At 40.8% G+C, this 288,358-nt stretch overlaps 2 protein-coding genes, 1 non-coding gene and 1 pseudogene across 5 annotated transcripts; 3 read left to right on the top strand and 1 right to left on the bottom strand.

Annotated features, from left to right (window-relative positions):
* The first annotated feature begins 82,890 nt into the window (after window positions 1-82,890).
* On the top strand, window positions 82,891-186,374 carry SLC44A3 (solute carrier family 44 member 3). Of its 3 annotated transcripts, none has more exons than XM_020999430.2 (15): window positions 82,891-83,066; window positions 83,742-83,849; window positions 87,437-87,579; window positions 94,238-94,374; window positions 95,273-95,366; window positions 115,607-115,767; window positions 118,638-118,727; window positions 121,128-121,252; window positions 125,242-125,428; window positions 141,223-141,388; window positions 155,324-155,480; window positions 158,604-158,690; window positions 180,947-181,084; window positions 183,908-184,144; window positions 186,168-186,374. In XM_020999430.2, the coding sequence occupies exons 1-15, from the start codon at window positions 83,040-83,042 to the stop codon at window positions 186,270-186,272; spliced, it is 1,962 nt and encodes a 653-aa protein (XP_020855089.1). In that variant the 5' UTR covers window positions 82,891-83,039; the 3' UTR covers window positions 186,273-186,374. The 3 variants fall into 3 exon arrangements, with proteins under 3 accessions (XP_020855089.1, XP_020855094.1, XP_020855096.1); XM_020999435.2 differs by lacking the exon at window positions 82,891-83,066 and adding an exon at window positions 83,194-83,265; XM_020999437.2 differs by lacking the exons at window positions 82,891-83,066; window positions 83,742-83,849; window positions 87,437-87,579; window positions 94,238-94,374; window positions 95,273-95,366 and adding an exon at window positions 113,145-114,979.
* Window positions 186,375-193,940: 7,566 nt separating this feature from the next.
* Window positions 193,941-234,951, bottom strand: CNN3 (calponin 3). The gene is made up of 7 exons (XM_020999454.2): window positions 234,587-234,951; window positions 201,308-201,429; window positions 200,985-201,051; window positions 198,640-198,777; window positions 198,198-198,314; window positions 195,654-195,800; window positions 193,941-195,086 (listed from the first exon to the last, which is right to left on the bottom strand). Exons 1-7 carry the CDS (start codon window positions 234,641-234,643, stop codon window positions 194,745-194,747), a joined length of 990 nt encoding a protein of 329 aa, XP_020855113.1. The 5' UTR covers window positions 234,644-234,951; the 3' UTR covers window positions 193,941-194,744.
* On the top strand, window positions 224,784-227,012 carry LOC110221539 (ribosome biogenesis protein NSA2 homolog pseudogene; annotated as a pseudogene).
* A 26,477-nt stretch (window positions 234,952-261,428) lies between the features above and the next one.
* LOC144458132 (U6atac minor spliceosomal RNA) lies at window positions 261,429-261,556 on the top strand. The gene has a single exon (XR_013487684.1). It is a non-coding gene; the product is annotated as a U6atac minor spliceosomal RNA (small nuclear RNA).
* Window positions 261,557-288,358: the final 26,802 nt, after the last annotated feature.

The following is a 288,358-nucleotide window of genomic DNA, read 5'->3' as shown; positions in this document are numbered from 1 at the left end:
AGGGAGTAGGAAAGACTAGTGTGCATCACATCTAGAACTGAAGTCAGAAACCTGACAATTAAAGTGTAACATTCTAACCCTGTCTGCCTTCCCTCAACTGAGCAAAGTGAAGCAGAAAGCATGCTAATAGATTATGTGATCATAAGGGCCAAAGGGTTCAATTATCTTTGCCACATCCACCTTTTCCCATGCCAACTGTTTCCCTTTTACCATTAGTACTTGTACATGGTACATTATTTGTATTTATTTGTATATATTATTTTGTGTTTGTGTGTATTACTTTTGTAATTTTCATTTTGCGTAAGATGAATAAAATGTCTATGGTGGGGGTTAGAGCTATGAAAGAATAGAATGGGCTGCCTCTCAAGGTAATGGGTTCCCTTTCACTGGAGTACTTCAAAGACAATCTGGATTATACCCTTGTCAGGTATGTTGCTGAGGAGAATTGTGTTCAGGTGTGGGTTAGACGGGATAGCCTCTGTAGTGTCTTCCAGTCCTAAGATTCTATGATTTTGTCATCTCTAGCAAGGTCAACTTCTTTCCTCGCTCTACTCCCAACTTCCTTGGCTTTTCCATCTCTGCCCCAAGCTACCTTTTCACTTTGGAGATGCCTTCATCCCTGCAGCTGGCTCCTCTAACTGATGGGTTCCTACATGGGACCGCCATTGTAGGAAATACTCCTGAAGTCCTTCTCTCTCAGCTTAGCTCCTGACTCTCTGGACTTTTTCACCTTTGTACCCAGCTTCCTTTTCACCCTGGAGATGCCCTCCTGTCCTCTGAATAGTGAGTTCCTGTCCAGGGCTTCCATTTAAGTAAGTGACCGGGTGGTCCATGTTTATTTCTCTCCTGGCATTTTGCCTTCATGTGGGTGCCCCCTACCAGACACCTCTCCCTTTTTTTTGTGTTGTCTTCTCCATTAAAATGTGAGCTCCTTGAGGGTAAGGGATGGATTCTTCTTCTTTCTTTCTTTCTTTTTTTTTTTTTTGCTTGTATTTGTATCCACAGCACTTAGCACAATCTCTGGCACACTGTAAATGTTTTACCTATTTATTTGTCCAGAGAATACAAACAGAGAAAGGCACTGGGGGAAGAGAGGGACAGAATAAGAGCACTAAAGCTTGGAAGGAAAAGCTGCCCTAGGGAGGAAGAAACACCTAGAAGTAGATCTGCTAAAAGCAAATTTTGATGATTTTTGCAGTTTTGCCTGAAGGCTCTTTCTTTTTGGGAATCCTTTGTGTCCTCCTTTCTGATCTGTAATTCATTCACAGCACATAAACTCTTCGCTTTGCTGCTTTAAAGTTTCTGTGATTTCATTAATCTGTACACTTCTTCCCCTGATGTGAATCATAAGCTTTCTACTAACTCTTCTCATCCTCATCAACATGGGGGGGTCAGGGAGAAGAAAGGAGACTGGCCCAATAAATCAACAATCAGCATGCATTTATCACCTGCTCTGCTCCAGGTGCTGAGCAAAGTACTAGGGATACCAAGGCAAACAGGCTACAGTAAATACTCTCTAAGCTGGGACCTTACATTCTAGATTCAGCCCATTCTTCTAGTTTGCCAGAATCTTGCTGGGTTCTGATTCCACTGTCAAACAAGTTTTCTGGAAATCTCCTTTTAGGGAGGTGCTTATATTCAATCTTGGGAGACATGTAAAGTATATACAGAATAACGTGGAAGTAAAAACAAGGTAGTTAGAGATCACAGACTGGAAGGAATCTTAGGGACCACAGAGTCCAATTCCCTCTTTTCACAAATGAGGAAATGATGATCAAGGAGATGAGGCACCTTTTTCTAAAATCAAACAATAAACATTTATTAAGCACCTGCTATGTGCCGGGTACTACATTAAGAGCTGAGGACACAAAAAGAGGCAAAAGACAGTCCTTGCCCTCCAAGAGTTTACAATCTGATTGAGGAAACAATATGCAAACAAATATATACAAAGCAAGCTATATAAAGGAGAAATTTGAAAAAAATTAACAGAGGGAAGGCACCTAGCATTAAGAGGGGTTAGGGAAGGCTCCCTTTAGAAGGTATGATTGGAACCCAGGTCTTCCTGGGTCCATGTTAAGCACTCTATCCATTGGTCCATGCTATTCAGACACTAGTAATTAAGGAGAAGGAGAAAGGGTCAGGAAAGACTTCATGTGAAAGGTGGTGCTTGAGCTGCATCTTAAAGTAAGAAAGGAATTTCAAGCAATAAGAGGGGGTCCATTCTGGGCATGGGAGGAGAATGGGGAGACAGGTGGCCAAAGATCTGTAGACTAGACATAGAATACCCTGTATGAGGAACAGAGAGAAAGCCAGTTCATCTGAACTGTACAAGTTCGGTATCAACAAGAATGGTGGGAAGGGGGAGTGAAAGCAGTGACTTGCTTGAGCTCTCCCCCAAACCCCTCCAAATACTCATAAAAAATGGCTCTAAACAAATTCTGAAGCAGCAGAACCCACAAAAAGACAGAGTGAAACAAATTTCCAGCCCAAGACAACCTGGATGATTGATCAGAAAGGTGTATCGTGCCAGGCTGGGAGCGCAGCACAGCGCAGTGTGGGCACGCAGGCCTCAGCAAACCTGGAGCAGGCCTCAGAGGACTGAATCACGGGCAGCTGAGGAGGTTTCCAGACTCCTCAATCCACAAATGCCAAAGACAGCTTAGAAGGTCAGTGGGAAAAGTCTGTTTCTGTCAGTGGTCAGAGAGGAGGGTGGGGTTTCAGCTCCATTCCCCAAGAGCGTGGCCCTGGGGCAGGGCAGCTGCTTCCCGAGCGTCCGGCCCACAGACTGAGGGGGAATCCAGTGGCTGATCAGAGAGGGACTGCAGGGATCTCTTTGCCAGTGCTGAGGCACGAATCTCTTGCTTTGCCTGTGTGTGGATCTGGGTCACAGTTCTGGCAGTGCTGGGGTGAGGAGGAGCGCTGGTTGGTGGAGCTTGTAGTGGCTGTGAGAGGAACCCCTCCTCACAGTTACTGGACCGAAAGGAATACTTGTGGTCACAGGCCAGGAAAGGAGTAAACACCTCGCCCCTTATCATACCACCTTGGAAGAACTGAAAATTTACAGGTCCCTACAAGTATCTCTGAAAACAGCTACACAAACCCCTGAAGCTTCGGACAGTAAACTCTCCACATTGGAAGCAGACTCTTACCTTAACAAAGAGTTTAAAACTCAAGTAATTGGCTGGGATCATGAGCAAGCAGTGCAAAAAGAGTCAGACTATATTATCTTACTTTGGTGAAAAAGAAGATCAAAATATACAACCAGAAGAAGACAACAAAGTCAAAGCTCCTACATCCAAAGCCTCCAAGAAAAATGAATCAGTCCCAGGCCTTGGAAGAGCTCAAAAGGGATTTTGAGAAGCAAGTAAGGAAGTAGAGGAAAAACTGGAAGAGAAATGAGAGTGATGCAAGAAAATCATGAAAAACAAGTCAACAGCTTGCTAAAGGAGACCCAAAAAATACTGAAGAAAATAACACCTTAAAAAACAGCCTAACCCAAATGGCAAAAGAGGTCCAAAAAGCCAATGAGGAGAAAAATGCCCTAAAAAGAAAAATTGGCCAAATGGAAAAGGAAGTCCAAAAGATTACTGAAGAAAATACTTCCTTAAAAATTAGAATAGAGCAATTGGAAGACAGTGACTTTATGAGAAATCAAGACACTGTAAAACAAATCCAAAAGAATGAAAAATTAGAAAACAATGTGAAATATCTCATTGGAAAAACAACTGACCTGGAAAATAGATCCAGGAGAGAGAATTTAAAAATTATTGGACTATCTGAAAGCCATGATCAAAAAAAGAGCCTAGACATCATCTTTCAAGAAATTATCAAGGAAAACTGCCCTGATATATTAGAACCAGAGGGCAAAATAGAAATTGAAAGAATCCACAGATCTCCTCCTGAAAGAGATCCCCAAAGGAAAACTCCTAGGAATATTGTAGCCAAATTCCAGAGTTCCCAGGTCAAGGAGAAAATATTACAAGCTGCCAGAAGGAAACAATTCAAGTACTGTGGAAACACAATCAGGATAACACAAGATTTAGCAGCTTCTACATTAAAGGACCGCAGGGCATGGAATATAATATTCCAGAGGGCAAAGGAGATAGGATTACAACCAAGAATCACCTACCCAGCAAAACTGAGTATAATCCTTCAGGGGAAAAAATGGTCATTCAGTGAAATAGAGGACTTTCAAGCATTCCTGATGAAAAGACCAGAGCTAAACAGAAAATTTGACTTTCAAATACAGGACTCCAGTGGAACATGAAGAGGTAAACAGGAAAGAGAAATCATAAGAGACTTATTAAGATTGAACTGTTTACATTCCTGCATGGAAAGATGAATATGTAACTCATGAGAACTTTGTCAGTATTAGGGTAGTTGAAGGAAAAAATTGTATGTATGTATATATAGATAGATAGAGGGCACAGGGTGAGTTGAAGATTAAGGGGTCATATCTGGAGAATAAAATTAAGGGATGAGAGAGGATGATACTCGGAGAAGAAAGGGAGAGGTAGAATGGGGTAAATTATCTCACAAAAAAAAACAGAAAAGAAAAGTCTCTCACAGTGGAGGGGAAACAGGGGAAGGTGAGAGGGAATGAGGGAATCTTATTCTCATAGGATTTGGCTTAAGGAGAATAATACACATTCAATTGGGTATGGAAATCTATCTTACCCTACAGGAAAATAGGGGGAGAAGGGGACAAGAGAGCAGGGGGGTGATAGAGAGGAGGGCAGATTGGGAAAGAGGGTAATCAGAAGCAAATACTTCTGAGGAGGGACAGGGTCAAAAGAAAGAATAGAATAAATGGGAGGGCAGGATAGGATTAAGGGAAATAGAGTTAGTTTTTCATAACATGTCTACTGAGGAAGTGTTTTGCATAACTGCACATATACAACCTATATTGAGTTGCTTGCCTTTTCAATGAGAGTGGGTGGGGAGGGAGGAAGGGAGAAAATTTGGAACTCAAAGTTTTAAAAACACATGTTTTAAAAAAAAGTTTTCACATGCAACTGGGAAATAAATACAGGAAATGGGGTACAGAAGTCTATCCTGCTCTACAGGAAAATAGAAGGGGAAGGGGATAAGAGAAGGGAGGGGGGAGCGATAGAAGAGAAGGCAGACCAGGGGAAGGGGTATTCAGAATGCATGCCATCTTGGGGTGGGGGGAGGGGTGAGAAATTTGGAACTCAAAAACTTGTGGAAGTGAATATTGAAAACTAAAAATAAATAAATTTATATTTAAATGGAAATAAATAAATAAATTACAAAAAAAAAAGAAAATGGTGGGAAGGACACCCACTTTTATTGTCATCATGTTGTTGAACTGAGCAATCATGAATTTTATGTAGGATGGGGAAAAAGTATTTGAGTCTTTCCTGTGACTTTCAGTAGGATCACACCTATCCATTCCAAGAAAAATTAGAATCTCTCTTCAAAGATCTGGCCACAAGAGGGTTTCACAGCCATCTATACGAAATCACTCCAGTATTTCATAACTTTCAGTAATTTCTTTTTTATGACTTATTTCAATCCATAGAAGTGCATTTTCAGAGTTGGAAGGGACCTCAGAAGTCATGTAGGTCGATCTGTGTTTTAAAACAAATAATACTCTCTGCAAAATAGCCAAGTGGTCATTCAGTGTGGGCTTGAAGACCTCCAATGAGAGGGACTCATTACTTCCCCAGACAGCCCATTCATTCCGCCTTTAAACAGCTCTAATTATTAAGTTTTTCCTAACATGAAGTCCAAACGTGCTTTTTTTTTCTTATAACTTCTGCCCATTATTCCTGGCCCTTACCTCTAGGACCAAGCAGAATAAGTGGAATCCACGTCCCACAGAACAGCACTTCCAATACTTGAAGACAGCTATTATGTTTCCTCTGAATCTTCTCTTCTCAATACTAACCACACCTGGCAAAAATCCAAGCCCTTTCGCCATACGGATTGCCCTCTTAACAACAACAACAGGTGTCAGGAGTTAGAAAGATTCATCTTCCTGAATTTAAATCCGGCCTCAGTAGCTATGTGACCCTGGGCAAGTCACTTAATTCTGTTTGCCTCGCTTTCCTCATCTTTAAAATGAGATGGAGAAGGAAATAGCAAACCACTCCAGTATCTTTGCCAAGAAAACCCCAAATGGGATCACAAAGAGTTGGACATGACGTAAATAACTGAACAACAACTAGGAAACAGTTAATCGAACTGCATAGAAACATGGTTATATTCCAAACGGCAAATACACAATATAGTGTCAGGGATATCTGAGGAAAGAAAGGAAAAATCTTTACATGTTTTTGTTGTTTTTTGATATAGGACATTTTTATTCAACCAACTTTCATGAAGAGAGGTAGACACAAGGGAACTGAAAAGTTTATGTGAGAGCTAATTCTTCCTACTCAGAGTTTCCTTTGGCTTAAGAATCATTTTACCTCTGCTTAAAAAGGACCATGCTGTTGAGTGACTCTGCAAAATGGCTCAGGCTAGACGACAGGAAATAAGAGCTCCAACAGAAGTTATTAGCATTAACCCAAAACATATGTTTGCACTTCCACAGACCTAAATCTAGCATGTCTAGTCCCAGAGACACAAGCTGAAGGGCCCTCCAAGTCTGGCAATAATGATAGCAGCTCATGTTTATGTAGAACTTTAAGGTTCACAAAGCCATTTTCCCTGGGAGGGAGATAGTATAAGGATGTAGCTCGAGGCCCAGAACCCTGCTCATCTCTGGGTTTATAGACCTGGTTCAGTCTTGGGTACTCCACACATAAATATCACTTTGAGCCGTACACCCAAAGGGTTTCTTCTGGGAATGGCAGCATTTGGCTCATGTCTGGGTCTCTACAGGAATGATAAAGAGACCATCAGTTTCCAGGCAAACACTCAGGCTAATGATACATTGAAGACAGGACAGGCTTTATTTAACATAATAAAAAAAAACGCGAAACAAAAAGACAGACCTAAGCCTAAAATAGTCAAGACTGACCGTTCTTCTTTCAACCTTTGGACTCTCCTCCTAGAACATGGGGCTCTGATAGCTGAGCTTTCTCCTTCTTTTTCCAGAACCAGGCCTTTACAGCACTTTCCGGCCTCTTCCAAAACATGCTCCCACGCAAAAATATCTTCCTCCTTAAAACTTCCCTTTATGTGTTGTTTTCTCTGCATTACTCCCACTCCCAACTTGGCCCAAGAACTCCTCACTTCTCTACAGCTGCCATCCCATGCCTCCCACCTCTCCTGGAGCCACCAGGTTGCCTGATGAACATGGCTCTCTAGATGCACCTCAGGCTTATGGGGCTACACAGACTTCCATCCAGCATCTGTGATTGACTGAATAAGCAGAAGAAGTTTCCTGGACTCAAAGGACCATTGATAAAGCCAGAGGCCATTTAATTCAGCTTCTCCTGCTATAGATGAGGAAACTGAGGCTAAGAGGATAAGTGACTTTCCCGAGGTCCCACAGGTAGCAAGAATCAGATGGGACATGAGCTCAGGCCTTGTGGCTCTAAGGTCAGTGCTCTATCTGGTGCACCAGGAGGAGTTCCTAGACAAGGCCAACTTCCTGAACCAAGTCTTCTGGAGAGAGGAAGAGTTTCTGGAGGAATAAGGGGAGTTCTAGGACCAGTCAGAAGCCAGAGCTGAGAAGCATCAAGGGACAGAGACATGATGTGAAAGAGCAAAGCCAGCCTTAGAAAGAAATCTTTCTAAAATGCCTTCCACACTGGTAGGGGTAGGCTTAACATCAGCTTCCTGTTCAGGTTTGATGGTGCAATGAAATGAGGCACTTGCAAGTTATTGAACCGTTAACAAAAGTAACCCAGAAAGGATGGGCAGCAAGAGTGCAGCAGTTCTTAGCTTCTCTGGCCATGGCCCCTCTCACGTCCATCTGGAAACAAGTCTGGCCAGCAGGGCAGGGTATGAAAACTCTCATGGTCTTAGGAAATACACCAAGGCTAGGGGCACCAGCTCCATGCGATGGGACTTTTTAATGCCCTCAGGTGACCAGGAAGTTGACAGGAGTGGCAAATGCCATTCAAGTTCCAAAGACAGCTTTGTTGCCTTTGGAGGAAAACTTATATCTATCGCAATAAATGGGAGAACCCTGGTCCTACCACACACACCTGCCATATTACTCAGTACTTGAAAAATACGTAATTGCATTTTTTCTCAGTGTGGAAGATTGTCATTAAAGGTAGTTAGGTGGCCTGGTAGATAGATTGCTGGGCTTGTAGTCAGGAAGATCTGAGTTCAAATTTAGCATCAGATATTTACTAGCTGTGTGACCCTGGGCAAGTGACTCAGTGTCCTCATCAGTAAAATGGGAATAATAATAACTACCTCATAGGATTGTGGTTAAGATCAAATAGCATAATATATGCAAAGCTCTTTGCAAACCATGAAGGCATATACACATATAAATATACATGTACATAATATCTACATATTAGTAATCAGAACAGAAGTAGTAATTCTACACTCCTGTTATCCCTTCACTCACAGTCAGCTATCACTTCTCAATGTTTCAGCTTCTTAAAGGCATATCCTCCTCCTTTCTTCTATTTATTTATTAGATAAATAATATATATTTAATTATATTTATATCTAATTTATAATATATTATATATTATATATATATATGACATATAATCTATTATAATGCAACCGAATTTGCTAAAATTACTAAATTTTACTTTACAAGCGATTTACAAGAATACCAGGCCTCTCTCTAACCCGAGTGGCCCCACAGCCACTTTATTCCACAGAATAAAGCTCATGGACTTTCCAGCAACTGTTTTCCTCAGCTCATTACCGTTGCTTCCTAATTCCTCCCTGGGTCACATGGGGTTGAAGTTCACGAAAGCCTAACCTCTGGGTGGATGAGCTGTCCTCATGTGGCCTTTCTACCAAATTAGTGAAGGCTCACTTAAGAACTTCCTACTATGCTCTGTGTTTACTAAATAAAAAAAGAGAATGTTTTTTCTGCCTTTGGCACTTCTTGGAGAAGCACAAGCCCTGATGTTGCTTCTGGCAGGGAGGAATCAGCATTATGTATAAGGAGAGTATGTGGGAAATCAGACAGCTTAACAGAAACAGCATCCAGTGAATCACTGCCAGCCACCTCTCCTCCCTAGGTACTCCCTCCTCCGTTGTCTTCTGCGATGCTATTTTCTCCATCATTTCATCTTACCTGTCTGACTCAGTTTCCTTCACTGGACCAGGGGTATGCTGGTAAGTGCTGAACACCATGACTCTCCTAAGAAGCAGTTACCATTTAATCTGCATCATTACCATTTTCTCCGTTGTTTTCTTCAGTCTAAACAATCAACAAATCAATAAATCAAGCCCTGATGTGTAGCATTTGCTGATTTCTGAGATATAAATGCTTACGCTGATTGACAGTCAGGTGAACCAGTAGGAGCTGGCTCCATCACATCCTTGACTTATGTACGTGTGTTCCCTAAGTATCTGTCCTAGACTCTCTTGTCTTCCCTCTATATGCTACCTCTCTTGGGTGGTTTTATCTTCTTTTTTTGTTTTAAGTTTTATTGACGTGTTTTGTTTTTACATTACAAACATTTTTATATTACTTCTATTTTGTGAGAGATCTCTTATAAAAAAGGAAAACAGTTAAGTGTAATAGCCTGAAAGTGTATGCAACATTTTATATCTGTAACACCCCCATACCTCTCTTAAAAAAAAATAGAAATTTATTCTCTCACCCTTCCATCTCCTGTCCAATTGGATAAAATAAAATAAAAGAAAAGTAAATTTCTTTTTTTTGGGGGGTGAGGCAATTGGGATTAAGTGACTTGCCCAGAGTCACACGGAAAATTATATTTCTTATAACAAATATTCATAGTCAAGCAAATCAAATTCCTTCAAAGGCTGCATGAGAAACTATATATGTCTATTTTATAGAACTAGAAAAAATATAACAAAATTCACCTGGAAGAACAGAATGTCAAGAATATTAAGCGAATTAATAAAAAAAATGCTAAGGAAGGTGGTATGGCCATACCCAACCTGTATAAAGCAGTAATCACCAAATCCTTATGATACTAGCTAAGAAATAGAGTAGTGAGCTGTGGAACAGATTAGGTACACAAGAAACAGTAATAAATGACATTAGTAATCTAGTATTTTATAAACCCGAGGACCCAGCTTCTGGGATAAAAACTATTTGACAAAAACTGCTGGGAAAACTAGAAAACAGTATAGCAGAAACTAGGTATAAACTAACATCTTACACCATATACCAAGATGAGGTCAAAATGGGTACATGAGTAAGATAAAAAGTGTGATACCGTGAGGAAATTTGGAGAGCAAGGAATAGTTTATCAGTCATATCTATGGAGAAGGGAAGAATTTTTGACCAAATAAGAGATAGAGAGCATCACAAAATGTAAAATGGCTAATTTTGATCATATTAAATTTAAAATGAAACCAAGATTAGAAGGAAATCAGAAAGCTGGGAAACAATTTTTATAGCAAGTGTCTCTGATAAAGGCTTCATTTCTCAAATATATAGATAAGGAGTCAAATTTATAAGAACACAAGTCATTCCTCAATTGATAAATGGTCAAAGGATATGAAGAGGCAATTTTCAGATGAAGAGATAAAAGCTTTCAGTCATGTGAAAAAAATGCTCTAAATCACTTTTGTTTAGAGAAATGCAAATTAAAACAACTCTGAAGTACCCTCTCATACCTATCAGATTGGCTAATATGACAGAATAGTAAAATTATATATATTGGAGAGGATGTGGGAAAATTGGGATACTAATGCACTATTGGTAGAGTTGTGAACTGATCCAACCATTCTGGAGAGCAATGTGGAACTATGCCCAAAGGGCAACCAAACTGTGCACACCCTTTGATCCAGCAATCACCCTATGAGGTCTGTATCCCAAAGAGATTATAAAAAAGGGAAAAGGACCCACATGTACAAAAACATTTGTAGGAGCTCTCTTCATGGTGGCAAAGAATTGGAAATTGAAGGAATACCCATTAATTGGGGAATGGCTGAACAAGCTATGGTATGTGAATGTAATCGAACACTACTGTGCTATAAGAAATGATGAACAGGTGAATATCAGAAAAATCTGGAAAGACTTACACAAACTGACGCAAAGTGAAGTGAGCAGAATCAGGAGAACATTGTGCACAGTATCAGCAACATTGTGTGATGATCAATTATGAATAACTTAGCTCTTCTCAGCAATACAATGATCCAAGACAATTCCAAAGGATTCATGATGAAAAGAAAGAAAGAAAGAACTGATGGAGTCTGAATGCAGACGGAAGCATACTATTTTTCTTTTCTTTATCTTTTTGTGTTTTTCTCTTTTTGGTTTGTTTTTTCTTTCACAACATGACCAACATGGAAATATGTTTTACATGACTGCACACATATAACCTATTTAAAATTCTTACCTTTTTAGGGAGAGGTAGAGGAGAGAGAGAGAAGCAGAAGATTTGGAATTCAAATTTTTTACATGAATGTTAAAAATTGTCTTTACATGTAGCTGGAGAAAATAAAATACTATTTAAAATGAAAAAATAGGAAGAGAAAAAAATTATCTATGTCTCCTTCACCTTAAATCCATCACTTCCATAATGGAAAGTGCTTTTTATCCTCAGCCCTCTGGAATCATGAAAGGTCATTGTACTGATTCATAGTTCTTAAAGCTTTCAAAGTTGTTTGTTTTTAATGTCATTGTTACGATATAAATTATTCTCCTGGTTCTACTTATTTCATTCTTCATCAATTTATAAAAGTCCTTAAAACTGTTCATTTTTAAAATAGTGATGTTATCATATAAGTTATTTTTCTGCTTCTATTCGCTTTGTTGTGCATCAGTTTACACGTCTTTACACGTCTTTTTAAAATCATCTACTTCCTCACTTTTTTACAGCACAAAAGTACTCTATCACATTTATATACCACAATGTATTCAACTATTCCCCTATTGATAGGCATCCCCTTAGTTTCTAGCTTTTTGCCACCATAAAAAGAGCTGCTATAAATATTTTTTGTAAATGTAGGATTTTTTTCCTGTTTGATCTCATTTGGGGATAAGCCTAGAAGTGGCATAGTTGGGTTATTTTATTTTAGTAATTTTTTGATTGTTTTGTTTAATAATTTGTTTATAATTCTAAATTGCCTTCCAGAACCATGCTACCCACATACAAGTTCAATAACATTGCATCAATGTACCAATTTTCCCATAGCCCACCAACATCTGTCATTTTCATTTTTTTTTGTCACCTTTGCCACTCTGAAAGGTGTGAGGTGATTTCATCTTCTACTAGGGGTTCAGTTATCATCTCTGTGTGGATGACTTCTGAATTCACATAACCAACCTTAAACTCTCTCCTCAATTCCAACTCCACATTTCCAACTGCATTCTCTAAATGTCTACCTAGATGTCTCATTAACATTTCAAACTAAACAGGTCTAAAACAGAACTCATCATCTCCCACTTGCCCCACCCCCTCCCCCAAACCCTTCTCTCCTCCAGATTTCCCTGTTTCCATTGAGGACACCATCATCTTCTTCATAACTCAGACTCAAAACCTCAAAGTCATTCCTTGATTCTTTCCTCACCTTCAACCTTCTTTCTCTTTTTAACTCAAAACCTGTGTTCCGTAAGCAACAGAAACAGTACTCTGAACGAAACAAGCAGCAGCAAGACTGAACATTAGCTTTCTTCGAATTCACTTTTTCACTTAATAAATGCTTGTTGACTGCGTGACTGAATTTCTTTTTTTTAACAATCATATTAAATAAATTTCCACATTAGTCATGTTGTGAAAGAAAAATAAGAACAAAAGGGAAAAATCATGAGAAAGAAAAAAAATTCAAATAGTATGCTTCAAACTGCATTCAGACTCCATAGTTCTTTCTCTAAATGTAGATAGCATTTTCCATCATGAGTCTTCTGGAAATGTCTTGGATTGTTGTACTGCTGAGAACAGCTAAGTCTGTCACAGTGGGTTGTTGCACAGTGTTGCTGTTACTGTGTACAGTGTTCTGGTTCTGTTCACTTCACTCAGCATTAGCCCATACAAGTCTTCCCAGGTTTTTCTGAAATCTGCCTGCTCCTCATTTCTATAGCACAATAACATTCCATTACATTCATATACCACAATTTGTTCAGTCATTCCCCAAATGGTGAGCATTCCCTCAATTTCCAATTCTTTGCCACTACAAAAAGAGCTGCCATAAATATGTTTGTACATGTGGGTCCTTTTCCCTTTTTATGATCTCTTTAGGATACAGCCCTAGTAGTGGTATTGCTGGGTAAAAGGTTTTGTACAGTTTTATGGCCCTTTGGGCATAGTTCCAAACTGCTCTCCAGAGTAGTTGGAAGACTGACCAAATTTGAATCAACTAATCCATCAATAAACATTTATTAAATGCTTACTATGTACCAGGCCTAAGTTAAATATTTAGGTAGCACCTGATTAAGAGTAGAAGTAATTTTCTCCCTCAAGATTATGACTTTCTGGGGCAGCTAGGTGGCTCAGTGGATAGAGCACTGGCCCTGAATTCAGGAGGACCTGAGTTCAAATCTGGCCTCAGACACATAACACTAGCTGTGTGACCCTGGGTAAGTCCCTTAACCCTATTACCTAGCAAAAAAAAAAAAAAAAGATTATGACTTTCTTCCCCAGAAAAGCTCACAGATCTCCCCACCCCTGAGAGGCCTCATTCACCTTCCATGGATACTTTGGTAGGGAAAAAAATTGAACCTAGGTCAGAGGAGACCTGGGCATTTTCCACTTCTAACACTTGAAGCTATGGGACTTTGGACAATTCAACCTCCTCACTCTCAGGTTTCCATGTCTGCTAAATGGGGATATTATAACATTTCTATGAAGAACTGGGACAAGAATAGTACTTTATAAACCATAAAACACTATATAGAAAAATCTATTGTCATTATATAAATGTGATTTTTTTTACCTTCATGAAATATTACTGATTTTGGAGACATTTTTATGGAGTAAAGAGAGTTCTACTTTCTACATTTCTAGAGCTTCTTTTTCTCTCCTTAGGATACTGAATCTTCCTAGTGAACATTTTTGTTATGAATAATAATAACCTGACCGGCACAGCATGGCAAAGGAGATAAGATCTGACCTAGTGTCAGGGATACCTGGGGTTGAATACTGCCCCAACACAAACTGGCCCGTCTCCATATGTGCAAAACTATGATTTAGAGCTGGACCCTAGACACCATTACGTCCAATGGCCTCATTTTGCCCATGAGGAAACTGAGGCACGGGGAGTTTAAAGTTAAGTAACGTGGCCAGGATCATACAACTAGTAAATTGTCTGAGGTTGTATTTTAACTCAGGTTTTCCTCACTCCAAGTCACTCCACTAGGCCACATTACCCCTTACTATGACTTGAGGAGACTAAATGCTCACTTGTTCACCTCCAAAGAGGTAACACAGTATGGTAAAAACAGCACCAACCCTCAAATCAGAAATTGTTGTTGTTGAATCATTTCAGTGGTATCTAACTTTCCATAACCCTATTTAGGGTTTTCCTGGCAAAGATACTGGCGTGGTTTGCCATTTCCTTCTCTAGTGCATTTTACAGATGAGGAAACTGAGGCAGAGTTAAGTCACTTGCCCAGGGTCACACAGCTAGTAAGTGTCTGAGGATGGATTTGAACTCTAGTCCTCCTGATTCCAGAGCTGGCAGTCTATCCACCACCTAGCCACCCCCAAATCAGAAGACCTGGGTTTAAAATCTACCTATGATATTCAATACCTGTATGACTTTGGGCAAGTCATTCTATCCCCCTAGACCTCAGTTTCCCCATTTATAAAATGCAAGGGTTGGGCTAGATTTTCTCTACGTTCCTTCTAAGTCTAAATCTATGATCTTTTTAGTTACCTGAACCAATGAATCCATCGTGTTAATTGCAATGTATGCAATTAGCTCTGGCCCCAACACTCCCCACCAGTACCACCACCACCAACTGAACATTACACTGATTTATCCCATGGATCATGGTACCAAGCATATGCTGCTAACATAACTCCAAGAATCAAAACTAAACGAGAACCCCTGAAAAAGAAGGTAAAAAATATCTGGTGAACTTTATGACCTCAATAAGGACAATATACCTACCAAAAAAAAAAAGTAAAATGTACCCAACAAGAAATAAAAAGTTTATTTACACATTGATGGTATAAAGAACCACACAGAGAGAGGTGACTGAAATGCTAGCTTTTCTACAAAGCTGGAAAGCCACTACTTGGTTCAGGTTACGAGCCTTAAGTATTGGCTCAAACATTTATTCCACTGTGGCACATAAAATTACCAGCAAAACACTTTGGCAGCTTCATCTTATACGAAAGCCAGATGGAACCTTTCTTAACAGAAGACAACACATATCTATTACCAAAAGATGAGAACATCAGTGACCCCTCCAAAATATAAAGCAATTACAAATACAAAGCATTCACAACTTGCGTCACTTTTTAAAAAATATATAAACATGAAAAAACAACACATTGAGGAACACAAATCAGGGTGGGGGATAAAGAACAACTTATTATCGATCCAATAATTAATTAACAAACTGCCTGAATACATCATAATATTTGTACTGCTTTTGTTCATGCTCACCAAATCTTTGACTCCATTTTGTATTCTCAACTTATTCATGTACTGTAAGTACAGAAAATAGACCCAAGTATAGTAAAAATGCTAGTCTTTGCTGTCCACAAGGAAAACTGTCTCTAAAATACGCCACCAACACAATAATGTGAAAAGCAATTCATATATAAAATATGGCATTTTTCAAGGGGACAATTTAATCCCATTAAGGTTTTGCCTCACCTTAAATGAATTAGCATTTCTCCTGAATAGAACTAGGCATGGCTTCCGAATTAAAGAGGTAACAAAACATCTTATTAATCATTTCCAGTACATAGATGACATCAAGTTAAACAGTTTCACTGAAAACCAGCTCCTTTGTTCCATGGAACCTTTTTTTGGTGACATAGAAATACTTTGGTCTGAATAAGTGTAAAAGTTTTAACATATGCCAAAGAAAACTAGAAATGAAAGTCCACCAGCTTGAATCTGGAGGTCACATTGAACCAATAGATAAAGGTGGTACCTACAATTATTATCCTAAAGTCAGAACTGAATGACTATGCAACACCAGTTGCTTCTTTAGACCTATAAAATAAAGTATAACAAATTTGGAAATTATCTTAACAAAAGCCCACATGATAATAAGGAAAGACAGGGCCATCACCCCAAAGCCCACATGATAATAAGGAAAGACAGGGCCGTCACCCCAAAGCAATTATGCAAAGAGTAACGCTTCCTCACCAAAAAGAAGGAAGAATATTGAGGGGCATTCATAGAGCATACAATAAACAGATAACATTTAGAAATAAGTAGGTGTCCCTTCCCCAAGCAAATGTAAAGGATGGAGCAGGCACATGTCACTGGATTTATCTAATGCAAATGAATGTAGTTAATCTCTGGATGCAGCCTGTGAAACTAAGGTTAAGACTTAAAAATGAAATCAAAAGGTCCTCCAGGGACAACACAACCATGCTACAAATTCAAACTTCAAAATAGCCTGGTGAACTCAAACTACATCATTATCACAGACAACTGTTGTCCATAATCACCTGGACATAACATCAATCTATAAAAACTTGTGAATACTCCACAATACCGAATACCCACAACCTCCAAGCTATGTGGAATGAAAAGCTTCCAAAATATAGAGACCTAGCAAAGAAGATCAAACCCCTGTCATCCCATCTGCTACTGAAGTTGTACTAAGGATGCTTATGGTGAGTCTGTAGAAAATAAGCTTATATCCTAATACTTTTATTCCAGTCCAAAATGTAATTATTTTATCTGAGCAATAGTCTATAGAACATTAAATATAAAATTTTTCCTGCTCCTAAGCAGGAAAGCAACTTGCCCCAGGACAGATCCTATCTAAACTCTATCAAAAAGAGATGAGAATGACATAGCAATAGTAATAATAATAACAACAATAATAGCAATAAACTGATGCTCATATAACGCTTTCAGATTTGCAACAACCCTATAAAGTAGGTGTTATTAATCAGTCTGTCAATCAATAAGCATTTATTAAGTACTAGTCATGTGCTAGGTGCTGGAGATACAAAGACAGAAATGAAACAGTCCCAGACCTCAAAGAACCTATTTTCTATCTGGGTAGATAATATGTAGTAGATATATTAGCAGAGACATATGAATATATAAATATAAATATATATACATATATATACACATATATATATACATATATATATATACACACACACACATATATATATATATATATATATATAATATATATATATATATATATATATATATATATATATATATATATATGTATGTATAGAAAAAATAAACCCATTAACCCTTGGTGGATTTTGGTGGCTACCATTACTCCTCTTTATCAAACAAATGAAAATGAGTACAGAGAGGTATGGTTAGGAAATAAAAGACACAAATGATGACTGCTTTCTTTTGCTAACAGCCTCAGATGGATGAACTGCTTATCTCTCTTCCTCTCTCTTTTCCTTCTTCTTCCTCAGCAAAAAAAAGGCGATGAGTAAATGGAGGTTTGGACAGCTACTGGAGGGCTGCTTTTACAAGGACAGAGGAGTGGGAATGGAAAGTTATCAGGGACATAGTATCCATATGCCTCACTAGCCCACTCCATGCTCAGCTGTTTCCATGAGCTTTGCCCACAGCTTCATGACTTCTATAACCCACAAAAAACAACCTACCAAGAATTTCGATTCACAGAAGCCATAAGGGAAGATGCGGGCCCAAGGACAGGGTGCACTCAAACCCACCAGCCCATCCTGAATCAACCAAGAGGCAATCTCCAAATCCTTCTCAGAACTCTCCTTAATGACAAGATCAAAATACCATTGCTCTTTGTGAAGTCTAGGCAAAAAATCTGGCTGATTGCTATGAATCTGGAATCTTTAGCCCCTCTGGCAATCCTCTTCAACTGGAAAATCAGTCAGGGATACAGATAGATAGATCTAAGTTGTTGATTTAGATCTTTGGCTATGAGTAAATTCTAAGAAAATTACTTGTTCTTTCCTATTGGCAAAGAGAGTAAGAAAAAGAGTTGGGCAAGTTTAAAAAAAAAAAAGCAGAAGTTGAATTAATTGAAGTCAGTGTAATAAATGCAAAGTTGATGAACTAGGATTCATAAGTCCCCAAAATGGGGCACTGCACCTGTGGGGTGCTGGAATGATCCAGAAAGGCAGTAGTAGTTTGAAATGATGCAATTTTTTTTCATCTTTTTTTTTGGGGGGGTGAGGCAATCAGGATTAAGTGACTTGACCCAGGGTCACACAGCTAGTGAGTGTTATATGTTTGAGGCTGGATTTGAACTCAGGTCCTCCTGACTCCAGGTGCAGTCCTCTATCCACTGCACCACCTAGTTGCCCCTCAAAATATGCAATTAAAAAAAAACATTAAAGGGTTAAAGAAAGTAGATTTCCAGGGGGGTGCTGAGTAATATTTTTTTAAAGGGAGCAGTAACCTAAATAAGTTTGGGAGCTTCTGGTAGAGCAAGGCTTCTTTGTGTTTCCATATTGTCAGATATGAATAAAAAATTCAGAAATTTGGCTTTGTCAAATATGAAAAAAGAATGGAATATGGTTTTCATTTTGATAATACACAAGTTGGTAATAAAAATAAGACCTCTTGGGGGCACCTAGGTGGTACGGTAGATAGAGCACCAGCCCTGAATTCAGGAGGACCTGAGTTCAAATCCGGCCTCAGCCATATAGCACTTACTAGCTGTGTGACCCTAGGCAAGTCACTTAACCCCATTGCCTAACAAACAAAAACAAAAACAAAAAAAAATAACAAAAATAAGACCTCTTGCCACAATAAATTCTACAACATTAACGAGAGGTAGCATGGAGTAATGGGTGGAGAGCCAACTTTGCAATAAAGAAGAGCTGGGTTCAAATCTTGACTCTGACGCATACTGTCTGTGTGACCATGGTACCACTCAACCTTTCAATGCCTCATACAACTCACTCTCGGATTATAAATTGCAGAACAGATGCCATCTTGCACTGGTAGAGGAAATTAACTCAGTTGGTCACTCCCTACACCAATGAAATCACAAATCTGGTCCAAAAAGAAAGATTATTCTATGTCTACAAGAGTTGACCAAGTGGGTCTGTTCAGTCTGCTTCATCTGTGTGAGGAATGGAATTTTCAATGAACTCTGAACAGGAAAAACTAAAAACATTTGACTTAGTCACCATGGGCTATTTAGCCTTCATCTATTCTTAAGTCAGTCCAGTCGTTATTTTTGTTTAATAAATAGATACAGATATATTGAGAAAGCATTTATTAAGTACTTACCTGTCAGGTACTATGTTACACACTGAGGATTCAAATACAAGCAAACAGAACAATCACCCCCCCCACCGCATGCACGCGCACACACACACACACACACACACCTCAAGATGCTTAATTTCCAATGGGGGAGGTGAGGGGGACAGAGAGAGAGAAACAATACATAAAAGGAAGCCAGGAATTGTAATGCTGGCCTGGTTCTGGGAAAGAGAGAGCAAAAGCTCAACTATCATAGCCAACATCCCAAGGGTGGAGCCCAAGCCTCCAGGGGTTGGGGGAGAGATGGATATGATGACGGACTGAAGAGAAGCGGCATGATGTGGAAATGTGCAGGGGATGTCAGCAAAGCTTGATTCTGGGCAAAAAAAAGTTTGTTGTTGTTGGTAGTAGTAGTAGTAGTAGTAGTAGTAGTAGTAGTAGTAGTAGTAGTAGTGGTAGTAGTAGTAGCAGCAGCAGCAGGTACTAGTAGTAGTAGCAGTAGCAGTCAGTAATAGTAGTAGTAGTAGCAGTAGCAGCAGGTAGTAGCAGTAATAGCAGTAGCAGTAGCAGTCAGTAATAGTGGTAGTTAATACAGAATTGTAAACAGCAATGTTAAATTTTTTAAAGTGAAAACTACAGTAGAATATTTGCTTAATTTTCTGTCCTAGGTGCATGTGACAAGTGTCATAGGATTGATTGTGAGGTTCAAGTATATAGGAAAAAGAGAAAGACTGAGAGTCAGAAGACCTAAGTTCTAATCCTGACTCTCCTGCCACCTCACTGCATGACCTTGGAGAAGTCATCTCACCTCTATGGGTTTCTGTTTCCTCATACATGAAATAGATTGATCAGATTATCACCAAAAGTCCCTTTTAGTTCTAACATTCTACGATGCACAAACTCAATTAGCTCATTTCCTAGAAAATAAAAAAAAGGATGCAAAACTCACAAGGTCTTCGCACAACACAACACTGGAAATTATTTGGGTGCTCATTACATATGTGTCAAAGCTGGTATTGCTTCATCTTTGCATTAGAAAGGAAAAAGGGCATTTCCTGATTTCAACTCTTGCCTCTCCAACTCATTTCCTTCTTCGTCCCAATGACACCTTTTACAGCAGCCTGTAGAATTTCTCCCTCCCCCAAGTTCCTGTTCTCATCATTTGGGGTATTCCCTTTTAGCTGACGGATTCTCTGAGCTGTAATCACCAAAAAAAAAAAAGTGGACAACCTCTTTGAGGCTTTACTAGGTCACTTTTTGGATGACATACACCCTGTCTGTTGCTAGGATCCTATTCTAGTTGTCATCTCCCATCTCTGTACCCTATGCATGCTCTCCACCCTCACCTCTGCCTCTTAGAATCCCTGGCTTCCTTCAAGATTCAACATCAAACTCCAGCTTCGGGAAGAGGCCTTTTCTCACCCCCCTGGTGTCTTCTCTGAGACTACCTTACATCTGCTCTATACTTGTTCTGTGTGTTCCTATTTACATGCATATTGTCTCTGTCATTAGATAGTAAAAACTCCTTGAAGGCAGGAGTTGTGGGATTTTAACTTTTTCTTTATACATTTCAGAACTTCATTTAGTGCTCAGCACATAGTAACCAATTAATAGTGCTTGTGGCCTGATTGATTGATTGATTGAAACTTGAAACCTTTCCCACTTAACAAGACGTAGAACTGGTTGTGAACTCTGCTCACATAGCCTTCAGTGACCATGGGTCACCCCTACTCAAAGAGGAGTCAATGGAAGAGGAATTAAGTGGAGGATAAAGTTACCTCTCAGTACAGGTATACCTTACACCTGTATGGTGCTTTACAAAGTGTTTTCACATGTATGGATAATGATATCTTATGCTGATATAGCTCTTGATGGTGATGAAATGCCTTACATACATCATCTCATTTGATATTTATCCTGTGAGGAAGATAATGCAGATATTTTACAAATGAAGAAACTAAGGTGCAGGAAGATTAAGCTACTTGCCCAAGGTCACACATCTAAAATTTCTCTCTTGTGGCTCTAAGTCCAATGAGCTCTTTCCTCTACACTCAGCTGTCAAATTAAGGAATTTGGGTCCCTTTTAGATATAAATCTGTAAGCCTAGAAATTCCTCACTTCAACAGATAGTTCCCCATCACTAGAAGTGTTCCAGGAGAGGAGAGAGGCCTACTTGGCAAGAAAAATTCATATTTCAGGACTCTTAGAGTACTCTAAGGGCTCCTTCTTTACTGGGATTTTCCAATTCTATTAACTTAAGATGTACTTGTGTTTCAAAACAGTGCTGTATTATCTGCAGACCTACCCTAAAACAGTGTAGAAACAAGGTGGGTATTGTTGCTGGACACTGGCTTTGTTTTAAGTCACAGGCAGTTCCTAAAATACAAATAGGTTATGCTCCAAAAGTTCTTTGGTAAGTCAACTGGAACTCGGAGTGTCTTGTTCCATAGAAACAAGCCAACAGCTGGTGCTTAGGTTCCCAGGTCAGCCTACAAACACCTAATTAACCCATAATTCACTTGAAGAATAATACTAGGTGGCAAAAGGGCAGCTAGGTGACACAGAGGATAGAGTGCCAGGCCTGAAGTGAAGAAGACTCATCTCCCTGAGTTCAAATCTGGCCTCAGATACTTACTAGCTGGATGACCCTGTGTAAGTCACTTAACCCTATTGCCTCATTTTCTTCATCTGCAAATGAGCTGCAAAGGAAATGACAAACTACTCCAGTATCTTTTCCAAGAAAACCCCAAATAGAATCATGAAGAATCAGACACAACTGAAAAATGACTGAACAATAACAACATACACCTTTAACGTGGCTTCTAAAGAAAAGAGGGATTCCAAGGCAGTGGCTTGCAGTGTAAAGAGCCCTAGTTTTAGAACCGTGTTTGAATACAGGATCTATTCCTTACTCAAACAAACAGATGGATGAAAAAGCATTTGTTAAACATTTACTATATTCTAGGCCCTATACTAAACCCTCGGGGTTTGAGGAGGGGTAACAATGTACAAGTAAGCAAGAAAGCCCCTGCCCTCAGGAAGCTCACATTCTAATATGTAAAATAATACATACAAGGGAGTGGAGGACAGGGAATGAGTATTTTGGGACAGGGAAGTTGAGGGCATGGTGATTGGAATCACAGGGCAGTTGATTGATATATCCTTACCAGGAATGGTGGTATTGATTTAATTGCTGTTTCAGAGCTAGATTAGAAAGGATAGGGAGTGAGCATTTATTAAGTGCTGACTATTTGCCAGGTAATGCTTCATTTTATCCTCACAACAACCTTGATCCCCATTTTACAATTTAGGAAACTGAGGAAGATAGAGGTTAAATGACTTGCCCAGGGTCACTTGGCTACTAAATGTCCAAGGCCAGACTCCTAACTCCAGGCCCGGCATTCTATCCATTGTGCCACTAGCTGCCTCAGGGCTTGGGAAAAGGAATTTGGACATCATGTATCAGCTAGATTAGGGGAATTCTGGGTTTCCTTCTTACTCTTGACATCTTATGATTCCATGATACCCAGATTCCTAGCTTCTAGTCTTTTGTAGGAAGTCAGAAGTTAAATATTAAATCTTTGCCACAGAAAACTTTATGGGCAAGTAATTTCCTCCCTCTGAAACAATTCCTCATCTGAAAAATGAGGAGGTTGAACTACGTGAATTGTATGGTCTTTTCTAGCTCTGAATCCTTTAATCTTGGGGATAGTCAATATTATTTGTGAAGAAAGAACTTTGTCAACTCTAAACTGCTATTTATAGTATACAAATATGAGCCATTGGTGGAAGCAGCATGACTCATTGGGAAGAACGCTGAGCTTGAGAGGCAGAAGAGCTAAATTAGAATCATGGTTTTGCCACTTACTAGCTGCATGACTCTGGGCAAGTCACCTCACCACTCTTGGCCTCAGTTTCCTCATCTGTAACATGACAAGGTTGGATTAGATGACTTCTTAAATCCCTTCAGTTCTAGATCTATGATCCTATGAGGACTCCATAAACATTTCTTCTTCCTGGGAGCCGCACCAGTGCCTTTCCCAACGCCTTTGATAGGGTAGGGATGCCAGAAATCCAGAAAAAGTCCCCTTCCTCCTACACCTACCCTAAGATTAGGACAGATGCTTCTAGGCACCAGAAACTTGCTAACTCTCTACATTTGTAGCATCACCATTGCTATTTCTATAGCAATTTAAAATTTGCGAAGCAAAGTTCATATGTTATCACATTTCATCCTCCCAACAATCCTGTGAAGTAGGTATAATAGTTCCTATTGTACCCATTTGACAGATGAGGAAACAGAGGTGAAGTAACTTGCCCAGAGTAACATAACTAGTAAACATCTGAGTTGGTGTAAGAGAATGAATTTCCTTCTCTGTGAGATTGTATCTATCTGAGTTAATTATAATCTAGGTGCTCTAAATTGGAATAAATCTCGGTTGCCCCCATGGGAAGATACGTGGGGGATCAAGTAGCAGGGAAAAGGGCATGGAGACCCTTTGTGTGTACAGGATACTCCAAGCTGATTCTAAATCATTAGAGATTTCAAATCTAGCTACTGACCATGAAACAGACTTCAATGTTGCACTAGATGGACCCTGGGGAGCCTTGTAGCTCTATATGTATGACTAAAGGTGCTAGGATTCTGAGAAACACAGAATATTGGATGGGAAGTGACCTCAGAGAATCAAAATTCCACCTATAATATTGCCAAAATGTGGTTATCTAGCCTCTATTCAAAAAGCTCCAGGGAGTGAAAACCTATTTCTGACTGAGGCCACACACTTTTAGATTCTTAGGAAGTTTTTTGTTCCACCAAGACTCAATCTGCCTCTCTGCAACTTTTCTGTATTATCCCGTGTGTCCCTCACAGATCAGGCAAAACAAGCCTAATCCCTCTTCCACATCAAAGACCTTCAAACAATTAAAAAAAATCATGTCTCTCCCAATTATTCTCTTTTCCAGGATAAACATTCCCAATTCCTTCACATAATTCTAACATGCGTGATCTCCCATCCCCTAACCAACACGGCTCCTTCATTTGGATGCACTCCAGGTTATCGATGTTCTTCCTAAAATGTGGCACCTAGAACTGAATACAATGTTCAAGACACAGCCTAAAGCGGTCAGGGGACAGCAGAGTCACTCTCTCCTTCTTCTGGACACTATTCCTCTGTAACCTGTAGGTCAGCATTAGATTTCTGATAGCCAGCCATAACATACTCTTGACTCATTTTGAATTTGCAAGCTGTGAAAACCTTTACATCTTTTCTATGTTTAACCTTGAGGAACATGGGTCTACATGGAGATGAGGTACTGTGCCCATTCCCTGTTCTGCTCTTGGGGGTATGGTCTGAACCAGGTTGAGGCTGGGGAGCCTATCTCTAATGATAGAGTTTAGACTCTCTTTTCTCACATTCTTTAGCTCATTAAACCCTGGTGCCTCAAGTTCAAATTCACCTATAACTTGGGTTATGGCTTCCACTTAGGCTTTCTCCAAAAGAGAGGAGTGAAAAGGTGCTCAGTGTATAAGATGAATCTGACATGGGACTGGAAATTTATTCTTACACGCAAAAGAAATGCTAAAAAAAAAAAAAATCCAACTCAGTGCACATTAACAGTGCCTTAAAAACAGGATTCAATAACTTAATCTGCTCTTAGAATTTGCTTGGAAGCTCATATGTAAGCCTTCTCATCAAATGATAGAGCAGTTTGCAGGATTTCTGATTAGGTATTTTGCATTTCACCTCAACTTGGCACTGTTTAAAATATTCCCTGTTCACTTTCTGCTGGTAAAAGAGGCTTCAGTTAATCTTCTTCTAAGTGTATGGTTCTTGCCACAGACAATTTGAATCTAAATAGAGCCCAGTGTCTCTGAACATCCTGAGCTCACTGTCACCTCCAAGCCTAGGCATATTCACCCTGAGAATGATGTCCTATCACCTACTCAGAAAAGAAAACACAAGCTAGAAAAGCCAGCCAGAGGCCCAGGCACCAATTCACCTAGCTGAGTTGAAAGGATGTTAAGCAAAATTGGGACAGAGGCAAAAGAATGTCATTTATCCCAGAACCCCCTTTTCACGGGGGGAGAGGTATTAGAAGTAGAGCACACTACATAGGAGAGTCCAGTCAAGAGACTGAGTCGGAAGCAATGAGGAAGGATCAAGGGTTTGCCAAGTCTTGGATTATCACATGGATGAGAATAAATTCCAAAGCTGCAACATGGTCACTTGGAACCAGAATGGGCAACTCTGAGCAGGTTCCATGAGACGGCCTTTGAAACACATGCAAACTGTTGTCTAGCCACACTTCCCCTTTCCTATACTGGTAAATAAGGTTTTTTAAAATGTGCAAGTGTAAAACTTCATATTTATCTTTATTAGTATATTAAATTTCTTTACATGAAATTATATCATCTAGAGTGGTGGCATGAAATATTTTTTTTATCTTGACTGTACCATCTAGTATGTTTACCACCCTCCCCAAACTTTGTCTACTAATTTAACAAAGATATCTATGCTATCATAGAAATCATTGATTAAAACTGTAGAGAGCACACCTCCAAAGACCAGACCCTGGGAAAGAACTGTAAGAATCTCCAACTAAGTGGCCATCCATCTATTAATCTACTCATTGCACTGTCTGTCATTTCTGAATCCACCTAACTGTACTATTACCCAGTCTTCTTGTGCACAAGAATAGAGATCCTCAGTCAAATGCTTTGATAAAATCCAGGTAAGCTGAGGCTACTTTATTCCCCTGACCTAGCAGTCTGGTTACCCTGTTAGACACATACAGTTCCTTTTATCTGGGATTCCTCCTTGCAGAGAAGACTGTTTACAATAATTATAACAGACTCCTTCATTGGATGGACGTTTCAGAATTTCACATCCCTTTCACTTGACACTATCGAATTGGCAAAGATAACAACAACAATGCCAGAAGTTAATGTGGGTGGGACTGTGGGAACATGAACACATTGAAAAACTGTGAGCGGAGCACTGAACTGGTTCAACTATACTGGAAAATTTGAAATTATGGGATTAAAAATTACTAAATTGCTCATAACCTTTGACCTAGTGGTCAGTTTACTAGGCACATGCCTGAAAGTGAAAAACCTTGAAGGTCTAAAATATGTCAAAATAGTCATAGCTGCAGAAAAACTAAAATCCAAATAGGTTCCCAGTAATTGGGGAGTGACTGAACATGCATATAATGTAGCATTACTGAGAAATAAGAAATTTCGTATGTGAGGACTTATGAGAAATGGGAAGATTGTATAAACTTAAACAGGATGAAATTATCACCAGTAGAAGTATAAAATACACAATAACTGGAATAATATAAATGAAAAAAATTAAAAGGAAGTCGAATTCTGAGTAGTGATCAGTCCTGGTCCCAGACAATAGATAACGAAACATACATAGCCGCCTCTCAGCAGAGGGAAAAGGGGACCACAGGGACAGAATACTGTATTTCTTGTCAGATGAGGTCACTAAATTGGTTATTTTTGCTTAAACATTTTTTCTTTGTTCAAGACAGAGTTCAATGGGTGGCAGGGAAGGTGCTGGGAGACTTTATTCTGAAATGGCTGTTTTTTTTAAGTCATTGATAAAGCTAATTTAAAAAAAAAAAAAGAACTTTAATTTCCCTTACATACTAAAGAAGCTTTGAGACAGTGGTCTCTAAAGTAGCCAGACCACTAGATTCCTAGCCAGCCAGGGCTTGGGAAGGAGGGTTTTATTCAGTTCTTGGAAACTGACTTTGCCTTTGCTTCCAGCAGAGCCTAGGAGGATCTGTCACTGAAATTCCCCTTTACACTATTTGGCTTAGTGTCATTAACTCTAACTCTAACTCTAAATAAAGGAATAATTTCTCTGGAATTTCTGGGGAAGAGGACTGGCCTGCCTGCCTTCTATTCTTACAAGCACCACCCTTTTGTGCCAACCATTCCTTCATCTTAGGGACCACTCCGGTCAGTTACGGTAATAGAATCAGGACTTGTCGATTGTCCTCTGTAGGACTTACCTTTTTGTGTCATGTACCCCACTAGCAATCTGGTGAAGCTTATGGGACCTTAAGTGCATAAAATAAAATACAAAGGATTAAAAAGGAAATTAACAATATTGAAATTTTCCCATTTCCCATCTAAGCTCATAGACCTCTTGTAATCTTCTCCATGAACCCCAGGTTAAGAACCCCTTGCAGTGGGGGAAGAGATATGTTCAAACCGATCATCTCAAACCCCACCCTAAATATACACATCTCACAATTTTCTACCTTCCTCATCTTCCTTCTTCTTTTCCTTTCTCTATCTCATCTGAATATCAGAGATCTTAAAGTCTATTTATACAAATTTTCCTTCTCTGACCATTTACTAACTTAGCATATTACTAATATTCAAGAAGTATTAAATAAGTACTTGCTAGAATCTGTAAAGATGTCCTAACATTATTTCTTCACTAATTGAAAGAAATTCTCCTTATAATCATGACATCTTTCCCTATGTAGGGAAAGAATGACAAAGCCAGCTCTAAATCTAAAATACTCGAGAGCTCTTTCTTATTCCTTATCAGTCCACAAACATTTATAAAGCACTAAATATGTGCCAGAGGGGCAGCTAGGTGTTACGGTGGATAGAGTACTGGACCTGGAGTCAGGAAGACTCATCTTCCTGATTTCAAATCCAGCCTGAGACACTTACTAGCTATGTGATCCTGGGCAAGTCACTTAACCCTGTTTGTCTCAGTTTCCACATCTGTAAAAGGAAATGGCAAACCACTCCAGTATTTCTGCCAAGAAAACCCCAAATAGGGTCAGAAGAGTCGGATATGACTGAAATGACTGAAAAACAATTATGTGCTAGGCACTGTGCTAGGTCCTGGGGGTACAAAAAAAAAAGCAAGAAGTAGTTCCTGCTCTCAAGGAACTCACCGGCCAGTGGGGGCAGTAACATACAAACAGCTATGTACGAACAAGATATATGTAGGATAAATTTGAGCTCTCTCTAATTCATCCTCTGTATAACTCAACATAGATATTATATATAAAAGACATCATATCTTGTATCTGTCTCTTCCCTCAATAGAGGAAGACACTAGTATTGATGAATTTTTAACTTTTTTGCCGAAAGCCTTTTTTTCTGTTTTATCCATTTGTCCTCAGTCGTGATTATTGGAGGAGGTTGGAGGGCAAGTACCAGAGGCTTGATGAACACTCAAAGTGCAGGCTTTCCAATGGCAGCTTTCAATTTCCTGAAGGTGGGGACCATTTCTCTTCCAAGAAACATAGCTTACTCTCTTACCGCTATTCAAGCCATTTTTTAACAAGTACAACACATTTATATGTATAGAAGTGTCATCAGTAAAATGTCTGAGGGAGGAAACTCTTTTCTTTGTGCAGATGTATCCCTGATGCTTAGGGCAGTGATTTGCACTTGAGAGGCATTTAATTTTTAATTTTTTAAAAAATTAAACTAATTTTTAAAAAATTAAATCATGCATTTTTATTCAAAAAAACATGTGGGGGAGGAGGAGCTCACTCTGCCTCCTTGTAGTCTTTGAACAGTTTCCCACTGACACAGAAAATAATTAAACCTTATGAAGACAAGGAAAAAAAAATGGAGACAGCTGTGTAGCTCATGGGAGGAAAAAGAATAATATGGTATTTGGTAACAATGAACTTGACCTAGAGGAGGAAAAAAAATCATTCCTTCTAACTTTTATTCCTATGGGGAACTGTTTCCCAAAGTTCATTTAAATAAATACAGAGTACTGGTGGAGGTAAATATCATCTATCTTATCCCTGGGGAGATAGCACAGCTGTATTTTTTTTTTTATAAGAGGGAAGTTCACAAGAGTCAAAAGTTTGGTACTGTCATCACGGTGGTCCACCTCCACCCTTATCTACTGTTGCTGTTTGTTGACAATGAAATCAGCTGGTGCTTGAAATTGCTTGGCCTCCTCTATTTCCCATTTGCTTATTCTGGAAGGACTGAGGAAGTGGGTGGAGAAGAGGAAAGGAAAGAAGCCAGGATGCTTTAGGAAACAGAGCTAAGAGAATAGGAAATTGAAGCATTTGGCACACCAGCCTCTGCACTCTGGGAGAAAAAATCCATTAGCTGGAAAAAATTATTGCACCTCTTCCCAAAAGGATCAAAAAAGACATGGGTTTTAGTTTAACAGAAGAAACTTTTATGCAGGCCAGCCAGGTGGCACAGTGGATACAGTGCCAGGCCTAGAGTTAGGAAGACCTCAATTCAACCATAGCTTCGGGTACTTAGTAGGTCACCAGGATACTTTGGACCAGCTTTACAAACACGTCCGACTGCACCTCCTGTTAAGATGAGGAATTCAATTAAAATAATAAAAGTTGACAAGATGCATCAGCCAGGTAAAGAGCTCTCCTCTTAACTGTAGTAAATGCCTGACTTCATCTACTATTTCATAAACATTATCTCAAATGCACTTGCCTTTGTTTTCAATAGGATATGACATCAGTGTTCCAATCTTTTTGTTTTTTTCAGCATCTCAAAGGTCACTACACATCATGGGATTACAGATGTAGCTAGAACGAGAAAGTACCTTAAAAGCCATCATGTTCCATCCCCTTGTTTTTCAGATGAGGAAACTGAGACCCTTGGAGGTAACTGATTTGCTCTGGGTCCCAATAAGTAGTAAATGTAATGGGGGTCTGGTGCACGTGAAGAGCCCATCAGTTTGCTCAAATGATGCCAATCCTCAGTATGGAGAGAACTGGAAGGATGGCTTCAGGGAGAGGCACCATACAAGGTCGGTGTAAGGGCAGTCCCCAGAGAAACTGTGGGACAGAAACTGGAGCTGGTTCTATTGTTGTTTGTCCTCAGTTTTCTAAAAGGACCAATGACATCACAGGGCGACATCATAAAATCATCAGCCTCACTCTCTCTCTCTTCCAGGGTCATCGAAGTCCAGTGGCAGGACAAAAGGCCAAGCTCAAAGGCTCCAACTCAGACCTGGTGATTGGCTGCTTATCTATTGGTGGTCTGAAAACTGGCCTGAGTTCAGAGAGGCTCCTTGTCAGAAGCTTAGCCCCTAAGTGACACATAGTCTCCAACCACAGCAACTTAGAAAGATCTCCTACTAAGGTACAGGTAGAGTTTCAATCTGCAGTGGTAAAGGAGGTACCCATGCCAATTAAATCATGAACCCTTGAAGTAGATAATTTTGATTATATTAAAATAAAAAGCTTTTGTACAAACAAAACCAATGCAACCAGGATTGAAAAGAAAGCAGAATGATGAGAAACAATCTTTGCAGCAGGTGCTTCTGATAAAGATCTCATTTTTCAAATGTATAGAGAACTGAGTCAAATTTATAAGAATACAAGCCATTTTCCAGTTGATAAATGGTCAAAGGATATGAACAGGCAATTCAGACGAAGAAATCAAAGTTATCTATAGGCATATGAAGAAATGATCTAAATCACTTTTGGTTTGAGAAATACAAATTTAAAAATTCTGATGTACCACCTCACACCCATCTGATGGGTTAATATGGCAAAAAAGGAAAATGATAAATGTTGAAGAGGATGTGGGAAAATTGGGACATTAATGCCTTGTTGGTGGAATTCTGGAGAGCAATTTGGAACTATACCCAAGGGGCAACCACACTACTAGGTCTGTATCCCAAGGAGATGATTTAAAAAGGGGGGGGAAGGAACTACGTGCTATAGCAGCTCTTTTCATGGTATCAAAATAATAGAAATTGAGGAGATGCCCATCAGTCGGGGAATGGCTGAACAAGCTGTGGTATGTGAAGTAATGGAATACTACTGTACGATTAGATATAATGAACAGGCAGATTTCAGAAAACCCTGTAAAGACTTGTACAAACTGATACAAACTGAAATGAGCATTACCAGGAAAACATCGTACACAGTATCAGCAACACTGTGTGATGATCAACTACGAATGACTCAGCTCTTCTCAGTAACACAGTGATCCAAGACAAGTAGGTACAAAGGACTGATGAAGGAGAAAGCCAACCACATCCAGATAAAGAACTGATGGAATCTGAATGCAGATTGAAGCATACTTTTTTTTCACCTACTTTATTCTTTTTTGTGTTTTTTTTCCTTTTGATCTGTTTCTTCTTTCACAACTGTGACTAATATGGAAATATGTTTTACATGATATCATATGTATAAACTATATCAAATTGTCTACCATTTTCAGAAGTGAGAAGGAAAGGGGGGAGAAAAATTTGGAACTCAAAATCTTGTAAAAATGAATGCTAAAAATTATCTTGATATGGGATTTGGGGGGGGGAAATGAAATACTATTTTTAAAAAATAAGCTGGAGAAGAAAATGGCAGATCACTCCAGTATCTTTGCCAAGAAAACTCCAATGGGGTCACGAAGAGTCAGACATGACAAAAACACCTGAACAACAAAAACCCTGAATTAGTAACCTCTATTTAAATACTGATTAGCAACTTTCCTTGTTTTGTAGGTAAACTGACAAATGCTATAAAAATGAACAAAATTTAAATATTCTCAGATTTATGTGGGCAAGGGGAAAACACAAGGGATCCAGGGAAGTTATTATTGATATCTCCAAGATGGCACCTGGTCTATCTGTCCTCAATGGACAGAGGTTACATAATGCTTCTGAAGGGTCAAGAATTTGGAAGCAAGGGGACTGAAATTCTTTCTTCCCAAATACTGGATCTGCAGCAAGCCTGACTCCACCTTTCCTGCTATCCTGCCTAGAGACTAGAAAATAAGATTCATTCTCTTGGACTGGATCACATATCCCATTGATTCTGACCTCTATTTGGCTTACTTTCCTTCTTCCACTCCCTTCCCTTCATCCTCAACTGATAAATAAGAAGGAGGAAACAGGAATTCAGAGGAAGCTTAGGAAAGAAAGCTGCCAGGAACACATCTGTTCCCTTCTCTCATTTTGGTTAGATATTCTTCCCACTGAGCAGTTACTGTCTGATGGGGTGACTTGAGCCCAAGCTGGTGACACACTCAATCTCCCAGTAAGTCGGATTAGGAGGAAGAGCATGCAGTGTCTTTAAGACCAAACGAATCCCAAGTTCTTATAACATATGCTGCTAAGAACTTGATCCATCTGGGCAGGGCAGGACAAGGCCAAACAGGCTTCTATAGGACCACTTTCACTGAGCAGTGAGCCTGTGTTCAGTGACAGAGCTGGCCTGCCTGGAACACAGCAGCATGCATTCCATTAGGTATTCCTGACTGACAGGTGAATCCAGCTATTGCTGTTGTTCAGCCGTTTCTGACTCTTGGTGACCCCATTTGGGGTTTTCTGGGCAAAGATACTGGAGTGGTTGGCCATTTCCTTCTCCAGTTCATTTTACAGATGAGGAAACTGAGGCAAACAGGGTTAAGTGACTTGCCCAGGGTCAGGCAGCTAGTTAAGTGTCTGAGGCCAGATCTGAACTCAGGAAAAGGAATCTTCCTGACTCCAGGTCCAGAACTCTCTCCACTGCGGCACCTAGCTGCCCAGGTTACCTGTCAGTTTTAAAAAAAAAAAAAGGATAGAAGATAAAGAGCTGCTCCAAATTGGAAAACAAGGAAATGAGGATAGAGTAAATGTTTATTACATATATATAATATATATGTTTGTATATATGCATATATACACACATACACATACATATGTATATACACATACATACATACATATCTTATAACATATTAATATATTATTACATCATAATATAAGATTAATGATACAGTATGTGATATTATTATATATTAATTTTATTTTTACTAGATCTGTGATGGAGTGCTGGATTTGGAATCAGGAAGACCTGAGTTCAAATCCAGACTTAGAAACTTACCAGCTATGTGACTCTGGGCAAATCATTTAACCACTCTTCGCCTCAGTTTCTTCATCTGTGAGGGTGATAGTAGCTTTTACCTCCCAGGGTTGTTGTGAGCATAAAATGCCATAATACTTGCAAAGCAATTAGCAAACTACAAAGTACTAGTCTGTATCTAACAAGATTTCTATACAATCTACTACATTCTTAATCTTTTTTACAAGGAAAACAAAATCAAAACCAACCTTTTGATTATTAAATTTAATTTAAATATGTACATATAATGCTGCCCAAGTTATTTAAAGTATACAGTGATTTATTTTTAATAGTATTTTATTTTTCCCAATTATACAACTTTTAACATTAGTTTGCTATAAAATTTTGAGTTCCAAATTTTCTCCCTCCTTCCTTACCCTTCCCCCTCCCTAAGATGGTAAACAATATTTGATACAATATGAAATCATTATACAGTGATTTATAAACATTCTTCACTCTCTTCAATACTTAAAAAAAAACCAGACCTATACATCTCATACTGTCTGTATGGTATGGCTGAAAGTGGTTTGCTCATGCATACATGTTGCGTTCTTACCGTGCTTTCATTTTCATCTTTGTGTCCCCACCACCTAGCACCAGACCTTGAATCCAGTAGGCTCGTAAATGCTTGGGCAATTGAATTGAAGTGTAGACCCAGAACTAGAAGGGACCTCAGAACCACCTAGTCCAACCTCCTTTATTTTTTACAAATGAGGAAGCCGGCACCCAAAGAGATCCAAGGCCACACAGGTAGTAAATGACAAAATTGCATTCAAACTCAGATCCTCACTGATGCTCACGTCAAGCCCCTGAGAAATTAACTGCCCTTCTGCTGCTGTCCTAGACAGGAAAGCTGTGCAGCTGTTTTTAAAACAAACAAGCAAGCAATAACAACCAAAACACCTTTTGCCTTCTTCTGGAAGCCATATGGAAGACACCTCTTCCAAAGCACAGCCCTGCAGATTAGAATCGGGATAATTGCACAGGAGGAGGAAGGGAGGCAGGCACTCTTTGTGACCTCCTTGCCAGCGCCCTCTGGTGTTCAAAGGAGAGACTGGCATTCACCAGCTCATCCCCCTGGTATCTGTGATGAAATGGTAGCTCTTGACATGTCCCGTTGTACAGTGGACAGTTTTTCCTCACAGTAAGACTAACTAAATAAATGCACCATCTTCCCAAGAACCAGATGGGACAGGCAGCCTAGCCAGCTTCTGTCATTTCCCTTTCAAAATGACACTCAGGATCAAAGATCTAGAACTGGAAGAGATCTCAGAGGCATGATTTTTGCAGGTGAGGAAACTGAGGTGCAAAGTCACACAGCCAGTGAGTTTCAGAGTAGGGATCTGAACCTCCAGCCCTTTCATTCCTCAGCTAGTGTTCTTTCCATAGTATAATGTGGTCACTTGGTAAAGATCATAAAGCTAGTACATGGCAGGCCTGGGACCAGAATCATAGCGTAGACCTGGAAAGCACTTCAGAGACCATCTCGTCTGACCTCCTGATTTAACAGATGAGGAAATTAAGGCACATGCAGGTTAAATGACTTGCCCAAGGTCAAATAGAAAAGTAACCATCAGAGGTGGGATTTGAACCCAGGTCCTGTGACTCCACAATGTTCCAACTGGACCATCTGCCTCTTTGCAGCTTATGCTTCCCAGTCCAGCCTTGTCTCTATGATGTTTCCCCAAGTGTAGAATGCAAACAAGAATCTTCCTTCTCCCCATTTTGAAAATCAAGAAGGCAAGAAATTAAAGTCCCAGATGTGAGAACTTTGATACCAGGACTTTCCACTGGGCTACAATGTGGGCTTTGAAGGCCCATCTCTTCAGAGTGGGAAGGGCCTTTCTTAGCATAGATGCTGATTTACCGTAGAATTATGGATCTGGAAAGACGTTTGTTGGCAAACGCAAGAAGTAAAAATGTGAGAGAAGGCCATCTCCCAGAGCATGTCCATCTACCCTCCTGAGCAGGGACCCTGGGGCCCAGCCTGGGGAGAAGTTGAGTACCTAGCTCAGCGGTAGAGTCAAGGTCACCATCACGGTCACAGTCACGGTGGGGGAGCTGGGGTAGGAGCTACTCGCGCCTGACGGTCACTCCCCATCGGTCAGCTCCACTGGAGGTTCTAGGTGTGGGTCCCCTGAGGAGGAGTTTTGGGCTTGAAGTAAGGGGGGAAACAAAGATTATAGCCTCTCCAAGTGAAATGTGCTAGTGGATCATTTTTAGGTGGGGCGGGGGGGAGGTACCTGGTGGGATCCCTGAGGTGGTGCCCAGAGGAGTACTAGGGGAATATCCGAGCTGGGAAAAGGCTATGACCAGCAGGCGCAGAGAGGCACTGAGACAGACACCAGGAAGCTCATGCACACTCCCTGCGCACCACAGCCCAGCCCAGCATACTAGGCTGAGGCTAAAGAGCTATCCAAGTGGTTTAGACTACAGTGTGATTGGTGCCTGTCAATCCCCGGCACCAGGGACGCACAGCCTTTCTCCTTCCGGCTGAGTTTCCTCCTGCCTTAACCCCACCTCCACCGTCACCAAGGGCTCCAGCTCGAGGTCCGCCCCCCAGAAAACCTTCCTAGGCACTGTGGCCCACACAGGTCTCTCCCCTACCTCTTCACTATCTTGTCTGCACTCTTCAGAAACTGCCTTTCAAGTCAATCAACAAAATTTACTTTTTAAGTGCCAGACTCTGCTAAGCACTGCTAGGCACTACAAAGACAAAAGTGAAACAGTTCCTGCCTTCAAGGAGCTTATAGTCTGATGGAGGAGACAATGTGTGCATTAATACATGATACAAGATACATACAAAATAGATACTATACAAGGTAACTTTGTAGAAGGCACGAGCAGTAACTGGGGCTGGGGGGGAGGGGAGGAGCCAGGAAAGCCCCACCCCCCACCCCGGAAGGTGAATGCTTTAGCTGAAGCTTGAATAAATTCCAAGAAGGAGAAATAAGGAAGGAGGGCATGGGGGTGGGGCGGGGGCGGGCGGGGACACGGACAGCCAGTGCAAAGGTATGGAGATGGGAGATAGTGCATCATGTGTGAAGAAAAAGCAGGCCTGGACCTGAGAGTGCCAGGAGATGGGCAACGTGTAAAGAAAACAAAAATGAGAGGAAGGGGACATCTGTCGAATGTCTCACTTCAGTGTTTCTTGCAAAAGAAAAAGAACCTGGCTAGTTTGCAAGAGGCCTTTCCCAGAACCTCTTTTCTGCAACTTCCCTCCTACTTCCAACGGTTACTGCCTTAGCTCTGAGATTACCTCCTATTTGTACTTATATGTACACATATCTGTACACATGTACACATACACGTACAAAATACATGTGTACATAGATGTTTTGTATGTTGTCTCCCATATTAGAATGTAAGATCCTTGAGGGAAGGGATCATATTTTTGTCTTTATATTCCCAGCGCATGACATAATGCCTGGCACATAGTAAGTGCTTTATAAATACTTGTTGTTAAATGACTTTGGGATTCCAGAGAACTACTAAAATTGTCTCCCAGAAGCTCTTTGGCCAGTCTATAGTAGTGAAGATAAAAGTAAGACGAAAATACCCCCACAATATGTCTAGCCGCTCATTTTTTCACTCAAGATAAGGTCCAACATATTATCTAGACAGGAAGTAACAAAATGAATGGATAAAAGGATGTATGGATGAAAAATCACATATTAAGCACTTCCTATGTGCCCGGAATTAGCCTAAGCTCTGAGGATACAAACAAACACACAACTAAGACAGTCTCTGTCCTCACAGAGCTTACATTCTAATGGGAAAGTCAATGCATATATGGGAGTGATGGTCAGGAAAGGAAGTGTCTAGAGTCACAGAAAATGTTGAGTTGATCCATAGGGCAGTCAATTGACATACCCTTTCTAGAAACATTAGTAATATGATAATATTGATTAGGCTACAATTATCCTAGGCTCCAGCACCTGGGCTTCTGGAGGATATATTAAATAATCAGCTTGAAAAAGCTTTTAAAAATATATCTAGGGTACCTACCCTCTACAATTGCCTTGGGCCCTTCCCTTCACTGCCAACACTCCCATTGAGACAGAACAATTGCCCCCCTACTCCAACACTACAATGAATCTACAGCCTCACCAAGTTGGATGCTCCCTGCAACAAGGCAGGCTATAAATCATCCATCCTACACGATCTTTAAAGTTCATTTTAAGTTCCTAAGTTCATTACAGGGGGTCCTCCTGAGTTCTCTTGGCATTGCAAGGCTATCAATAGAACACAAGTTCTATCCATTAGCTAGCCCTTATTCTCTTATGTGACCTGCCTATATAGAATTCAAATATCACATATGAAATCCTAATACCATTCAACAGAAGAAAGAAACAAGAACAACAGCAGCTTAGAATTACAGATCCTAATTTACATGCTTTTAATCTTAAGAGATAGCAACTATATTTGGACACTACTCTAAATTTGTGGTCCATTCTTTCCATTATACCAAACATGCTGATCTAAATTCTGAACCTTGAAACAGGAAACAGGGAATTCCCAAAGCCCTGCGTATACATCCTTTTTCTTTTTTTATGCTTTTTCACATAACAGCAAAACAGTACTTAAGGATTGTGTAAAGAAAAAAAATTACGTGAGGCTTCCAAAAAAGAGACATGGAATGCTCAGCTATTGTGAGCATCAGCTTGCAAAAGTCTGGTTACTCATGGAGTGGTGAGTGCCTCAAATTGTTTCTAAATATGACTCTTTCCACTGAGAGGAAGCTACAACATATAGTAGCAACTGTGGCCAACATCTGCAAATAGGTCCAAAATTTAAAAAAAAAAAAAAAAGGAAGGTATTTTTAGCTTTTGGATGATGAGTTTTGCGTATTGTCAAAAACCAAAATAAATACAGTTTTTTAAGAACCTAGACATTAGGAAATTATTCACTGATTTCTTTTCTGCCATCTTACATTTCTGAAATACCTTTTCCTCTCACATAAAACAACACTTAGCAGCCAATAGTCACTTCACTTGCAGACGACAGTATATTCAAGCCTCAGAAGAGTGAATGTGATGGTCCTCAGTCCCCCAAAATGAACAAACTATCCCATAGTCTGAAAAGTTAAGACCAGACCCTCTTAATCCAACAGCTCAGTCTTAACCTCTATGCTTCTATTTCTATTTCTCTGCCTCTCTCTGTCTCTGTCTGTTTATCTCTTTGGGTCTCTGCCTCTGTTTCTCTCTCCCTCCCTCTCTCCTTCCCTCCTTTCTTTGCCTTTCTCCCTCCCTCCTTCCCTCTCAGTCTCTCTCTTCATTTCTCTGTCTCTCTTTTACATACTTATGCGCACACACACACACACACACACACACACACACGTTTGAGGAAGGACAGGTGGAGTGCAGGGAAAAGCATAGGTTTACTTAGTGCCAAAGGTATAACTAGGAGTTATTTCACCTGGGAGAAAAACAGGTGGGGGGGGGGGACAGAAGAGAGCTGGTGCAGAGGATTTGTTTCCCTGGGGCAAAGGGCTTGGTGGCACAGGAGTTATAGATGCACCTGGTCTAGATCAAGAAGGTACAGTCCTTGGCTGCAGAGGGATTGAAGGGAAGGCAAGCCCAAGAGGGGGGCACTATGATGAGGGAATATTGGGATTGGGGACTGATAGGATGTTACAGCAGCAGTAGTGTGGGCCAGTGGAGGACCTCAAGGTGAGGCACAAGGTTAGTACTTACTCATGGAGTAAGCATGCCCCTTCTCCATCGAAGTAGGTACCCTGGAACAAAGTCCCATTTGTCCTATGTTAGTTATAGCTCTGTTGACTTGCCCTAGATCACACAGAAAGGTAGAGGCAGACCTCAGTCTCCTACTGCCAGGCCAGTTATCAATACTCCCACTGCTCTACACTCCCAGCTCTTCTTTCCTCCTTCAGTTTCTTCCAGGGACAAATAATTTTAAATGGATGTAGCATGTAGACTGTAGCCTTGTCCTCTCAAAGTCCGAAGTATGACCATTCAGTTATGAATCATGATGGATTTTTGACTTACAGAGTAAGCATTTTAATACTCTGCCCCTGCAGGGAAATCTATACAAGCAGATGCCTGTTTGTTTGTTTGCATGTTTCCTTTTAAGGAAGAAATAAAATCTGAAGTTGATCAAAGGAACTGCAGCTCTGCCTGGAGGATGTCTGCTGACACTCTTTCTGGTCCAGTATACCTACAGTGATCCTAAGGGATTTGTCCTATCTCTGGAGCTCATTCCAGACATGGAAAGAATGCCTGCAGTGGAGACAGACAACCTGGGTTTAAATCTCACCTCTGATGCTTACCACTTGTGTAACTGTGGGCAAACCAATGAATCTCCCTGTGCCTCAGTTTCCCAATCTGTAAAATGAAGGTGGCTGTACTCGACCTCTAAGGTCTTTTTCAGTTCTAGATCTAGGAAGCTATGATCCTAGGATAATAAAAATCCACCACGGAAGCAAACAGACCACAGATTGAAAAAAAAAAGTCTTACGTGCCCGCTTCTATTTTAGCTAAGTCACTATTTCCCAACCAACGTTTTATGACCTTCATTTCTTGTGAACATGAGCTTGATATGTCATAACATCCTGTGTTTCCCCTTTTACCAACTTTTTTTATTAAGACTATAGCAGTGCTAAAAACCACAAAATGGACAGAGGAAGAAGAATTACTGTCTGGGCATAAATTTCTCACATGTGAATGAATGAGCATTGATTAGGCATCAACTGTGTGTCAGGCATTGTGTTAGGTGCTTGGAATGCAAATACAAATATACAAACGTGAAATAGTCTCTGCCCTCAAGGGGTTTCCATTCAAATAGGGGAAAACAAAACACACACACACACACACACACATATACATCCTTGGGAAATCATGGGGAGGTGAGTGGGAGCACAAGGCAGTTGATTGAATAGATTTGATTCCTATTAACAAGAGCAAGGAAATTGGAGGGAGGGGCAGTGCCAGGGCAGTTAGCAAGATATCCAGGGTGGATTTCTGGATGAGACTTGAAGCATGGTCTGAGGCTGACTAGATCTGGTGGGTTAGCTGAGTTTGTACTCATCCTCTAGCTAGCCTAATTCAGCTCCAGTTAGAGTTCCAGAGTTAGCAGATTAACTCTTCCAGGATTGGGATGCTGGATATGGTCTCTGGAGGTCCCAGTAGGAAGGTGCCATTCAAGGCGGGAAAAAATTCACAGAAGCATGTGTCATGCTTTGATCAAGAGTTGGGCATCATATTAGAAGCCAGGGATGGTACAGATGTCTGAGAAAGGACAGGAAGCCAAGACCAGGAGAGCTAAAGGATATGTAGAAGATGGAGTTGAGGCAAGGCTATGAGTTGGAAACAAGGAAAGCAGTCGGAGCAACAGGAATAAGGCACTAATAACACTAAATGACCACTAAGATCCTTTCAACTCAATCTATAGACACCATTAACACTACTTCTGAAACAGTCATACCCTAGGATGTCTAATACAGTCTATTCCCTTTCACAACAGCTGGCACATAGTAGGTACTTAGTAAATCTCTATTGACCGACTGACATTAATGAGGCAGACTAGTCCTCCTCATTAAATGGACGCATAAAGATACTGCATCTCAAACTTCCCAGTGTCATCATTCAGTAATTCCCATAATTTCAGCCCTTGTCCTCTGGGGAACAGTCATTGCCTCCGTTATGGGTTTTTACCCGGCAAACAAGAGTTGTCTTTACCAGCTGCGATGACATAATGTATAAAGGGGCTTCATTGCACATGATGTTTTTTCTTTGAATGTGCTGGAGATGCTGGTGTGAGTCAAGGCAAGGGTTTGGTAAACAATCCATGACTTGGCTCTTGGCCATTATTCTCTCGCCAACCTACTTGAGGATTTTGCACAGACAGAGAGTGTGTGCGTCTATTCCCCAACGTCTTTTAAAGACTATATATTTATGATGCAAGTGCCTCATCCTGGAACAGTTTCATCCTCCTCAACATGCTGCCACATTTCCTCCTTTTACTGACCGGATGATGACCCAGCAGGATGTAATGGTCCCTTGTTTTCAGTGTTCCAGACTGGACTTGGTGATTTGCAATGACCAGCGTGATAAAGGGAAGAAGGCACAAATCTTGACAGCCTGCACCTCCACCAGGGTAGTAAGGAAAATAATGGAAAGTCCACTACTAAAAGTGATCAAAAATTTCCCCTAAATAGGTTTGGGTTGATGGAGGACACAAATTTGAATGACTCTCACAGTAGCTGATTGCCCCATCCAAGTTGGAATTCCCCAAAAGGAAATGAGGCATTTTCCTGGTAGCATGTTCAGAAGGCCTCTTTCTGAGGAACACTGGGCCTGGAGTCAGAAAGACCTGAGTTCAAATCTGGGCTCAGACACTTACTTACCTGTGTGACCCTGGGCAAGTCACTTAACTTTGTTTGCCTCTGTTTCCTCATCTGTAAAATGGTCTGGAGAAGGGAATGGCACAGCACTCCAATATCTTTGCCAAGAAAACTCCAAATGGGGTCATGAAGAGTTGGACATAACTGAAAAATGACTCAAACAACCAACTTTGGAAACCTTTCTCAGTGGCCTGTCATGGGAGTTTATCCAGGCTACCACGTGATAGCCACTGTTGGCAACTCCTTCTAAAGGAATAGCATCATGGGCACATAAGAGATGACACACTAGGTAGGCCTGCGGTCTATCCAATTCCAGAATTTGTCGTTTTAAAGCTGGAAGCACTTGTAGAGTCCAACCCTTTCATATTTTTATAATTTAATTTTCCTTTTTTCAATTAACAAGCATTTATTTTCTTTCCCTCCCATTTCCATCCATTTTGGGGGGGAAAGGCAGGGAAGAGCAGGAGAGAGGAGAGGGGAGAAAAGGAGAAAAGAAGGAAAAAGAGGGGAGGAGAAAGGAGGGCAGAGAAGAAGAGAGGGGTAGAGGAGAGGGAAGGATTGAGGAAGAGAGGGAAGGAGAGGAAAGAAGAGAAGATAAGACAGGGGAAGAGAGGGAAGAAGACAAAAAGAGAAGAAAGGAGAGGAGAGCAAAGGAGAGGGATGGAAAGGGGGAGAAGAGATGAGACTAGAGGAAGAAGAGAAAAGAAAAAAAAAGAAGAGTGAAAAGAAAACCCTTGTAACAAGTGTACATAGTCAAGAATAACAAAATACCACACTGGCTATGACTAAAAATGCATGTCTTCTCTCTGGCAGCAGGTGGAGTAACATTCTTCATCATCAGTAACTTGAAATCATTGTGTTGATCAGTTTAAGTCTTTCAAGTTGTTTCTTCTTACAATACTGTTTTTGTATAAATTGTTCTCCTCATTCTGCTCACTTTACTTTGCATCAGTCATATTTAATGAAGAGTAACATTCTAATATATTGATATGCCACAATTTGTTCAGTCATTCCCCAATTAACGGGCACCCCCTTAGTTTCCAGCTCTCTACTGCCACAAAAAGAGAAGCTATAAATGTTTGGGTAGATAAGGGTCTCAGTCATATTGCTGGATCAAAGGGTATTCATGGTAAAGTAATTTGGGGGGCATAGCTCCAAATTTCTTTCCAGGATAGTTAATCAATTCACAGTAATAATCCCCTGTTCTCCAGAATCCCCTCCAATATTTATCGTTTTCCTTTTTTATCAGCTCTACCAACCTGATGGACATGAAGTAGACTCTCAGAGATGCTATAATTTGGATTTCTCTTATTATTAGTGATATGGAGCATTTTTTTCACATAACTATTAATAGTTTGGACTTCTTCCCTTGGGAACCACCTGTTCATATCCTTTGAACATTTGTCAACTGGGAAATGACTCTTATTTTTATAAATTTGAATCAGAACCTTATATACCTTGGAAATTGGGCTTTTATCAGAGAAACCTGTTTCAAAGATTTTATTCCTACTTAACTGTTTCCTTCCTAATCTTAGCTTCATCCATTTTATTTGTGTATAAACTTTTTCAATTTTATGTAATCAAAATTATCCATTAGTGTATTCTATGTTCCTCTCTATCCCTTATTTGGTCATAAATTCTTCCCCAACCATAGATGTGAAAGGTAATTTCTTCCTTGCTCCTCTACTGTGCTTATGATGTCACCTTTTTTGCTTAAATTATGTATCCATTTGGAGTTTATCTTGTATATGGTGTGAGGTCCGGCCATCACATTTTACAGTTATGCAAACTGAGACCCAGAGAATTTTAAGTGACTTGCCCAGGATCACACAAATCCAATGTCTGAGACAGGATTTGAATCCAGTTCGTATTGACTCCAAGTCCAATGCTCTATCCACAGTGCTGCCCACTTGCCTAATTCTGTTGCCAACAGAGTCCCATGAGACATGATGTAGGAAGGTGTGGTTGAGTTCCCCAACTCAAATACTCCAATGGATATGAGATTTCATCAAAGTAGATCTAACCTTCAGTGATACATATTGTAACCCATCCTTGCCACAAGGAACCCACCCAGCATGTCACAGACCTTCACTTCCTCCTTATACTGAAAAGATACCAGTGCAGCATACAAATATACCATTGTTTACCTGCCAATCTTGTCTTATGATCAACACATTCTCTTTCCAATCATATGTTTCTTTGAAAACATCCTTTACTCTGCTTCTCCTTTATATATAATGCATTAAAACCTGTCCGCACTCAAAATGTACCCTCAGATTGCCCTTTGAGTAATATTCCCTTAAAAATTAATTGGATTCCATATCTTCTTAATAACCATCTGTATCATCCATTTTGTAAATTTGTAAAAGTCCAAGCCTTCTTGACACTTTGAGATGTCTTATTCTTTAGCCTTTCCTTCTTTCTGTCAAATCTAGTCTTCATTTAACACAAGTGAAACTTCAAATCAGTTAAACCCTCAGGATTTAACCTACAACAACCCCACACCACCCCCATCCATTATGCCCCCTTATGGCCCTTCTAAATGTGGTAGCTCAAAGAGAATTGACTATAGATAGGACACTATGACAATCTGGCCAGCTTCTTGTTCAGACCAGAGCTCTCACCTTCAAACTATATTGTCTCCCTGAAGGTGTTTCAAAGCAAATGAAATTTGGTTTTCTAAAACAGTTCATGTTTTTCATAAGAATGTGAAGTCTTCTATGCCCCCTACTAGAAGTTGCTTCACCAGAGAACAAATCAAATCTAAATGAGCAAAACTGTGATTTTTACAGCAGACATTCAAAAAATTGAAATGCAATCCCTTTCAAAATTCTGTACTTAACCTTGCATTAACCTTCAAATAACAGGGTTCTAAAAACATGTTATTAAAAGAGCAAGATATACTGAACATTTCCAGATAAAGAGATTTGTTTAAACATCCAGTTTGTTTTTCAATATAAGAATGAAGTCATAAGATAACATTTAATCCCTCCATAACTGAGTCATGTCATGAAAACATGGGGCGGGGGGGGGACATATATACATATGTGTGTGTGTGTGTGTGTGTGTGTGTGTGTGTGTGTGTGTGTGTATACAGAAAAGAGACTTCACTTCTTAATCCAAGTATGTATAAAATGGTCAAGAAAGGCATCAAGATATGTTGAATAATATGGTGGAGTAAGAATCAGGAAAGCCCCTGTTCAAATCTCACTTCTGACACTTACTGTTTGTGTGATCATGGGCAAGTCACTTAACTCCTCTGGGCTTCAGGAAACTGTCTACGACTGGAAGTTACAAATGGCTTATGATACATTAGTTGGGGACGGGGGGAGTCTCCACACCGAGAAAATCACAGCTTTTCTGAAATCCTATGGTCATGTATCCAGGAACTACATTCACCAAGCAGTAACAACAAAAACTTTAGGAAATAAAAGAATTCTGGCCCAGAGGATTTATTCTCCAAATAACTGATCTTTAAAATCTCTAAAGTCCAGTAAGTTTTATCTGCCTTTTAAAACTTGAATCCTCCTGTGTTTTAGTAAAGAAAAATCTCCACAATAACATGATAAGTGCCCTAGTACTAACTTGACTAAGTTGAACTATTAGTTGATAAAAATTGTTTTCAAAGCCAGTGTTATAACTAGAAGAACAAACTCAAATGTTGTTTTCTTCATCATTTGATCTCTCTTATTAACATTTGAAAAATTCCAACAGACTTCTTAAAAGCAAAAAACTAAAAGAAATATGGTTAATGTTGATTGGAGAAAGGTGGAATAAATTGAGTTGTGTAAATGTAGTGGCATTCTAAGGGCAGCCAGGTGGTGCAGTGGATAGAGCACCAGGCCTAGAGTTAAAAAGACTCATCTTCATGAGTTCAAATCCAGCCTCAGACACTTACTAGCTATGTGACCCTGGGCAAGTCACCTAGGCCTATTTGCCTCACTTTCCTCATCTGTAAAATGAGCTGGAGAATGCAAACCACTCTAGTATCTCTACCAAGAAAACCACAAATAGGGGGCAGCTAGGTGGCGCAGTGGATAGAGCACCGGCCCTGGATTCAGGAGGACCTGAGTTCAAATCCGGCCTCAGACAAATAACACTAGCTGTGTGACCCCAGGCAAGTCACTTAACCCCACTGCCTAGCCAAAAACACCAAAAAACAAAAAACAAAGAAAACCACAAGTAGGGTCACGAAGAGTTGGACATGACTGAAAAACGACTGAACAATAGTGGAATTCGATAGGATCATCAGAAATAATTGCATGGTGTGTGTTGCCCAAATAGGTTATACATATTTCCACATGGGTTTGTTTAAATTTGGGCTGTAAATCAGTAGTGAACAGATTTTCGTGGAATCTCAACCACCCATCTCCAAGGGAGACTAATTCTTGTCTGGAGGGGAGCAGGAGACAGGGCCCATGAAGCTGTCTCTGTTCTCCTCATACAGATAATATTGGACAAGAATTATACCCCATGGCACCCTTAAATATTGGTGGCCTAGGGGAAATGATTTTTAAGTTCAAGTCATATTCATGATCACTATTCCTTAATGGGAAAGGACTGCCTTAAGTGTATATGTGAAAGCTTCATTCCTTTCCCACCGAAAGCTAATGACACAAAGACCATCACAAATAGTGAATACTAAACAAAACCCATTCATCCCAACTTACAGCAAACAGAAATCAGAGAAGTTACACAGATTAGAATAGGCCAGACAATGCAGCTCTCCCACTAGGAGTGAAATACCTCAGCTCAACTGAGAGAGAAGCTATGATCTTCTCCCAGTGAAAATTTGTGTGACAAGCTGAAAATTCCCCAAAGTTTGGCAGGCTGGAAATCAGGCATATGTAGAGGAGGTGGCTCCTCAACATGCCTGCTTCTTTCCCTTGAAAGCAAATAATGGAAATTTATAACAGTCTTACGTGAGTCTGTACCGTTTTTCTGGGCTGGGCCTTCTCAGGCCAGTATCCTGGTAGTTAGATTCAACACTGGAAACAAAACAAGACACTCACAGGTATTTCAACAGTCAACAAAAAAGAGATGTTTGTAGCCATAGCAGAAGAATAACATTCAAGGACAGATCCATCTGTCCTTGATAAATTGATTCAGCTGAATAAAGCTCCCTTACCTGAGTTACTCATTATGATCCACCAGCATCAGAAAAGCTACGTGGAACTCCTGCCTTTTTGTATTGGGGTGACTAGGAAGTGATTTCAACAGCCTTGACCTTTAGAGTACCCTGAGCCAACCACAATTCAAGAATGGCTTCAATACCTTTTAAGGAAAAATTAGCCCAACTTGCATAGTGGAAAAGGTTAGGATATTGCTCCTATCACAACCATTATTCATTTTGTAAAAATTACTTTACAGCATTTTACTACAACAGTCCTGCTAAAAATTGGTTCAGTAGTAACTGACATTGATAGGGAACTTTAAAGTTTTCAGAGCACTCTCCATTCATTCCCTCACTTGCCCGGCACAATAGTGCTATGAAGTAGCTGCTAGAAACATTATACCCATATGACCGATGAAGAAACTGAGGTTTCCCATGAACCCAAAGCTAGCAGGTATCAGTGGTGGGATCTGAACTTTAAGCCTTTTTTTTTTTGATCCCCCAAAGCTCTGGGACTACTGATGTTAAATAAAGCAAAGCAAATATCCACAGTTGGGAAGACCAACTAAGTAATTAACGAATCAGGCTCCTGTCTCCACACTGTATTTTATTTGTTTTGGTGGAAACTTATGCCTTCATTGCAGTCACCAGATCCTAGATCTGGATCTTGGAAGGACTGAGAGCTCATTTAGAGAGGGAAAGAAAATCAGGGATTATATTCCCCAGATCACCTTTTTTTTTTTTCCAGATGAAGAAAGTTAGTGCCCGGCTGTGAATAAGGATTTCACTGTCTTAAGTTTCTCAGACGGGACCTGGACTAGGTTGATATTTTCAGGTACAAAATGTTGTAATCAATCCAAATGAGATGGTGGTGAATTACATGTACTTTAGTCATTTTCAAACTGTGAATTATATGTACTATAGTCATCTTCAAACTACTCTGATAACCTATCTGCTGCCTTACAGCGACACCTTCTGTGTGAAGCTTGTAATAGCAATAGTCTTCAATTTTTAGTCAACTAGGGAAGCTCCGTGGAATGATAATGAAGTCGACACTCTTTGAATTTTCAAATTCCACTAGGTAGAGGGGCTAACTGTGCCTCTGGGTGTTACTGGAAGACTTAGGAAATAGTCGAGGAGAAAGAGGAAAAAAATGGAGAGGGAAATGAAAAAGACAGAAGAAGAGAAAAAGAACAGAAGAAGGAAAGGGTGAGAGAAATAAAGAATAATAAAGCATATGAAGTCAGAACTGGAAAAAACGAACCTTAGAGGACATTCATTCATTCATTCCAATCCTCAACCCCATTTTACAGATGAGGAAACAGGTCCACAGAAGTTAAATTACTCACCCAAAATCACAGTTAGAAATGGCAAAGCCCATGTCATCTAGACCTACCTCTTATTCTTTTTTGTGTCACAGACCCTTTTGACAGCCTAGTGAAAACCATGGACCCCTTCTCAGAATAAAGTATTAAAATTCATAAAATCAAGTACACAGAATTACAAAGGAAATCAACCTTAGATACTTACTAGCTGTGTGACCCACTCAACCTCTCTTTGCCTGTTTCCTCATCTACAAAATAAAGATAATAGCACCTATCTCCCAGGGTTGTTGTGAGGATCAAATGAGATGATATTTATAAGCACTTAATGCCATGCCTGTACACAGTAGGTGTTTAATAATCCTTATTTTCTTCATTCTAGCTCAGCTTTGTATCTCTAGTACCTAGTACAGTGCCTGGCACATGGTAGCACTTAATAAATGCTTCCTGATTGGTTGATTATTGTTTGTGTTTACATTATTATGTTCAATTTTCTCACAGGTTTTGCTCCTCTCTCAGCCTCCACCCTCCATTAGATTTTAAACTCTTTGAGAAAAGTTATTTTATCGGTGATGTTTCATTATAAATTTCTCAGTATAGCACATCAGAAGCTCTAGACATTCAAGCTACAGGGTCAGTTATATCACGGTGTGATGGAAAAAAACAATGGATTTGAAGTTAGAGAGCCTGGGTTCAAATGCCAACTCTGCTACTTAATAACTGTCTGATCTCGAGCCTCCGGCCCTCTTCTATAAAACAAGAGGATTGGACTCAACCCTCTCTATGACTCCTTTCAGCTCCAAATCTATGTCCCCACATATTTAAGGTGAAAGAAAAATAGAAAATTTTGTTAGTTTTTTCTTTCAGCCTCTTTTCAAGATAAACTTACAAATTTCTTGGGTCCTGGCAGAGGCCTTAGAAACCATCTAATCCTTCGCATTCATTATACAGAAAAGAAAGTTAAGGCCCAGAGAGACTTGCTCAAGGTCAGACAATTAGTTAATGAACCTTAAATAAATCTTCTGACACCCAGTCCAGCACATTTTTAATATACCTCTCAGCTAAGGTACCTCAAAGTTTCCTGTTCTATTCATTTTAAGCATGACCCCTTACACAGATTCTCCTGTATAGTTTAGTGGAAAGAGTAGGAGATATGGAGTTAGACCAAAGTTTGAACACTCTGATGTTTATTAGCTGTGTGACCATGGCAAAATCATTTAACTTCTGAATTCTTCATTTATAAAATGGAAATACTAAGGTCTGTAGTACCTATGTTACATAAAGGGGACCATAGTATAGGACAGAAGGGTAGCCTTGGAATTAGAAAAACCTGGGTTCAAGTATCATCTGTATAATACATGAGATATGTGACACCCCCTTCCCGTCCCCCACCCCACAAGTCACCAAACCTCTCAGCACTCAGGCAATTCTGAGACTATAAGATGCGTGCAGACATACTTGCCAATCAATATAGGTAGAAAGAGGTTTCCACACCTTTGAAATAACAGGCCAGACCTAAATAAATAAATAAACAAACAAACAAACAAATAAATAAATAAATGAATGAATAAATGAATGAATAAATAAATAAGCCAACCTCACAGGGCTTCTGTGAGACTCAAGTGAAATAATTAAAGCTCTTTGCAGACTTTAAAGTGCCTTATCTGAGTACTTATATAGAGTAAAATCTAATGGAGGGTAGAGGTTGAGAGAGGAACAAATTATATGAATAATAATTCATATTATTATATGAATGTCATTTATTATCATTACTACCACCACCACTATTACTGCTACTACTATTACCACCACTACCACTACTACTGCTTCTACTGTTAGTACTATCACTACTACTACTACTACCACTACTACTACTACTACTACTACTACTACTACTACTACTACTACTACTACTACTACTACTACCACCACCACCACCACCACCACCATTACTACTACCTCTGGTACTACTACATTTTAGACCATGGTTCTAGGTCACAAGCTCCTCCATCTACACAAATTATCATTTTTATTTTACTCCCCACCCTGTATCTTTCCTTCTGATTGAGCCATTCTCTGTCTACACTGTTTACTAGAAAAACTTAAATCCCATGAGATGCTGCGAGTCAAGGATATGTTTTTCTTGTAAGGCCCAAGAAGAAGGGCCTGGGAATTCAAAGATCCTGGGCCTATAAGGGAGAAGAGCAAAATCTTTGTGGGCTTTAATTGGGTTGTTTGTTTGTTTGTTTAATTTTTAAATAATATTTTATCTTTCCCCAATTATATGTAAAAACAATTTTTGATATTTGTTTTTTTAAGTTTTGAGTTCCAAATTCTATTCCCCCCTCCCCTCCCCCTTTCCTAAGACAGTAAGCAATCTGATATATGTTATATATGTATAACCATGTAAAACATTTCCATATTAGTCATTTTGTGCAAAAAATACAACCAAAAAAAAGAAAAAAGAAAGAAAGAAAAAATAGTATGTTTCAGTCTGTATTCAGACAACCACAGTTCTTTCCCTGGAGGTGGATAGCATTTTTCATCATGCATGCTTTGGGATTGCCTTAGATCACTGTATTATTGAGAATAGCTAAGTCACTCACAGTTGTTCATCATACAATATTGCTGTCACTGTGTACACTGTTCTATTGGTTCTGCTCACTTCACTCTGCATCAGTTATATAAGCCCTTCCAGGGTTCTCTGAAATGATCCTGCTTGATCTTTCTTACAACATTTGTGTCATTTTTTAATAGCCCTGTTCCCTACCTACCTTGAAATCCTCAGGCACTGATTAACTAGCAATTAAAATACCCTCTGCATTTATAAATAAGCCTGTCTAGTTTGGTTTGTTTTTATTTATAAAAGTCTGTCTATAGACTTTAGTAAATGATGCATCACCCACTTCTGGCTACCCTGAACTCAGTGCTCACAGGTTGCAGACTGAGTCTCCAGGGAGTGACTCTTTGTGGGTGCCACTCCTAAAACCATAGCTCATTAAAGGTGTTTCTCTTCCATTTTTCTTGGTACAAATTTAATCCCCTTAATAACCAATCCCCTTAATAAAAGGATTTGTTCTGTGAAGTTTGGATTCAGTCAAAGGGCCACACTTGAGGACCTACAGGGCCACATGTGGCCTCAAGGCCACAGGCTCCCCACCCCTGGTGTAGAATGAATAAGTGAAATTTTCCCTCTTTAGAGCAGCTCCTTGACTCCCCCTCATCATGGGGACCATGGGACCAATAATGGAATTGCTTTGCTATCCTAAAGAGTACTTTCCAGCAAGGGATAAGGGAGGGGAATCAGCTACTCACACATGGCTATGACAGTATGTGTTTACCTAGGTGAGCCTAAGACTGCATCTCAAGGCCCTACCTGGTGTCTTCTGCTTGGTGCTTCTTTCCCTAAGCACAGGTGATGAAATATCAATCATGAAAGGGAGGTTTCTATGTTTAGTGACAACCTCATGAGTTCAACAAGTTGGGAGCTCCTGCTACCATGTGATGATTCTCTTTCAGAAGTGATCTTTACAACATTTCACAGAAAATCACTATCACCAAGAGAATTTGGCCAAGGTGCACACCGGCTTGCCAGAAAAGGTTAACTTTGAAGTGAGTTGCTCACACAGTGAGTCTCATCAGTGGTCCCACAAAATGTTTCGTGTTTTAAATATCAGCCTTCTGGGAGGGCATAATGGGTGACAAGTTATTATGTCATGTTTTAAGTATTTTTAATGTGCATTTATGAGTCTTTTGTGTTTATGCTCAAGCTTCCCAAGGTGATGAATCTGTTCTATAGGATCTCAGAGATGGGGTCCATTAGTAGGAGGGTGTCTGCATGCCCTGAACCTGTGAATATTTTCATTTTGTATACATTTTATATTTATTTATCTTTATTTCATATAAATTTATACATAAATATAAAAATCTGCATTTTACGTATATTTATTTATACATATATATGTTTCACAGTTGTTTATAGATATATGTTTTATATTTATTTATCTGCATACAGGTTATTTTATCCCCAGTTAAATGTAGACCCCTTGATGGGAAAGTCTGTTTCCATTTTTGTCTTTGTATTCCCAGTTCACAGTACAGTCACTGGAATACAGTAAGAATCTAATAAAAGCTTGTTGCTTGGAATACACTGGTATGCAACAGAATTAACCCCAAATGCTGCTTTCTCCTCTCATAGGACTGTAAACTGCCATCTGGAGTACTATCTAGGTCTTTGGAGGAAGGTGGCACTCGAAGACAAGAGAAGAAGAATTGTTTTAATTGTTAAAGGGCTACTGTGAGTCTTTGTGTTATATATGCTCTCTTTCTGAAGGGTGAAATAAAGGCTGTCCTACATCTGAGGTACAGTGTTAGCTGACTGCTTACACAGGACTGAGGGAGCTTTTTACCCACATATTCAAAGACCTAAAAACAAGTTATATTCTGTGAGGTCACCAGGAGAAACTCTGGAAGCAGGCAAAATGATTCAAAGAGAGTGATTTACATAAAATCCCACAGATCAAACCCAGTCTATGTAAGCTCAGAACTTGTGGTCCTAGACCACATGTTAAATGTATTCTTTTTTTTTAAAAGCTCACAAAAGACTAGACAGGTAACCTCTCTCTTTTTAGGCCTCTTAATGATGATGCTTTCCTATAGGAATATTAGCAATTATTGTACTTCATTATCATAAATTGAAGAAAATATCTATTTGGCAAAGTCCAATTTTAGCTGATGAAAAATCCATTGTTCTAAAACTTTAGAATGTGCATGTGACATAGATTGATTGTACTGTAATTCTGCAACCTGAAATAATTGCAGGGTCCCTAAACTTGGAGCCAAGTGCAATCAGAATTGCTCTCCACAAATGTTAGCCATCAAAACAAGATTATATGTTACAGTTAAGGGATTGGTTGGTTATTTCACAGAAAACCCTCAAAATTTCTGATTCAAATAAACCCAGCTCGAACTTTGTCTGGATTTTGCTTCTTTGAAATCTTTCCAGTATTTCAAAATTGGTCCAAAAGTGAACTGAGACCTAGAAAATTATCTGGGTTATTAAAAAGGAATCAAATAATGTTTTTCTTAGACTTAAATATTGTCAAATCACAGGAATTTGGAGATCTCTTGCTGATTGTTGTTTTAATTTATGTAATGGGGGACTGGCCAATGAGAGCCCAGTCCTGAGGGGGCTGATTCTGGAAGTTTCTGATAAACAGAATGGAGAGTCCAGCTCTTCATTCCAGAGCATGCACAGTTACTCTCTGCTTCTCTCCTTTTACTACATTGTAAAGAAAAGGTTTTGTGGTTGGCTGCTGAGACAGAAATGAAAATGCATACAAAAAGGTATTGTCATTCAGTCATTTTCAGTCACGTCTGACTCTTTGTGACGCTATTTGGTGTTTTCTTGGCAAAGATACTGGAGTGGTTTGCCATTTCCTTCTCCAGCTCATTTTACAGAAGAGGAAACTGAGGCAAACAGGGTGAAGTGACTTGCCCAGCGTCACCCAGGTAGTAAGTGTCTGAGGCTGGATTTGACCTCAAGAAGAGGGGTCTTCTTGATTCCAGGCCTGGCACTCTGTCTAACATGCTGCCTAACTGCCAAAAGCATACAAAAAGACCCCCCGGTAAACTTGATCCCTATACTTCTTGTTAACCACAAGTGGAAAAACAGCTCTCTGAGTTCCAATGTCCTGTGGCATTCTGGGTAAGGGATATGCACCCAGATTAGTCTTCCCAGTACAACGTACACTAAAATCATGATCGGTCCATGCTGTTACCCATTTCTGGCAAACAGCATCCGACCTGGCACTGGCCAAATCTGTCAATAGATTATTATCGGCCCAGGCTTGGAGTTTTGCTTTTGAACTTCTCAGTGACAAATCACTTGCTTGTGCATAGATTCACTGTCAGTCAGACTTCTGCTGGTGAATGCAATCATTCTCTAGTGACCATTATTCTCTTGGAACAGGACCAGAATACCCAAGCATGTTCTAAAATAGAGAGACAGGCCCCTCCATTTCACATTATCACAGACTTCCAGGTTCACCAAATACCCACAAGTTTCCCCTGTGCATGTTCCCAGAACATTCTGGGAACTGGGCCCTCATTGTCCAGTCCCCCATTTCAGTTAAGTTATGGAACAATCTAATTAGAGCTGATAAATTTATTCATAATCTGTTACAGAACTGTGGCATTATAGTAGGCTTGAGCCCTGATAAATAATTCTCAGACTTGGTTTCGACACACCCAAGGGTGTCTCCCATTTTCTTAAAGAGTATTGCAAAATTCTCAAAAGAAAACTAATTGAAATTCACTTGAAATTCCAGAGGTACATGAAGCTTTATGAAAGAACGAAACTTCCTAACAATTAGAGGGATCCAAAAGGGGCAGTGAGCTGCTGTGGGAGGTGTGGGATCCTCTTCACTGAAGGTCCTCAGGTAAAGGCTGGATGACCACCTACTGGGGATTTCGTGGACAGGATTCTTAGTCAGGGATGGGCTAGACCAGATTGGCTGTGAGGTCCCTCCCAACTCTAAGATTACGAGATTCTGTGATGCAAAATATATTCTAGAAGACATTTTAAAAAAGTTTTAAATAAGCAAACCACTGTAAGTCATATAATCACTCCCCAAAGGTTGGAATTCACTAGACTAGAGGATGAAATGGAAATAAATAGACAGGGTTCTTCAGTCAACTAGACTGTGAGCTGACACAGTGGAGGACGCTAACCCTAGAATCAGGGAGACTTGAATTTAAATTCTGCTTCAGATATTTACTAGCTGTATGACTCTGGGCAAGTCACAACCTCACTAAGCCTGTTTTCTTATCTGCATAATGAAGATGATAATAGTGCCTACATCTCGGACTTCTTCTGAGGATCAAATGAGAATAACGTATGTAGTAAGGCTTTTTGCAAACCATAAAGAGAAATCAGCGCTAACTATTTTTATTTTGTATACCCTAGCACTCCTAACAAAGTACCCTATAATCAGTAGGTATACCCTAAATATTTGCTGATTTGTTTGCTGATAACTTCAAGGAAATCAATAGTAGCGTTCCCATGAGTCCACTGAGGTCTCTTCTACTTCTCAATCTGTGATGCTTTCATGGACCACTCTATAAGATAAAAGCAGAACTCTTTGGAAGTGAGATGCCCTTTCTAGATAGGATCTGCTGAAAGCACAGAGTTAGCCCCACCCCCAAGCCCACCCATGGGTAAAATTATGATTCCTTTTTACAGTATTTGGAGCCAGGACTGAGCCTAGGCAAACCCGTGATGCCTTTACGTCTTCTCTTTAGATACATCATCTTAGAATTTTATAGTCAACAAGACTGTTAGAGTTCATGGAGCCCAATCTATTCATTTTACAGATAAAGAGAATGAGGCTTGGAGGGGTTAAATGATTTGCCTTTAGTGACAGAGCCAGGATTATGAAAGTATGAGAGGAACTTTTGATTGTTTCAGTGTTCCCAGGCAAATAGTGCTATTTACAAAAATTATTTCCTTCTTTCTTCCTCCTCTGTTAATGATTTCCCTCATGAGCTCTTGACTACATTGTTTAATGATAATATAGCAGGTCACTCTTCCTTTTCCTCCTCCCTCCCCCTCATTCCCTGTTCCAGTTCTTTGCCTTCCTGGTTCTCTCTCCACCACAGCAGCTCCATAGTTCATCAGTGTAGATTAGAAGAATTACTTCTAATTACTTCTTTGGGACAACCAGACAAGGGATCAGAACGTCTCAGGAGTATTTTGAGAATGGGCACTGGTTCTCTGCTGTGTTTTTACTGGTGGGAAAGAGTTGCCGTGCTTAACAAAAATATTTTTTAAAAGAAAAAAGCGAAAAAAAACCCAAACCCAACAACAATAAATAACAAAATAGTCAGTCTCATGATGCAGCTCATGGTCAAGCAGAGCCTTGTGTCTACTGTGGAATTCTCCTGCAACCGATCGTCCCAAGAGATGCCTGCCTCATAGATCCAGGAGGACTTTTAGTTTGTATCCTCTGGAGTAAAACAAAAGAATAGCAGAATGTCAGAATTGGAAGGGACTTCAGAGGTCCACCTACTCCAGCCCAAGCATGAACAAGAATCCTCACTCCATAATTCCTAAGAAGTGGTGATCCAATCTTTACTTTAAAAATCTAGCTAGAAGGGGGAGGAGAAGGAACACTGGGGAATATTTGGGAGATATGGAAAAAAGAGATATTAATAAAAATATACTTTTTTATAAACATGGTAGAAGAAGATGGAGGAAGGGCTTATTTCTAGAGGCTGCCGATTTCCTCCAGGGTCTGCTTCTGAGTTTTTGGACTTGGACACCATGCCTCAGCTGCCATCTCATCCTGGGACATCCCTCAGCACCTGGGGCCTCCTCACCCTGAAACCTCCATCATTACCTGTGACCTTCTCACCCCGGGACATCCCTCAGCTATTCTGGCCTTTTTCTTTTGGTGAGTTCTTCCCTTGCCTCTGTTTTGGGGAAGAGTCTAGGTGAGCCAGCTCTCATTCCCCTCCTAGTTCTGCTTCTGAGTTTCTGGACTGCATCCCTTCCTTCTCATCCCTTCCCTACCTTTTAGTTCTCTTTTGTGTGTTTTCTTCCCCCATCAGAGTGTAAGCTCCTTGAAGGAAGGGGTTATCTTTCTTTTTTCTTATATTTGTATCACCAGAAATTAGCACAGTGCCTAGCACATAGTCAGTGCTTCATAAACACTCATTGCCTTCTTGCCTTCCACTTTTCAATAACTCTAATTGTCAGGATTTCATTTTTTAAACATCAAAATTAAATCTTCTTCTTAGTAACTTTCTTCTCCTGCTCCTACGTCTACCATCTAATGCCTTCCCATGGGACAGCCTTTCAGATACTTGAAGACAATGACCTTGTCCATCTTAAACCTTATCTTCTTACCTAGGTTCCACTCATCAGTCCTTGTGTGGCGTGATGTTCATCTACCCATTTGCTTTCCTTGAGACACTCTCCAATGTCCTTCCAAAAATGTGACACCAAGAACTGAATACTCCAGGCACAATGAGCAGGTGTCACAGTAATCAGAGCACTGGGCCTGGAGTCAGAAAGATCTGAGTTCAAATCCAGCCTCAGACACCTACTAGCTGTGTGACCTTGGGCAAATAACTTCGCCTAATTTGTTTCAGTTTCCGGAGATGACAATAGCACCTACTTCCAGAGTGGTCAAACAAGATAATATTTACAAAGTACTCAGTGCAGTGCCTGGCACAGAGTAGGTACTATAAAATGCTAAAGATGATGATGACGAGGATGACGATGATGATGTGTTCTGAACAGAGCATATTACACTGGATCTATCCATTCGATTCAATTCATTAAACATATATTAAGTGCCTATTAGTGGTGCAGTGCATAGAGCACCAGACCTGGAGTCAGGAAGACCTGAGTTCAAACCCAACCTCAGACACTTACTAGCTGTATGACGGTAGGTAAGTCACTTAACCCTATTTACCTCAGTTTCTTCATCTGTCAAATGAGCTGGAGAAGGAAATGGCAAAAAACACTCCAGTATCTTTACTACGAAAACCCCAAACAAGGTCACAAAGAGTTGGACATGATTAAAACGACTACACAAAAACAACAAAGGACCTACTCTGAGTCAGGAAGGGTGGTAGATGTGGAGATCCAAAAACAAAAACTGAAGCAGTCCCTGCTTTCAAGGAGTTTATGCTCTGAGCTGCATTGGGTGGCATAACAGCCAGAAACCCTTGCTCTCTCAATGCAGTCCAAGTACATTAACTTTTTCAGCTTTCCAAAATCCTCCCTAACGTACTGCCGCAAACTTACTCACTCATTCGACAAACATTTCTTTATGCCTGTGTTATATTCTGACCAAGCCTGACCCCAAAGAAGAGGTAAAAGAATGTGCTTTCTTCACTTATTTGTAGAAGTGAGGGACTGTGAGTATGGAACACACTGAATATCCTGTCAGACTCGGACTTCATTGATACATTGTTTAGTTTCATTTATTTTTTCCTCTTTATTCTTTGTTACAAAGGATGGCTCTGGGAGGAAGAAATAAGAGGGAAATCTAAATGATATAAAAACAAAAGATATCAAGGAAGAGGAACAAGCATTTATTAAATACCTACTATGTACCAGGAAAAATATTTTACAAATATCTCTTTTGATCCTCACAACAACCCTGGGAGGCAAAGTTAAGTGACTTGCCCACAGTCACACAGCTAGCAATTGTCTGAGGTTGGATTTGAATTCAGGTCTTCCTGAATCCATTCACAGTGCTCTATCCACTGTACCACCTAACTGCCTCAATGTTAATTTTAAAAAATGTTAATATCTATATTGTGCTAAGTACTAGGAAAAGTACAAAAATAACCCATGCTTCCTGACGTAAAGGAATTTAAAATCTATTAGCCTAGCCAATTGATTCACTGTGCCCCAACACACCTCCCGTATTTCTGCCTCTACCCCTGGCCCCATCCCAATTCTTTCTATTCTTCAAAATACAGGCCCTGACCTCCCCAGTCCACAGAAATCTCTCCCTCCACTGCATGCTTGTGATCCTGGCTATCTTTCCCCTGAACCATACACTGTGATATCTCTCCTCTCCTATCCCTTTGGGAATAGATCAGACTCAAGAGGTCCCTCACAATTCTCTGTGATTCTTGCCTTGCTTGGAAATTGAACTTTTGGGATGTGTAAATCTTGCTTCCTCAACTTGACTGTAAGTTCTTTGTATATACAAGAACCAAGTAATCTATTTGTCTGTATCCCTCAGAGAGCCTGCCACAGTGTAGTCACAGATACGGCATAAAATCAGTTTGCTAAACTAGTTTCCCAAACTTAAAAACACCACTTGGGATTCTCCCTAAGAAATAGATTACATCCCCCACCTACACCTGCATCAATAAATTACTAGTCCTTAGAATAACTTCTACTTTTTTTTAACATATGGCTGAATTTGCTCTAAATTAATCCCAGCTCTTACTAAACCTTCTTAAGGTCAAGCCTTCTTAAGTCAGCATTGGAAGGGAAAAAGCAAAGCTCATAAATGTGGCTACATATGTTTAATGTCTTTATATTTTTATTAACTACATCACCACTTCAGGAATCCTTTGTGCCACGTATAAATTAATGCTGTCGGATTTATTTCCAACATGAGTGGAGTGTTAGGCTTTGAACACAAGCCAGCAAAGAACGTTCAGCACAACTGATGCCTAAGGGATTCTGAACAGCTGATTTCTAGGCAGATAGTAGAGTTCAGGACTATTCTCCTTCTAGCCCACCACATTTCAATTGTTGACATTACTTTGTCCAACCATGACCATCAGTCTTCAGGGGCAAGTAATGTTAGAGGATAGTTTTTAATGTTTCATTTTTATGTTAAGCCTCTACTTTGTGACCAAGATAATTGTGTCCTGCTCAGTCCTATCATCTGTTTAGTCCATTCTAGAGAACCCACATTTCAATAGCTCTGAAAATATCCCATCAACATTTATTAGCTGTGTGACCCTGGGCAAAAGTGTACCTCATTCTCTGTCGCTCATTTTCCTCACCTGTAAAAAGGAGTTGGCCTAGATGGCCATCCCATCCAGTTACATGATCCTATGATCTTTTGAAATACAATACAGACAATTTGATGGTCAAATGTGACTGCGCTGTCTCTCTGGGCTAGTTTAGACATTTTGTATTGCAGGCTTCTTTTGGGATGGATTTAGGGTATATTGCAACATCAGAAAGCATTCACTAAATGCTCACTTCTGCATGCTGCATGCTCAAGCAAACAATCCCTCTTCTATCTTCAAGATGAAGGAAAAAAAAGATCTCCAAGAAGCTGTGGGCATGTGGAACCTTGTTAGGAGAGGTGAGAATTGGACCAACCACCCTGAAAAAACAATATGGAGCCATGCCGGAAAAGTCATTCAACAGTTTGTGCCCTTAGACCCAATTACACATTTCCTGAGCGTGTACCATAAGGTCAAAGACAGAAGGGAAGAGCCAACATGTGCAAAAATATTAATGGCAGTACTGTTTGTAGTAGCACAAAATTGAAAATGAAGTGGGTACCTAACAGTTGGGGAGTTCAGTCATTTTTTCAGCTATATCTGACTCTGTGACCTCATTTGGGGTTTTCTTGGCAGAGGTACTGGAATGGTTTGCCATTTCCTTCTCCAGCTCCTTTTACAGATGAAGAAACTGAGGCAAACAAGGTCAAGTGATTTGCCCAGGGTCACAACTAATAAGTGTCTGAGGCCAGAGTTGAACTCAGGTTGGCACTTTATCCACTATGCTATGTGATCAATGTCCTTCCTAAAATGTGATACCTGGAACTGAATAGAGCTGCCCAACCGTTGGGGAAGAGCGGAACAAATTGTGAAATGTGAATATATTGAAATACTGTTGCATTATAAAACACGACAAACATTATTAAAAAGGAGAAATTTGGGAAAACTTTTATGAACTGATGCAAAATGAAGAAAACAGAGTCAAGAGAACAGTGTACAGAATGGCAATAGTAACATAAAGGATAATAGCAACAAAAGTCACCAAAACTAACATTAACTCCAAAGAATTGACAGCAAAACTTAGCTCCCTTCTCTTAGCAAGGAGGTAGTTGATTGTATACATGGATTAAGGCTTACATAGGCGCTCATGGCCAATGAGTAGGTGGGTTTTCAGAATCACAGAATTTCAGAGGTGGAAGTGACCTCAGTGGCCATCTAATTCATCTATAAACAAAAAAAGAATCCACCCTACAACATGCCAGATGAGTGATCCTCCGGCTTCTTTCTGAAGACCTCCAATGAAGAATAACTTACTGCCTTCCAAAGCAGCCCACTCCCCTTTTACATTGCTTGTGTTAGGTTTTCTTTAACTAAAACTTCTTTGCTACAAGGAAGAAACCTACTCAGGGATGGGGAGAGGCATTACTGGGGAGTGATAGCAATGTTGTTTTTTTCATTTGTTTGTGTTTTGAAAGCTTTTTTCCCCCTTTTTTAAAGATGTTCATTCATTCAAGTAACGATATATAGCTAACACAGGGCAACCAGGGCTTTTTTTCTTGTTTGCTCACTACCACTCAGAAGGAGGTGAATTCAGATGCTGGTTGAGAAGCTGGGAAAAGGGAGTTTGGGTTCCAGGAGCCTGTGGAGACAGCAGAGTGAAGACTGTCCCTTTCCTTCTTTTCCCTCCTTCTAATGAAGAGGTACCCAAATTGACATACAGGTAGCACAATGGATAGAGTGCCTGGCCTGAAGTCCTGAGTTCAAATCTGGCCTCAGGCACTTACTAGCTGTGTGGCCCTGGGCAACTCACTTAACCCTATTTGCCTCAGTTTCCTCTTCTATAAAATGAACTAGAGGAGGAAATGGCAAACCACTCCAGTATCTTTGCCAAGAAATCCCCAAAGGGGTAGCAAAGAGTCAGACATGACTGAAAATGACTGAACAATACCTCTCCCAGAGCTTCTCTGTCCCTCCTTGTTTTCAACAGAAGTAGTACCCAACAAGGTACTGATAATAACAGCAACAATTATATAGCACTCTAGTATTTTGTAAATTACATTTATGGTCTCATTTGGTTCTCACAACAATTCTTCAAGGTAAATGCTATTATTATTACCTTCATTTCACAGATGAGGAAGCTGAGGTTAACAGAGGTAAAGTGACTTGTTGAAAGTCACACAACTGGAAAGTCTTTAAGTTAGGATCAGAGTTCAGGTCTTGCTGATTCCAAGTACAGCTCTGTCAGTACTGCCACCTAGCAGCCAATAATAGTAATGATGCTTCCAGGCTGTGAGGAAAAGCCTCACTGAGATCTCTCTGGCAGAGTACAGCAAGAATCGAGAGCTGGGTGGCACAATGAATAGAGCACTGAACCTGGAATCAGGAGGACTTGAGTTCAAATCTGGCCTCATATACATAACACTCACTAGCTATGTGACTCTGGGCAAGTCACTTCATCCTGATTGCCTCACCCAAAAAAATAAAATCAATGAACAATGCTCTCTAGGACTGAAGCATCATGGAAAATGAAGTCCTAGGAAAATCAATCAATTACATCAATCCTCAAGCAATTCTTTTAGGTGCTGGAGATTCAAAACCAAAATGGGAATTAGTCCCTAACTTCAAGGAGCCTATAGTCTATTCTATTGGAAGAGGCAACGTGTGTGCACAACTGTGCATAAAATATATGCATTTTAATTTGGAGGGAAAGGTACTAGCAGCTATGAGGATCAGAAAAGGATTCCTATAGAATGTGCCCCTTCGCCTGAGTTTTAAAGGAAGTGATGGTTCTTGAGGCAAAGGTGATAAGGGAGTGAATTCCAGGTAGTGGAGCAGTATTGTGTGTGAGAAACATTAAGAAAGCCAGTCTTGCTGAATTGGGGTGTGTGTGTGTGTGTGTGTGTGTGTGTGTGTGTGTGTGTGTGTGTATGAAGGGCAGTAATTAAACTGGGAAGGTAGCTTGGGACCTGGTTTTAAGGTGCTTTAAGTTGCATGGACTGTACTAAAAGACCCTTCCAACCCTGAGATTCTACTACCTCCACAAAGGTGGTAACTAATTCTCCCTCCCACTCAACTGAATTTGCCCTAATTATTTCTTGTATTATTTTCATATCATGAATTACAAAGTTGATTTTAGGGACTTGTTTAATTTTAGGATCAAATGATCTAACATACTTTGCAAAACCTAAAATGAGCTGTAAATATCATCATCATCATCATTATTGCTGCTTGCTCTGGTTGGTGCTAGTTGTCCCAGACACCAGAACTACTGGTTAGGGCTCTGCTCTCAAACACAGGACAAGTCCTAACAAACTGATTGAAAAATGTTTGCCTAAATTATTTTATCTTTCCTGTTCAAGCTTGCTTTTGTAAATCAAATAAAAACTGGGAACAACACTTATTTCCCTTCAAACACACAAGTTGCTCCACTTTTGTTCAGTTAAAAAGCTTCCAATCTGATCCAATAAGCATGTAATGATAATGATGACGACGATGATGATGATGACGACGACTAACATTTATATAGCACCTATTATGTTCCAGGCACTGTGATAAGCACTTTACAATTATTTTCTCATTGATTCTCACAACCACCCTCGTGGTAGGTGCTATTATTATCCCCATTTTATAGATGAGGAAACTGAGGCAGACAGTAGTTAACTGACTTGGCCAGGGTCACAGAACTGGTAAGTATGAAGCTGAATTTGAATGCAGGTCTTCCTGACTCTAGGTCCTCTATCTCCTGTGCCAGTGTCTACTATGTGCATGATTCTGGGGATCTAAAGACATTCTTTTATCAATCTTGCCCTCAAGGAATTTAAATCCTACCCAGTGGTTTTATTTATTCTGCACAAGAACTGTGATTTCACTGATATAAGGGGCTCCCGGAGAGGGACTCCCCCTACCAAATGCAGTTCAGCACTTTCAGGTCTTAGAGGGCCACCTGGGACACTGAGGGGTAAAGAAACTTGCCCAGGGTCACACAGTTAACATGGGGAATCATCAGGATTTGAACCCAAATCTTCCTGGCTCCAAGTCCAGCTCCCTTTCCACTCCACCACGTTACCTCTGTATGCCAGGTGCTATTGTCTTTGTATAGTCCTTGTCTTCAAAAGAAGAAGAAATCCAAGCTATCTGGAATCATATGAAAAAATGCTCTATATCACTATTCATTAGAGAAATGCAAATTAAAACAACTCTGAGGTATCACACTCACAAGACTGGCTAGCATGACAAAAAAGGAAAATGACCAATTTGGGAGGTGATGTGGGAAAGTTGGGACACTAGCACACTCACTGTTGGCAGAGTAGTGAACTGATCCCACAATTCTGGAGAGCAATTTGGGACGATGCCCAAAAGGCTATAAAATTGTGCATACCCTTCGACGCAGGATTACCACTACTAGGTCTTGATCAAAGAAAAAGAAAAAAAGACCTATATGTACAAAAATATTTATAGCAGCTCTTTTTTTGGTGTCAAATAATTGGAAATGCAGGGTATGGCCCATCAATTGGAGAATGGTTGAACAAATTGTAGTATATGGTTGTGATGAATACTATTGTGCTATAAGAAATGATGAGCAGGATGGTTTTGGAAAAATCTGGAAAAACTTACATAAAGTGATGAAAATGAAGTGAGCAGAACCAGGAAAACATTGCACACAGTGACAGCAGCATTGTACAATGATCAACTGTGAATGACTCAGCTATTCTCAGCAATACAACGATCCAAGACAATGCCAGACTTGTGATGAAAAATGCTATCCACCTTCAGACAGAGAACTGATGGAGTCTGAGTACAGAATTGTTATAAAGATAAACCCAGACTCAGTCCAAAGACTGGTGTCTCAAAGACTTTTTATTAAAGAGGTTGAAGTGCGCCATTTCGATTCTCAAGAGAAGCGGGTACACTTCCTTGGGAGGAGAGAAATGTATGTGGTAAAAGAAGCCAGAACAATACTCATAGTTAGTAATTGCCTAACTCTTCCCTTCTGCATCAGGATTGGTCCTAATCCTTCTGGGTTACAATCTTCCTTATATGCCCCACCCCTAACATACATTATGTGCCTAGAATTGTGTTATCACTCTCCCCTCTGGATGGAGAAGTTAGCCTGTGTTGATTTCTTATCTGCTTATGTGGAAACTTAACTCTTTCATTTCTCACAGACCGAAGCATACTTTTTTTCCTTTTTTTTTCACATTTTTCTTGCTTTTTTTTCAAAATGGCTAATATGGAAAAGTGTTTTGCATGATTTCATATATATAATTGAAATCACATTTCTTACCTTCTCAATGAGTCAGTGAGGGGCTACAGGGAAGGAGAGAATTTAGAACCCAAATTTTTTTCTTAAATGAATGTTAAAAATATATAAGTAATGAATTTGGAGAAAAAATAAAAATAAAAGATTTGAGGCTTCCTGACTTTCGCAGAACTCCATGAGGAATTCAGCTGGCACTGAACCCTTAACTCTTACCACTCCTATTGCTGTCCCACTGTGTGTAGGGGCAGGGGAAGGGTAGGAAGGAATTAAGGGAGATTTTATTACAATCTCCTGGAGTTTACATGGGAGTTGTAGCCATTTGTATATAAGGGAAGGTCCCTGACTGCAGCCTGCGGTCTGTCCCTTCTATGCAGGTTATCCCCTATGCTTGAAATATATGTTCTCCATCCTCATCTCTACCTGTTGAAACGCTTCTCTTTCTTTAAGGCTTAACTCTTTTACGTGCTTTCCATATGACTTCCCAGATCCCCAAATTGATAGTGTTCTCCCTATTACCAAATTTTCTTACAGTATCATATCTGCAGGCAGCTAGATGACACAGTGCTTAAAGTGCTGGACCTGCAGTCAGATCAGATTTGTCCTCAGACACTAACTTTCTGATGCTGGGCAAGTCTCTTAATTTCTGTTTGCCTCCGTTTCCTCATCTGTAAAATGGGGATAATAATAGCACCTCCCAGGGTTATTGTGAGGATAAAATCATATATTTGTGAAGCACTTTGCTATAGCACATGCTAGTTATTATGTTCTTTACCATATCATATTCTACCATATATCATACATATTTACATATGTACTATATTCCCTCCCCCCAATAGATTATTAACTTCCTGAGGGCAGGGACTACATAGCTTTTGTCTTAATACCCACAGAAACTAATACAGCACCTAATCTATAGAAGGTACTGAATAAATATTTGTTGAGTTGTTGAACCTGCATATTAAAAAACTTGTATAGCAAGTATGTAGATTTCTTTTTCTTTCCCCTTCTACCACCCCACCCTAGGAGTGGTGTCCCCAAGAGAGAATGCATGTGGCAAAACTGGTTGCACATATACATACATATATATATATATCTATATATAGATAATAGATATATAAATATGGTTTCCTCCACCTTAGGTGTGGCTGATAACAGCCTAGGGTTATTTGAATAATCCCACCCAGGTTGCCTCTGATTAAGAAAGATAATAAAGAAAAGTTGAGTTGGGATGCTTTGTTAGCTCCTGGCCTGGGGGAAGGGAGGAGAAGGGAGGAAGGGAAAAAAGGAGGAAGGGAGGGAGGAAGAGAGGAAGGAGGGAGGGAGGGAGGGAGGAAGGAGAGAGGAAAGAAGAAAGGAAGGATGGAAAGATAGAGAAAAGATGGACTGATAGCTAACATCAAAATTTGTCATCACCATTTCTGAATCTATAATTTGTGTCTGAGATTCTTTTAAAGACGAAGTTGTGGGGTCTGCCTTCCCGCGGAAGTATTTGTGAGGACAGAGGTCCCCTAGAGGAGCGTTCAAGGAAAATGACCTCAGGAGAAGAGGTTCCCTGGGCTAGCATTATATCACTACAGCTGTGACTTGGGATAACTGTGTCCCACCACAGGAAGTAAACTCTGGGGTCATTCCCGTTCATGGTTGCAAACACTGCCCATGACGACCCAGACAGATTTATTCTGGGGCAGGATTCAGTTAGGAGCAATGGCGGCAAGCGCCCGTGGGAATCTTACATGGAATAACTGAAGGAACCACCTGATGCCCCCCTGGGAATGTGGAGAACTACAGGAGGAGTCTTAAAGAAAAAGGGGAAACAGTGTTTGCTGCTGAAGAGCTGCAACACCTGTTTGCCGGGATCAACAGAGGAAAGAATTTGCCTCTTGTTGACTGTAAGTGATCAAGGGCTACACATCTTTTTGGGGAGAGAGTAGCTCATTACAGACTGTATATATTTTCCAAGAGCTCTTGGGATAATAGGCTGGAAAGGATCTCCTAGTTCATCTAATCCAACTTGATTTTGCAAATGAGGAAACTGAGGCTCAGAGTTCTGAAGTAAGCTCCATTTTGTTTTATTCCACTGTTGCAAGTAGTTTAAGCTCCTTGTTAGCCACTGCAAGAATAAGCCAGTAGAGGTTACAGAATGCCAAGACTGTTATACTGCAATTTATTTATCCATGCAAGAGTGTGATACATAGCATCAGTAAGTGATCAATAAATGTGTCTCACAATTCCATAGATCACACACAGACACACACACACACACAGACATACACACATATATATATATATATATATATATATATATATATATATATTATATATATATAAAGTATTTACTATCTGCTACACAATGTGCTAAGCCCTGGGTATACAAAAGAGTCAAAAGATAGACCCTGCCCTCAAGGAGCTTACAGACTAATGGGGGAGACAACAAGCAAACAAATTTTTAAAAAGCAAGCTGATGGGGCACTAATGATGGACCCCTAAAAGTCCCTGGAGTTTCTCCACTCAGTCCAGGCCTCTTGTGTTGGCCTGGGGCACCCACCCCTTCCAGGTCCTTGTCTGTTACCTCCCAGCCACCCAAGCTATTGGCCGGTCCTTGACTGCGGTATATAAATGTCCATCTTGCCCCCTTTAAATCCCTCAGATTCCTTATGAGTCTGGCCCGCTTCTATTGGCAATATAATAAACCCTGTCTCTCCTCAGATTTCTTAAGAGTCTCACCCACCCCAACCTGTGTTTTAATAAACCTTGTCTCTGGCTGAAAGAAGGCTTTGGTCAAATTCATTCGAGGAAGGACCCATGTCGTTTTCACTTGAATTTTGGGGTTCCTTGTACCCCTAGACCTTAAAAAAGCTACATACAAGATAAATAGGAAATAATCAACAGCAGAAAGGCACTGGAATTAAGAGGGGTTGGGGAAGACTTCCTGTGGAAAGTGAGACTTTAGTTGGGGCTTAAAGGAAGCCAGGGAGGTCAAGTAGGTTAAACAGAGGAGGATGAGCATTCCAGGAATGAAGGACACCCAGAAAGAATGTCTGTAGCCAACAGATGGAGTGTGTTTTCAGGGAACAGGCAGAAGGCCAGTGTCACTGAATGGAATAGTACTGGGTGGGGGTGGGAGGAAGGGGGGGAGGGGAGACTGAGGAAAATGTAAAAAAAACTGGAAAGGTAGAAGTGGACTAAGTTATGAAGGACTTTGATTGCCAGAGTATTTTTATTTGATCCTGCAAGCAGTAGGGAGCCAACGGAATTTATTGGGGAGTGGGGGATGTAACATGATTTCACCTGCACTTTAGGAAAATTGCTTTAGTGGCTAAGTGGAGGATGGATTGGAATGGGGCAACACTTGAGACAGGCAGACCCACCAACAAGCTATTGCTATAATCAAGGCATGAGATGATGAGGGCTTGCACTAGAGTGGTGGCAGCATCAGAGGAGAGAAGGAGCCATATTCAAGAGATGTTGCTGGGTAGAGCTCCAGCCTTGGATCCAAAAGGACCCGAGTTCAAATTTGACCTCAGACACTTGACACTTATCAGCTGTGTGACCCTGGGAAAGTCTCTTAACCCCTACTGCCTAAAAAAAAAAAAGAAAAGAAAAAATGGGAAAAAGAAAGAGATGTTGCAAAAAATCTATAAGCCTTGGCAACAGATTGGATATGAGAGGTGGGAGATAATAAGGAGGAGGACTCCTAGATTATGAGCATGATGAACCAGGAGGATGGTGTTGCCCTCTACAAAATAGGGAAGACAGGAGGCAAGAGGGAGGAGGAAGGGGGGAAGAGTTTAGGGAGAAAGATAATGAGTTCCATTCTGGACATATTGAGTTTAAGATGTCTACTAGACATCCAGTTTGAGACGTCTGAAAAACAACTGGAGATGCAAGACTGGAGGTCACTAAAGAGATTGGGGCAGGATAAGTAGATCTAAGAATCATCAGCATAGAGGTGGTAATTAAATCCATGTGGGCTGATGAGATGACCAAATGAAGAAGTATAAAGAAAGAAAAGAAGAGGCCCAGGACAGAACTCTAAGGAACACCTATGGTTAAAGGGCATGATTTGGAAGAGGATACAGCAAAGGAGACAGAGAAGAAACAGTCAACATAGGTATGAGGAGAACCAGGAGAGAGCAGTATCCCTTAACCTAAAGAGAAGAGACTATTAAAGAGGAGAGGGTGGTCAACAGTATCAAAAGCTGCAGAGAGGTCAAGGAGAATGAGGATTGGGTAAATAAAAACCACTAGATTTGACACCAAAGAGATCATCAGTAACTTTGGAAAGAGTAGTTTCAATGGAATGATAAGATCAGAAAGCAGACTGTAAGGGTTAAGAAGAGAATGAGAGTAGAGAAAGTAGACGCACCTATTACAGATGGCCTTTTTGAAGAGTTTAGCTACAAAGGGCAGAAGAGAAATAGGATATTTAGCAGGGATGTAAGGATCAAATGAGGGTTTTTCAAGATAGAAGAGTCAAGGGCATATTTGTAGGCAGTAGGAATATTGAGCTAGTAGACAGGAGAGACTGAAAGTAAATGAAAACCAGCAATACCACTTCTAGATCTGTATCCCAAAGAGATCATAAAAATGGGAAAAGGACACACATGTGCAAAAAAATTTATAGTAACTCTTTTTGTGGTGGAAAAGAATTGGAAATTGAAGAGATACCCATCAATTGGAGAATGGCTGAACAAGTTGTGGTATATGAATGTAATGGAATACTATTGTGCTATAAGAAATGGTGAGCAGGCAGACTTCAAATAAACCTGGAAAGACTTACATGAACTGCTGCAGAGTGAAATGAGCAGAACCAGGAGAACACTGTACACAATAACAACCACATTGTATAGTGACTGACTTTGATAGACTTGGCTCTTTACAGCAATGTAATTATCTAAGACATCTCCAAAAGACTTAACATCGAAATTGCTATCCTCATCCAGAGAAAGAACTATGGAGTCTAAATGCAGATGGAAGCATATGATTTGCTCTCCTCTTCCTTTGTTGTTTTGTTTTATTTCTTCATTCTCATGTTTCCTCCCATTAGTTCTCATTGTTCTTTACATCATGACTAATGGGAAATTATGCTTAATATGAATATATAAGTAGAGCCTATGTCAGATTGCATGCTGTCTTGGGGCAGGGGAGAGGCGTGAGAGCGGGAGAAAATTTAAAACTCAAAATTTTATGGAAGTGAATGTTGAAAACTAAAAATAAATACATAAATCATATTTTAAAAAAAGAAAGTAAATGAAAGAACAGGGATGACAGAGGAGAAAAATCTTTTGGGGACAGGAATAGGGTCCTTTGAACAAGTACAGAAGTTAGTCTTGGTAAAGAATAAGGCCACTTCATCACATGAGTTAGGGATGAAAGAGGAGAAAGTGGCAAAAGGCACTTTCTGAAAGAAGATGAAGAAGAGGGAGTTCACAGCAACTGGCCTCAATTTTTTTTCTATAAAATATGAAACAAGGTTTGTAGCTAAGAGGGTAGGGAGAGAAGAAGCTATGAGAGGTTTCAGAGTGCAAAGAGTGGAATAGTGAGTTGACAAGGGAGGTATAAGATTGCCTAGCAGGACACCAGCTGAGGTTATGTAATATAAATTTGTAGTCATGTGATTTTTCTCTACCTTTTTTTCCAGCAGCATGTATGTAGGAATAAAGATAATAAACGGTGGGAGTGATTCAAATATGGAGGCTTGGCAATATGATAAAGGGGGCTAGGGATTCAAGAGAGGAAGACAGAGACTAGAGTTGAACTGGTTCACCAAGGAGTAAAAATGGGGAGAAGACAGAATGGCTAATGCAGGGAAAATAGCCTGGGAAAGAATTGAGGGGTCAAAGAAATGAAGGTTACGGTGAAGATGAAAAATTGGATTATGTAAGGAGAAGCTGAGGGAGAGGTGAAAAGCTAGTAAATTATGGTCAGATAAGAGGATTTCAGAATTCTTGCACATAGAAGTGGTACATTAGTGAATGATGTCAACATCAAGGCTATGCCCAGCTTTGTGTGTAGTTGAGGTTTAACAAAGGAGTAGCTTGTAGGAGGTGAATATGTTGAGAAACTGAGTGGTTATGATGGGGTGCTTGGGTGCTTGTGTTTGGGTGCTTGTACTTGGACCCCAATTTCTCCCTAGCCTCAGAAACACTATCTCTGACAGCTTCTCCCCAGCTCAAGGACACTGTGCCTAGCAATTACTCATGAGTGGGCCCCAGCAAGACCCTTATCTCTCTTCTTGGTGCAGTTACAAACAGCACCTAAAGGAATTATTAGTTTAAACTGCTTTGCATTGGGTCATAAAGATATTCTTACCCACTGGACTATCTATACTACTGCGCTATCTCATTATCTACATCCTGGACTCCTCATTATCTGTATTCTAGACTTAAGACATATGTATACTCCCTACATCTATCTTGTCAAACAAGACATTGACTGGTGGCAGACTGGACAACTCTCAGCTATCCCTGAACTCTAGTTAATTTAGTGAGGTAGCAGGCCTAAAACCACACCTTTATGTGGCCCTCCTAGTGGGCTTTTCCTAGTGAACTCTGGGTAAAACACCTGCTCAGTAGGTACAAGAAGTGAATGTTCCTTTTAGAACTGACCACTCCTTAACCACTCCCTAATCCCACCCTGAATCACCTAGTTAGCATATTTGGCACATGTTTTATTTTATTTTATCCTATATAAACTTTAACTGTACCACTCTAAGGTTGCAGGATCCTTAAGAATCCTTGCCCACTGAAAAGGGTAACAATAAACTTTTTGCAAACTTGACTTAAAGAATACTTGAGTGTGTGAATTCATTCCAGACAACCCCATGTGTACTCCAGTCTTTGAGGGGTCACAACCTCCCAGACCGCAACAATTCATTTGAAGAAGAATCAGTATGTATGTTGAAGTTCCTTGGTATGAGGGCAGGAGTTGAGGAGAGAAAAATTGTAAGCCACATATCAGACTCATGGAAAAAGGAAGAGGAGTAACCTAGGGGTCTGCAGACATTAGCTATGAATAGCATGAACCTCAAAAGAAGAGAGGTTACTTAGTAATGGAGGAAGGTGGAGAACCTGGAAATGGCACTGGGGAGCAAAGAATCTTCCAACTCTTCCACCTCAACCAGTGAGCTGAGAAGAATGAGTGAAGGTACAGCCAGTACTGGAAAGGGTATCTAGGGAGCTGTCATCAGGCAGAGGCCAAGTTTCACTAAGAGCTAATAAATGGAAGGGCTGGGTGGAGTTCAGATGAAACTTTAGGGTGGAAGGGGAAGATGGGAATGAGGAATCAGGTGGTAGGAAGTATAGAATAAGGTTTGAATGACAAATCGAGATAAATATCTATATCAATTGATAGCTCAGGTGGAGAACATCTACCTATGGACTTAAAGATTGAGATTTTTGATAGATGGATTGATTGATAGATGTTCTCCTTCTGAGCCATATCAACCTAAGACAGCAAGAGTAGCTTACAAAGCAGCTTAGGGTAAGATCTGGCAAGGCACAGTAGACTGGAATGTACTTATTTAAAAAAAAAAACAGACAGAAAGAAGATGTTTAAATTGTTACAAAGGAAAAAATGTACCCTTTAGCGTAACTATTTACCCTGAACCAAAGGAAACTATTTTCTTTATCAGTCAGTTAGTTAATTAGCATTTGTTTAAGCTCCTACCAAGTGCCTTATTAGATAGTATAAAGAAAAGGGGGTGAGTTCCTGAAATTACTCAAAATCCTAAGAGTTTTCCTGAGTACTTGTAAATGTATTAGGGGAAGAGAGATTATTGTGTACATTCAGTTGTGTCATGAGGCATCGCACAGAAAATCAGAAGATTGTAATAGCGTCAAGTACAGGACAAAATGGAGGCAACTGTGTTCTCCCCAAAATCCACCATCAATAAAACTTTTCAGTAAAATGTTCCTTTTAAAGTTTTGTGAACTCTGCAGTTCCAACCGGGGAGTTAATATACTTGGGGCAAGGAGTGGCCATGCAGAAAATAGTCTCAGATTTCCTGACTGGGGACTCCAAGTCAACAGAATGAAAACATTCCCCTAAGTCTACATTCTCACAAGGCAGTCTTGACACAAGAATCAGAGGACTGTGATTTTAGAGAGAGAAGAGACCTGCCTGTTCCAACCCTTTTGTTTTACAGAGAACTGGGGACTGAGAGCCAACAAAGGGTTTGCCCAAAGTCATTTCAGCGGCAAAGTATGTACAAAATGAAGCTTGGTGTTAGGAAAACCTGAGTTCAAATCCTAACTTTGGTGCTAGGTATACGATCCTGGATGACCTCTTAAACTCTCTGCACCTTAGTCTCTTCATTTTTAAAATAAGGGGGCTTGGATTCCCTTCCCTTCCAAATCCATGATACTAAATGGTAGAAACAGGATTCAAATCCATGTCCTGGGACTCCACACTGAGAGTTCTTTTACTCTACTATGAGCTGCCAAACCTAAGGATTGCAATTGTATTTATTAAACACTTCGCTACTCAAATCAAGTTTATGCCAGAGACAAGTGGTGGCCTGATAATGCAGATGTAGATTCCCATGTACAAAATCAGTTCCAGGGGCGGAGCCAAGATGGCAGAGTGAAAGCAGTGACTTGCTTGAGCTCTCCCCCAAACCCCTCCAAATACTCATAAAAAATGGCTCTAAACAAATTCTGAAGCAGCAGAACCCACAAAAAGACAGAGAAAAACAAATTTCCAGCCCAAGACAACCTGGATGATTGATCAGAAAGGTATATCGTGCCGCGCTGGGAGCGCAGCACAGCACAGCATGGGCGCGCAGGCCTCAGCAAAATTGGAGCAGGCCTCAGAGGACTGAATCACGGGCAGCTGTGGAGGTTTCCAGACTCCTCAATCCATGAATGCCAAAGACAACTTAGAAGGTCAGTGGGAAAAGTCTGTTTCTGTCAGTGGTCAGAGAGGAAGGTGGGGTTTCAGCTCCATTCCCCAAGAGCTTGCCCCTGGGGGGGGGGGCAGCTGCTTCCCGAGCGTCCGGCCCCACAGACTGAGGGGGAATCCAGTGGCTGATCAGAGAGGGACTGCAGGGATCTCTTTGCCAGTGCTGAGGCACGAATCTCTTGCTTTGCCTGTGTGTGGATCTGGGTCACAGTTCCGGGCGGCAGTGCTGGGGTGAGGAGGAGCGCTGGTATGGTGGAGCTTGTAGTGGCTGTAGAGAGGAACCCCTCCTCACAGTTACGGACAGAAAGGAATACTTGTGGTCACAGGCCAGGAAAGGAGTAAACACCTCACCCCTTATCATACCACCTTGGAAGAACTGAAAATTTACAGGTCCCTATAAGTATCTCTGAAAACAGCTACACAAACCCCTGAAGCTTGGGACACTACACTCTCCACATTGGAAGCAGACTCTTAACTTAACAAAGAATTTAAAACTCAAGTAATTGGCTGGGATCATGAGCAAGCAGCACAAAAAGAGTCAGACTATATTATCTTACTTTGGTGAAAAAGAAGATCAAAATATACAACCAGAAGAAGACAACAAAATCAAAGCTCCTACATCCAAAGCCTCCAAGAAAAAGATGAATCAGTCCTAGGCCTTGGAAAAACTCAAAAGGGATTTTGAGAAGCAAGTAAGGGAAGTAGAGGAAAAATGGAAGAGAAATGAGAGTGATGCAAGAAAATCATGAAAAACAAGTCAACAGCTTGCTAAAGGAGACCCAAAAAAATACTGAAGAAAATAACACCTTAAAAAGCCTAACCAAATGGCAAAAGAGGTCCAAAAAGCCAATGAGGAGAAAAATGCCCTAAAAAGAAAAATTGGCCAAATGGAAAAGGAAGTCCAAAAGATTACTGAAGAAAATACTTCCTTAAAAATTAGAATAGAGCAATTGGAAGACAGTGACTTTATGAGAAATCAAGATACTGTAAAACAAATCCAAAAGAATGAAAATTAGAAAACAATGTGAAATATCTCATTGGAAAAACAACTGACCTGGAAAATAGATCCAGGAGAGAGAATTTAAAAATTATTGGACTATCTGAAAGCCATGATCAAAAAAAGAGCCTAGACATCATCTTTCAAGAAATTATCAAGGAAAACTGCCCTGATATAGTAGAACCAGAGGGCAAAATAGAAATTGAAAGAATCCACAGATCTCCCTCCTGAAAGAGATCCCCAAAGGAAAACTCCTAGGAATATTGTAGCCAAATTCCAGAGTTCCCAGGTCAAGGAGAAAATATTACAAGCTGCCAGAAGGAAACAATTCAAGTACTGTGGAAACACAATCAGGATAACACAAGATTTAGCAGCTTCTACATTAAAGGACCACAGGGCATGGAATATAATATTCCAGAGGGCAAAGGAGATAGGATTACAACCAAGAATCACCTACCCAGCAAAACTGAGTATAATCCTTCAGGGGAAAAAATGGTCATTCAGTGAAATAGAGGACTTTCAAGCATTCCTGATGAAAAGACCAGAGCTAAACAGAAAATTTGACTTTCAAATACAGGACTCAGTGGAACATGAAGAGGTAAACAGGAAAGAGAAATCATAAGAGACTTATTAAGATTGAACTGTTTACATTCCTGCATGGAAAGATGATATTTGTAACTCATGAGAACTTTGTCAGTATTAGGGTAGTTGAAGGAAAAAAATTATATGTAGATAGATAGATAGATAGATAGATAGATAGATAGATAGATAGATAGATAGAGGGCACAGGGTGAGTTGAAGATTAAGGGGTCATATCTGGAGAATAAAATTAAGGGATGAGAGAGGATGATACTTGGAGAAGAAAGGGAGAGTAGAATGGGGTAAATCATCTCACAAAAGAAGAAAAGAAAAGTCTCTCACAGTGGAGGGGAAACAGGGGAAGGTGAGAGGGAATGAGGGAATCTTATTCTCATAGGATTTGGCTTAAGGAGGGAATAACATACACATTCAATTGGGTATGGAAATCTGTCTTACCCTACAGGAAAATAGGGGGAGAAGGGGACAAGAGAGCAGGGGATGATAGAGAGGAGGGCAGATTGGGAAAGAGGGTAATCAGAAGCAAATACTTCTGAGGAGGGACAGGGTCAAAAGAAAGAATAGAATAAATGGGAGGGCAGGATAGGATTAAGGGAAATAGAGTTAGTTTTTCACAACATGTCTACTAAGGAAGTGTTTTGCATAACTACACATGTACAACCTATATTGAGTTGCTTGCCTTTTCAATGAGGGTGGGTGGGGAGAGAGGAAGGGAGAAAATTTGGAACTCAAAGTTTTAAAAACACGTTTTAAAAAAAATGTTTTTCACATGCAACTGGGAAATAAGAAATACAGGAAATGGGGTACAGAAGTCTATCCTGCTCTACAGGAAAATAGGAGGGGAAGGGGATAAGGAAGGGAGGGGGAGAGATAGAAGAGAAGGCAGACCAGGGAAGGGGTATTCAGAATGCATGCCATCTTGGGGTGGGGGGAGGGGTGAGAAATTTGGAACTCAAAAACTTGTGGAAGTGAATATTGAAAACTAAAAATAAATAAATTTATATTAAAAAAAAATCAGTTCCAAATAGGTGAGGGTCACCTGACTTCCTTACAACTGGTTCCATAGATGGCCCCAGATAAAATAGACAAAACTGCTTATCTTCTGTGCTGCCAGCCTCTTTCTGTACTTTGGACCAACTGGAAGGGACTCTTCCTTCCCATCATTAAAACTAATCCTCAAGAAACAGTCTGCTAGCAATCATTCCTACCTTCATTTGGATTGTAATCAATGAGTGACCTCTGCCTCTCCAGTGTATTTGCCCCTTAGGCCTTATTTCTCCTGGAAAGAAAGACTTTGTTCTCTGTTCAAGGATCTCAGGTGTCCCATAGCCCTTCAGCCCTTCCATGGGGGCCTCATCCAGTTGTCCCCATTACACCTTTCCCACCAGCTTCACCCCCCCTTTAAGGTACTCAGTACCTTAGCAAAGAAAGAGCAGATGACCCAAATCCTTCAAGAAATTGCATTCTAAAGGGAACAGGATGGACCAGAAGAGATCATTACCCTCACTTAATCTCCAGAGGAAGTTATTTTCAGGGAGGAACAAGATTCCAGTTAATAATTAACGGGCATCAAATGGCAGATATGGACTCTCAAGATGAAAAACAGTTGAGTAATCCATCAGAACTGTGTTCCTGATATCTGCCAGCATCTTTTGAAGGAAGGGTGCACAGACCACAAAACTTGAATTAATGCATGATGAGACTTTCACAAGCATAAATGTTAAGAAATTAAAAAAAAACCCAAAGGGCTTTTTAAGTTCTAGTTCATAAATGAAGGAAATTGTAGTTGAATGGAAATACTAGTAACAAAGAAAGCCAACGATCTAGACCTCCTCATTCAGTCTCTAGGAGTTTTAACCACTTTGTTGATGTATGAACTTGAGTACTAAATAGGCAGAATTGACCCACTGGTGAACTAGAAGAAATTGGGGATGGGGAAGGATCATTTGTTCTGCTAAATTACTTGGTCCACTCCGTCTATCTGAGAAACCAAGTGAAGTCAAATGAAGGTAGTTTCAGAACTCACTAAGCTATCAAACCCAAAGAGGAGAAATCAAAGGATGCGTGTCAACCTAGGAGTTCTACAATGGTGTGCTCCATTCCCTTTAAGTCTGAAATCGATTACTTGTAGAAAGGTATAAAATAGAAATGCTTTTAAATATGCTGATGGTATCCAAGAGAACTAATGATAAATCATACTTCCTATCTCACTGGGAAAGAGAGGAGAGACTATGGGTTCAGAATGTGACATAAACTCTCCATTAGTTTTGCTTATCTATTTTTCTTTATTGCAAAGGAGGATTCACTAAGGGGGGAGGGGGAATATCAGAAAATCACCGTAGCATGACAAACAAAAGGCATCAATACACCTTTTCTTTTAATTGCTCATGACACAAAACTGGGAATCCTAGCAAACTTCAATTCTCAATTCAATAAATATTTATTAAGCACCTACTATGTTCCAGGTGGCAGCTAGGTAGCATAGTAGATAGAGTGCTGAGCCTGGAGTCAGGAAGACTCATCTTCCTGAGTTCAAACCTAGCATCAGACGTTTACTAGTTGGGTGACCCTGGGCAAGTCACTTAACCCTGTTTGCCTCAGTTTCCTCATCCTCAGCTACAGAAGGAAATGGCAAATCATGCCAGTATTTTTGGCAAGAAAGCCCCAAAAGGAGTCATGACTGAATAAAACAACTAAACAACAATGTGCCAGGCACTCTACTAAGCACTGGGGATACAAATAAAAAGAAAAATAAGCCCTGCCTTCAGGGAGCTTACAATTTAATAGAGGAAGACTACACAAAATGAAGCTGAGAAGTGGGGAGAACCAAGGGGTACCAGATGGAGTTGAAAGCAATCAAGGCAATGGATGAAAATTGAAGTTCCCTGGAAAGTTCCAACCCCTCTATAAAGGAAGGCTTCTGGAGGAGTTTCCAGCTCTACACTCCAACATCCAACCAGAGAGAAGAGGCAATGTGAGGGAGCTGAGAAAGTGTTAAGTACCAAAAACTGAGTCTCATCACCACATGCTGATGAGATTTTAAGGGATCAGTTTATCCTAGGGAAAGCATGATGTTAGTGAAGTTGAAATCAAGCATAGCCTTTGCTGGAAAATGAAAAACAAACGATGGGAAAAGATGGAAATGTCAAATTTCTTTGACAACACAATGAGAACCCTCCCAAAGATACTGGTTAGCATCTAGAATGTAAACTCCCTGACAAGGGCCTTATTTCACTTTTTATATTTTTTTTGCCAGAACCTAGCAGTGTCTGGCACATGGCAGGTGCTCTGTCTTAAGGGTTGCTGTTTTGTAAAAGAACCATTAAAAAGCCACGGAACTTTGAACTGAAAGAGCATGGTGAAGGAAATATGAGGCAATGAGTGCACCATAGCCAAGGCCTTTAGCCAGAACCAGAAGCTGAAAGCAAAGAAAATTATATAGCCACACACCCAGTGGGTCTATAATTTTCAGCATCCAAAGGAGACCACATGACCATTGGACTAGAGACTAGTGGAGACCACACACCCAGCAAAGCAACAGCCAACAGAAACAATATGTCCAGTGTTGTTATTGTACAAATTGTTCTCCTGGCTTTGTTCATTTCATTTTTCATCAGTTTATGAGTCTTTAAAATTGTTCATTTTCACATTAGTATAAGAGTACAAATTGTTCTTCTGATTCTACTTAGTTTTTTCTGCATCAGCTCATTCAAGTCTTTTCTGCTTATCTCTTTGAAATCATCTATTTCCTTATTTCTTATAGTACAATCTTACTACATCTCATTCATATGTCACAACTTATTCATCCATCGATCGATTGATGGATATCCCCTTGGTTTACAGTTTTTTTCCACTACAAAAAGAGTTGCTATAAATTTTTTTCTGTATCAATCAATAAACATTTATTTAGCACCTACTATGTGATAGGCACTATGCTAAACATATAGGAGTATAGGGCTTTTTTTTCTTTTTCTTATTCTTTTTTGGGTGAAAGTTAAATAATGATATATCTAGGTCAAAGGGCATTTACTATTTAGTGGTGTGTGTGTGTGTGTGTGTGTGTGTGTGTGTGTGTAATTCCAAAATGCTTTTCATAATGGTTATACCCATTTACAGGTCCACTCACAGTGCATCAATGTGCCTGTTTTCCCACAGTCCCTCCAACTGTTGTCATTTTCCTTTATGGTTTTTTTTTGGTCAAAAACAACTTTGGTGGTTTTTTCAATTTTATTTTATTTTATTTTCAGTTCCAGATTCTCTTTCTTCCCTCACCCTGACCACATCCATCGAAAAAGCAAGAAACATGAAGTCCATTACAAATATGAAGTCATGCAAAAAAAATTTCCACATCACTTGTGTTCAAAAAAAAAAAGAAAGAAAAAGAAAGAGGAAAAAAATGTTTCAATTCATATTCTGAGTCCATTCATTCTCCATCTGAAGGTAGATAGCATTTTTCATTTTGAGTGCTTTGTAATTCTGGTTGGTCATTGTGTTAATCAGTTATCAAGTCTTTCACAATTGATTATCTTTACAATATTGCTATTACTATATAAATCATTCTCCTGGTCCTGCTCACTTCACTTTGTATCAGGTTGTATAAGTTTTTGCAGGTTTTTCTGAAACTATTCCCTTCATTATTCCTTATAGTTAAATAGTATTTCATCACATTAATATATCATAATTTGTTTAGCCATAAAAACAACTTTGAAAGCTTTAAGAATTCTGATCAACACAATAACCATCCATGACTCCAGAGGACCAATGATGAAGCATGCTATTTGCTTCCTGACAGAAATGGTGGATTCAGGGTGAATAATGAGATGTATATTTTGAACATTTGAACGGGAAATTTATTTTCTTTGTCTATTCATATTTGTTACAAGGAATTTGCTTTTCTTTTATTTTTCTAATGGAGTGGGGAGTTGGAGGGAGAGAAAATATATTTTGGTTTATCAATTGTTTTCTAGAAAGAAAGAAAAAAGAAGGAAAGAAGAAAGGAAAGTAAGAAGAAAGAAAGAAGAAAGGAAAGAGGAAGGACAGAAGGAAGGAAAGGAAAGAAAGGCAGGAAAGGAAGGAAAGGAAGAAAAGAAAAAAGAAAGAAAAAAAAGAAAGAAAGAATAGTAGAAACAACAACCTAAGTAAAGAGCAGGCCCAGAAAGAGCAATACTATATCACCAGAAGATAACAGCAGCCCTGAAAAATCAGAGGTCTATATGGTTTACCTGGCTACATGCATTCCCTTCACATGTCCACTTTTCCTACAGGACAATGCATGCATTTGGGGGAGAGAGTAGTGCCTTAGCTTCATGGGGGAAAGTGTTTTATTGATACTTTTCTTACAATCCTATTTCAATAAATGCTTTTGTTTTGAATTAAAAAATAAATTATTGACAAGTGAATTTTGAACTTTGGCAGGAATTGAAGTCAAACTTACTGACTCTGACTTTGAAGAATTTATCCCTTTTCTTTAAAAAAAAAAGGGGGGGGGAGAAAAAAAGTCAGGATATTTATCTGTCTCCTGCCAGTGACACCTCTCCATTTGGCATGATTTTTCAAAGGTCACAGTGGCCCATTAATTACATTCTACTCTGTCTTCTCCTTATTGACCACTTACCCCCTTGAGCCTTACTTTCTGGAGATTGGTTCTAACAATGCCTGCTCTACTTTTCCTACAGGGTCTTGATGAAACTGAAACACAGCATACCAGAAAGCAAAATGTACCAATTCCATGAATTAAGATACTACCTCTCCCAGCTAAAATCTTAGCTTCTGTCCTCTTTTAGAGGGAGCTATATCAGTCAATAAGCATTTATAAAGTGCTTGCCATGTACCAAGCCCTGTGCTAAAAGCATTGTTTTTTACCTTCAAAGAATTTATAATCCAGTAAGGGTCATAATATCTGGAATTTATAGAATGCTTTACATACATTATTATACCACTTGATCTTTATAGTAACCTCCTAAGAGCAAATGCTCCCTCAAAAAATCCTATTATCTTAAATACTTATTTCTAGAAAATAAAGATTTTTCGGTTTGTGGAAAAGAAAAAAGAAAATAAAAAAAGAATGTTCTCTCTCCTGTCCCCTGTCAGAATCCCTAACTCCCTTCAAGGATCAGCTCAATGCTTTCTCTCTCAAGAATCCCTCTGTGATTCTCCCAACTAGTTGGTCATGTTCCTTCTGTCCCAACCCCCACCAAATTATTTTGTATATGTTTCATATTTATTTATCTGTGTACATGGTTACACCCCCCAAGCAAAATGTAAATCCCTGCAGGGCAGGAACTGTTTTCACTTTGTCTTTGTATATCCCCAGAGCCTAACAAAGGCCTGGCAAATAATATGCACTTAGATGGGTATTGCATTCTTGGGGTAGCTAGGTGGCACAGTGGAGAGAATGCTAGACTCATATTCACACAAACCTGACTTCAAATCTACCTTTGGATGTTTATCAGCTGTATGACTCTGGACAAGTCACTTAACTTCTGTTTGCCTCAGTTTCCTCATCTGTAAAGTGAGAATAATGATAGCACCAACTTCCTAGGGTTGTTGTGAGGAACAAATGAGATAATATTTTTTTATAGAAAATACTATCTAAATGCTATTATTATTATATTGAATATTCATTCAACACACAGTATTGATTGAAGTTGTAAAATACACTATCCTAGGAACAGATGGCATATAAGACATTGTTTTTTACCTTCAGACAATTTATAATCCAGTAAGGGTCATAATATCTGGAATTTATACAATGCTTCACATACATTATTATATCATTTGATCTTTACACTAACCTCCAAGGTAGGCGCTTTTATTTTCCCCACTTTACACATGGAGAAAGAGGATAAAGGACTTGCACAGAGTCACACAGCTAGTAATTATTCGATACAAGGTTTGAATCTAATAAATTGACTCTAGGGTCACTGGTTTATCCACTGTACCACACGGCCCTACTTTAATGACTTGCTGAGTGGAAAAGGGTTGCTATCCAGTGAGCTTTTTGGTCGCGGAATTACCTACCTGATGAGTTGCCTGGGCCACTGTGAAGTCAAATGACTTAGGACCAGGGCATCTAATACAACCCCCGGCTTTACCATAGAGGGAACTGAAGCCCAGTAAGTTAAGTGCTTTGTTCAAGGTGGCACAGATCACTGGGCAATCCCTGCAACAAGCTGCAGTCACACAACTAGTATGTTAAGAAGCGGGATTTGAACCCATATGTCTTCCAACTCAACATTCAGTACCCTTCCCACTCCATCCAGGGGTATTAGCTCCAGAAAAAAACAGATGGGTTTCTGTATTTGCTCCCAGGCGCAGTGTCCCGGGAAGGCAGTGAGCCTCCCAGTTCTCTAGTCCCCCCAGGTATGAAGTTCGCAGGGCAGATGAGACAATGTGACTCACGCCCAGGTCCTGGTCCTTTTGCGACTTAGGAAGTCACCTGGCTCCTGGAGGCTGGCGGGGAGGCGGGGCTCGGGAGAGGCGGAGAAAGGTGCGAGGGGTGGGGCCCCTGGCCCTGGGCACTGTAGGCAGCCCACGCCCCTGCAGGCCCCCGCTGGCCACGTGGAGGCGCTGCCCGCCGAGCTCCACCCTCTGCAGCCACAGAGACTACCTGCCGGCAGCTGTGCCTGCAGCTCATGCATCTCCCTGTCCTGGGCATCGGCGGGGGTGGCCCCGGCTCCTAGTCCCCAGCGGTGGGTGGCCAGCCGGTTGGCAGAATGCCGTGCTTCAGAGGGGAGTACCTGGTAAGCGCCGGGCTCCAGCCACGGGGAGCCTGCACAGAGTGGGGGGGCATCGGGCCCCGCACCTGCTGCCCCATTGCATCCTGGGGGAAGGGTCAAGGAGGGCGGGGGCCGGCGCAGTGAAGGGCGCCCCGGGACCCCAGGCCGCAGAACTGTGGGGCGTAGCCGTCCCGGCCGCAGCGAACTTTCCGGCCACCTGTAGGTCCGTGGCCTAACTTGCAGCCTCCTCTCCTCCTCACTCCTCTTACTTTCGTATCCTAAGGGCAATCTCTGTGTATAGTAGGAGTGGATTGAGGGACCCGGCTCTTGCCCTTGAAGATGGCATCGAGCCATAAGCAGAGTTAAAGCTGCATCCAGGGGAGTGTGGCTGCAGCGAGCAGGTGGTATAATAACAACAGCAACAACGATTAGAATTTATATAGCATTTTAAGGTTTGCACAGCGAATGCTACTTTCAAAAATGATTTCTAAACAGCTACCCCTCCCTTGGGGCAGTAGTAATTCCAGGTATTTTATTTCTGCCATTAATGAATAGTTAGAAAAGTCAAAGCTTTCAATTTTAGTTCCTGGGGTTCGGTTGGGAAGTTGAGACCCACGTGGTTACTAATCCTCTTAGCCTCTCCTACTTTTTATTCCTGCCTCCCCCCCCACCTCTTATGTTTTTCCTTTTCTCTGAAAGGTGTCTGCAGAGGAAAGCCCGAGACAGAGAGAGTGGAGACCCCAGATTTATAGAAAATGCACAGACCCAGCTTGGTTAATCCTGTTCTTTCTCTTTTGGGTCGGTTTGGTAAGTGTGTTGACCTAGGGGTGAGCGGACTGTTGGGGGGGGGGAGGGAAAAGAAGATTTATGTGAAATGATGCACCTAAATTCGAGCTCTGATTCTAGTGCCTAGAAGGGCTTAGAAACCTGAGTTGTAAGGTTCTACAAAGCTCAGACATCTTCTGCAGTAATAATTTCGTAATTAGCTTTATAAAAATATAAATGCTAGTGTTTAGCACAGTGCCTGGCACCTATTAGGCAGGTAATTAACGTGTATTCTATAGTATTGCATTGTATGGCTAATCCTGAGGAGTCTTGTTGGAAATTTCCTGTGGCCTGAACTCATGTGAAATTTTCTCCTAATGGCCTTGTGCCAGGTCTTAATGGGAGCCTCTCTAAGGGATGCTGGCACTGGAGTTTGCCAAGTGATGATAATGTCATCCAGTCTTCATTTCATTTTCTGTGGATGTGTGCTTCTTGCTTATCCTCTTACTACCAGAGATTGCTGACTGAGAGCGCAGGAGATTCTCAGAAGGTAATTTAAGATTTCCTTTTTTTGCTAAACAGAAAAATGGAAATCAGTGAAAAGAATTATGGAAGGCAGCCTAGCATATTGAGAAGCATGTTAAATTTGTAGTCGGAGCATTAGTATCCAGTTGGAATCAGAGTATTTACCACTTATACCTCTGTGACCTTAGGCAAGTCACTTTTAACTCTAAGGATCTCGTTTTCCTTATTTGTAAAATGAGGGGGGTTGGTGTAAATGGCTTCTGAGGTCCCTTCCTGCTTTCAACCCACAGTCCTAATTTCTAGACATTTTGATTACTCACTTGGCAATTAAAACTGAGACAAATGAGGGAGAGTGTCCTAGTGTCTCTTTTGGGAGTTGTCCTGAACAACTTTTGATATTTTGTGCTTGCAGCCAACAGTTAACAACGCCCTGGCCCTAGCTTTAAGGTGAATGGTACTGACCCCACCCCCGTGTCTGTCTGTCTGTCTGTCTGTCTGTCTGTCTGTCTGTCTGTCTGTCTCTCTCTCTCTCTCTCTCTCTCTCTCTCTCTCTCTCTCTCTCTCTCTCTCTCTCTCCCTCTCTCTCCCTCTCTCCCTCTCTCCCTCTCTCCCTCTCTCCCTCTCCTTCGAGGGCCTTTCTCCAGCTAAGGTGAATTTGGTTATATCTCTAATCTTCCCAGCTCATATATTTCCACAAAGAGTTTGTAGGATTACTTCACAGGGTCCCCCTGTCTCTTCTCAAAGATCCACCTTTTGTACCTGAAAAGAGCTCTTTTATTCATTGTAAACAAGAGGAACTAATCTCACCTGGTTGGGGCATGCCATTTGCTGCCTTGTCAATGATTAATTCTGAAAGCAACGAACAGCTTCCAAGGCCTGAGCACCTGGAATGAAATCCCCATTGCTTGGAGCCCGGGTCTGCCTTGAATGTGGGCAGGTGTCACTTTTGTCCTCAGGTAGCTCTGGTAAACACAATGTTTGTTGACTCTGCTAATTGGTTTCCAATGAGGCAGCGGGATGAAGAGGGAAGAGGGTTGGATTTCGGCTACAGTTCAAATCTGGACACTCCCCACTACCAGGGTAACCTCAGGTCAACAAGAATAATAATAACAATAGCCAACTTTTAGATAATGCTTTAAGATTTGCCAAGAGTTGTTACATGTGTTATCACATTTGATTCTCACAGAAACCCTGTGAACAAAACAAAAACAGAGGCCACAGAAACCCTGTGAGGTGGATGCTGTTGTTGTCTCCATTTTACAGATGAGGAAACTGAAGCAAACTGAGGCAAGTGAGTTGCCCAGGGTCGCACAGCTATAGCCTGTCTGTGGAAGGGTTTGAATGCAGTCAGTGTTGACTCCAAGGCCAGCAGTCTATCTACTATGCCACCTCCCTTTTTCCCCGCTGGGCCTCAATTTCCTCATCTGTAAAAAGAGAAGGTTGGACTAAGTGACTTCCAAAGCTCCCTTCCAGCTCTAAAGCTTTTATCATGCCAGTTGGTTGTGAACAATTAGTATGGGACAGTGGAAAGAATATAAAATTTGGAATCCAGAGAATCTGGATTCAAATTCTTACTTTTCTCATCTGTAAAATTAAGGGGTTGTATTAAATCACCTCAGAAGCCCTTTCCTGCTCTAAATCTGTCATCTTAAACATAATATGTGGGAATAAAATAAAATGCTCTAGGTACAATAGACAGGTTGAGGGTGAGTTTCAAGGGCTCTTGGGTTTTTTTCAGGGAGAGGGAGGGAGAAATGTTGACCGTTTAAGTACTGGTCCACTGGAGAGAGTTATGTAACATTCCTTCAGGTTTTGTCACTAATTTTCCCTTCTGATTGTAGGTCTTCCCACATTGTTCTAGAGTTTGTGTTAACCTTTAAAGGCAGGCAAAGAGATTCCTGCACAGAGCTGTTTTCTTTCACAAATGTTCGTTTTAATCATCAGTTCTCAGTTCCAAGCCCATTCTGGGAAAGAGGCCTTAGCTGAAAAAGGCCTTCACTTTCCTAAGTCAGAGCCCTGGGAAAAGGGCAATTCGACTGCCTCTAATAAGGGCCAAGCACAGTGTGCCTAACTAGGGGCCAAGCGGAAAATCATGAGGCCAGCAGAGAGAGAGATACTGCTTGAAGATTATACTACATCTCACTGGTGGGAGGAAGTCCTGACTTGAGTGGTCTTCCTTGTTTTTCTATGGTCTTCTCTTCATAAATAAAATGTCTGCATTGACCAGCCTTACTGTCGCTGAAGTCAGACCAGTTCTTCCAAAGGAGAGAGAATCCTAGACACGGAGAAAACAGAGAATTAGAAGGTAGAAGGGCAACTCTCATGTAGGTAATCCAGCAACAATTAGGAGAGAAAATAATCTATTATCTTCATGAGAAAGAGTAACAGCAGCTAACACAATATGATAATATGCTTTCAGGTGCACAGAGCACTTTTCGTAGATTTTTTCATCGATCCTCACAACAATCCTCTATGTACCCACATCAGAAATACTATTATCCCTATGCGCCCTCCAATGAACCCGTTTTACAGGTGAGGAACTTGAGGCAGAATTCAAAGTCTCCCAAGCCCAGTTTAAAAATTAGCAGGTCTTAAGGAAGATTGGGTGAGGAGAAAATTTCCTCATACCTAAAGATGAAAAAATGCAAAGAAATCCAATCATCAGATTTTTTAAAGCAGTTAAAAAGTATAGCCTATTGTATAAACGGAGGACCATGAAGCTGAAATATGAAATATGAGGAAGAGTAGAGGATTCCTAATTGAATTGGGCCTGTTAACGCTACTTACTAGAGATCTAAGATGATGGTGAGTGCTACAGTTTAAAGAGCTCTAGCTCTGCAGGCAAAGGACCTGGGTTTAAATCCCCTTTGATGCTTACTACCTATGTGACCTTGAATAGGTCACTGAATATCCTTTGTTTCCTTATATGTAAAATGAGGGAGTTGGGATTAGATAGCCTCTGAGATCCATTCCAACTCTAGATCTGTGATCCTATGATGAGATTTTTCCTTTTTCACATTCAAGTTTCTTTGAGAGTTTCTGGCGGTGAGTTTTGTCAGGATGAGGCTGAGCTTCACCCCATGTTCTCTTTGGGTTTTACCTAGGTGTTCATCATGGGCTATTCTGTGATAGCTGGAGCTGCAGGAAGACTGGTGTTTGGCTATGACAGCTATGGGAATGTGTGTGGCAAGAAGAACTCCCCCGTGGAAGGGGCCCCTCTTTCTGGACAGGACATGACTGAAAGGAAGTAAGTGTCCGCATCAGTTTTCTTAAGTAGCTATAAGATCATTGTCCCTGCTTCAGGTACTATGACAATGCTATATCTATAGCATTGTATGTTTTACAAAACAGCCGTAGTTCATAGGATCGTAGAGGAAAGGTGAAAGGGAATAAGCATCAGCCGACTACATGCCAGGTGCTGTGCTAAACACTTTAGAAATACCTCATTTGATCCTTACAACAACCATGCAAAGCAGGTGCCATGTTATCCCCATTTCACAGTTGAGGAAAATGAGGCAATTTGCCCAGGGTCATACATTTAGTAAGTGTCTAAGGCTGGATTTGAACTCAGATCTTCTGACTCTAGGCCCAGCATTCTATCCGTTGTGCCACCTAGCTGTCTTTAATTATATGTCATGGCATCGTAGATCCAGAATTGGCTGGAACCTCAGGTGGCATCTGATCTAACCCCTTCCTTTTACAGGTGATGAAACTGAGGCCCAAGGTGGTTAAGTGTTTGGCTCATGGTCACCCAGGTAGTAATCTTCAGAGACACGATTTGAACCTAGGTCCTGTGACCTCCCCAAGCCAGCGCCTTATCTGTTTAATCCTATAATTCGGCAAACACTGGTTCAGCACCTACTAGATGAAGATCCTGTACTTACACAGGAAATAAAAAGGTGAAAAATTATGCAGAATCATGGAATTTCAAAGTTGGAAGGGACCTCAGCCATCTTGTTCATACACAATTCATACCAGAAAGGAACCCGCATTACAAGACACCCTACAAGAAATAGGATACTAATAATAAGACTAATTATATAGCAGCATAAGGTTTGCAAACAGACCCTCCATGAAGACTTCTGAGGAAGGGAAGCCCATTGCCTTCCAAAGTAGCCTGTTTGGCTAGCCCAGGGGTGGGGAACCTGCAGCCTTGAGGCCACATGCAGCTCTAGTCCTCCACTGCAGCCCTTTGACTGAATCCAAACTTCACAGAACAAATCCTTTTATTAAGGCGATTGCTTCTGTGAGTTTGGATTCAGTCAGAGGGCCGCACTTGAGGACCTAGAGGGCCTTGAGGTTCCAGGTTCCCCACCCCTGGACTAGACATAGGCCTTGCCCTCAAGGAGCACTCAGTCTAGTGGGGAAGGAGGTGAGACACCTATATAACAGCTCTCATACTAGGTAGAATACAAGTGTGTGCAAAGGAGAGGTTGGGCAGAATTTCAAGGGAATCTTTGTAGATGGGATAACGTCTGTGAAGAAAGGGAGTGGTTGAAACCCGAAGAACTCTGACGTTTTCGTTGCCATGGAGTATCCGCCTGTGATCTCTTTTACAAATGGGCTCTGTGACCTGGCGCCTCCTTCCCCCAAGCCAGGTCACCCGTGATGGTCCGCCGAAGCTCACGGCCTGACGGGGGCTGCTCGGGAGCCGCCTCTAAGGTTTGCATCGTCACAACAAGAACAGAGCAACATGGCAGCAGTCCCATCCAGCAGTTCATTCGTAGCAACACACGACCTACTACCAAAGATGTCTAGGTTCCACTTCCAGCAACAGCTCCTGTGGAAGGGCTGAGTATTCTGGGGAAGTGATCCCCCATCATCCTGGTCTTCCCAAATCAGACCCAGGCCACTGGTAGACAAGCTGCTTCTTCGGGAAGTCGAGTCATCCATTCATGATAGCTGTATTGGAATCCCCAGAGCACTCAGGAACTTTCCGGGTTGCTCATCGCACGATCACCTGTGACCTGGGTGAGGAGGCCATGAGGAAGTGGTGTGTCAGTGAGCCCAGCAAGACCAGGCCTGGGCCTTCTTCATGAGCAGCAGCACCCACCTTGCCTCTCCTCCCCACTTCTTAAGTGTGCTAGGCATCAGAGCCCATTTCCCCTCCCCTCCCCTGCTTCCCTCTCCCACCTATTCCCTTAGAATAGACAGGCTGCTTAGCATAGAAGTAGTTGTGGGGATGTGGGGGTGGGTGTGTGTGTGTTTAAAGGAAAATAAAAACAAAACACCAAAAAGCAAGTAAAAGAAAGCACAGTTACTGGTTTTGTTTTGTTTTTTTTACTATCTGAATCATCTATGTGCTTTCCAGCAGCCTCAGTAACTTGTTTACTTTGTACTCAATAGAAACTAATAAACTTTGAGCAGCCTTTTAAAAAAAAAAAGAATGGTTTCAATAGACAGCATATAAACTTTCTTTAGACACAAAACAGGAAGAACATGTCCAGTTTGGTTAAAGGAGACTAGCGGGAATTATAGCAGGAAAGGAAAGTTGGACCCAATTGTAGAGGGCCTTGAATGTCAGACTTTGTATTTTACTCCATAGGGAATGGGGAGCTATTAAACTACTCTTGAGCACAGAAAAATAGTATGATCAGATCTGTGCACTCAGATTATTGTGATGGTGATGTAAAGGACCCAGTGGAGAGAGGAGACATTACAGATGGGCAAATTAGAAAGCTGTTTCTTGCTGTAGTCTTTTTGAACAGTGATGAAGACCTGAACTAGAGCAGGTATGGGAGGGTAGAATCCATGTCTTTCCAGCTGATTGAGCATGTAGGGATGAGAGAGGGGGAAGAACCAAAGAGAAATCTGAGGTTTGGGGCTTGTGTGACAGGGTGGGTGGTGACGCCATCAACAGAAATGGAAAAATTAGGAGGAGGGACATGACTGATGGAAGAAATATCAGCTGTTGTCTAGTCCAACCTATGGCCCAAAAGGAATCAGACTACAACACACGCCAAGGGGTGATGGCTCTGGAGGAGAAAGTGAGGCTGGGGACTTTGCACAGCCCTCCCTCACTCAAATCCAATTCAGCCACAGGTCATGTCCTCATCTCCCTGATGTCATGGTCCTCTTCAAGAACAAAGGACAAACCATGCACAACCCCAACAAGTGGCCATCCTCTGTCTGTTTGCTTGAAGACCTCCACTGATGGAGAGTGCCCTCCATTCCAAGGATATGTCCCAAGGCAGTCCATTCCACTTTGGGCTAGTTCTCCTTGTTTAAAAAAAAATGTTTTTTCCTGGTCTGCCCTTTGGGGCCAGACAGATAAAATCTGACCTCTCTTACACGTGACAGCCTTTTAAGGTGGGAAGATGACTTCTGTTTTTGACAGAGTTCGAAATATCACAGAGACATCCAGGTGGAAATGGTAACATTCAACAAGAAGTTGGGAAAATAAGGATAGAGTTCAGTGAAGAGTTTGGGAGTAAAGATAAGAGAGAGCCAGGAGACTAGATAAGATTGCCCCAAAAGATAATATAAATAGAAGAGAAGAAAATCTTTAAAAGGGGGAGGGGGGGAGGGTGAAAGAGTTTCCAGAGAAAGAACTGGTAATTAGAGGTATGTGTAGAATGTTTTATGTGTGAATAATGGTAGCCATCTAGGGACAGAGGGAGGAGGGGGAAAACAAATTTACATGGTAGATAGCTTTATTATATTTTTAAAAGGAATACCAAGTTGTACATAATAGACTTGCAGTTTCATGTGCAATCATTTTTTATTATACTGTATTATAGAAATGCTTGTTTTATCCCATGAATTGAAAATAAAATAAATAAAATTTTAAAAAATAACTTTGGGGTATGTCCACAGAAGATAAGAGAAAGAAGAACTAGAGAAATAAACCAAAAAGAAGAGAGTGGGGGTACATGAAAGCCATGTCATGGAAGGTTAAAGAGCAAAAGACTCATCAGTAGTCCATGGGACTAGGTGTTATAGAATAGTCATAGGAACATAGGTTTAGAGGTAGAAGGGGCCTTAGAAGCCATGAAGTCTAATCCCTGAGGATGAAAGGAGATAAGTCCTGGCTCACAGAGTTCTTCGTTGTCTGAAGCAGGATTTGAACTCAGGTCTTCCTGACTGCTAGAAGGGGCAGCTAGGTGGTACAGTGGATAGAACACTGGGCTTGGAATCAAGAAGATTCTGTCTTCATGACTTCAAATCCAGCCTCAGACACTTGCTACCTATGTGACCCTGTTTGCCTCAGTTCTTCATCTATAAAATGGGCTGGAGAAGGAAATGGCAAGCCACTCCAGTATCTTGCTAAGAAAACCCCCAATGGGGTCATGAAGAGTTGGACATGACTGAAAAATAATTCAACAACAATAACAAAAAATAACATCTTTCTGATGCAACTGCAGCCCTCAAACTCACTTACTGGTCAGGGGAGCTCATGAAGGGGCTTTTTGGACTGGAGAATTAGGAAGCCATTGTTGACCTGGGAAAGAACAGTTTCAGGAAACTGGGGACAGAAACCCAATTCAGGAGGTGGAGGATTGAGTGAGTAGATAGTTTAGCAAAAACTTTTTCTAGAACTTTGATAGCAAAGGAAAGAAGACGGTACAACAGCTTGAGGAGGTAGTGATGGAGAAGGGAATTGGCAAGAGAAATGTATGGTTTTGTTGTTGGTTTAACTCAGGGAGACCTGGGTGTATTGGTAGGCAGAAGGAAAGGAACGTAGCTGCTGGTGGTTTTGAGGCTCTCCATCCCTGTCAGCAGCATAGAGGAGCACTGAAGTGGGAGGGAGGGGGAGGGAAGGAGAGGGAATGTTTCTGCTCAGTGGGGAAGGAGAATGCCCAGTCTCAGTCATGTGAATTTTGTTCTCCCCAGACCAATACCCTAAAAGCTCTTAAGAGTTTTTTGAATGCAGGAGAGGGCCGCATGTGGTGCTGCCCTGCACAAAATGTGTGCTTGTTTGTACATGTATGTGTACATACATGTGTGCCCTCGTGCAAGAGAAATGAGGCTGTTGTTCCTTTCTGCCCCATCCCTTCCCCTTTCCTCTACTTTCCTACTCCCCCTACCCTGTGGAAAGTTATGTGAAAGTTTACTTGAACACACTCGGGTTTGAAATATATTTTGTTAGAGTTTGGGACCTGTGATCTCATTCATATGAGGAGCTGCCAGGGTGGAAACTCCCTCTTCGGACACAGAGCAGCAACTCATTTGTCATTTATGATTTTAGAAAGTTGCCAAGGGCCTTTAGAGGAAAAATTACTAGCACCCTCCCCTCCAAACCCCCTCCAGTCACATTATTAATCTGTGTAAGAGGCAAGACCTGAAGGTTGGTCTTATTTCAGCCCTATCTTGCTGCCCTTCTCATTTATTATAATCAATCAACAAGCATTTATTACATACCTACTATGTGCTAGGTTTTTTTTTTTGTCTGCGAGGCAGTGAGGTAAAGTGACTTGCCCAGGGTCACATAGCTAGTAAGAATGTGCTAGGTATTAAAGACGTAAGCCCAAAGAATAAAACAATTCTGACTCCCAAGATTACATTCTAATGAGGGAGAAAACAAATCCATACATAAGAGAGAGTGTGTGTATATATCACACATACATACATACATACATACAAATATATATATACACACACACGCTATATATGGTGTGTGTGTATATTATATATAAGTATATTTTAAATATAAGTGTATTTATACTTATATATAAGTATATATAAAAGTACTTATGTAAGTATATTTTAGGTAACTCACCACAAACTGTGTCCAGGCTCTATTTAACAGCTATTTCTGCTCTGGATCACAGACTCACGGGACCAAAAGGGATCTTGGTGATTATCTACGAGGCAGGAAACAAGCATTTATTAAGTAACTGTTATATGCCAGACACTGTCTAAGTGCTTTATAATTATTATTTCATTTGATCATCAAAATAATTCTAGGAGGTTGATGCTGTTATTATCCCCATTTTAGCCAAACAGAGGTTAAATGACTTGCCCAGGGTCACAAAGGTAGTGCGTGTCTGAGGCTGGATTTGAACTCAAGTCTTCCTGACTCTGGGACTGGTAGGACTGGTACTCCATCACTGCATTATCTAGTGGCCTTATCAAGTCCAACCCATTCATTTTACGAGTTCAAATTCAGAGTCACACAAGTACAGCTACCTCTGTGAAGATGATAAGTTTGAGGGAATAGAAATGTTAGTGTAAATGTTAATACTTCTGTTTGGTGCCCAGTATTGATATCGTGGAATCATAGACTGAGATTTAGAGTTAGAAGGGACCTTAGAAGTCACCTAGCCCATAGGTTCCCAGAGTGGGTGATACTGCCAGCTAGGGGTGCTGGAACAATGGTGGAGGGGGACCCAGTATTTTTTTAAATGATGCAAATTTAAAAAAAAAATTTAAAGGGTTAAAAAAAGTAGATTTCCAGGGGGGCAGTGAGTAATATTTTTAAAAGGGAGTATAGGCCAAGTAAGTTTGGGAACCTCTGATTTAGCCTAATACCTTTGTTTTAACAAAATGTGAAAACAGACTCAGAGGTCACACAGGCAGTAAGTGACATCGCCAGGATTTTAACCCAGTTCCTCTGACTCGAAATCCAATGTGCTTTCCACTCTATAAATACTTTTTTTTAAAAAAAAATTTTCAGTCATATCGACTCTTTCAGACCTCATTTGGGGTCTTCTTGACAAAGATACTGGAGTAGTTTGCCATTTCTTTCTCCATTTCATTTTACAGATGAGGAAACTGAGGCAGACAGGATTAAATGACTTGCCCAGGGTTACACAGCTAGTAAGTGTCTGAGGCTGAATTTGAACTCAGGTCTTCCTGACCCCAGGCCCAGCACCACCAGCTGCCCATAAATACTTTAAAAATTGCAGTTAAAAATTAATAAGAAAAATGACCTTAAACATAATTCTATTCTCTCCTCTCCCTAGGCATGTATTCTTCATGAATTCCTGTGATCTGGAAACCAAAGACCTCAAAATCAATTCCATTGCTCTCTGTGTATCCAGCTGTCCAGAAGAACAGTTAGACACTCTGGAAGATGTTGAGCTTTTTGCCAAGAACAATGGTAGGGATTAGGCAGCACAGACCAGCTCCCTGCCTTCCCTGTGTGTCTGAAACAAGATGTACAGCATGTTGGGGGATGTTGTGAGCTGAGTTTCTTGGGATGTTTTACTTCCTTGCTGTGATTTCCTTGCATTGGAAGCAATAGGTTTCTCTGTAGCTTGTCCAGTTTCACCCAGGTATGTCTGGATTTAGCTGAAACATTAGTTGCTCCTTGTATGTATGTGCTATAGGCTGGAAAACACTTCTTCCCCCGTGGAGAATGCCACCATTCAACAGGTGGGCCAGTGCAAGATGATTTATTACCGGGAAGGGCAGTGGCCGGGGGGGGGGGGGGGGAATTATGTTAATTCAGAGAAGAAGGAAGGGGAGAGAATCCTTGAACTTAGACTTTGGAAAAATATACTTATTTTGTCTGCAGCAGCCTATACTCTCATGAAGCTTGCAGTCCACTGAAATCTTCAGATCTTTTTTTTCCCCCAAATAAACTGCTGCTTAACCATTCTCCACCTCCAAATATAGCATTCTTCCTATTGCACAACAATGCTGTGCTGCCTAATACCTATCACTGCTGCTGGGGCATGTGAAAAACCAGCTTCGTTAAGAGAGCCAGAGGCAGAGACAGGGGCGTCTCAACTGATCCAGAGCCCTAATCAGCACTCATCTTCAGCCTCTCTTCCCAGCTCAGGCTCACTCACTCTGTTTCACCCACAATTCAGTAAAGAGATAATCAGTGTCTCAGAGCAAGGGGTTTGACACCATCTGGAAGGAGGGACTAATGTCTGTTAGAGATATTGTAGGGAATATTTCCTTCCAGGCAGGGGTCAGGATAGACCACAGAAACACAGGGAAACCCTCAGAGCCCACCAGACTCATCAGATTCTCGTCTCTCTCTCTTTTAGGTTCCTTCCTGTGTGTTTATAATTTGAATTCTGTCAACTACACCCGGAGTCCACATGCTGCCTCCTTGTGTCCCAGGCTGCCCATTCCACCAAGGTGAGACATTGCCTAGACTATCACAGCCCATTGGAGTGGAAGAGGTCGCAGTATCGTAGCTTTCAAGCTGGAAGGGGCTTCAGATGCCGTCTAGTTCAGCCCCCGATTTTACTGGCGAACCTGAGACCCAGAGAGATTAGGTTGATTGATTAATTTATCCAAGGTCACCAGAGTAGTAGGTTAGTATCGGAGTTAGAATTTTATTTGGGTTTCTCTTACTCCAAAGCCGGCACAAGGTTCAGATAGTATACCTGAAGCTATATTTCATTTCAAGTGGTGTCAAACCCAAATAGAAATGGAGACCACTAAACCATACACAAGGATCCCTGCAGGCTACATATTGACTTAGAAAACCACATATTAATATTATCTATGTTCTATTGGATTTTTATTTATTTTGTTAAATATTTCCCTTTAATCTGGTTCAAGCCCAGTTTGGGAATTTTGCGGACAGATGTGTGGCACCTCTGATGTACTCCATCTCTTCATTTTGCAAATGCATAAAATGAGATCAAGAATAAATAAGTGACTTATCCAAGGTCATACTACAAGAAACAGGCAGACCTAGGGCTGCTGGTGGATTCCTAATCCATTTCCATTGTGCTGCAATAGCAATTCTCAATATTTTTTTTTAAATTTCAGGACCCCTTTACACTCTTAAAAATGGAGGACCCCAAAGAACTTTGGTTTATATAGGTTATATCTATTGATACCATACTAGAAATTAAAAGTGGTTCAAATTTAAATATTTATTTATTTGTTTAAAATAATCATTGCAAACCTATTACATGATAACATGAATACTATGTTTTTATGAAAGTAACTGTACTTTACAAAAAAAAAATTTAAAGAGAAGAATGACATTGTTTTACATATTTTTGTAATTCTCTTTAATGTCTAGTTTAATAGAAGATTATCCAGGTTCTCATATCTGTTTCTGCATTCAATCTGTTGTTTTACTTGAAGTATAAAGAAAATATGACCTCAGCCAGATATGTAGCTAGAAAAGGAAAAAGTATTTTAATATGCAGATAGTGTCTTAGTAGTATGAAAACAGCTTTTACCTTGAGGATCTCTGAAAGGGTCCTTGGATCCATATGGGTCTGAGGATCATACATTGAGATGCTTTGAAAAGATACAGAGAGATACATTCCCCTGCCCTCAGAAGAAAGTTAAAGGATGGTAATAACCATGGATGGGAACTCGATAGTGCAAGGAGCAATCGCTGCTTTTGCAGTTTAGAAAACTGAGCTCAAGGTGGATCAGTTTCATGGCTGAGGTCGCCCAGCTAAGGAGCTAATAGGAGTTAAACCAAACCATTAGGCAGCAAGATGTTGGGTCACACAAGGTGATGTAAGGGAGAAGGTGGTTAGTTCTCCCCACTTGTCCTGTGACCACCTTGACTCAGCCAGGGTGGAGGAGGAGAGAACCGCCCCCTTCCTCTCCCTTATGACAGTGTACCCGCTGAACTTCAGAGATAATAAATGCTACATTTATTGTCTGCTCAAGGCCACTTTGTTTATAGGCACGCCCTTTATACAGTTACCTTGAACAGTGTTATTTCACAATAACATCATTAATATAGTATTACTTCAATTAGTTCTTAGATCCATAGCCAGTCGAAAGAGATTGGCTTTTTGTTACAAAAGATATTTTGGTTTGAGGGGTGAAGATGATATTTCTATTCTGATTATGAAAGGGGTCCGTAAAACTTTTTTTCTCTCAGAAGGGGAGATTAATCAAGTAATGCTTTCTGGAAAAACCAAAAACCAAATGGATAAAGAATGTCTGTGATGTACACTCTGAGGTGTAGATGCTGGTGGTCAGGCTATAAAATATCGATATTGTAATATAGTATGATGGGCAGCTAGGTGGCACAGTGGACGGAGTTCTGGGCCTGGAATCAGGAAGACTCACCTTCCCGAGTTCAAATCTGGCCTCAGACATTTATTAGAGGCATAACCCTGGGCAAGTCACTTAACTCTGTTTGCCTCCGTTTCCTCATTTGTAAAACGAGATGGAGAAGGAAATGGCAAACCCACTCCAGTATCTTTGCCAGGAGTACCCCAAATAGGGTCAAGAAGAGTCAGACACAACTGAACGGTATAGTATCATATCTAAAGTATGGATATTAGCACAGTGCCAGACACGTAGTAAGCACTATTTAAACATTAGCAATTATTATTATTATTGTATCTAGAAAAGCTAGATTCAGGTCCTTCCTCTGACACACGGTTAGTGATAGTGTGACCTTGGATAAGTCACTTAATCTTGAAGTACCCTAGGCAACTCTCTGAAACTGTAAGTTAAAAGTTACAGAAAAGGTGCCGTCCAGCATCGGTAGAGAGTAACCTGAGAGTTCCTTGGATCAAATAAATCACTAGTCCGTATCTACGGGGTATTTTAACCTTGGCAAAACACAACCCTGGGAGGTAGGTGTTATTATTATCCCCATTTTACAGTTGAGGAAACTGAGTCAGCAAGAGGTGACAGTGACTTGCCCAGAGTCACACAGCTAGTTAGTGTCTGAGGCAGGATTTGAATTCAGATGTTCCTGTCTAAAGTTCAGCGCTCTGTCCGCTAAGTCACCTGGCTGCCTTTTATAGGATAAATAACCCATTGAATTAATCCATCAATGCACATATCTTGGCCAAATGCTACAGACAGACATTTAGCTAGGCCCCAAACTGAATAACGGCAGAGCAGGCTGCAATAGCATTTGAGAAACTGCTCAGTGTTTAAGGGATTCCAAGCTGCTGCTTCTTATCCCTCAAAAGCCCGTTTTTCCAGCAATACTTTATTCCCAGTGTTCCTAGCTCCCAGGGCTAGGAGTCATGAAACACTGTGGGCTCAGAAGAATTCCAACTAGAGGTGACCCAGAAGGCCAAAAAAAGATGCATGGTGAGAATAAGTCAGCTGTAGGATTTAAGCCATCATTCCTTAGAGGCCAGAAGTAGCATCAAAGATACCAACCAGGTCTTGTATGTCCAGAAAAGGGAAGAGGGCAGTCACGTAGCAAGAGCAAAGGACAACAGCTAGGAAGTCTTAGTGCCCTTCTGGAATCCACGAAATAGTAAAAGTTCACAGGAAGATCTACAATTATTGAATTATTGTGGAAAGTCTCAGACAAGAATCAAATAGAATAAAAAAAACCATAAAGGTGTTGGAGGGACCTTGGTGGGAGGGACCTTGGACATCATAGGATAATAGATTTAAAATTAGAGATTGCCTTAGAGGTCATTGAGGCCAACTCCTTCATTTTACTGATAAGGAAACTCAGGCTGGAGGGGGGAGGGGCAAGGGTAAGTGACTCAGAGTCCTGTACCTTCCCAAAGACAGCTAGTTAAGGATTTGAACCCAGATCTTTGGAATCTAAGTCCAACCCTGTTTCTACTGTACTAGGCTGCCATATATGATTTGATGCAGTGGGTGGAGGCAGAATTCTCACTGATGAGATCACAGATTCATTGAAGGATAGTATTTGTAATATATTGCAAATCAACCCCACTGTGAAATTTGTGAAATTATGCTCTAACATTGTCCAAACAATTGTCCCTTTTAATGCTAGTTACAGAACGGTCACCAGCTTTAGGTGGAATATTCAGGTAGGTGGCACATTTGATAGAGCACCAGGCCTGAAATCAGGAAGACTACTTTTCCTGAGTTCAAATCTGGCCTTGAACACTTCCTAGCTATGTGACCCTGGGCAAGTCACTTAACTCTGCTTGCCTCAGTTTCCTCAAGCTGTAAAATAAAATGGAGAAAGAAATGGCAAACCACTCCAGTATCTTTGCCAAAAAAAAAAAAACCCAACACAGTAAATGGGGTCACAAAAAAAATCAGACACAACTGAAAATAACTAAACAATGATAAGCAAAGCACTGGGAAACAGAAAGAAATGAAGACAGTCCCATCTGTCAAGGAGCTCACGTTCTGACGGAGGAGACAACACGCATGCGAGGCTTCAGCTATAGGTCAGACAGAAAAGAGCCACGTCTTTGGGGGGCAGTGGCAAAGCAGATGGCCGTGCCTCTTCTTCAGTGTTATTTACCCTGAAGAATCACATCCATTTCTGATATTGAACCATTGGACTGTACCAAGGCCTTTGAGGACAAGAACTTTCTTTTCTGGATCCCTAATAAATGTGGCTGTAACACTGGAAGGAGGAATTAATTGGAAGACTGCATCTGCACAGAGGCTGCTTCCCAGAATCCTAGATGTGTATGTTGCAGTGGAAGCATTGCTAGTCTAAAGGGTTGTGGGCTCAGGGTCCTGACCTGACTATCACAGGGTCTCAGGGAAGGTGGTGGTCAAGGGGAAGGTGGTAGCTAAGCTTGACTGCCCTAAACTGCCTCCTGTCTCTCCCTCAGGGATCTTTACTGCTTCACCTAAGCAGGCTTACCTGCCCCATGAGTGGTAAATCTCTTCATCTTACCCACAAGAACAGCTTTTGTCAGCATCAAATAGTGATAGGGACTGGACCTGTGATTTTGTTGATGTAATTCCAGAAAAGAAATGGAGCAGTGCAGGTCAGCACCTTCTCTAAAGCTTAGATTCTTAGGAAATTGCTTGGAGCACCAGGAGGTTAAATGATTTGCCTATCTGAGTCAGGATCTGAACCCAGATCTTCCTGGTTTTGAGGCTAACTTTCTATCTACTATTGCCTCTCAGTTCCAGATGCTTCACTAAAATCTAGCTAAACTGTATCAACAACATTCCCTTAATCTACCAATCAAGTAACCATGTCAAAGAAGGATATGTGATGTTCTCCATGAAGATCATGTAGACTCTTTGTGATCGCTGCTGCCTTTTCTAGGTGTTCACTAACCATCCCTTTGATGGCATTTACAAATTTTGTCTGGAACCAAAGTCAGGCTCACAGCCCTATAGTATGCAGACTTTACTCTCTTTCCTTTTTGAAAATTGAGGTATTTGCCCTTTTTGGTCCTGTGACACCTCTTCTGCTCTGCCTACTATTTCTTTCTTTAAAATTTTTTTTTATTAATACTCTTTGTTTTTGCAGCACAGACAGATCTAGTTCTATCTCCTTCCATTTGTGTTGCCACCACCACCAAAAATTAATTTCCATCATCTTTCAAAGATCACTTCCAGTGGTTCAGTAATCCTATCTGCCAGCTTTTTGGGTCCATGGGAATATAAATCATTTGCTTGGCACCTTGAAGTTATCAAGGACAGTTAGGTCCTCTCTTACCATCTCCCTATTCATCTTGGGTTTCAGCCCTCTGTTAGCCACTTTGGTTCTGCCATTTTCAATCCGAAGGCCATTCATCTTCTCAGAGAGAAAAGAAGCAGAAATATAAGTTGAAGAATTCTGCCTTCTCCCAATCTGTTGTGATTATCCTATGCACCCCAAGCAGCGATCTTACGCTGTCTCACCCCAATAATCGCTAGAAATGTCTCTTCATTCCATTTGTGTGAACTCCCTGAGAAATAGTGATACCTTAAAGAGAAGAAATGGAAAGATCAAGCACCTCAGAGATGTTCAGTAGTAGAATTGCAGGCCAAAGGCAGCTGGAGTTGATCTTGTGCTATTTCTTCTAAAGTCAGCGTCATTTGTCCTCAGTAAACTTGAGAGGCGGGGAGAGCTGTTGGCAAGGAGAGCAGTCCACTCCATCATAAGAAACGTCATCTTCTAAAGGATCTGAGTCTTCTCTGAGGTGTCAAACATACATTGGTGAAATATAGCTGTGCTGGGGAAGAAGACATCAAGTGTCTTAAGAGCTCACAGCCGAGTTATACAACAGCTTTCGTGACAAAGGAATAAAAACAGTACTGCTTGTAACTGAAGCTGGTGAAGCAATTGAAGGAGAATGGGTTTTTAGAGTTGGAATTTAGCCAGGCCTAACTGAACTTGCTCTCCTTGCTGAATGTGGGATCTGAACACCACAGGAGGGTTTGGGGCAGTGCCCTTGGGTTTTTATTTTTATTGATTTATTTTGTTATAAACTTAATAACCATCACTGAAAACTACAACAAAAATAAGGAATGAACTCTAATGAAAACCATGATTAGCATTTATAGGATAGAACGAAACTAACCAAAGACAAGTGGTAAGTATGTTTGCTCTGTGTCCTCAACCAAGTCTGTCTGAAGTCTGGCTGTTTGGGGCTCTCTTTTCTTTTACTGGCCCCATGATTTCTTCAGTCTAGGGATATCATGGAGGGTAGCTAGGTGGTGCAGTGGATAGTGTCAGGACTAGAGTCAGGAGGACCTGAGTTCAAATGCAGCTTCAGACACTAGCCGTGTGATCTAGGGTGAGTCACTTCACCCTGTTTGCCTCAGTTTCGTCATCTGTAAAATGAGCTGGAGAAGGAACTGGCAAACCACTGCAGTGTCTTTGCCAAGAAAATCCTAAATGGGATCACAAAGAGTAACTGTCAAGATCCCAGTCAAGAACTTCCATGATGAGTACAGATCAGAATGTGTTCTGAACTTATAGGAAACTTATGGAGAATTACTTCTGGCTTTACAGAGTTGTGATATGTGTATAGCATTTTAATGTTTGCAAAAGTGCTTAATTATATATGTTTTCTCATCTGATCCCAGCAACAACTATGTGAGGTAATTGGTATTCCCATTTTGCAGAAGAGAAAGCTGAGGCTCATAGAGATAAAGTGACTTGCCCAGCATCTCCCAGCCGAGTAAGTATGTGATGTGGAGTTCAGACATAGGCCTTTCAGTATTCTATCTATTGTGAACTATAATATATATGCATGTAGCTTTTTTCTGCTGATTAAACCTGGATATTTTAAATTCAGAACAAAACTACTAGTTCAAGCTCAGGTGGATATCTTGCCAGAAGAATTAATTATGCCATCTAATCCCATGCTGGTAAAAAAAACCCACACTGTATCATGTATTTCAGCTAGCCCACGATACCACCACTCTCCTGTAAACACTTAGTCTCTTCATGTTAACTCTTTAGCTGAAGATCTAGATGAACGAATATGGTTCCCTCCCTGTTGAATGACTGACATTTCTTGAGGGGAAGGGAACCAAGATTATCTCCGCAATTCTGTCCTCTTTTCTTCCCAGGTAGAGTGGGAAGTTTTATTTTGGGTTGTGCTGCTAAGGTGTTTTGTTTTTCTTTTTACTTTCTTTGGCCTCATACTTCGAAGACTGGGAGATGGTTAAACTTGAGGTGTTTGGCCATGCCACCAAAGGACATTTTCCAAATACCTCTCTCTGACTAAGCCGATTGTTTTCTCTTTCTTTATCAGTCACCAGGATGGGTGATATACCCTTTCCAGCAATGTCTGGGTATCAAGGACACCCTCCAGGTTTGCAGAGACACAAAACTGCTTTGCTCAGCAGGTGCTTGTCTTTTTCTATCTTACATTATCCCTCTGTGTCTAGTGCTGTGTAGGACTTTCAATTTTAAGTATACAAGTCAGGGAACTAAGGGTTCTGGTTTTTTCATTGCTTATAGTTTACAGATACCATATTTGTACACCAGTGTTTCCTATTATGATTTCTGTTTATCTTTTTTCCACAACCAAGGCAGATGAGAAGCAGTTCAGTATAATGGATAGAATGCTTATTTTTGAGTTGTGGGTTCAAATCTAGCCTTTCACATTTGCTGGTTGTGTGACTCTAGGCAAATCATTTAATTTTTAGGTGCCTGGCAACTCTTGAGGCCTTTTTTTGTTTGGGGTCATTTTGCTACCCAAAGAATCTCCTGTGAGTTGTTTCTTCATCTGTCCAGGGCTTTTGATCCCATCATCAATCTGTGCTGGGAAGAGTGGGGGCAGAAGAATTTGGCAGGCAACTGAGCTTGTGCCAGCTACCCTTACCATAGAAAAATAAAGGGCTGCTAAGAAGCTGGGAAAGTAATTATGAGGGTGGAGTTCGAGGAATTATGGTCCAGGAAAGATAAGGTAAGAAGATAACATCTTCTAGTTCCTTCTTTTTCAGAAAAAGTCCTTGGGAGCAAAGGCTTTTCTCTGTAAGCCTCCCTCCAACTTCTCTTTTGGGGAGATATGCAAGTTTGGGGAGGGGCCAGTGGGGCCTCCCTTGGGGCTATATTGTCCTGGGGATGCTGCTTCTCCCTAGCTTTCTGTCAGTTTCTTGTTCCTGTCCAGCTTCTTATACTTCCCAGATGTTCTGTTTTTGCAGGAGCTACCAGTACTTCTGCATTCCACCTCTTCCAGAGTCATGGTGGGCCCAGGTGCATGTGAAGGAGCTGACTGGGTTTCTCTGAGTCAGGCTTCAGGGCCCTGTTTGTAGATGTTCACCCCCATGGCATACATGGTGACCAGGACTGGGTCTTTGCATATACCTGGGTCCTTCTGGGACTCTTCAAGCAAGGTCTTTCCTTTCCCTCACTTTATTACTGGCTTTTCAGTGTATCCCAGAAAATCTATGGTACAGAAAGTGGCAGTGCCAAGTAGCAAGGAACCCCATAATATAATTCTGCTCTGGATGATTCCAAAATTACACTTTGTCACTCTCCTTAGTTTTTATCTATTAAGTTATAAATGGGCTTCAATCATCATTGAGTGTAAAGTTCCCAGACTGGGGATTTCTCATGCTAACTGTTAAGTGCTAGGTAGATACAAAGCCACAGATGATAGGATTCCTACCCTCAAGGAGCGTACATTCTGAGGGCTGCAGCATGGACACAAATAAGTATAGTACGGGGGGAATTGAAGGAGAGAGCTCTAATAATGGGAAAATCAGGGAGGCTTCACAGAGGACAAGATAGCAATTTTGCTAATTATTGCCTAGTGAGTTGGGTAAAAAATGTATTCGTTCGGAAAAGGAAAAGAAAATTGGTGTGGAAATGAACAAGCTAGCTTTAACACCTCCCCATCCTCTTCAGCGACTAGACTAATCAGTCAGTAAGTATCTAAGTGCTTCCTTTGCTAGACACACACAAGTGCCTGCCTGGGAGAAGCTTACAGTCTATTACATAGGCCTGGTAGTGAGCAAGATAGTACACGTGAGAATATTAAAATTATGCCATTGAGTTAATTAGAAAGATATCGTGTGACAAGGTGCTTAGTATACTACGCAGATGAATGCATCAAAGAGCTAGAGAAGGGGAAAATGAATCTTACCTCTAGTCAGCAAGGAGATTTCTGTGTCCTTCTAATCCTCTCTGCCTGGAGAAAGTGGCATTGAAAAGATCTTAGAGTGGGGCAGCTAGGTGGCGCAGTGGATAGAGCTCTGGTTTTGGAGTCAGGAGGACCTGAGTTCAAATCTAGTTTCAGACACTTGATACTTACTAGCTGTGTGACTCCAGGCAAGTCATTTAACACCAATTGCCTCACCAAAAAGCAAAAAAAAAAGGAAGGAAGGAGGGAAGGAAGGTCGGTCGTAGACTCCTCTGTCTGGTGCCTGGGCCGAGACTTTGTCTTCTAGTCCTCTCTTCATTCTCACTTCTTTCCTCTCTCACTAGAGACTGGAACAAGGAAGAGCACTTGCTTTAGGGGTACGCCTGGCAGAGAGCCCCACTTGGTGATTACAAACAGTGAGTTGCAAAGCAAGCTTGTGCTGTGAAGAGCAGAGGGAACATCCCAGGTTCTCAACAGTTCTGCCCTTGGGAGCTTAGCTGGGAGACATATAGTAAGTGACTTTAAAATGTGCCCTCTGATAGGGCACACCAGGCAGTCAGTAAGCAATTATTAAGTGCCTACAATGTATCAAGCACTGGGGTTACAAAAAGAGGCTAAAAACAGTCTTGCCTCTTAAGGAGCTTACCATCTATTCACGTGAGCCAAGCCAGGATATGATATCTGGTTTTGCGTATTCTGTGAAATACAAAGAAAAACTTTCTTAGAGATATGCCTCATCCCTTAGCACACTCATTTACAGTCACACTCAGTAAAACTATGGAAAGCATTATTTAATTAACAGCCGATGCCCCCCCCCCCCATTAATGTTGCATGGTTAAAAATCACTATATAGAGGTAGCATACTCTAGGTAAGAAAATCCCCATCTGGGTGGGTTGGAAGGGGGAGAAGATGCCCTCAGCTTTTGTGGCCAGTGCCACACCAGTGGATGGCTTGTCTCCTAGAGCATTCTCTGCTTGCTCTCCTTACCCATCTCATTGCCCCCAGACTTCATGCAGCAACAAGGTTTCGGATTTTTTCTTCCCAGACTCACAGCCATGATCACTAGCTCCCTTCCCTCCCCTGGGGAGCTCTCTTGTTAGTCCCTGGACACTTGCGGGAAGAGCTGCAAAAGAAAGGCTAGTCCTTTCCAGGAAACTAATGCTCTTCACACAGTTAAACAACACTGATGGAGATATAGGGAAAGGGAGGTTATGCCAACGGTGGAGAGAACATTGGGAACCCCTGGAGCGGGGTTCACAGCGCTCCCAGTGCAACCTCCAAATTTCTCCCTTTGCTGCTGCTGTGAAGTTCACTGCATTAAAATATATTACCCAAGCCATATCCTAGGCAGCAAGGTGACGTAGTAGATAAAGCATTGGACATGGAGTCAGGAAGATCTGAGTTCAAATCCAGCCTCAGAAACTTCCTGAGCTAGTCACCTAACTTTTGGCTGCCTTAGTTTCCTCATCTGGAAAATGGGTCTAATAATAGCACCTACCTCCCAGGGTCATTATGAGGATACTATTTGTAAAGCGCTTTGCAAACCTTCTAGCACTATAGAAATGCTAGCTGTTGACATTGTTGTTTGTTGTCTACTGGCCTCCCAATTATTCCTTTTTTCTTTTTAACTTGAAAGACTTGTTTTACATTTTTTTATTCTTGAAACTTGTCCAATTTACAAATAAATAATCCATACAACGCAACTCTTTGATATATACTTTTTTCAGGCAGATAAGAGCAACTTCCAAGAATACATGGAAAATAACAAACATTTATAACCAACAGTTACTATGCAACTGGTCATTCAGTTACATTTTCAGCACAGTCTACTATGTACACCGTTTAAACATAGACCACTTTTATATAAAACTCAGATGTATACAGTTTTCTTACAGGTCCAAGAAAATGAACACACATCACAGCTTTAAAAAAAAAAAGTTGCATCACAGGGTTTCTTAAAGTTCAAATACAAAAGTGTTTATAAACTTGTGAATTTTGGCAGCAAATACAAAAATGTATGCCAGGACACCCTGTTCTTGCTGGCAGGTGCTGTATTACTCTTAAGGAGTTCAGTACCCGTCTCGCTGTCTTCCTCTCTTCCCCAACTCTTGTCCTTGATGAAGGCACTTCAGAATTTGTGCTGATGCTCCCATAAACACCCTGATTTCTTAGTTCTTCAGTCTTTTTGAATCCTATGATACACACATGCACACACGTGCATGCACACATATGCGTACTTTCCCAGGGCTCAGATAATACTCTAAGACTGTAAGCTGCTATGGAGTTGCTAAGCTTAATTGATCCAAGAATTCCCTATGCTGATGGAATTGCAGGATCAATGCTTATCCTCTGTGAAATTTTTACATATACATACATACATATATATGTTATCAAAGTAGTGACAGAATTGCTTGGTGTCCTCTTCTGTGCTTTTTGTCTTAGATGAATTTTTAAAATGTTTCATTGATCCCTTTTTGGGTGAATACCCACCCCCTCTACCCCCTTCTCTGCCCTCCACCCCCTCCAAGTAGATATCCTCCCTTATAACATGTATAAAGTCAAGCAAAACAAATCAACACATTGGCCACATCTGCATACCTCAGTATGATGAGTGGTCTTCCTGTGGTGTTGAATAGGATGGAGAAAGAGAAGAAAGAAAAAGGAGTTGGGGTGAGAAAAGAGGTTGGACAAATAGGACAGTGGTTTAGGGGGTTAATGGCAAAGTCATGCCTGAGAATGAGGTAGGAAGGAGAGAAAGGAGGATACATACAAGAAAGGATGGGAAATCGAACCCTAGACTGGTTTGTAGATCTCAGGGCCCCTTAGGATGTGAATGAGCTTAACATGAAAATGAGACCAGTCCAGGCTCAAGGTGAGGTGAGTTAGAGTAGTTGATGCCCTGGGTTTTTCCCGAGTGGCTGCAGTGAACAGAACAAAACTGAGCAGTTTGCATAAAAGGAGAGCCTGGCAGTGGAATCATTTATGCCAACTACTGTCTTCCTTGTTTATTCATTCATTCATTAATTGGTTATATATTAAACACCTGTGTATATTACTGGCTCCTAATTTAGTTCATCAAAGGCTTATTGAGTACTTCCTATATGCAGGGCATTGAGCATACAAAGATAAAAACAAATCAGTTCCTGCCCTCAGGTACTTTACTTTTCTTCTGGGGAGATATCACCGGTACACAGACCAAGGCAAGGTAGTGTGAGGAAGCAGAGAGCCCTGACAATTGGGAGAATCATGGAAGGTTTTATAAAGTCAAGCTTTGAAGGGAAGATAAGGATTCTGAGTGGCAGAAGTGAGGGGGGGATTGCATTCTAGGCACTGGGGTGTTGGCAGGGAGTGAGAGAAGAAGTTTTTGGGAGACTACAGAGGTGGAATTATTACTGAGGAATCACTCCTGGATCCACAGGATCTGGGATACTTACTCCACTCCCTGTTCTGTACTCAGGCAGGCAGTTTAGACTGGGTTCAGTCCTAGGAGAAGCACATCTACAGTAAAAGGGGTTAGGATCCACTTTGTCAAATTCTAAAACTTGTTAAGTCTCCCATCCCAACACCCTAGGGAAAAATTGCTTAAAGCTTGGGTGATGGCTCATGTCTAGGTCACCTTAAAGTGAAGAGTAAAAGTGGAACCTAATATACAGTATGAATCAGTTGTGGGGCAGATAATTTATTCCTGTACACAAAAGGAATGCTAAATACAGGACATTTCCACAACCACGAATAAGCAGAATGAAACAGATTTGGTAATTTAATTTATGGCTACTGCTATATTCAAAATAAAAAGCAATTTCACACTTCACCTTGGCTCAGCACTATCCTTACACCTCTTCTGGTGAAATGACAAGGCTTGAGATATTCCTTTCTTGTCTATGGCTATCCCCTTCAAGAATGTTGGAGGAGCTGTTTAAGATTCCCTCCTATCTCCATGTTGCTCTAATGGTAACTCCAGAGCCCCCTAGAATTCACCTGAAAAGCCAAAATCAAGTGCCAGCCAGAAATCTCTTTTAATTGCCATAGCACTCTGCCCCTGGCTACTGTCATGAGGCGGGTGAATGACCAAGGGAGCACTTAAGGTTTACTATCTCATACCAGAACACCAAGTCCTTTCAGCAGTGGGTCACCTCATGGCTAGAAGCAATCAGGGAGTTCATGTGCTTTGTTGGAGAACAGGATGGCTCCCACTACACAGGAAATGGAAGGTGTACCATGAGGAGTATATTAAAGAGTAGGAATATCGTTTTGACAGCTGTATGGAAGATGGTTTGAGGATGGATGAGTTTACAGGCCAAAATTAGGGGGCTATGGTGGCAGTCCAGGTATGAAAGGATAAGGACCTAAACTAGTGTGATAGTTTATTAAGTCTGATAGATGGATCCAAGTTGTGGAATATTTAATCAGTGGGCCTTGCCAACTAATTAGGGAGGCATAAGGGAGCAGGACAAGTAAATAACTCTAAAGTTATGAACTGGGAAGATGGTAGTGCTCTCAAAAGAAATAGAGAAGTTTATTTTTTTATATAAATTTATTTATTTTTAGTTTTCAACATTTACTTCCACAAGATTTTGAGTTCCAAATTTTCACTCAATCTCGCCCCCCCCACCCCAAGATGGCATGCATTCTGAATGTCCCTTCCCCTAGTCTGTCCTCTCTTCTATCTCTCCCCCCCTTCTCTTATCCCCTTCCCCTTATATTTTCCTGTAGGGCAGGATAGACTTCTGTACCTCATTTTCTGTATTTCTTATTTCCCAGTTGCATGTGAAAACTTTTTTTTTAAACATATGTTTTTAAAATTTTGGGTTCCAAATTTTCTCCCTCCTCCCTCCCCACCCACCCTCACTGAAAAGGCAGGAACTCAATATAGATTATACATGTGCAGTTATGCCGAACACTTCCATAGTAGACATGTTGTGGAAAACTAACTCTATTTCCCTTAATCCTATCCTGCCCCCCATTTATTCTATTCTTTCTTTTGACCCTGTCCCTCCTCAGAAGTATTTGCTTCTGATTACCCCTTTCCCAATCTGCCCTCCTCTCTATCATCCCCCTGCTTTCTTGTCCCCTTCCCCCCCATTTTCCTGTAGGGTAAGACAGATTTCCATACCCAATTAAATGTGTATGTTATTCCCTCCTTAAGCCAAATCCTATGAGAATAAGATTCCTCATTCCCTCTCACCTTCCCCATTTCCCCTCCACTGTAAGAGCCTTTTCTGTTTTTTTTGTGAGATAATTTACCCCGTTCTACCTCTCCCTTTCTTCTTCTCCTAGTATAATCCTCTCTCATCCCTTAATTTTATTCTCCAGATATGACCCCTTAATCTTCAACTCACCCTGTGCCCTCTACCTATCTATCTATCTATCTATATACATACATATAATTTTTCCTCCAACTACCCTAATACTGACAAAGGTCTCATGAGATAAATATCATCTTTCCATGCAGGAATGTAAACAGTTCAACCTTAATAAGTCTCTTATGATTTCTCTTTCCTGTTTACCTCTTCATGTTCCACTTGAGTTGTATTTGAAAGTCAAATTTTCTATTCAGCTCTGGTCTTTTCATCAGAATGCTTGAAAGTCCTCTATTTCACTGAATGACCATTTTTGCCCCTGAAGGATTATATTCAGTTTTGCTGGGTAGGTGATTCTTGGTTGTAATCCTATCTCCTTTGCCCTCTGGAATATTATATTCCATGCCCTGTGGTCCTTTAATGTAGAAGCTGCTAAATCTTGTGTTATCCTGATTGTGTTTCCACATACTTGAATTGTTTCTTTCTGGCAGCTTGATATTTTCTCCTTGACCTGGGAACTCTGGAATTTGGCTACAATATTCCTAGGAGTTTTCCTTTGGGGATCTCTTTCAGGAGGAGATCTGTGGATTCTTTCAATTTCTATTTTGCCCTCTGGTTCTATATATCAGGGCAGTTTTCCTTGATAATTTCTTGAAAGATGATGTCTAGGCTCTTTTTTTTTGATCATGGCTTTCAGATAGTCCAATAATTTTTAAATTATCTCTCCTGGATCTATTTTCCAGGTCAGTTGTTTTTCCAATGATATATTTCATTTTTTCTAATTTTTCATTCTTTTGGATTTGTTTTACAGTGTCTTGATTTCTCATAAAGTCACTGTCTTCCAATTGCTCTATTCTAATTTTTAAGGAAGTATTTTCTTCAGTAATCTTTTGGACTTCCTTTTTGGCCATTTGGCTCATTGGCTTTTTGGACCTCTTTTGCCATTTGGGTTAGGCTATTTTTTAAGGTGTTATTTTCTTCAGTATTTTTTGGGTCTCCTTTAGCAAGCTGTTGACTTGTTTTTCATGATTTTCTTGCATCACTCTCATTTCTCTTCCCAGTTTTTCCTCTACTTTCTTACTTGCTTCTCAAAATCCCTTTTGAGCTCTTCCAAGGCCTGGGACTGATTCATATTTTTCTTGGAGGCTTTGGATGTAGGAGCTTTGACTTTGTTGTCTTCTTCTGGTTGTATTTTTGATCTTTTTTCACCAAAGTAAGATAATATAGTCTGACTCTTTTTGCTGCTTGCTCATGATCCCAGCCAATTACTTGAGTTTTAAAGTCTTTGTTAAGGTAAGAGTCTGCTTCCAATGTGGAGAATGTACTGTTGCAAGCTTCGGGGGTTTGTACGGCAGTTTTCAGAGATACTTGTAGGGACCTGTAAATTTTCAGTCCTTGGAAGGTGGTATGATAAGGGGCGAGGTGTTTACTCCTTTCCTGGCCTGTGCTCTGGTCTATTAGTGACCACAAGCACTTCTTTCTGTCCTGGAACTGTGAAGAAGGTTTCTTCTCCCCTGCCACTACAAGCTCCACCATGCCAGCACTCCTCCTTGCCCCAGGACGCCGCCCAGAGCTGTGACCCAGATCCAAGCATGGGCAAAGCAAGAGATTCTTGCCTCAGCACTGGCAAAGAGATTCCTGCAATCCCTCTCTGATCAGCCACTCAGTCTGTGGGCCAGAGGCTCAGGATGCAGCCCCTGCCCCGGCGCCTGCGCTCTGCACTCTGAAGCTGGCTCTGACCTAGCTCCTCTCTCACTGCAGAAACAGACTTTTCCCACTGACCTTCTAAGTTGTCTTTGGCATTTGTGGGTTGAGAGGTCTAGAATCTGCCACAGTCCTCTGAGGCTTGCTGCAGGTTCTCTGTGGCCTGCGCACCCACGCTGCATTGCGCTCCTCTCTCCGCCCAGTGTGATATACCTTTCTGGTCAACCATCCAGGTTGTCTTGGGCTGGAAATTTGCTTCACTCTGTCTTTTTGTGGGTTCTGTTGCTTTAGAATTTGTTTAGAGCCATTTTTTGTAGGTATTTGGAGAGGTTTGGGGGAGAGCTCAAGCAAGTCACTGCTTTCACCAGAAATAGAGAAGGTTAAAAGAGGAGAAGGTTTTGTTTTGTTCTGGTTAGGCAGTGGGGTTAAGTGACTTGCCCAGAGTCACACAGCTAGTAAGTGTTATGTGTCTGAGGCTGGATTTGAATTCAAGTCCTCCTGACTTCAGGGCCAGTGCTCTATCCACTGCACTACCTAGTTGCAGAGGAGAAGGTTTTGAGAAAAGATACTGAGTTCAGTTTGGGATGCATTGAGTTTGAGATGCTGATGGGATATCCAGGTTGGAGATGTGCAGCAGGCAGTTAGTAATGAAGGACAATAACCTGGATATCATCTGCTTAGAGATGGTAATCCAAGGGAGTAGACGAGATCACCATGGTAGAGATTATAGAGAGAGAAAAGAATAATGTCACTGAGAGAGCTTTCAAAGATACCTTTGTTTAGTGGGGCAGAAGGAATGAGCAAAGGTAACTTAGAACGAATGGTCAACTAGGGAGGTAGAGAACCAGCAGAAAACGGGGTCCTAGAATGCAAAGGAAGAGAAGGTATCCAGTAGGAAGCGGATAGTTAATTATATCAAAAGCAATGGAGAGGTCAAGGAAGATGAGCACTGAGAAAAAGACTTTGGATTTAGCAGTTAAGAGATCATGGCCAATACAGGGCATATCCCCAAGAAGGTCAATGACAGAAAGAAAGATTCTGTATATAACAAAATATTCAAAGCTTACTTTGTGGTGGCAAAAAAATGGAAACAAAATGGGTGCCATCAGTTGAGGAGTGGCTAGCATATTGTGGTACATGAATGTAATGGGATTATTTTTCCATAAAACATTAATAGAAGGAATTCAGAGTTATGTGGAAAGACTTGTATGATTAGAGACAAAATAAAGAAAGTATAACTATGAGAGCAGCTTACACAGTATATTGATCAAAAGGCAGTTAAACACTAATGAATTTTAATGACAGCCTCAGCCCTAAAAAACTGATGGTGAAACACATCTTCCTTCCTGCAGTGGGTAGGTGGGGAGCTAGAGGTGCAGAATTCAGTATGGACTGTTAGGTATTGTCAACATATCATTTGATTTTGCTTTGATGCTTTTCTGTATTTGAAGGAAGGGTTCAGTTTGCAAGGGGAAAACCATGGTATGAAAAACAAAAGGCAAAGAAAATTTAATGAAGCAACCAAAGGAGAAAGAGGGAGAGAGAAAGAGAAAGATTGTTGGTAACTTTAGAGGAAGCAGTTTCAGTAGACTGTAGGCTCAGAAACCAAAGGGTTAAGAAGTGGGTATGGAGGAAGTAGAGGAAGACAGCATCAACTTCTCTCCTTAGGAATTTGGCACGAAAAGGGAGGAAAGCTACAGGATGATAGCTGGACAGTGCCAAGATTGCTGGCAGTGGGAGATATTTACATTAGCAGCCATCAAATCTAAGCCACAGAGATAATGAGCAGCAGGAGGCTGAACTTCGGGAGCCAAAGGACAAGGGAAGTACCAGTTGATCTGACCATTCGCTTATCAAAACTGAGGACCGGTGTCAATAGTAATGAGGGTCAGGAAGGTCATGTGGGGAAAGAGATATCGGGTCCTCTTCGTTTCACTCTGAGCAGCCCTTTTGTCTTCTGTCTCTCTCTGGTACATTCCTGGAGATGGGCTGGGGCTGGGTCTAGAGCCAGGAAGCTTAGTGGCAATGAGCAATTGAAAGAGTCATGTATTGAAGGAGACTCATAGTTCCAGGTGGGACTATTACGCTTTCCCTGCCATTGCAGTCTCATTCCCAGTGAGGGAATCGGGCTATGGTAACTGCCTCCCTGCTCCTTGCCCCATGGTGGCATGAATGGAGTCCTGGACTTGGAGCCAGGAAGAGCCTCTGTTAACTTAGAAACGTAGCCGTGAGTAAATTACTTAACTTCTCTGCCTCTGTTTCTTCATTTGTAGAATGGAGATAACAATACCTTGGAGTGGCCACCTCACAATATTGTTGTGAGGCTCAAATGGGATGGTGTATACAAAGTGCTTTACAGCCTTTAAGGCATCATATAAATGCCATTATCGTTGTTGTTTCTAGGTGGTAACAGCAGACATTCTGTGCTGAAAGTCGAGTAATTACTGCCCTCTGCAGATGTCAGCTAGAAGAGCAGAGACAGCTTGCATGTACTCTTATCTCTGAATCGAAGTAGGAAGAGGCTGGGAATCTCCTCTGTAACTTTGCTGATGAGTGGCCATGCAGGTTTTGCTTGGAGCTCCCCAGTGTTTGACAGCCTGCTCCTTCTGGAAACAGCCCATTCCACTCTAGGATGGCTCAGATTGTTAGGGAGCTCTTCTTTATATAAAACCTAAACCAGCTTCTCTGCAACCCTTGCTCTTAACTTCTAGTTTTGTCCCTCTAGCGCCAAGTTGAATGTGTGAAAGCCCTTTGGGTACTTGAGGACTGCTGTGTTGGCCTCCACGAGACTTCTCAGGCTAAACACTGCTGATGTCTTCAGCTGAACCTTTTATAATAAAGTGTTCGGTCACCTCACCATCCATCTCATGGCAAGGTCTCCAGCCCCTTCCCTTTCCCTCTTCAGAAGATCAAATGAGGCAGCAATCTTATTGGTGTTCTCTGATCTATCATCGCTATAATTGCATTGCTTTCTACCACCACCCGACGCCCTGCCATTACCACCAAGTTCACTAGGAAACATTGTTCCAATTGTGAAAAGTTGTAGTAAATAGTTGTTGCCTAGGAGGGACACAAAGGGCTAGGTCATTTTGGGAAGAGGGTTAGACTTAAAAGTCAGAAGACCTGAGTTCAAGTCTCAGATGTGACACCTTGGGCTAGTCAGTCAGTAAGCGTTTATTAAATAGCTCCTACGTGCTGAAGCAGTTAGGTGGCTTAGTGGATGGAGTGCTGGGCCTGGAGGCTGGAAGACCTTGGTTTAAATCTGACCTCAGATACTTACTAGTTTGCTTTAATCCACTAGAGAAGGAAATGGCAAACCACTCCAGTATCTCTGCCAAGAAAACCTCATGCGCAGTACTGGCGTGCTATGGTCCAACAGGGTCATGAAGGGTCAGACACAACTGGACAACTACACAAGAGCAATGTGCCAGGCACTATGCTAAGTCCTGGGGATACAAAGAAAGTCAAAAGACAGTCCTGGCAAGTCATTGAACCTCTCAGCGTCCCAGGCAACTCAAGACAGCAGAACAGGTCATTATCTACATGTGTAAATGGCATTTCCTCATAGGGAGCGACTACACAAATGAAATCATAGGCAGGTTTGTTCCAGAAAAGAAAAAATGTATTGTTATTGAAAGACACCCTTTCCTTCAATATCAATTAATAATTTCTGTCAGCTCATCTGGTCTCTATCACGTTCAGAATATAAGATGCTCAGTGAAGCTAAGCAAAGTCACTTTGTTGCTTTCATTCTTGTCTCTGGTGTTTTAGGAATTAGAAGGGGGTAGGGCGTGGTAGGAATATGGGGAAGCTAGTATTGCCATAGTGGAAGAATGCTGGGCCTGTAGTCAAAAATACCAGGATTCAAATACAGCCTCAGAGACTATGAAGCTGGGCAGGTCACTTAAATTCTGTTTACCTCAGTTTCCTCAACTGTAAAATGGGGATAATAATATCTCCCAAAGTTGTGAGAATCCAATGAGATGATGTTTGTAAGGTGCTTAACACACTGTCCCTACAACATAGAAGTGCTTTATAAATGTTAATTATTATTAATAATTACTGTAGTTCGTGTGTGTGTGTGTGTGTGTGTGTGTTTACATGCCAACTGGAAGGACTTACAACAGCATTGTTATCCATCCTGTTTTCACTTTTTAGCAAATCTTTCCCTTTGTTCAATCGCTGCGTCCCTCAAACCCCGGAGTGCTACTCCCTGTTCGCATCCATTTTGATCAATGATATGGACACCCTCCATCAAATCCTAAGCGGAATCATGTCAGGGAGAGATACGGTGCTCGGCCTGTGTATCCTCGCAGTAGGTAATTTTTTTTTCTGACTACTACTTTGAACCAGGATGTAGTGAATTCCTGTGAGCCTAGAACTGGGCCAGCTCCTGTCCTTTGTGTGTGTTCCCCTCCTGGCTTTGCAAATTGGAATTTAGCTTCATGCCTGCATTCCTTGTGTCCCACCGAGAGGGAAGTTGGCTTATTTCAGTTACCTGTCAGCACTTGGGCCTGAGTTTTTCATGAAAGTATATGAAAAATGTCAAAAATCCTAGTCTTAAGTCATAACAATCCAGGGTCCTTCACCTGTTTAGCTAAAGAGCAAATCAGCATATGTTTACTAATGCCTCCTGTGATCCCAGCACTGTGGTAGGTGCTGAGGGAGGTTCAGAATTGACATCAGACATGGCGATGATGATAGATGACACTTATTTGGCACCTTAGGTTTACAAAGTATGGTACAGTGAAAGGAGCACTAGATACCTCGGCTCCTTCCTTTTGACGCTTACTGCCTGTGAGACCCTGAACAAATCCCTTCATCTCCCAAAGCCTCAGTTTCCTCATCTGTCAAATGAGGGGGTTGGAGGAAGCTTCTGAGGTCCCTTCTGGCCCTAGGTCGATGATTCCATCTATACCTCGACAACCCTGTGAGGTCAACACTGTTGTTATCCTCATTTTATAGATGAGGAAAGTACGCCTCAAAGAGGTTTAAGTAACTGACCCAGGGTCACACTATCAGAAAGTGTAGTAGGCAGGGTTCAAACTCCTGACTCCAAGTCTTATCCCTGCAACTAGTCTCTCCTACCCTCAAGGGGCATATAGTCGAGTAGGGAGAAAAGTCACTCATGTACATAGCTATAGTTCACAACATTACATGAGGAGTGCATTAGAGGTTGCTAAATAAAGTGAAATGAGCAGAACCAGGTGAACATTATACACAATAATAGTAACATTGTGTGATTATCAACTATGATTGACTTAGCTCTTCTTAGCAATACAATGATCCAAGACAGTTCCAAAGAACTCAGGATGGAAAATGCTATCCACATCCTGAGAAGGAACTGATGTAGTCTGAATGCAGATGGAAGCATACTATTTTCACTTTTTAATTTTTTTGTGTTTTTTCCCCTTTTGTCCTGTTTCTTCTTTAACAAAATGACTGATATGGAAATATATTTTACGCAATTGTACATATATAACCTGTATCAAATTGCTTATGTGTGGGACAACAGCCACACTAGAATTAAAAGTTCGGAGGCTGATCAGAAAAGGTTTTATTCTTTCTCATGAGAAAGGGCACAGCCCCTGTCACTTGAGCAGTGAAGCCAGGAGTATAAAGTGCAGAAGCTCGAAGACTTCTTTTGTCCTAATCCTAACCCCTCCTCTAACCCCTGTCCTACCTCACCATTTGCTGGTGAATCAGGCTTACAATCTTTTACTAATGTTTAACTAATTGATGCAAAGCAATTTCAGTCCTTCATTACCATAATTATTCAAAAGTAATCTGTGCCCTATCCAAGGACTGTGTTTTACAAAACCTCATTAAGCATTTCCTCTCACCAAATTTGGAGATGCCCAATCAAAAGAGGGCTAGTATTGTTTCTTTTAAATTACCTCATTTTGGGGGAAATCATGAGTTACCTGGGAGACAAGACTGAAGAAGCGTAGCAAAGAGATAAGAATATAACAAAGAATAATAGTGAAGAAACTTCACTGTGGGCCATCTCACACACTTACCATCTTAGGGAAGGAGAGAGGATAGAGAAAATTTGCAACTCAAGATTTTATTGAAAAAATGAATGTTAAAAATTATCTTTACACGTAATTAGAAAAAATAAAATACTTTTTTCAAAAGAGAGAGTTACTGAACCTCATACTGTATGAAGCTGAAGGAGGATATTGTTGGCAACATAGGGAGGAGGGGATTAAAGGTGTTGGTATTGGTCTTTAAAGGATGAGTATGAGTTCCGTGGGTGAAGATGTAGACAAGGGCATTCCAGGTATAAGGAAAGGCTGACAAAGAGAGCACTATGCGTGTAAGTCTGCACGTGAGAAGTTATCCAGATTGACTGGGAATAGGGGGAAAGAGTAGTAATAGAAATAATACTGGAAAGCCACGGTGACCCTGGACTAGAGAGGGCCGAAACCTCAGGAAGCCTTGGGAAAAAGATCTTCGATTCATCTCAGCATTTATTAAGGGCTGCAATGGGCCAGGTAACAACATAAGGCAATGGAATCATAAAGACAAAAAGGAAATAATGCCCGTCTTTCAGGAGTTTACATTTTGCCCTTTGTGTTAAGTTGGTAAACTTGAAGCAAATTGGAGCTAAAATTTCATTTAATCCCCAGCCCTATCACCCCACCCCATACCAGCCCCCATCATCCCTCCATTCCCATATGAGGCAGAAAGAATTCTTCAGTGCAGGGTTGCAGACCAGTCATTTTAGGATTGAGGCAAAATCAGTTTGGAATTTGAAACTCTGCATTTCTGTGTAGTCTTAGTAATTCTGTGTTCAAGGTGCTGTGCTAAAGCCCTGGGGACCCAAAGAGAGACATGACCCAGACCCGCTTTCCAGGGTCCTGCAAATCTTACTTATAATCTTACAATCCAGCGAAATCCTGACGTTTCCAAATAATTAATGGCTCATTGTCCCGAGTAGGTCAGACTGCATGCAACTAAGCACTCAGCACAGTTCCCAGCGTATAGTAGGTGTTTAATAAATGTCTCTCTTAACAATCCTGGGCTGTTCTTAGGATCTCCATTTAGCAAAGTTCAGGCTTCCCAGATTTAAAGGATATGTGAAGCTCCTGGTCCTGGTTCTTCCAGAAGCCACAGCGGCCATCATGTGTATCAGCCCCATTCTCCTCATTGTTGGCATCTGTGATTTCTTCCCTTGTTTTTGCAGCCTTGTCTCTGACCATGATGTTCACCTTCCGATTCATCACCACCCTCCTGCTTCATATTTTCATTTCCTTGGTTGTTTTGGGCCTCCTACGTAAGTATTTCTACGTGGCTTGTATTTTTGTTTTCATCAAGATCTGTGATTTCATTGATTCAGGGAACTAGCAAGATGAAAGTATCCTCTCCCAACACATCCTTGACCCACCTGGGACACTGAGAAACTGACTAGCCCAGAGTCATACAACCAGTATGTGCCGTAAGTGAGACTTGAACCCGGGTCTTTCTAACTCAAAGGTTGGTTCTCTGTCCTCTCAACCAAATTCCCCTCTGCAAGATGAAATCACATATCTAATCTTCCTCCAAATAGTCCTAAAAATTAACTGATACTTGTGGAGAGTTGATAAAGAGTTGCTTATGGATTGGCATTTCCAACAGCTGAAATTCAGTCCATTAAGAACAATAACAGCTCACATTTTTATAACATTTTAAGGCTTGTAAAGTGCTTAAGAAATGTTATCTCATAACAACCCTGAGAGGTAGGTCCCACAGGTATTATTCTCCCCATTTTACATCTGAATAAACAGCCTGAGGGTACCTTGTCTGTGGTCAAACAGCTAATAAGGACTGGGAGTGGGATTTGAACCTGATTCTTCCTTATTTCAGGTTCAGCACTCTATCCACAATTCCACACAGCTAGGCCTTGGGGACTGTACATTCTATATGGGGCAGCTAGGTGGCTCAGTAGACAAAGCACTAGGTTTAGAGACAGAAAAACCCAAGTTCAAATCTAGCCTCAGGCACTTATTAGCTCTGTAACTGTGGGCAAGTCACTTTAATCTTTGCCTCCGTTTCCACAACTGTAAAATGGTCATAATAACAGAACAGCATCTGTTTCATAGGCTTGTTGTGAAGATAAAATGAGATAATATTTGTAAAGTGCTTAGCAAAGTTCTTGGCATGTCATAGGTGCTTAATAAATGCTTAGCTCCATTCCCCTCCACATCAGTGTATATTCTTAAGTGGGCCACAAGGGTATATGCTATTTTTCCTCAATTCTGACCTTTCCTTTATAAATTCAGGGGTCACTTCAATAAGACCAGCATTTATTAAGCATCTGCTACATACCAGTCACTGCATTGGTTACTGAAGTTACAAAAACACAAAGATTTCCATGGCATTTGATATGTGCAAGTGACTAAGATATTATTTAATACTTAGAATTTATACCTGTGTGAACTTGGGCTAATGAATTAACCTTTAGGCACTTCAGTTTCTACAAGGTGCAATAATAGGGGAATCGGATCCAGGACAAAGGAAATGACCCCATTTTAGGAAGGCTGTTCACAAATAGGAACAGATTCAGAGAAAGGCCCTAAGAGTGGTGATGTAATTGGGCTCTCATACTGAGGGTTAACTGAACTGGTCTAGAGAAGATTTATAGGGAACCTGAAAGCAGCCTTCAAATGTTTGAAAGCCTGTCAGGTGGAAGAAGGGTCAGGCTTGTACTTCATGGTCCCCAGATGACAGAACCAGGAGCAAAAGGTAGACACATCCAAGAAGTAGATTTCACTTTGGTTTAAAGGGAAAATTCCTAATAGTTAGGCTCTCCAGAAGTGATGGTGGTGGGAAAGCAAAAGGCAGCTAGAAAAATTACTTTTAAAAGAACAGCTGACCCTATTCTAAATTAGAATGGTCTCTTAGGCAGTAGTGAGCTCCAGCATCAGATCATTCAGTCACCTAGCAATCATCTATGAAGTGTTTACTATGTGCCAGGCACTGTGCTAAGCACTTAGTGATACAAAGAAAGGCAAAAACTCAGTCCCTGACCTCAAGGAACTCACATTCTAATGGGGAAGGGGAGTGAGGCAATCTATAAATGACTACTTAAATACAAGATGTATACAGAATATATGAGAGGTAATTCGAGTGGGAGTTGGCTGACCACTTGTTGGAGATATTAGGGAGGGGATTTCTGTTCAGGTATACATTAGTACTATTTAACCTCTGAAGTCTAGTCCAAGTCTAAATCTTGTGATTATTCCTTAATTAAGTGGGTGATAATTCTGCCCTCATCTTATAAATGAGAAAGTAGGTCACTGCCTTGCACGGGACATCAAAGGTAGGGCTGCTTCTACACTTGGCCCTTGGGTTCCTGAGCCTGGTGCTCCCCCTTCCCAGTTGACTGGGCCCTGTTGTGACTCTGGATTACCCTTGGAGACCACCCAGAGATTCTCAGCCATTGCAGGGTGGGGCAGAAAGCCTTAAAAGCTGTCGCTTTGCAAGTCACCCTCATGACTCATTCCTTTCCCAACTCCATCTAAAAGTATGGCTTACTACCTGCAAAGCCTTCTGTGGTTTGGGACCCCTGTACTTGAGAGGCCATCCCAGAGTGGGCAGGGGACAGACTCAGGCTCAGCAGGTCACAGCTTTGCTGTGCCATCCATATCTTTTAGAACCAGGATCAATTGAGGCCAGACAGTGTTTTGTTTTCCAGTTGTCTCCGGTGTGTTATGGTGGCTTTATTATGACTATATCAATGACCTCAGCATCGAACTGGACACTGAAAGAGAAAACATGAAATGTTTACTGGGATTCGCTATTGTCTCCACAGTGATCACGGTAAGAAGTGCCCCTGCTCCAGCAGGGCATGCAAGTGACTCAGTCTGAACAGATATTTATTAAGTGCTTTCTATGTCCTGGGCAAGGGTGGCTAGGTGGAGCAGTGGATAGAGTGCTGGGCCTGGAGTCAGGAAGACTCATTTCCTGAGTTCAAATCTGGCCTCAGACACTTACTAGCTGTGTGACCCTGGGCAAGTCACTTAACCCTGTTTGCCTCAGTTTCCTCATCTATAAAATGATCTGGAAAAGGAAATGACAAGCCACTCTAGTATCTTTGCCAGGAATACCCCAAATGGGATCACGAAGAGTTGGACATGATTGAAAAATGACTAAGCACACAGATGCTGGACACTGTGCTAAGCCCTGCATATTCAGAGAAAGTACCCTCCCCCCCCAAAAAAAAAAACAGTCCCAACCCTTAAGGACTGTATATTTTAGTGAGAGAGACAACATGTGTAAATTACTATGTACATACAAGATATATAGCAGCATAGATGAAAGTAATTTGAAAAAAGAATGCATTAGCATTTGTGGGATCAGGAAAAACCTCTTTCAGGAAGTAGAATTTGAGTTGAATCTTGAAGGAAGCAAGGGAAACTACAAGGTGAGAGGGCAGAGCATTCCAGACATGGGGGACAGCCAGAGCAAAGGTAGAGGTGGGGGATGGAGGGTTACATTCAAGGAAGGGGTGTGGAGAGGAGCAAGCACCCAGTGGAATCTTGAGAATTGCCTTTTCAGAAAAAACAAACAAACAAAAAGGCCACAATTAGCCCTTCACCTCAGAACGTGCAGGTGAAAGGGGGATGCCTCTTTGCTTCTCTGATTCCTACCCAGGGATAAAGGAAAACCTTTCAAGAAGAACAGAAGACTTCTCTCTTTATGAAATCCCTCCTGCTCCCTCCCAGGGCACCGATCGATGTTCATTTAGCACTCTGCTGTTTTCATTCCTGTCTAAGCAGACACAAGGTAGTAGCTGAGAGGGGATGAGGTTACAGCCTCCTGATAATGTGGGGAATGTTTCCTGTTTGGAAAGACTGGCACCTCCCCCCAGCCAATGAACATGCTGTCTCTGGCTAGCGTAACATCTCACGATGCAGTGGGATACACAGACCCCTTTGTTTCCAAACCTGTTAGCTGTTGGGTGGGTTTAGTTTTCAGAGAACCTGCTTTCTCCTCCCCTGTGAGCTCTAGTTAGAAACAGATGAGTGCCAAGTGCCAAGACAGCAGAAAGAACCTTTATTCTACCCTACCCCACCCCCGCTTCTAGAATCCTGAAAAATGTTACAGTGACTGGTGGGTATTGGGACTGACTGTACCATGGTTCCCTAGGACCCTTCATGGGGCCAGAAATTGATTTCAGCTGATCTATAATACCTCTGTCCTTTGGCCTATGGAATACTTACCTTTAAAAAAGGCTGGGGGTGGGGGAGGAGAGAAAGGTTTTATTCCCCCAGAAAGGAAGTCATAGAAAAGGAAAAGGTGGATTTCCTGAAAGCCAGGCACCTGCTTCTTGGGGCATATCCCTGGCCTTCCATTAGTCCTTTTACAAGGCTTCTTTGCACAAAATCTCTAAGGACCACCCAACTCCCATAGCATGTAATCCATTCTTGGTGCAAAAAAAAAATGGTGTGAGCTTTGATGAAAAAGAAGGATGCTGTAATAGGGAGCAAGAATTGCCTGTCTTCTCCATGCCAAGGTTACCAGTGGTTGCCACGGAGAATCGCACTGTAGTATTCTTTATTTCATTCACTTAGCCCTTTGCATCTTCCACTTTGCCCTGTGGTTTTTCTTTTCATTTACTTAGCATTTATTGAGTATGTATAGAGTATATGCAATATACTTTGGTAAGCATTAGGGAAAAGAAAAGAGAGATAAGAAATGATACCTGCCCTCAAGAAGATTACAGTCTATCAGGGGCAGTAAGATATGTACACAGATAAATATAATACGAATTAGGATGAATGACTAAAAAGACATTTATTAAACACCATGTACCAAGCTCTGTGTTAAGCATTGGAGATACAGGGAGAAAACTGAGAATCCCTAATATCAAAGAGATTACATTCAAATGAGGAAGTAAACACATATCAGAGGGATTCAGAGCTGATATAAGTGCCTAAAATGGAGATAGAGGACAATGAGATCAGATGAGGAAGCAGTGTAGATCAGTTCCCACCTCCCACCTCAACTAGATGGTACAATCCTTGAAAGAAGACAACGTGTCCTAGGCTTCTTTCTATCTCCCAAAATGCCTAGTAATAATAACTCAGATTTATTTAGCATTTTAAGATTTGTCATCATTAATAATACTAGTAGTAGCAGTAACCCCTGATTGGCTGAGAGAAAACTGAGAATGATGCATTAGGGACGTATTTGGGTTGGCTACAGACAGACATGTGGAGGGACGACTCCCATGAGGTTGCTGAGAGACTTTTGAATGGCCCTGAGGACTCCAGTCTACCATTCAAAAGTAGAGGTGTAAGTCCCTTGCGGCAGGTGTACAGCATCTCTCTGTGTTCTCTCAGCCAATCAGGAGTCACATCTCCCACCACATGCACAGCCCAGGACTGATCCTCCAGCGCTGCCCAATGAAATGTTATATACGTTGTCTTGTTAACCCTCACAATAACTATGGGAATAAGGTTGTACAAGTCTCATTATCCCATTCTAGAGACAAGGTACCTGCAGAAGATTAGGAGATGTTGTAACATGCTCAAGAGCACCTAAATAAGTGGTGAAGTCTGCATTTGGTCCCAGAACCTGCTGACTTTATAGCTAATGCTCTTTCCTTCTGCCCTATACTGCCTTCCACAAGATGGATTACAAAATACATACATTACAGACTCATAGATTTAGCTCTGGAAGGAAATCTAGCATGTCATCTCCAGTCCAAACTTCATTTAATAGAGCAATCAATCAACATTTATTAAATTCATACTATGTGCCAGATGAGGAAACTAAGGCACAGACGGATTAGGTGACTTTCCTAAGGTCAGACATCTACTAAGTGGCAAAACTAGAATGCGAATGGATAAGCTTTGATGCTGTATTCAGTGTTATTTGCATTATTCTTGCTTATGAGAACACCCATGTCCCTTCAGTCCAGAGTGAGAAACTCACTTTATTCCATAAAAGATCATCCCATTTTGCTTCATTTACAACCTACATCTAAATAAAAGACAAATGGAATGGTACATTATTGCACCGTTCCTTTAGATTTTCATCATTTATTCCCTTTCATCAGTATACCAGCCTTTATTGAGCACCATATGCATGATGACCATTTGTAGTAAGTACTGTGAAAGAAATGTGTTAGAAATAAAAGATAAATAAATGCCCTTCCTAAGAAGGTTCATAATAATTCACTCTGTGGGTTTATCTTATTGCCCTCTTCCCTTTCCATTGGGCATAGAATTTATCGGTTAATGTGAAAAGAGTAAGCAGAACCTAGTCAATAAACATTAAGTACCTGCTACATGCCAGACATTGTGCTAAGTGCTGGGGTTACAAAAGAGCAAAAGACTCCCTGCCCTCCAGGAGCTCCTAATCTGATCGGGGAGAGAACAACTAAACATACAAACAAACAAGCTATATGCAGGAGAAATAGAAATAATAAAGGGAAAGCACCAGAATTCAGAGTGTGAGGGAAAGGTTTCCTGTAGAAGATGTAATTTTAATTGGGATTTAAAGGAAGCATTCCAGGTACGGGGGACAACCAGAAAAAGGACCCAGAATCGGAGTGTCTTGTTCATGGAATGTCAAGAAGGCCTTTGTCATAGGATCGAAGAGTATATGGTAGGGAGGAAGGTGGAAGAAGACTGGAAAGGTAAAAGGGGGCAGGTTATGAAGGGCTTTGAATGTCAAACAAAGGAATGAGCTGTTTTCTGAGAATTCAGTAGCTTTTAAGTTTCTTAAAACTAAAAAAAAAAAACCTGTACAATTCTCCAGGGATTTTTTTAAAAATTTGCTAATAGCTTTTTCCTTAACAGGTGGTTCTGCTCATACTGATTTTTGTTCTCAGAGAGAGGATCCAGTTGACAGTCGACCTTTTCCAAGTAACGAGTAAAACTATCAGAAGTTCTCCTTCCCTGCTCCTCCAGCCACTTTGGACGTTTGTAATTCTCATTTTCTTCTGGGTGCTGTGGGTTGCTGTCCTGCTGAGTTTAGGAACTGCAAGTAAGTAGCCAGGGATTTTCCATCACCTTTAATAGCAGGCCTTCACCTGGAGGTGGTATTTATTGTGAGATGAGGGCTTATTCTCTTGTGAGAGGAGGTGATACCACAGCAAGGAGAAGCTGATGAAGATGGAGTAGGGGAATATCAGGACTTGGCCATGGAAGGAACATAAGGTGCTTTCTGCCTCTTGTACAGTTGTGATTTAATTTACTAGGTATTGTGTTATCTAATTATTATTTGATTTTGTGGAAAGTAACATCAAAGCTTAAAAAAAAAAAGCATTTGGGCAGCTGGGTGGTAGAGTGGATAGAGCAATGGCCCTAGAGTCAGGAGGACCCAAGTTCGGCCTCAGACACTTGATACTTACTAGCAGTGTGACCCTGGGCAAGTCATTTAACCCCAATTGCCTCACCACCACCACCCCCCAGCATATAAACACGTATATACATATACATACATGCATATACACACATACCCATATGTGTGTGTATATGAGTATATATTTTACATATATATGTATATATACACGAACACACGTGTGTGTCCATCCTCATAACCAGCAACCCAATAGCCACTGACATGAAATGCCAGCGATAACGATCAATATAATATAAACATATGCATATGTATGTAATATACGTATATTTAAAAAATTACCACTTCATGGTCATTCTGTAGGGACTCAAAAGAATTTTAGAATTTAATATAACATTAAAGAAGACGATCTACCTAGAACTAATACTACTGAATGTCTTTAGATTGAACCTTGACCCAAGCTGGTAAACCAGTTTGGTTTAGAGGGTGAGGGAAAAGGCAGAATAACAATAATAATTATTATTACTATAAACACTTATGTAATGCATTAAGGTTTCAAAATCACTTTACACACATTATCTTATCTGATCCTCGCAACAACCCTAGATGTTATTATCGTTCTCATTTTACAGGTGACAAAATTGAGGCTGAATGAGGTAGATGACTAAGCTGAAGTGGCTCAGCTAGTAAATGTCTAAGGCAGGTTTTGAACACGGGCCTTTAGGAAAATGATATACTCTCTCTGTGGCTCAGGCAGCTCTAAGATTGCAAACTGAGAAAAGGTTGCTGACCTACATTTATAGAGAGATTTTCCTTACTGGGAGTTCCCTGCACCAAGAAAACATATATTTGACATCTTACCCCCTCCCTTGCCCCCTATTTAAGAAACAAAAACAGAAAGTGGCAGAAATTGAAAGCTGAGTGAGCCTGGAAGCTCAAGTACATGAATCCCAGAAGGTTAAATCTATTCAGTGTATCTGTTCTAAATAGCAGGCAGAAAATCTCCTCAGTCTTCTTGTCAAGTGAAACCATATTTATGGGGTTTTTTATATTTATTTATATTATATGTGTTATATTATTTTATATTTTTATAAATATATTTATATATAATATATATTTTAAATATGTCATATTTATATTTATTTTATATATTTATCTGTTTGGTTTGACAAGGACCTAGGATAAAGTTATAGAATCGTCGATTTATTGCTGGAAGGGACCTTAGAGGCCATTGAATCCAACCCCCTCATTTTACAGATGAGGAAACTGAGACACAGAGAAGTGAAGTGACTTAAGTCCAGGCTCTGCCTTAAACTGAGGGAACCTGGCTTTTCAAGTTAATCTCCAGGTGATAAAACAATAGCAGACGTGGCACCAGCCAGACTAATGACCCTCCTGTGTTTTTTGTTTGGTTGATTGGTTTTGCTTTTTGGTGAGACAGTTGGGGTTAAGTGACTTGCCCAGGGTCACACAGCTAGTAAGTGTCAAGTGTCTGAGGCTGGATTTGAACTCAGGTCCTCTTGACTCCAAGGCCTGCGCTCTGTCCAGTGTACCACCTAGCTGCCCCAAGCTATGAATAGGCAGTTTTTTGTTTGTTTTGTTTTTGTTTTTGGTGAGGCAATTGAGATTAAGTGACTTGCCCAGGGTCACACAGCTAGTAAGTGTCAAGTGCCTTGAGGTGGGATTTGAACTCAGGTCCTCCTGAATCCAGGGCTGGTGCTCTATCTACTGAACCACCTAGCTGCCCCCCTTTTGTGTGTTTTAAACAAGTTCAATTCATCTCCTCATTGGCTCTGACTTAGATACATCAAGAAAAAGACTGAGGTGCTTATGCCCCATTGTGATGGCCCTGTTGGCTGAAGTTGGTTCTAATAGAAGACAAAGCCGGCCTAGGGATAGGAAGATGACTAGGTTCTTCAGTCCAGGTAGCAGAGCTAAAGGATTGTCTGCCTGCCATTAGGAATGAGTGGGGACAAGTCAGGGACATCCCCAGTGGGTGACGAGCCTTTCTTTACCCATCCCTTCTTTGACAGTGACCATCTGTGGTGCGACTCCTCTTGTTGCCAGGATCTCCAGTTCTAGATCTTAGTCATTCTCTTCTCCCTGGAGCCTTTTCGAATTTCATATCTTTGAACATCAAATAGACTTTGACTCACTGTCCAGAAATATTTCTTTTCTTGGGATCTGCAAATTCAGTCAATCAAAAGACATTCATAAAGTGCCTGTTATGTATCAGGCGCTGTTCTAGGTTCTAGGCATCCCAATACAAAAAAAGAACCAATCCCTACTTTCAAGGAGTTTACATTCTATTGAAGGAGATGAGAGAGAGACAGACGTTGGATATGTGATTTCATTGGCATAGGGAACTTCAGGGAGAGGGAAGTTCCTCCACCAGTGCAGGTTGGCACCTTCTCTGCAGTTTACATTCTTATAGAGTTGTCCAGAGCACTAAGAGGTTAAGTGACTTGCCCAGAATGTGATGAGTCAGATGTAGGATTTGAATCCAGGTCTTCTTGGTGGTGATGATGATGATGATGATAATAATAGTAATAATAATAGTGATAAACAATAGTAATAATTAGCATTTTCTGTGGTACATTAAGATTTGCAAAGAACTTTTCAAATATTACCTCATTTTATTGTCACAGTAACCTTTAGAGGTAGGTGTTATTATTATTTCAATTTTACAGATGCAGAAACTGAGATAGAACTTAAGTGACTTACCAGAGTCACATAGCTAGTAAGTATCTGTGGCAGGATTTGAACTCAGGTCTTCCTCACTCCAGGTAAGTGTTCTATCCATTGTACCACCTAGGCTAGCAGGCTATCCACTAGAAGATATTTTAAATATATATAAAATAAATGCCCTCCCCCCAAATGAGGTAAATAAATACAAAGTACTTGGTGGGAGGGAAGCATTAGCAATTGGGAGAATCAGACAAGGCCTCATGTAGAAGGCAGTGTTTAAGCTGAGTCTTGAAGAGAAGGATTCTAAGAAGTGGAAATGAGGACTAAATGCATTTCAGATATGGGGGACAGCTCGTGCAAAGGCATGATGATAGGACATGGAATTTCATATGGGATGAACACAAAGAAAACCAGTTTGGCTGGACCGTAGAATACAGGAGCAGGGGTTAATTCATGATGAGTCTGAAATGAGACAGTAAGTCAAAATAGAGGAAAAGATGTGTATTGTGGGCTCAAGGAATGTTTTCTGAAACTGCTAAAGCATTTATAGCTGAGCCAAAATACCCCAGAGATGTTCCTGAGGAAGCATAAGCCTTCCTTTCATGTCAAAATAAAATCCCAGGAAGTCCCACATAACTGCTTCTGAGAGTCCCTCTGTTTATAATAGACAGCCTCAATGGCATTGGATGAGTTCTTTGTCAATTCTGGGTGTCAGTCAATGACATCATAGGATCAGATTGGGAATTGGAAGGGACATTATGGAGATCATCTGTACCAGCCCATTCATTTTGGGCACCCAAAGAGATTAAGTGACTTAGCCATGGCCTCAAACATAGTAAATTGGTGCTGAGCCAAGATTCATGAAATCACAGCATCCCCGAGTTGGATGGGACTGCAGAGACCATCTAGTCCAACCCATACCCAAACACAAATCCCTTTTACAGCATCAAAGACAAGTGGTCATTCAGCTTTTACCTGAAGACCTCTGGCTCCTCATCACTTCCAGTGTGAGCTTTTTCTCCTGTGGATCGCACTAATTGTTGAGTTTTTCCTTATATCAAGCCTAAATCTGCCTGTTGGTATTGCCCACCTATAACAATAGTTCAGCCCTCTGGGGCCAAGTAAATCAAATCTAGCCCTTCTTCCATAAGGCAGCTTTCCAGATAACTAAAGAGAGCTTTTATGTCTCCTCTTCCCATCACTATCCTCTGTCTCTCTGATTGGAGTGTGGAGCCGTGAACTCCAAACCTCCATTGAAGGAGAGAGCTAAGCTCAGAAATCTCCTCATTTCTCACCTGGCTGCACCACTTTGGGACTCCTCTGACCGGCTTCACTATGCCCTAGGTTGAGTACCTCTCCCCACTTTTTTAGCTTCCTTTTGTGTTTTGTCTTCCCCTATTAGATTATAAGCTCCTTGAGGGCAGGAATTATCTGTCTTTTTTTATGTTTGTGTTTCTAGTGCCTGGCACATAGTAGGCACTTAATAAGTGTTTATTGACTCAATGCCAAGCTAAACGTACTTACTTCCACTGATCCTCAGATGACATGATCTTGAGACCTCTCATCATCCTGATTTTCCTCCTTTGGGTAGATGTTCTCCAGCTTACCAACATTCTTGCTAAAATTTGGTACCCAAGACTCCAGATGTGATGCCTCCTCTCGTATTCTAGTTTTATCTTTTCATTTGAATTTCTGGTCTCCCCAACTAGCCTCCTGGACCCATGCCTTGTAATTCTAGTGTCAATCTCAGTGCCTTATAACCATATTATCTTCCATCCCAATGGGCTAACTGGCTGGGAACACTACCACCTTTTCTATGATTTACTTGGGCCTGAGCTAGCAAGGAGGCAGTAGTTTTTGTATCATTAGCCATGTCGTTAGCATATGGTAAGGCTCAGTGAGGGTTTGTTGATGATGCTATCAAATGAGAATCCCCAACCCTAACAAGAAGCAAGGTCTATTGGCCAAGGTCCTTGTTGACATAACTAATAGATCTCTACACTTGGAGTCAGGAAGACCTGAGTTAAAATCCCATCACTTATTAAATGTGTAACCCTAAGCAAGTCACTCAACTTTTCTGTGCTTTGGTTTCCTCATCCATAAAAGAAGCTACTGAACTTCTAGCTTCTAGCTTCTAAAGTCCATTCCAACCATAAATATATGATCCCATAAATGTGGTGAATGATCTAACATAAACTTCTTTTCTTGGCTGACTTTCTTTTGAACTAGAGGTTGGGGAGGGTAGCGCCTGAGTCATACGTGGTCTGTTAGCCAAAATAAATGAATCTGTCTGTACCTGTGTGTTGATTCATCTCCTAACCCCTGAGATTCCCTGTGCCACAGAAAGCACTAGCCCTGGAAGCTCAGGCTTAGAGAGAGGAAGTGAGGAACATGCATTTATTAAGTGCCTACTATGTGCCAGGTATTGTGCTAACTAGGGTGGAGAACCTGCAGCCCTGCCTTCTAGGGCTTTAGTCCTTAGGGTTTGACTGAGTCAAAGTTTTACAGAACAAATTCTTTTATTAAGGAAATTTGTTCTGTGAAGTTTAGATTCAGGCATATAACCGAAAGTCCTAGAGAGTTAACCTGGGGCACTGAGAAGAGTTAGGTGATTTGCCCAGGGTCTCACAGCCAGTACATATCAGAGGCAGGACTTAAACTCAGGTCTTCCCAACTCTGAGATTGCCCTCTCTCATCTTACAAGGTAACAATTAGCTAGTCTAGAAAACTTGTACTAATATGTTAGTGGAGAATGGCCAAAGATGTACAATGAGAGCAGTTTTCATGGTGATGACAGCCATGTAAAAGGAAGACAACCAAGAAAGATTTCAGAACACTGGTCATCAATTCAGTGGTGAATTTTGACTGCAGAGGACTGATGGACTTCCTCTTGTCTCTTGGCAGAAAGGTGGTGTACTGTGGGTGTGGCATGAGGCATACATTTTTAGACAGCCCTAATGGGTTATGTGACTACAAAGTATGAATGGTATACCTCCAGCCTCTTGGTAGATAGGCAGTGTTCTCTTAAGTACAGCATGAGACATATATTTTCAGACATGGTCAGTTTGATCAGTCAGCAAACACTTAAGTGCTTACTGTGTGCCAGAAAGTACTGTGTGCTAAGGTTGGCAGATATAAAGAAAGGTGAAAACATAATCCCTACCCTCAGTTAGCTACCTTCTAATAGGTGAGTCAACATGCAAAAAAAATGTACATCCACGATATTATACTGTATAATCTTGGAGGTAGGAGGCCAGCAGGAAGAAGAGGTGGGGAGCAAGACTGGAAAGGGCCTTTGACAGAAGGAGGGATTTGAAGGAAGCCAGGAGGAGGAGGGGTTTAGGGAGAAACTTCCAGGTATGGGAGACAACTAGGGTGAAGGACTTGAAAGATGAGGTGTCTGAGTGAGAGGCAGTAGAAAGGCCATTATAGCTGGAGAGACGTCCAGTGCAAGAAGACTATAAAGGGAAGATGGGCCAGGTCATAAATGGTTTTAAAAGTCAAAAAGAGAAGCTTACATTTGATCCCCAGTTTTTTTTTGTCAGATCTGTTTTAGCCAAATTATTTCAACAGCTAAGTTAGAATGAAGAGAGACTTGAGGCAGGAAAATCAGCCTGTTTATAGGGAAGGAATCAGGCATGAGTTGGGCTGGGATGGATTATTAAGTAGTGACTGCAAATTAAAATAAAAAAGAGCATCAGTAAAATACTTTTTTGCAAACAGAAGCCTATAGCAGCTTCTCAGAGCCCTCCGTCTGATGCCAAACATTGTAACATTGAGATAACTTCTGGGATACTTTATTGTTATTCTACGTTTGGGGTTTTTTTAAGTCTCTACTTGATGCCACTTTGTAGCTCGGAGTTGACTGTGGGGTCTTCAAGACCAGGCCAGTAGAGTCTAAGCTGTAGCAGGTTCTACCAGTCAGGAAAGGCTTATGGGATAATCCTAGCAACAACGTCAGACTGGCAAGATGGCCTGTGCCACACAAAGAGGGCATCTTTTGTTCTCAGAAGCATTTTGGCCAAAATGCCCAAGTCTCTGCTTTGAGAGACCAGAGGAAAAGTTAGAGGGAGAGGCCTGACCAGCGGGCAGAAGCACTTTATAAGTGGACAGGTTACTCAAGAAATATGTCTCTCTCATCACATAACAGGGCAGTTTTTAAAAGATGCTGCAGCCACAGACAGGAGGGTGACAGCTCTTTGCACCTTTGTAAACAAAGCACGGGGTTTTGGGTACTGGAAAACACCTGCAAGATGTGGCAGTGTTGAGTTGAACATTCCCAGCAAGGAATGTTGCATTTGTTGGCCATCTTTCCTATTTTCGGTCTGGGGTTGTTGGAAGCTCAGGAAAAGTAACTAAAATGAGAGGTAAATATTTACAACTTTTGAACCGTGTCAGGTTGAAAAACTTAATATTTGACTTGCATTAAAACCCCAAAGGGCAAACATGATAGGCATCAAGGTCAGTTGGGTATTTGTTTCTTGAACAGAAGGCTCATTGAGAATGGGATGTTATCAACCCAGCACACACAGCTAGTAAAATTCCATGAGAATTAAAGCATAGGTATGCCCAGTTCCTTCCCTAATGAATCAGTGGATGCCTCTGTGCAGCCAGCCACCATAGTACTCATGAGCTGAAATGGAAAAGGCAGTACAAAAATTGCAGTAACCTCAGCAATCCAGCAGATGCTGTCATTGTACTGAAAGGGATGGGATGAACTCGGTCACATTCGGCTTCTGCCTTACTCCTGCTGCCCACGTCATCACCAATCTCTGGCAGCCCTGCCCTGGCTGAGTGACGAATGAGGCAGCTGCTAAGAGGTCCTTTTCCATCTGTGTGGTGACTCAGAGGGATGAGCATGGCTGTCACCGTGAGCAGGAAAAGTTGTGAGAACTGTGCACAAGGTACCCAGAATGTGAAAAGTTGTGTGCTTAGAAAGGAGACGCCAGGACATGTTTATACAGTGACAGGAATCCTGTAAATGGAGACTGCACTGAAAAGCAGCTGCGCTCAGATTAAACAAAATGAGCAGCGTTGATCTCAGAGAACAGATAATGAACCGCAGTCCTCTCCTTTCAGGAAGAGAGAGGAGAGACTACAGGGAGAGAATATTGCATATGATGGCACACTTGGTTGTGACATCAGTTTTGCTTAATTTTTTCTCTATTAAAGGGGATGGTGGGGTGTAATATCAGGAAATGACTATAGATAAAGAAAAAAAGGCGTAGAATCCTAGGTGAGCAAGAGTCCAACCCTGTCCCTGCTGCCGTTTTGTAGGTAAGAAAAGAAACGGAGAAGCCACAAGGAGTGGTTGAGTTGCTCATTTGAACTCAGGTTTTCCTGACTCTAAGCCCAGTGCCCTATCCACTATACCATGCATCCTTTAAAAATCTTCAATAAAACTTCTATTTTTAAAAAGAACTTGTATCCTTTAAAAGAAAGGAGGCAAGGTAGTCGAACGGGAAACAACAATAATGGACTTGAGGTCCAGGCCTGACTCTGTCATTTGATCGATCCCACCTCACAAGTATGTGAGGATACAGTAAAGCAGTCGATCAGTCAGTCAGTCAGTCAGCGATAAACATTAGTTAGTATCTATTACGTGCCAGGAGGGTGTGCAGCTAGGTAGCATAGTGGAGAGAGCACCAGATCTAGAGTCAGGAAGACTCCTCTTCCTGAGTTCAGAACAGGGCTTCAGACATTTACCAGCTGGGTGACCCTGGGCAAGTGCCTCAGTTTCCTCATCTGTAAAATAAGCTGGAGAAAGAAATGTCAAACCACTCCAGTATCTTTACCAAAAACAAACAAACAAAAAATGCCCTAAATAGGGTCACAAAGAGTCAGGCACTGTTAAAAAAAATTACTAAACAAAAACATGCCAGGCATTATGCTAAGCACTGGGATACAGAGAAAGGTAAAAGACAGTCCCTGCCCTTTTAGAGCTCACAACGTAATGGAAATGACAGTATGCAAGTTGTTTTGCAGTTGTTTCGGTCCTGTCCAACTCTTTGTGACCCCATTTGGGGTTTTCTTGGCAAAGATACCGGAGTGGTTTGCCATTTCCTTCTCCAGCTCATTTTACAGATGAGGAAACTGAGCTGAACAGGGTTAAGTGACTTGCCCGGGGTCATGCAGCTAGTAAGCGTGCAAGTAATCACGTACAAACAAGGTATATACAGGGTAAATATTATGGCCACAACGTGACGTATTGTCATTTTATTGGAAGTTGTGTCAGTATTGGCTGATAACTTGCGACATATATCCTGGATTTAGAGTTTTTCCAGAATTCTCTTTGGTCTGTCTGGCAGATCTGAAAATAGTTAAACTAGTACCCCCATTCACTGAGCTAACCTAAAATGGAGAGCACATTCCAATTTTTGTGTGTCAGTTAACAGTAATAAATGCTTGTTGACTCTTTCAAAAAGTTGAAAGATTCTTGCTAGCTATCTACCATGTGCTCAGTATTTTGGAAGATACAGGTGTGGAGGAGGACAATGCATAGTCTCTGCCTTCACAAAAATCACATGTCAGAATTGGAAGGAACTTCAAAGACCATCAAGTCCAACCCACCCCTGAAAAGTAATCCCCTCTCTAACTCATGTGCCAAGAGGTCATCCAGCCTTTGCTTGAAGACCTGCAGTGAAGGAGGGTTTGGTGGGTTGATAACACCCCATGCTCAACGAACCCATCTGTTCAAGAAACAAACGCCCAACTTTAGATAACGTGAGCAAGTTCTTTATGCCAAGCCTAAACCTGCCTTTCTAAGCCTCCTCCCCCTGCTCTTAGCTCTGCCATGTGGGCCCAGCCAGAAGTCCGGTCTTTCTCTACATGAAGGCCCTTCAGATACAGACAGCAGTCACATCCCCTCACAAATCTCATCCTTTCTGAGCCAGGTAGCCTCCAGTCCTTTAATCCTTATGGGCCACAGTCTCCAGGCCTGTCGTTGTCCTCTAGATGTTTCGATGCTTAGAAGCAACCTGTGAAGGCCAGGGATGCCTCTGGGAAACATAGCTGTGTTGACAGGATATGATCAAGTACCAGATTAAATGGTAGAACGGAAAGGCACTGAACTTGGAGTCAGGGGAACCTGGGTTCCAATCTCAGCTCTGACATTTACTAGTAAGACCTTTGCTTGAAGAGCACTGGGGGGGGAACCCGGCATTTCCCAAGGGAGCTCCTTTTACTCTTTTGGATAGCTCTAATTATTGGAGAATTTTTTCCTTAAACAAGTCTAAATTTGCTTCTTTGTTACATGCAACCATCGCTCCTGGTTCTGCTCTCTGGAGCCAAGGAAGACGAGGCGAATCCTCCCTCATGACAGCTGTTCAGATACCCAGAGATGGCCGTTATATCAGGTCCCCTCTTCTCTCCAGCCCCTCCCCAAGTCTTCTCTTTTTACCAGTCTTCTCACCAGCAGCTCATAACTGATCACTTCATAGGGTGGATTGGTGTGGAGCAGCTTTGCTGGAGATGGCTAATCTCACCTATTACCCCCAGCTAACCCAGAAAAGACCCCAGCCTGACCTTTGCCTCTTTCATCTTCCCTGCCATTCCTGATGCACTGCATCTCTCATCTCCCATCGTGAGACTTTGCCACTGGCTGTCCCCCATCCCTGGAATGCTCTCCTCCTGCCTCTTAGAATCCTAACTTCCTTCCGGGTTCAGCTCAAACACCACCTTCTAAAGGCGGGCTTTCCCGGTCCCTGCCTGCTGCTGGTGCCTTCTCCACTACAGTTACTGTATCTGCCCTGTATGTATCTTGTATTCACCCATTAACATACAGGGTGGTTGCCCCATTCAACTCCTTTAGGGCAAGCACTGATTCCATTTTTCCTTTGTATCCTCTGCACTCCTAACCCATACTATGTTGTTGTTGAGTCACATCTGTCTCTTCTAGACCCTGTATGGGTTTTTTTTGGCAAAGACACTGGAGTGGTTTGCCATTTCCGGTAGATTAAGACTAAACAGGTGAAGTGATTTGCTCAGGGTCACACAACTAGTGAGTGTCTGAGGCTGGATTTGAACTCAGGTCTTCCTTACTCCTGATCCAACGCTTTATCCACTAAGCCATCTAGCTGCTTCAGACTCATACTAAGTCCTTAATATTGATTGATTGGTTTCCCACTTTCTTTTGGCCATAGTGTCTTAGAGCTGGGAAAAATTTAGAGATCATTGAATTCAGAATTCCCATTTTATGGATGAGGTAAGTGAATTCCAGAGAGATTAAAGGCATTCATATAGCTAGTTAGTAAAAGACTAGGACTAAAATATAGGTTTCCTGTCCCTCAGTCTAGTGTTTTTCTTTTTTAATCTCCCCCTCCCACTTTCTGGGAGTCCATCTGATCCTGTGTGAGTCTCTTCAGAATTCTGGCCCCCTTTCAGACCTTCTTGATAAAGTACCTGGCCTTCTAATTTGGCCAGCAGAGGGTTCTTGAATGCAAAAACACTGGTGGATAGGAGAGAGCAATTGAGTTACACAAACAGACACAAACATGCCTACTTGCCAGCTCTTGGCTGTCACAGACTTTAGTTTCTAGACTTTCACAGTGAATCCAGGGCTCCTGATTTATTTTTTTTAAGTACAGCTTGAAGAGTAATTCTAGTATGTACACACACACACACCTCCTGGGGGAAGAGAAGAGCCAGCCAGAAGCTATGACATTCACTCACAGATCACCATAAAAGTGAACCAAAGGTAGGAAAAGTCAGATACCTGGGAAGGATGTGCCAAGGTTCACATGCAAAGGCGGACAGACAGCAGATTTGGTTCGTCCATGTGATATGGTGAAAACAGTGCTGGGCTTAGAGTCAGGGTAAGTGAGGGTTCAAATCCTGCCTTGGAAATTTACAAGCTATATCCATTGGCTAACCACTTAGCCTTGGGGAACTTCAGTTTCCTCATCTGTAAAATGAGGGTATTAATGAAACTAGGTATAAATGCTCCCTGATTGACTGCCCTTCCAGCTCTAAATCTGTGATCTTTTGTAACCCTGGCAATCACTTAAGCCCTCAGGGCCCCAGTGTCCTCATCTGTAAATTGGACTAGGTGGCCCTGAAAGTCCCTTCCAGCTCTCAGTCTGTGGTTATATAAGCCTCGTAGCACTTAGAAAATTTGAAAGCCACAGATAAATGTCAACTGTTGTTGTTAGTACTGAGGTCTGTTTCTTCCTGATACGCTAAGAGCCCTATCGCCCAAGACCTTCACTTCTCACTTCTGAAGTCCAGTGTGCTGCCCCAAACAGTGACCCGTGATATGCCTGAGCATGGTTCACTCTATATGAACACATCGACAAAAGCAGCCAAGAGATGGCAGAGATAAAATCTTCACATTTTTTCATTCAGAGCTTCCTCCACGTCTGAGGAAATCAGCATTTATGTCATGTGGTAGCTAGCCTACTCTCTGGCCCTCTTGTTATTTTAAGCTTATTCCTAGGGAAAAACAAAACAGAACATGACATATTTCAGGAATGTTTGCGCTTAGTCGAGAAAGAAATGTAGGAAGAGTGTCTGAGGGATGGCTGGGAGTAATGTTGGGCTTGGAATCAGAAAGACCTGGGTTCAAAGCCCACCTTTCTGAAATGTGGCCATCCTAGAAAAGCCTGCCCATTTATCAGTGCCTTGATTGCTACCCAGGTTGCCAACAGCCCAAAGCAAAGCTAGGGTATGATCAAAGATGGAATGCTTTCTGTCAGTCAGTTCAGCTGTAGCATTGCAGAGAATTCAAGGTCTGTTCACAAGAGCCTAGGAAACAATGAGTTCTGGCCACCTCAAGTCCAGGAAAGTTATTTTGCTGTATGGCATAATTCCCTTCCCCTGCTTCCTCTCCAAACAATTAATGTTGGGAACTTTGGGGAAAGACTGAATTATACAGGGCAGCTAGGTGGCACAGTGGATAGAGTGCGGGGGTTAGGGTCAGGAAGAATCATCTTCCTGAGCTCAAATGCGGCCTTCTCAGATACTAGCTGTGTGACCCTGGGCAAGTCACTTAACCCTGCTTGCCTAACTTCCTCATCTGTAAAAATATGAGCTGAAGAAGGAAGTGGCAGACCATTCCAGGATCTTTGCCAAGAAAATCCCAAATGGGATTACAAAGAGTTGGACACACCTGAAAAACAGCAATTGAATTATAGAAAGTTGAGTTGTGGCCATTGCAGAAAATAAGACAGTGTCTTTTAATTGTTCTCTATTAGACTGTGAGCTCCTTGATAGCAGGGACTGGGTTTTTGCCTTTCTTTGTATCCCTAGTGCATAGCACAGTGCCTAAGACACAGTAGGTGTTTAATAAACACCTGTTGACTGATTTTGTAAGCTCCTTGAAGGCAGGGACTGTCTTTTGCCTCTTTTTGTATCTCCAGCACTTAGCATTGTGCCTGGCACATAGTAGGCACTTAGCAAAAGTTTATTAAATTGGATTGAAATGACTTACCCAAGGTCATGAAAGTAGTGACCATCAGAGGCAAGATTTGAATTCAGGCATCTAGGTGGTACAGTGGACAGAGTACTGTACCAAAAGTCAGGAAGACTTGAGTTCAAACATGGCCTCAGACTCTTCCTAGCTGTATGACCCTGGGCAGGTGTCCATTAACCTCTGTCTGTCTGAGTTTTCCTCAAGTGTAAAATGGGAGTCATGTAGCAGCTGCCTCACGTGGGGTTATTGGGAGAGTCAAATGAGATAATATCTGTAAAGTGCTTCGCACAACATCTGGCACACAGTAGGCACTTCATAAATGCTTGTTCGCTTTTCCTTCTGACTTCAGAGCCAGAATTTTTTCTAATGTAATTCAGCAAGCATTTATGAAGTGCCTACTGTGTGCCAGGCACTGTGCTAGGCCTTGGAAATAGAAGTACAGAGAATGAAAAACTTTCCTTTCCCATAATGAGCTTACCTTCTCAGGGGGGAATTTTGTGGGAATAGAATTAGTATAGCCTCCCTCTCGTTGTTATTATGAAGAACGTACTTTCTAAACCTTAAGCATTCGCTAGTTATTCACTGCCCTTTCTCTCAATATTTTGGCATGAATCTTGCCCATACTTAGCTGTTATCATTGCTGTACCGTACAGGCCCCCAGAAGATAATCTCTTTACTGGCAGAGACTCTGCTGTTTTTGTCTGTATCATGAGCAGCTAGTGCAGTGCCTGGCATATAGTGGGCACTTAATAATTCTCATTGAATTACATGATTACAAATTATATTATTACAAAACATTCTGACTCTCAAGTCAGAATCAACTTACCTTCAAATCCTAAAGACCTGAGTTCAGATCCTGCCTCTTGTGCTTTCTACTTGTTTGACCATGGGCAAGTCATTTTATCTCCTTGGGTCTCAGGTCAGTAAAGGGCTCCGGTCTTCTGAGGCCCCTTCCCATTGCATATACTATGAGCTCAGGACTGATTCCTTGCTCAGGGGTGTCGGTGGCTGAGAGTCTGTAGAGGGAGCTTTAAGACTCTTTGGAACTCAGTGGTTACCCCCATTCCCTGTCCCCAAAACCATATGTCAGGCTCTGCTATTCACCTCAGTTTGCTATAGGCATACCTTGCTTTCAGCAATTGGTTTGCTCCTAAAAGGGTCAGTCATGTGTATGACTAACTTTTATAAATTGAATCCTACTTAAAACGAGAGGGAGGCTATACTAATTTTATTCCCACAAAATTCCCCCCTGAGAAGGTAAGCTCATTATGGGAAAGGAAAGTTTTTCATTCTCTGTACTTTTATTTCCAAGTCCTGACATTTAAAGGAAGCCTGAGGCAGATACCTTTGCAAAGTAAAAACAAAAGAAATTTTCAGTTTACCTGGCATACAGTAGGTATTTAAATATTTATAGACCGAGGAAACTGAAGGGCAGAGTAGTAAATTACTTGCCCAAGCTCACCCAGTTACTAAGTAATGGTTCCCAAACTCAAACCCATCTGGGGGTAAGCCTACTTAAGTTCGTCAGCTTATAGGTTGTGCTTCATGATAATTGCTAAGTTAGGATAATTACTTTAGCAAACTAAAAATGTTTGTTGAAATGCACTTCCAAGTTTGTCTGTAATTTTCCATTATGCAGGTCCTACAGTATATTGGGTGTTTCAGCCATAATAATTCCTCAGACCCCATATCGTTCACACATGCACACACACAATGTACTTGTTATCTTAAACAAATGTGTTTCTTGACCATCCCAGAGGTTAACTTAATCCAGATCAAGAAGCACTTGGTAAGAGCCTACTGTGTTCTGGGTACATGGTGTAGTGAACAGTACTCTAGGCTTAGAGTCAGGAAGACTTGTGTTCACATCCCACCTCAGACGCTTACTAGCTATATGACCAAGGGCACAAATATGTAGCGGGTTTCCACCTCAGACATTTATTAGCTGTATGGCCAAGGGGAAAAACATAATAGGTTCCAGAAGTCTGTACTTCATAGGAAAAGGAATGTTAAGATGCATCTCAAGGAAACAGCCAGGACATCCAGGTATGTGGAATAGTGGATGGAGTGCTGGAACCAATCTGAAGTCTAATACTCTTGTGACCATGGGCATGTCACTTAATGCCTACGTATCTCAGGCAGTTCTTTAGAACTCCTTAGGGTTGCAGTCTTATAAAAGGAGTTCCCTCAATGGAGATTCAAAGACAAAAACAGGCCCTGCCCTCAAGAAGTTTACTTTCTACTTGAGGTTTTAACCAGTTGCTAAAGAATAATCCATGAGGAATAAGCAGACGTGAAGAAGACCTATTGTCCCCTTGAGCCATTTTGGCAATGCTTGACATAGGACAAGGTTGATTGAAACATCATTTCTTTGACCCTGCAGGTACCGCAGAGGTGACGACAGGAGGACGCGTGGAATATAAACTTCTTTCTGGCATTCGATATATGTGGTGGTACCATTTAATCGGCCTCATCTGGACGAGTGAATTTATCCTGGCCTGCCAGCAGATGACCATAGCTGGGGCAGTTGTCACCTGCTATTTCAACCGGTAGGTGCAGTTTGTCTTCTTTTCTCTTAGAATAGTAGGTACCTGGATGTCTCATGGTGAAAATCTCAGAAGAAACGTTTTGGAATTGTAGGATGGTACCAAGTTCAGTAGAGGCATGGGATATAATAATGACAACAGGCACACGGCCCCTTAAAGTTTTAAAAGCGCTTTGCTTTAGAGCCTCACAACAACCATGTGAGATAATGCCCATTTTACAGAGGAGGAAGCCAAGGCTTAGAAAGTGACCTAGAGTCATCCAGTCCATTAATCCAGTAAACATTTATTAGGTGCAAGGCACTGTGGTAAACCTTTTTTTAAAGTACTCACTATGTACCAGACTACTGTGTGAGACACTAAAGATACAAAGACAAAATGAGAAATAGTCCCTGCCCTTAAGGAGTTTACATTCTGGAGACAACGATACGTACACAGTAAAAATCAAATAATGTGAGGAAAAAGAGAGTTCTGTATTCGTGTCTTCAGCACCTAGTGGTGCCTGGCATATAGCAGACACTTAATAAATGCTTGTTTATTAAATAAATAAGATAACATGTATGCTTTTAGATACTTCTCAAGCTCCATCTTTGTAGCTGACAAGTCAAACTAATAATATGTTGATTTTTTTTCTCTGATTTCTTCTTTATTTTCTTATCTTGAAATATACAGGAATCATTATCATAATATTATTAATAATAATAATAGTTTTGGCTCACCAAAAACCAATTCTATAGCACTTTTTCACTTTTATTCCACAGCAAGCATTTATTAAGCCTCTGCCTTGCTAGCTGCTGAAGGTTGTATCTTAAGACAATTTAAACACTTGAGAATAGGGGGCCTTGATGTAAGAATCATCCATCATGATTCATTTCTATGGCCATCCTTTAGTCAAACAATTCAGGCTCTTAAGAGGTTTTTCTCTTTGACCTTGGCAGAGCCCTGCCTCTGCCTTTTCCATTTGATGTTTCAAGGCCCATTCTTATCTTGTGGTTTCAGCACTGGAGACTATCCCTGCCTGTGTGTGGAGAGGCAAATTGTACCCATCCCAAGGATTTAATACGGTCAGAGCATATTCATCAGTGTCATTCACGTCATACAAGTTCCAAGAGTCCAAACAAACTGGGACATAGAGTCCCATGTTAAAGTCAACCAGTCACATTGGCTTTTGTTTTTTAATCCTTAGCTTGGGAAGAGTTCAATTGAAAGCCACATGGATGATGAAAGGCCTGGGAAATAAAATCTCCAGGAGAGATGAAAGGAACTGGGATTATTCAGCCTAGGGAGGAGAAGCTTGAGGAGTGACTTCATAATGGTCTTTGTATGAAGAATGGCAGCCAGCTGTCCTGGCTCTGCTGAGGACCAACTATGAGGAAATGTGTTTTAACCTAAGCCTCTCATGGCATAGCTTAAATTTGGGAAGAGTTTCTTGACAGTTCAAATAGCTAGTGCATTACCAAGAGATATTGTAAAAATTTCTCCTATGGAATTCCTCAACAGCTGGAGAGACAGCCATTCATTGGGTGGGGGAAATGGAGCTAATTTAAGTTGGGGCTGATTTAAGGCCAGAAGGATAGTCCCCAGGACTTTCCAAACCCAAAATAGATATTCATTCATTTATTCAGCAGGCATTAAGTAAACGTCTATTATGTTGAGCTCTGAGAGTAGTGCTGGGGAAAGAGAGACAAAAAGGGAAATAGTTTTTGGCCTGAAATCAGACCTGTAGACCCTTCCCCCCAAGGTTATTGTGAAACTCAAATGAAATAATGCCTGTAAGTGCCTTGGAAACTTTAAAGCACTATTTAAATGCCAGTTATTATTGCTATTGTTATTATTATTGTTATTCTATCTATAGTAGAACTATGGAGCTTTGAGTCACTATAAATTTAACAATATATTGGTTGAAGGAACCTCCTCCAAAGTATCCCAGTTATCCAAGTGATTTATTTATTATTAATAATAACTCACATTCTGTTGGTACTATCAAGTAGTGGATAGAGGGCTGGCCTTGGACTTAGGAAGACCTGGGTTTGAATCTTACCTCTGATATATACCACCTATGGTTGTTTGACTCTGGGCAAGTCATTTAACATCCCAGTGCCCCAGACACGTCTCTGAGTATATAAGGTAAAGACGTTGCCATTCTACATTGTTGGAGTAAATTTACCACACCAGTGAGAATTGAGGCAGGGAGACTTGACAGTAGATAAGCTTGTTTCTGATGGAATTGAAATTTTAAAAAGTCCCAGTCATCTAAGGATCTGAAAGGGCTAACAAGCATCTCGTGAACCCCAGCAGTCTCCCTGGAGGAGCAGGTTGATAGATGCCAAGTAAGAGCCCTATAACCCAGTTAATAGAAACAGAAGAATAAAAAAATTATTTTCCTGGCCTCTCATCTCATAGAAATAATGTAACACAGATAGATATCCTCCAAGTCCTCTGTCCTAGCTGCTTGCTTCAGTGAGGGACATGTTTAAGTTCTTTTTATCTATTCACAACCAGAAATAGCACTGAATTTGCAAGCTCATATTTCCATGTACTTCCCAATATGGCTGGTCTTGTGAGTAGACAGATCAGGTAACTGACTACACTTTATGTGATGTCCTTTTGCTCAAGGCGAGTACCTGCAGCTAGGAGATCAAGATATACTGGTATATCTATAATCTTTACCTGGTAATTCTTCACTCTGGTTTTCCAGTGGGGGGCAGAAACATAACAGACAGCATCACCATCTGTTCTTCTCTGCTTTGTTCCTTCTCAGTTGAGATGCGTGTTACAAATTCAGATTGGAGTCACTATTATCAAAGGTACTCCTATGACAAGGGGCTTTGCAGCTGTCCCCTCTTTACCTACTCTGCCTCCCAACTATTGCGTCACCTGTTATCTTGACCTTTGTCTTGCAACTGGACTTTGATGAGCCTGGAAGAGAGAGTGAGGCTGATGACTTTGTGCATTTCAACTTCATTTAAATGCAATTCACACACAAGTTAAGAAATCACCCTGTGATGTCACTGGCCCTTTTTGAAAATGAAGGACAAACAGCATTTGGAGAAAATAAGAAGTTGTGGCTTTTTTTCCCCCTTACAACAACTAGACCAGGAATTCCTGACCTAAGGCTTTGGTTCCATTTTAAAATGTAAATACCCTTCATCACTTCACCAAGAACTGGTCCTGTCAGGCTGACTTTATGTCCTTTTTTGACAGGGTTGCTAAACTGGTTGATCAGGAGTATACTGTAGGTGAGGAATTCTTAAGTATTTTTTGTGTCATGGATCCCTTTGACAGTCTGGTGAAGCATATAACCCCTCCACCTGATAGTGTTTGAAAATGCATGAAATACAATACATAGGATTACAAAGGAAATCAATTGTATTGAAATACAGTTATCAAAATATTTTTAAAACAATAGATTCAGTCAAAGAGTCAATAAACATTTATTAAGCACCTGCTGTATACCAAGCACTGTGCTAAGCTCTGGAGATATAAGGAAAGGCAAAACACAGTCCCTGTCTTAAAGAACAGTACTGTTTGCCTAGATCTTAGCAAAGCATCTGACAAAAGTATTTCATACTATTCTTGCATGGAAGATGAAAATATCTGATTAGTCAGTGGTACAAGTAGGTAGATATAGAAGGACAAATGTCCTGATCTTGCAAAAAGGGAAGAGAATGGAATCTTCAAACTGCAGGCCCATGAGCTTGACTCAAATCCTTGGACTTAAGCAAAGAATCCACTAGCATTTATTAAGGCATTGAGCTATGTGGTGGAAACACAAAGACAAAAAGGAAACAACCCTTGCCTTTAAAGAGGATTTTTTCTGTCAGAGGAAATAAGATGTGAATGCATAAATAAATGCAAAGTATACACCAAGAAAATAAAAGGTGGGGAGAGGGAGGAGGGGAGGTACTAACAGCAGAGGGAGTTGGAAAAGGCTTGTGAGGAGGAAGTGCATTCTGGGCAAAGGGGACAAAGAATGGCAAAGAAATGAAAGAGAATATTGGGTGTGAGGCTCAGCAAAAAAGCCAGTTTGCCAGAATGGCAGAGTAAAGTAAATGGGGGGGGGGGGAGAAGTGTATAGTGGGTCTGGAAAGATAGACTGGAGTCAGAATGTAAAGGGGTTTAAATCCCAAACACAAAACTTTGTATTCTGCCCTAGAGGCAAGAGGGAGTCACTAGAGCTTTGAGAGCAAGGGAATGATACCTCCAGCCCTGTGCTTTTGAGAATATTCCTTTGGCAGCTGTATGTAGAGGACAGATTGGAGAAAGAAGAGACTGGGCTACTAGGCAGTTGGAGGTGAGACACTGGAGCTTAGAAGAGAGGTAGCATTGAATAGATAGATCTGGAAGTTATTTTTGAAGTTAAAGTAATTAAACCAGTGAAAACTGATGAGATTACTGAGAGAAGAGGGAAAAGTCTTGGAACAGAGCCTTGGGGTGTATCCACAGTTAAGAGGTAGAACACAGATAATAATCTAGCAGGGAAGACTGAGACGTAGTGGTCAGACAGGTAAGAGGAGAAACAACATAGAGCAATGTCAGGAAAACCCTGAGATGAGAGATTATCTGGGAGAAAAGGCAGTCAACAGCGTCACTGGCTGTAGAGAGTTCAAGAAAAGGCCATTGGATTTGGCAATTAATAGGTCACTGGTCACCTTAGAGAGCACAGTTTCAATTGAATGAGTTCAAAGGCCAGATTGCAAAAGATTTGAAGAAAGTGAGAAGAGATTAGTGGAGGCTATGAGTGTAAACAGTTCTGCCCCCCACCCCCCACCCCCAGGAGTTAGTGAAAGGAAAGAAATACAGAGCAGTAAGTAGCTTGAGGGGGTGGTAGGTTCAGATGAGGGCTGTTTAAGGGCTGGGAAAACTTGGGCAAGTTTATAGACAGCAGGGAAATCAGGAGATTGGGAGCTACCAAAGATTAGTGCTAAAGGGGATGGTTGTGGAAGTAATTGCCATGGTCTTCTGTAGGAGCCTAGAGAAGATAGAATCAAGGGTACAAAGAAAGGGGCCAACCTTGGTGAGGAGAAGGGCCAGCACTTCGTCAGATATGACTTCTTCCAACATTATTAGCATTACGTGAGCAGGAGCACAGGGAGGCAGATTTTGTGATAAAGTTGAGCTGGCTAATTATAGAGTCAAGATTAGGAAGTGGGGAAAGTAAAGCGGGGGGGGGGGGGGGGGATGATCTGCCAAGGTGGGAGGAGGACAAAGAATGAGTAAAAAGCATGCATAGGGAGCAATGAAATGATAGGAGGTTGTCATTAGATAAAGGAATTTCAGAATTCTTGGGTCGTAGAGGTGGGACAATTATGGGTAATAGTGAGATCAAGAAGTATAGCTGTATGTGTGGCTGAAGAAGAGTAACAAAGGTGTAGGTCATCTGAGTTGAGGAGACTGATGAAATGGAAGGCAAGGGTGTTTGAATAAACATCAACTTACACATTGGAAGTCCCCTAATAAAAGGCAGGGAAGGGTTGGCATAGAGAAGACCATGACCCAGATAATGAATGGACTCTTCAAAAAAAAGAAAAAAGGAAGAAGGCCAATAGATAATTGCCAGCAAGATATGGTTTGGGTGATTAATTTGAAAAGAGTAAATCTCAAAGGAGGAGAGGCTGCTGATTGATGGCAGGGAAAGGAGGGTCTAGAGGGCCATGGGGAAAAAGAATATGTGTACTTCTCTTCAGAACCAGTGTGTTGGGGGACATGAGAGTATGGCCAAGGAGGCAGAGGATCTTTTGGGAAAGTCTAGGTCTCTGTGAACGTCAAAATATGAAAGAAACACAAGAGGAAGAGGTCTGAAGAGGTTTGTTAGCAATAGATCAAGGATTATGGAGGGCACAGTGAAAGGGGCAGACAGAGCTAGATAGATGTGAGTGGGGAGGGGCAGAGGTGGATGGAGATAAAAGAATGGGAATTGTAATGGAAGAAGTGTATAGTTTTCACTTAGACAGCTAGAAACACTGCCTCACTGAGAATGAGAGAGTGATTGGTGCCTTTGGACAAGGGTTCTCAACATCAAGGGTCCTGTGAATGTTAGAAGGTCTATCTCAGTCTTCTTTGAAATACTAGGAAAGAAGGAAGGTTGGGCCTGGTGTTAATGGCCTTTCCTGTAGATGAGGTCCTGACAAACAAGGATCTGATAGCTGAGTCTTCTGATCTAGACTGGGTTCTAGTAAAATTTTAGGATGTCTTTTATTAAAGAAGTGGTTAGTGGACATTTGGAAAAGGAAATTATAATCACAGTGAATCAGTCTGCATCAAGAATAGGTCACGTGAGACTCTTTATTTCTCTTTTTTACGTGGTTACTAAAATAATGGATTGGGGGAATTCACTGGTTATTGTTCATCTAGCTCTTAGGAAAACATTTGATAAAGTTTCTCATACTATTCTGGGAAAAAAATATGGAAAGAAATGGATTAGTTATTGGTAAGGTCCAATTTAGTAGATTCAGAACTGGTTGAATAGCTAAACCCCAAAGATGAATCATTAATATTTTGATGTCAGCTTGGAAGGAGGTCACCAGTATAATGTCCCAAGTACCCATGTTTAGCTCTGTTCTGTTTAACTTTTTTTTTTTTAATCAGTGACTTGGATAAAGGGATAGATAGGTGGCAACCTTATCAATTTTGCAATGACACGAAGAAAGGAAGGATAGTAACAATGAGTAACAGAGTTGGGATCCAAAAAAGATCTTGACACCTAGGAGCTATGGCTAAATATACTAACATAAAGTTTCATAGGCATATACTTGAGCTAAAAAAAAAACAAACTTGCCAAGTTTCAAGATGGAGAGGCATGACTGTACAGCAGTTTGTCTAAAAAAGATCTAGGAGTTTCAGAGGACTGCAAGGTCGATATGAGTCAACAGCATTATGTAACAGCCCCTGCAACTGGTTTTGGGCTGCATTGAGTCGGTTTCCAAGAATAAAGAGATGATAATAATTACTGTGCTCTGTTCTTATCAGACCCTATTGGAAGAATTGTCTCTAATTCTAGGAGCCACATTTTAGGAAGAGCACTTATAAGCCATAGATCAGCTAGAGGAGGTAAATGGCAAGATGCGTCCATGCCCTGTAAAAATCAACTGAAGGAGCTAGAGATATTTAGCTCGGAAAAGAAATTCAGGGTCAGGATGGGAGGAGAGGTGGGGCATATGTGACATCTGTCTTAAGTATTTGAAAGGCTGTCTCTTGGAAAAGGAATTGGATTGGCACTTGACCCAGAGGACATAAGTAGGTACACTAGATGAAATTTACAAAGAGACAATCAATATGAGGAAAAATATGCTAACCAGTTATCCGAAAGGGGAGTGGTTTGTTTCCAGGAGGTGGAGGGTTGGTTATTGGCAGTCTTCAAGTTCAGGCCAGATGACTACCAATCAAGCAGGCTATAATCAGTCAATCAGTGTGCATTTATTAAGTTCCTACTGTGAGGTAGGTACTGTACTAGACATTCAAAGAAAGGTAAAAGACAGTCACTCCCCTTATAATAAAGGTTCTTTTAGGGGTATGAGTCAACAAGCATTTATTACATGCTTGCTATGTGCTAGACACTGTGCTAAGTGCTGGTTAGCCTAGATAGCCAGTGAGGTCCTCAGCTTTGAAATTCTATAATTAATTTAAGCCTTAGACATTTATACTTCACTGTGAATTGAGCTTATTAAATTCTTTACTGAAAATAGGTTTTGATAGGTGGGATGGAGGGGCAAAGGTGAAGGCCCTGTGTTTGTGAGGTCTATCAGTCAATCAACAAGCATTTTAAAAGTACTTGCTATATAGTGGGCTCTGTTTGATACTAGGAATAAAAAGTAAAACAGTCCCTGCCCTCAAGGAGCTTATCTTCTTCTAGGAATATACAGTATGTTTATAGGCTATTGCAATAGCCTTCTGGTTCTTCGTCCTGCTTCAGGTCTCTCACACCTCTAACCTATCTTCCACTCAGCTATTAAATTAATCTTCCTAAAGCAAAAGTCTGACCATCTAACTCCCCCCCCCCAATTCTATCAACTCCAGTGGCTCCCTGTTGCCTCCAGGATCAAACATAAAATCCTCTTTTGGCATTTAAGCCCATAACCTGTCCCCTTCCTACTTTCCCAGTCTGACACTTTACATCCCCAGCCCCACCTGCCATAGTCTTTGTGCCAGTGACACTGGCCTCTTTGATATTCCAAGCACATAGAACTCCATCTCTGGCCTCTGAGCATATTTACTGCCTGTCCCTGATACCTGGGACTTTTTCCCTCCTAGTCTCTGCCCCTTAGCTTCCCTGGCTTCCTTCAACTCTCACTTTCCTCATCCTCTCTAATCTTCCTTCCCTCGGTTGACTATCCCCAGTTTCTCCTGTATCATCAAGCTTGTTTATGGATGGTTTTTGGAATGTGGTCCCTTCCATAGACTGTGAGCTCCACAGGATCAGGGGCTGGTTTTTTGCCTTTCCTTGTATCCCCAGCACTGAGCATGGTGCCTGGTACATAGTAGGTGTTTCATAAATGCCTATTAACTTGACCTGAGTAGATATAAGATCTACACAACATAAATAGGCAGTGATTTAGGGAGGGGAGACAACACCAGGGGGAGTCAGGAAAGGCCCCTTTGAAGGAGGTGATACTTGAGCTGTACCGTTAAGGGAGGTAGAGATGCCGAGATATGGAGCTTGAAAAGGTAGAGTATTCCAGGGACAGGGCATGGGGAGAGGCTGGTCAGAAACATGAAGCTGGGAGATGGAATACTGCATTGTAGCTGGAATGGAAGGTGTATGAGAAGGAAGAAGGTATAGATAACCTGGAAATAGAGGCTGGAGCCTGGACATGAAGGGTTTTACATGTCAGACAGAGGAGTTTGTATTCAGTCCTAATTATTGAGAGAAAGAACAGTAGTCTCAAGTATTCTGAATAGGGTCATAGAGCAAAAGGTGATCACGCCCTTTCTAGGAGCATTTTTAATATTAACTTGAATATTGTTTCTAAGGAAGAGATATGAAGGAGTTAGGAATACCTGTGGAAGAGGACATGGCAAAATGAACCTCAGTGGCTGGGCTCTGAGAGTATCCTAGCAGCATGGCTGAATGGGATGAAGTTGGATCTGCTAGATATAGAGGGTTGCGTCTTGATTCCACTTAGCTTCCAACAGTCAACATCCAGGGCATTTCTGCCCCAGAGCAAGTCTTAGAGCTGAGAATGAGAGGGAGGAGGGGCTGAAGGTAGGGGGAAGGACAGTGCCTCTGACCAGTCAGACAGTCTTTGCTCCTGCTGATGGAGGGTAGGCCTAGGGCCTGCTAGGAGTAGAGAGTTAAAGAGAGTCTCAGAGAAGTGAAAGTAATTTGGTCAAAGTCACTTACGAACCTATAGGAGAACCTGGATTTAGACCCAGTCTTCTATCTCTAAATTCAGTGTCTCTTCCACCATACTAAATCCTGCCTCAGGGACAGACATTCATGGTAAGTTGAGTTCAGCCATCACTAAGCAGATGGAAAGAAGGCTGAATTATCCAGTGAAGAATTCTTTGGCCAGCTGTAAAGAAATCAGACTTTGCCCCTCTGTGTCCACTGAGCGTGGTTAATATTTTAATTCAATGTTCTTAGTACTTCTCCCTGAGCCTCGGTGGGAGAAACTGGTTGGCATGGACTCTGATGAGGTCGTCCTGTCCCAGCATCCTATAATTCAGCCGTGGAATTTCCCAAACCACTGTGTCCATAATCAGCCTTGTAAAGGGGTTTGGGTGGGCTGTGCCCCTTCTGCCGACTCCTGCCAGTTTTGCCTTTGGATTATAGCATACGAGCGTTGGAACTTGTATGATCACACACAGAAATGGTGTTGGAAGGGACCTTCAAGTCATGCCTCTTCTTATACCAAAGAGGAAACCAAGGCTGAGGGGCACTAGTGACTAGTAGCTGGCATGTCTAGGATTGGAATGTAGGTCTGAATCCAAGTTCACTACACCACATGTCTTGAATAACAACTGAAATACTCATTGGGACATGCTATTTGATAGGGAAGCCTGGATTGGAGACATATACATATATATACACACACATACGCATATATATATATTCTAGACTAATAGATGTACTATAGTTTAAAACTCTGTTATATGTTATTATAAATTATATTAAAATTTTTTAATTTTTTTTATTAATTATTATTATTATATCATGGCAGACCCACCCTGTGGATCACACCCCAGGTCTCATGTATATAGTGATATGTGAGTGCTTATCACTCACTACTCCGTGCCAAGCCTGTAATACAGATGTTATCCTTGATTCCTGGACACGAAATCAATCAATCAGTAACCATGTACTAAGTGCCTTACTCTGTGCCAGACACTGTACTAAGAACTGGGCACTATAGTAATAATGTAACTTGGCTGCATGTATGTTGTATAAATGGGAAAGCAAACTCTATTCTCTTTTCCCAAACATTCCCCCCCCCAAAGAAAAAAATCAGGCAAAAATTTAAAAAAAAAATAGGTTAGTTTTATTCCTGCAAGATGTTCTCTTCTGGGATTTTGTGCAGAATAGGAGAGCGAGTGGGGGAGGGATTGGGAAAGTGTCCAAACCTCTGATTTCATCTGGAGTGAGAAGAGTGGGGAAAATGCTGACTCTAAAGTAATGAGAGGACTTAGGAGGGATGGGTTGAGGTGGATGGGGGACGATAGAATGGGAAGTGGAGACAGTGGAGGTGGGGGTGAGGGGTGGAGTGCTTAGGTGGCCAAAGATACTGCCTCGCTGAGACTGAGGGAGTAATGGGTGGGAGTTTGGTAGCCATGGGACCAGGATGTCTAGAGCCTTTGAACAAGGGGTCCCCATAATTAAAAAACAGTCCTACCTCTCAAAGAGATTACGTTCTAATGAGGGAGACAATATATATGTGTGTGTGAGGGAGAGATACTTATATAGTTACATAGTTATATATCTGTTGTATATAATATACCTTGTATATATTATACATATTTGTACGTGTATTATATGTTGTCTGTTCTGTACATTATATAGACAATATATATATGTCATCTCCATTAGAATGTAAGCTGTTTGAGGGCAGGGATTATATATATGTGTGTGTGTGTGTGTGTTGTAACATATAATGTAACCTACTATATATATGCCTATGTACAGGAAGGAAGGAAAAGAAAGAAAGAAAGAGAGAGAGAGAGAGAAAGAAAGGAAAGAAAGAAAGAAAGAAAGAAAGAAAGAAAGAAAGAAAGAAAGAAAGAAAGAAAGAAAGAAAGAAAGAAAGAAAGAAAGAAAGAAAGAAAGAAAAAGAAAGAAAGAAGGCAAAGGAAAGAAATAAATCAAATATTTTATCCATTAGAATGTAAGTTCTTTCTTTGAGGCAGGGACTATTTTTACTTCTGCCTCCAAATTTTATATATAACTTATGCATATATGTGCACAGATATATGTATATGTGTATATGTAAATGCGTGTGTAAATGCATACAAAATAGAGGGAAGATAACCTCAGAAAGGAGAGCACCAGCATCTGAGTATGACCAGGAAGGGCCTCCTTGAGCTGAGTCTTGACCGAAGCCAGGGATTCTACAAGGTAGTGGTGAAGAGGGATTATGTTCAAGCCACGGTAGACAGCCAAAGCAGAAGTGTGGAGAGAGGAGATAGAATGTCATGTGCAGGGTCCCGAATGGCTATATCTTAGAGTGAGTAGAAGGGAGTAGTGTATAGGAAGAATGGAAAGGCGGAAAGATACCAGATTAGTTTGAGAATAAATTCAGTCTGTGCCTGGCATCCATCTACTAGATGGAGTTTTCATGCCAAAGAGCATCCTATCCAGATGATATCACAGGTCCTGTCCCCCAGAAAGAAAAAAAAAATCCTGGTCTGACTAGATGATTTATATTCGTGATAAAGACACATTTCTTAAAACCCTCTACCCTTTCTGCCTGTTTCCTCACACGCCCCCAGAACAAGCTTGAAGTTAGAATGTCCATTTTCAGGAGTTTCTCAGCCATCAGCTTACATTGCAGTGTAGAAGGACCCATTAAGTGAGTCCATAGGGCTTTGCTTGGCAGGAGTGAAAGAACTGTTCACAAAGGCCTCTGTCTTTCCCGTGAACTATGTCTATCACTCTCAGTAGTGGTGTCGGTGGGAACGGAGTGGTGAGGCTGAATAGAGGGGCATGAGGCTCGGGGAGGGCAAAGGTTGCTCCTTTTCTTTTTTTCTTCCTGCCTATGATGCTGGCCCAGGGACATTCTTGGGAGCTGTGTCATGGCCATTTCTGTAAATGATTCACATGAAAGTGACCTTTAAAGAGAAAACAGCAACAACCACCAGGGAAAAAAAAAACCCACCACTTACTTTCAGGAGTCTGCTATCCCGGGGCTGTTTGGAAGGCCCTGCATCTGAGAGTGTGGTTGTTCGGGCTGCTATCAGCCAACCAAAATGCATTTCATTCGCAGAGGGTTATTGTTTGGCTGCTGAAATCCAGTCGCCAAAATCCTCCACAGCCATGTTTGCTCTGGTTTCATTCCCACGTGCAAAATCAGCCCTTTGAGGTCACTGATTAGGTATCCTGATAAACTTCTGAAGCAGGAATGAGGTTAAGTTCAGTGACAGGAGTTCAGGAGCAAAAGAAAAGAAAGAAAGAAACTGGGGGGATTTGCTTACCTCTGTTCTTATCTCCATTGACAGTATTGAATACAACCAAAAGAGCTTTGAGTTTTTTGTTTTTGTTTTTGTCCTGGCCTGTGATTTCATTGGTTTAGGAAACTCCTACATTGAAGAAGGGTAAAACTCTTGTTCATCTTATAAGTCTTCTGGGGCAGGGCAGCTAGGTGGCGCAGCAGGACAGAGCACTGGCCCTGGAGTCGGGAGGACCTGAGTTCAAATCAGAGCCCAAACTAAACACTTGACATTTCCTAGCTGTGTGACCCTGGGCAAGTCACTTAACCCCAGTTGCTTAATAAATAAATAATTTTTCTTTTAAAAAGTGTTCTGGGGCACTGAAAGTTTAATTTATTTGCCCAGAGTCAGTTAGGTGACACAGTGGGTTAGCACTGGGCCTGGAGTCAGGAAGACCTGAGTTCAAATTTGCCCTCCCATGCTTTCTAGCAGTGTGACCCGGGGCAAGTCATTTAAGCTCTGTTTGCCTGACTTTCTCAGCTGTAAAATGGGGATGATGACAGCACTCACCTTGCAAGACTGTTGTGAGGATCAGATGAAATCATATTTGTAAAGCAGCTGGCACTTTGTAGGTGCTTTAGAAATGCTCATTTCCTTCTCTTCCCTTTCCTCCTTTTCCACAGAGTTGCACAGGGGGTATGTGTAAGAAGCAGGAATTGAATCCAGGCCTTAGGATCATATTATCTTAGATTTACAATTGGAAGGGACCTCAGGGATCATCTCTAATGGTTCTTAACCTAGGACCCCTGAACTTGTTTTTGTTTTTTATATTTTGATAACTACTTTAGCATGGTAGGTTTCCTTTGGAATCCTATGTATTTAATTTTATGCATTTAAAAGCATTATTGCAAGAAGGGGTCTTCCATGCCACCAAAAAAAAAAAGGTTCTGACCCCTGGTCAGTCTAACCCTTTGGATTTGCAAGTTATAGCTAAGGAAACTGAGACCTAGAGCACCTAAGTGACTTGCCCAAAGTCACACAGATAGTGATCGTCAGAGCTGAGATGCAAATCTATGTCTTCTGATCTTTCCATCATATGACACTACCTGACTCCGAAGGTGGCTCCAGAACCAGTTTCCTACATGGCCTCTCCCCACAAGAGCTATTAGTAAGAAATTCAGCTAGCTCAAGTAAGTGCTTAAATTCAGTGAACAATATAGTGCCTGATGGCTCTTACTGATGGCTCTACTTCATAAGGCTGAAACTTTGAGTACTCTTGCTGATCTAAAACACAGAGGTGTCATGGGATAGCTGGAGCATTGCCTTTTTGAGTGCTTTCTTTTTTTTTTCTTCCCCTCCTAGAAATAAAGGTGACCCTCCTCAGCGCCCCATCCTTTCATCCCTGGTCACTCTTTTTAACTATCACCAAGGAACGGTTGTAAAGGGGTCCTTTCTAATCACCATGGTGAGGATTCCAAGAACTGTTTTCACATACCTCTCTAACACCCTGAAAGAACAGGTAAGTGAATTGTACCATGCCCCCTCCTACCCTGCCCAAGCCCTGCCTCCTGCCAGGGGTCAGGTTGCAGGAAAGTAACCAGCTGGAAAACTACAGCTGGCTCAGGGCGAGGAATCCAATCTGGGCCAGTGTCCATCCAGTGGGTTCCGATATTCTTTCAATCATTTGTTCTCGCCATGCAGATCTTTCTCCTACTTTTTGTTTGTGGATTTTGTTTGTTGGGCTTCCTCCAAACATGGGGTGGGGGGAGATTGAGAAGGTGGGGAGGGGGGAGAGAGAGAGAGATCTGGAAATGGTTTGAGTGCCTTGTCCACTTAGCAGGGTTTCTTTCTCATTTAAATGTTTGCTACAGGGGGAAAAATAGAGGAATAAATACTTGAGATAAAATTTGAAGTGTGCCAGGGCATTTGTCTCACGGCCCTTTTCAAAAATAAATAAATGAAGCATTAGGTAAAAAGGTTTGCTTGTGGTTTTTATGAGAGAATATGCCCGACCTTTTCCATTTTGCACAGGATGTCATGGGAAGTTGCTGGTGTATATAACAGGAATGGGCAAGCTGACCCGCATCCCTGCTCCAAACCTCAGCAAAGGACAGAAAACTATAGGGTTTTTGTTTGTGTTGCTGCTCCCCCCCCACCCCCAACCTCCCGCCCCATCCCGCTGGTTTTTATTTCCATGCACATTTGGTTATGAATGCCAACAGAAACCAGAACACCAGGAAAACAGCTGCTCTCATGGTATTTCTGGCCCACTGGAACAAGGAAAGATTGGAAATCCCCCAAACCAGCCTGTTCTCACACAATGTTAAGCTCTCTCCATTTGCCAGGGGGTTGGAGAAACATCCGAAGTTGAAGCTGTTTAAGATCCAAACCTTTTGAGTATGTCTGTGTACCATTAGTGAAATGGAGAAGAGTCTGTATGTATGGATGCTTCTCAGGTCCTTGGAGTTTTTTTGTTTTTTTCTGGAGAGTGAAAATTGTCCAGAAATTGCTGTGTGCTTTCTTAATAATCCATGAAAAAGCCACGAAATGAGTGCAGAAATTGGGAAACGTTGATTGGATTTCACACAAAAACCCTTTGGCTTCCGGATCATGAAATTCATGTTAAGTAGTTGTCATTTGAGGTGTGGAGCTGCTGGCGTTTGGTGTTATTGCTGTCTGAGTCTGGAGGAGCCACATTTTGGTGGTTTTCTTCCCTCTCAGAGAGTCTTTTCCCTCTGAATTTCTGGCTACTGTTTTTTTTAGAAATAGTCCCCAACTCCCTCCCATCCTAAGACACCTGGAGAAAGGGACTCCTTGGAAAGAAATGAATTTTTATATAAATCAAGCAGGAGGTTTATCTGACCCAGAGGGCAAAAAGAGCCAGTCTCTGAAGGAAAGGCGTTTTATAAATCTTGGGAAGAAATTGGCAGGATAGCTCTCGGTCTTAAGCATGGGATCATAAAGTCTACTTTATCATCACTGAGATTCCACAGCATCATGAAGCCCAAATCCTTCTTGATCTAAGGATCCCTAAAAAGAGGCAGCCTGACCAGCCTGTAAGGTCCTTTGGAGTAGGGACATTTGTCTTTGTATCCCCAGGTTCTTAATGTTCATTGATTGATTGATGGCAAAATGGACAGAGTGCTGACCTTAGTCTCACAGTCACCTGTGTGACACTTGTGTTAACCTCTTTGGACCTCAGTTTCTTTATCTGGTAAAACAGATGACCTCCAAAGATCCCTTCCACCTCTAGAGCTATGATCCTTTTCTAACTTCAAAAAAAAATCCTCCTTCATACTGTGTATCATCAACTTAGAAATTTCAGCCAGCCACCATTTGTCTTTGCTACTTTAAATAGGCTAGCTTATGATCAGAGACAGGCCCAGAAGAAGTCAGATATAGTTTCATCCAATTGAATTGGCTTTAGGGCCAAAAAACCCTACCAACAACCAAAAATAAGTCCATATAAGGCAGAGGTCCCGCTGATGTAAGATTTCAGAGTTATTTCTGGAAATTCCTTAACTGATTATTAACTCTGGATGTGGGTACTTCATGTTTGACTCCTAGCCCCCCCCAATAGTCTCAGTATTAAGACATGTGAGGAATTCATATTGTCTTTAGAAAATATAGTTTTCTTTTTTGGACTTTAACCCCCAAACTGAAATTTTTGTTTCTAATAAAATAAAGCTTAAACTGTTTTTCTCTTTTTTCAAATATATGTATAGAGCTGGAGGATGGGGAGTGGGAGATGGGGGGGGAGGGGGGGAATGAGGAGATAAGCATGGCATGGTAGACTGAGCCAAAAATGATCTGGGTTCATGGCCTGCCTCTAACACACACTATCGGGGCAGCTATGTAGGGCAGTGGATAGAGCACCGGCCATGGATTCAGAAGGACCTGAGTTCAAATGTGGCCTCAAATACATAACACTTTACTAGCTGTTTGACCCTGGGCAAGCCACTTAACCCCCATTGCCCAACCGAAAAAAAAAAAAAACCAAAAAATCACACACTGGTTGTGTGACCATGGATAAGTTATCTAACCTTACTCGACCTCAATCTCCTATTCTCCAAAATTAGGGAGAGTTGAACTATATAGAGTGTGTACCAACTCTTAAACTATAAGTTGTAGTCAAATTGTTGATCAGCAATAGTAGAATTTCCACACTGGGTGTTCCCTACCTGATGAAATTGCTGATTCCCATCCAAAAAGGTTATAGATCAAAGATCCATATTACTTTGGTGTTCTCACCAGAATGCTGCTTTTTCCCACATATTAAAGCCTTTTATAAAAATTGTGTGCAAATTGAAGAACATTTGGTAGGATCCAAGAAGGGCGATTAAAAAACAAAGTCCTAGAAAGTTGCCTGTGGCACTTAGGTATTCCATGACTTGCCTAGAGTCTCTCAGCTGGTCTATATCACTGGCAGAATTTGCATCGAGGTCTTCCTGACTCCTGAGCTGCCTCTTCCCATTTCTTACTAAATCAAAACATTTCTTTGTGGTCATATAAGAATCACTGAATATATTCACAATTGTGTCCAAACCAAAATAGACCTGTTTTCCCAAATGCCCCATTAGCATACTGGGGATAAACCCCATTTGCTTTTTCTCTGTTGTCTAACTTTTCTTTTCCCCAATAGGAAGAGAGCGCCTGTGCAAAGTACATGCTCAAGTGCTGCGCGTCCTGTTTTTGGTTCCTGGACAAGTGCCTGAGCCATCTAAACCAGGTACGTTTCTCAAAAGGAGGCCCTTTCTTACACTGAGATGAAGGTTGTAGAATGTAAAGTTCCTTGAAGGTCAGTTTAATTTTTGTTTTTCTACCTCCAAAACCAAGCACAGTGCCTGGCACTTAGTAGGTGCTTAATATATGCCCATAGGGTTAAGCTTAATTGAATGAAGTGGAAGGGAATGGAATTGATAGCTCAGAATTGCTTTTGGCTTTAAAGTACAGTTGTCTCTTGGGTTCTGAAAGAAACGTATTTCTCTTCTCCAGCAAAGAGAACAAAAGGGAATAAATCACTAGTCTAGTGAATATAGTATTTTCAGTGTCTTGTCAGAGAACTATAATTTTCCTTCAAACAGGGAGACAATTGCCTCCCTAATTTTACACATTCCGCCAGTCTTCTTTCAGGATATAAATAACTTCTTTCCTCTGTAATTTATAAACATTTGCATACTACTGTTGTTTAAATTTTTATTTTTTTTGTTCAAAGAGATTCAAATTAATGAAAAGCACAGAATCTTTGAGTTGAGTTCTCTCTGTCCTCCAGAAGTATGGCCACCCCATCATTCCCTCCCTCTCCTCATCTTCGATATCTCTTAATTCACTGACTCCTTTTATGCCAGCAAACATGCCCAGGTCTCCCTGGCCCTTACAGACTTTTTTTTTTCCTGCTATCCCCTCAAGCTATCATCCAAACTCCTAGAAATGACTATGTACAATCATTGCCTCCAAACCTACTTCCCACACAGTTAAAAAAAAAAGTTTCATTGATGTCCTTTTTAACATGTCCCTTTCCAATGACTTTACTACCACCTCCACCATAGAACCTTCTTTTCTTTTCTTTTTTTTTAATAAATAAGTAAGCAAAACAAAACAGCATTTTGGCCATGTCAAACTTCACTTGTATAGTCCACAACTTCCCTGTCAAGACCAGGGAGTTAAGTTTCATTGATGTATTAAACTCTAAAGTGAAGATCAGTCATTGCACTGGTCAGAATGTTGATGTTTCAGAGTGCTTTCTTTTACATTAGTGGGAGTCTGTAAGTTACTTTTTTTAAAAAAGCATGATGTGTAAATTGTTCTCTTGGTTCTGCTTACTTCATTCTGCATCAGTTTATACACATCTTCTCAAGTTTCTCAGAATTCTTCATATTTGACATTTCATATAGCACGATAATATTCCATCACGTTCCTATACCTAAAGTTTATTCAGCTGTTACTCAATATGTGGTACTTTTCTCTCTGTCTTTGACCTCTTTGGGGCATAATCCCAGAAGTGGTTCACTGATCCAAAGGTGCTATACTATATAATAACATTTCTATTATGATTGCAAAAATATATTCCAGAATAGTTGTCCCAACTCCCAGTTCTACCATCAGTACATTAATATGCCTGTCCCCACAGTCCCTCCACCAGTCACTATTTTCACCTCTTGTTATCTCTACCAATCTGATCTTAACAGCTTGTTTTAATTTACATTGATCTTATTGTTAGAGATTCGGAGCATTCTTTTATATGGTGATTGCTCATTTGCATTTTTTCTTTTGCATATCTTTCGACTACTTATCTATCTGGACACTCACTGATCAGCCCTTTGCACTCTGGCTTCCAACCCCACCGTTGAACTGAAACTGTACTTTTTTGGTTGCCATTGATCTCTTAACTACTAAATCCAAGGGCTCTTAGCCTTTGCTTTATTTGACATCTCCATACCTTTAATACTGGTGATCTCTCTCTCTCCCTCTCTCCCTCTCTCCCTTTCTCCCTTCCTCCCTGCCTCCCTCCCTCCCTCCCTCCTTCTCTCACCCAAAAGTCTTGTTAAACTGCCTTGAGATTTTTGGGACACCATATATGTAGATGTAGATGTACATATGTTTATTAAAATTTTATCTGTGATGGGGCAGCTAGGTGGCGCAGTGAATAGAGCACTGGCCCTAGAGTCAGGAGGACCTGAGTTCAAGTGCAGTCTCAGACCAGACACTTGACACTTACTTAACCAGCTGCGTGACCCTGGGCAAGTCACTTAATCCCAATTGCGTTGAAAAACAAGAAATTTATCTGTGTAGATATTTCATCCTTCTCAGTAGACAGTAAGCTTCTTAAGGGCAAGGATTGAATTGTTTCTGTCTTTGTATTCGCAGCACTTACTACTGTACCTGGCACATCGTAGATATTTAATAAACGAATGGATAGTACAGTAGAAAGAGCAGTGGGTTAGGAACTAGGAAACTTAATTTTTTAATCTCACCTCTACCACTAACTAGCTGTGTGGCCTTAGACAATTTATAATTTATCTCATCGCTCTTGGCTTCGGCGCTGGTAAGCACCATTTTTTCATCTGTAAAATATGTAGGGAGAGGGGAAAATTCAGACCAAATCTCATAGGTCCCTTCCAACTCCAGTATTTAGTGTCTGTATAGGTAGTCACTGAGCATGTACTGGGTACAAGGACATAAAGTATTGTCCCTGCCCTTAGGAATTTGCAGTCTAGGTCAGGTGCTGTGACAGAACCGCATACAGCCTCTAAATCACCACATAAGACAGCAAATGTCGGATATTGAAATGAATGGTACAGATAAGTCGTAAGATATTTCAGAAAAGGGAAGGAATCGGTGTGAGCTGCAGGGATCAGGGAGAGCTTCGTAGGGAGGGGCAGGAGGGAGTTGTGAAAGGAAATCCCTCTAGCTCATCTACAACTTAGGAACTAAGCCTCAGAGAGCGTGGGGAGGCTCAGTGACTTGTTCACAGTCACCCAGCTGGTGAGTGTCAGTGGCAAGGTTTGAACGGAGGTGGCGCAGAAGCCAGGAAGACTTCAAGAGTTCAAATCCAGCCTCAGAGACACACTAGCTGTGCGACCCTGGGCGAGTCAGTTACCCCTGTTTGTCTCGGTTTCCTCATCTATAAAATGAGCTGGAGAAGGAAATGAAAAACCGTTCCAGTGTCTTTGCCAGGAAAACCCCCCATCGGGTCATGAAGAGTTTTACGCGACTAAAATGCTCCACGACAGCCACTTTTCCCGACGGGAAAACACTCTGTCCGCTCCCTGATATTGCTGCTTGTGCTTGTGCCAGTGACTGATGATAATAACAATGACATAGTTCTTTAAGGTTTGCAGAAGTCTTTCCATACATTATCACATTTCATCCTCACGACAGCCCTATAAGTAAGTGCTATTATCATCTCCATTTGTTTTTTACAGATGAGAAAACTGAGGCTAAAAGATGGAGTCATATAGCAAATAAATGCCTGAGGAGGGAGTTGTTGAACTCGGGTCTTCATGATTCCAAGTCTAGCCCTCTATTGGCTATGCCAGGCTTCCTCTTAATCATCCCTGGTGTATAGGTTGGTTGGTTGGTTGGTTGGTTTTTTTTAACACCTCTGAAAGAAGACACAGCCTCCCCCTTTCTTTATTATCCAGTCTACCCAAATCCAGCTCCCACAGATCAGCAGGGCTTCTGGAACGTCCTGTCTGGCCAGATGCGTTCCCCTTGTACAACCTAAAATCCTAAATCAGTTAATCAGCAAGCATTTGTGAAGTGCCTACTATGTGTTGGACACCACTAAGAGCTGGGGATGAAATAGAAAAGTGAGACAATTCCTGCCTTCAAGGAGCTTACATTCTGTTGGGGAAGAAAACATGCTCATGGGTAAATGTGGGACATATTATACACACACACACGCACATACGTACATATATAGCTTAATCTATTTTTAAAAAGTGCTTTGCTATGCAGACTTAGTGGACAAGTACACAATTTTTGCCCTAAGTGTCCATATTATCTACTTACCATAAGGAAGGCAAGGCAAGGCAAAAATTATTTATTTAATGCCTACTGTGTGCCATGCTCTCATACATCACACGCTGGGATGGTACTCTTTTTGATGGCTGTAATGAAGATACGTCATGTATTTTAGTGGAGAGGGGCAGGGAAAAAAATGTGACAAGTTTAACTTTCCTTTTTTTTTTTTAATTTTGACAGTATAATTCTAACAAATGGCAAAGTCTGTAGTACTGGGTTCAAGACAGCATTGTATAATGGTCAGGGTGCTGAAATTGAAGTTAGAAGAGAACTGTGTTCAAATGTTATCTCCAGCAGTTACCATCTAACCACAAGCAAAGCATATAACCTTGCTAAGTTTCAGCTGCCTCATATGTAAAATGGAAATAATGATATTCCCTAAATAAGGAAGTACCTCCTTCATAAAGCTAATGTAAGGATCAAATGCAAACCTTAAAACATTATGTAAATATCAGTTATTTATAATAATAATAATAATATTATATCTGTTATTTCTAATAATTGCTTCTAGTAACAATAGCTGACTTTTTAGGACTATAGATTTTAAGTTAGAAGGGACCTTAGAGGCCACTAAGTCCAACCCTGTAATTTTACAGACAAGGAAAACTGCAGCATAGAAAGGTTGTGACTTGCCCAGGGTCACACAGGTAGCATCTGAGGTGAGATTTGAACCCAGGTCTTCCTGACTCCAAGTCTAGTACTCCCTCTGTTATGCCACAGTTTCTAGTACTTTATTCTGACCAGGGCATTGTAGGATTGTTTTTACTGTTGTTATTGTTGGCTTGGACCTATGAGAGACAATATGGTATAGCAAAGAGCTGACCTCCAAGTCAGAAAGACCTGGGTTCAAGTCCTTTCTCTGACACATCCTGTCTGTGTGACTCTGGGTAAGTCTCTTAAACTCTTTGAGCCCTAGACAACTCTCTAAGACTATAAAGCTGTAAAAAAAAAAAACAATTGTCAATTTATGTTGGTAAAGGGAGTTTATATATCTGAAACCACAGGTTATTGTTGTTATTATCATACTAATAGGGAAGTACCTATATAATAGAGAAGTGTCTTCTTCATAAAGTTGAGTTAAGAATCAATGCTTACCTTACTTTAAGCTGTGTGTGTATATGTGGATGTATATATACACATATATGTATGTTGCATGCATGTATACATATTCAGACATGTGTGTATGTGTTATATATAATTATATATGTAATACATAATAGCAATGTCAATAATAACCACAAAAGTAGCAAAATCTTGCATTGCCCTGGCCTGGGACATGCAGAAAACAGGGTGGCAGAGATAAGGGTGCTTTCTGTATCTTCCTACCAAGATTTTTTTTTTAAGTTATATTGGAGATTTAGGGGTTTTTTTCTTTACACCATAGTCACTTCCAAATACCATCAACCTCCAACAAAAACTTTTCTGACAAAGAAGTACAGTTAAGCAAAACAAAATGATACAATCATCATATCTAGCAGTGTATATTGTATTCTGTACCTCTAGTCCACCACCTCTCTACTGAGAAGAAAGAGCTGTGTTTCATCTTCAGGTCTCAGAAATCAAGATTTGCCATTGTATGGATCTGATTTCTCATGGTTTTTAATGTGGTTTTCCTTTACATTCTCAACGTAGTTGTGTGTGTTGTTTCCTATGGTTATCCCCTCCCACTGTTGTAGAGCAAATAAGGATGCCTGGGCTGCTAATAGAATTACAGCCAGCCATGGTTTCAGAGACCATTATTCAGTGACACATTTCTGCCTTTGCTGTGCTGTGGGATTGCTATGGAGCCAGTAAGTAGTTCAGTACTCCATTTCATTGACCAATGGGCCAGAGTCGGAACAAAATGAATCAAATTTACTTGGTGCAAATAGCAGAGTTTGCCTAGCCCTCTAGGGTTCTATCAGCTTTAAGGTCCTAAATAAATACAAGATCATTATCACTCTCCACCCCAGATTCCACTGACTTTCAAAATATATTAGTCAGCAGGGTCCCCAAACAGGCCATTGGAACCATCTCAGCTCTTGTGTGATGAGATAGAAAACTTGGTGGTAGCTAAAAAGTACTTAGCTACACACATCCAACGCCCCCGCCTTCCTCTCCGCCCCATATTTTTTTCTGACTTCCAAAACACATAATGTCCGCTTCTGTCTCAAGAGCCTTTGTGACAGAGACTTCACTTTTTAATATTTCAAAGCCTTCTTTTCTTCTGCCTTCCTCTGTTAGCCCAATTTCAATGAACCTTTTTTTCACCGTCCATCAATAGTGCAAGGGTGCTCCTTCATTTTTCCATTTGGAGTTTTGGTTCATCCTCAGCCAACTGGCAGGTCTTCAGCTACCCTCTTCCACGGGGCAGCACGTGCATTCAGGAAGAAGGTAACGAATGATGTGGAGTTTCTTTATTCAGATGCCTAACATGATTTAAAAGCCTTAAAGAGGCCCAGTCCTTCTGGAGTAGACATTGCCAGAATCAGTATGCTTGCTAGAGACCAAGTTAGCCAACAAAGCTATTCTTTTTAAAGTTTGCATGTAATTAAAACAGTCATTCTGAATTCAGGTTACCCTCTTCTCCATGTCTATTCTGGGGGCTGGCAGCTAATCTTGTGAAGATGGATATGCTATGTGCATGTATGCATATCATGCAAAAGTCTACATTTGTGTATATATGATCATTTGTAGAGAAAATTCTCTTGTAGCCAACAGTAATCCTCATAATGCAGCTGTTTCAGGGCAAATGGTACTTATCCCTAGTTTAAATAGAAAGGAATTGAGGCACCAAGTAAGCATACCATTTGCCAGGGACCATGAAATGTCTCAAGAGCAACAAATAGAAGTTGGTGATGGAAACACATTCCATTTAGAGCTAGAAGGGACCTTAGAGGTTCTCTATCTCATCCTGAACATTTTTTCAGCTGAGTAAACTGAGGCCCAGAAAAGTAACCAGACCAAATTTATGCAGGGAGTAAGCAGATCTGGGATTTAAACCCAGGTCTTCTGTTTTTACTCTTTCCATCATACCACACTGCCTTGCTCTTGGATCCTGGGGTATTATTTGGAAGCCACTGAGGCTCGAGAGCATGACCTTCTAAAGCCATGGCTTTGAGCTGTCTATCTGGGACAGAGGTCCTACCAGCCACCAGTACTGAAATGTGGGCAGAACTCAGGAATCTGGGACTAGAACCATATTGGACCATACCATTTCTGACCTACGTCTGTGACAAAGATGGGTGACCAGACATCAGAAACAGAGGTCTTTTCAACAGTTCCTGGCTTAAAATTTCTCCACCTGGGACATACAAGAATAAACCAACGTAGAAGGGGTGGTAGAAAGGAGTGAGAAAGGTATATACATGGAATCCCCCACTTAGGCACTGTGTTTTCTTTTGTTAAGTCATTTCAGTTGTATCCAATTCTTTGTGACCCTATTTGGGGTTTTCTTGGCAAAGATACTGCGGTGGTTTGCAATTTCCTTTTCTGGCTCATTTTACAGACAAGGAAACTAAGGCAAACAGGGTGAAGTGACTTGCTCATGGTCACAACCAGGAGCACTGACTTAGGCACTACCCTGTGGTAAATGGATGTCTGCCTATCAGACATAATTATCTGACTGCTTCTAAATGAATTATTCATCGAAGTTCAGCTCAGGTCTTTCTTCTCAATTTAATTTAACCAGCAACTATTAAGTGCCTCCTATGTGCCAGGCATTGAGAATACAAAGACAGAAAAGCAATCCCTGCCCTCAAGAAACTTATCCTCTTTTAGGGAAGGAAACGACATATACATAGAAAATTAAATACAAACTATGTATACTTTGGGAGGGGGAAAGGGACATGAGCAGCTGGAGGAATCAGGACAGGCTTCTTGTGGAAGATGATGCTTGAGTTGAGCTTTGAAGGAAGCTAGGAATTCTGTGAGGTAGCTGTAAGAGAGGCGTGGAGGATGACCTGAGCAAAGGTCTGCAGGCAGGAAATGGAGATGGTGAGTACAAAGAACAGCAAAAAGGCCACTCTGGTTGGACCGTAGGAGAATAATGAACAGCAAGCAAGCCTGGAAAGGGAGGCTGGAGCCAGACTGAAAGGGGCATCAAAAGTCAAATACAGGAGTTTACATTTTACAGTATTGCCCCCCCAAAAAAAGGCTTCTTTTAGCCCCATCTAAATAGATGAGGAAATTGAAGCTAATGAGGTTGTGATTTACCAACCAGCCAACATTTATTGAGTGCCTGCTGTGTGCCAAGCATTGTGCTGGGAATATAAAGACAAAAAAAAAATAGCTCCTGCCCTCAGGGAACTTGCATTCTAATGGGGCCAACAACCTGTGTATGAGTTCAAATGTAGACACTTGCTAGCTGTAAGTAAGTCGCCTCACCTCTCTAGGCCTTGATTTCCTCATCTGTAAAATGAGGGGATTGGATTTGATGACTTCTGAGGTCCCTTCTAGCTCTAAATCTGTGATGCCACGAGCCTCTGAATATCTACAGAATATTTACAGCTTTGAGGGGAGAGGGCAGTAGCTGTCAGGGAAAGGATTTAAACCCAGGTCTCAACTAACTATAAATCCAATATTCTTTCTAGTATTTTCTGTATACTTTTTTCCAATCTATTTATACTATATATGTATAGATACATACCATATATGTACAATGTATCTATACATATATACACAAAATGTATGTATACATACATATATACATACACACACACAGAATGTAAGCTCCTTGAGGGCAGGGGCTATTTAATCTTAATCTTTGTATCCCCATCACATAGCACAGTGCCTGGCACTTACAATAGTGGCAGTATTCATATTTGCAAGTATATTTGTACGTTGTTCAGTATATAGACCAAACCTTTGTATAACTTGACTGGTGACAATATTGTAAGTTCCCTAAGAGTGGATACCATGAGATCATGAGTAATATTTAACATCCAGCTTTTCTGGAGAAAAATAAATCTATGCAGGGTGCACTTCAAGTTTAATCTGCACTATTAACATTTTCTCCATCACTTTCTTAAACCTAGACAATCAATAGAACAATAACTCAAGCCCTGATTTGTAGCATTTGCCAGTTTCTGAGGCATGAATGAAATTTACACTGAAAATGTAACCATTGGGTTGGAGTTGGGTTCAGTACATCCCTGCCCTTACGTGTCTTGTGTTGTCCCCTTAAGAGCTGAGGCTGTGCCCAGGACACATCGTTGGCATCCAAATCCAATGCTCTTACCACTGTCCCATCTACAACCGGAGTAAATGTGAGGTGTAAATGCTAAGATAATTTGATAAAGTTGGCTGAGTTGAGCTGAATGGCTAGAAGCTGCCCCTGATGTTACTGGAGCTGAGAGAGGTTTGGGAAATGCAGCCTCTAACATTCAGGTGGCATTAAAGGTTTCAGATGAGAGCTGAAAAAATTCTAGATTCGGTAGAGAGCAAGGGAATTAGAATCCGAGGGCTCTGAATTCAGATTCTGACAGCTCCTCCTCCCCACACACATACATACACGTTTGGGCAAATCACTCCCCTTTCCTGGGCCTTTTACAGCCTGTATAGTCAAGTAACACCAAGTAACACCATTTGAGTTATTTCCTTATCTTAAAAAGTGAAGGAGGCTGAGCCACTGTATCTCTGAGTTCCCTTCCAGCCATAAATATATGAACCTGAATCCTGTGGCTGGGGCAGTTAGGTGTCACAGTGAATAGAGTGCTGAGCCTGGAGTCAGGAGGACTTGAGTTCAAATCCTGCCTCAGACATTTATTTTCTGTGTGAGCCTGGGCAGGTCTCTTCAACCTGTTTGCCTCAGTTTCCTCATTTGTTAAATGAGCCAGAAAAGGAAACAGTGAATCACTCCATTATCTTTGCCAAGAAAACTCGAAAGGAGGTCACGAAGAATCAGGCACAATTAAACAATAATGAAAAAAAAAAAAAGACCAGGGCTTTAGTTGCTAGATTGTTAGTTGCAAAATGATAGCCCTGAATTTTAATTAGTCATGCACAGAGCCCCGGCAGATCCTCCCCAACTCTACTTCCTGTCCCATCACCAGAAAAATTCTGACCTTTAATCCTCACCTACAGTCACCTGAAACACATTTCCCTTTTGTCCCTGCTGAGAGGCCAAGCAAATTCACAGTGGAGGCCAGGAATGTTGCCCACAGCCCTGAAACAGTCATGTGCTTCAACTCTGAATACGATCGTGCTAGACTTTCACAAAACTTTCAGTTTCTAGCAGTCACTCCAGTTCCCACAGCCTTGGGACCTTCCCATCACAACATTTCCAAGTTAGGCTGGAAATGTACTTGGGGACAGGGCTGCCATCTGTGGGCTCTGAGCTGTGGGAAAACCTTGAGGGAGTCAGCTAAATACAACTTCCTGATAAACTGGGAAGCAGAGGAGAAAGGCCGAGGCTTTGTACTTGAACTGTGCTATGGAGGGGTTGGAGAGTAGGGAGGGGTGGTGCTGATCTCTTGTTCCCCTGCAGTCAGCAGTCTCCACTGGACAGTTGTACATGGAAGAGTAGCAGCTGAGCCCCACAACTTGTGTCACCCACAGCTGGGGTTCAGTCTCAGTTCTGCCTCTTTCCTAGTTTGTGTGACCTTGGGCAAGTCACATGTGTATGACTGTCGGTCCTAAGTTTTCTTATCTATAAAATGAGAATAATGATTCCTGCCTTGTTTGCCTTGAAGGTTGTCTTATTTGGAAAAAACTTATTTGGAAAAAAAAAATTTGTTAAATTTAGCAATTGTTTAAGTGCCTCCTAAGGAAAAACAAAACATCCTTGCCCTCAAGAAGCTTCCCTTCAACTGTAGGAAAACAGGATATACATAGATACACAACAAAGTAATGTGCAGTGTGGGGACAGAGCAGCAGCAATTGAGGGGAGAGTCAGATCCAGAAAGGCCTCTTGAAGGAGATGAGCCTTGAATGCAGAGGTGAAAAGGAAGTGTATTCCAGGCAGAGAGAACACTCTGTACAAAGGCAAAAAGAACATGTTAAGAGGTAACGTATGGTACCGGATTAAATATTAGGCTTGGAACTGGGAAGAATTAGATTCAAATCCTGCCCCTCACACCTACTATCTGTGTGACCCTGGGCTAGTCACTTAGTCTCCTATGTGCCTCAAGCAATTTTAAGGTTTTATCTGTTAAGACTTTTTAGATCTTCTGTGGGAGATGGAGTTCTCATATCCACAGAATCTGAAAGTTGGAAGGAAGCCCCACCACAGCACAAGCCCCTTAGGGCAGAGGATTTCAGAATGAAAGGTTCAGCATCTCTAAGATTTCTTCCAGCCCTAAGATCTATGATGCTGTGATCTTATATCAGATTTGGTCCTAAATGTAATGTAGTCACCCTTTGGTTTGACGTCTTCCCATTTTTTCTCAGTTTCCATCATCATCGATGGGGCCAAGCAAATGCTAAAATAAGATGCCTTTTAAAGGCTTTCAGCTCACCTCAGGAGTGAAATGTATGACATGCTAGGGATTCATCTTGGAATGCTACACAGATCCATGAACCATGGAGGGCAGCAAACCCCACCCACCAGCAGCTCAATCTTCCTTTCCTCAGTCCTGAGCTGACAAACTAACAGAAGAAAGCATCACAAAGCAACAGGATTATGGACTTAGAGGCTCACAGATCCAGAGCATGAAGGGCCTTTAGAGGTCTTCCGGTCTCTTTGAGGTCCCTAAAAGGATAAGTTATTTGCCCTGGGTTACATAGATGTTAGGTGGGGTAGCTAGTATTTAAACTTGGGTCCTCTGATTCTAACTTCAGCAGTCTCTGTGCTCTACCATCAGTCAGTCAATAAGCACTTATTAAGATTTGAATACTACCCCCTCTGACTCCAAATCCAGGGTTCATCCCCCAGGACCCCCACAGAACTAGGGAAACAGCAAGGTCTAAGTACAAGAGTACTTGAACCCTGCATCAGAGGACTGAGTTCAAATCTTCCATAAGTCATTTGACCTCTCTATGCCTCAGTTTCCGCATCTGTAAAATGAGGGGGTTAAATTAGATGAGCTCTCAGATCCTTTCCAGCTCTATATCCTTTGATTCCGCTGTGTTAGCTTACACTGCTCCTGTGTTCCTGGCACTTAGTCAAGTCGCTTTCAACATGTTAGCAGCGGGGGGAAGAAAGTGAATTCAAAAGGAAGTCAGGACTACCATCAAATACAAAGGGTGGCCCTATTCATGAAACAGCTGCTACCATGCACCTAGAACACACACACACATATATACACACACAAATATACATCCACACCCATACACATGCTTTTATACACCTTTGTGTACACACATATACACACACACTTGTATATCCATATACACACTTATAGACCCACACTTATATGTATAGATGTATGTATACACACATATATATACACATGTACATGTGTAAATGCATGCACATAATTGTATATATACTTGTATACACATATACACACTTGTAGATCCACACATGTGTATGTATACATTTGTATATACACATACACACTTTTATATATACTTGTACACACACACACACACACACGCGTCTCCAAGCAAAAGTACCAGAAAGAGGCTACACTGGTGGAGATGATTCTTGTTCTTTGGTGCTTGAAAAGGAAAAAAAACTGTTGCCATGGTAATCATCTTTCAGCCGTCTCATTTTCTTTGAGTACCGGCCTGGTGTAGGGAGTTTAGCTGTCACACAGAGCAGGCATTATCCTCAGCAAACAGGGCCCTTTCCATTTACAGCCTGGCTCTCAGCCACACAGCTTTCCTCATGAAGCTGCCCAGGTCAGCCTTTTGCCTCCCCAGCCTGGCTAACGCTGTGTTCCCCAGGTCAGAAGGAGACCAGCAGGGGTCTTTTCAAAATGTATGGTATGTAGAAGTACATAAACATTCCAATTTGTGCCATCTGTGATTCCCCTCACCCCATCCTCTCCTACTCCCCTCTCAGTCTAGAGGGTGACATCTCTGGCTCCCCAAGGCTCAAAGCAGAGGCCCTATTGAAATGGTATGATTTATGTGACCTGGGACTTCTTTGTGAAGATTGGATGGGATAGGGAATGAGGGAATAGAGAAGCAGTGATTTCTGCTCTCTAGAGAGAAGTGTGACTTATTTTATCTTCTTTCCATTAGTATCTTCAGGCTGGATTTTCTTTTTCTTTTCAGTTGCAGAGGGGATAGAAGGGAGAGAAAATATATGTTTGTCAATTGAGAAAATAAAATTTAAATAAACAATAAAGGACACCCTCACCTTGCTTGAATTTTACCACACCCCCCACTCTGACCCAGGTTTTCTGCAAGGATTAAACAAGGTATAAGAAGGCAGTGTGATAGAGTATAAAGATTGCTGGTCTCTAAGTCCAGAAGACCTGGATTCAAGTGCGGTCTCTGACAAAACTGGCCTTTCTTTGCATCCTCGGCACTTCAGCAAATGGGCACCTAGTAAGTGCTTCATAAATCCTCATTGACTGTGTGACCATGGCAAGCCATGTGCCCTTTCCATGGTCTCCTTAGGCACCTCTCCGAGACTCTGAGTTGCAAAGAAGACCCTGATCTACATGGGTAGAAGGCATTTGCCCACCTAGCAGTTCGTTCTCTGTGCCAGTGAAATCTTAGGCCCCAGTCCTAATGATAAAGCATTGTAGAAAGATGGGGTTGTTTTTCAGTAAGGGCAACAGTCCATGGAATCGTAGGGTTAGAGCTGTAGAGTCAGAAATCATCTAGTCTAGTGGGGCCAAACTCAGATAGAAAAAGATCCCTCCAGGTGTTTAGTCAGTTAGTCATGTCCAAGTCTTCGAGACTCCCCTTGGGGTTTCCTTGGCATAGATACTGTATTATGCTGTATATTATATTGTGTTATATATAATATTTCTCAGTCTGCTCTGATTCTTTCACTTCTCGATCAGGAGGTGGGTAGCATGTTTCATCATTAGTTTTCTGGAATCATGATTGGTCATTATGCTGATCAGAATTCCTAAATCTTTTTTTTTTAATTTTTTGCCATTACAATATTATTGTCGTTGTATAAATTGTTCTCCTGGTTCTGCTTACTTCGCTCACTTCACTTATACAAGTCTTTGCAGGTTTTTCTGAAACCATAGGTGCAGACTTTTAGTAGAAGGTGGCTGTGACATGTAAGATATTTGACAGCATATGCGACATTCTATATCCACACACACACACACACACATACACACACACTTATCCAGTGAAAAGAGAAAGTACATCTCCTCTCCTCTCTGAAGCCAGCATATCATTTAGATTATGCTGTATTCAGTTTCATGAGCATTATCAAATTCATTGTGCATATTTAAAGGTGTTTTCTGACCCAGATTCTTATTATTCAATTTAATTTAACAATCACGTATTAAGCATCGGCTTTGTGCAGGGCACTGTTTATGACATGGAAGGTGTAACACATGCATTTCTATTAGCCAAATGCTTATTACAACTTTCAGCGAAGCGTACAATTTATGAGTTGCCAGGAACCTTACAATTAGTCCAGCACCAAAGCCGATGCAGCAGTTCCTTCTACCAAATTCCCTAATAAGTTGTCAGCCAGCTCCCATTGAAACACAACCAAAGATGGCACACTCCTGTCTCATGAGGTAGCCCGTTGTATCCTCTTCACGGTACTTTTGCATTATCCATTTCGACTTTGCTACCACAATTTGTTCAGCCATTCCCCTGTCACTGAGGGCCAACTTTCCTTCCGGTTCTTTGCTATGACAAGAATGTCTACCGTGAATATTTTTTGTACCTATGGGGGCTGTCCTTCCCTTTTCCAGTGGATTTATCAAAAAATCCAAGAAATAGATGTTGGGGGCTCTCAAGCTTATTTAATAACAAAATGGAGGCCTTAATTTGTTTCCATTTTCAAGACACTGTCTGAGGCATGAAAATCTCCAGAATTTGATGGAGCCATGTAGCTTATTTTAGCCTGAAGACCAGCACATTTCCCTATTCACTGCTTCCCTTGACGTCATGCAGCAATATGATGAGTGAATTCCTGAAGTGACCAGAATGGAAATAGTTTAGTGAATGCTAGAATCACATAGGCCCAAGGATTTCTAATGGAATTGGCCCTGACGGGGAGCTTGTGATAAAAAGAGGGCTCGGAATTGAATGAATGAATGAATGAAGCATTTATTGTGTGTTTACTATGTGGAAAACCTTGTGTTAAGGGCTGGAAATACAAATAGAAAGGCAACACAGTCCTTGCTTCTGTGTGATTGCACATGTACGTGTTACAGTAGATTAAACAAGGAATCTGATAGTCCATTTTGTTGTTAGGGCTGTGTGATTTCCCTGGTATTTCATTTCATTCTGGAAGAGCACATGAATACCAGCACAATTCTGGGAATCAAGTAGTTTTTCATAACTCATATTCTTTGGCTGTAGCCAATTATTTATTCTTATGTTTCTGGTACACTATGAAATAGACGGCCATTTTCCTGTCAGACTAAATGGATTAATTCTTGTCAGAAGCTTTCTGTCATAACCCAAGCATTTGGGGGTTTGGGGATTTTCAGTCCAAAGCTGTGATTCCATTGGCATACAGAACTCCCTAGAGGGAACCATTCCCTACTAATACAAGTCAGCTTCTGTTAATGCCTTTTAGAGTCCTACAGGGTGGCCTAGGGCACTAGAAGGTTAAGTGACTTGGGTAGGGTCACACATTCCTGTTAAAGGCAGGACTCGAATCCTGGGAGTTTTCTTGTCTCTCAGGCATACTGTGCCTTGCTGCCTCTCACCCCTCACACAGCATGAAAAGAAAGTAGTTATTGCCTTGAGCCAATGAGTACCAGGAATCCATTCCAAAATGAAAGTTGATTTTTTTTTTCCTGCCAGCTCCTTGGTAAATGTCTTTGCCCTTCTACAGAGAAGAGATTAATTCTGCTAACTTAAATGAAAAGAGAACCTATGTGAATTATGAACCTATTAACAATGTGTGAAGGCACCTAGATGGTGCAGTGGTTAGAGAGCCTACTGTGGAGTCAGGAGGACCTGAGTTCAAATCTGCTCTCAGACGCTAGCTGTGTGCCCCTGGGCAAGTCACTTAACCCTGTTTACCTCAGTTTCCTCGTGTGTAAAATGAGCTGGAAAAGGAAATGGCAAACCACTCCAGTATCTCTGCAAGAAAACTCCAGATGGAGTCATGAAGAGTTAGAAACAACCGAACAACATCAGTGTGGGAAATTCCTGAAAAGGCAACTCTTTTATTCGTTGCTGATCCACAACTTGTCAGCATCTTACGTATTAGTGTTTGAGAAATGCCCCGGGGGTCTGAAAAGGTAATTAACTTGACCATAGCCACATAACTAGTACGTGCTTTGGAACAGATGTCCTCTTGGTTCCAAGACCAAACCTCTGTCCTCTACACTAGGGGAAGGCCTCCATTTCTTTTTTGGATAGATCTTCTGTAGAGTATTTACAGAGAGACAGTGACAAGAATCCAAATATAACATGTCAACAAGCATTTATTTTTGTGGGGGTTTTTTTGTTTTGTTGTTATTTATTTATTTCTGTATTTTTGGGCAAGGCAGTAGGGGTTAAGTGACTTGCCCAGGGTCACATAGCTAGTGTCAAGCGTCTGAGGTCAGATTTGAACTCAGGTCCTCCTGACTCTAGGACTGGTTCTCTACTTACTTCAGCACCTAGCTGTCCCCAACAAGCATTTATTCAATGCCTGTCATGTGCCAGGCATTGTGCTAAGTGCTGATAGCTACAAAGAAAAGCAAAACAACCAAGGAGTTCACAGTCTAATGAGGGAGACAGCACACAAATAACTAGGTACAAACAAGATGAATACAAGAAAATCGGGATGAACTCTCAGAAGGAACGCAACGGCATCAATGGAGAAGGGGAAGGACGTCTTGTATGAGATAGGATTTGAACTGAGTCTGGAAGGCAGGCAGGAAATCTGGGAGATGGAGGTGAGAAGAGAGAGAATTCCAGGCATAGGGAACAGCCAGTGAAAGTTCATGGAGTGAGCAGAACCAAGAGGACTTTGTACACAATAACAGCCATGTTATGCAGTGACTAAGATTGTGAAACTGAACCTTTCTCAGCATTATGAGGATCTAAGACATTTCCAGAGGCCTCGGGATGGATAATGCTATTCACATCCAAAGAAAGAACTATGGAAGTCGAATCGCTATCACTTATTTTTACCTTCTGTTGAGTTTTGTTTCATCTTTCTGATGGTTCCTCGTATTGGTTTTAATTTTTACTTACAACTTCACTAATGTGAAAATATGTTTAATGGGTATGTAGATGTAAAGCCTATATCAGATTGTGCGCCATCTTGGGGAGGGTGGGGGGGAGGAAAAGGGAGAAAAATTTTCAACTCAAAAGCATGTGGAAAAAATAAAAAAATTTAAATTAAAAAAAAAAAAAAGTTCATGGAGTGCCGAACAGAATCTGAGTGAGTCTCAGCCTCCTTGACCCACACAGCTACAAGTCTCCACAATGATGAGTGTCTACAGCCATTTGAATTATGGAATTATAACAGTTATAGGTTTGCAGTTTCTCTTTCCAAGAAGAAATCGTTTCCATTTCCTGGAAGAGAAAATTCTGGCTCTCTGTTACAATGAGATCAATGATATGACAGTGCTGGCTTCAGTTTGGATTTAATGTAAAAAAAAACATTTTCTCCATGTCAAATCTACATCTCTGTCTCTCTCTCTCTCTCTCTCTGCCCCCCCTTCTCCCTCTCTCCCTCTCCCTCCTCCTCCTCTCTCCCTTCCCCCCTCAATGAGGAATGAGTTGTACCCTTTCTGTTCTCATTAATTCTTTAAGGCTTCAGTGCAAGAGATTTTAAATGGGGAGGGGGGTGGATTGCATACACCCCCCTCCTTGGAGGGCTGAAACAGCTTGGTGTCCCATGGGGTGTACTTTAGGCCAAGTATTCACTACAAAGAATTAAAAACTGCAAGTATTACAAGAAAGAGATCTAGTTTTAAATAATTATTACATTTTTTAAAAAATTTGGTCACCACAAGAGACTTTTATATCACCCTTAGTCTTTCTGGAGATCAGAGTAAATGTAATGAGCAAAATATTTTGTTGGGAATGGTCCAGTGATTCAGGAGTGTCCTTCCTTTGAGTCTGTATCAGCATCAAATAGGCCATATATCCTTCTTTATAGTGAGGCACTGTGGAACGGTGTAGATAGATAGCAGACCTGAGTTCAAGTCTCATCTCTAACTCTGGCTTTATGACCCTGGACAAATTACTTTACCTCTTGGTGTCACAGGTTACTTTCTAAGTCTATAAGTTGAAGAAATGGTTGCTAATTTGCACCGTAGAGAGAATATCCTCACCAGAAGTTACCACAGTAATAAAATCACTATTCTAGACCAAAAAACCCAGACAAAAAGCAAACCAAAAAAACCCTCTTAGCTACACAAAGAACTTGCACATCTGAGGACCATCTTTAGGTATATGCTTCTTAACAATTTTTTGGTTGTCATTTTTCAGTCATGTCCAACTCTTCGTGGTCCCATTTGGAGTTATCTTGGCAAAGATCCTGGAGTGGTTTGCCATTTCCTTCTCTGGTTCATTTTACACGTGAGGAAACTGAGGCAAACAGGATTAAGTGACTTGCCCAGAGTCACAGCTATTAAGTGTCTGAAGCCAGATTTGAACTCAGGAAGTTGATTCTTTTGACTCCAGGCCCAGCACTCTGTCCACTTCCTGTGATTAGAACTGTCCAAACTGGGAGTGGTTTGCCTTGAGATGTAGTGGATTTCCCTCATGGGAAGTCTTTAATCAAAGGTTAGATGACCACTAGGTGGGTATGTTGTGGAGAAGATACTTGCCCAATGACAAGTAAGACTGAATGGCCATTGAGAGCTCTTCTGGGATCCTGTGATTCCCTGAATCGGAATACTTGGTTAAGGCAGTGTTCTCTGTTTATCTCAGGATGGGGATACTTCCACCATGTCTCCCTAAGACTTTTGTAGATTGTCTTTTAAGACAGCCAGGATTCAAATGTGCTTGGGAATCTAATGAACTTTCAGTATGGTTGGGGTGTAGTGGTGCATGCCCATAATTCCAGCCACCAGGAAGGCTAAGGCTGAGAGATCTCTCACGGAGAAATGAGCTAGAGTGGGCTAAAGCTGAGCAAGTATTCATACAAAATTCCCCATTGATGTGGAGAGCCCTTAGCAACTCTGTATTAGGAGTGGGGAGCCAGGTTCCCGAAGGAACTGGCTCAGATTGGAAAATGGAGCAAGTCAAAACTTGTATGCTGATCACAATGAGGCTGGATGGAGGAGTGCTCTGCACATTCCGCCTGGGTGAGCTACAGTGACCTCATCTTAAAAAGTGAGAGAGAGAAAGAGTGGAAAGGACCAGTGGATTGGGAGTCTAAAGTTCCAAGTTAACCCCACCCCCCCATTTCTGCCACTTATTACCCGTGTGACTCTAGACAGGTCACTTATAACCTCCCAGAGCTTCAGTTCCTTCATCTGTAAAATGAGAGGGTCAGACTTAGATTTCCTCTAAAGTTGGGACAATTTTTTTTATCCTAACTCTGGGGTCCCCTGAGCCTCTTTTATGGAACCTGAATAATAGGTTTGCCCTGTAATAGGATATACTAGCTACCTTGGGCCCTTTTTCCTATTGTACTAAAAAGATTAGCCTCCAGGATCTCTTGAGAAATTTTCCCAACCACACCAGCAAATTCCCTAATCCTTAGATAAACATCAGAGTTTACAGATTCCTTTAACACAACCATCCCTGAAATTCACTGGTCCAACCCCACATACCAGTGCTTAGAGCAGAGTTTTAAATATATTATAAATACAGTATAATCCATCTTCTAGCTGTCTCTGACAAAGAAGCAATTTCTATTTCTGAGTGGCCAATTAGCTAATGTTATAACTATAGAAAGCTTCATTTCATTTCCTGTGCCTTGAGTGTTTCTGCCTACCTCCCATTTCATCTCAGCCCCCACTTACATACTCAGACATTAATTCTAGGTCTCCCTATTGGACTCTGGGTATGGAATCTTTTGAACTAAAATGCTATGCTGCAGTAACTTCAAGAAAACGTATATAATTTCCCTGTCAGGGTCTTTAATACTGTCTTTCTGTGGGTGTGGCTTATCCTTTTGTAAAATTTTTTTTTAAAAATGAAAGATTATAAGTGCAAAGAAATTTGAGAGATTGTGAGAGCTTGATAAAGGACCATGTTAACAGTCAAACATTTTGGCCAAGGAACTAAATTTATTTTTGTTTCTCCTGGCAGGGAGGTGGAAAGTTTTCAACAAGGTAACAGTCTTGCAGGGGGAAAAAAAAAAGAAGTCTCAGCAAAAATATTATTTAGTAGCAACAATTCGGCATTATGTAGAAAGTTAGGACTTAGGAAGCAAATAAAGAGGTCTGAATCTAATAGCAATGCCTTGCCACTCTGAAGAGGAATGGTTGAGCCTCAAATGGAATGTAATTTGAACATCAAGACCCACCCTTTCCTGGGATTCCTATGAGCGTGGAGTAGTCATGTTACACAGTCCATAGAGACAGGTGGTAGATTCTCTCCGTCTCCTAGTAAACCAAGTACTTACTTCTGAATTTCCAAATGGCAAATGTGTTTTGTTTAGTGAGGATCAGATGGCAGTATCATCATGAGTATCGAAGGCAGGCCATCTTATCAATCCATGTCTTCTCCCTCGGGAGGGGACAGTGAGGGACCTGATGGTGGGTAGCTTCCTACAGTCTTTGGACTTCTGTGTTGAGACTGCAGTGGGTGTAGTGGGCTTGGTCAGTTTGGCCTATGTATTACACAGAGTAAATAAGCAATCCTTAGCTTCAGATTCAAAGCCCTTACCAGCTAACTCCCACCTGTACTACTTCATTTTTATTTCATATTACTCCCTTTCATGTTCTCTATACACAACATACCACTTTCCATCTCTGTTTTCATGCCTGCAATGCACTTTTTCTTCATTTTCATCTCTCCATCCTCAGGTTCCCTTGAAGCGTAGCTCAGGTGCCATCGCCTACACTAGGGCTATTCTGATTCCCCTGATTATCGGGGCTTTTTATGTCTTAAAAATTATATTAATTTTTCTATGCTTTGTATTTACTTGTAGATACAATATATTACCCTTCTCTCAGCAGTAGAAAAACTTGCTGAAAGTGGGTACTATTTCATTTTTTTGTCTCTATCCCCAGTGCCCAGGACAGTGTCTGGCATATGGTAGGTGATTCATAAATGTTTACTGAACTGAAACGTATCTAATATACCTTTATCTGATCACAGAAACACCAGATTTTAGAGCTAAAGAGGCCAAACCCTGACATATGTGATTACTGATCCACGCCACTTCAGCAGCATACTCATGAAAATTCAAGCAAACCCCCTGCAGATTTGGGGGTTTCATTGTTAAGAAAGTCTGTAGCTCAATTCACCCAGCATTCACCTTTGCCAATTTTTGCCCAATTTAATTTTCCTTTTTTTATGATTAATAAGCATTTTATTTTTCTCTACCCCACACTTCCCCTACAATTCAACAATTAAAAAAAGATAATGAAAACTCTCATGCTAAGTAAAGCATAATCAAACAAAACCAATCTACACATTGACCATGTCTCATTCTGTATTTTGAGGCCATGGCATCTCTGGCAGGAGCTACGGAGCACGTCTTTCAGTTTTTTCCTTTATAACGTCATCCTATGAGTTTTTCTCCTACTTCTCTGTTCGCTACACTAAGCATCAGTTCATACAGGTCTTCTCAGTGTTCTCTGAAATAGTCCATTTTTATAAGTTCTTATGTCATAGTAACATTTGATTACATTCATGTACCATAATTTGCTTAGCCATTCCCCAATAGATGGGCACCTCTTTAATTTCCAGTTCTTTGCTGCTACAAAAAGTTTTGTACACATGGGTCATTTTCCTCTTTTTTTTTTTTAAATATCTTTGGGGTATATACCTTTTAATGGTATCACTGAGCCAAATAGTAGACAACAGTTTTGTGGCTTTGGGATCCTAGCTCCAAATTGCTCTCCGGAATGGCTGGACCAGTTCACAGCTTTACCAACAGGGCATGAGTGTTTCTCCTTTCCATATGTAACATTTTTAAGATTTTCAGAGAACTGTCAGAAGCAGGTGGTCTGGAAGCATTTCTGCTTCATACAGGAAAAGGGATTTTGGCAAAATTATTTAAGAAATCTTCCCAGTGTTTTCCCTGAAACATGACTGTGATAAGAAGAGAGGTGAATAGAGTTTCTCTTTATATGTTTTTTCAGACAATGAACTCTGGTTCTAAAGACTTGCATTCTTATAACCTATATCAGATTGCTTGCCTTCTTGGGAAGGCAGATGGAAGGGATGGAGGGAAAAAATTTTGGAACTCAAAATCTTATGAAAAAAAAAGAATTTTGAAAACTATCTTTAGATGTAATTGGAAAAAATAAAATACTACTTACATCAAAAAATTTACATTCTAACTCTTCTAATCGTCCCTTCTTTCAGAATGCCTATATTGCCACTTTGATCAATGGGACAGATTTTTGCACTTCTGCAAAGGATTCGCGCGATATTTTATCCAAAAATCCAGGCCATATTGCCTCTGTTACCTGCTTTGGAGACTTCATGATTTTTCTAGGAAAGGTGAGAAATCTTCATTAAAATACTAAGGAAACCTGCAATCCTAAATTAATCATGCTGTGCTGGTTTTTGACGAGTGTTTTTTTTTTCTTTTCATCTGCAGAATGGAATAGGGATAATTCTAATCTGAAAGTATTAATTCAGGTTCTAAAGACTAACTTAGATTTCATGGAAATAAGTAATCACACTAAATGATGTAGCATATATCAGTTATGTCTACAAATGCAGGTCATTGATGGATGTTTATGTCCTTAAACTAGCAAGAACTATTAAATGCATTAATTAGGGTAAAGTTCACCTATATATTGTTGGCCAGAGTTTCATAGAAACTTAGTGATCATCTAGTCCAACTTCTCACCTGATAACAGGTAACACTAGCTATGTGACTCTGGGCAAGTCACTTAACTTTGCCTTGGTTTCTTCATCTGTAAAAATGAGGAGGTTAGACTCAGTAGCTTCTGAGATCACTGCTGGCTTTAAATCTATGGGATCCTATGAGCCTATGAACGTCTTTAACAAATGAAGCCCATGCTTGAACTCTTCTAATGACAGGGAGCTCCATGTGTTTAGAGAAGCAGTCCGTTACATTGTGGGGCAGCTCTGGTTGTTAGCAAGTTTTATCTGAATGATGCAGTGCATTAGGGAAAAGAGTCAAAAAGACCTGGCTTCAGATCCCATTTCTGGCACTAGCTGTGTAACCAGGGGCAAAATCTCTGAACCTCAGTTTTCTCCTCTGTTAAAGGGGGATAATAATACCTGTAGTAGTTAACCTGTCAAATGAAACACAGTATAGCACTTTGCAAACTTTAAAATACTATATAATTATTATATAAGCATATAATAATTATATATAATTATATAATAATTTTAACTTTAACTGTTATTGTTATTACCTCATTGCATTATTAAGGCTGAAATGAGATTACGTATGTAAAGCACTTTATAACCTTTAAGTGCTTTTATCAAGCTATTATTATTATGCTCATCTGCCTCCCTTTAGACTTCCACCCATTGGATTTATCTCTGCCCTACACAGAATATATCTAACTGTTCCTCCTGATGAGAGCTTGTCACCACCACTTCCCGCTAAGCCTTCTCTTTTCCAGGTTAAACACCTCCAGTCTCTCCAATAGTATTTTTTCCAAACCCTTCAACAGAGATTTGTAGGATCTTAGTTGTAGAAGGTGGAAGGCCCCTTAAAAGGCCACATAGTCCAGTCCCCTTGCTTAAAGGATGAGGACAGTTAAGTGATTCACCAGAATGACACAGGTAGTATCAGAAGCAGGATTTGGTGACTCCAAGGATAGCCCTGTGTCCTCTAAGACCAGGCTGCCTTTCTCAGTGACCATCTGGGTCATTCATCTTCTGATTATGCTGCACCTTGTTGCTGTGTCTCAGAATGTATTTTCTGGAATCAGTCCCATTGCTCCAGATGTCGTTTTCACAGGGTACCATCCAGGGGGACTTTACGTCCCTTATTCTAAACACAACATTTCTCCAGGGTTCATCAGTGGGCTTTTTCCTTTATGGGCCATTGTTCGCCCAAGCATATAGCACAAGTGCAGGTGAAGTTGACGTGTGTTCTCTTTCTTCTCTGGGCTTCACTTGTATTTTCAGGCAGCAGCAGTTCTGCTGGCACTTATCTTTTTTTTTTTTTAAGCAGCAAGAACAAAATTTATGTTGGTTTTTTAGTTTTTCTCATTTTGTTTGAAAAAAAAAGGAAAAGAAAAAAAACAAGGAAATTGGCTGCCAGCTTTTTCCATCAGAGCTCAAGCTGTCCCTTATTAGCACTGCTCCTGGAGGTGGCACAGGCCATGTGTGTGTATAGGTTCAGCTTTAGTGGGTAGGAAAAGAAAGCCATATTTGAGACATGCATGGGACGTAAGTGGGCAGGAGGGCTGAATTAGGAAAAGCTTTAGCTTTCTTCCTGTCTCTAGCATTCTCCTCCCTCCCAGCCTTATGGAAGAGGAGTCACTTCCCCAGTGAAGGTCCAACTTTCCAAAGCCAGAGATGACAGTAGGGGAAGTTTGGGCTCTGAGGGACTGCAGCATAGGTAGAGAAGGAAGGGAGAAGAAGGGAGACATACTGAGCTCTGGCATTCCAAATCAGTGTGGCACCTATCTTTCCTAACAATTATGTTTAATAAAAGAGTCTAAAAAATGTTCTGTCTATGGACACTGTGACTCAAAACAGCCTTTATTTACATAGCACTTTGAGGTTTATAAAATATTTTCATTTCACAACAACTTCGTTCGCTGGATAGTGGAAACACTAGCTCCCTTTTTACAGATGAAGAAACTGAGGATCAGAGAAGTTCCATGACTGGCTTAGGGTCTGACAGTTGATTTCAATGGTAAGATTTAAACCCTTTCTCAGGAAATCAGATCCGGTCCTCCTTAGAGAAAGTAGAGGGCCCACTGTATCCACAGTTTGTATATCTGTAGTTTTAGGTGTAATCTTGTTCCTGGAAACGATTGTAGAGAGTAAAGGCTAATGGCAGCCCTTTTTAATTAGATGGTAGTCTAAGGATAAAGGGTAAAACTACTACTTAAGTGAAAACCATTAGTGAAACCTCTCCCCATTCATATCAGTGTGTGTGTGTGTGTGTGTGTGTGTGTGTGTGTGTGTGTGTGTGTGAGACACTGAGAAAGAGAGAGACAAAGAGAAACAGAGAAGGGAGATACAGAGAAAGAGAAGAGAGAGACAGAGAAGACACAGAGAGATACAGAGATGGAGAAAGACACACAGAGAGACAAAAAACAGATTACTTTGTCAGTAAAGATGAATTTTATTGATTCCCATTGTTTTATTTTGCTTTTTGAATAGATATTTGTGGTATACTTCACTGTCTTTGGAGGGCTAATGGCCTTTAATTACCATCGTGAGCTGCAAGTATGGGCAATTCCTTTGCTGTTAGTGGCTTTTTTCGCCTATCTAGTAGCCCACAATTTCCTATCAGTGTTTGAAGCTGTGCTAGACACCTTGCTTCTGTGTTTTGTCATTGACACGGAAACAAATGATGGATCGCCAGAGAAACCCTACTTTATGGATCAAGAGTTAATGGTAAGCAAATTGATTTGCATGTGGATTTATAGCTAGGTGTGCATGCCATGTCAGAAGACCATGTGGCTTAGTGGGTTTGACAGATAGCATGGGATAACAGAGTTCTGGATTGGAGGTCCAAGAATATGGGTTCAGATCCCAGCCCTGATACTTGTTACCTGTGTGACCTTGGGCAAGTCACTTATGAATCATGAAAAATCAGGGCACACCTTCCCCCCCCCATGAAAGCTCCTCTTAGAAAATGGACTCTGCTACCTCCAACTCCGCCGAGTAGAATTGTCATGAAACATTGAGCGGAGGTGTGAGTGGTGCATTGGATTGTGGGATCAATAACCTCATTTGTGGGCACAACACACTCTGGGCTTCGGTTTCTTCATCTGTGAAATGAGAAGATTGAACCAGATGGCCTCCAAGGTCCCTTGGAGTTCTGAATCTCTGATCCAGTGATACCAATATACACGTATGAGACATCAGCACTTCTAGAAAATGACACTTTCACGGAGGTGTAACACTTCTATTTCAAATTATCACTTCCCTTTCCTCCCTTTCCAAGGAAAAAGTATGCTCTCATTTTTCATGAGCAGGCAGGTACTTCTACTTTTCTCCTCTAGCCCTACCTGTGCTTCAGGTTTGAGATAGATACAAAATTAAAAGTCATGTCTGCATCCTTTGAGGTCAATAATTATTAAGTGCTATTACTGAAAATAATGACAATGATTGCTGACATGAACGCAGCCGTTTGCAGTCTGGAACATGCTTGTCTATCAGGAGCCAACAGACAACTGTTTCCCAACAATTTGAGCTTCTTTGCCACCTTATCTGGTATGAACAGATTTTTTTAACTACAAGATGATGATTTGAGAAATGAATTAAATATATTTATATATCTTTATGTATGCACTGCCTAATTCTTTTCAGTCTCTGTACCAAAATATCAGCAAGTAACATGATAAGTGTGATGAAAGCAGATTTTGTCAGAGGAAAATATTCTTAAACTCTTTGTTTTAAGCAGAGCACATAAGGCATTTTTATAACCTGTTAGGTCCAGAATGGAATTATGCCTTTACAGTTACTTCTGTTATGCTGTGCTAACCTCTGTTCTAGTACCTCATGGTGGCATGGAGGAAAGTTCTGGATAACTATACTATAGAATCGTCAGAACCTAGCTTTAGAGCTGGGAGAGACCTCAAAGGCCTCAAAGTACGCTTACTTTACAGTGGGGGATACTGAGGCCCAAGGTGACTTGCCCAAGGTCACACAGATAAGGAGGCATCAGAGGTGGGAGGTGAACCCAGGTCCTCTAACTTCAAAGCCAGCACTTTTTCCGTGGTACCAGAAAGTGCAAACTGGAAGGGCTTCAAGAATAGGCCCAGAGATGGTCTGTCATCTGAGGACCAGCCTGGCTAGGTTCAGAGAGATGTATTATTACCAGGTTGACTGCTGAGGAATGAATGTTTTGGCCGTAACAACTCCCAAAGACAGTGTTGTAAGGAAGGAAGCAAAGGGTTGGAGTCTGCATTAGAGCGTAAGCTCCTTGAAAGCAGGGGCTGTCTTCTGCCTCTTTTTGTATCTCTAGCACTTAGCACAGTGGCTGGTACACACTAGGCAATAATACATGTTTATTAACGGGTAGAGGAGATGCCTAGAGCAACACCACCAGATCAGGTCAGTGAGTAGGTATTAAGCACCAGCTGCGTGTTGATGTATTGAAAAGACATCTCCATCTTCCACGGACACCATGCATTCCCTACGAAATGCATTTTTCATACTTTGTATTGGTGTGTCACGAAAAGAACATTGTTCCCGATGGTATTAAAAAGATGACTAGATATTCTCATGCTGTGAGCCACGTGCTTTCAGTATTTTGTGGATGATGACCTGTTTTTAATTCATTCGAATCTGAATTAAATAAACTTTTTGGAAAATTCATTTCTCACATGGCATATAGCAAAGTGATCCATTGGTGCTGCAGGAACACAACATTGGGAGTTCTCCCCCATCTTTTTACTTTTTTTTTAAATAGAGCTTCATGAACAGAAGCAACAAATTAATTGATTCAAAGATAAGAAGAAACAGAAAGTCACTAAAGAATGAAGATGGAACAGAACTCCAGCCCATTGTGAGATAGACGTCTCCTTACTGTCCAGTGTTTGTGCCTCTCTTGGAAGAACATTATTACTTTCAGTCCCCATTGTGTCTTTTGCAAAATAAATGTTTAGATATGACTGACTCTTGGTGTTTCTTATTTTTTAAAATGAATTATGTTGCTAGAAACATGTTGGTTAAAGTTGATATTTTGTCACACTCTACAAATGGGTTAAAAATAAATAAACATGAAGTCTTCACTTATTCTTTTGCAGAATACATTTTTAGACACGACTGACATGGTCTTTCCCATTTTTAAGAATGAATTATGCTGCTAGGAACATGTTGATTAAAGTTAATATTTTATCATACTCTACAAATGGGTTAACAGAAAAAGCCTTTTAAATCCCCAAGTGACCATGGCTAATCTTCAAGACAAATATTTAAAACAAGGGTTCTTAACTTTGGCTCCAGCTCTGTGGAGATTTCAGAGAGTACAGAAACTTGGATGAGGAAAAAATATTCATCTTCATTTTCGTTAACTTCTAAGTGAAATTGAGCATTTCCTTTCCTTATGGATTTGTACAATAAACATTACTGTGAAGAGGATTCCATAGGCTTTACCAGAGACTGCCAAAGGGGTTTGTGACACACACACACAAAAACACAAACTCCTGATTTAAAGGGATATAATACTACATACAGGATCAGAGATTTAGAGCTGGAAAGAACATGAGAGGTCATTCAGTCCAACCCCAGAGTCATCATTTTACAATTCAGGAAACTCAGGACCAAAAGTTTAAATGATTTGCCCAAAATCACACAGGCAAGTGATAGAGCTAGAATTTGAATCCAGAGCCTCTGACTCAAAATCCATTGCTCTTTCCATGGCACAACATTGTATCAAGGAAGATAATAGATGCAAAAGCCTCCTAACAATTAAATTATAAAACACTAGAAAAGGCAGGGTGTTGTTATTCAATAGAATTTATATACAAAATTCAGTTTGCACAGAAGGTTCAGTCATTTTCGTTTGTGTCCAACTCTTGGAGACCCCATTTGGAGTTTTATCCTTGCCATTTCCTTCCTCGGCTCATTTTATGGATGAGGAAACTGAGGCAATTAGGATTAATGACTTGTCCAGGGTCACACAACTAATGAGTGTCTGAGGCTGAATTTGAATTCAGGTCTGGAAGACTCCAGGCCCAGTGTTCTAACCACTATACCACCAAGCTGCCTGCTAGATATTATGGATACTGAAGCAAATGTGAGAATAGGCCATGCCTTCAAATTTACATCCCAGTAATGTTGCTTTCTATTGAGAGTTAATTAGAAATAGAAAGTATGTTTTCACAAGTCGGGCCATCTGACTGACACTTCAGCTTTTATTGTCTTCATCTTTGAGGCCCGAGCTGTTCTGCCTATTTCTTGCTCAGCCTCTTTTGAAGAGTTGGGTTTTGTTTTTCCCCTCAGCATCATGGTGACCTTCTCCCCTCCCCCCCCTTCATGTTCCTTTACTTCTCTTCCCCCTTGGACACTGTTTACTACTTCCTCCTACTTCTCTTCCCCCTTGGACACTGTTTACTACTTCCTCCTTAAGGCTTTCCCTCTTGGCTTTGGCGAGTGTATCTTCTTGGGTTTTTGGTTTGGTTTTTTGGTCTGTCTGCCCGGCTGCCACCTCTTTCTCCCAGCTCCTAACTGTGGACACTTCTCCAGGGCTTCTTCACCACTTGAACCTCTGCTTTGTTCTTCCGGTCAGCTTTCCCTAGGAACGGACTCATCTCATGGTTTTAGCCAACAGGCCAGGACTTTCAACTCTCAAATCTCTATACTTTTTTCCAAACCTGACATCTTGCCCAAGCTGTGGGCCTATCTCTGACTGTCTTCCCTGACAGGGGTGCTGGAACACAGCCTAGCAGAATAGAGAACACTGAATTTTCCCCCCACAAGACCTGGGTTTGAGTACCAGCACCACCATTTGGCAGCTATGTGACCATGGAAGTGTCATTTTCTCTCAACCTGTTTTCTCACTGATAAAAAGGGATACTATTTGTACTACCTGCCTCATGGGGAGATGACATAGAAAGTACTCTTGGAGCTTAGAGGTACTCATTAAACATCAAGTTACTACCCAGCTGCTATGGCTGGAGGACGTGAGGGGGAAAAGCCCTCCAACAACTCCACTATAGCTGACTGAGAAGTTCAGCTGCATTCTTTTTTTTTTTTTAGGCAGTTGGGGTTAAGTGACTTGCCCAGGGTCACACAGCTAGTAAGTGTCAAGTGTTTGGTCTGAGGCCGGATTTGAACTCAGGTCCTCCTGACTTCAGGGCCGGTACTCTATCCACTGCACCACCTAGCTGCCCTGTTCAGCTGCATTCTTAAGGGTCTCAAAGATGGAGAAGTTTGAAAAATGAAAATATTGCTAGAAGCTATCACTGATCACTGGTTGGTCATTTAACACTCTGAAAGAATAAGGATGGAACGTTGTCTAGACAGTGAGGGATGCTGGGCTCAAAGAAAGAAAATTGCTAGCGGACAGGGGAGGACAGAGATAACGCACAACGGCTAAGGGACGCAGCTAGACTGGGGTATTGGGGGCCGGCAACCTTCAGCACTCCCTGCCCTTCGCCTGGCTGTGCAAATTGCCCAGTGTTCCTCACTCCGGGGTTGTGTTTCCCCACCTGGGGGACTAGGCTGCCCAATGCTCCAATTCTGTTCTGACCTGAAATTCGTGACTGTTTTGGGTCTAGTCTAAGGGAGCCTTCTCGGCAAGAGAGGGACAAAGCAAGAAGAGGGATCCAGCTTACTAACACGCGTCAGGTCAGCAGTGCTTTTATCGAAGTTATTGAGGAAAGTGGTAAACAAGACAGAGCACAAATCCTCTGGGTGCTTCATTGGAGGCCTCCTTCTACACTGACATTGAATCACTAACAACCGTTCAGTTCTAAATTCATCAAACTGCATTATCCTGTGGTCTAAATCTCTCCATCTTCTCCACCAAATAGTATGAAATATCTTGTCAAAACCCATACTCAAATCTTCAGATTTTTTTTTTGTCATATCCAACTCTTCGTCACCCAATTTGGGGTTTTCTTGGTAAAGATACTGGAGTGGTTTGCCATTTTCTTCTCCAACTTTACAGTTGAGGAATCTGAGGCAATCGGGGTTAAGTGACTTGCCCAGAGTCACACAGCTAGTAAGTGCCTGAGGGCAGATTTGAACTCAGGAAAATGATGAGTCTTCCTGACTCCACTGTGCTACCTAGCTGCCCAAATCTAGGTAAACTATATCCACAGCATTCCCCATTATCTATTAGTTTAGTAATCCTGTCAAAAAAGAAAATGAAGTCAATATGACATGACTTGTACTGGATGGACTTGGGCTCAGCTCTTTGTAAGCATCAGTTTCCTTTATGGATGTTCCTCAGCAATCTCCTGAATGATCTGTTCTAGAATTTTCCAGCAACTGAAGTCAAGTTCACTGGCCTATGGTTTGCAGACTGTTTTCTTCCTTAAAAAACACACAAAACAACAAAAAAAAAAATGGACTGTCACCCTTCTCTAATTTTGTGACACCCCTATTTTCCATGATCCTTCAAATATCACTGATAGTGGCTCAGCAATCACATCTGCTGCCAATTCTTTCAGTACCTAAATAAAGACATAGTCCGTCTGGGCCACGTGACTTCAAATCCATCAATGGCTGCTAAGTGCTTTCTTACTATATTCTATTTATCTTGGGTATCCACTCTCTTTTGGTGACAGTCTAAGGGCTCTTCCAGCTTTCAGTCCTAGGATCCTAGGGACAAGGGTTCTATCTGTCACTCAAAGGTCCTTAGCACTACTTTTTTTTTTTGTGGGTAGTGGGTGTGGGGGGGGGGGATTCTTCACTTCTCTTAACTTATAGTCCCACACAGAAAACTTGGGGGAAAGTACACTGGGGTGTGTGTGTGGTCCCAAATACAGGTAAATCCAGTCACAGTCCCCAACATAAGGCTCCCCTGTCAGAAACATGGCAGATTAATAAAACGTTTATTGAATTCTTGCTTAAGTGATTAAACTGATATGGGATGTGTGCTAGCGTCTCATTTAAACCTAGATGTACTCGCTAACTTTTCTCTGACCAGCAACTCTTGCATGATATTAAGGAAGAAAGCAACCAGTGGCAGAGGGAAAAAATTCCTAGTATCTTTGTCTTAGTTTTAGCCACTTCAGTTTATCATCTGCTGGCAAAACAGAAACGAGAAGCCTTTTATTCCTCCCTCATTGCCTCTTTATCTCTCTCCCCCCACAGGAGCAATTCCCAAACCTTGCGTTCTGTCCTCAAGCCTCCCACACCTCTCCCTCCCTTAGCCCTGTCTGCCTCAACTGAGGACCTTGCTTCAGGAGTTCCCTCTTCTATCACTCTTCTTTTCAAAATCCCAGGCTGATAATAAGGTGGCCCTTCTTGCCAAGGACAACCCCTCTACATACTTTGATCCCACTCCATCCTGATTTCTCCAACAGATCATCAATAATCTTTTCTTCCCTCCCGCCACTGTCTCAGCTTCCACCTCTCCCAATTTATTGGTTCCTTCCCTGCTGCTTACAAAAAAGCCTGTCTCCCCAATCCTTAACAGATCTTCACAAAACTCTCCCATTCCACTCAAGCGATTGAGCTAGTTCTTTCTTAGCCAAATCCCTCGAAAAAAAGTGGGTTGCTTCCACTTCCTTTCCTCTCATTCATTCACTCCTCAATCCTTCCCTATCTGGCTTCCAACCTCATCACTCTATGGAAACTACTTGGTCCAAAGTTACCCATGACCTAGCAGTCATTGCCAAATCTGATGATCTTGTCTCAGTCTTCATTCTCCTTGCTATCCACTGAATTTGACGTTATCAGTACCCTCTCTTCAATAGGATTTTGTGACATTCCTCATTCCTGGTTGTCTTTCTGATTGCTCATCAGCCTGCTCTGCTGGTTTATCATTCATATCACACCCCTAACTGTGGACACTCCCTAGGTCTCTGTCTTGGGCCTTCTCATCTCTCTCTGCATTCTCAAGACCACCTCAGCAACTGTAGGTTTAATTTTCCCTACTCGGATGACTCTAGGATCGATATACTTTCTAGTCTCTCTGGCTTGTAACTGTTCTCCTTCACCCTACATATCCAGCTGGTTGCCAAACCTTGTTTCTACCTCCATAACATCTCTTGCACTTAAATCCTTTTTTTTTCACTCATGGCTACCATTTTAGATCAAGACTTCCTGTCCAATATCCTAATTGGTCCCCTTCCTCAAATCACTCCTCACTTATTAATCTCCACACAGTGCCTGGAACATAGGCATTTAATGAATGCTTGTTTCCTTCTTTCCTTGGACAGTCCTTTAGCCACTGGGGTTGTCGGACACCTGGATGAACAGGCATCACTTAACTCTGATAATTCCACCCATTGCAACAAGGAGGTGAACTTTGTATTTTTTAAGATGAGCAACCTGAGGACCAGCTCCAATAGAAACAGAACAAGCTAAAAATTGGAATACAAGTCAACCTTTAACATGAGTCTTCCTTAACTAAACAACATGTTTTGGTTTTGTCCCCCCTCCCCCAAGCAGTGGGGTTAAGTGACTTGCCCAGGGTCACACAGCTAGTAAGTGTTATGTGTCTGAGGCCAGATTTGAACTCAGGTCTGCCTGAATCCAAGGCCGGTGCTCTATCCACTGCGCCACCTAGCTGCCCCTAAACAGCATGTTTAAATTAATAAGTAACAACATAAGCATTTGCTCAGTTCCTCTGGACGTACCCTTCCCTAGGTGAAACTTTGCGGAATAAGTTTCTTACCAAACTTAAAATTGTCGTTCTTCCTATGATCAGGAAAGACCAAGTTTTTGTTAGCCTATACTATGACCCCTACCTGTGGTAGGGTTGGGTCTTTTTCTCTATTTTTGAGTGACCTCATCAGCTCCCGCGATCCCTTCCACAGATAGCTCCCAGATCTAAATATTTAGCCTTAGATTCTCTTTTGACCTACATTCCCATGTCATAAACAGCCTGTTGGACATCTTGACCTATATGTTCTTTCAACACCTCAAATCCAACACGCTAAAAACAACTCATCTGTCCCCAAAGCCCAGCCCTATTACTCAACTTGCCCGTTTTTCAAGGCCATTATTATTCTAGTCACTCAGGTTGCAGCTTCACTGTAAATCAATTCCTCAGGCTCCCTGACCCCACAGAGCCAATTATTTGCCAATTCTATTGACTCTACTTCTATGGCCCTTACGTCCTCTTCCCTCTATACCCACAACCACAGTTCAAGCTCTGGCCTCTTGCTTGGACTATTGCAGGAGCCTCTTCATTTGCTTCCCTGCCTCAAGCCTATCCCTACTCCAGATCCACCCTCCACACAAGCTGCTAAACTAAGTCATCTCCTTAAGGTTCAGGTCTGACCACGTCACTCCGTAACTCAAATTCCAAGAGCTAACCATTGCGTCTTGAGCCCTTCACAAACTGGCATTTTCTTATTTTACAACAATGTTCTATGTTGTCTATACCACTTTCCACATGACATTCCATCTCCTGATTTCATTTATGCCTTTCCCTGCCGTCCCCCATGTTTCCCTACTTTTAACATCTTCAGAGTTGATAGCTTCCTTCAAAGGTCAGCTCTAGCACCACCTTGGTGAACACGAAGCCTCTCCTGGCATGCCCAGCTGTTTGTGCCTCCCTTTCCAGAAGTTCCCTCAACTAGAGCTAATTGCCTCCTCCCCCATCATTCCTAAGCTCCCTTAAAGTGCAGACACTGCCTTTTTTGCTTTGGTATCCCCAGGACTTGGCACACAGCCCTTCACGGAAGTGCTTAACAAACGTTTGTTGACTGATCCTTATCTGGTTTGTTTCTGGTGTCCTCAGTATGGGTTTAGCAATTCAAAGCGAAACAGAAAACCCCTGGATACCTCACTAAGCTTAAGAAAACACTGGCCCCAACGCTGAAAAGAAAACGATCTCCCTTCCTTCTCTTGGAGGCCAGGGGCACTCGGGTGTATGGTCAGAGAAGTGATGGGCTCAAGGTTGGACTAACACATTGTTTGGGCACGGATAATACAGAGATTTGTTTTGTGACTGTGTTTATTTGTTGCAAGGGTTTTGTTCTCTTCCCCCTCCCCCCAAGTGGAAAAGAGAAAATAGATTAATAGATTTATCAAAAAAAAAATTGTTTCAAAGGAAGACTTGTAGGATGGAGTAGATATATTCACAAATCAGCATGGCATAAAAAATAAATAGCATCACTAAAACATTTTAAAAATGAACCAAAGCAATTTCACCCTCCAGGTTCACGTACTCTTCTCTAATCAGGGACACTAAGGAAACTGCTGATGTACTTCTTATCGATGGATATTGTTGGATATGTTGAATAGTGAAAAATTTGAATGATTTTGCAAATGTCACAAACTGTTGTCACTTCAGTGGCCAAAATTAGGTTTCTGCTACATATGAATGAAAACGTGTTAAAAACTTTAAGGTTTTTAATCAGTCAGTGCTTTCTAACCTTGAATAGGTATTCTCATAGAACATAACACCTCTGAGGGTAAGAATATAATTATTTTCCTATATTACACTACAACTTGTCATTAACCTTGATAAGGACATGGTTAATTATTCTGGGCTGAGACAGATCTTATTATTTATTTGTTCTAGAAAGCTCCTAGAAAATGACCAGCCTATGGTTCATAGTGTTAAAAAAAAATATTTATTTATAAAAAATACAATGAGATCAGTTTATGCTGAGAAATGCAGCAATAAATACAGCTGAAGAAAACAAAGCAACAACTCTACATTGATACATTGGCACAAACAGGAAGGGTAAATGCACTGTCCAAACCTCAAACTTCTGCAGGCTTATTTTGTACAAGCTCCTTTAGTAACACTACTCTTTAAGTGTCTGGTCAGCTTAACTATTAGAATGAATACACGTTTAATCACAAATGCACATTGATCATGACTTTATTTAAAAATTAGCAAACAATACTGTAGAAACAATGATATTTAAATCTCTAAAATGCTGCATCTCAGATTTAGTTGGCAAAAAACACATTTAACAATAAGCATGAAAGTTTCAGTCTTCCATGTAGAAACCAGATACTAAACTGTAAAAAAAAGAGAGAGAGAGAGAGAGAGAGAGAGAAAAGCTTCATGTGGTCCATAAAATACCAGTTTAAAGTAGAAGATTGTAAAAATGCATAGATCTTTAATAAAAGAACTGGCTGTACAAAAGTACTCCCCTTTCACAGTATTCCTTTTTACTTCCTATGCGAATTATTGGTTATGCTGTAGAATCTAACTGTCACAGCACTAAAAGGCATCTATTTAGGGAAGAGGCAGAGAAAGGAAAAAGGAATGTATGTAAGGCAATCTTTCTTTTCAGTATAATAAGCATAATAATGTTTTAGGAAGACAAGATAAAAATTACACAAGGCTAGCTTGGTTTTCGCTGAATAAAACGACGGACTAATACTGAGCTTTTTCTGTGCAAATCTAATACTCAATGCCCTGGTCACTATATTCGTAACCTCTTGGATAGTCATCTTGGTACTCCGCGTGATATTCGTCTGGGTATTCTGCCTGATAATCATTATCACTGATTTCGGACCCGTTTGTTCCTGTTCCTTGGCTTCCATTATGTATCACAGGTTCTGTCGGAGCAGCACAATATTTGGGGTCATATACTTGTCGCCCAAGCCCATAGACACTCATTCCTTTCTGGGAAGCAACTTTGTTGGTACCCATCTGTAGTGAAATTGTCGAGTTGTCCACCGGTTGTAATGTTAGCTTCTGATCATAGATGTCTCTTCTGGTACCCGGTGCTAACATGCCAGCCTAGTATAAGAATATTCAACAGGAGAAAAAAATCAGAATAGTATCTGAAATCAACATCTGTGAACAAGTCTGGGATTCTTAACAAGCAAAATGTTCTTGTTGGGATACCAAGTACTCAAGTTAAAGCATTCTGACTGGAATACAAGTTAGCAGGAACCCTGATCAGTTTACTAGGTGTACCAAGATTACTGATTTTCAAATCTTATCTCATTCACCCTTTACACAACAGAGACTTCACAAATATCTGCTAATTTAAATAGCACATGCCCTGATAAACATCTACATGCCTAAGTGTGCACTGTGCTATATTGCCCTAGAATATATTTTATAAAACGGAATAATCCTACCAAGGAATTTTAAGCACAGAATTTTTGAGAAGCTTATCTTTTTCCCCCACTATAAACTTCCTGTTTTCAAAAGGGAATTGCATTTCATTTGGAAGTTCAGGTTTCCTATAATAGGGATATTTCCATGTTGTTCATGAGACATGGTCAATGTTAAAATTATAATCATAAGTATTTTGAATGTTTGCTAACTTTATTATTAAAAAAAAAAAGTACCACTTACCTGACTGGCTCCTTTGTTAGTACCCATCTGCAGACTGATTGTTGTCTGGTCAAAGGGCTTGTCAGTTTGCATTTTGGGATCATAAAGATGCCTCCTAGTGCCATAGGCAGTCATTCCTGCCTGGCTGGCACATTTATTGGTTCCCATCTTTTAAGAAAATGAAAAAAAAAATCTATATAGTCACAACTGTGAAAAACAGGTCAAAAATTCAGAAGACAAGCTTTTAAGAATTCTATTACTATTAGTGAAATATGATTCTAATTCTATTCTCAAAGAAAGGCTATCCCTGTGTTAACAGATTAGTGTCTCTAAGACCATATTGTTTTAGCAAACAACAACAGGCCTGGTTTTACAACTCTAAGGTTTCTTTAATTATCTCAAGGAACCCTGAATTCTGCATAACAAAAATTAACTTAAATTTTACTTTAATGACATTCAGCACTTTAAAGTAGAAAAGTGTTGAGGCTCTAATTGTTTCATTTCTCAAAACTCAGAAATGAAAATAGCTTGTTTAAAGCCTATGATGGGGAGGGCCAAGGTAAAAAAAAGAAAAGGGAAGTTACTCTTCTGTCCAGGACTCTCTCTTGAGTCAGAAAAATCACCTATAAGACTTTATTATATAAAAGTAGAAGAAAACATCAGTGGTGTCCTCAAAGAAATACAGAGGCTCCTAACGTTAAGACAGAAGCACACCTTCATGTGTTGGGCAAGGTTCCCATTTTGTGAGGAATCACTTTTATTTGCCTCAGTTTTAAGCCTGTTATGTATGCACTGTTGGGTTTTGGGGGGGTATTTTGGGGGGGAGGTGCAGGAGGACAGGAAAGAAGGAAGAAAGAAAAAAGACTTGCTGCCTAAATTGAGCTTCTTAGCAAAGCCTGCCAACAGAGGCATTTGTGTCATAGCAACAAATGGCAAGGGTATCTCTGCAGGATAGTTTAAAGATGTACCAATACATTCCTACCTCTATATATTTGGGGGTGGGGGATGAGGAGGAAGAGATAAAAAAGGAAATACTGATTTAATCTAGACAATCCTAAAAGCTGTTTCTGACCCAGTGAAACAATGACAGACCCACACAAAGATCGAGCCTCAACCCCACCTCCTATCACTCACTGCCTAGTCCTTGTTGGTTTTCCAGGCTGTCAATCCCCAACAACTCCAGAATCTTGAATGTTTTAATGACTTCAAGTCAAAGCAGTAAAGGAAAGTTGGGTCTGAGTGAGAATGGTAAGGTTGCTAAATAATTACAAATATGGTCTTAGTCCCAAATATTCCTAAAGCCTCTTCTGGGAATGTACTGCTGTACGGAATTACACCATTTTTAATGTTTGGTACACCTTTCCAGGATTCAGATTAAATCACTGCACTCGTTTCGGGGTCTCCAGGCCCTCGTTATCCTCTATGCTCTACCCATTCTTTTCAGCCTGGTCCTGTGTATATAAAAATGACTTTCCAGACTAACAGATGCAGCCTGAGTTATCAGGCCAGTCTGCCCATTATAATCTAGAACAAGTACGAGCAGAAATTATCTTTTTAAAAAAATGCCTTTGGTAACAAGGGAATAAAAGGAATGTCCTTCCTTATCCTGATAATTGATAAGGTACAGAGAAAAAAAGATATTCACACGTTTAGGAGCATTTGTTTTAGTAATGGTGACCTTAGAAAATGATACCCATTTTCATATATAGTATACCATCTGAAGCACAGGGCATATGATCTGCTCAAAGACCTCAGCTAACACACTGAGAGCCTGAGGTCCACATGAAATCTTTCTTTGGTTCCACTGCATTATGAGTGACTCCATTATGGGCAAACTTTCTAAGCACACATTTATATAATTACAAAAATTGTGTGCCCAAAGGAATTTTCCCCAGGTTTCTCTGACTTGGTTTCATTTGCTTGGATATTCCTAATCCTAAATAAAACAAAGCTGCAACATCCACACTTAACCAGTTAAGTTTTGAATACATCTAAGTCTTATGCTGAAACATTCATATTTTATAAAAAGAAAAAAAAAGCTACATCACTTGCATGAGTTAAAACTTTGCAAAATGAATTTCCTTAAAATAAACACACCACCAACTTTAGTTAACAGACACATTTCAAGTATTTTCTTTGAGGAGGGAATGTTAAAGTCAGTCACTATGTAAGCAGTTACCCTTACAACTCCTTAAGCGTGATTTTCAGGTAAATCTTACCTTCAACATGTCATTATCTCACTGGGCAATATACTTCAGGGGAAGTCTCTAGTTTGTACTATCCAACAATCTATAAAGAGCCTTTTTATGACTGTCTTTGTCCTCCCTCCCACTTACCCACCCTCAACCCCACCTCCATTTCCTTAGTTGTTACAGAAATAAGCCTGAGCAAAATGACATAACATTATGTTATGAGCAAAATGATGTAACATCCTTAACCTCCTCACAGCAGGTTAAGGAGTGTATAAAAACTAACCATATGGCTATTTTGTATAATGTACAAAATTTGTACAATGTACAAAAATGTACATTAGGAAGCATATAAATAATGTCACATGTGACTTACCTGCAGGCCAATTACACTTTGTCCAGCTTTCAGTTTTCCTTCATCAAAACGCCTTGCTTGCTTTTCTGCATATTTGACACCAATATCAATTGTTGTATGGAATCCTTTTGTCTTAGCCTAGATGTAATTAAAAAACATTTCAGGATGACAGATCACTTAAAACTTTACCACTAGAATCTTACAATGGAAGGGGGAAAATGATACTATACCTGGAAGAATTAAGGTATCAAAATGTTTGTATAAATTTCTTTAAATGGTAAATATCAGTATATTTTACCTAATTTTTGAAATATGGGACAAATTCTCTGATCAAGTCATACTAATACAAGTATGACTCCCTTGTAGCAGTTCATTTTCTGCTGAAAGTTATTTTCCCCAAACCTTCAATATTTTAGTCTGTCACCAACAGTTATTTTATTCTAGTTAATAGACATATACATACCAGACCTGCTAAAGCTACCAGTGTAGTCTGAACTTGGGTCATGTTTCCATTCTCAAAAAGATCATTTGCTTCAAAGATGTCATGTGGTTTCATACCATAAGCCTGAATGGCTTTGATAAAATTGCCAATGTTCTCCAACTGAAAAAGGAAAAGACAGTCAAGTCAAACTTCTGGGACCAAACAGTCTAGTGCACAAGGCCCAGGCATTAGTAAAAAATCAGCCTAGTTATATATAAAATGGTCTATAAAACCACCTAGAAAAGACACTTCACACAGCAGGTACTAAAGAAATGCTTGTTGACTTGACTTCACCTATGATATGCTATTCATAATGGGCAAGATAAGACAGGGACTTATAATGTAAAGGAATATAAACATACAAATAACAACAATACTAGGTAGTACCTACTAAGCGCCATGTAAGATCTGCAGAGGTAAACAGGAAGAGAACATTTCAGGGGGACAGAAACAGAATAAGTGAGGACCATTTGGGGCAGCACAGGTAACAGAGACGAGTGGTTCATGTTTGGAGACTTTGTTCTGTGGGCAGAAGGAAGCCACAGAATGCTTTTCTGAGCCAGGTAGGAACAGGAGTAGAATGATGCTTTAGTAAAATTAATCTGGGAGCACTGAATAAACGAGACTGGAAGAGAAAGGGGAGGAATGACAGAAAAGGGAACCCAATTAGGAGGGTACTGGTCAAGGTAATGTGGATCTGAATTGAGGTAGAGGCAATGGGACTAAAAAAGAAGCAGCTGGGTAGTACAGTGGTTAGAACGCTGCACCTGGAGGCAGGAAAACCTAAGGTCAAATATTAGACTCAAACAGAGGTATGACCCTGGGCAGGTCACTTAACTTCTCCCATCTATAAAATGGGGATAGTAACAGCAACTATTACCTGGGGTTGCTGTGAAACTCAAGTGAAATAAATTCTGTAAAATGCTCTGCAAATCTTAAAGTTCTATATAAAAGTTAAGATGGACAGTAAGACAATATGTGATGGTAAAATCTACAAAATTGCGCAAAGGAATGAAAATGTGGGATGGATTTCCAGTCTGCATGACAAGCATGACGTTTGGAAATAAGAGGAAATCATTGGCATTTCAGAGAAGACATACTAGATATACTCATTAAATATGCATATGATAAATCTGAAAGGCCCTGCTAGATGAAAGAATCAGTATTCAAAAATATCCTGATGGGCTGGAAGGATGGACAGGTTTAGCCTAACGCTATTACAATTACTTTTATACCATCTATACTTGTGTTCCAACTTTTCACACGCTAGAGAATTGGGATGGTTAATTAAATAAAGGCTCATTTGTGAGTCACTCCATGCTAATGAGATAAAATCAGAGGCTGCCATTACAGTGTTCAAAACAAAAATGTGTGTGCGTATGAGTATGTGAAAATAGAGAGGGAAAATAGAGAGTTGATCCGCTATCTATGTTCAATTTTGAGCTGTGCATTTTAAAAGGAATACTTGCAAAATAAGAGTTTTGCTTAAAGGAAGCAACCAGGATGGCAAGGGAAATCCTATTATAAGGTATGGGCTGTTCAGCCATGGTTGCAAATCTTCAAGTACAAGAAAAGAAAAAGTAAACTTGAGGAAAACAGATTTGGGCTCATCGAGGAATAAAACTTTAACCAATCAAACAGATAGATCCTGGCACATTTCCAGGAGTTGGACATTATCAGGCAAAATTATTACCTGGTTTATTACAATTTCCAAAACATGTCTGAATGCTGCCTGTTAGTGCAGAGGCAGACAAGGCACAATACACTCTACAGCTGTGAAGGCTGAGGTGTCAGCCTAACTCATTTCTGCCCCAGACTGCTACGGGACTCTAGGCAAGCCACTTAATAACCACTCACTCAGTGCCCAAGAAACTCTCCAGGACTTCCAGTCACAGAGCTGGTGCCTCTCTGCACTGCTGAGGGGCATGCACATGAATGCTTCCTCCTTGAATTCCCCAAATCCACAAACGCCCAGAACCAGTTAAAAGGAGTGTGTCAATCGACAGATATACATTCACTCACACCCCCACATGTAACACTGCATTCTACCTAACCCATCTCACTCACCAATAAACCTATTATACCCATTACAAGACTATATTCAGACCAATCATCGGGCTGCTTATTTCAAACCACAGCCAGATTTTTGAAAGATCTGTAACCATAAAGTCTAGGAATACTTCAGAATTCTTGTGAAAAGGAAATGTTTACTCAAGTTTTTGACAAAATGGCTGTGCTGAAATGTAACTTGCAAGCGCTTTTATTATGTTGATTAGGTAGATATCAACCAAAGCTGCTGAGCTGTGTGTTTTTCATTTTCTGCTTACCTGAGGCCAATTTAATGAAGATTCATTGACTTTCTTCACTGAACCTGGCTGGAGTTTGTTTATAAGTCTGAAAAGAAAAAAAAAATACTCAACAAAAACATGGACATACAAATCTTGTCATTTTAAAAGTTAACCACAACAAAAATACCAGAAATATAAGGACTACAGGAAACTTGTGTGATTCTGATTCTTAAAGTAACTAGTAAAAAGAGTTCCAACTTGGAGAAAAGGAAAAAAAAAGACAGGTCACACTAAAAAAAATGTAAGAAAGGAGACAAGCCTGGACTATCAAGAATAAATCTATTGGGTGAATGAACACTTACTCGCAGAGGATTATGCCATCTTTTAAGCCCAGCTGAAAGTTTGTCCCAATGCTCAAGCCTGTAACTTCTTCTATCCAGTTGCGAAGATCTTCCTCTGCCTGATGGTCATATTTGGAGGCAATCTGTAAAACAGACATTTTAGAATTAAAGATTTCAAGAAAATACTGGTACTGACTAGCTTTTTATTACCCATTAAGATTAAAGCTAATATCATGGAGCAGTTTACCCTATATATTTCATTGGCTGGTCTAGTCAGAGATTGTAAGTAATAAAGTTAAAATACTATCTTTTATGTTTTTCATGACTTTACATGTATAACTGATATATTGTTTGTCTTCTCCATGGATGGGGGAGGGGCTAGAGGTAGGAAGAAAAGAAGGGACTCAAAAATTTCAAAAATGACTGTTAAAGTGGAATTTTAAAATACAAAAAAACCTGTTACTTTCCAATCAGCAAACTGAGGCTCAGTAAGGTAAAATTACTTATTTATACTAGGATTCATAATTAATAACGGCTGTAACTAGGATTCAAACCAAGCTCCCCAAACATATTGCTTTTTCTACCATACAACATTATTACAGTAACAAAATTAAAGAAAAAATTCTTCTAAAAAATATTCAAAGCCATCCAAAAATTTAAAGCCAAATTCACATGGGGAGCAAAATGAAAATGTACATGTAATTTAGAGAGCTAGGTAACTAGTTACCAATCAAGTACCTTGTTGCTAAGTTCAGGATAAATTCCACATCTTCAAAATAAATTTGCCAGTTTAAATAGACAAAAAACTTTGTGCTAAACAGTTCTCTTTTATCTATTCAATAAATAATGAGTGAGTTTCTAGTATACACAGTACCTAAGTATATGGGACATAACCCAACACACTTCCGGACACTATATCAGTTTTTTCACAGAAGACTCCTGCCATGCCCAAAGAAGCTGATATTATAGTCAGCAAATAATTTTTAAAGTTATCAAATAATAATCTCAACAAATACAAGTAAAATAAATAAGGACTTGATTTGAAAGCAAACCATAGAATCCAGCTAAGTTCTTTTAAACAAAATTATGTTAGGCATTGTGTTTACTTCCCATCTGTCATCTGTATGTAGTTTGGGTCTTATTTTTTAACTGTCACCCCATGCAACCCTCAGCTGCCCCCTTCTCCCAAAGAGCCATCCCATATGACAAAGAGTATTTTCTGGAGAAGGAAAAAGAAAAATCAACACAACTGGTCAATACACTGAAAAAGTCCAAAAACTTGTACAATAAGTATTACCAGTAGACCTCCCACCTCCACCAAGGGTTGGGGAATTTTTTGGTATATTTTCATTCCAGTCCCAATTGATCTTTATAATTTTGTTACATTTGCTTTTGGTTTTTTGGTGTGTCATTGCTCTTTCCACTTATATTGTTATAAGTCACTGTGTATGTTGTTTTATTGACTCTGCTCACACTTCACTGTATCAGTTCATATTGATTTTCCCATACTTCTGTGCATTCATCATTTCTTAGGGCACAGTAATATTCTATTGCATTCACGTACCACAATTTGTTTAGCCATTCAAGTATATCTACTTGTTTCCAATTCTTAGCTATCATAAAGTGCTAGTACAAGGATATTTTTTCCTTATCAATGGCTTCCTTGGGATATTAAGGCACTAATGGAGTCTCTAGTTCCAAGGGTAGGGACCTATTAGTCACTTTATTTGCATAATTTCAAATTGCTTTCCAAAATGATCATATCATTTCACAGCTCCACCAACAATGTATTGGTGTTCCTATCTTTCCATAACCCCTCCAACATTCTTGTCACCAAGTTTCTAATCATGGGGTAAAACCTCAGGGCTGTTTTCATCTGCATCTCTCTTAATTGAGATCTGGAGCATTTTATCATGTGGTTGTGAACACTTTGCAGAACTGTTTGTTTATATCTTCTGACCATTTGTTTATTAGGGAAAGGCTATTCATTTTATATGTATTTATTAATTGTTCACATATATATATACACACACACATGCACACATATATATATATATATGTACACACACACACACACACACACACACACACACACACACACACACACACATATATGTTTAAAAAAATGGAATAGTGGATACAGTGCTGGGCCTGGAATCAAGAAGACTCATTTTCCTGAGTTCAAATCTAGCCTCAGACACTTAACTAGCTGGGTGACCCTGGGCAAGTCACTTAACCCTGCTTGCCTCAGTTTCCTCATCTGTAAAATGAGCTGGAGAAGGAAATGGCAAACCACTCCAGGATCTTTGCCAATAAAACCCCAAATGGGGTCACAAAGAGTTGGACATGACTGAAATGACTGAACAACATCTTGGATATATCTAATTGTTTTTTCTTAATAGTTCTAATGAATGTGTATGCTGTCCTAATTCTTCAATTATACATCTTTCAGTGTTTCTTTGTAGACTTCATGTCTGTCAAATCAAATGGCATCTATTTACCATTTACTCTGTGCCAGGCACTAAGCTAAATGCCTAGAATACAAAGAAAGGCAAAAATAGTCCCTGCCTTTAATGAGCTCACATTCTAACAGAGTCAGACAACACCATTGCTGATTCTCCCTTATTTAATTTGTTCCACCGACCTATGTATCTGTTTTTTTAACCAGTACTAAATCATTTTGGTGATTGTTTTCTTATAAAATAGTGTGAAGGCTAGAAGGGCCATTACCTCTTCATTCTTACCTTTTTAAAATTATTTCTCCCTTGATTTTCTATCTTATGCCTCTAAGTTAACGGTTATTTTATCTAATGTCTGTAAAGCATCCCTATGGTCGGACTGGCATAGCTAATCTGTGGATTAGCTTTGGTAGTATGATGCACTGGGTTTCTACTAGAATTGCCTTGCATTTGCTTCCTTGAGTCACACCAGTATTACTGCTTCAAACTTGAAATGACTAAATATTCAATATTCTAGACTAGTGCAGATAGCCACGTTCCAGGCCTCCCAGCTTCAAGTCTCTCCTCACTCCTAAACATTTTTCACTCAGCTACTAAAGTAATTTTCCTAAAAGCAAAGGTCTACCTGTATCAACCCATCCTCAGTAAACTCTAGTGGTTTTCTATTACTTCCAGGATCAAGTATAAAGTCCTCCTGCATTTAAAGCTCTTCATAACCTAACCCATTCCTACCCACCACCTCCATAAGCCCTGAACACCAGCTTAACAGCTGTTCCTCACACAGGGTACACCACCTATTTCTTTGCTGTTTGCCTCCCCTTTTTCCCCCACGCCTGAAATGTTTTCTCTTCTCACCTTTACCTCCTAACTTTCTGGACTAGGTGGCTGCTGATGTCCCTTTCAGCTCTCAAATTCAGTGATTTTTTTTTTTAGTATTGCCTCACAAAACAGATAAAACTAGTGGAATTGAAAATAAATCTATAGTAATAAAATCAGTGTAAAACCCACATAAGCTGCATCATCTTTAGAGTACTTCTAGCTGAAACTGGATAGAGGACAAACAATAAAACAGAATGTTAGCTTTCTTCTTTCTTTTTTTTTAAAATTAAATTAACCAAAGGCTTATCTATTTTATTGGGTTTTTCATAAAACCAGCTCTTAGTTTTATTACTTCAATAGTTTTCTTAATTTCAATTTTATAAATTTTTCTTTTGGTTTTCAATATTTCTAATTTGGTGTTTAGTTGAGGATTTTTAATTTGTTCTTTTTCTAGTTTTTTTTCTAATTGTATGCCCAATTCATTAATCTCCTCTTTTTCTATTTTATTTATGTAAGCATTTAGAGATATAAAACTTCCCCTAAGAACTGCTTTCGCTGCATCCCATAGGTTTTGGTATGTTGTCTCATTATTGTCATTCTCTTGAATGAAATTATTGTTTCTATGATTTGTTGTTTGACCCAATCTTTTTTAGGATTAGATTATTTAGTTTCCAATTATTTTTTAGTCTATCTTTCCATGGCCCTTTATTTACATATAATTTTTATTGCATCATGATCTGAAAAGGATGCATTTAATATTTCTGCCTTTCTGCATTGGATTGTGAGGTTTTTATGCCCTAGTACATGGTCAATTTTTGTGTATGTGCCATGTACTGCCAAGAAAAAAGTATATTCCTTTCTATCCCCATTCAGTTTTCTGCAGAGGTCTATCATACCTAACTTTTCTAATGTTCTATTCACCTCCTTAACTTCTTTCTTGTTTACTTTGTGGTTAGACTTATCTAGTGCTGAGAGGGGGAGGTTCAGGTCCCCCACTAGTATAGTTTTGCTGTCTATTTCTTCCTGTAACTCCCTGAGCTTCTCCTGTAAGAATTTGGATGCTATACCATTTGATGCATACATATTTAGTAATGATATTACTTCATTGTCTATGGTGCCTTTTAGCAGGATGTAGTTTCCTTCCTTATCTCTTTTGATTAGATCTATTTTTGCTTTTGCTTTGTTGGAGATCAGGATTGCTACCCCTGCTTTTTTCACTTCAGCTGATGCATAATATATTCTGCTCCAGCCTTTTACCTTTACCCTGTATGTGCCACTCTTTTTCAAATGTGTTTCCTGTAAACAACATATTGTAGGATTATGGTTTTTAATCCATTCTGCAATCCGTTTCCGTTTTATGGGAGAGTTCATCCCATTCACATTCACAGTTATGATTACTATCTGTGTCTTTTTCTCCATCCTTTTTCCCCCATTTATGCCTTTCTTTCTCCTTTTCTTCTCCCCTTCACTAGTGTTTTGCTTTTGACCACGCCTCCTTCAGTCCCTTCCCCTTTTATTATCCCTTTCCCTTTTCTTCTTTAGTCTTACTTCCCCTCCTTCTTTCCCCCCTCCCTTTTCTTTCCCCTTTTCCCTCCTACTGCCTATAGGGCAAGTTAGATTTCTATACCTAACTGATTATATTATGCACTTCTTGAGCCAAATCTGATGAGAGTAAGGTTCAAACAATGCTCCCCCCTTCTTTCCCTCTGCTGTAATAGGATTTTGTGTCTTTTCCTGTAATGTAATTTACCTTGTCTGCCTCCTCCTTTCTCAGTACATTTTCTAAGATCAGATTGATCCACTTATTTGGATCCATTTAACCCACTTGATTAGATTTTTTTTATCATTACATCAAAGTCAACTAATATCCACCCTCTTTATGTATACTCCTTTAACAAGGTGTAATAACAATACAGTTCTCAAGGTTGCAAGTCTCATATTCCCTTGTAGGGGTTTAAACAGCCCCCCCCTTAACAACATATTGTATCCTTCTGTCCCATTTACCTTTTTAAGTCCTTCTTGAGTCCTGTACTTGAAGATCAAATTTTTTGTTGAGCTCTGGTCTTTTTATCAGGAAAGTTTGGAAGTCTCCTATTTGTTGAATATCCACCTCCTCCCTTGAAAAATGATGCTCATTTTTGCTGGGTAATTGATCCTTGGCTGCATTCCAAGCTCCTTTGCCTTACGGAATATCATGTTCCATGCCCTGCGGTCTTTTAATGTAGAAGCTGCAAGGTCCTGTGTAATCCTGACTGTGGTTCCATGATATTTAAATTCTTTCTTTCTGGCTGCTTGCAGCACCTTCTCTTTCATCTGGTAATTTTGGAATTTTGCTATTATATTTTGGCGTTGTCAATTTGGGATCTCTTTCAGGTGGTGATGGTGGATTCTTTCTATGGTTATTTTCCCTTCTGGTTCTAGGACTTCTGGGCAGTTTTCCTTTATGATTTCCTGAAAGATACTGTCCAGGCTTTTTTTTTCATCATGATTTTCAGGTAGTCCAATAATTTTTAAATTGTCTCTCCTGAGTCGATTTTCCAGGTCGGTTGTTTTACTGATGAGGTATTTTACATTTTCATCTTTTTTTCATTTTTTTGTTTCTGTTTGACTGATTCTTGCTCTCTCATAGAGACATTAGTTTCCATTTGTCCAATTCTAGTTTTTAACAGATTGTTTTCTTCTGTTAGTTTTTGTACTTCCTTCTTCAACTGGCCAATTGTGTTTTTTAGGGACTTGTTTCCTTCAGTATACTCTTCTGTTAGTTTTTGTCTTCCTTCTTCAATGGCCAATTGTGTTTTTAGGGACTTGTTTTCTTCAGTGTATTTTTTTTCCAATGGCCAATTGTATTTTTGAAGGACTCTTTTACCTCTCTCATTTGACTATCAAAATCCTTCTTGAGCTCTTCTAAGAAGGCTTTTTGGGCTTCAGACCAGTTCATATTCCCTTCTGTTGTTGCAGATGTGGGTTTGTTGACAATGTTGTCCTCTTCAGAATTTCTGTCTTGATCTTCACTCTTCTCATAATATGAATCTATGGTACGTTTCTTTTTACTCATGGTGTTTCTTTATTTTCCTGGCCTTTAAAGAGATTGAGCTCTCCTGCTGGGGAACAGAGGGTACTGACCCAAGCTTCTTGTGTTGGGAGCCTAGGTCTTGGTCACTGGCTTTGTGTGCTGGGGCCTCTTATGCTGGGAACTGGAGGCTGTAGGTTTCTGGCGCCTTACCTTGTGCTGAGCTGGAATCAGCAAGGCTGGAACTTTCAGGCAATTCTAGGTTGCCTGCTTTTCCTTTCCTTTAGCTTTCTTCCGCTCCTATTAGATGGTTGCTGCAGGATGTTTATCTGCCTGGGGCTGCTTGCAGTGCTGTCTCCCTCGTTTCTGCTAATGCACTTCTGCTAATGCACCGGGAGATTCCTTTTCGGTGGAATGCCGAGGCTCCTGGTGGTTTTCTGAGCTGGTTTCCACCAGTTCCCCCCACCCTCACTGAGGCACTCGGAGGTCCAGGTGTTGGTGTTTGCCTGCTCTACCACCTGGGCTTCAGGATTTCTTCACAATTGGAGGCTTCAGGGCTCCTACAGCTCACCTGGTGTTGAGTTGGAATCAGCAAGGCTGGGGCTTTAGGAAGCCTTTAGGTTGCTTTCCTTTACCTCCTTTCAGATGAATGCCGCAGGGTACTTGTCCGCCTGGGGCCCCTTGTAGTTCTACCTCCCTTGTGTTTTCTGAGGCACTGGGAGACCCGTTTGCTGGGCTACTGCACTGCTGCTCCTCGTGTTTCTTCTAGTTCAGGTGTTCCAGGGTTTTTTTTTCTGGGGTGATATTTCTGGGTTTTCAGAGGTTGACAGGGGAGAGTGAGAGAGACTACCTTTTCACTCCGCCATCTTGGCTCCCGGAAGCAGCAGCGTCCAGAATGTTAGCTTTCATCAATTGACAAAGAACTTCCCATTTTTATATCCTTAACACCTTAGTTCCCAAAGTACTATTTGAAAGAACAAAAACGTCACTCAAGAAGATGAAAAGAATGGCTGGACCAGATCAAAACATACCAAATCAAGGAAATTAGTGTTGGAGATGACCACCCTGCCATAATATTAAGACATCATTTTATGAGCTATCTTCTTATTTGAATGAAATGTTACTATCTCACGCTCAATGTGCCGTAATTTCTCAAAGGAAATGATATTAGAGATTAATGCAGTAGGATTATGGCTTTAGGAGGGGACAATCCCAAATGAGAAACTTAATAGTTGTTAGGTAGCTGGGTAGTGCAGTGGTTATAGCACTGGACAAAGGAGCCAGAAAGATCTGAATCCAAATCCTGCCTCAAACACTTAACAGCCATGTAACTTCAGGCAAATTACTTAACTGTGCTGATTACAAAACGGGGGGGGGGGGGGGGTGTGTGCAAATCTCCAGGCATCCTGATCTATATTTTGCCACTGGACCCAGATGGCTCCAGAGAAGAAAGTGAGGCTGGTGACACTGCACAGCCCTCCCTCACTTAAATCCAATTCATTTGCAAGTCATGGCATCACCTTTCTGATATCATGGTCCTCTTCAAGAACAAAGGACAAACAACAGCTTACTGGACCTTCTCAATGAAATTCAAAAGCAATCTGCCTAACATTCCAGCATAGCAAACTAACTGCTGAAAAAACCCCAGAAGTCCAGAATATGGCATATAACTGTCTTTTTTTTTTAAGACAATTGTGGTTAAGTGACTTGCCCAGGGTCACACAGCTAGTTAAGTGTCAAGTGTTTGGTCTGAGGACAGATTTGAACTCAGGTCCTCCCAACTTCAGGGCCAGTACTCTATCCACTGAGCCACCTAGCTCTCCCTTTAACTGTATCTCTTATTGGGCACATGTGTACCGGAAGTGATGGCAAGTAGGAAACTATAGGGCTTTTAGCACTGGACATAGGAGTCAGGACTACTTTAGGTTCAGATGTTCTCTCTGCCACTAGCCACGTAACCTGGGTAAACTACTTTCCTTCATCTAAACCAGATGGCCTGCAAGGGCCTTTTCAGCACTATTGTTCCGTAAAGCAAAAACCTATATTAGCAACCCAGTGTTTAACTGATGTAATCCATGACCACAAAAAGCCCAAGAGAACCCCTAAACTGACTCATCTAATGATCCCTATTCCCAATGAGGGGAGAGAGCAGGCAAAGACCACACTGATTTAAAATACAGGTTCATGCAGAAAATGCTAATGGAGAATAGTGGAAAATTACTCCAAGTCATACTTGGAGGAGACACAATAGGTGTTTTCAGGTATTGAAGGGTTATCATGTATGTGGAAGAAGGCCTGACCCTAGAGGGCAGAACCAGAAGCAGTGAGTGGAAGCTACAAAGAAGCCAACTGAAGCCTGATGGAAGGAAAAGTTTCCTCACAACCAAAGTCCACTGGTATGGGGTAGAGCTTGTGAGGTACCTCATCCTTGTTAGTCAAAGTGCTGCAGCAGGGATTCTTTTCTACGTACAGGTTAGACCAGACAAGAGCTTCCTTTGATCAAATACTGCCTTCTGCAGGAGGCTTTTCCTCTGCTGCTACGGTGTGCCTCTGAGGTCCCATCCCACCCATAAAGTACATGTGCCGTATGGATAGCATTAGTTGCTTGTCACCTCCTCCATGAGAATGGGAGCTCCTCTAGCATAGGAACAGTATTTTTGGTTTTCTTGATATTCCTAGGGATCAACACAGTGCCTGGCACACTGTAACCATTAAATAAATGCTTGTTGACTGGCCATGTTTTACTATATAGAGACAACTCACATGTAAATAGCTTGTTTTACTCTGCTTCCTAAATATTTCTAATTATTCTCAATCTTGGGAATGAAAGACTTAAGTTTTTTGTCCACAAAGAAATGCAACTAAATAGAATAAGTAGCCTTAAAAAGATATGGGGAAATGGCTTTAAAGAAAAGTCAAAGGCTTTAGGATTTTTTTTTGTTAGCAATTTTAAAAAGAAATCACAGAATTAGGATACTTCATTAAGAAAATTCTTAAATACTTAAGAAAAACCATTAACTCTGGGTTATTAATCTTTAACTCAATCCCCTCCCCACATCCCTTAAGAGTCTTCCTTAAATTATTTCCTAATATATCTCATCTCCGCCTGGACTCTGGATAGGCATCTCAAATTTTACATGTCAAAAAAGACGTCATTTATTGTTTTCCCCTAAATCTACCCTTTCTTCTGAACAGAACTTCTATTGAGGTCACCGCCATAGTTCTACGCACCCTGGTTCACAACCTGAGAGTCCTCTTTACTCTTCACTTTCCCTCACCTCCAGCAGACCATTCATCAATAGCTGCACTTCCCTAACATTTCCCACTACTTCTCTCTACTCAGCCTGGGGTTCAGACAGCCTCATCACCTCTCACCTGTCTGTTGCCATAGCATCCCCTCCTCTGCTGTCTCTCCCCACAGCTGCCCCAGTGATCCTGTTACAGCATACATTTGATGACTTCTCCCCTTAGTTCAAGAAGGTTCAATGGCTCACTCATGCCAAGGATAAACACAACAAAACACCTCCTGTCCTCCTGCCTCTTCGCCCCTGTATACAAAACCTTCAATACTCAGCCTCCTCTTCCCAAGAATTTTCAGTAGTAACCCATTCATTGCCTTTAGGAACCAATACAAACTCTTAAGTCCTTGCACACAATTTAGTCCTAACCTAGTGTTCTAGTCTAGTCTTCTTCCATAAATTGCATTCCCTTCTCCACATTCTCTACTCTTGCTCCACTGGACTAAGGGGTTCCCTTAACTTCCCCACCTCCAAATGTTTGTGCAGATTTGGAATACAAGACTGCCACAAGTTGTAATTGTTGAAATTTTCTTTCCTCCAGGCTAGCTCAGATACCACATCAATGAAATAGTACAGAATACCAATGAGTTAAATTTTTAAAATTAAGACAGTTTTGCCCTCATGAAGTCTACAGCTTAGCAGGGAGACAAAACACACACAGAAATAACTATAACACAATAATATATGTTGAAGTTAACAAGTATTCATTTTTTTAAATTAATTTTTAGTTTTCAACACTTTCATAAGCTTTTGAATTTTAAATTTTCTCCCCCTCCTTCCCCAAGAGGGCATGCAATCTGATATAGCCTCTACATATACATTCCTATTAAACATACTTTCACATTAGTCATGTTGTAAAGAAGAATTAGAACCAATAGGAGAAACCACAAGAAAGAAGAAACAAAACAGAAGGAAAAAAAAAAGAGCAAACAGTATGCTTTGATCTGCATTCAAACTCCATAGTTCTTTCTCCGGATGTGGATGGCATTTTCCATCATGAGATTCTGGAGATGTCTTAGAACCTTGCACTGCTGAGAAGCGCTAAGTCTATCAACGTTAAGTCACTGCACAACGCAGCTGTTACTGTGTACAATGTTCTCCTGGTTCTGCTCACTTCACTCGGCATCAGTCCATACAAGTCTTTCCACGTTTTTCTGAAGTCTGCTTGCTGTTCATCATTACTTATAGCCCAATCATATTCCATTACATTCACATACCATGACTTGCTCAGCCATTCCCCAATCAATGGACATCCCCTCAATTTCCAGTTCTTTGATAGCACAGAAACAGCTGCCATAAATGTTTTTGTACACGTGGGCCCTTTTCCCATTTGTATGATCTCTCTGGGACACAGCCCTGGAAGGGCTATTGCTGGGTCAAAGAACAAGTATTCATTAAGCCCCCACTATGTGCTAGATGTCAAACTAACTTTTGAAGCTACACATAAAGACTTAAAAAAAAAGTTCCTGCCCTCAAGAATCTCACAACATAATCTAAACTAACCTAAGATAGATGCATTTTTTTTAAGTACAAAGAAAAAAAAAGAAAGCTTGGGTTTTGTCAGAAGGTAAAAGATGACACTTGGAGCCCAAGAGAATGAAGATTCAAAGTGGCTGTGGACTTCACAAGCAGGGTAACCTAGACACAGAGTTGCACTGTTGTAGAACCACAGATTTGGTCTGCCCAAGCCATTTCCGAACCAGATGTGACCTACCAACGGAAGTAGAAGCAAACCCAGTGGGAGAATAACGGGAAACATCCCAGTAAGCACATGCCCAGGAAGAATCATGGCACTGGATTGGAAACAGTTCTGGATTTGGAGTCAAGACCTGAGGGTCAACTACCAGCTCTGGCAAGTGCCCTTTAACAATAAAAGGGAATCCTGAGGGCTCAGAGGGGCCCAGCCAGCATGGAAGGCAGGCGCCTGCTCCTGCTGGACCCTCAAACACCAGCACTAGGTGAGGTTTAGGAAGCAGGGCATAAAACAGAGGAACTGAGGGAGTCCCAGCTGGAATTTCTTAGTAAAGAGGAAGGGTCAAGTCATTTCCTATGAGGTGGGGTTACATTATAGCCAGGAGAAACTCAATTTGTTTAGAATTTAAAATACATTTTTTCATATGGAATATATGGTTATGCTAAAGTTAGTACTAAAAATACTGGTTATATTCCCAGACTTGCCCACATTTTTTAAAGCTATACTTTAGCAGAAGCTGATACTGCACTCTAAAGAGATTTCTAACACTGTTTCCATAGTGAAAATGTGCTACAACTTGGAATGCCAAATGCCACAAACATCTCTTCCTGCCAGAGAGAAGGTGGCCAGATGCCATGGCCATTGATATATAACTGGCATTAAATGAGGTTTAAGACTTTCTTGTTACTAGAATAAGAAATTTTTAAAAGGCCCAGTGGTTTGAAAGGTCAAATTATGTTACAAGCCAATTATTATCACCTGTCTTTTTGGGGCTAGGTACAGTACAAATAATGAAAAATCATAGCTAATTTTAACTAAATCTTAGCCTATACCTTTCAGGTAAAAAGAAAGGCCCTTGAGATTATCTAGTCCAGGCTACCTGCTTTTCAAATACAAAAACAAACTTTAGAATTTGCAGGCAGTACAAAAACAACAGATTGTCCAGGCTAGCCATAGTTTGCCAACCCCCGATTCTGGTCCAACCGTCTTGTTTACAGATGAGAGAAATGAGCACTACGGAGACTGAATAACCCATTGCCCAGTACCCCACAGCTATTGGGTGGTGGAACCCAGATGAGAATCTAGGTTTGGCCAACTATGACCTAGTGTTCTCTACACTGTCACACCATCTCAAATGTTCCCAAAAGACAGCAGAAAAGGAGGAAAACTGGAGAAGCTGGAAAAGCAAAGGGCTTAGAGAAAGAAGACCAATAGGTCCTGAAATAATCAAGAATTGGTTACATATTGGTCCAAACCTCCATTATAGTAAAGAAATGTCCACATACAAAATCTACGTGCTTGTACATGAACTACAGATCTAAGAAGAATTTGGATATAGTAAGAACTGAAAAGGAACTTAAATGTTATCTACAGACCAACATTTTACAAATGTTTGGAAAGGTTCAGTCACTTGCCCAGAGACTCTAAAATGTCAGCTAGCAAATCTGAACTAGAATTCAATCTCCTTCATCCCAATTCAATGCTTATCCCTCTACACTGTATGGTCTCGAAGAATGGCCTTTACATATGTAAAAATTAGTATTTCTAAAGAGGTGTGATTTAATTGGGAACAACTCCAACTCTCTCAGTGAGATAAATCCACATTATTCTGAAAACCCTGGTAACAAAAAGACGCACCTCAAAGACCCAATATTATTAGGTTTTTAAAATACTTGAGACTTACCTATTTAAATGTACTAAAAAAAATTCCAATTACCTCCACTTAAGTATCTACTATTGAGAAGACAATGCAAAGGTGCTGGGGATACAGAGATTAAAAAAAAAAAATTTTAAGAGCTCTACCTAAAATACTAAAAATAGAGTACTTAAAGATACTTAGTAGATTTTTAAACGTTCATACTTATGTTCTTATTTAACAAAGTCTATGCTATAAGTCTATGCCCAAAGGGCATCTCAAGCTGCTATTACAGAGTTGGCAGATTTCAGGAAACCTTCCAAAAATTGAGGAAACTTAAGTTTGCCTGTTTAACCTACAATGCAAAAGCTCTCAGTAAACAGCAGCATCACCAAAAGAAAAAAATTGTTAATCTTAATCCTGAGTGGCAGTTTCTTAGTATTATTAGAAAGACTATGGTTCTGTGATTACACTGTGTAGATGACCTTACTTAGATTTCAACTAAAATGGAACCTGTTAGAATCACAGAACATGTTCTGTATGTAGGCTACCTCCTGCTCTGAAGGGGGAAATTTTTGAGATTATCTTGAAGTTAATCTACTGACCACATGTAATCCTTTTAAAAGGGGAAATTCAAGGAGAGGAATTAAGTGCACTTAAAATTCTACAACCCTGGTCTTGATCTGTTCTGACAAGCAGCGTTCATTTTTGTAAAAGGTTAAAGAAATCGGTGGAGACTCTGTGCTGCTGCATAAGTAAGGAATTGTAGTTTGCCATAAACCACCTGTGAGAGGTTGGCTAAATCATTACCCTCTATGGACCAGTAGTGCTCCTCACTTGTAAAAAGGAGGCATTTGGCCTAGATATTATCTAGGGTCACTAGCTCTCCAAAGTGGGGCCATACACCCAAGTAAGACAACTGGCGGGTGTACAAGAAGAAACTATAAATGCCTTGGGGCCCCCACCATAACCAGTTTTGAACAGAGGCTGCACCTGCTTCCTGGCACAACAGGGCATCAGCTATGAGAGGTAGAGGCAAAGGAAAAAAAGGGGGTCCATGAAACACTGGGGTGTGCATAAGACCAATCAGGGCAGCCCACTGCTGGTTTTCCTCTGCCTCCTCACCTCCCTTCCAAAGGCCCTGAAGAGTGCTGGTGGTGGGAGGACACAAGGGTGAGCAAGGTGCCTACCCTACTAAAACCTAACAAAACCTGATAACTCTTCAAATGTTGAAGCCAAAATAACATTATTTCCTGCCTCTCCATGCCCTACAGCCCTCCTCATCCTCACATGCGCACCTTCTCCGCCTCCCTCCCCCCACTTCTTTAAGCTAAAAATTCCCTGTTCTGTCAATCAACCAGTCAAGGTAGGACACTGTTTCCACAGCCTTGGACATCAATCCTCCAAATAGAGATTGACCAGGGCAGGGTAAAATGGACATTATATTGAGATCACAGCAGCAGCCTCTTTTTTTTTTTTTTATTTTGGGTGAGGCAATTGGGGTTAAGTGACTTGCCCAAGAGTCACACAGCTAGAAGTGTTATATGTCTGAGGCTGGATTTGAACTCAGGTCCTCCTGACTCTATCCACTGCCGACACCTAGCTGCCCATGCAGCAGTCTCTTTAGGGGCTTTTTAGCACATGGCCTCAAAGCTTTTTCACATAAATTACTGCTTATCCACACTTCCTCCAAATATAGTTGATTTTGTGAGCCCAAGTACAGGCTGCTTCAGGTCAGTATTTCAACTCATCACAGGAAAATTCAAAACAACCAAAGCTGATATTTTCAAGATTAAATACAACTTCCAAAGTTCTCCTTATTAGGAGACATGTATTATATATTACATATTGACAATGTAAAGACAATTGCAAATTAACCACTTTTATAATAAAAATACCTTTGACAGAAAGCTCCTTTAGAAAAGGTCCACAGGAGCAGCTAGTTGGCTCAGTGGATAGAGCACCGGCCCTGGAGTCAAGAGGACCGGAGTTCAAATCCTGCCTCTGACACCTGACATTTAGTAGCTGTATGACCCGGGGCAAGTCACTTAACCCCACTGCCTAGGCTCCCCCACCTCCCAAAAAAAGGGCCAGAAGTGATACAGGCAGAATATCCTGAATAAAGTACACTCCTATTCTCTGATCTTGATTTCTTCCAATATTATGAAATCAATACCTTTTAATTTGTAATGTTTTTTGTTTTGTTTTGTTTTTGCCTTTTTGGCTTACAGTATATAAAAAGTGAAAGAGATGCCTAAGTGTGCTGTTCTAAATTATGTACTGTCATTCATGCTGTATTACATACCTTCATTTCCTAACCAAAATATTTCTGGAGTCCATGTTTATTTTGGCACGTATTGCATTAGTATGAAATATAAGGCTTTTAAAAAAAATCAGACTGTTCTTAAAGTACATATACACAAATACTCTACACTTGACAATTTTATATCCTAAATTCAAGCACTTGCCCCTTTACCAAGTAACCTAAATAGGAACATTGGTGTTTAAAAAGGGGGGGGGGCCCACAAAAATGTACATAAGCTTTTCACATAACTGCATGGAGAAACAATCTGCCTTATGCCTCCTGGACTTAAGCCTGGTTTACTGGAACCCTTTTGTGTATTATTATACAGAGGATGGAAATCTACAGATTTTTCTTTGAATGGATATAAACATTCAGTATGTAAGGGATAAATTCCTTCACTACACAATTTCCCCCCCAACCTTTTCATATAAATCTATCATTTTGACTCACAGAGGAATGATTCAAAGCCATCATAGACCACTAGGAAGGCTGAATCCTTCATTATTTTCACCTAGCCCCAGAACTCTAAAATCCATAATGTGGATGTTTTACTAATCCTATACTTTCTTTAAGAAATAGAAGCTGAGGGGCAGCTAGGTGACGCCGTGGATTGAGTGCCAGCCCTGGAGTCAGGAGGACCTGAGTTCAAACGCAGCCTCAGACACATCATTCACTAGCTATGCGACTCTGGGCAAGTCATTTAACCCCAACTGCCCTCACCAAAAACAAACAAACAAACAAACAAAAAAAAACCAAAACAGAAGCCAGGAACACCTGGGTTCAGGTCTCACCTCTAACACATGCTGACTATATGACCCTTATCGAGTCAACTAAACTTCTGACTGCTCTGGGCAGTCCTCTGCCATCATAATTGAAGGGAAGGCACTGACCCAAATTGAGAGAGTAAGTTTCCTCACCTGGGAACTCCCTCTATCAATGAAATCATAGGTCCAATCAATCTCTTCCTTTATTAGTGAAATCAAATCAGATCATACGTAGTGCTTCACAAACCTCAAAGTGATGTGATGTGCGCTATTATTATTATACACCTTAAGGATGTCAAAGACAAAGCTCTCATTCCCCAAAACATTCCTAGCTAAAGCATTCTAAATGACGCCAAAATGGAATAGGCCACTAGGTGGCGCAGTGAATAGTATGTTGGGCCTGGACTCAGGAAGACTAGAGTTCAAATCAGACCTCGGGCACTAGCTGTGCGACCCTGGGCAAGCTGCTTAACTCAGTTTGCCTCAGTCTCTCAACGGTAAAACAGGGATAATAACAGCATTTGATCCCATTTTCAGAGAACAACTGTAAATACTTAGCACAGTACTGATATATAGTACTATATAAATATTAGAATGTTAACTATTATAAATTATTTTAAATTGGCACATTTGATACTGAAAAAGGCAACCATGAGACAAAAGTCACCAATACATGTGCCTACTCTCTTATCTACATAAAATTTCAGTAATCCATAAACAGAGGACATCTTTGATGAAAATCTTAGGAGGAACAAGTAGATTTTCTTTCTGCAGAATAGTCAATGGTCCACATAATATTTCACAATTAAATGAAAGATATGGAGAATTCACAATCCAACTATGTTTACTGTTTGCCAATTAAGAAAGAGTATTTGATTCAGGAGAAACTAAGAAAATTCATTCAAGATTCCTTGAAGAATCTAACAGGAATAACTGGTCAATGACCCTCGGATGATAAAGATCGGGTGAAAAATACATAACAACAGCTAGCATTTACATAGCAGCTTAAGATTTGCAAAGCACTTTACAAAAATGTTATCTCATTTGATCCTCAAAACAACCTTAGAAGGTAGGTGATATTATCCTCATTTTACAGGATGAGGGAACTGAGGTAGAGGTTAAGTGACTTACCCTGGTTCACACGTAGGTATCTAAGGCTGGATTTGAACTCAGGATTTGATTCCAGGTCCAGGGCTCTCTTCACTGCACCACTTACCTGCAGTTATGTATTAACTCACTTGATCCTGGGAAGTTAAGTACTATTATTATCTCCATTTTATAGAGAGGAAATATAGGGTAAGTGACTTGGCCCACAGAATCATACAGCTAATTGTCTGAAGCAGGATTCTACCTCAGGTATTCCAGACTCCAAGGCCTATGTTCTATATACTGCACCACCAAGATGCAGTTCCTTCACTTCATGGAATAGAATCAATCTGGTCCTAAGAGACCTGGATTTATTTAAAGCAGCTGGTGCCTTCCTCACCTCCCCCCCCAATAACTCTTTAGTTTTCAATTCCCTCTCAACTACAATCATTTTGCCCTTTCCAAATCAAGATTCGCAGCTGAGTCTTCCATAAGGAGGTTTCTCCCCTTGAGCAGTCTTTAAGCAAAGGGTAGGTGTAGATGTAGATGGCCTCTTGTTGGATATACTGGAAAGGAGGTTCTTGGGAAGTTATGACTTTGACCAGAAAGCTGTGTAATTTTGTGCTCCTCTATGTTCTCTTTCTACTCTAAGATGCTTTCTCTCTGAAGCAGGGCTGGAGGAAGTGGGATACCTTACAGAAATCACCTAGGGTGATATTTGCAGCACACAGAATAGACTGAAAGGCAATATAGGAGGAAGAAGGCAGGGGCTGAATGAAGCTTCAACCTTAGCGGACACTATGAGGGAGCAGAACTGTTGAAGATAGAAGTATCAGCCAAAATAGAAGGAAACCAGTTATGATCAAAACCCTACCCCTTACCTCTCCAGCTCTCCTCTTCCTGTGAAACTGTGGTCCCAATTTGTACATAAAGAGAAAAGGCTTTTAGTAAGTACTTTCTGTGTGCTCTGCACTGGGGATACAAATGGAAGGAGCTACTCTGACTGGCAGAGACAACTTGCAGAAGTCATCATCTCTCTCTGGTCCATATTTAAATACTGTTAGATAAATTATGTAGGATGGCTATCCAAATGTACGGTGAAAGATGAGAAATAGACATCCTTCATCTACTTGGTCTTTGAGTCAGACTCCTTTTGAGTGATTACAGATCTCTTCCAGAAGACTACAGTGTTCTGGGGCTTGATGAAATAATACAACATCATTTATAAATAGGAATATCTGTAGAATCGCACCATCTACAGGTAGCATCTCTTCAACATGGATTCTGCTGCATCCTCTCTATCAGTGACAAATGCCTTTGTTAAGCATGTAACTTTTTACACAGCTATTAAATAGCACCACTTATTATGTTTTGCATGATTGAACATGTATAACCTATACATCAAATTGCTTACTGTCTCAGGAAGGGGGGAGGTGAGCAAAGGAGACAGACAAAATTCTTAAAAACTGTCTTTACATTTAACTGGAGGAAAATATGAAATATTTTGCAAATAAATAGCACCATTATAATCTTCCAGGAATCATATGGAGAGATGCCAGAAGGACTCAATTAAAATATGGATTCTGGAGCTTAACACCCCAATTAATGGTAAAATTCTGGAACAAAACAGTAAAAAGATGGTTGTTTCTGAGTAATTAAAAAGGGAAGTAGGAAACACAATAAACAATCACAGGTTCACTAAGAACAAGTCATATCAAATCAACTTCATGTTACAGTAACATGAGCTGGACTGTAATACGTGTATAGTCAGAGCCTCGTGAACGCTGTATGCCCAAAGAATATCAATTAGTAAACCCATTTCAACCTGAAGGAAAGGCATCAGTGGTATGCCAGGGTCTCTGGACAAGCTGAAAATTGGTTTAAACACAAAATCTGAGAGAAATGCGAAGATCTACGCGCAGCTGATGAAAGACAACTTGTTGGACATCAGTAGCTCATATGAGAAAGTGGGAATTTTAGTTGACTGCCAGTGCAACATGAGCCAATGGTTTGCATTTGTAGATGCAAAATAACCAATAAAAAAGACCAACTTATAAGAAGGAAATCAACCAATGAAGGAATGGTCAGAGGAATAGATCAGGTTGGTGAGAGGTCCAGAACTATATCCCATAAGTAACAGCTTAAGAAACTCTAGATGCTTATTAAGAGAAAGACTGCAGCAGTGTGAAAACAAACATTAGCTATCTTCAAATTTTTGAAGGGAACTCACAAGGACTTCTAGTCCAATTCTTAATTACTATGAAAGGGAGTGAATTGCTTTCCCAGTGCCATCCAAAATCTGCTTTGGCCTTCCTCCTGCCTCATCTCCCACATCCCTGCCCAGTGATCATTGCTGAGTTGTTTGATAAGGGCAGAGGAGGCCCCAGCAGGTCTGACAAACTACCCAAAAAAATCACTAATGCCAACCTGGTCCCTGAACATAGTAGAAAATAAGATGCCTGGCTTGATGAAACTGAGGCATGTAGTTGGCCTCCAAGCTGATGAAGGGTGCCTGGACTCCTGGCTGCCCCACATGATCACAGAGACAGCTGTCCTTATTGAGATGCTGGTGGTGGCCCTAGGTGCCAAGGTATCTAGGTACAACATTTTCTCCATCCAGAACCCTTCGGCAGGTGCCACTGCCAAGAGTAGCATTGCTGTGTATGCTTGGAAGGGGGAGTTAGATTGAGGAATACCCGTGGTGCATGGAGCAGACCCTCTACTTTAAGAAGGGGCATCCACTTAACATGAGCCTCAAAGTCTTGGCAAGCCAGGCATCTCATTCTTTACCTATGTCCAGAGGTTACTCGTAAAGCAGCAAACTTCCTGATTACTAGAAATTAAAAAGAGAAGCCAGTAAATATTTTTTAAGACAAATAGATTTTTTTTTATCCCAAATTAAAAAAAAAAAGCAATGGAAGTGGTAGGAGACATAAATAGACCTTTCATTTTACATAGAAACACATAAAGTATATTATTGGTGAGCCACAGTATCACAGAATTTAGCCATGAGTTTATAAGTCAAGCCACCTCATTTGTTCCTAGTAAGGAGAATTCCCTAACATGCCAACCACACTCCCACTAGAAAAATCAGTGCAAGGAACAAAAATAGTAAGTTGGATTTTTTAAAAAAAGTATAACTACTTGATGAGGATGTTTCAAACAGGATTCTTATTCAGTTAAGGGTTAGACTAGAAGCTTTCTTCTCAGCTAAAGGCACTCAAAGCAGCCCATCAACGAAGAGACATTTATTAAGTGCACATACTGTGTGCCAAGCACTACGCTAAGCTCTGGCATGGCTTCAAGCATCTCATTCTAATTGGGGAAGACAACACACCTGGGGTTTCAGTGGCAGTGGAGCAGCGGAATGGATGGAATGGTTCCTGCTAGCCCTTACTTCTGCCACATGATGAGTCTACTTTTTGGATATCTTTTGCCTCAATTCAGGTATACAAAATTCTTGAGGTCAGAGGAGTTTTCTCTTTTTTTGCTTTTTGGTTAGGCAATTGGGGTTAAGTGGCTTGCCCAGGGTCACACAGCTAGTATCAAGTGTCTGAGGCCAAATTTGAACTCTGGTCCTCCTGACTCCAAGGCCCGACCGAGATCTATCCACTGTGCCACCAAGCTGTCCCGAGTTTTCTTTCTTAAATCTTCAGCATCGTGTGCTGGGCACATAGTAAGTGATCGACAAAAGCCTTTTTCATTAATTCATACACACACACACACCCCTGGTAATATGCCCTAGCTTACCTTAGGCCCACCCTATTCTTAATGGTTCAGGTCCCACCACCTAGCTCCTAGTACTCTTTTCTTATTTTGGAAGATAAGTATTCTGAAAGGCTGAAATGTAAGGAGAGGCCAAATTCCAGGTCCTTTGAAAGTCTGTACAAATGCCCAGAGGATAAAAGAGAAGGAATCTCAACTCAAACACAAGAAGCAAGTAGTAGTCCAGTCTGGGGGGAAGGGATGTCATGTGAAGGAGAGGAAATAATGTCAAACAAGACTGGAAAGGTAAGATGGTGCTCGATTACAGAGGGATTCAAATGCAAGATAGAGGCATTTCAAATTTTCCCAAAGGCTCCTTATGAGCCACTGCAGGTCTGTTAATATATCAAAGCTGTACCTTAGAAAGATTTTTTTCAGCTGTGTATAAAGGATGGCTCAGAAAAGGGAGAGGCTTAAAGCAGGCGGGAACAATCTGGAGGCTATTTAATAGACCAGAACGTGGAGAGGAAGGTCTGAAAGCGGGAAACGGCAGAGTGAACAAAAGGGTGAATGAGAAAAAGCCTTTCCTGCCCACTCACTGAGTGTGAGGTACTGTGTCCTGGAGATACAAAGAGATCAGCCAGCCTCTTCTAATAGGAGGAGACAGAGAGGAAATCTCGGCTGCAAGCTGGCGGCAAAGGCCTATGGACCTGAAGGAGGAGCAGCCAAGCCGACTTCCTTATTTCAACTGAAAAAAACCATATCCACCTGTGTTGAACAACTCTGGCGGTGGGAATTCTCATTTCTTACTAACAGCTAGAGGAAAGAGGGAGAATCAAGAAGACCTGGAAGAACAGATAATAGGCTATCAGAAAACTACGAACAGATAATTCCCAAAAGAAATGTAAGCTATCAATAACCACATGAAAAGAGCCTCCCGTCACTAAGAAAAGGAATTCAAACAACTTCACCAGTCCACCTCATTAGACTGGTGAAGATGACCCAAAAAAGGGGAAGTAATAATCACTGGAAGAGAATTGAGAGGACACAGAGCTCTACTGCAGAGCTCTACTGCCTAAGCTGTGAATGGTCCCACCAAGTTGGAAGAATTTGGAACTCTAGCCAAAAAGCCACTAAAGCCAAGGGTCAGCAAACAAGGGCCCATAGGCCAAGGGCAGCAGCCTGGTTTTGTACAGCTCCTGAGCAAAAGGTGGTTTTTGTATGTTAAAGTGTTAATTTTTTTTTTAATGTAAAAACCATTCTTAGCTGGGCTGGCCCTTACTAAAACAAGCAGCAGCCATTTGGCCCTTCACTAGGCTATGGGTAGCTAGGTGGCACAGTGGATAGATTACCAGGCCTGGAGTCAGGAAGACTCATCCTCCTAATTCAAATCTGGCTTCAGACACTTTACTGTGCGACCCTGGGCAAATCACTTAACCCTGTTTGCCTTGGCTCCTCATCTGTAAAATGAGCTGCAGAAGTAAATGGCAAACCGCACCAGTTTGCCAAACGGGGTCACGAAGAGTTGGACACAACTGAACAACAAGAAGCACTGGGGTATGACTATTCCCTCTGACTCCTATTATGAGACATATACTCCCAAAAGACCAAAGACAGAGGGTGAATGCAAGATCAAAGGACCAATAAATACAAAAATATTTACAGCAAATTTTGTTATCACAGCAAAGAACTGGAACAAAAATGTGTTTAGAGAAGGACAAATTTCAATGCATTATCAATGCAATTACCAAACAACTCCAAAAGACTGATGATGAAGCATTCGTCACTCCACTTCGAGGGAGGGAATGGACCAAAGTGCAAAATGATAAAACGTTTTCAGAACCACCTAAACAATGCAAATGACCTCACCAATGGCAAATGTTAAATGTACCCCATTATATCTAGCATCAATCGGTCAAGATAGTTTGGACTCATTTCTTCACCTCAATGAGGTGAGGAAGAAAAGACCCAAATCCTAATCTCACATAAAAAAATGGGATTAGCCCCCCCCCCCACACACACACACTCCTAGTGGCTTTCAAACAATGCAAAAGATTATAGGCCCAAAGGGCAATGTGGCATAGAATGTGAAGTCAGAAGATATGAACTCAAAAGTTCTACCTCAGCAAAGAAAAATAAGTTTCCTTTTTCTAGACAGAGATAAAGATTGGACCTGATTTAATTGGTACAGCGAACTCCTGGATAAGAAAACTCCTACCTAGGCAAGCGTGCTCCTTCTCCACAGCTAGGCTTAGAGAAAGGCCTAGAACAGAGAGAAGTGACTTGCCAAGGCACACTGCCAGGAGATGTCAGTCAAAACTTGAATCCAAGGGCAGTTCTATCCACTATGGTGGAAGGAGGAATGGGGAAGACTAGGGAAGGAAGTATCTTTTTAAAAGCTCCTTAAGGAAAAGGCCCATGTCTTATTCATTTATTCTCTTATAACCTAGAACAGAGTAGGTACTAAAACATTTTTTAACCCTACATATAAAGGGCCAGAAAATGCCAATAAAATGTATTTCCCCTTAATACTAAAAAAAAAGCCATTGTATACCTTTTCCTTTATCATTAAAAAAAACTGCAGCTCTTTCCACCATTTTGCAGTGCTACCACTGTGGTACACATGAACATCCTGGCAGATGCTCTCAACAATGCAGAAAAGCAAAGAAAACACAGGTTCTCATCAGGCCGTGCTCTAAAATAATTGTCTTAACTGTGATGATGAAGCATGGTTACATTGGCGAATTTGAGATCTCTGATGATCAAAGAGCAGGAAAAATTGTTGCAAACCTCACAGGCAGATTAAACAAGTGTGATGTGATCAGCCCCAGATTTGATGTTCAATTGAAAGATCTGGAAAAGTGGCAGAATGATCTGCTACCATCCCGTCAGTTTGGGTTCATTATGCTTACAACTTCAGCTGGCATCATGGACCGTAAGGTAGCAAGACAAGAAAACACAGGAGGAAAAATCCTGGGATTCTTTTTCTAAGGGTATAAAACATATATACAAATAAAAATGCTCCAATGGGGGGAAAATGCAGAGAGGCAGAGTTCTGAGATTTTAAGTAAAGGGAAATAAGGACTAAAGCCTTAACCGTTGGCCAGTAGTTGCTTGCATAAGATCAGGGACCACCTCCTCTAGCCTTTCTTTGTATCCCCAGCACTTAGCACATAGTAGATACCTAATAAATGCTTTGTGACTTGACTTTATCCGAGAAGCAATAGGGAGCTACTGGAGGTTGCACTGAGTAGGGAAGTAATATTATCAGTTCTTTACTTCAGCAGCTGGTCAATGGCTATCAAAGGAGAGTAGGACAGTTTTCAAAGAAAGAAATCCAATCTATCAATAAAAATGTTCCAAATTACTACTAGAGAGATGCAAATTAAAGCATCCTATGGCTGTACCTCACAACCATAAGGCCAACAAAGCTGACAAAAAGGGAAATCAACAAATGTTTGTGAGGCTGCAATAAAACCTCAAAGCCGTGTTGGGGAAGCCGTGAATTGGTCCAGACATTCTGGAAAGTAATCTGAAACTGTGCCTATACGGTACTTAGCCATGCACATATTCCTTCCCCCAGAACTACTACTGTGCCTATAACCCCCAAAACAATCAAAGAGAAAAAGGTTCCATGAGGACACAAATAGTTATAGGATTCTTTTTATAGGGGCAAAGAAACTGAAAGAAACTAAGGAGGTGCCCATAAACTGGAGAATGGCTGAAAAATGTATGGCATATGAAATGCAGAATAATTGTGCTTTAAGTAAAGATGAAAGGGGCAGTTTCAGAGAAACCTGAGCGGACTTCTACAAACTGACACAAAGTGAACCAATCAAAACCAAGAAAACAATGTATACAATGACAACAATCCTATAAAGACAAACAACTTCAAAAGCCCTAACGATACTGACCAACACACTGAACAACCACAATGCCACGGAGCTTTTGAAGTCTTGACCAGAGAGGTAACGGTCTTGGTGCAGAACGAGACGTGTGTTTTTTGGACACGGTCAACGTGGGGAATGTTTTACTTTACTATGCGCATCTGTTATAAGGTTCTCCTTTTTCTTCTCATCCCCCTCTCCAATAAGGGGAAAATGGGTAGAGAAAACAGATTTTCAATTGAAATTTTTTTATTAAAAAAAAAGAAAATTATAAGCACATTTTAAAGATCTTAATCCTTTTGTAAGACCAATCCTCAGTTCAGATACAATAAAAGCAACATAATGGTGAAGCCCCCCCAGCTGTCAATATACCACAGATCAGAACACGCAGAGTTAAAGAGTTAGTTACACCTAAAATGGTACATCTACCTATTGGATTACCGTAAAAAAGAGAAAGAAGAAAAGCTGAGAGGCTCAGAGAAAGCAAAGAAAATGTTTAGTCTAAAGGCCAAACTGGTGAATGGCGTCATGCTGAGAAGATTCAGATGAAAAAAACTATCAAAAAAACTCACCAAGGAGCAGTGCCTGCATACTTGCTGGACAGAGAGGGAAAATCCAAAAGCCAAAGTCCTTTCCAACATGATTAAACAGAAAAGAGAAAGCTGGTAAATGGGAAGTCCCCTTGTCAAAAGTTGGTGCCCAGGGAGAAACAGAAGTGTTAAAGGAAAGAAGAGAACAGTTACTAAAGTCTGCCTTGCTGGGAATGACTTTACTCAGAAACCACTGAAATATGAAAGATTTATTAGGGCAATGGGTTTGCATTTTAAGAAGGCTCACGTAACTGATCCTGAACTTAAAAGTCACTTTTTATATGCCAATACTTAGTGTGAATAATCCCTCCTCCCCACTACATACAACTTTGGGTGTTATCAGTGTCACTGAAATGAATGTGACCGAGCTGAGCCTTGTGACACCAGGAGGCAACGTTATCTGGGGAAAATATGCACAGGTTACCAACAATCCGGAAAATGATGGGTGCATAAATGCTGTCTAGCTTATTTGATTAAATGAATGAAATTCTACATATTTGACAAATTATTAAAGATTCTACAATGTGTCAGGAAAACAACTGTTACTATGTTTAACTGTCACAAAACAAAACCAAAGACCCAATCCTACACGTTGGTTGTTTTGATTTGAGGTTAACTTGGAAAGAAGATGAGACACTATTTTCTATTTTTTTATGAGACTTTTTCCTGTTTTGGAGTAGTAATAAAAAGAGCTTGTAGCTAAAAAGAAAAAAATTAAATCTATTGGTAATCCAAAAAAAAGAAAGGTAATTATTAATTTAAAAAACCTTCCCTCCTCCACCCAAAAAGATTAACAAGCAGCAAGTTGACTGAAATGCTAGGGAGAGGAGTAGAAGAAGAATGAACAAGTGAAATACCACTTGTATTAACAGCTGCTGGAAAAAAAAAAGATAAAGACTTGAATCAATGACAGTTATTATGAGAAAATGAAAGTAGCAGGTACGGTTTTTTAACCCAGTTAAAATACAAAACTAAAAACTAGTGATGGAGAAACGGAACTTGGATTTCTAGAAAGATTTGGATTATTCATATGAAAAAGACCATCCAAAAGGCAGAGAAACACCATTTCAGCTTAGGGAGCTAACTTGTAAACGTCTCTTCCCGGACACCTTGAATATAGGCAGCTATATAGGACATATGATTAAATTGCTTTTGTTTAAGAGCTAGAACTTATATGCAAACTTGAAAAGTTACACAATGCTTTACATATATTATCTCATTTTATTCTCACAATAACTTCTTCTGGGGTAGGTGCTATTATCCCCTTTTTATAAATGAGAAAACTGAGATTTGAAAAAAGGTTAAGTGACAGGCCCAAGGTCACACTGCTCATAAATGTCTGTAGTTGGAACTGAACTCCAGTCTTCCTCCCTCTAAGTCAAATAACTATCCACTACAGTCACTCCCTCATAGATGTGCAGACTTCAGGGTCCAGGTCAGTTTCCCTGACACTTCCAAATCAAATTGCCTGTACTCAGACCTTCATCTTCATCCTCATTTTGCCTCTAGTCTTAGCACCCTGGGCTCTAATAGGTGGCTTTGTATTGCCCAGAGCCAGGGTTCCACGCCTCTAACCCTGTCTCCTCTTGCTCACTCCCATTTTATAGTCTGTAAACTCCTAGGGGCCAAGACCCATCTTCCTTGCAGGCATCTGTATTTCCAGCACTTAGTACAGCGCCTCATACACAGTAAGCTCTTAAATTAATGCTTTATCATTCATTCATTAAGATCCTCTTTCCAATTTTCTTGAATTACAGCATTACTTTGTACAAGTAGAGCTGAGGAGGAAAGATAAGACTACTGGGTCAAACTGCAGGTAAGGGTTCACGGGAGACCTACTATCCACATTTACTGACGTAGTACTGATAGCCTGAAGAAGGCCTTACAGAGGTGGTGCAGTGGATAGAGCACCCACCCTGGAGTCAGGAGGACTCGAGTTCAAATCCGATCTCAGACACTTAACGCTTACTAGCTGTGTGACTCTGGGCAAGTCACTTAACCCCAACTGCCTCGCCAAAAAAAAAAAAAAGCCTTAAAGAACCGAAAAGTTCTTAACTTGGGGTCTGTGACCCAAGAGGTTCATATAGCTAGATTTCAGGTCTATAAATTTGGAATTTTTTAAATGCACCTAGTTTCCTTAACATCTAACTGAAATTTAACATTTCCTTCCTCCACTAAAAAAATTATTATTAAAAAAAGTTGTGCCTCAAAGAGGTCCAAAGGTATCCATGACACAAAAATTTAAGAATTCCCTCCATTAAAAAGATAAAGATCAATCTATCTTTTCCCATAGCTGTTTGCATGTAGTCTCCCCATAGAGATAGCGAACTCCATGAGGGCAGGGTTTGTCTTTTATCTTTCTTTGTATCCTGGGTACTTAGCACAGAACCTGGCACATGGCACAAGCTTAACTACTGCTGGGAGACTTGACTTTCTCACAGAGGCAGTAAGGAGCCACCGGAGTTTGCACCGAGTTTAATTTTAAAGCTACATTAGTTTAAGCAACTATGATGCTAACAAACTCATATATGCAACTACCCAAACAAAATTTAATCTTTTACAACTAGGAGGTGAAGTAATCTATTATTTTAACTCATCCTTCATTCCCAAGCACCTAATGAGTAAAAATGGTGGGTATCCTAGAAAGATAAAAGACACAGAGTTCTGCTTTCAAGATGAATGAAATCTTACCTACTCAAAGTTGCAAACAAACTACGTGAATTTTTGAAAACATAAAAACTGTTCCATTGGGTTGGCATGCTCTCTACAGCAGCACAAGAGGAAATGCACTTTGTCATAAACACACTAGCCTTCCTTCAAATATTAGAGATGTATCATCAAATTACACATATTTCTTTTCAAAATATGGACATGATGAATCCAATGTGGAGCTGCCCAAACTTTTTGAGGCAATTCCTGTTTTTTGTCTTTATCCTTAAAGTAATGAGTGTGCAATGTCCTATTGGTCTCCACTGTGCCTCTGAAGATTTCTGTTCTTGTACATAAGGGTTTGGTAAACAAATCCATAATTCTACTCTCTATACCCATTAGTATTTTAGAGATTTGGTTCATACCCCACAACTTAAGCTCCCTGAGGATTTTGCTTGCATCTTTATACTCCTAGCAGCTAGCACAGAGCCTTGCATGCAGCAGGTGATTAATAAATGCTTATTTAATTCAATTACTGAATTCAGGCTTGTTTAAGGCTGAGGATTCACAATTGTTTTTAAATTGCCTTCCGACATCTCCCTAACCCTTTTGCTCATCTTAGTTGCCTTTGGGAGTGAACACTACTCAACTCTCAGACACAATGCTCTCTTTTCAAAGTAAGCTCCCTCAAATTTCAGACTTTCTAACCAAAAAGTAATCATATCGACACTTTAAGGATCTGTAACTTCATTAGTGTAGGTTAGCCTCCTACTACCCCACCCCACATAATGATCACAATTCCTCTACAATTTAAAAGATCCTCTTCATTAATTTCTGAGTACAAAAAATTAATCACCTTGCACCCAACCTAGTAATGAGCCTCCCCAAATTGGCTAGACTGGCCCTCAGGCTCATACCTAAAGCCTTTCCAGCACGGTAGAGCCCACCAAAGTTTCCCACTAGGAGGCTAAAGCCCAAGAAGCCAGAAGCCATTGTATGGAGACTGCTAGAAAGTGGAAGGATCATGCCACATGTGAGCTGAAGAAAATGAGGGAGTTTTAGCCTGGAGAAGAAGTCTTGGCGTAGATGTGACAGTTATGAGAATCCCTGGCATTTAGGGAACTAGAAACAATGGGTAGAGGTTGTGAACAGATAAATTTAAGCTTCTTAACTACCGCAGAGTTAACCAAAGTGGAATGAGCTGCTTTGAGAGAAGTTGTGAGTTTCCCTTCACTTGATGTCCTTCTAGCAAAGGACGCTGTGAAGGAGCTTCACTAAAATCTAATAAGGAAAATCCTTAGATCTGGACTCCTATCACATGAAAGAGGGATAAGAGGTTTTTCTGCTTGGTCCCATTATTAGGGACAATGAGTAACAGTTGCCAAGCTTCAGGCTTCAAAGAAAATTTCCTAACAAGTAAAGCAGTCCAACAAGTAAGAGGTGGAGGACTATTTGACAGACATGCTATAGAAAGAAATCCTACCCAGGTACAGACTGGACTAGAGGACCCTGAGGACCCTTCCAATGTTCATATTCTATAATCCTATTTTATGGATTTTATTAAGAAGTAGCACTTGCATAGTAGATAGAGCAATTAGACCAAGTCAGGAAGATCTGAGTTCAAGTCCTGCTTTAGACACTAATTAGTTTTATGACCCTGAGGAAGTTATTTTAAACTCAAGTTTCCTCATCTGCAAAGTGGACATAAAATAACATACTTCACAAGGCAGCACATAAGTTCAAATGAGATATAGCACATGCTATGTCATTTACCTTTACATAGTACCTACATTAATTTTAGCTATTATTAAACTATATATACCACTTGGTATTTAAAGCTTCTTTAAATGGCGACTTTCATGTACTCAATGACCAATTAGGAAAGGGCAGGAACTACCCCATTATTCTGCAAAGTATAGCAGTCATTCACTGCCAAGAAAAATAAGCTATTTGAAGGACTGCCAAAATTATTTGTACCTCTTATGTAGAGAACTATACAAAAGACTAAGAGCCATTACTGCTGCCTGCCAAGAGCAGTCATCACCCCCAGATTCATAAAACTGTAGCTATTAATTTATAGGAACATGTCAGGCATATTCATGAGTCAAGACATAAAAGTATCAAAGCATGTTTAAAATCGTTACAGCCCCCCCCATCCCCAAGCAAACAGACATTTGAGGTGCCTTTCCAAAATCTAACACCTACACAATGGGGCTAGGAATGGAGGGAGGGAAAGGAGGGGTTCTCATTTCAAAAGCAAGTCTACACAATGGAAAGCACTGATTTTTTTTTAAATGCCAAAATAGTTTGTTGGAATTATTTCCTAAAAATAAATGATGCACATTATCAAATAAAGGTGCAGAAGCTCAGTTCTTGGAGAAGTCAATTATGTATATATTTCACAGATTATATAATATATACCCACATATTCAATATTATATATATATATATATTAATTACACTGAAGGATGTATAAATACTTCTAATCCTCCTTGTTTCTAAATGGAAAGTATTAAACGTTTTTTGCTGAAACGTGGGCTCCTACTGGTGGATGATATTGTAGTGACTGCCACCAAGTAATCACAGGACCTCCTCAAAGTCAACCATGAATACTCAAGAGATTGGCTTTAAACAATCCATTTAGAAAAACTCAATGGATACAAAATTACTATTGTCTAGATCAATGGTGTCAAACAAAAAAAAAAGAGGGGGCCGCTTAGGATCCTGAGGCCTTCAAGTCGAGTTAGAAAACCATATATTAATTTATCTATGTTCCATTCTATTTTTATTGATTTTGTTAAATACTTCCCAATTACATTTTAATCTGGTTTGAGCTGCACTTAGTATTGAGGTCATATGTCTGACACCTCTAGTCCAGACTAAGACATACATAAGAGCTGCCTTCGGAGTTAATACAGCAACACAAACATCTGAGATGGGCACTTCAGAGGGTCAATCACTTGGCCCAGGATATGTTAAAATGAGCTGACTGGTTGCTTTTGAAATTGTGAAGAGTTTTAGACAATCCCAACCTACTCCCCAGTGCAATAATTTTTTTAAAAAAATTATTTTTAAACACAAATGTTCTCCCAGGAATGTCGTATGGCTTTGAACCTTAGAATACCATAATCTTGGAAAAATCACATTGTGAGTAACTTAAAGGGCAACTGAAGCCAAAGAGACTTCCACCTGTTCCCTAAGATGAATCTTCCCAAACTAAGAAAACTGAAGATCTGAAAAGAAGGCAGGATGGTAAGGTGAGGAGAGGAAGGGATGATAACAAATGGCCACACAGAGTGCGGCTCTGGTACTTAGAGAAAAGTAAAACTATTCAGAGGAATGCCTCCAGCAAAAGTGGATCCTCTGGAGGGCTCATGGAAGAAAATGGACAAAAACTGAATCAGAAGACAAGGTAAACACGAAATGAGATCAGCAAGAGGGAGAAGTTCCACCTCAATGAGGTCACAGAATCACTAAGTCCTAAAGCATAACCAGCTACAATGAAAAAAAAATTCAAAGCCTTTAAAGTGCACATTTATTGTTGCTTTTCCTGCTATCACAAATGGCAATCCAAAATATCGAATGATTTCTTCAGTAGCCTTCTCAAGCCCCCTCCCCCCAACAAGGATAAGTGCTACAAAATTTACAACCCCCTACAATTTAGTTTCTAACAATCTTCTATACCCAAACCATTCATCTCCTTTGCCTTATTTCGACTAAAATATTTAAACTATATTAAAAAACCTCTTTAAACATATATGCTACAGTCTCTGAAGTTAAATTTTATATATACACACACCCAATCGTAATATATTGCATATAATGTGCGCATATACATATATCTGTTAGTTTAAATATAGATGGTTGAAAATCAAACCAAATAAAAATTGAGTCAGGATAAGCATTTTCTTATTATGTAGCTTGGGAGATGAGGGGAGGAAAAGCAAGCAGACAAGAGTCTCCCTTGGGACACGGCAATATCTCTCTATGATTAGCACCAGTTCAATACTACACCCCAGTGCTAGTTGTATAGGCTTGACAGTAGCAATGTCTAAATATAAAGCTATCCTTAAAACACTAGGCAGTCAGATGAATGTAGTGGCAATCCTGAAATGCTTCGGTTTCCAGGAGGTTAATAGAAATTGAAGTACAGCAGCCCAGCTTTGTGGCTCTTTTGGCCGCAACAGCAAAAAAGGAGAGACAATGAGCATTCTGTGCACGGATCCGCTCCGATTGGTCGGTTTCTTCCCCCCCCCCCCCCCGCCACCCGAAGCCCCTGATGTAATGTGCTTGGAATGCAGGGAGGGAGGAAGGAAGAAGGGGATTTAGGGAAGGGGGGGAGGAAACTCCTCTCATCTTTTTCCCCCAACCAAAAGAACTCAAAAGATGGCAAAACACGCCAACGGGTGCAGCAGAAGAAGAAAGATAAAAGCGCTATCTACAGAGCCCAAACACTCAAATCCACACCCAAGCCCATTATTACAGGGCACTTTAAAAAAAAGAAAAGCAACAAAAGCTAGCCAGGAGAGTAAAGTACAAGCGACTGCAAACTTGGCAGCGCGTTACAGAAGTTCCCAAGTCCGCAGCCAAATCCACCTCCCAGCGGGCGCCCGACTCCTCCGAGGGGACAGCGGCCGTGACCAGCTACTCTGGCTATTGTATCGCGGAGAGGTCCCGGAGAGCCACCTCCCCCAGCCCCTGCGGTTGAAGAAAAGAGGAGCTGCGCGGGGGCTGGAACAAACCGAGCCGAGCGAGCCAAGCGCGCAGCATCCCACCCTCCTCCCTCCCTCAGTCTGGGAGGGAACAATAAGGGACCTGGGATTTGGCCACGTAGCCGCCCAGATTCACCACCGCCGTGCGCCGAGGGGATGAGGAGGTGGGTGGAAGGAAGGAAGGAAGGAAGGAAGGAAGGAAGGAAGGAAGGAGGGAGGGAGGGAAGAGAAGTGGTCGGTCGGCCAGCAGTCAGCCGACCCAGGAGACGGCAGGGGCGTCCACCCCAGCTCGGCGCTGGCCAGACCCTGTCCTAGGCGAGCTCTCCTTAGCTCTCGACGCCCCACGCCCCCCGCCCCATCCGGCTAATGCAAAGCCAAAGTAAATGGCCCGGGGACGGGGGAGGGGGGGGTGCGTCCTGACAAGGGGAGGCAAGCAAGGCGGTTAGGCTCCCGGCTAGCGATCAGATGCCTCGAGTCCCGCCGGAGGCTCCGCTGCGCAGGGAACAAAGCCGAAGGAGGAGGAGACCACCGGGGGGTTGGTTACGTGGGGGGGGCGCCGAGGGACCCAGCCCGTCCATCCGTCGGTCTCTCTCCCCCAGCCCGCGACCACCCCACCCCGCCCAGCCCCAGGAGAGGACGAACGCAGCCTGCTCCGACCTATCCTGGGCCGAGCCAGCCGCATTTACCTTGTTCTTGACCTCGGCTGAGAGCCCGTACGAAGGGCCCTTGTTGAAGTGGGTCATGGCGTTTGTGGCTCGAGTCCGGTTCCGCGTGTCAGCGTCCACGGCAGTGGATCCTGCCTCCCTCGCTGGGCCCCCGACGGCGGCAGCGGCAGCAGCTGCTTAGGATGCTCCGCGTGGCGCCCCGGGAGTCAGCGCTAGGAAAGCGGTGCTAAGGGAGCGAGGCGAGGGTCCGGCGTGGGCCCTGGCGCTAGGCTGGGCTAGGCTAGGCTGGACTAGACGGCGGTCCGAGGAACGTTCTAGTCCGGGAACCGGATTCCCCTACACCACCCGCGCCGCGGCTCCCCGCAAACTGCCCCCCCACCCCTCTTCCCGAAGCCTTTAGGGATTGGCGGAGGAGGCCGACCAATGGGGAAGTTCCTCCTCCCCGCCCTCTCTTTCCAGGGGGGCACGCCGGGCCAATTGAAAAGCCGAGAGGGAAGTTAGAGCCCTTCCCCTCCTCTTCCCCCCTCCCCCAGCCCGGAGACGATCGGGCCACCTCGTGCCCCCCGAGCTACGCCGGGAGGGGCCGGCGGCTCCACCTCCGGGCGGAGCCCGGGAGGAGGAGGGAGAGTGGGGGCCTGGGGCGGGGCTGTGCTGGGAGCTGGGGTCGCCCCCCAGCCGAAGCCTGGAGGTAACGTCAACGACCTGGCGTCCGCCGCGGTCCCCGGCCTGGGGCTCCTTTCGGCCCTCCCCCGCCCCTCACCGACCGCCCAGACGAGACGCCCACCCCGATGGCCCGCCAGGGCCCTGCGCAGAAGACAAGGCGGGGGTCCAGGACCACCGGACCCCTGTTCCTTCCAGGCAGCCCGGGGGTCATCTGGGCTCTCCTGGTTCTCGGGGCTGGCTCGCCGGTGTACAAAGTGAAGCTACAAACTGGGGTTCCCTTGAGGTCCAAGCCTCCGAATGTAGTGAGAAAAAGTCAGATGAGAACGAACCGGGAAAAGGGAATTCAGGACTTTACATGCATTCTACACCTACTCTGTAAGCTCTGCCCCGCTGATAACAATGATACTAATTACTAGCACTTTATATAGCATTGTAAAGTTTGCAAAGTGCTATACGTATATTGTAACTTTTGATTCTCACAACCACCCTGTGTGCTTATATTATTATTCCCATTTTGCAATGAGGAAACTGAGGCTGAGAGGTTAAATACCCTTGCCCAGGGTCACACAGCTACAGCTAGTAAGCCTTGAGGCAGAATTAGAACTCAGAAGTTTGTTTGTTTTTTTTTTTAGAGATACAGTTGTTTATTTTTAATGACAGAACCTGCCCTCAAGAAGCTTATGGTGGGTGGATGGGGGTATATGAGATAAATATAGAGGAATAGGGAATAAATACTTGACTTTTATGTACGGATCTGCGATCTCAAAAATCTAAGCATTCCTTTCTCATACAAATTGCAGCCTATCTTTAACCACTTAGGTACTGCCGAACAACGTTTTGCTTAAATCTATACTAGGAAATGGCTCAGAACTATGAAATTCTGAATTTGGCCGAAAAGCTTGAAGAAATTTTTTAAAAGGATATAGATGCCAAGAAGAAACCCTTATCCCTTAGTACCAATTTTAGCTATGTTGTGTGGATGCTTTGACAATTTTTGTATCCTTAGCCCATTTGGGGTTTTCTTGGCAAAGATACTGGAGTGGTTTGCCATTTCCTTCTCCAATTCATTTTACAGGTGACGAAACTGAAGCAACTAGGGTTGAGTGAACTGCCCAGGGTCAGCTAGTAGGTGTCAGAGGCCAGATCTGAACTCAGGAAGATGAGTCTTCCTGACTTAGGGCACCTGGCTCTATCCACTGGGCTACCTAGCTGCCCATTGCTTTGATGATACCTTTTCCTATTTGAACCAAAAGATCATCTCCTGAATTTTCTTTATTCTGAGATACACTGAGGTGCCTTTGAGCTAAAATACACTCATAACACCAAAATTACCCTTAACTACGCCCCCTGGACTCCTCTGACTCTTCCACCTGTTGGAAGATTCTGTAACATAGTGCTTGACTAGTAAATGCTAGTTTTGGTTAGTGGTCTCTCCCTTTACTTCTTTAATTGTGGATTTCTAGTCATTTGTGCTGGGGACCTGCTTCCAGGTCTAAGTTGAGTGGAAACCAATGAAACACATGGGTTGTCCACAAATTATCCTTTTTGCTGGGTAACCCATCTGTCTTTTTAGGGGTCAGACATTTCTCAGATTTGCATTTCTTCCACACTCCCACTATATTCCTCTCCATTTCCCTTCATCCTCAACTTCAATTCTTCATAGTATTCGGAGTATTTTGTCTCAACTAATAGCCACACAATAATACCAGAAGAATATTAGTGTTAAAAAGATGAGTCTTTGTTTCACTAAGAAGCTTGAGGGTCAATAAAAGAACTACAATTTCCCAACCAAATGATTTATACACAGCTAAGTATAATATAACAAAGTGTTATGGGGCCTATGATAAGAGCAATATGCTACCCTCTTCCCTTAGGCAAATTAGGCTAGTTTTTCTTTAAAAGGTATGAGACCATCCTCAATACCAGGATGGCTCAGGCAACTAAAGGCTCAGTCTGCTGACATCACTTCCAGCTCACCGGAGTACAAAACAGCCATAAGGAGTTCCAGGTGTCATCTCTAAAGCTTGCCTGATGGATCATAATGGGCAACTCAGGCAAAGGAGTTGCATTCAGAGGTGTCCTCAGTACCTGTCCTTGAATAGCCTTCTTCTGCTATGGCTAAGGAAATCTTTTGTTGTTGTTTGTCCTTCCTTCTCAAAGGGGACCAATCACATGGAGCAGGTGATGTCTTGACTTGCATTGGAATTGGATTTAAGTGAGGCTGACCACTCAGCAATTCTGCCTGACCTGAGGGGTCTGTTCCCGGAGAGAATGAGCATGCATCCTATAAAATTCACTTCCAAATGTGGCACAGCCTGTTCACCCCCTCTAGCAGATAACTTGGGACTTTGTTCTTCACCAGGTTCATGAGTCCACACAATCTGACATGGACTCTAGCCCTACCCCACCCCCACCCCCTCTGGTAGCTTCCTTTCTCAACTTTTCGAAGCTCACAAGGTCTTGGCCTTGTGATACTCTGATACTCCTTCACCTAAGAGCAGCAGAGACTTGTATTCATGGCCAGGTAGGGATATCATGGTTTCATTCAAATTAACCAGGCAAGAAAGAGGGGCCAAATTGTCCAGCTAATGTCTTTCGTAATCATTCTTAGTTCTGGCTTAGCAGCCGCTTGAAAGCCTTAGAAGCCACTACATCTTCAAAGGGTAAGAAGACCAGAAACAATACCTGCACATGCTCTGAAGGTCATGTGGAGTTTGCATTAGCAGATCATGCTGTTCGTGCTTATAAGAACTAGGCTCATTGATCAGTCACACACACACACACACACACACACACACACACACACAAAATTTCTCCAGATAGAAGATAAACTCCTTGAGAAATAAGACACTTATTTTTCATCTTTGTATCCATAGTCCCTAGCATAGCATCAGGCATGAAATGTGCTATATAAGTAAGTGCTTATTGATTGATAGATTGATTAGCACTATGTGGGTATGAGTGTAGCACATGGGCTTTCCCCTGATACATCACCTGCCCATTTCCTTTTCCAATCATAAATTTCTGATGATGTTTTTTATTCTGTTTGGTGCTCACAATTTGTCCTTGATAATATGCTACAGTCCATTTATACCCACCATATATCTGTCTATTGCTCTTTGTGTGAGGCGTAGAGATTGTGATGTTCTACGATTTATGGCTGGATAGCATCACCTAAAGAATATTGATGTTAAGAAGATGAGATGTTGTTTCAAGGAGAAGCTTGGGGTCGTTGGAAACAGTAATGCAAGCCAGACTAATCTCTCCCTCTGATTCAATGCTAGACTCAATTTGTTCTCTATCTGTAGAATCTTTCTCAGAAATATTTACTGATGGATTAGCTCTGAGAGGTTTTAACATAAGGGGGTAAATATGACCACAGATTTAGAGTGAAGGGATCTTAGAGGGTGTCTAGTCCAACCTTCTAATTTTCTAGATGAAGAAAATGAAATGAGATGTGAAGAGACTTACCCAAGGTCACAGAAGTCATAAGTAGCAGAGAAGTGATTAAGTCTAGGAAATCTCTGCCGTTCTACAGCCCAAACTTGAGATGATACCAAAGGCAAAGGCGATTATTGTTCTGTCAACTCCTGACAGTAGGTAGAGAGACACTGTCCTTCTCAACCCTGTAATTTCCTTTTGTGAGGGTCTTAGGGAGAGATCAACCCTGGTGTCTTCTGGTGTAGGGAGATGGTAAGATCTCTGGCTGTTCATGTCTCCTGGGATAAAAATACTTAGGCTGCATAATACTTGCACTGTATAATGGTTATTTCTGCACAGGGTTTCCCGTATTTCTTTCCTTCCTAACCTCCAGAAGAAACCTTATGACTCACATATCTGGAGAAGAGAGGTGAAATTGAAAGATCAGAACAATAATTGAGTTTTGTTCTGCAGAAGCCAAATCAGGTGAACATTCTTGTTTGGCCAGAAGAAGTAGTGGAACTAGGTATAGCTACCCAGTTTAGAAAAGAAGCTCCCATATTGCAACATCCCTGTCAAGAGAAAAGAAAGAAAGGAAAGAAGGAAGGGAGGAAAGAAGCAAGAAAAGAAGAAAGAGATTCCTATAACGATTTAAAATATACAATAATTACCATAATTTTCCAATGGCTTGTGCCAATGATTTTCCTTGTGTGAGTGTGCATGTATATTTCTAGAATGGAATAAGAAATTCTTATTCATTATGTTATATATTATTAAGATATGTTATTTATAAATTATTTGTTTATTAAATTATTATAATATATTATATATTATATCATATATTATATATTTTGTTATTTATAAATTTTATTAGTGGTAATTGTGAATTCCTCCACAAGTCTTACTCACATACTTTGTAAAGGCATGAAAGTGTCCTCAAGTCCCAAAAGGTCCTGCCACAAGAACAGAACACAAGTTCTGACAGGTCTTCTCAAAGTGGAAAGGCTTCAGATTTGAGCTCAGTGACCTGTCTTCCTCAGAGGGACAATTTAATTAAGTGCACAGAGGGTCATTACCAAAAGGTTCACCACCAAGTAATAAATAGTTTTGACCACAGCAACTCATGAAAACCATCTCCTAAGGTGTTTTGGGGTTGCCATATGCAGGTAGAATACCTACAATGATGAAATCACAGATCTTTTGAAGACATGAAGGGATGTGTGTATGTGTGTGTATGAATAACATGGTTAGATTTTGGAAATATTAATTTGGCAGCTATATGGAGGATAGAAAGTAGTGGGGAGATGTTGGAAGGAGAGAGACTAATTAAGAAGCTGTTGAAATAAATAGTCCAGGCAAGAGATGAGGGTCTGAGCGAGGGTAGAGGTTATATACATGGACAGAAGGGCACTGATGTTGTGAAGTCAAATCAACGAGGTTGTTCTCATGTTCTCCATTAGATTGTAAGCTATTTGAGGGCAGAGACTGTCTTGCCTCTTTTTATATTCCCAATGCTTAGCACAGTGCTTGGCACCCAATAGACACTTAATAAATGTTTATTGATTGTGACCAGAAGAATTGGTGATGGCCTCCACAGGACAAGTTTGAAGGAGGGCTGGAATGGAAGAAAATATGAGGTTTGTTTTGGATGTTTGAGTTCCAGGTGCCTCAAAACTACAGATGTATGTATCCAGCAGGCAATTTGTAATGTGCAACTAGAATTGAGGGGAGAGATTAGGACTGAATTTGGGAATCACCTGCATAGAGATTATATTTGAATACAAGGAGACTAAGAAGGAAAGATTAAATGTGTAGGGGGAGAACAAAGAAGTACTAGTGTCATGGTAACCAAACAAGGAGTGGAGTCAGCAACGTCAGAAGTTTCAAAGAGGTCATTGAAGATGAATGTTGACTTTTTGGTTTTTCCTTTGTTCTAGCAATTAAGATATTCTTGGTAAATTTATAGAGAGCAGTCCTGTCAAGTGAGGGCATCACCAAATGTTCTGAAGAAAACTTGAAGTCTGAAGGAGGGGTAGAAATTCTTAACACCATCATAAGTTTCTTGAGTTACACAGACAGAATTTTAAAATTATCCAGTGGAAAATGAATTTTTAAAAATTCAAATTAATACTTAATTTCTTTCTGTATTTACTCTTAGAATTAATACTCTAATATAAACCGGACTTAAATTGTCTTCAGGAACTGTTCTAGGTATGAAGAGATTTTATTCACATTTCAAAAGTGCTTTTCATTCTGTTTTTGAAAGGTTGGTTTTCAATCATGATCCCCCCAAAAAAAAACAGATTATGAAACACAGGTCCCTCTCATGGGAGAGAGGCAGGGGACAACTAGCATATGATGTTTTATATGCCTTGTTGAATGTGGTTACTATAGTTGATGTTTTTCGGTAATTGGTTTTTGTGTTACAAGGGAGAGCTCATATCTATAAGTGCTGGGGAGATATTTCCAGAAATGACTGTAATGTAAAAAACAAAAGGCATCAATAAATTTTTTTAAAAAGAAAGTTTGGTTTTATTTCAGCTTAGAATGTCAGGCATTTTTAAACGAGTATGCAGTGATCTTAATGGAAATACCTGGGCAGTGAATATGTTGTTAAACTGTCTAGCCATCAATTCTTAAATTGTCACATCATGAATTTTTCTTTTAACAATCTCTGTTCATTGCAGGCTCCCTTATAGCTCATATAATCCATTATCATTTTACTATTCCCTTAATCCCTGTCACTCAAAAGCACTGCCCTAGGCACAATAATCAATTAACAGATAGTCATTTTTTAAGCACATGCTGTGTTCCAGGGAATTTTTTTAAGTAATATTTTATTTTTCCCCAATTACATGTAAAAACAATTTTTAATATTCATTTTAAAAATATTTTGAGTTCCAAAAGGTCCAGAATATCAAGGGAATTAATGAAAAGAAATGCAAGGAAAGGTGATCTAGTTGTACCAGATCTTAAATTATATTATAAAGCAGCAGTCATCAAAACTACTTGGTATTGGCTAAGAAATAGAGTGGTGGATCAGTGGAATAGGTTAGGTATTCAAGACACAAAAGTCAATGACTATAGTAATCTACTGTTCGATAAATCCAAAGACTTCAGCTTCTGGGATAAGAACTCACTATTTAACAAAAACTGCTGGGAAAACTGGAAAATAGTATGGCAGAAACTAGGTATAGACCAGCATCTTATACCTTATACCAAGATAAAGTCAAAACAGGTACATGATTTAGATATAAAGGCTGATACTATAAGCAAACTAGGAGAGCAAGGAATAGTTTACCTGTTAGATCTATGGAGAAGGGAAGAATTTATGACCAAACAAGAGATAGAGAACATTACGAAATGTAAAATGGATGATTTTGATTACATTAAATTGAAAAGTTTTTACACAAACAAAACCAATACAACCAAGATTAGAAAGAAATCAGAAAGCTGGGAAACAATTTTTACAGCAAGTGTCTCTGATAAGGGCCTCGTTTCTAAAATATATACAGAACTGAGTCAAATTTATAAGAATACAAGCCATTCCCCAGTTGATAAATGGTCAAAGGATACGAACAGAGAGTTGAAGAAATTAAAGCTATCTATAGTCATATGAAAAAATACTCTAAGTCACTATTGATTAGAGAAATGCAAATCAAAACAACTCTGAGGTATCACATCACACCTATCAGATTGGCCAACATGACAAAACAGGAGAATGATAAATGTTGGAGAAGATGTGGGAAAATTGGAACACTAATGCATTCTTGGTGGAGTTGTGAACGGATCCAATCATTCTGGAGAGCAATTTGAAACTATGCCTAAAGGAATATAAAACTGTGTATACTCTTTGACCCAGCAAATATCACTTCTAGGTCTGTATCCCAAAGAGATCATAAAATGGGAAAAGGACCCAAATGTACAAAAATGTTTATAGCAGCTCTTTTTGTGGTGGCCAAGAATTGGAAATTTAAGGAATGCCCATCAATTGGGGAATGGCTGAACAAGTTGTGGTATATGAATGTAATGGAATATTATTGTGCTATAAGAAATGATGAGCAGGCGGATTTTAGAAAAACCTGGAAAGATTTACATGAACTGATGCTGAGTGAAGTGAGCAGAACCAGGGGAACACTGTATAAATATAACAGCAATGTTGTGCAATGACCACCTTTGATAGACTTAGCTCTTCTCAGCATTACAATGATCTAAGACAATTCCAAAAGACTCATGATGGAAAATGCTATCCATATCCAGAGAAAAAATTATGGAGTCTGAATGCAGACTGAAGCATACTATTTTCTTTTTTTTCTCTTTCTTGTGATTTTTTTTTTGTTCTGATTCTTTTTTCACAACATGGAAATATGTTTAATATGATCATACATGTATAGCCTATATCAGATTGCATGCCTTCTTGGGGGGGGCGGAGAGGGAGGTAGGGAGAGAGAAAAAAATTTGAAACTCACAAAATCTTATAAAAGTGAATGTTGAAAACTGTCTTTACACATAATTGGAAAAAATAAAATTCTGTTAAGGGTTGGGGGGAATAAAAGAAAACAAAGAAAAAACAACTTTGCTTGACCCTTATGCCCTCAAACTATTGACCAACTTTTTTCTTCCCTTCCACGGTGCAACTTTAAAAAAAAATAGTCTATACTCTCTGTCTTCTTTCTCACCATCCATTCACTCCCTAACCTCCTGGACTCTGGCTCCTATCTGCAACACTCTACCCAGCTTTCCAAAGTCATTAATGAGATGGATAAGAAACAACTTAGGAGTAATGTGATAGCTGTTTTAAAGAGCCATCATGTGATAAGGCAGATTCATCTTGTTCTGCTTGGAACCAGAGGGAGAAGCTGGGAGCAATGAATGGAAGTCTCAGAGAAACAGATACAAGTTTGATGACAGAAAATATTTATTTAAAAAAACAGGAGGCTCAGATTCTTAAAATCTAGCCACTGCTCAGATTCTTATAATCTAGCCAATAGTCCACTAATGTTCAGACTCCTTAAGAGTCTGCCCAATGTGACAAATGTTCTAATAAACCTTGCCTTTGGCTGAAAAAAAAAAGGAGGGAAGCCATGAACTCTCTCTAGAAGTAATGAGTCCACCCTCAATAAAGGTCTTCAGATAAGACTGAATGGTCACTAGTAGGGTATGTTGTTGACAGTATTCCTTCTCAGATATGATTGAATTAGATGAACTCCAAGGTCATTTTCCATCTCTTGAGACCCTGGGATTCCTTATCAAAAAAATCTAATGAGCTTTTCTCTGTCTCATCTTCTCTGTAGCACTAACCATCCCCTCCTTCAGGATACCATCTCATTCCTTGGTTATGACTTTGGACTATCAGGGTTCATTTCCTATCTCTCTAAAAGCTCTTGCTCTGTCTGCTTTTCGTGCTAATCACATTCCTTTCATCGATTAAACTTGGACATCCCCCCAGGTGGTCAGTCCCATTTGGCCCTTTTCTCTCTTCCCCTTGGATACACACACTTGTGGAATGGCAGGGTTAGAAAAGACCTTAGGGGCTATTGATCCAACCCATACCCAGAAAAGGATCCCCTCTAGAGGCAGGACAGCATAGTGAATAGAGAGTTGGCCTTGGAGTCAGAAAGACCTGGGCTGTAGTCCTGCCTCAAACACATACTGACTATGACCTTAGATAATTCATTTAACTTCTCAGGGCCCAAGGCAACTTTCTAAGACTGTAAGTGGCACAGTGGGTGCTGATCTGTCTGGTTAGATAGAGTTTCTTCACTGGGAGCTCCTTGTACCAATTAAATCATTAGTCCTATTCCCTCCTCAGCCCCCAAAATTAAAAAAAAAATAATTCCCTCTACAATATCTCCAACAAGCGTCCATCTAGCCTATACTTGAAGATCGCTAGGAAGGGGAATTCACTACTTCCCAAGGTAATCTACTCCACTTTTCAGTAGCTCTAACTGTTAGAAAGTTTTTCATTGCATTGAATCTGAGTCTACCTCTACAATTTCCAGACACTGCTCCAAGTTCTTCCATCTGGGACCAAGCAAAAAAAAAAAATCAAGTCTCTCATCCATGATAGTCCATTCCATCAAATCCTGGAAAATAGCTAGCATGTCCCCCATTGGTGTTCTCATCTCTAGACTGACACCTTTCATCAACAAATCAGTTATGACAAAACTCAAAGCACTTCATGGAGAAGGCAGCAGTTGGGGAAGGCTTTAAAGGATGTATTAGATTTGAACAGAAGACAAGTAGAGCATGTTGGACAAGGGGAAGAGCATAAGATAAAGTCAAGTGGGTGGGACAGTGCATAATGTGCCCAGGCAAGATCCATTGGGTAGATTGGGTTGAACAGATAAGAAGAGGGAGTTAATATTATGGAAATAGGTTTTATATGATTGTACATATATAACCTATATCAAATTATTTACTATTTTAGGGAGTGGGGAGGATAAAGAGGGATGAAGAGAGAAAATTTGGACCTCAAAATTTTATTTAAAAAATCAATGTTAAAAATTGTCTTTACATGTAACTGGAAAAAATTAAATATTATTAAAAAAAAAGTTAAGTGGCTCAGTGGATAGAGCTCTGGACCTGGATTCTGGAATCTGTTGTTCAGTCTAATCTGACTCTTTGTAATCCCATGGACCACTGCTCACCAATGCTGTCCATGGGATTTTCTTGATTCTGGAATACATGAATTCAAATCCAGCCTCAGATAGTTGGAAGCTGTCACTAACCTCTCTCTGCCTTGGTTTCCTCATCTGTAAAACAGGGTTAATGATAGAACCTACCTCCCAGGATTGCTGTGAGAATCACAACAAAAATACTCACTATAAGCAGAGGCCATGTTATGGAGGACTTTATCTGCCGGGATGAAAAGTTTGGATTTGATCTTGTCAGTAGGTGTGGAGAGGGACCCTTCAAAGATTTGTATACAGGAAAATGCCAAGATGAAAGCAGAGTTGTAGGGGAAATTAATCTAGTAATAGTAGACAAGATCTCTAGTGCTTAGCACAGTTGCTGGTACATAACCTTTTTGTTATTGTTGTTGACTTCAGTCCTGTCCAACTCTTTGTGACCCCATTTGGGATTTTCTTGGCAAAGATACTGAAGTGGTTTGCCATTTCCTTCTCCAGACACATAACCTACTACATTCAATAAGTGCTAATTAACTTGACTTGTATGTACTGAGCACTGTACTAGGTGCTAGGGATACAAAAGAAAAAAAATTGTTCCTAACTTCAAGGAACTTATGTATAAGCTATGTACAAAAGAAATACTAGATAGAGGGAGAAAAGGTTCTAGTATCTGGGGCATCAGAAAAGGCTTCATGTATCAGCATGTATTTTAGCTGTGTTGAAGGAATAAAGGAATTAATGAGGCTAAGGTGAAGAGGACCCAACCTAGACTAGGCTAGCATCTGTGAGAATGGAGAACAAGGGAAGATATGAGATATGACAGATATGATTAGTAAAAGAAAAGAGTCACTTTAGTGATTGGCTGCATTCAAGATAAGGTAATTTAAGGAATCCTGGAGAAGAATGACAGGATTACAAATTTAACAAAGAAAACTGGGAGCTAGTACAGAATATTTCAGAAGATAGAGGCTTGAGATAGGTATTAAAAAGATTTCACTACCCTAAATCAGGATAATATAATGATGAATTACCAAATAATTAAATAGTAAATTATTTCATGGTGAATCACTCCTTTTTCCTTTCCTTGAATCCTTGAATTCCTTGATCCAAGAAAAGGCAACACTGCCTAAAGGTGAGGAAGTATCTGAAGACTTAAAAAGTGGATGCCTCTAAGAAAACAATATTCTCAGTCACTCAAAAACAATAACGATAACCAACCAAGCAACCAGCCAACATTCAACTTAATCTTGAACTCCAGGAACATTAAACATGACTACAACATGAAAGCGTCATCCACTCGCGTGACATCTCTGCAAGATACTTTGCTGTTTTGATGCATGTGTGGTTCCATCTTTGAGGTCCTCCCAATGGAAGTTGGTCTGAAATCCCAGAGCATGTCTTCCAATACTGTGAAGTTTCTTCCTGTTCCAAAGTATCAGTCTACCATAGATGAGCCATCCAATAAGCTGGAGGCCTTCGTCCGATTACTTCAATCATTGCGTACCATTGTAGCAACTGAGCCCTCCAACTTTGAATCGAAGTTGCAAGCATTTATTAATCACCAACAGTGTGCCAGGCAGCAAGGGAGAAACAAATACAAAGAATGAAACAATTCTTCCTCTGAAGGTGTTTACATTTGAATGAGGGGAGACGACAAGCACACAGACTAATGTAGTGTCTTCTAATGAGTGCTCTTCATGTTCCCTTGTTGTGTCAAAGCTTGGAGTAAGCCTCTATCTGGCCATGTGTGATTTAGGGCCTTTAAGGAGTCCCTAACTGCCTGCTGAGCTGGAACTCAGTGAATAGACAAAAGGGTTTGATCAGTACTTAGACCTCATTCTCTTCTGTTTTAGATTCAAAACAGGAAGACTGCTTTGAGGTATCTCCAGATGTTGTCATCTAGGGGTCCTGGGAACCCCAAAATTCAAAGGCAGAAGACACGGGTCCTGCTGCGCAAATGAATTTGGCTCAAGCCTTCTTGCAGTCAGAGACAAGATTTATTAAAACACCGATTGAGGTGAGCAAGATTTTAAGAATCCAAGCTATTGGCCAGATTTTAAGAATCTGAGCATTTGTGACACATGTATTGACAAGTGGGCCAGGCTCTTAAGGATCTGCACACTTTAATGGAGGCAAGATGGACTTTTTATACAGTAAGACTGTTGGAAGATCTGGATGGGAATGGACCATAGGCTGGGGTGACTGAGAGTTAACAGAGAGGGGATCTAGATAGAGTCAAGGAGTGTTGATCTAGAGTGGGGCCAGGTGCAGATAGTGAGGGCTACAATGAAAGGGCAGTTAAAAGGATTAACTGGAAAGGGCCAGATGCCCCAGGTGAACACCAGGGACCATGTGGGAAAACCCAGGGCCTTCTAGGAATCCATCATTAGTACCTCATCACAGAGAACCAGTGGGGGGAAGGACATTTCTCCACCTAAGCAGGTTTGGGCTGCCTCTTTTTTGTGTTCCTTCCCTGAGTATGTGACCAAGCAATGGCCTCAAGATGGACAGTAATGGAGGCCCTGGGCTGGAATTAGGAAGACCTGAGTTCAAATCCTACCACAGACATTTGCTAGCTGTGTTAGCCACTTTCTCCCTGTTTCATCATCTGTAAAATGGTGACAATAGGGGCAGCGAGGTGGCACACTGGATAGAGCACCGGCCCTGGATTCAGGAGGACCTGAGTTCAAATCCGGCCTTAAACACATAACACTAAAATAGCCGTGTGACCCTGGGCAAGTCACTTAACCCCATTGCCGAACCGCTCCCCCCCCCAAAAAAAATAGTGACAATAATAGCACCTACCTCCCAGGGTTGTTGTGAAGATCAAAGGAAATAATTTTTGTAAAGAGCTTAGCAAAAGTGACTGGCACATAGTAGGTGCTATATAAATGCCAGTAATCATTATTATTATTATTATGATGATCATGATAGAGCAGTCAGAATATTAACTCTCCATTGCCATGGAACCAAGCTGCCTTTCTCTGTTTATCATTCATGATACACCGTAGACAACCTCTGAAAGATCCCCTAAGACTATTTTAAAATCATTTAATGTTCCTTTTATCATTCAAAATAAACCATATGTAATCTTTTGAAAGATCCCCAAAACTACTGTTTAAAATTACTGTAAAAGGCTCTCCCCCAGTAGAATGCCCTTCTTGGGCGGGGGATGGGGGTACAGCTATTTCCTTTTCCTTAACTCCTAGCATGGAGACTGGCACACAGCAGGCACTTTGTGACTGGTAGAACAATGCTTACTGAATTAACAAATGAGCAAAGGGCACTCACTTAGGTACTTCCTGGAGGGATGCTCTTTGCCCAAATCTTAAGCATTCTTAAGGTAAATTGAGAGCAATAGAGAAGGAAGGGCTTTCTAATTACTTCATTATTTTTATTATCCTGAGATGGTTAAGTGGCACAGTGGATCAAGTGCTGGACCTACAGTCAGGAGTTTGAATCCAGCCTCAGACCCTGGGCAAGCCACTTAACCTCTATCTGCCTCAGTTTCCTCATCTATAAAATAGGGATAATAATAGCACCTATTTCTCAGTGAAGAATAGCACCTATTTCTCATTCTTACAAATGAAGAAGTTGTGAGTCTTAAATGAAATAACACATGTAAAGCACTTTGCAAAACTTAAAGCAATATGTAAATGCTAGCTACAATTATTATTAGTCAATTTACAAATGGGGTTCTTCTAGCCCCTCCTTGCTGTAGTTAGAGCTTTCGTCTCTACCATTCTGACTTCCTCTTCATTCTCTTGTCCTCAGCCCTTCTTTTTCTTCTTGCCTCGCGCTCTTCTTCCCACCCCCTACATATAACAATAAAGTACCAGAAGTTTATTGAATGAGTGGTAATGTAAATGATAATATAATATAAGATAAGGATAGAAGCCGGAGGAGACTAACAGCCCCAGGTTTGGAACAATGAGGAAGTGCCTGCATTCCTCTCCTCCCCACCTTGATCACATTATTCTTTTTTCTTTTTGGTTCCTTCTGATAACTTTTGTCTGCTTTTGGCATCCAGGGGCACCGCAGACCCTGCTTAGTATTTCTAAGGATTAACTAAGGATTTACAAAATCGCTGATCATTCTAGAATGTAGGCTAAATAATTTTGTATTTACTTTACACGTGGAACATTTGGGCTCAAATCTTGCCTCTGATGCTTATTACTTGTGTGAACTTGAAAAAGTCATGCTTTCCCTGAACCTCAGTTTCCTCATCTTCAAAATGAGAGGACTGAATTGGAAGGCCCCTGAGGTCCCTTCCAGCTCTGGAGAGTAATAATCATCACCAGCATTTAAATACCATTTTAAAGTCTGCAAAGTAGTTTACAAATATTGTCTCATTTGATTGCCACAACAACCCTGAGAAGTGTTGTTGTTGTTGTTGTTGTTCAGTTGTTTCAGTTGTGTCTGAGTCTTTGTGACCCCATTTGGAATTTTCTTGGCAAAGATACTGGAGTGGTTTGCCATTTCCTTCCCCAGCTCATTTTACAGATGAGGAAACTGAGTCATAAAACCTTAAATGACTTGCCCAAGGTCAAATAATTGGTAAATATCTGAGACTGGGTTCCTATTCAGGTCTTCCTTATTCTAGGTCCAGCACTCTATCCACTGAGCAACTTAGCTGCCCACCTAGATGTATGATCCTACAATCATTTTATTAGTGGTCTAAATCAGTGGTCTCCAAGCTTTTTAATTTTAATCAGTTTTTTTTTTGGTTGTGTTGGGGCAGGGGTTGGTGTGGGGAGAATTTTCCCAATGAAACATTCATGGCTGCTTCTGTGGATAGCAGAGTAGTGATTAGATTATACCTGCTGTCAGGGTGCCAACTATTAGTTTGGCAGGAGAAAGGTTGAGAGCTTGCATTATAGTGAGAGAGGGTAAAATGAAGAAGTGTTGGATTTTAATAGGAGAAGGGTAGATATAATTGAATTGGAGACAAACCTTGTGACTCTTTGAGGGTCACACTGAGCCCTGGCTGGGAAATTAGGAAGCTATTTGCCCCGCTTGCTAATTGATTGATCAAAACCCCCTAAGTGTCAAGCCAGTGCCTCAATTTTAGAGACGACTGGTTTAAATGATACAGATCGTTAAATTCTGGAAAGGGTAAATATTCTTAGATTGTACTGAAATCTTCTTTGCATCTGTTTCATGAAAACAAGCTTGTTCACCTACAGAGATATAAAAAAAATAGGCATTGAGTTACACAGCAATAAATATAATATCAAAAACTACTTCCTCAAAATTCAAACACCAAGGAAGCTCAAAAACCATTTCCCCCCCCATTCCTTAGATGTATAAGCAAACAAGATGGTATCTGGGATCTCTTCAAAAAAGTGACAGTTTATGATTTCTACCCAGTCTTCTATATCATCTTCAGTTATAGTTCACAGTTATTTCCTAACAATTTCTTTTTTTATGTATTTATTTTTAGTTTTCAACCTTCACTTCCACAAGATTTTGAGTTCTAAATTTTCTCCCCCTCCCTTCTTTCCCCCCTCCCCAAGACAGCATGCAATCTGATATAGGCTATATATATACATTGATATTAAAAATATTTTCACATTAGTAATGTTGTAAAGAAGAATTAGAATCAATGGGAGAAACCAGGAGAAAGAAGAAACAACAAAAAAAAGAGAGAGAAAGCACACAGTATGGTTCAATCTGCATTCAGACTCCATAGTTCTTTTTCTGAACTCAAAATTTAAAAAAAAAGTTAAATATTTTTCTATATCAAATTGCTTGAGGGAGAGAGAGAATTTGGAACTGAAAATTAAAAAAAAAACCATTAAATAAACATAGTTCTTTTTCTGGATGTGGACAGCATTTTCCATCATGACTCTTTTGGAGTTGTCTTAGATCTTTGCATTGCTGAGAAGAGCTAAGTCTTTCAAAGTTAGTCATTGCACAATGTTGCTGTTACTGTTTACAATGTTCTCCTGGTTCTGCTCACTTCACTCAGCATCAGTTCATGTAAGTCTTTCCATATCCTTACAATTTCAATCTAATCATCTATACCATCTGCTTTTACTGCTTAGGATGTGTCTTTAGCAGTTTCAATTTAATTTCCCCTATCACCTACCTTTATAGAATTGAAATATCATGGATGTTCATATCAGTGGCCCTGAGAAACTGATGTGCCCTTTGAATTGTTAAAGAAAAAATGAGAAGAGAGGTAGAGTAATGGAAAGAGAATTGGGTTTGGAATTAGAGCATTGGCTCTCAGTTCCCAATTGATTGACTTTGGAACTTAGAGCTAGAGAGGGAGGTGGGGCAGTCATGGAATCCCTGGAGCAGAGCCTTGGGCTGACTCAGTTTGTAGGCTTTGGGTTGGAGGAACTCCACATTCCAACCAGACTTGACTACTTTTGGTGGGTACCCTAGACTCATTCCTAAGCCCAATTCCCTCCAACCCTGGAATATTTCTTTCCCTTCTCCATGAAGTCTTTTGGAACTCCTACCTCCATTCAAGGTTTTGATCCCATTAGTTACCTCCTCAAGGCCTTTCCTGATTTCTCCAATTTCTCTAGTTGTTAGCATATTCTCTCACCCTCCAATTTCTTTATTGTTTTGTTTATCTTATTTGTGTGTATATTAAGATCCTTAAGAGCAGACACTTGCTTTTCCATATTCTGTCTTTGTATGCACAATACTTTGCACATTGTGAAAGGAACTCCCAGACTAGTTGCCTAGGGATCACGGGAGGTTCAGTGGCTTACTCTGGGTCACATGTTTAGTCCTTTCAGTCATGTCCTACTCTTTGTGACTCCATTTGTGGTTTTCTTGGCAAAGATACTGGTGTGGTTTAACATTTCCTTCTCCAGCTCATTTCACAAATGAGGAAACTGAGGCAAACAGGGTTAAGTGACTTACTCAAGGTCACATAGCTAGGAAGTGTCTGAGGCCAGATTTGAACTCTGGAAGATGAGTCTTCCTGACCCTAGGCCTGGATCCCTACCCACTTTACCACCTAACTGATTCTAACTTCTCTTCCTCATCCTTTGGAGATTACTCCTCCCCAGGTGCAGGGTTTCTCATCTGCTTTACAGATGAGGAGACTGAGGCCCAGAAGAGGAGTGATTTGCCCAAAGTCACATACTTAGTAAGGAGCAGAGTCAGGATTCAAACTCAGGTCTTGTGACTTCAAGTTCAGGGCACTTTCTGCTTCACCAAGTTGTTATCCTATAACCAAGAATTTATTTTATCATAACTCATGTTTTCTAAACAGAGCTTCTTTGGGGTAGGACTGTGGTCAACAGATTAGGAAAGAATTTTTCTTCTTTTTGTGTGTGTGTAGAATCAGCTATTATGCCATTATGTTTCCAGTGTTTTCTCCAACTTTGCATTTTAATTCGGCTGGATCATGATCTCAGATGAAAAAAAAAAGGGATTGACTCCACCTAAAACTTTTCTTTCAAAAGTCTTCAAGAAAACCACTTAATAAAGTATTTAGAACCATTTTCATTTTGAACTCGCTTGTTGGAATTTCCACTGGAAGTGAAAGGAGAGAGGAGGGTGTCCTTAATTCATATGCTACTTTATCTAGACTGAGCAGTCCAGATAAAGTACTATAACTGGCCTTTGAATGATTCAGTTTCCTCAGTGTTCTACCAGAAATTATATGCTAGGGAACTCTTAGAGATCCAGCTGTTGCATTTGATTATTTCCTGAAACAAATATCTCACACTCAGGTTGAATTTGAGCACCTATAGATGGTGACATTTGCTTTAGATATTTGTCAACCCCTCTCACCCCATTCTCTCACCCTCTTTGGCAGTCTCTAGGGAAAGATTTAGTCAATCATTCAACAAGTATTTATTAAATGCCAACTATGTGCGAGGCACTATGCTAAGTCTTGGATTCATAATGGAGTCTACATTCTAATTATCAGAATGTAAGTTCCTTGAGGGCAAGGACTGATCATTTTGCTCTTTGTATATCCAGCTTCTAACTGGTACCTCACTGGTACATAATGAGATTCTTGCTGACTGAATGAAGGTTTTGAAATCAATTATAATATGATATTATGATTAGATTCTATTATAAAGTTATGCTTTTCCTTGAAAAACATTGTTCTTTTACTATTTACCTTCTTATACTGTAAACTGTTACATGCATAGGTTTGGGGCAGCCTTTATATATATATATTTCCTATTTACTTATCTGTGTAGATAAATGGTAGAGCTGTCCTACCCATTCCCACAAGCTCCCCCAACCCCAATAGAATGTAAGTTCATTCAGGGAAGAGATTATAGTCGTTGGTGGTGGTGGTGGTAGTGGTGGTGGTGTGTGTGTGTGCGCGTGTGTGTGTGTGTGCGTGTGTGTGTGTGTGTGTGTGTGTGTGTGTGTGTGTGTGTGTGTGTGTGTGTTTAATCCCTTCAGGACCTTGAATGCCTGGCCTTAATAAATGTTTGCTGAATTGAATTAGTCCATTAGTATACTTGTGTCTTAGATAATGGGGACAGCAGATAGACAATGGGCTCAAGCCAAAATTGAGGAGGAAGACAGCAGGCTGGATAAGAATAGTTAAATCAAATATTTATATTTATATAGTATTTATTGTGTGCCAGACACTGTGCTAAGAGCATTTCAAGTGTTATCTCATTTGATTCTCACAACAATCCTGAGAGGTAGGTGTTATTATTATCCCCATTTTACAGATGAGGAAACTGAGATGAATAGAGGTTAAGTGATTGCCCAGGGTCACACAGCTAATAAATGACTAAAACCATATTTGAACTCAGGTCTTCATTACTCTAGGCCCAACACTCTATCCCCTGCATCACCTAGCTTCCCCTATCATTTCAATGACCTTCAGGTGCTCCCTGCCCCCAAAGCCCATCTTTTCAAATTCAGTATTCACCAGGAAATGTTACATGACTGTGAATCATGGAGCAGCATAACACATGAATAATGAAAATGCATATATCAAGCACTTAGTGAATGTTATCCTGAGTGCTAAATACTCAGACAGAAATAGAAAAGTGAGACAGCCCATGCTCACAAGGAGCTGACACTCTGAAGGGCAGAGGTCTAGCAGAGTCCATAGGGAAAGGGGGAGTGGGCCAGAGGGTCCAAGTATTTTGGAGAGTCTTCTCCTTCAGGGTGAGAGAAATGATTATTAATGACCGATGATTTAGGGAGATCCAAAGTTGCCCCCTTTATCTAAAGTCCTGATTTTAAAAGTTCAGTCTCCTGAAGGACATTACTGATAATGAGATTGGACTAACTTTCTTGTTCAGATCCTACACAGGTAGGGAAGCCATTGTACTCTACTCAGATTTTGGGGGGAGGGTAACTTAAAAAGTAAATGAATAATCAAAGTTCAAAACCAGCTCCTCATTGTAATAGTCATTAATTTTTAACCTATCAGAGTTGATTATCACCCTCAGGAATACCCTTTTTCCAATGGGCATCTAAGCATGAGCCCACCCCCATGATTGTCTTTGGTCTAAGAGACAGCCAAATGACCATCCTTTTATTAATAGACATATTGGCATTATTAATAAAATGATTAAATTACCTAGAAATTCCGTCTCTGAAACTTTCTAAGCGTCACAAGAGGTAGGGATGAAGGTGGGGCTCAGTGTCTCATCAGGAGGGAGTGGGGAACTGAAGGCAGCATTGTCAGGAAGCTTGGGACAGAAGGGCTTTTCAGAGCACTTATTCCATCAAGCTCTCAGTTGTAGATGAATAATAGGAGGCCTTGGGGAGGAAGGAGCCCCTTGAAGAATCAATAGTATGATAACCCGAAGGGCGAAGAAAAGACATCTGGTAGTGGGGTAGCTGTAGGCTTTGTGACAAAAGTGTTATAAAAATGCATGATAATGTTATGGGAATTTTTGATTCTCTTTTATTGTCGTTGTTCAGTCATGTCTGACTCTTTGTGACCCCATGGACCATAGCGCTCCAGGCCCTTCTATCCTCTACTGTTTCCTGAAGTCTGTCCAAGTTCATGCTCATTGCTTCCACAACACTATCTGTCCATCTCATCCTCTGCTGTCCCCTTCTCCTTTTGCCCTCAATCTTTCCCAAAATCAGAGTCTTTTCCAATGAGTCCTATCTTCTCATTTTATGTAGCCAAAATATTTATTCAAGCTTCAGCTTCAGTATTTGTCCTTCCAATAAATGGACTGAATTAATTTCTTTAAACATTGACTGATTTGATCTCCTTGCTGTCCAAGGGACTCTCAAAAGTCCCTTTAATTAATTTTTATTATTCCAGGCTCACAGCCATTCCTCCTGCCTTTTTTGTTTAACTAAACAGCTGTCTCATGTTAATAATAACCTCACCTGACTGAAACCCAAATCCTGCAGTAATAATGTTAACGTAGAGTTCTTTTCTCTCTTTTCAAAGTCCCCACCAAGCTTATTACTAAGTGTGGCATACTCATTGGACAATTCACTTCCTTGCTCAGCCAGGTTAGTTTAACTAACAGGTTAATTCGTTGCTGGCCTGGGTCAAGTAGGTCTTCTCTTCAGGGCTGCCTCCTCTGGTACTCTCAGTCTTAGCTTGGCAGCTGTCCTTGCTGAGGTGACGGCACCTCTGATAGCTCTTCCAACATTTCAGAGCTCACAAGGTTAATTTTGGCTCCTAAGATCAAGAAGGAAAAAACCAAAAGAGACAAAAGAAACAGACGGCTTTATACATTCATAAAATACAAGAGACGTAGTTGAGATCGGAAGAGGTAAGGAAGAAGAAGAAAAAAAGGGAGAGATCATTAGCTGGAACCTTTTGAATGAACACTCAAGTCTGGTTCAGCAACCAATAAAAAGACTGTTCGTCATTTCATGATATGACTATGATAAATAGGCAGAGAGTACCTGCAATGCTCTGGAGTCAGGTGCAGGGCCTCTGTTAGATATGCCTGCAAGCAGGCTCGACAAGCTTCCTTCCATTGTTTTTGCTTGGGGCAGGAAGGGGCAGGAGGTGCGTGTTCTAAATCTGAGGACTGGGCCCTCATCCATTACATAGCTACATATTGTCTGCTCCTTTAGATTGTGAACCCCTTAAGAACAGGGAACTAACAGTTAGTCTTAGCATGCCCAGTGCCTAACACAGTGCCTGGAATACAGTATGTGTTTAATAAATGATTGACGATTGACTGAAGTATAAAGCATTGTGAGAAACATAAAGATGAGTCAGACATAGTGTCTGCCCTTAAGGGCATTGTTCATCCTTCTGTCCATCTATCCAAAAAAGCATGGATTAACCACTCACTATGTGGCAGGCACTGCACTACACCCTGGGATACAGAGATTTTTAAAAAATAGTCCCTACCCTCATGGAGTTTATATTCTGTTGGGGGAAATAACACGTATACATATAAGTAAATATTATATATCATAATATATACTAATTATACAGCATAGAGAATTTTCTAACCATCAGAGCTGAGCCACAGTATTATGGACAGGAAGGAAGTAGCAACCTGTCCCTAGAGATGCCTTAGCAGAGGCTGGAGGACCCTCCTTGTCAGGGAAGTTGTAGAGAAGGATTCTTGCTTGTGGGGGGGGGGGTAGGAGAAGTAGGATTTCTTGTGCTCTGAGTTCTCTTCTACTTTTAAAGCTCTATAATAATAGAGAGTATATTAAATGTGAGGAAAGTAGTCTCTGAGATCTGGGCAGGATTTTGGCAACTTCCTCCAATTTCTCATTTTCATTTTTCCAAATTTGCAAAAGCCTCAAACAGCCAATTGCACAAGAAATGTAGATAAGCATAATACAAGAGAGAAAAGGAAGGAAGGAAGGAAGGAAGGAAGGAAGGAAGGAAGGAAGGAAGGAAGGAAGGAAGGAAGGAAGGAAGGAAGGAGAGAAGGAAGGAAGGAAGAAGGAAGAAGGAAGAAAGGAGGAATAAAGAAAGGAAACATTTGTTAAATGCCTACTATCCATTAGATTGTGAGCTCCTTGAGGGCAGGGACTATCTTTTGCTTCTTTCTGCATCCCCAGCATTTTGCACAGTGTCTGGCACATAGTAGTTGCTTAAAATATGTGTCTGACTAACTGGTCTACTACGTTCCAGACACTGTGCAAAGTATTTTACAAATATTATTTGGTCCAGTAGAAGCATGGAATGCTGTGGCACAGCAAACATTTACTGAGCATCTTTGTACAAAGCCCAAGATGATTTATTTTATAATCAAAAGCACCGTGAATCTGAAGGGTGTCTTAAGCAGGCCTGTAGTGACTGGATTTCATTCGAGTTGGGCACTTAGCCCAGGTGGAGTCAGAAGCTGTTGTCATACAGTAGATGCATCCAAACATGTGGGTTTGATTTACTAGAAAGACAAGCTGTGGGACAAGAGTGGCTTTCAGAAACAAAATCCTTCCCAGAGACATTACAGAACACTGACTGAAATGGCACCAATAGTAAGAATACGCCGTCTGGTTGAGAGGCTATAATTACTTTCATGACAAAGGAATGAAGGATGGAAGGAAGGGGGAGAGGAAGGAAGGAAGAAAGGAAAGGAGGAAGGGAGGAAAAAGGGTGAAGTGAGTGCAGTAGCCAAGACCCATGCCAGAAAACTGAAGTTGACAAAAGTTCGAGAAAGTATTGAATTAAGGGGAGTGACAATTGCTTGTTTATTTGCAAACCGGTTCTTTGAGGGATTTGTCCCTTGCCGGGGCACAGCCAAGTAGGCGTATATAGACAGCACTTTACAGACACACTGTATCTGTACAATTGGCAAGGGCAGACCACATTGGACTTTTCCATAGAATTTCACAGCTGCGAGGGACCCCAGTGGCTGTGTTAGCTAACTAAGAACTCCTGCTCCACCATGTCTGAAAAGAGGTCATGCAACCTTTGCTTTAAGGCCTTCAGGGAGGGGAGCTCATCACCTCCCACCCCAGTCCTTTTCCCTTTTGGACAGCTTTTGTTGTCAGGAAGTTTTCCTGCTATCTTGCCTGAATTTGTCTCTTTGAAATGTTTTTACCGTTTGTTTCTAGTTCTGCCTTCTAGGCCAAGCAGAATAAATCTAATCTCTCTTTCATGTGTCAGCCCTTTAAATATCTGAAGATAGCTATCTAAGGTCCTTTCCAACTCTAAGTCTATGATCTTATGATCCTATAGTCTCCCTCTTGTGCAGCCTAAACACTGCCAGTTTCTTCAACCAATTCTCTTATAGTCTTGAATATGGAAGATGGAATAAATGAATAAAAAAAGTATTTCTTAAGCACTTATTATGTGTGCCAAGCTCTGTACTAAACACTCATTATCCACCCCAACCCTCTGAGGTATCATCAAATTCTTACTTATACTCAGCCCACATATCCATCTGTTCCTAAGTCTTGCCTTTTCTTCCTACATAATATCTCTCCTTTATGCCCCCTACTCTCCTCTGATACAACCATCACCCTGGTTCAGGCCTTCATCACCTCATTCCTGGACTACAGAATAATCTGCCTTGAGGGACTCCCCATTCCAATCCAAACTCCACTCAATGGCCAAAATGATCTCTAAAGACCAGGTAAGTGCTTTAGAATCAACTCCAGTGGCTCCCTATCACCTCCAAAATCAAATTCAAAATCTTCTGTTTGACTTTTAAAGCCTTTCATGACTTGTCTTTCTGGTCTTCTTTTACCTTAGATCCCTTCACATACTGTACATCTAGCCACACTGTCCCATGTTCTGTTCCTTCCGTATACTATTTGATCTAATTCTATGCCTTTTCATTGGCTGTCCCTCATACCTGAGATTCTCTCTCTTATCTCTGCCACCTGGCCTCCTTGGCTTCCTTGAAGACTCAGCTCAAATCCTATCTTCTGCTAGAAGTCTTCAGTAACTCCTTCCATTCCTACTGCCTTCCCTCAAATTACCTCTCATTTATACTGTATTTATCTTACATGTAAATTTTTAAAAATTTGCGTTCTTCTCCTCTACTAGAATGAGAGCTTCTTAAGGGCAGAGACCATGTTTTTGCCTTTCATTGCATCCCTAGTTCTAGGCACAGTGCCTGGCCCACAGTAAGCACTTACAAGCACATAAATTTTAAAAAAGAAGAAATTAGACTCTAGGGAAGTAATACGTGTAGGACTGTTGAGCTGCAGGGTGGATGACAAGGCCTGAGAGTTACTAGGATGGATTGGGTTGTCTTCCCCACAGAAGTGACCCACCCCCATTAAGAAAGGAAAAGTGATCCCTAAGCATTGGAATAGAGAGGGATTTCTGGTTTCCCAATGGCAGTGGAGAGAATGGGACAGATGGAAAGACCATGTGAAATACCATGGATTTCCAAAGTTGCTAAGAACTTGGAAAACTCAGAACAACCGCTTTTGGAGTATCAATTCACAAGTCAATTTTCTTCTAGTCTGATTTCATTTTAATATTTAACAGATCAGTTATTTGGTCAAAGTCTATCCCAGATGATAAGGCAGATAAGAAATGCCAATAACCATCTAAGGAAATTATCAGGAAAACGCCAGAGGTGCAAGGTTGTGTGTGTTATTTAGCTTATAATAGCTAACATTCCAGCTCTTTACTTCACTGAAGGGATTCTCTTCAGGGGCTATATTTCCAGGTTGAATTTACTCTCTCTATAGATGTCCCTAGTATAGTACAAATGGTTTATGGACTATGAAGTCTGTTCATTTGTCAGGTTGAAAATAACTCATGCTCCAAGTGCCAAAGACACTCTGGGTTGGTGCCAACCCTTCCATTCATAAAAATGTATGTCTTAGGGGCAGAGAAGACTATCTAAGAATTTTTAGTTTATAAATTTCTTGGGGGGAGGGGAGCACAGGGTGGTACCTACAAAGAACTCATACTTTCTTAAATTCATATCTTTTCCACTACACTGTCCTCCTTGCCTATGAACACTCAAAGCCACACGATTCCCTAAGCACCTGATATATACCTAATGATGAAATGAAGCTTGCTGTATTGTGCATTTTCTCTCCTCTTTAAGTTTAAAATAAGAAAAAGAAAAGATAGTCTTGAGAACAGGACTAGAGATTATTATTGGTGGCTGGTGGGAGAGTTTTGTAACTACCCAGCTCAGGAACAGCAGCACTACAAACCACATGGGTGTATCTCATTCAACTTTTCTTTTTTTTGGGAGGGGAGGGCTAGGCAATGGGGTTAAGTGACTTGCCCAGGGTCACACAGCTAGTAAGTGTTATGTGTCTGAGACCAGATTTGAACTCTGGTCCTCCTGAATCCAGGGCTGGTCCTCTATCCACTGCACCACCTAGCTGCCTGGTCAACTTTTCTTATTACAACTTTAATTGTGCATTTTGATAAGAAAATGCACATTTTATTTTTATTTTCTTTTAAACCCCATTTGAAGGGGCAGCTAGGTGGTACAGTGGATAAAGCAATTATCTCTGTAGTCAGGAGGACCTGAGTTCAAATCCAGTCTCAGACACATTAGCTGTGTGACCCTGGGCAAGTCACTTAACCCTGATTGCCTCCACCACCAAAAAAAACAAAAAAACTAAAAACCAATCCACCCCCATTTTAAGTTGCTTGCTGATAGCATCTTGGGAGGCACCTGGCATATAATGGATTTCAAGTCTGAATACCTGAGTTCAAGTCCAGTTTCTAGCTTACTAGCTGTGTGAACTTGGGAAAGTAATTTGGCTTTTCTAAAGTTTCCTCATACGTAAAATGGGGGTGATAATAATTGCACAAATTACCTCAGAAGGGTGCTGTGAGAAAAGTTTTTCATAAGCCTTAATGCCTTATACAAATGAGAATTATTATTTCTTTGCATGTCATTCAGTACTCCGAGTACTTTGCATTTATCCCACATGGGGCTGGTGATTCAGCAAATAGCAGGGTATGAGATAGGCAGCTTGTTTTACTCGATAAATTAAAATTTTATTTTTTAAAAAGAGAGAGTGAAGGAAGCTAGCGTGGCTTAGATCTAGGGCACTAGACTTGGGGTCAGGAAGACCTTGGTTCAAATCCTAGATCAGACACTTACTAATTGTGTGATCTTGGGCAGGTCACTTATACCTATCTGTGCCTCAGTTTCTGTAAAATGAGGTGGCTGGACTTGATGGTCTCTAAAGTCCCTTTCAACTCCAAATCTAGAATTCTCTGAGTCCAACTTGGGAACTGAGCAAACATAAACCAAAACACTAAGACAGGTGATCTTCAGGATTTTTTTTTTTTAAATTTGGAAATTTACCTGGCTGTGTTATGTGAAACAAGAAGAGGTTAGTGATCCCCCTGATGAGAATGGAAGAGGTCCTAGCTGCCTTTACATTACATATATGGTGAAGGCATTGCCATCCACTTTATGGCATCTAATTATGTTTCATCTCAGAAATGGCAAATTTGTTGATTTGTTTTGATAAACTGCACCTTTTTGTTTTAAGGGAAACTAGGGGTAGACAGAAGTCATTAGGAACTGACAGTGATATTAAAAAAGCATCAACTATATATGTGCATATATATAAACACAAACATATGTATATTAAAGAAATAAGTCCAAAGGGCTGAGACAACCCAGAAAAGCCATTGAAGAAACAAATTTGGATCAGGTCAGTATTGGATTAGAATACAAGAGCTAGGTCATGCTAGAATGGTCTACTTATCTATATAGTCTTTTATGTCAGCTACATTCTCTGCCCTCCCATCCCCTCTATAGCTCACATGGTGGCATGGTCCTGGGCCAGGCATACCATATGCCATTCTGGCTCAGATAAGACCATGGTGGTATAGAAGGAAGGCCTACACCATTTCTTTCTTTCTTTTTAGGCAATTGGGGTTAAGTGACTTGCCCAGGGTCACACAGCTAGTACGTGTGAAGTGTTCGGTCTGAGGCTGGATTTGAACTCAGGTCCTCCTGACTTCAGGGTCAGTGCTCTATACACTGCACCACCTAGCTGCCCCAACCTACATCATTTCTAGGGCATGTATGTCACACACAGGGCTAACACGTTCTCCTTAGATCTGCATTCTTCCCAGTCCACTAGGCACCCTTGTTGTCACAAAACCTCCCAAACAATGTGTTCTTCCTCTCCATATATGATTATAGATGGTAAGCAAGTACTTTGGAGAGTATATGTAGTTCAGGGTGGAGGTGAGCCCAATATAACTAAGATAAGGGACTCAGAGGGTGAATTCAGGCTGAGGAGGATCACCTCAGGTAGTGATACACTCATGATGTATATGGCCCATTGACTGAATGGAGAGGGGGCTTTTCTATCAGTTTCTGGCAAGGTTTGCTGCTGAAGAAGTCATGGGAGCCAGCCCAGGGTCCCTAGTGGACGATGGTGGTTGTCCCCCTACATATATGTTACTTTGGCAGCTTATAGGGGTCATAAGTCAGCATGGAAAACCTCCAATTCCTCCATGTAGGCACCGACTATGAGAACTGTAGAGTATGGGAGTGACTGTATTAGAACAACCAAGCATGGAATCTTGTTTGTCCTTTGTTTTCTAGGAGGACCAATGACAGCGAAAGGTGATGTCTTGACTCTTAAGTGAATGGGACTTAAGTGAAGCAGAGTTGCACAAAGTCATCAGCCTCACTCTCTCTTCCAGGGTCATTGAAATCCAGTAGCAGGACAAAAGTCAAGATAACTGGTGATGGCCCAGGATGCAGTGGATGACCTTGGCATCCAGGCAGATGTCTCACCAAACTCTAAGTTCTCCACAGAACCTACTTCAGCTGCCTTCATGGCCATTGGAACAAATTGTTCCCATCCTCCTGTTCTCCTGGGGACATCTTCACATGCTTGGGCTAGACACTACCAAAACTCGACAGGTTTAAGGCCTGTCAGTTTACCCCATCTGCCAAGACAGTTTACCAGGGAATGGCTGCTATGCATGCTACAGCTTCTTGGAGTCACAGGTAAGAGCTGAGCGCCTGGTAGACACCAAAGGTGGATGAACAGCCCTGAAAAGGACTCAGCAAGCCCTCACACCCGAGGTGCTGGTCCTCCTTGAACACCCTATACACCTCAATGGAATCTATATTTTGTATAGAACAATGTGTCCTGGATGACTGAGTAGGCTCAATCCAATCCAATATGTACTTATTATCAGCCCTGTCATCTGCATGTATGTATGATCTTGGGTAAATCCTTTAATCTCTGGAACTCAGTTTTCTCAAATATAAATTGACAGGGTTGGATTAATTAACTTCTAAGGTCCTTTCTGGCTTGGAATATATGATCTTATGTCTCCAAAACAGAGGAAATGAGCCATCTTGATTACGGGATCTGCTATCACTAAAACAGTTTTATACCCTTGGATCAGGGGTGAATTATGTGATGCAATCTAATGTTGTCTACCTGCTTCTTCTCTCCTTTCTATGGTGGAGTCTCTTCCTTCGTGACTCAGCTTGAGATACATCTTCTCTGACACTTTTACTGGTCTTGCTGGCTGCTAGTGCCTGCCTTCCCCAAATTACCTGGTATTTCTTCTATATTCTGCTTATACTCCTATATCCATCTGTTGCCTCCCCTGCTAGAATGCAAACTTCCATTTCTGTCTTCGTATGCCCAGTGCCAGAGGCAGTGTGTGAGTTCAAGTTCTGTCTCTGATGTACTGGCTATGTTGACTTCTCAAGGCTCTGGGAAACTCTCTAGGAATATAAGTTGTAGAAAGGGTGCTGACCTGCATTGGAAGAGGGGGTTTACTTATTAAAGAGTTCCTTTTATAGAGGCAGCTAGGAGTTCAAATCCAGACTCAGGTACTTACTAGCTGTGTGACCGTGGATAGGTTCCTTAACCCTGTTTGCCTCAGTTTTCTCTGAGGGAATAGTAACAGTGCCTACCTCCCAGGATTGTTGTGAGGAGTAAATGAAACATTATTTGTAAAGTGCTTACTTAGCACAGTGCCTGGCACATTTCAGGTACTTAATAAGTGCTGATAGATGAATATTTTTAGTTTTATTTCTGTTTCTCTATTGTCCACAAAGTTAACTTTTGTAGAAACTGCTTTTGTCTTTGCCTTGCACTGGACTCTTTCCCCATTGCTTTGTGTCTCTCTCTGTCTAGTACTATTCGTGGCAAGGTCTTAAAAGTAAGCCACAATGCACAGACAAAAGGAGTTTGGTGACCTCTCTCCCTTTAAATGCTGCTCTTTATGAGAGTACCACAGCATTTAGTGAGGTTAGCCACTTACATGCAGGAGGGGCCCCTAAGTGATAATCATTACTACTGGGTGTCTAGACAGGCAAAGGGAAATAAATTGTTCATAAAAACTCAGGCAGTCACATAGCCTTTCCTACACACATGGTGGATTTGATGTACAATTCCCTTGTGCTTTTGTGAATAATTCATTACATCACGGAGAAAGCAGAGGAATTTTTTTTTCAGACAATTCACATTCTGTTGCCAGGATAAGAGCATCCGCCAGAAAGGACAGAGAGATAGTGAGAAATATGCGGTTGCTGCATTGGGGTTAGCTCTCCATTCACCTCAAACACTCCAATCCATCTGTGATCTCATCTACGTGGGTGCTCGATCCAGAAACGCAGACCACAAGCCATCCACGCTCGGCCAACCTCTGTGACCCGTGTGCATGTCTTCTCACACATTTTTCAAAGGGGGTCCATCCAACCTGCTCCACAGGGGCCTCCTTTGCTTTCTCTTGACATTGAAAGATACCCATGGGGTTTGTGGGTTGCCCACTGCTGATCCCTTGTTTTTAACATGAGACCAGCCAACCTTTTTTGCTCATACGTTTCTCTGCTGGCATCGTTTATGTTCATGTACCGTAGTCTGCTCATCCCCACCATTTGTCTCACCAGTTCTTCAGTTCTTCAGAGACTATATATATAGTGTGTTGGAAGTCTAACAGTGGTGTGCTGGTAAATGTTTAACAACAAGCTCTCTGGTGGAAAAAATGCATGGACATACTTTTAAGCTTAATATGAATTATTACCATTTTCTCCATCGTTTTCTTAAGCCTAGACAATGAACAAAACAATAAAGTACTGATTTTCAAGGTATGAATGTTCCCACTGAAAAATTGACAATCAGCTCTCTTCAGCTGATATGAGCCATGTCCAGTATACCCAGGCTGTAACAGTTATACAATGTTCAATATATTATTTTCATTAGCTATATCCATTATATCACTATATTATTTTCAATAACACTAAATTCATTCAGATTTTTTTTTAAAGACCGTTTTTATTTGGCCTCACATCTCTGCACATCTCTTTTGCATGGAGTATTTATTTGCCTGTGTAGTTTGGCCTTAGAAAGCACAGCCTGTTCTAAAAATATATCTCCTGGTCAATCTGCCTTTCAGGGCTAACCAGATTCAGCTTATTCTTAGGTAGCTTTCCCTCAGTCTAACCTAACTCTGTCCTTAGAAAAAACAACAACAACAGTAACAAAAACTCTCAACAAACCACCAGACTGTTTTTCAGGATTACTTGAACTTTAGTGAAACCACCTCAGTGAGAGTTGTTTGCTCAGGGGATCCAGAAGAGATATTAACCTTTATCCTATGGAATAGACTCTTATTAAGAATCAGCCCAGGGTTGGAGCAACCCACGATTCCCATCTGATGGCTGCTGCCAGTGGCTGGAGGCTTCTATGATTTTAGGCTTTTAATGAAAAGGTATTTGCATGACTGCTCTTGCTAACAGGCTTGTTTACTGGTAGGCTTAGGAAGGAGGCCAGAATTTGCAAATGTGCCTTAGTTCCTGAAGCTAAACTCTGGGAATACAGGAGAGTTTATTGTAGTTATTACATATTATTATGTTCTCCCTGTGGACTCACCTGGCAACTCAATTTCTTTAAAAAAATAAGGTTTTATTGATGCCTTTGTTTTTTATATCAGTCTTTTCTGGAAATCCCGCCCTCTCAGATCATACCTCCCCTAGGAACAGGAAAACAATTAAGGAAAAAGGAAAACAATTAAGCACAAACATCCCCTCATCTGATGATGTATGAAACATTTTCAACTAGTAGTCTCTCCTCTTTTCATTATCTGTTCCTGGGGACAGAATTTCAGAGTTCAGTGATTCTGCTGATTCCTTCAGACTAATTTCTATTTTCTCTTTCCTCTGTCCCTCCAAACTCTTACCTCTTTAGACTGACCTTTACAAGCAGAAATTGAAAATTTAGAGCAATCTCTTTCATGCTTATTTGTGTTATAACGAGAAGTTATTCTGTTAGTTTGTTGATAAGTTTCCTATTGTGAACATAAAAGTCATTTCATGAAAGAAACCCCACTCACATTACCCAGCGTCTGATTTGTTTTCCTTGGCCAATGTGTTCAAATGTGCTGTTGGTTTTCCCACTTATCTGAAATCTTACTATGAATTTTCTGTTGAAATGTGGGTATTTCTAATCAGCTGAAATGTGAAATAATTCCTTTGGCTGGGCTACAGTTGGTACTTCATACTGTTGGTCTGGAATTTAACCACTGCTTGTATTCAACTGAGCCATACAGGGTGGTCTTTGGGCTTATGGCCAGGAGAGGCCTATGGATTTTAGGATTTCCCCTTCTATTATCATAAAAACAACTGTTTTTTTAAGGTATCATTTTCTTCAGTATTTTTCTTCTACCACTCTTATTTTGTTTTAAAAATAATTTTTTAGCTCTTTCAGGAATTCTTGTTGGGCTTGTATACAATTCATATTTTTTTTTTCCTTTGAGGCTTTACTTATAGCTATTTTGACTTTATTCTTTTTTGTGTCTTGATCTTCTTTCACCATAGTAGCTTTTTATAGTCAGGTTCTTTTTTAGTTGTTTGCTCATTTTCGCACCCTATTTCTTGATTTGGAACTTTATTTTTATATTGGGCTCTGTTCCTGGAAAGTGAGAGGGGTAGGGGCACTGGGTCAAGCTTCAAGCTATTTCACACTGTTGTTTTCACAGCTAGTTCTGGGGAGTTAGAAGTTTAGGTGCTTCCAACACAGTGTGTTCTGAGGAGAGTCTCGGTCACTGCTCTCTTGGTCTGTACTCTGGTCCTTACCCAGAAAGGGCACCGATCCCTTGGGATTGCAATCAATAATGCCCCTGATGGCACCCCCTCCCTTGGGACCAGAAACAATACTATTCAGGGTCTCTGATCCCTTGGGAGCAGCAGTGATACTGTCCCTCAGAGTTTCCACTCCCTTTTAACCAAAAGTGCTCCCTTCTACCCCTCCTTGAACTATGACCCAGAAGTGGGTATAAGGAATGGAGTTGCCAAATGGTGCTTAGTCTTAAAAATAAAACAAAACAAAAAACAAAAAAAAGGGGAAGACAGCTAGCTGTGTGACCCTGGGCAAGTCACTTAACCCTGACTGCCTCAACAAAACAATAAACAAACAACCCTCCCCCCCAAAAAACAAATCACATATGTGTAGAATTCAAAATAGAATTACACATATTGTCAGACTTGCTTAATATGTTGGTTAGTTTTTTTGAGTTGGTTTTTTTTCCCCCTTTCTTTTAAAAAATTTTGTTCTAATGAATGGCTCATTAGGTAGGGGAAGGAAGAGAATATATTTGGAAATGGAAACAAGGATGACGTAAAAACAAAAGATATCAATTAAAATAAAATTTTAAAACCCCTTTCTTCAAAATCAAATATACCAGATACAACTTCTGACCTAGGCTCTAAAAGTGTTTGGGAGGAGCACCTTATTTCAGTTCCCCAGTCCTCCCAAATTAAGCACCTGCCAAAGGGTTAAGGGTCTATATAGCATGGCTGGGCTGTCAGCTAAAAGGCTGAAACAACAATGAACCTATGTACTGAGTCTAGACTCAGAGGTGGAGCTGGAAGGAGCCACCTTTGCGGTAACTTGGTCCAAAACCTTCATTTCATGGGAAATTGTGGTGATGAAAGTGTTAAAACTTCAACTTCAAAACAGAAAAATTCAACTCAACCTCCATGTACCCTGAAATATTAAAGTATCTGGATTTGTAAAGTTTTTTTTTTAAGCCACATTTTTCTGTGGAAAAGTAACTCTTGCCTTAGAGAGCCACCTCTCCTCATTTGGGATTTTCTCCTTATTTGTGGAGATTGATTGTTCTCACCTGCAAAGTTGGTGAGAAGAGATCTGAGCTTTTCTGGCTTCCAGCTTCAAAAGAGTTTGGCAATGCTAACCTCCCTTCAGGTGGCTGAAGAGAGACAGAGTCTGGGAAGTGGTGGATATGAGAGAAGCTGGAAGTCTCTATCACGTCACCACTCACAGCTTGCTACACTAAAGACTTGGAGGAATTTTCCCCTTGGAGTGAGATCTGGGTCTCTGTCTATCTCAGTTGAGCTGAGTTACCTGGCTTCCAAAGGGGAGAGCTCCTTCAATCTGTCTTGTTTGTTCTATATTCTCCTATGTACACTTTCTCTGATTCTGTTTGCTATTGGCTTGGACAAATGGGTTTCTTTGCTATTTGCTATATGGGTCATTGTGGAACTGGCATCTGGGGGAAAGGGGTCAAGCCTTAGGTATAAAACTTGGGGGTCTCCCTTTCCCTATTAAGAGATAGAGATAAGGAGTTTACTTAAGTTATATCCCTTAGACTAATAATATTTAAGGGAGCAGACAGATATAATTCTAGTCTAATCTACCCAACCACTTTCTTCCTCTCCTGGCAGGAATCAAGGTCTCCCTTGCAGAAGGGCTGGAGGAGGAGATGCTAGAATGCCTTTTCTTTCCTCCCTGTGAGACACACACACAATATCCTTTGTTATATTAAAAAGTGGCAAAAGAAGAAAAAAACCAGTATTTCTTGGCTGAATTTTGTTTTGCTTTCAGTTTCTTCTATTTCAGTGCTTATTAGAATATGTCAAGGTGCCCTGAAGTTCAAGGAACCCTGGGTAGCTAAGGCTGTCTTGAAATACTGCAGGTAACTGGAGACATTCATGTGGACATGTTAACACAGTGCATTCCTAGAAACTAGTAGGAAGTAAGCAGAAACATAACCTTGAATCTGTATGAGGCACACTTTGAAATTGCTTTACATGCATCAGGGAATTAAATATGCTTGGGAAAAGTGTGTATGTGTGAGTGTGTATGTGTGTGTTCCACTGCAATTAACTAAAGCATACAGGAAATTTAAGCAAGGCAACTTTTGTTTGCTCTTGAGAAAACTATGCCCAAAGAGACTGACTTTGATACGAAAACCACAAAAACTTGAAAGGATCCCTTTGTAATCTTTAAAAACATTGCTGCATACCCATTCCATTTACTTAAAAAAACATTATAAACTTAATAACAATCTCAACAAATACGGACAAGATATAAAGAACTTCAATTAAAGCCATATATTCAAAACGATTTACATGTTAAAAATATTAGTGATTATTTATGGAGTTCCTTTGTCAGTCAATCAATCTCTGAACGAGTATTTATTAAGTATCTTCTCAATGCCAGGCACAGATAAAAGACAAAAGTGAGACTTGCTCTCAAGGAGCTTACAATCTAGCTGGGGGAGACCCATTTGTACATATGTAGATATGTACAACATGGATACAACATAATTGGTGAGGAAAACAGATCAGGCACTGGCAGCTGAGGGAATCAGTAAAGTTTTCATGCAGAAAGTGGCATTCAAGCTTAGCCTTGAAGGAAACAAAGAATTCTAAGAGTCAAAATCAGGAAGGGAATAAGGAGTACTTTCTGGGCTTGGGGAACAGTCACTGAAAAGGAACCAAGGTGAGAGATGGAGTGTGGAGTGTGACGGGCAGTAAGGCCAAGTTTGGCTTGAGTTGAGTGTTCATGAAAGGGAGTAATATGGAATAAGGGTGGAAAGGAGGGTTGGGGCCAGGTTGTGTAGGGCTTTAAAGGCTAGTTAATTGGGAGCCATTGGAGTTGATTCAGGAGAAGAGTGACATGGATAGACCTAGGGGAGAGTTGGGAGGTCCCAAAAATTTTTAACAAGAGAGTCATTGAAGAATTTATAAAAGGAGACAGAAGAGAAAAAAAGATCCATAGGATAAATAAATTTTATTTAATTCAAGTTTAATTTATTTAATTTCATTGGTATTAAATTAACTTAGGAAATTTTTACTTTTAATAATGACTTCACATTTGATCTTCACAACTCTGAAAGATAAGTTCTCTAGCTATCCTACTTCTTGTCCCATCCCCTTCTTCCCCCCACCCATTTTACAGATCAGGAAATTAAAACTCGGAGAGCTTATATGACTTGTCCATGGTTACTCATGTTCATGATTAAAGTCCTCTTATTTATATGAATCATCTGTGTGGCTCTGTAAAAAAGGGGTTAATTAGGGCTTAAAAACATCCTCAGTGTTTTCTGGCACTCCACCCCTAAATCTTGAGGGTTTTTTTTTTCTCCTAGAACCGCCTTCCAAATCTGAAACTTCTACCTGCATGGCTTCCAAATATTTTTCCAGTTGGGTTATTTTCTGACCTTGTTTTTCCACTTCAGCTATGTTCTTTGCTTTATTGCATTAATTCTGTTTTTTGGCCATGCCCACTGAATTTTTCTAAATTCTCTTCATTATCCATATTGAGAAGTTTTTCCATGAACCCTTCAGAGATTCCTTAGTTATATTTAATTCTTCTTTTAATTTCTCCTGAGGTTTCTTTGCTGCCATTAAGCTATTTATTTAATTCCTTGTGAAAGGATATGTGAATTTTTTTCCTTTTATTCTGTTATCCAGTTGAGTCCATTTCTACTTCTTATCTTGTTCCTCACTGCAACTTTTGATACTGTTGTTGCACTTCTGATATCTCCCCCTCTTGTTTCTCTTACTCTGCAATTAAAAAAAAAACACCTCTCAGTTTTTCCTGGGTTTGATCATTATTTTTCAGCAGGTTTTAATTTTCTTTTAAAAATTTTTGGTAATTTTGTTTTCAGCATTTCTGTTACTATTTGGGGGTAGATCATTAGGAATGTGGCTTCTTTGCAACCTCTCTCATTCCATTGTCTTCCCAGAAATATCTCAGAAATTTTTGCAGGCATTTTTGCTCTTCAGTTTTCCTCAGAAGGGGCCCTAAAGAAAGAAATAAAAGTGAGATAATTCCTTGAATGTGAGTCAATTTTTATTTTTATTTTCTTCTTTTTTTAGTATTTTACTTATTTTAATCAGCCAAGATCTGCCTCCTCACCCTCACAATCCAACCTCCCTCCATCCCAATTGAGAAGAAAAACAAAAGTCATTGCAAACATGTAAAGTAAATCAAAATAAATTTCCACATCAGATATGGCAAAAAAAATGTCCCATTCTGCATTTTCGGAGTCCTTTACTTCTCTGTCAGGAGGTAGGTAGCATGTTTCATTATTAGTCCTCTGGATTCCTGATTGGTCATTATGCCAATAAGAGTTTAGCATAACAGTATTCCATCACACTAATATACCATCACTTATTCATCCATTCCCCAAATTATGGGCTCCCCCTCAGATTCCCATTCTTTGCCACCTCAAAATTCACTGTAAATGTATTTGTACATCCTCAGAGTTTGTTTTGCTTAGGTCTCCCCTCCCTTAATCTATTTTTCCTCTCCCTTTCTCTCCTTTTCCTCCTATTTCCCTGTTAAGTGAAGTATATTTCTGTACCCAGCTCTTTACGTATGTATATTTTTCCTTTTTTTGACTAGTTCACATGAGAGTGAGGTTCACGTGTCAGCCATTCCCCTTGCCTCCTTCTTCTTTGTTTAGATGCCTGTTTGTACACCCCGATTACTTGAGATAATATGCCTTAACCTTCTTTTCCCTTCCCCTCTCTTTCTATTCTTCTCTTTAGATCATCAAGATAAAACAGATCCATTCCCAGGCCACGAGTAATTGGACTCCCTTTATGAACCCTGATGACGACAGAGTTCAGCGGGGACACATGTATCATTTCCCCATATTAGAATGTAAATAGTTTATCTTTGTTTAGTCTTTTATCAGTGTTTATTCAGGTTTTACCTTTTATGTCTCTCTCTACTTGTTTCTGAACTTCAAAGTTTTCTGAAGCTCTGGTCTTTTTATCGGGAATACTTGGCGGTCCTCTATTTCACTAAAGGTCCAATTTTCCCTCTGTAGTTTTGTTGACTAAGTTATTTATGGCTGTAAGCCCATGTCCTCTGTCTCTAGAATATCATATTCCAAGTTCTCCACTCCTTTACAGTGATTGCTGCTAAATCATGTGGGATCCTGACTGTGGCTCCTCAGTTTTCAAATAATTTCTTTCTGGCTGCTTACGGTATTTTTTTTTTCTCTGACCTAGAAGCTCTAGATTTTGGCCAAGATGTTCCTGGAAGTTTTCAGTGAATTCTTTCTATTTCCACTTCACCTTCTGGTTTTAAGAGATCTGGGCAGTTTTCTTTTAAGATTTTCTGAGATATGTTGAGGAGGTTTTTTTTCATTGTTGTTATGGTATTCAAATAGTCTAATGATTCCTAAATTTTTGCTCCTCATTTTGTTTTCCAGGTCAGGTATATTTTCTATGAGATACTTTACATTTTCTTCCATTTTTTCAGTCTTTTGACTTTGTTTTAATATTTCTTGTTATCTCATCAGGTCATTGGCTTCTATCTGATCCATTCTAATTTTCAGGGAGTTTATTGCTTCAGCAAAGTTTTGAACTCTTTTGCCAAGCTGTTACTTTCTTTTCCAGTTCTTTCTTCTATAGCTCTCATTTCTTTTCCTAGTGTTTCTTCAAGTACTCTCATTTCATTTATAAAAAAAAATTGTTTTTAGAACTCTTGCTTCTTCTCTTCCAGGAATTTTAGTTGTTTGTGTTTTTCTCTGAGGCTTTGCTTTGTCATACTCTAAATGACTCTATACTCTGGGTTTGTGTCTTGAGCATCCTTGTCACCATAATAACTCATCATGGTGGGTTTTTTTTTTTTGTCCATTCTTCCAACCTACTTCCTGATTTTGGAGTTGATGTTAGGGCTGGGCTCTGTCACACTTCTGGAGGAAAGGTCTGGGCTAGTCCTGTTGTTGTTTCTTGTGGTATTGTTGTGTTACTTCAAGATCTCAAAGACAGGCTGGGGATCTGTGAGCTTTCAGTCCTCCCAAAGTGGTCTGATCCAGGCAGTCTGATTGCTGTCCCCCTGGCCTGCGCTCTCCAAGTTCCTGACCTGGGTTTAGGTGTGTGCAAGAGCAGACTGCTGTTGGACTCAATGCCTGTCAGCCAACTTGAAAGGTCTGTTGGTGCCAGAATTGTAGGCTCCCTCTTGGTCTGGGATTGCTGCTTTCACTATTCCTCTGCAGGCTGGGCTAGATGCTGGAAGTGAGACCTTGCCCTGAGCTTAGGGTCTGAGCCACACCAATGCCACAGGCTTCTGGACTTTTTCCTTTCTTGGGAGATCACCCAGGGTCTCCCTGCCCAGGAATGCCACTGCCTTGTGTAGGTCCACTTTTCACTCTGCCCTGGACGTGGGCAATGGGTGATAAAGCTGCCAGTTTGTGCCAGTCCCCTTTGTAGTGTTCCACTATGAGTCTGGGACTTGCTCTTGCCCTGGTGACCAACCTCTTGTTGGGTGCTGCAGTGCTCTGCTGCAGGCTGTCCTACTGATCCCACCTATTCCCACTGTTGGCAGACCTCCTTATCTGTCTACCTGTTTGAGGCTATTCAAAGGACTCACTGTGACTTTTGGGATTTCCCCATCATGATCAGGTCTGGTTTAGAGTTTGTGGATAGTAGCTCACACTACAGTTTCTTTTCACTCCACCATCCTATCTTTACCTCTTTTCTTTGGATCTCCAATACAATGAGCACTATCTCCTCCTATTTCTCGATCTCCTTCACTGACTTCACTTTTCTCTCCCATTCCTCTTTTATCCTTTCACAAAGCCACCACCCTTACTATGTCCTATTTGGATTATTACAATAGCTTTCTAGTTTCATGCTGCCTCTAGTCTTTTGCCTATTCAATCCCAGTTTAGGAACTTCGGCTATGTTAATCTTCCTAAGATACAGCACTAAGCATATTGCTTAACTAATCAAAAACTTTCTGTAACTCACTATTAACTTAGGCACCTAAGGCTCAATGCCTTGCACATATATTACTTGGTAGGGGCTTTAGTAAAAGTTTGCTGATTTATTGAATTAAAGCTATGAGATTGTGAAAAGAACACTAAATTAGAAGAACTGAGTTCATGTCCCAGCTCCATCAGTTACTGGCTATTTGACCTTGGGCAAATACTTAACATTTTTGAATTTGCTTCCTCACCAGTAAAGTGGGGGTAATTCTTGAATTATCTATTGTCACGGATCAATGATATCATCTTTGCAAAGGCCCCTTATTAGTTGTTTTCACAATCTGGCTTCTAACTTCTTCATTCAACTGAAAATGCCCTTTCTAAATTTATCACTGTTCTCTTAATTGAAAAGTTTAATGGTCTTTTCTCAATCTTCCTTCTTTTTGACCTCTAGCAGGCATAGGACTAATGGTAGGACTAAACACCCTTTCCTCCTGGATAATCTTTCCTCTTTTTTTTTTTTTTGGCTAGTCAATGGGGTTAAGTGACTTGCCCAGGGCCACACAGCTAGTAAGTGTCAAACATCTGAGGTCGGTTTTGAACGGTTTTGAACTGGGGTCCTCCTGACTCTAGGGCTGGTGCTCTATCCACTGCACCACCTACCTGCCCTTCTCTCTGGGTTTTTGTAACACTCCTTTCCTGTAGTTCTCTTACCTGTCTGATTGGTTTCTTCTTAATCTGTCATATTCCTATTCCCCTAATAGTAGGTACCCCCTAAGGGTCCTCTTCTTTTCTCCCTACGTTTTCTTTCAGCAGTCTCATCAGCAGTTCCTGTGGGTTTAATTATCATCTCTGAGCAGATGACTCCCAGATCTATATATTCAGCCCTAGACTCTCTCCTGAGCTCTGGTTGTACATTTCAGTGGCCTATTAGACATTTCAAACTGGATATACCATCATCTCAAACTTGTTTCCAAAACGGAACCCACTAGCTTTCTATCCTAATCCACTCTCTTTCTGAACTTTCCTATTTCCGTTAAGTCGCTATCATCCATCTAGCCCAGGGGTGGGGAACCTGAGGCCTGGAGGCCACGTGTGGCCTTCTAGGTCCAAAGGTGCTGCTTTTTGACCGAGTCCAAGTTTTACAGAACAAATCTTTTTATTAAGGGGATTTGTTCTGTGAAGTTTGGATTCAGTCAAATGGCCATACTTGAGGACCTAGAGGGCTGCATGTAGCCTCAAGGCCACAGGTTCCCCACCTCTGATCTAGTCATGTAGGTACAGAATTCTGGCATTATCCTTGACTCCTTAATCTTCCTCATTCCATATAGCCAATTTCCCCAAATCTTATTGTTTCTTGTTCCACAAGGTCTCTTACATCCATTCCCTTCTCTTTATGAACCCAGCCACCATCTTAGTTCAAGTCCTCATTATCATTTGCTTAGATTAGTACAATCACTTCCAAATTGATTTCCCTTGACTCAAGTCTCTTTTCCCGGTCTAAGCTATTCTGCACACGGTTATCAAAGTAATTTTCTTGAAGTGTGGATCTACCTATGTCATTCTCCTTCTTAATAAATTCCAATGGCTCCTTACTGCCTTTGTTTTTATATTAAATTTTGTTTTATTTTTCAGGGAACAAAAATCTGTTTTTTCTTTGTCACATGTTCCTCCCATTGGGGTGGAGGGAAGAAAGAAAAATGAAACCCTTGTAACAAATATGCAGAGTCAAGCAAAACAAATTGCTACATTTGACCAAGTCCAAAAAATATTTATCTTTTTCTGTTCCCTGAGTCTATCACTTTTCTCTGTTACCTTTGGAACCAAATATAAACTGCTCTGTTTGGTTTTTAAAGCCCTTTACAGCCTGGCCTCAACCTTTCTCTGTAGTCTTATTATATACTACTGTCATGTCAAAGTGGCCTTCTTACTATTTCTCATAAAGAAGACTCAAGGTCCTATTGCATTGGCTGTCCTCTGTTTCTGGAACACATTCACTTCTTTATGTCCCTTCTTAGAATATCTTGTTTCCTTCAAACCTTATCTCAAAGTGAAGCCTTTTCTGATCCTTCCAGTCCCTGAAAGGGCCTTCTCCTCCTAAATCATCTTCACACACACACACACACACACACACACACACACACACACACACACACAGAGCTGGGAGGCATGGTACATAGAGTATCAGGCTTACAGTCAGGAAGGATTGAGTTCAAATCCAGCCTTAGACACTAACTAGCGTGTGACCCTGGGCAAGTCACTTCACCCTGTTTGCCTCAGTTTCCTCATTTGTAAGATGAGCTGGAGAAGGAAATGGCAAACCACTCCAGTATCTTTGCCAGGAAAACCCCAAATGGGGTCACAAAGAGTCAGACGTGACTGAAATGGCTGAACAACAATACAGATCTAGATATATACACATATATGTATGTGTGTATATTTGTATGTATGTATGTATATATATATATATATATATATATATTTACACATACACATACTCATACTATATATATGTATATACACACACATATAGTGTGTGTCTCTGTGTGTGTGTATACATATTGTCTCCTCCAATAGAATATAAACTCCTGGGGCAACTAGGTGGTGCAGTGGACAGAGCACCGGCCCTGAAGTCAGGAGAACCTGAGTCCAAATCAGGCCTCAGACAGATGATATTCATTAGCTGTGTGACCCTGGACAAGTCACTTAATCCTACATGCCTTGCAAAAAAAAAATATAAACTCCTTGAGGGCAGGGACTATTCATTTTTATCTGTGTCTCTTGCACACAGTAAATGCTTCATAAATGCTTTTTGGTTGACTGAAAGCCAGGAATTCAGGCTCCACAATCTGGATTTAATCTACTTTACCTGTTTTATACCATACTACTTCCCTTTACTAGTCCACAGTATAGCCAAACTGGACTTCTCGCTTGTCCTCAAACTTCTTGCATGCTTTGGCCCAGAATGCATCTTGTTTGCTAGCTCTACCTGTGGAAATCCTTCCTCTCATTCCTGGCTCAAGTAAGGTGCCACTTCCTTGATAAAGCTTTGCCTGATCTCCCTACCTGATAGCAGTCCCTCCTTTAGCTATCTTTAACATTCTGTACCTCCTCCCATGCACTTTTAATACTCTTAAGAATTTAGGTATTAAATATTTAGATATCATGGTTAATTTTCAGTGTGTCTTATCTCCTCCAATAGATCGTGAGCTTCTTATAGATTATGTCATTTATTTTTGTATTCTTCACAGTTCATTGCATAGGATAGCTATTTAGTAAATGATGGGTTTGTAAGAACCAGAGTTGGAGATACCTACATTAGGTTGCTTAGGGGGCAGTCACAGATGAATACTCAATACCAAAATGCATGAGAGAATCACCTGGGTGTTCAGGCTCCTTTCTAAGTTATGAAAAGGTTCCTGATGAAGTTAATAAAAATCAGTTAGATTTCTGGCCTGAGAACTATGATGCCAGGTTTTAACCTATAAGGCTGTGTTTTTTCAGCTGAGTTATAAACTCCCCTCTCCCTTTTTTTTTTATTGCAATGGGAATCACAAAGGAAGAATGATACAACCTTAGTAAACCAAACATTAGTGTGGAAATTCCTGTTCTTTTGCTGACTACAACCATAATTAGACTATTTGTGTTCTGGCAAATTGCTCTTTCTATAGTTCAGTCTTTCATTTCTACCCCCAAAATGGTTTGTTTTATGCCCAAATATGATTTTCAAATGATTAAATTTGACTTATTTTGCATGTCAGCTTCAACCACTAAGCATATGTCATCACCAGTACTTAATTCATAACAGAATATAAATTGTTTCATGTGCTCCTCTGAATTCCATTAGCTAAAACAGAATGTAGAATTTACTGTTCTTCACCATCCACAAGAGAATTTCTACTGAAGAATGCTAAGGAACAATAGACAATAACCAAGAGAATAAGAGAAGAAATCAACTCAAGAGAAATTTTTACTAAAAGCGCTTTAATAAAACCATAAACATTAGCTATTCTTCGCTGCCCTTTGGGAAATTCATAGCATCTTATATGTCATCTTTTGCCTTGCTTTTTTTCCTTGAAGATTTGCTGTCTCTTTGATAAATGTAGGAAAAAGGAAAGAGATAAGCATGGAAGGGAAGGAAATCTGGTAGTTCCTCCACCTACCCTTTACCATTAAAACATTGATTCTGGATATAAGATTAGAAAATAAATAAATAGGCCCTTTATATGATATCTAGCTAACAGCAACAAGTCAGACTTAGAAAGCTCAGTGTCAACAGAATTAAACACAAATCTATGTTGAACCACATCACCAGCACCACCACCTTTCATGATCACTTCTTCACTACCAGAGAATGTCTTCCACTCAAGTTTATACACTAAGTGTGCTCACGAAGCTGGAATTCATGCAGTGGGGGAGTGAGACATACTCCTTGGATATCTAGCCTTTAGATTTGATAACAGCAACAAGAAAAAAGAAAAATGAGTGAAAACCTTGTCATACTAAATCAGAATTTACCTCGCCAACATGAAATAATTTCCCTCAAAAGAAAGCTCTTAAAATCTAGTAACCATGAATGTCCAGTCAAAGGAATCTAGGTAACATCACTCTGACAGGAAGTTCTATGAAGATGCACTGCCACTTAGCCAAATGGCTTTGGGGCAAAGAAACAGAAAACCTGCATTGACCCATCAGAGATGCCTCCAGGGGGATCCATCGAATGCTAAGAAAAAGGCACTTTTAAGAAATACTCTTGTTTAAAAAAAACTTGTAACAGACAGTAGGAGTAGCAGTGAGGCTTTCCAAGAATATTAATCCTGAACATAAAGGACATGAGAAGAGGGAACTAAAGTAAGTGAGAGACGGGAGACTCAAGAAGGGGGCTGGGGGAAGGGGAACTTACTAAAGCCCCAGCCCTTAAATCACACTGGGAGGCAGGCGAGTTACTACCCTCATTATCTTTGCAAATGGAACATTTTCCATTTTTAAAGACATCTGAATTTTTATTATACATGTTTTGCCAGAAGATATAACAATCTCGATTCAGTATTGACTTCCTTTTGCTTTTCTTCTGTTTGTTCTTTGTCTCCTTCAGCCATGTGGAATAATTTTTTTTTCTTTTACCAGACATGCTCACATGTGCACTGTCATGTTTTAAGTTATGTTCTTTCTCAAGGAGGAGGATCTGCTAGTGAGAGTTCTTCTTCCTCTTCAGTTGAAGGGCCACCGCCCTCGCTTGGGCCTCATCATCTCTTGTTTGACCTGTTACAGAAGCCTGCTAATGAACAGATTACTGGCTTCCAGTCTCTACCTCTCCAATCCATTGTCCCCATAATTATCTTCAATCACATATATGGCCCTATCATTCCCCTGCTTAGACACTTCAATGACTCCAAGCTGCCTGTAGGATAAAATCCAAATTCCTAAACTTGGAATTTAAAGCCCTTTGGAACCTTGTCTGCAGCTTATCTTTCCAGGTTTCCTGAGCATTATTCTCTTCACTCGGAACTGGCCTGTAGTAGATACAGCACCAGACAGAATCAGGAAGACCTGGGTCCAAATCTTGCCTCAGCCTCTTACTAGACCTTGGATAAGTCTCTTACTCGCTCTGGGCCTCAGTTTCCTCATCTGTAAAATGAGGAGGTTGGATACTTAGTAAAAGTTTCTTGGATTGGACTGGAGAAGTTTGAAGTGACTACAAACTTTCGGCATAATGTGATGCCACACTGCTCTATGGCAAGTAGGCTCCAGCTTGTCACCTAGCTTCCTCTAGGTCTCATCCTGTGGATTTTCCTTCAGCCATTATAATTTCCTATCACTGGGGTGAGATCTGGGTAAACATTTCAGGCAACTCTAGTAGACTGTTATGTTGGGCAGCACCCTGCACTGAAGAGGTCACAGGCCTGGACCAAACCAACAGTGGCTAATATTGGGCACTTTGGGGTTTGCCATGTTGCATGTAAGTCTCGGAGTAAGCCGGTAGGGAGGGTACTATAGCCATTGCTATTTTCACTTTGTAGATGTGGAGGATGAGGATAGGAGAGGTTGGGTGATTTGCATATAGCTGCTAAGTGTCGGAGGATGGATCTTGGAAATTCTAGATATTCGCTAAACTAATCTTTTTAATACAACTTTATCATTTTGCAGGAATGGAAATCAAGCACACTGTCCTGGAGTTTGCAGATTCTTCTTCCTGTCTTTGCTATGTGCTACTTCCCCAAGTTATTATCAGTTGCTCCTGAGAGGAAACTATATACAGGTACAGGTTCTCCTCCCGCAAAGGTCTGCTCTTTTGTGCTCAAGTCTGTGTTTATAAAAACAGGGAAAGGAAGATGGAAAAGGAAAGAAAAGAAGGGGAAGAGGAAACGAAAAGGAGAGAGGAAAATAGAAAAAGAGGGAGTGGGAGAGGAAGAAGGAGGGAAGTGAGTGAAAGACAAGTTCTCCTTGGCCTCTCAGCAAGGTGTCAGTGGGCATGCTCCATAGGGAGATGCCCCTTAAATGTCACCAAAGGCCCACATCCTGTATTCTCTTAAGTGGATTAGGGAACTCATGAAATTGATAAGGGACTTCCCTGATCAACCTCCTCATATATATCTTGTGTTGTCTTTGGATACATGATGAAACTGACTCTACTTTTTCTCTACTATGTGGTCTTGAGCAAGTCATAATCTGGATTTAAGTCTAATCTACACCTTTCTGAATTCCCCCAGATCTAATGCCACTCTTCTCAAAAGTACTTTGTACTAATTGTGCATATAATTACATGAACTAATGGAGAGCGGTGTAAGCAGAGCCAGAAAAACAGTATACACGTCGAGTAAGTAATGCAAATGGAAAGAACTACAACAAAATAATTGAAAATGAATGCTGCGAAATTATAAAAAATAAGCTTGGACCCAAAGAAGAGAAATGAGAAGACACCTCCCCCAATTCCTTTGCAGAGGCTGGGGAGGAATTGCATATAATGTGGAATATTGCATATAATTTAGGGTATGGATTGTTTTGCTGAATTTTTCCCTTTTTTCCTCTTCCTCCCTTCCTTCTTTAAAAGAAATTCTTTATTATAAGGGAAAGCTCTCTAGGAGAGGAAGGGAGAGGAATACAGGTGGGTCATTCATGGTGGTGCATACCTGTAACACCTGCTCAGGTTGAGGCTCAGGCTGAGGCAGGTGGCTCTCTTGGGCTCAGGAGTTCTGACCTACAGTTTTGCAAGTCAATGGCATTAATATGTTGGGCCCCTGGAATAGGGTTGCCCATTCTTGGTTGCCTAAAGAGGGTTGAACTGACCCAGGTAAGGAAATAGAGGATAAAGCTCTTGTGCCAATCAGAAGGGGACCAGGCCCCTGAGTAGATCCTTTATTTCCAGCCTTGTTGAGAGAAAGAGACCCAGGAAAAAAGAAAGGGATGCAGGGGAAGTATAGATGATGGAAAAATGAAAGATGGCAATAAAAATCTATTAAAATCACACATGCAGTATGTACACAGTGTATTTCTCAGTAGAAAGTAAACTTGTAGGGGAAAATGTCTTGCTTTTGTCTCTAGAAAAAGACAAGTCTTACCAAGGCAAGTGCTTCTTAGTTAAATTCCTACTTTCTTTTCCCTCTCCATCTAAGCTCACAGTGATTTTTTTTTTGCCTCTGAAGCTCTCTAGTATTTCCTTGCATATATCACTCACTGGGCACCTATATGTGAACTGGTATTACTTGTTATCTTTGTATTCCAAGTCAACAACTACATCATCAGCCACTTGAGAGCAAGGACCATGTGCCATATTGCTTTCTGCCCTACCATAACGCCTGGTGTTGACAACTCCTAATTCGTTCTGGTATAAATTATGCTATAGCATGGAACATCCACGCAGCAAAGGGAAAGTGGCAACCATAGAACTGAAATAGGTTCAAACGCTACACTAATTCTCCCAATAATACTATCCCCATGGAGGAGTGTGCATCAATATACATGGGGGACTGATCTCCCTGCTCCTTGAATATGGCATTAATTTCACTGAGTCTAACTCCTTTCATTCTATAGATGAGGACACAGGTCCAGAGCGATTATGACCCCAGGATCATAGATTTGATTTTCAAGGGCCCTTAGAGGTCATTTAGTTCAACCCCCTCATTTATGGATGAGGAAATTGAGACTATGAGAGGCTAAGTGACTTGCCTGAGATTGTAAACAAGAAGCAAATGGTAGAGCCAGGACTCTTTGGACTCCAAATCTTGCATTCTTGTGACTGAACCATACTAAAGTATCTTGGCCAGGGTAACAGAACTAGTTAGTAGAATAATTGGACCTACAACTCAAGTTTCCAGATTCCTAATCCAATTCTTTCTAATGATTTGTTGGGAACCTCTCCCATCCTTCTCAGACACATTCCCATCCAATGGGTTATGTTAGAATTCTCACAGGACAGCAAATCACTTAGCATTGGCCCTGCCCTGGAGACTTCTAAGTCCTTTGATGCTACTACTGGTCACAGGTGGCATACAGTGGTCACCTTTGGCATTCCTTGAGTGTTGCTACAACAGTGATTGATCTCTTCATATTTTCTTCCCATGCCCTGCCCACTGAAATATTTAAAAAGGCTCAATTTTTAAATTGAGCTATAAAATGTAATTAAATGGGCCACTTGGTATAATGCATACACCTTCTGTTTCCTAAAGTGTTATAAGATTGTTTTTATGGCTTTTTACATGGCTTTTATATGAAAAGTACAGTGCAAACCACCTATAATTATGCCTGATGTTTCATTCAATGACTTCTGTAAAATGCATTGTGTTGCCTTTTCTTTTGGGCCTTGGGAGAAAAAAAAAAACAACTTAACATATCAGGAGGAATTTCCTGGCTTCAGAATATAAGAGAAATATACAAAGACTCACTGATTTGATTGGCTGAACACTTGCTAAACAGGGTTAGATCTAGTTAATGTCCCTTCCTGATATTCATTGCTCACATGGGAACTAAAGATTGGAAGTTCAGGACCAAAAGTGAAATCTTAGGATTAACTTTGTCACACTCTAATCTCCAATGCTTCCCTTTTGAATCAGCTTTCCATACTAATTTTCCTGGATGAGCTTTGCTTCCATCACTATCTGCTCACATTCTCAGTTGGCACAAACACTATGCTAAATGGAAAAACCAAACCAAACCATAATTTACTGACTGGAGACAGTGTGTGCTCTGTGCTCTGTGTATCAGCTATACTTTATGGGCATTTGCAGACTTTATAGATTTTAATGATGCATCTGAGTGTACAGAATAATAATATTACCTTCCATTTATGTAATACTTTGTAGTTTACAAGTACTTTGATCCTCGTAACAACTTTGTGAGGTAGGTAGTAGTACAAGAAACGTCCCCCTGTTAGCGATGAGAACATGGAGACTTAGAAATGTCTTAGATATCCAAGGTCACAGAGCTAGTGTTGTTGTTGAATTGTTTTTCAGTCATGTGATGGGGTTTTCTTGGCAAAGATACGTAGTGGTTTGCCATTTCCTTCTCCAATTCATTTTATAGATGAGGAAACTGAGACAAACAAGGTTAAGTGACTTGCCCAGGGTCACCAACTAGTAAGTATCTGATATTAGATTTGAACTTGTAAAGAGGAGTCTTGCTGACTCCAGGCCTGGTATTCTATCCACTGAGCCACCTTGCTGCCCCACAGAGGCTAATAGCAATTTGCAAGATGTAGGACCTGAATCCTGGTCTTTTGAGTTGAAATCCACAATCCCAGAATTTCAGCATTAGAAGAGCCAAGAGCTCTCTAGCACTCCAACCCATATTCTCCAGAGAATCCCCACTACATGACACCCAACAAGTGATCATCCAGCCTTTGCCTGAAGACCCCCTAATAAGGGGGAACCTACTGTACCCTGAAGTGACACATTCCACTTTGGAATGGCTCTAGGTGCTAGGAAGATATTTCTTGCATCAAGGCCAGATTTACCTCTTTGTGATTTCTACCCACTGCATCCGTTCCTGCTGAGTATGAAAGAAACAAGTCTGATTCCTCTTCCAAGCCCTTCCCATATTTGAAGGTGATTATCAGAGTCAGAAGGGACCTAACGGGTCTAATCCCATTCTCTCAATTTATAGAGAAGGACACTAATGCCTATGGATGAAATGCTTTGCTCAAAGTCCTAGCACTGTGAAGGTGGAGGAGCCAAGAATAGCACCCAAGTCTCCTGACTCTCAGTCTAGAGTTCTTTTCGTTACACTATATGCTGTCACCTCTTTTTAACACTAGCATATGGGGCCAGTAGCTCATTTCAATTTAACTACTACACCTTCCCACCCTTCTTGACTAGTGATCTAGCAGTCTTTTAACACGAAGCAGGGAGTGTGTGACCTTGAATTATGCAGTCAAAGTACTTAAGCCACCTGGATGGGTTTTTTCAAGTTGCTTCTGGAACACTGTAAATATTTACAGAACAATGAGAAACACAGTCTTTAGAGGGACAGAGAATAAGGTGACATTTCATACACACAGAGCAGCACCAGGAGGTACTGGGACAAACATTTTATGTTATGAGAACATACTTGGTTGGGAGGAGCCAAATTTGAAATTATCACTGAATTTTATTCCCTTGCCAAATATGAAACAGAAGTGAATTATTTCTCTTCTCATTCTCATTTTTGTCTTTTCCCTTTACTTTATGTTTTTATTATTTTAGTAGCAATCTTCTCATAACTTGCTCTTCTGGTTTCCCTAGGACTTTGTATATGATTTTGATAAAAGATATTTTATATTCTCCCTTTAGGGGATAAGCAAGCTATTCTGCTACTTTTGCCACTGGGCTTATGCTAACTAGGAGAACCAGTGGAATTGGAGATACTTCTAGACATGCAGTAGGGTTTAAGGGTCAGAAACAGCTTGAAAATTGAGCTTCTAAGATTTGGCTGCCAGACTGGAGCTGAATAAGGGAACATTTTGGATACTTTTTTAGTCCTTCCTGAATCTCTGCCAATTCAGTATATGGTATTTCCATAAAAGTCCTGTTTTTCTTCCCTTTTCTTTGAAGAATTCCCACTCTCCTCCCCCTCCCCCCCAATCAAAAAACCATTTTTTTTGGGTTTTGTTTCAATCATGAACTAGAAGATTTAGAGTGAACACTGTCAATCTATATACCTCTTTCCCCATTCATGGCTGTTTGCTTTCTACATTAGACTCATTCCAAGTAGGATGATGGCAAGGAACATATTTGTCCTGGAGCTTCAGCCTGGGTTGGAGTGTTATTTAATTCAGTAAGCATTGATTAAGGGCCTACTGTATTATAGGCCTAGTCTGGGTGCTGGATCAATCAATGACTTTGAAAAAATAATATTTTTATTTTAAGCTAGACTGTGCAAACTCCACAAGAATTCAAATGAAGACTTCATTCTCCGTCCTCCCAAGTTGTCAAATCTGAAACAATAATGGCTCCCATAGAATCATAGATTTAGAGTTGTAAGGGACTAGAAAGTACAACTAATCCACCCCCCTCCATTTTCAGCTGATGAAACTGAGATGCCAGGAGGTAAGGTCACTTGCTCAAGGTCACACAAGAAATCAGCACTAGAAGTGGGATTTGAACCCAGGCTGCCTCTGACTCTAGAGTTCTTCCCAACAAACTATTCTATCTTATCAAAAGGGAGGCATGAGATAATTCTAAGCTCTGAGGTACGATTATTTCATAAAATGCCTCCATTTCTTCTACTTTTCCTGCCAAAAAATATTGTTTTTATTTTCACTTGAATAGCTTAACTTATAATTAGGGTTTGATGCTCAGTGACTAACCCTCTTCTTCTACATTCTTGCTACAAACCATCATATTTGTCACATGATTTTTTTCAAACACTGAGTTTTATTAGAGTGAAAAAATTACTCAGTTATACAGGAAAGGAAAAGAGATTAGGAATCAAGTCAAATCAGTTGCTTATTCATCTGTGTATGGTTAAATGATTGAAAATAATCTACAAGTTTTCTATTTTTCTGCTACAGACAGGCAGAAAAGTAAAGAGAAACTCTTTCTCCCTGTGCCATGAGGCCGAAGTTCATCTTCTTCCACTGGCCTTGGGAGATTGGAAACGTCTCCCCTCTGACACATTAAGGAGGGGGGTGGGGTACTGAATCCTAGAAACTGGGCAAGGCATCGAACTACTGCAAAACTGGCTCTTTCTGCTCAGTCCTGTTGGAGCACAAGAGCAGGAAAACATTTGCCCGACAACACTCATTAGGCAATTTTCAGTAGTTACAAAGCTCACTTAACAGACCCTCAAAAAAAAAAAAAGAAAGATAAAGGTACTTGGCTGACACTCTTGCTTTTTCTCCCTCCTGACCTCCCAACTCTGCCCACCTCTCTTTTGCTCATTCACTTGACACTCATCTAGAGGCTTTTTGGGTTGGTACTTTTGTAATCTCTGCAATGCCTGTCTGGGGGCTACACAGCCATCAAAAAACATTCTCAAGTACATTCTCACGTACACATGGTATCCTCCTAGCTGCTATGCATAATTAAAAGAACTGTACCTTACCTCTGGGAATGAAGAGGCAATGTGGGGTAAAGGAAGGATCCATAGGACTTGGAGTCTGGAGACACTTAGTTTTGAATTCTGCCTCTGACACTGACTATTTGTGTGGCTATAGTCAAGTTACTGCATCTCTCCTTACCTCAGTTTCCCCCCCTGTAAAACAGATAATACATGTGAAGATTATTATGAGGATCAAATCAATGAATCAATCCAGCACCTATTAAGTTCTTCCCATGGGTCAGGCATCAGTCCAGGCCCTGAGGCTGCAGATACAAACTTGATGGCCTCTGGTTCTAGACAGATCATCCTATAAGGCTATACCTGTAGGAATCAATCACGTACTTAGCGCTGGCTGTGTGCACAGGACCATGCCAGGCGCTGTAAGAGGAATAGAAAAGAAATCTAAGACGAGACTGTCCACATTCAAAGCATTCATAATTCAGCTGGGAAACAAGATGGGCATGCATGTGCTTGTGAGTATGCCAATATACAATTAGTTGCAGAATTGTGTGGAAAGAACTGTATCGTAGTAGTTCAAAGAAAGGGTAGATCAAAGAGACCTGCAGCTCCAGGTCATGGGAGCCTTCATGGATGAGTAAAGGCTTAAATGGGCCTTTGAATGATAAGGAAAGATATAGAAAGGGAGAAGAGAAGGTAGAGGGCATTCCTGGTATGACGAAAAGCATGAACAAGGGCACGGAATAGGGAATGGGCATGGTGTGTTTGTTTGATAAATAGGAGACAGCCTGAGTAACCAGAGTATTCATGTTGGTGAGTAGCAAGAAATATAGTTAGCTAAGTCAAGTCAGGCCAGACTATGGAAGGCTCTGCAACATGGACAGGGGAGATTATACCGGATGCTGTAGGCAACAGGAAGCTATTGTTAGTGTTTGAACAGAAGGGTGACATGATGGAAGTGGTATAGCAAGATGAGTCTGGTAGTAGCATGCAATTTAGGTCGGTGAGAATAAAGGCCGATCTGAATTAGGGAGGCAAATTAGGAAGGAATCTGGTCCAGTGATTCAGGCCTAAGAAAAGGACTTGGACTAGGGTGATAGTAGCTGGAAGGGAAGAGAAGGAGCAGAAATAATATAGGTCATGAAAGGAAGGGGCATCAACGGAGACTTTAAGCAATGAAAAACAGCAGGGCCAGATTCAAGTGATGTTTTGAAGAAAAGGAAGTATCTGATGATAGGCAAATGTATAGAAGACAGGGCAAGGAAGAACAAAATATAATTCCCAAGTTTTGTGATGAGGAGACTGGAGAGATTGTGGAAGCCGGGCTTGGGAGGCCACTGTGGAGAAAAGAGGAAGGACAGAGAACTGTTCCAGGTTCAATTGGAGTTAGCCTGTTTTGGAGAAACTGCTTAGTCAGGAATGGTCAGGGCAGGAAGGTGAGCAGCAACTATGGAGATTTGTGTGTCTTTGCCACGTTCACAATTGGTGAAAATAAATGGTCAGAAAGAAACAAAATGTCTCAATTCTGAACTTCATCTTTAGCAGTCTTAAAAGCAATGCATTTGTAGATGATTTTTTTTTTTTAAAAAAGGGTGCTTGTATCACCTCCTTAACTGGCACCTTTTGCTATTGCGATTAAATTGTACAAAATCCTTATTGCAGACTGCTTCAGTGTTGTCTGACCGTGACGATACCCAGGATTCCTGGGAGGACTCTTGGATGTGTCTCACATGAAACAGATGGACCCTCTAACCTGGCAGGAGGCAAAGACCTAGGTCAGCCAAACCAAAGCTAACAATCTTCCAGGGA

Source organism: Phascolarctos cinereus, unplaced genomic scaffold (genome assembly GCF_003287225.1).
Source record: "Phascolarctos cinereus isolate Bilbo 61053 unplaced genomic scaffold, phaCin_HiC Scaffold_5;HRSCAF=322, whole genome shotgun sequence".
NCBI classification, from domain to species: Eukaryota; Metazoa; Chordata; class Mammalia; order Diprotodontia; family Phascolarctidae; genus Phascolarctos; species Phascolarctos cinereus.
The sequence above is the reverse complement of the archived record's forward strand: the minus strand, read 5'-3'. Positions and strand labels throughout refer to the sequence as shown.

What these genes read in the sequence shown, in the direction of transcription:
- CNN3 (XM_020999454.2), bottom strand. Translation starts at nt 234,643, where the DNA reads ATGACCCACTTCAACAAGGGCCCTTCGTACGGGCTCTCAGCCGAGGTC. An exon ending in CTTCATTAAATTGGCCTCAG is followed by an intron (nt 198,778 to 200,984) that starts GTAAGCAGAAAA and finishes TTCCTTTTTCAG; the next exon opens with TTGGAGAACATTGGCAATTT. An exon ending in CTAACAAAGGAGCCAGTCAG is followed by an intron (nt 195,087 to 195,653) that starts GTAAGTGGTACT and finishes TTCTTATACTAG; the next exon opens with GCTGGCATGTTAGCACCGGG.
- SLC44A3 (XM_020999430.2), top strand. Translation starts at nt 83,040, where the DNA reads ATGCCGTGCTTCAGAGGGGAGTACCTG. An exon ending in CCTGTGTATCCTCGCAGTAG is followed by an intron (nt 115,768 to 118,637) that starts GTAATTTTTTTT and finishes TTGTTTTTGCAG; the next exon opens with CCTTGTCTCTGACCATGATG. An exon ending in TTATGGATCAAGAGTTAATG is followed by an intron (nt 184,145 to 186,167) that starts GTAAGCAAATTG and finishes TTTTTTAAATAG; the next exon opens with AGCTTCATGAACAGAAGCAA.